A 207,013-nucleotide genomic window follows, 5' to 3' on the forward strand; every position below is an offset into this window, starting at 1 on the left:
AAATGATAACAAAGGACAATTATATAAAGCAGCAGCAGGGTTTGAGAGGATTGACTCCAATTTTGAAAAGAGTTCTATGGGTAAAATGCTGTCAAAACAGCACTGCGTGCTACAGAGACATGTTTGTGAAAGGAAACTTCATTGTCTTATTTTAAGAAACTGCCACAGCCATCCTAACCTTCAGCAACCACCGTCCTGATCAGTCAGCAGCCATCAACACTGAGGCAAGAATCTCCACCAGCAAAAAGATTATGCCTCACTGAAGGCTCAGATGATGGTTAGCATTTTTTAGCAATAACGTATTTTTAAATTAAGGTGGGTACTTTTTTTTTAGACAAAATGCGACTACAGTGTAGTGTAAGCATAACTTTTATATGCAGTGGGAAACCAAAAAATTCACGTGACTTGCTTTATTGCAAGATTCGCTTTACGGTGATAGAACAGAAGCCACAAAATCTCTGAGGTATGCCTGAACTTGAACAATTTCCCATTTATTAGATATCATCCAACCCAAAATTCTTTGGAGTTCTTGATAATTTTTAAGAGTATAAAGGGGTCTTGAGACTAAAACCTTTGAGAACTGCTACCTCAAAATAAAATAAGACAGCATGGTACCTTTACTTTGCTAAGATTGTTTAAGGGTCTGGGTGAGAGGAGAAGACGCTTACATCAAATAGTGACACAGCAGATGTAACAATTAGTGGTTATATTTTTTTCTTCTTACTCTTTCCTCTTTGGCTGAGGTCTGTGACAGCTTGGTATTTTATCTTAGTTGTTTTGTTTTGGCAAGAAGAATTCTGACATTATGGAGGACGCTCATAAGTCACATAACCATGCTGAGCGTGACAATGAAGCATTTCCTTCTCAGTTATCCAGACTGTTTACATTGATCTTATTTATTTCTCAGGCCCAGGATTGGCTAAAGTTGGAAGAGTCCCCTGAAATTATACTTTTCTTCCGCCAGAGCTAAAATTTTAAGAAAATCCTTAGACACCAGGGTCATATCTGTGATCTTGAAATTATTGTTCTCAACCGACAGTGAAGAAATTGTTTATTAGAAACAAGTGCTTTTCAAAGAAAAAATCCAATAAGAGATTGAATATACACTTTAATTTTAGAAGAGTTAAGCTCCTTCCTGATGTAGTCTGCTCTCTCAGACAGCGGCTTTTTCTAAATGCTTCAGCAAATAACGCAAAACAGTACGGTAAATCCCTATCCTTCCTAAGAGCGCTGCTGGAAGAGATTTCTCCCTAACCCTGGCTAAGGCTCTCTTTATTTATTAGGGGGATTAAACCTAATTCCCTTGATTTGTACTTATTCTTCCTAACAATGGTTTATACATAGGAATTCAGAGAGGCTTTTTCAGATTTGAGATGCAAGTTCAATGTCAGCCTTTTTTTTTTTTTTTTCTGGTTTGGCTAAATCACAACAAAGGAATACTTGCCAATAAAGCATGCTATGCAGAATCCAGGACTTATATGGTGACTCAGCATTGTATTTTACTCCCATGATTTTGTTGGAAATTAGATGCAGCTACTGAGAATACCAGAAGCATTGGCTTCGGGTTCAGTAGATGTAAGCTGAGCTTATGAAAAATAGGATCTTACTATGCAGTCTCTTGATTACTGCTGAAAGAACTGTGCAGTCTCCTGATCATTGTTGCAAGAACTTCTTGATTGAATTGACACATCACCTTTGAACAACTTTTTACTATTTAGAAGGCATAAGACATAATGGTTTAGTACATAGGCTCTGGGTTTGAACCCTGGCCATACCACTTACAAGTCATGTGACCTTGATTAAGTCACATCACCGCTCTGTGTCTCAGATCCCGAATCTATAACATAAAAAGTATAATGACCTACCTCATTGGATTATGTGGTTGGTATGAACAATAAATGTCAAGTATTTAGTCTGTTATGAAGTGACCAATAAATGTTATTTATAGGGCTTCCGTGGTGGCGCAGTGGTTGAGAGTCCACCTGCCGATGCAGGGGACACGGGTTCGTGCCCCGGTCCAGGAAGATCCCACATGCCACGGAGCGTCTGGGCCCGTGAGCCATGGCCGCTGAGCCTGCGCGTCTGGAGCCTGTGCTCTGCAACGGGAGAGGCCACAGCAGTGAGAGGCCCGCGTACTGCAAAAAAAAAAAAAAAAAAAAGTTATTTATAATTGGTTTTCTTTTATTTCTTGAACCTCACATATCTCTGTGGTTATTGTGGGGTAGATATCACTATTTCCAAGGGTAAACTGAGGATCAACAGTTAATTGTCAATTGACCCAGAGCCTGCCTGTGGCAGGCCCTCTGATTCCAGTACTCCAGGGCACTTCCCAATGCTCCGTCCTAAATCTTGTAAGTACAGGAATCAGAATCATAAAAGCTTGATCTCTTACATAATCTTAGACCTCATTTAATAAATTCGGAGGATTTATAGAATTCAGATAAGTATATAAACTTGAACTTTGAACATTTGTGAACAAAGCATACGTTAATTATTGGATTTATTTAATTTTCTGTTGACTATATATTGTTTTATTACTTTCACATGAAACTAAGATCTATCTTTCTTCAGTAGATATTTATGGACCCAAACTTTAGGAACATTGGCTCACACTTGACATGGTAGTTTTTCAAAAAGAGCAGGGACCATCTTAACATTGTACAGGGTCCAGCACAGTGTCTTGAACAATTGAACATAGTAGGGGAGGTCAGTTACTTATTCATTCATGATGCAAATGGTTATTGCACCCGCACTGTGTGCAGGGACTGCCCTGGGATATAGCAATGAATAAGCCAGACCAGGTCTTTACTCTTTTTTTTTTTTTTTTTAATCAGGTCTTTATTCTTAAAGAGATCACAGGGCTTCCCTGGTGGTGCAGTGGTTAAGAATCCTCCTGCCAACGCAGGGGACATGGGTTTGATCCCTGTGGGATCTGGGAAGATCCCACATGCCGTGGAGCAGCTAAGCCCGTGTGCCACAACTACTGAGCCTGCTCTCTAGAGCCTGCGAGCCACATCTACTGAGCCCGTGTGCCACAACTACTGAAGCCCACGCGCCTAGAGCCTGAGCTCTGCAACTATAGAAGCCACTGCAATGAGAAGCCCGCGCACCGCAACAGAGTAGCCCCCGCTTGCTGCAACTAGAGAAAGCCCACGCATAGCAACAAAGACCCAGTGCAGCCACAAAAAAAAAAATGTTCATCCCAGGGATATCTTTAAAGAGATCACATAATGGAGGGAGGAGATGAACAATCAACAAATAAATACATCAAAATGGTAATTTCAGATAGCGTACATAGGACTTAAGAAGACAGTAAGACAGGGTAATGGGATGCAGGCTGATGGAGAGAGATGGTGAGGAGGGTGGAGAAGTCTCAGATAAAGTTGTCTGGGAAGACCTATCCGTGGGGGGCAGCAATTTGAGCTTAGACTTTGATCATTAAAGAGAACCAGCTGAGCAAAGAGCCAGGGCTCAGGTGGGGAACAAGCTTGGCCTGTTACAGGGATAGAAAGGACTCATTATGAATAATGAAACTCAAAATCCTTATGAGGTCTCTTTGGTCCATATAAGAAAAATACAGGCTTCAGATCACCAATTGCTTTAGTCACCTTCGTTTACCTTCTAGAAAAAAGAATATAGGAGTGGCTGAGGTACACCTTTCCTTTGAAGTACTTTGAAGGGCAAAATTGGTTTCAACTTGTTGACTCATTACAGTTCTGAAATGTGTATGGTTTTTCTTCAGCAGATATTTGAGAACCAAAACTTATACTTAGGAGCATTGGTTCATCTGTGAGGCGTTAGTTTCTCTTAGTAAACTTCACCAAGAACATGGAATTCTGTATCCCTATTTATAAATCTGATCTTTAAGCACACATGATTATTCACGCTCAAGAAAATATAAAATCTTACTTTGTCTCCACTTTTAATTCTTCCCATTTTTTCCCTCACTCACTGTAAATAGGCAAAGTACTTATTTATAGAAAAACAACAACCAGAAAACAGAAGAAAGGTAGAGAGGATTTGGGCTGTTTGCCTTTCCTAAACTATGTCACGCAGAATGCTGTAGTCATAAAAGATGTTGTGTTTGCTGTGGGGGGGGAAATTACTGTGTTTGTATCTTTCAGTGTCTAGTCAGAATGATAGAAACAACTTGGGTATTTTTCTTTTTAATAAATTTATTTATTTATTTTTGGCTGTGTTGGGTCTTTGTTGCTGCGTGCGGGCTCCCTCTAGTTTCAGTGAGCAGGGGCTACTCATTGTTGCGGTGCTCAGGTTTCTCGCTGCGGTGACTCCTCTTGCTGCGGAGCACCAGCTCCAGGCGCACGGGCTTTAGTAGTTGTGGCACACGGGCTCAGTAGTTGTGGCGCAAGGGCTTAGTTGCTCCATGGCATGTGGGATCTTCCCGGACCAGGGCTCGAACCCATGTCCCCTGCATTGGCAGGCAGATTCTTAACCACTGTGCCACCAGAGAAGTCCCACAATTTGGGCATTTCTAACCTTTAGCCTTTGATATAGAGAATTGTTTGCAAAAGTGTTAGAAGGGCTGAAGGGGCCAAAAGGTGAAAGGATGCTACTCAGATATCAGTAAGTCCAAGAAGCTGCCAAACTCTAAGGCGAGAGGAGAGAAAGGGAAAGGGTGCTGCCCAGGTCCCCCGAGTGCTGTGCTGCTGGGGCTTTGAGAGCACCGCTGCTGCACTGCCACTGTTGGAACCAGAGCAGATGCTGCTTCACAGGAAGCCAGAGGTCCCTGTGATGGTTCAGGATTCTGGAAGCCACAGTCCCGTTTTTGCTGAAAGATGTTGCTGTTGCTGGAGCTGCTAATTGTCTTCTGGCGCTGTTGCTATGACTGTGACACTATTACAGCAATCTGTGTGGCCTGTGATGGCCTGCCACCGCTGCTGCCCCAGCCAGAGCAGAAGAAGGAAAGTAAGGGCTCTTCTGCGCTTCCTGCTTTGTAACCTCTTGCCAGGACCTCCCGTGCCAGAACCTAATCAGATCCAGCAGATGAGAGAGTCTTGGAGATGTAGTTTTCAGGCTTCCGGCCCCTGAGATGCAAAAAAGAGGTGAAGGCCAATATGAAGTTGGAGGCCAATAGTCAGATAACTAGAACAATAGTCTAGTAAGAATGGTCAAAGCTGAGTTAAAATTAAACACATTTCTTTACTTCAAGATTTCCCCAAACCTTTAATATGCTACTGTGCTTTGAAAATTTTCAAAAGGGAGTTAGAGTTTGTAGTGCTTCTCAATGTTATATGGTAAGTTTCCCCCCATAGAACACAGTTTGAACATCTCATAGGACCTCAGACTAGGATAAAAACAGGGACAAACAAAAATGCTATTGCTGTTAGATTATAATGAGGACATAGGATGGTAGATTATATAAAAGATGCTTTCCTCGTATAAATTACAAAAACTGCAGAGGGACAGGTTAGAGTGGTAATGTAAGAATTCAAATATACCAACACCCTGAAAACTAATTATGTTAAAGGAATGACGCTGACAAATCCTTATATTTCTTGGATATTTTTGTAAAGGTCAGTTCTTGTTTTGGTAACCCAGTACATGGACACCTTCTTTGTTTGGGAGAATCACAAGGGGAGAAATAAGAAACAAAGAGCTCTGATTGACAGCATGGAAACTGAAAGGGAATGATAGTCTTTCTGGTTAATTAATAGTTGATTCTGGTAATGTCAGTCCAGTCACTGTATATATAGAGACACCGTTGAGTTCGGAGGCATGAGAGTAAATGTGCAGAGGGAGCAGATGCCAGCAGCACAGCTGTGACTCTCAAGCGGGGCCAGTGCCAGTAGGGCATCCTGCACAGATGGCTCTTTTGGCAGGATCTTGGCTGTGCTTTGTTCACCTATGTTCCTGCCCAAGTCTGTTTATCCAGACTTCTTGCCTATTGTGCAACTTTCAGCCCCTCCAAAAATCATTTTTCTCCTTAACCAAACTAGATTTATTTTCTTTGTTTGCAACCAAGACCTCTAACTGAAACATTCTTAGAAAGTAGAGAAAGTCAAAGGGAAACCCAATATTCTAATTTTTTCCCTACCAATAAGAAAGAAAAGACTGGTTATATGGGAAAAAAATTACTATGAAATAGTTACATCCTAACAGAATGGATAGGTTTAGAAAAGCAGATTTACAAAAATTCAGAGAAATACCATATGTAATAGGAAAAAAGGAGAACATTCTAAAATAGTATCTGACTTGGACTTCCCTGGTGGTCCAGTGGTAAAGAATCTGTCTTACAATGCAGGGGACACAGGTTCGATCCATGGTCGGCGAACCAAGATCCCACATGCCGCAGTGCAACTAAGCTCCTGGACCACAACTACTGAGCTCATGCGCCTCGACGAGAGAGTCTGCGTGCAGCAAACTACAGAGTCCAGGCCCCCTGGAGCCCACACCACAACTAGAGAGAAACCCGAGCAGACGGTGCCCTGTAACGAGAAAGGTCCCGCATGTCTCAACAAAGATCCCCTGTGCCGCAACTAAGACCCGACACAGCCAAAAAAGAAAAAAAAAAGAACAAAAATATCAGACTGCATAAATGTGAAAAATTCCAAAGGACAAAAAATTGGAGAAACATATGAAGACACTAGGATGGTTGCAAAGATTAAAGTCCAAAATAAATGTAAGTTTGTGAATATTCTTAATAAAAATGGAAAGACTTTCAAGGCATGATCTGAACAAGAACAAGAGAAGGGTAAGCCAGCATCCTGGGAAGGATGCTGTAAGGTTAGATGAGGGCAGAACTCATGGACCAGGTGATCTCCATGGTCCCGACCATACATAGAACTTTATGATAATCAGTTTACTCAATTTCTACCTTTGCTTCAGCTTCTCTAGCAAGAAGGATTGCCTTCAATGTCCAAACGTCAGGACAATTAGCCTAAATAAAAACGTTCATCTAATTAAGACAGGTGAGATAATGAGAGAACCCAGTCACATTTTAAAATGAAACCATTAATTTTAAAAAACTTATATATGCTCATTGTAAGAATGTGCGCCAAAACTGCCAGCAGCTATGTCATGTAAAAAATATCCTTCCTGGGCTTCCCTGGTGGCGCAGTGGTTGAGAGTCCGCCTGCCGATGCAGGGGACACGAGTTCGTGTCCCGGTCCGGGAAGATCCCACATGCCGCGGAGCGGCTGGGCCCGTGAGCCATGGCCGCTGGGCCTGCGTGTCCGGAGCCTGTGCTCCTCAAGGGGAGAGGCCACAACAGTGAGAGGCCCGCGTACGGCAAAAAAAAAAAAAAAAAAAATCCTTCCTGAAGTAGGATAGGATGAAGCCAAGAAGCCAAATAAATTGGAGATACGGACAAAGAGAGAGTCCTGGGGACTCAAGTCCATTAGATTACAACTCCATCCCTGCCCTTTTCAATCACATGAACACATAATTCCACTTTTTTTGCTTAACTGAGTTTCAGTTGTTTTTTTTTTCCTTTTTAGTAAAAAGGCCAGAATGATAATAAATTCATAGGTGATGATTCTGATGCTCGATCAGTCAAGTTACAAGCAGTAAGCAAGAGATCCAGGCTTCTGAGATCTCTCTGAGTCACAAACCTATTTCTCTTTCCATTTGCCTCTATTGATCAGTAGTTCTCAATCTATTCTTTACTGAAAGGTACCAGGGTCCTGCAGGAGAATCTCCCATGTAGAGTTTATTACTGCACCTAATTACTTGCTCCTCTCCCTGTAAGAAGGGCCTACACCTTTGTAGTGCTTCCCTGTGGAAGAGTAGACATTTGCCCCTACAATGCCCACCATGCGGTATTCTTAGGTTCAACTCAGCATTCAGACACACAAAACTACCATCGACCACTTTGGCATCGGAGTCACTCAGAAGAACACAGGAGAGGAACCACAGTTTGCCAGCAGGGCGCCATCAGGTGTTCCTCTTCTGTTGGGACATCAAGTCACACAGCTGCCTAGGGACAGCTCAAGTGCAAGAAGATGAGATCTACCTGGGGCAGGTGCAGGAACCACTCCTACCCCACAGGAGCCAATATGTCCTTTAATAGCTTCAGAGCCATAACTTCTAGCATCCCCACAAGGACACGCCCAGTGAAAACAGTCACCACACTCAGGAAAGCTAAAAGCTACACAGCCTCCACCAGGGGCCTATCGTGCATTTATAGTTCCTCCCAGTACAGATGCAACTTCCAATCCGAGATCATTTTTATTATAAGCAAAGCTGTTGAGGAACACTGTTAACATATTACTCTCAACTGGTTCCAGGGGAACAGAGTGAGATTAAAGGTTGAATTCTTACACAGCGGGGAAAAGATTTTGTTCACCCTTTATCCAAACTGCCCCATTGATAATGGGTTTGACCACTTGACTTTGCTTTTAGACACAAGTGGAGGTGATTTATGCCTCCTCCCAGCAGCCACTGTCTGGTTCCACTCTTACCCTCTTTCCTCTGCCAGGAGACAAGGAGAGGGGCATCCCACCTTTGGCCCAGGCCTCCAAATGAAGAAGATATTTGGAGCAGAGCCATGGAACAGAGCTGCAGCAGATCCTCGGCTACCAGGAAACCTCTAAGATAGGTAAATGTTCTAAGTCATTGCTAACTGGAGAGTTGCTTGTTATTGTAGAATAACCTGTTTGTGATTAATACAACCCCTTTGGAAAGATGTAGGTTGGGTTTATCGCTCTCCGACCAGGATTCCTTAAGGAGAGCTTGCCAGCTAAGCCAGCTAGTTTTTTGATTCTAATGTCTGAAGAATACCATGTATGTAGATTGTACCCTTTATTGTTCTACTTCATCTTCCTCTTTGTACCCGTCAGGGTCTAGTCAAGAGACAGAAACTACACAGTTATTTGACAAAGAGAATTTAACATAATGAACTGTCAATTAGGTATACGGCTGTCAACTTGGTAACCATAAAGGTATAAAGAGAAATCGAATGTATTGTCGAGGTAGCAACTACAGGAAACGGTTAATTACCTTCAGGATTGAGGAAACAATGTCAAGAGGTAAGAATTATTATTAAAATGTAGAAACTTAGAGGAGGGGCCCTGTGGAGCTGAAACTCAGACTTCTGAGGAAGAGGGTGCTGCTCAGGGGGCGCTGGTGTCTCTGGGTTTGGAGGAGGTGCCTCACTGAGCTGGGACCCACCTCTGAGGAAGGGTCTGGTGCCAGGTGTCCTTGAGGGGGCACGAGACAACTAGTCCTGCAAGTGCTGGGAGAACTGCACACAGGATTTAACTGCTGCTACGGGGAAGAAGTGTTAATGGAGTACCACTGGCAAGAACACAGCCACCAGGAGGGTCACAGGCAGGAGCAAGTCCCTTGTTCCTCCTCCAGCCCTTCGGGCTCCCTCTAGCGCCCCCTATTGTCAGAGCCTAACAAGGAGCCCACTAGCAAAGCCGAGATGTGTGGTCAGCACACGGGACTCCTGGCCGAGGGGGTGAGTGAGGGCAGAAGTCCAACCCGTGCTGTTCTTGACAAGCGCTTGTGTGAAGCTATGTCAGCCTGGGGAAGAGTAATCTTTTTCTAATTTGCATACAGGTGCCATGTCGACTAGTACACACATTGCTGATTCAAGCAACAGCAGTCAAATCTTCCTTCCATCTTCTAATTGGCTGTGAAAAGCATGTATCTCTTTTGTTTGTTTTGTTTTGTTTTTGCCAAACTAATTTTTAAATTGAAGTATAGTTGATTTACAATGTTGTGTTAATTTCTGCTGTACAGCAAAGTGATTCAGTTATACATATATATACATTCTTTTTTAAAATCTTCTTTTCCACTACGGTTTATCCTAGGATATTGAATATAGTTCCCTGTGCTATACAGTAGCACCTTGTTGTTTATCCATTCTGTATATGAAAGCTTACATCTACTAACCCCAACACCCCACTCCATCCCTCCCCCAATCCCCTTCCTCTTGGCACCAGTCTGTTCTCTATGTGCGTGATTCTGTGTGGTACATACATACAATGGAATACTACTCAGTCACAAAAAAGGACAAAATAATGCCATTTGCAGCAACATGGATGCAACTAGAGATTATCATACTAAGTGAAGTAAGTCAGAAAGAGAAAGACAAATATCATATGATATCACTTATATGTGGAATCTAAAATATGACACAAGTGAATCTATGAAACAGAAACAGAAAAGCATGTATTTTTATTGTAACATTCCAGGCATACTTAAACGGCATCAACATGCAACTTTTTGCAGTCATACAGATATATAGCCCTCCCTGGGATAATATCAAAGATTTGTGCAGATTTGTTTGAATTCAGTTCCCCGTTCTCACATCTTTTTTCACCGTGGGTACTGCTTTTGGTTGACAGTATAAGTTCAGTATAAGTTTTTTTTTTTTTTAACTGCTTTATTGGAGTATAATTGCCTTACAATGTTGTGTTAGTTTCTGCTGTATACCACAGTGAATCAGCTATACATATACATATATCCCCATATCCCCTCCCTCTTGCGCCTCCCTCCCACCCTCCCTATCCCACCCCTCTAGGTGGTCACAAAACACCGAGCTGATCTCCCTGTGCTATGCAGCTGCTTCCCACTAGCTATCTATTTTCCATTTTCCCTTCCCTTCTTTTAAGCTGGAGTTCCAGCTGTGCACCCAGAGCAAGTCATTACTGCATCCATAGGACTCTTTCTTATTTTTCTCTCTTTCTTATTTGTCTTTTCATTGGAGTTGTGTAGTGAGCTACTTTGTTCTTGTCCTTTCTCTTTTAGCCATCCTTACCATATCCTATAAATGGTTTGACATTTTAAATAAATGCTTTAAATGAAGGCTTAGAAGAAATTATTTTCAAATGTGTTGATCACACAAAAGTAGGAGGTTTAGCTAAAATGACAGATTATGAAATTAGGATTCCTAGTGATTTCTGTGGACGGAAATGCTGTGCTGATAGCAAAAAGATAAAATCTATGAGATAAAGGAAAAACCCAGCAGAATTTAAAATAAGGATAAGGGATAATTAGAGTAAGATAACAGAAATGAAGACAAACCTTTACTTAAAAAAAAAAAAAGAAAAGAACAACCAAATGAAAAGTAACCAAATATATTTGGAGTTTTAGGAAAATTTTGATGTAAGAAATATCTTCTTTACAATGATTCAAAATGCATAATAAAGCAATGATTGGAAATAAAAATTATCTAATATACTCCATTCAATGAAACCTAAGTGAGGAGTAATTTGATCTAGAGTCACAGATTTCCAAAGGGGGCAAAAAAGAATACATTTTGAATCTACTAAAGCAATATCTATGGAATAGGTTTGCAAATAAGAACCCATGAAGCATCTTTTTTTAATATACAGAAAATATTTCAAGAGGGTAATTCATTTGACAGAGAAGCAAAATGATGAAAAATTGCTGGAGATTTTTAAAACTCTTTTTTTCTCACTTAGATAATTTATGGGAATAGCCAGAGCGGGGGGCACTGTGTAAAATGTATCGCTTAGATGAGTGATGGTAAATATTTCCTCTCAGATGAGAAGGAATACTTTTGGTGGGGAAAGGGTCAAGATTAAATTTTCTTCTACTTACCTTTAGAATTAATAAATAGGCTGTTTGCTTGGCTTACAGCAATGCCATTATGAAAATAAATTAAATCTTGTGTTGTCAGTCCAGTCAAGTTTGGTCTTGATGTTGTTTTGGTTTGTTTCCTGTGAGAAACCTGGCTGTCCCTCTGGTCTTGGTGAGGTTCCTGCTGTTTGGGTTCTAAGACTGTGTTCTTTATTTTTCAGAAAGTGAACCTTATTTCATAATTATACCTCCATTAGTGTGATTACTTGATTAATATCTGAATGCCCCATTAGATGTTCAGCTCTATAAGAGCAGGGACTCTGTCTATCTGTGCTCACCATGATGTTCCCAGAGCCTAACCCAGGGAATGACACATAGTAAGGGCTCAATTAATACTTGTTGAATAAATACATAAATGGATGAAGGAAAAACATTAAATGTAAGTAATTAGAGTGTATTCCTGGGAGTAGCAGGGAGGAGGTGGCAGTAGAAAATTTTAGAGTTAAGTGTTTAGGCACTGTAAAAGAATATCTTTAAGATACTTCTTGTAGATGTAACAGCAGGAGATGAAAAGCCAATACATTTAAGGGAAACAGCATATCAGAAAAAAATATGAAAAACTCTCAGCTTTCCAGAAAATCTGATAAATTCCTTATATAGATTTTAATACTTTATATATATATAGTATTAAACTATATACATATAGTTTAATACTTTCTGCTCTGAGCTATATTTGAGTGTTGTTCTAAAACAGTGTTCCCTTTTTATATGGCATATAAAGGCTGTTTTCTTGAGTAAAATATTTTCCTAACCTAGTGTCACTGGTTAATAAACTGTCTTTATACTGTAGGATCTGGAATAGAAAGACTCATTCAAACTTTAAGTAAATAGAGAAATTAGACTACAAGAAAAGAGGCTTTCCCTTAATTTTTTTTTTAAACCTCTTTGTAGTTTTCTGGGATTTTCTACTGAATCTTGGTTGGTAGATTTTCTAAGTAAGATTTTTGACACCTTTTATTCAATACTTCTAAATAAGAAAAAAAATACTCCTTTTCCACCATCTTATAGCTCTGGGGAAAAATACTGTAAGATTTCCACTGTGGGTGAAGAAAATTTTTATTCACTCTAAAAAATCAGGGTTATCTTCTTTTCAGAACTTTTTTTTTCCTAAATCTGAGAACACATTCAAGGGAAACAAAGGTGGAAAGTTTTCAACAATCCAGTGGGGAATTCCTCTTAGAGACAAAAGAAGTAAAATAGCTAGAGAGGATGGTTGCATGGAATTAGCAAGATTGAAATAAATATTTCTAGCGGATGAAAGAAGTATGTGAATTAGTGGGTTAACAGTTGATTTAATGAGAGACAAATCGGTTTCTCAGTTTTGTGGGAGAACAAAGATCAACTGACTTCCCTCAAATTTAAATGTATTGATTTATCAGTTCTCCAACATACTGATTCACTGTGGCTTTTAGGTTTATGGTTCTTAGTATGAGAGAGAAAGGTAATTCCCTTTGTAGTTTTTTATTTTTATTTTTTAAAGAAGAAAAAAGCTGTAGTTGGCATTTTTGCAAGGATTTTACTGAAGAATCTGTTGAACACTTTAAAAGTTGATTAAAGGAAGAAATACAAGGGTCACAGATGAGTGGAAAAAAATTACAACTGAGCTTGAGGAGAAACAAAGTCACACTTCAAGAAGGGCAAAATCAGAAGTGTTGCAGTGCAATCTCCCTAATGCTAAGATGGTACATTTACACATTTTAAAAATTGAAGTATAGTTGATTTACAATGTTGTGTTAATTTCTGCTGTACAGCAAAGTGATTCAGTTATACATATATATGTGTACATTCTTTTTTGAATATTCTTTTCCGTATGGTTTATCACAGGATATTGAATATAGATCCCTGTGCTATACAGTAGGACCTTGTTGTTTATCCATTCTATATACAATAGCTTACAGCTGTTAACCTCAACCTCCCACTCCAGCCCTCCCTCCAACCCCCTCCCCCTTGGCAACCAGCAGTCTGTTCTCTATGTCTGTGATTCTTTTTAAAGTTTTTTTTTTTTTTTGCCACGCTGTATGGCATGCAGAACTTTCCAAACCAGGGATCGATCCCGTGCCCCCTGGAGTGGAAGGGTGGAATCTTAACCACTGGACCACCAGAGAGGTCCCTATGTCTGTGATTCTGTTTCTGTTTCTTAGATAGGTTCATTTGTGTCATATTTTAGATTCCACATATAAGTGATATCATATGGTATTTGTCCTTCTCTTTCTGACTTACTTCACTTAGTATGATAGTCTTTAGTTGCATCCATGTTTCTGCAAATGGCATTATTTCATTCTTTTTTATGGCTGAGTAGTATTCCATTGTATATATGTACCACATCCTCTTTATCCATTCATCTGTTGATGGACATATAGGTTGTTTCTATGTCTTGGCTATTGTGAATAGTGCTGCTATGAACATAGGGGTGCATGTATCTTTTTGAATTATAGTTTCATCTGGATATATGCCCGGAAATGGGATTGCTGGATCATATGGTAATTCTATTTTTAGTTTTCTGAGTTACCTCCATATTGCTTTGTATAGTTGCTGCAACAACTTACATTCCTACCAACAGTGTAGGAGGGTTTCCTTTTCTCCACACCCTCTCCAGCATTTGTTATTTGTAGACTTTTTAATGATGGCCATTCTAACCAGTGTGCGGTGTTACCTCATTGTAGTTTTGATTTGCATTTCTCTAATAATTAGCAACGTTTGAGCATCTTTTCATGTGTCTATCAGCCATCTGTATTTCTTCTTTGGAGAAATGTCTATTTAGATCTTCTGCTCATTTTTTGATTGGGTTGTTTGTTTTTTGTTGTTGTTGAGTTGTATGAGCTGTTTGTATATTTTGGGAATTAAGCTCTTATCAGTCTCATCATTTGCAAATATTTTCTCCTGTTCTGTAAGTTGTCTTTTCATTTTGTTTATGGTTTTCTTTGCTGTGCAAAAGCTTGTAAGTTTGATTAGGGCCCAAATGTTTATTTTTGTTTTTATTTCTATTGCCTTGGAATACTGACCTAAGAAAACATTGGTACAATTTATATCACAGAATGTTTTGCCTATGATCTCTTCTAAGAGTTTTATGGTGTCATGTCTTATGTTTAAGTCTTTAAGCCGTTTTTATTTTTGTGTATGGTGTGAGAGTGTGTTCTAACATCATTGATTTACATGTGGCTGTCCAACCTTCCCAGCACCACTTGTTGAAGAGACTGTCTTTTTCCCTTTGTACATTCTTTCCTCCTTTGTCAAAGATTAATTGACTGTGGGTATGTAGGTTTATTTCTGGGCTCCCTATTCTGTTCCATAAGATGGTATATTTAATTTTTCTCTCTGATTCTTGGAAAATGTATCCAGTTAAGTATTCATCTATCTTGACTCATAAGTAATGCTAGAAACTTTTTATTTCTGTTATTTGATAAACTCAGGAAACAACTAAAATTATTGTATTCACAGAATATCTACTTCAGTTCTCAAATTTAGTGTAATAAGTTGTTTTAAATGTTTGCTTACACAAAATAAACCAACATCAAACATTAATTATCCACAACTAAAGTAAGATAAAAGTGAGAACAAATGATTAAAAGATCCACACTAATAAATTCAAGATTGTTTAAAATACCTTTTAGTGTCTTAGCATATCTAAAAACAATGGGATAAAAAAAAAATCTTACTAAATTTGAGGTTTATGGGAATTCCCTGGCCGGCCAGTGGTTAGGACTCAGTGCTTTCACTGCTGGGGCCAGGGTTTGACCCCTGGTCAGGGAACTAAGATCCTGCAAGCCGTGTTGTGCTGCCAAAAAATAAAATAAATAAATAAATAAATAAATAAATGTCCAGTTTATGGAAGCTGTTACTGAATTAAATTAGAGGAATTTAATATATTTCTCCACTTTCCTTAGAGATTCCCATGGAGAGAAAATAAATTTCCACAATCATAAACTATATTTTTATTATTAATTTTTAGTTTCCCTTTATTAATAAGTAATTAAGATTCTTGGAGATAATTTAGATGATCCAGATTTTCAAAAAGAAGAAAATAAAAAAAATCCATCATTTCATCACCAAAAAATAACCATTACAAACATTTTGTTGTCTATCTGTTCAGACTCTTTTTGGCCTTTGTATATGATGCATATTGTTTCAATTAAAAAATGGAATCATAATACATATTATTTTTATGTAACCTACTTTTTTTCACTTAAACATATTGAAAATAGATTATGTCACTTAAATATCTGAAGTTTTAGCAATTTGTATATTGTTGGACATCTAGTTTGTTTATAATCTGTGATAAAGATATTTATTAGATACTTTATTTATATAAAAGGCATTAAAAATTACTAACAATTTCTTCTACTGGATTTATGGGATAGAAATCCTTCTGATTTTGGAGAGAAAAAGTAAAAATCAGGATTAAACTTTATTAGATAAAATTTTATTTAACAACACTCATATAATACCTACTCCTACTATTCTAAGTACTTTAGAAAGATTAAATCACTTAATCCTCCTAATAACTCTATGAGGTACATACTGTTACTATCCCCATTTTACAGATGGGAAAATGAAGCACAGAGAGCTTAGCCAACTTGCCCAATGTTATACAGGTAGTAAGTGGTAGAGCTAGCCTAGCATAAGGGTCCATGCTCTTAGCCATTCCCTTACAAGGCTTCTCTCTGTTGTTGTTTTCCTGGGGTATCTGAGAAATGGGATTTGAGATGTTAATGGGACAGCACGGGAGTATCCGAGAAAGAGAATTTGGTGAGCATGAGAAGGTTCTGGGAATGGAGAGGGTCTTGCGTAATCATTTTGAAATTAAGGGAACCTAGAACTTCTTAGATCAGGAACAGAAGGCCAGGCATCAATTATTTTATTAAGACCAAAAATGGAAAACCTTATCTGAAGAAATCTGTATCACCCTCTCTTCAAATCTTTTGTGATTTTATAACGCGGCTTTCCAAAACATAATTATTATGCAGAACGTAATTATTTCCTCTTCCTTTCTTCATTTTGCTGTGAAGTAAATTGAATTAATATAATTTACTTAATGAGAAAAGATTTTTAAACTGCATTTACAGATATAGGCTCTCTTAAATGCCCCAAAACTCTTATCTTGGCTTTAATATAATTAAATTTGGGAAATCCTGTTCTCATAAAGAAATGACAACATAATACTGCTAGTTTACCATCAAACTTAGTGAATATAAAGATTACTTTAAAAGCAGACTATCCTAAAAGCAACTTCTAAACAGGCAACTAAAACCAGCAAAAGACCTGGCTTACTGTGACAATGAAACATATTAGGAGCAAGTAAGGAAATGCTCCAAGAACAGAACTATTCAGAAGTCTCTGGAATTGCATGGAAGGCAAATTTAGCAAGGGAGATTAGTTGTTCTGAAGATGAACAAAGGCCCGTCGGATCCTCACTGAGGCTGTCCTTCTTTTGGGGAGGTTTGTGCAGCTCCTTTTCACTGTTACAGTTACTGGGCCTGGAGTTCTCATTAATGTTTAAAACTGTTGGTGCAACGTGTAAAATTTAATTCTGACCCAGTTAATAAGCCCTGCCAGTGGTGAGGTAAGAGGAAGAGAGGAATGTAACCAGACAATGGAACAAAAGGGAGGGAGCGCTAACGGAACAGACGACCCACGGGAGTAAGGCTTATCGCATTTCATCATCACATCGTATCATATTTTAGAGCTAGTTCAGACCACTTACGCTAAATCAGAGGTAACTACAGGAAAACTAAATTTGCTGAACTGAAAACATTATTTTGCTGGATTCCAGTGCAAGTTTTATTCCTTTGGAAAGACGTAGTTTCCATAATATCTCACAGCAACCCTTCTTTATCACCCAAGAGGATTGTTCTGGAGCTCACCATGCTGCTAACAGTGCCCCAGGGAGGTCTGATTCTCCACTGCACAGCTGAGAAGGGGAGGAGTCTGTGGTAGAACCAGAGAAAGTTCTACCACAAAAACTTGTCTCCAAAGACAATTTCTCCCTCTTGTAGTAGTCACCCCACCAGCAACATGGTTCAGGAAGCTTAACGTAAGGAACCAGACTCTTTCTACGTAGTCTAAAAGTCTAAAAGTGACAACAAAAATAACTCTAAATAAATCAGACTTAAGTTTGATCAGTGTAGCCTAAAGGGGCCAAAAGACATAGTTTGATCACATGGTAAACATGACAAAGATCCAAGCTTGGAGAAACTGTGGGATTGTTATTGCTTGGTTGCACTATTCGAGGATTCTGTCACTAAATTTAAGACAGTTGAAGCAACCTATTCTGAACATTGACCTAGATTTATTCTATAAGTGGCCTCAAAACTACAGGAAACTCTGGGAACTGGCAAACTGAAATCAAGGTATGGGAAGATACTCAAGAACAGCTCCAGGCAAATATTTTCAAATATGCTGTTACTTTGTTTCAGAAAAAGTAAAATTATCCTTCCATCAATTCATTCATTCAACCAATCATTCAGCAAGTATTTATTAAGTGGTACCAGGAGCATCCAGAGGTGAGTGAGGCAGGTCCCAGCCTTGTGGTCTTTAGAGTCCATTGGGGGAAGCCCAATTCCATCAGAGACATGCCCTTCCTGTGTGACCATTTGTATTATGCAGGGCTTGGGTTCTGACTTCTTTTTTATTTTTGCGGCACGCGGGCCTCTCACTGTTGTGGCCTCTCCCATTGCAGAGCACAGGCTCCGGATGCGCAGGGTCAGTGGCCATGGCTCACAGGCCTAGCCGCTCCGCGGCATGTGGGATCTTCCCGGACCGGGGCACGAACCCGTGTCCCCTGCATCGGCAGGCGGACTGTCAACCACTGCGCCACCAGGGAAGCCCCTGACTTCTATTTTTAACTTAGGCTTTCAATAACTGGACTTGGAGTCAACAGAATACAGTAGCAGCTACCATTTATTACTACTTACTAGGTGCCTTACATATGTGATCTCATTTAAATCCTGACAACAGGCAGGCCTGAAGTAGCCTATAGGGGGCCTTGTGCAAATTAGAAATAGGTACTGCAGCATGGTAGATGCTACCCAGGGATCTGAGCCCAAGTGGGATGTCAGCCCCTTCTTACCTCCTCCACTAGGTACGTTTGTGCAGTTCACAGGCTGCACACCTGTACTTGGCAGGCCTCTCAAGAAGCTAGTTAAAGTATCATCAACCTTGTTTCACAGAGAAGGACACTGAGGTTACGAGAAATTAAATAGCTTTCCCAAAGTCATACACTTAGTAAGTGGCAGAGCCTTGATTCAGAGCCACATTTATCTGGTTCTGAAAGCCTGCTGGCCTTCTGCTACTTCGATTTGCCTTCTTGTTCTTTCCCTAAGGCTTACCAAATCTCCCACTGTGGAGGCAACATAACAAAATTCTCAAGAGCCTATTAACTTCCCATGCATGTTCTCCATATGGTCTTGGAAGTCTTTCCCTTTGATTCTCTCTTACTAACAATGTTAATGGTAATAGCGAAATAATTTTCATTATTGATGGTGTAATTTAAATCCAGGACACTTAAACAAACAATACAAATATTATTTTTAAGCACTATATAAAGCTTGTGGGTAGGGGTAATATACATTTAAAAGTTAACATGTGAATGTATACAAAGACAATTTCATGATTTTTTTTAAGTGGCCTGACCTTTGAGAGGATTTACCTGCACCTCTGTCTTTCAAGGCCACCCCTGAATGGGAATTATCAGTCCGTTATCAACCCGAACTAACTTCACCCAGCTCATCCGTCTGTGAACCAAGCTTGGGTTTTTCTTCCTCTGCTGGCTGGTCGTTGGGAAACCACCATGAGGCCATAGGCGTGAACTGAGGAAGTGATGTCAGTCAGGGCAACGGCAGGGTGATCCCAGGGGTTGGGGTCATTTTCCATGCAGTTTATTTGGGCCTCTGTGCCTATTCAAGCACTGTCTCCAGGGTACCACTTATCTCTTTCAGCAGCACATTGCTGCTGGGTCCACCTAACTTAGAACCTGGGGATCTGAGAGCATCCAGCTCATGAGGACCAATTCTGGACACAGGGTCACATGATGTCCCATGGTGAGGTACTCAGACTATATATCAGGGCCTGGTAGTCTGCCAGGAGCTGCATTTTGAATGAGGCATAGTTCTCTGCAGCAAATGGCATGGCATCATTTGAGAGCCCTAGAGGTCTGTGTTGTGATCCTCCTACTGGGAGTTGCCAAAGAACTCACATGGCATCTTTTCTTCCACTGGTACTCCTGCTACCATGGGATCTGCGGGGTATATGACCCAAGCCGCAAGGTTGCTTTTATTACTGGACCTGCTACAAAGCCTTCTCTTGCTCTGGGCTCCACTTCAAAGCTAGCAACCTTCCTATAAATGGATTGAAAGAGTGTATCTCAGTGTGGAATAGCCTGCAAGCAAATGATAAACAGGCCTGACAAGGGACTTCCCTGGTGGTCCAGTGGGTGAGACTCTGCTTTCCCAATGCAGGGTCCCAGGTTCAATCCCTGGTTGGGGATCTAGATCCCACATGCATGCTGTAACTAAAATATCCCGCGTGCCACAACTAAGACCCGGAGCAGCCAGAATAAAAAAATAAATTAAAAAAAAAAGAAGCCTGACAAGTGGTGTCCTTTTTTATAGATTGGATGTGAAAGATGCAGTAACCTACCTTGTACTTGGGAGGGGATAGCCCTGCATGACCGATGCTAATCTGGCAGGCCTCTGGATCTTTCTAGGGTTGGCTTCTCACCCTCTGGAATTCTGTATGTCTCATCAAGGCATCAGGGGAACATGGCACATTTTGCTCATTAACATGTTTCCTCAAAATGATGGACCAATGTAATTTTTGTGAAATGTCCAAATAGTATGGATCCTTATAAGAGAAAATGGGAGAATTAACATAGTGCCTGGGCAATCCTGTGAATATATACTGTTGTCATTCCATGCCAATGAAAACTGTTTTCAGTCCTTCTTTTTGAATGATATGGAAAATAATATGCTTACCAGATCAAATGAACACTACATACTTGAGGCTCTGTTAGTCTTCTTTAGTAAAGGTCCCACATCCAGCCCAGCATCTGCAATTGGGGCTACTCCTTTGTTACAGTTAAGTAATGCATGATCATCCACCATCTGGTTTTCATAGATGCCAGAATAAGTAAATGGGAGCTACCATCCCTGCATCCTTTAAAGCTTTGAAGATGGCTCTAATCTCTTCCATGCTCCTCTGAGATATGACTTGGTTTTTTTATTTACTATCTTGGCTGGATGGGGAGGTGGGTAGTTTCAGAGGATCCCACTTGACTTTTTCTTCTACAATGAGGCTCTTACTCTAAAAGAAACACAAGATAAGACGTGCGTCTCATCACATTCTAATTAAGAAGAGAGTCATGACTGGAAGAACAAGGCATTTCAATCCCTAAACCTTCACAAAGCTATACATATGGTGTACCTCTCATGCCCTAAGGCTCATTCTCTCGTTTCATCTCGTTTACCTCAGTTACACTCTGGCACCTCACTTTAGCTGCCCTTCATAGCTCTGGCTTTCTGTCCAGAGGTGTCTCTGCTCTGCAGTGGGTCACCTGCAGCAACCTTCTTAGCTTTTCTGTCAAATGTGCCAACCTGGAAACAGGAGGGGCTTAACCCCCTTGACCAGTGGGGAAGGGACCACAGAGAAGTCCTCCTGTCTTATGTCCCTCAGGCAGACAACGGGGAGGTCCATTCCATCTGACTCTTTAGAGAGAGTTCTAGAGAGAACACCTCAGTTGCCCACAGTGGTGATCAGCTTTATACCACATCATACCCTTGATTTCACTTTCCTTCCATCCGGTTTCACTCTGGCACATTCCCACTCCTGCTCCCTATAGGATCGCTGACCAAGACAGCATCACTGTGTGCAAGCTCTTGTTTCAGGATCTACTATGTGAGCTCAGTGTGGCACTATGAAACATAAGATTTATTCATGTTGAGATTGGTTCAAGATGGCGAACTAGAAGGACATGCTCTCACTCCCTCTTGCGAGAGCACCAGAATCACAACTAACTGCTGAACAATCATCAAAAGGAGGAAACTGAAACTCACCAAAAAAGATACCCCACATCCAAAGACAAAGGAGAAGCCACAATGAGATGGTAGGAGGGGTGCAATCACAATAAAATAAAATCCCACAACTGCTGGGTGGGTGACTCACAAACTGGAGAGCACTTATATCACAGAAATCCACCCACTGGAATGAAGGTCCTGAGCCCCATATCAAGCTTCTCAACTTGGGGGTCCAGCAATGGGAGGAGGAATTCCTAGAGAATCCGACTTTGAAGGCTAGCGGGATGTGATTGGAGGACTTCAACAGGACTGGGGGACACAGAGACTCTACCCTTAGAGGGCACACACAAAGCAGTGTGCACATTGGGACCCACGGGAAGGAGCAGTGACCCCATAGGAGACTGGACCAGACCTACCTGCTAGTGTTGGAGGATCTCCTGCAGAGGCGGGGGGTGGCTGTGTCTCACTGTGAGGACAAGGACATTGGCAGCAGAAGTTCTGGGAAGTGCTCCTTGGCGTGAGCCCTCCCGGAGTCCACCATTAGCCACAGCAAAGAACCCGGGTAGGCCCCAGTGTTGGGTTGCCTCAGGCCAAACAACCAACAGGGAAGGAACTCAGCCCAACCCATCAGCAGACAAGCAGATTAAAGTTTCACTGAGATCTACCCACCAGAGAAACAGCCAGCACTACCCACCACAGGTCCCTCCCATCAGGAAACTTGCACAAGCCTCTTAGATAGTCTCATCCACCAGAGGGCAGACCGCAGAAGCAGGAAGAACTACAATCCTGCAGCCTGTGGAACAAAAACCACATTCACAGAAGGATAGACAAGATGTAAAGGCAGAGTGCTATGTACCAGATGAAGGAACAAGATAAAACCTCAGAAAAACAACTAAATGAACTGGAGATAGGCTACCTTCCAGAAAAAGAATTCAGAATAATGACAGTGACGATGATCCAGGACCTCGGAAAAAGAATGGAGGCAAAGATAGAGAAGATGCAACAAATGTTTAACAAAGACCTAGAAGAATTAAAGAGCAAACAAACAGAGATGAACAATAAAATAACTGAAATGAAAACTACACTAGAAGGAATGAATAGCAGAATAACTGAGGCAGAAGAACGGATAAGTGACCTGTAAGACAGAGTGGTGGAATTCACTGCTGCGGGACAGAATAAAGAAAAAAGAATGAAAAGAAATGAAGAGAGCCTAAGAGACCTCTGGGACAACATTAAACACAACAACATTTGCATTATAGCAGTCCCAGAGGAGAAGAGACAGAGAAAGGACCTGAGAAAAGATTTGAAGAGATTATAGTTGAAAACTTCCCTAACATGGAAAAGGAAATAGCCACCCAAGTCCAGGAAGTGCAGAGAGTCCCAGGCAGGATAAACCCAAGGAGAAGCATGCTGAGACACACAGTAATCAAATTGGCAAAAATTAAAGACAAAGAAAAATTATTGAAAGCAGCAAGGGAAAAACAACAAATAACATACAAGGGAACTCCCATAAGGTTAACAGCTGATTTCTCAGCAGAAACTCTACAGGCCAGAAAGGAGTGGCATGACATATTTAAAATGATGAAAGGGAAGAACCTACAACCAAGATTACTCTAGCCGGCAAGGATCTCATTCAGATTCGATGGAGGTATCAAAAGCTTTACAGAGAAGCAAAAGATAAGAGAATTCAGCACCACCAAACCAGCTCTACAACAAACGCTAAAGGAACTTCTCTAAGTGGGAAACACAAGAGAAGAAAAGAACCTACAAAAACAAACCCAAAGCAATAAAGAAAATGGTCATAGGAACATACATATCGATAATTACCTTAAATGTGAATGGATTAAATGCTCCAACCAAAAGACACAGGCTCACAGAATGGATACAAAAACAAGACCTGTATATATGCTGTCTACAAGAGACCTACTTCAGACCTAGGGACACATTCAGACTGAAAGTGAGGGCATGGAAAAAGATATTGCATGCAAATGGAAATCAAAATAAAGTTGGAGTAGCAATTTTCACATCATAAAAAATAGATTTTGAAATAAAGACTATTACAAGAGACAAAGAAGGACACTACATAATGATCAGGGGATCAATCCAAGAAGAAGATATGACAATTATAAATATATATGCACCCAACATAGGAACACCTCAACACATAAGGCAACTGCTAACAGCTATAAAAGAGGAAATCAACAGTAGCACAGTAATAGTGGGGGACTTTAACACCTCACTTACACCAATGGACAGATCATCCAAACAGAAAATTAATACGGAAGCAGAAGCTTTAAATGACACAATAGACCAGATAGATTTAATTGATATTTACAGGACATTCCATCCAAAAACAGCAGATTACACGTTCTTCTCAAGTGCACACGGAACATTCTCCAGGATAGATCACATCTTGGGTCACAAATCAAGCCTCAGTAAATATAAGAAAATTGAAATCATACAAGCATCATTTCTGACCACAATGCTATAAGATTAGAAATCAATTACAGGGAAAAAAACGTAAACAACACAAACACATGGAGGCTAAACAACACGTTACTAAATAACCAAGAGATCACTGAAGAAATCAAAGAGGAAATCAAAAACTACCTAGAGACAAATGACAATCAAAACACGACAATCCAAAACCAATGGGTTGTGGCAAAAGCAGTACTAAGAGGGAAGTTTATAGCAATACAAGCCTACCTCAAGAAAGAAGAAAAATCTCAAATAAACAATCTAACCTTACACCTAAAAGAATTAGAGAAAGAAGAACAAACAAAACCCAAAGTGAGCAGAAGGAAAGAAATCATAAAGATCAGAGCAGAAATAAATGAAATAGAAACAAAGAAAACAAGAGCAAAGATCAATAAAACTAAAACCTGGTTCTTTGAGAAGACAAAACAAATTCATAAACCATTAACCAGAATCGTCAAGAAAAAGAGGGAGAGGACTCAAATCAATAAAATTAGAAATGAAAAAGGAGAGGTTACAACAGACACCAAAGAAATACAAAGCATCCTAAGAGACTACTACAAGCAACTTGATGCCAATAAAATGGACAACCTGGAAGAAATGGACAAATCCTTAGAAAGGTATAACCTTCCAAGACTGAACCAGGAAGAAATAGAAAATATGAAGAGACCAATCACAAGTAATGAAATTACAACTGTCATTAAAAATCTTCCAACAAACAAAAGTCCAGGACCAGATGGCTTCACAGGTGAATTCTATCAAACATTTAGAGAAGAGCTAACACCCATTCTTCTCAAACTCTTCCAAAAAATTGCAGAGGAAGGAACACTCCCAAACTCATTGTATGAGGCCACCATCACCCTGATACCAAAACCAGACAAAGATACTACAACAAAAGAAAATTACAGACCAATATCACTGATGAATATAGATACAAAAATCCTCAACAAAATACTAGCACACAGAATCCAACTACACATTAAAAGGATCATACACCATAATGAAGTGGGATTTATCCCAGAGATGCAAAGATTCTTCAATATATGCAAATCAATCAAGGTGATACACCATTTTAACAAATTGAAGAATAAAAACCATATGATCATCTCAATAGATGCAGAAAAAGCTTTTGACAAAATTCAACACCCATTTATGATAAAAACTCTCCAGAAAGTAGGCATATAGGGAACCTCTCTCAACATAATGAAGGCCAAATATGGCAAACCCACAGGAAACATCATTCTCAATGGTGAAAAACTGAAAGCATTTCCTCTAAGATCAGGAGCAATACAAGGTTGCCCACTCTCACCACTATTATTCAACATAGTTTTGGAAGTGCTAGACATGGCAATCAGAGAAGAAAAAGAAATAAAAGGAATACAAATTGGAAAAGAAGTAGAACTGTCACTGTTTGCAGATGACATGGTACTATACATAGAGAATCCTAAAGATACCACCAAAAACTACTAGAGCTAATTGATGAATTTGGTAAAGTAGCAGGATACAAAATTAATGCACAGAAATCTCTGGCATTCCTATACACAATTAAGGAAACACTCCCAATTACCATTGCAACAAAAAGAATAAAATACCTAGGAATAAACCTACCTAGGGAGACAAAAGACCTGTATACAGAAAACTAAAGGACACTGGTGAAAGAAATTAAAGATGCTACAAACAGATGGAGAGATATACCATGTTCTTGGATTGGAAGAATCAATATTGTGAAAATGACTATACTACCCAAAGTAATTTACAGATTCAATGCAATCCCTATCAAATTACCAATGGCATTTTTTATGGACTAGAACAAAAAATCTTAAAATTTGTATGGAGACACAAAAGACCCCGAATAGCAAAAGCAGTCTTGAGGGAAAAAAACGGAGCTGGAGGAATCAGACTCCCTGACTTCAGACTATACTACAAAGCTACAGTAATCAAGACAATATGGCACTGGCACAAAAATAGAAATATAGATCAATGAAACAAGATAGAAAGCCCAGAGGTGAACCCACATACCTATGGTCAACTAATCTATGACAAAGGAGGCAAGGATATACAATGGAGAAAAGACAGTCTCTTCAACAAGTGGTGTTGGGAAAACTGGACAGCTACATGTAGAAGAATGAAATTAGAGCACTCCCTAACACCATACACAAAAATAAACTCAAAATGGATTAGAGACCTAAATGTAAGACCAGACACTATAAAACTCTTAGAGGAAAACATAGGAAGAACTCTCTTTGACATAAATCACAGCAAGATCTTTTTTGATCCACCTCCTAGAGTAATGGAAATAAAACCAAAAATAAACAAACCGGACCTAATGAAACTTAAGAGCTTTTGCATAGCAAAGGAGGCTACAAACAAGATGAAAAGAAAACCCTCAGAATGGGATAAAATATTTGCAAACGAATCAACAGACAAAGGATCAATCTCCAAAATATATAAACAGCTCATGCAGCTTAATATTAAAAACCAAACAACCCAATCCAAAAATGGGCAGGAGACCTAAATAGACATTTCTCCAAAGAAGACATACAGATGACCAAGAAGCACATGAAAAGCTGCTCAGCATACTAATTATTAGAGGAATGCAAATCAAAACTACAATGAGGTATCACCTCCCACCAGTTAAAATGAGCATCATCAGAAAATCTACAAACAACAAATGCTGGAGAGGGTGTGGAGTAAAGGGAACCCTCTTGCACTGTTGGTGTGAATGTAAATTGATACAGCTACTATGGAGGACAGTATGGGGGTTCCTTAGAAAACTAAAAATAGATTTACCATATGACCCAGCAATCCCACTACTGGGCATATACCCAGAGAAAACCATAATTCAAAAAGACATATGCACCCCAATGTTCATTGCAACACTATTTACAATAGCCATTTCATGGAATCAACCTAAATGCCCATCGACAGACAAATGGATAAAGAAGATGTGGTACATGTATACAATGGAATATTACTCAGCCATAAAAAAACGAAATTGTGTCATTTGTAGAGATGTGGATGAATCTGGAGACTGTCATACAGAGTGAAGTAAGTCAGAAAGGGAAAAACAAATATCATATATTAACTCATATATGTGGAACCTAGAAAAATGGTACAGATTAACCAGTTTCCAGAGCAGAAATTGAGACACAGATGTAGAGAACAGAAGTATGGACACAAAGGCAGGAAAGTGGGGCAGGGTGGTGGTGGTGGGATGAATTTGGAGATTGGTGTTGACATATATACAGTAATATATATAAAATGGATAACTAGTAAGAAACTGCTGTATAAATAAATTAAATTAAATTAAAAAATTAAAAAAACCCGCAGTGTGATACCACATTATACCTGTTAGAATGGCTAAAATTTAAAAGACTGACCATGTTATGTGTTGGGGGAAGTTTTGGAGGAAATGAAACTCATATGGGCTGCTGGGAATGTACAATGATAAAACAACTTTGAAAATAGTTTGGCAGTTTCTCAAAAAGTTGAAGAAACAGCTGCCATATGACCCAGTCATTCCATTCCTAGGTATTTATCCAAAAGAAAAGAAAGCATATGTTCATGGAAAGACTTGTACATGAATGTTAATGGAAGGTTTATTTTGAATAGCCTCAAATTTGAAACAACCTTAATGTCTATCAAAAAATGAATGGTTAAACTGTGATGAATATGTTCATTATCTTGATGATGGTGATGCTTTCCGGTTGTACACATATGCCAAGACTTGTCAAATTGTACATTTTAAATATGTGCAGTTTATTGCATACCAATTGTATATCAGTAAAGTTCTTTAAAAAGAAAATGATTAATTCATGTTATTATAGAAAGTCAAAACATACATGTAGACACTTAGAAGAAAAACTCATGCAAGACCTACTACCCAAGCGTAAGCTTTCTAGATTGTTGTTTATGCATATACTTTTTTGAAAAATGGGACAAGATTTTTTTAACTTATTCTCATTCTATGTATTGCAATCATTTTTTGTGTGCCTGCTCATGCATGGTATTCTATCACACAGTGTGACTGCAACTAATTCAACATTGTCTCACATTTGGACTTCAAATTTGTTTCCCAGCTCTGTGATTCTAAAGCAGTGCTATGATTTACATCCTTGAAGCTATTTAAGAAGCAGCAATAGGTATGGTATCACTTATACGTGGAATCTTAAAAAAACAAAAAGCCAATTTCATAGAAACAGAAAATAGAATGGTGGTTGCCAGGGGTTGAGGGGAGGGGGGAAATGGGGAGATATAGGTCAAAGGGCACAAACTTTCAGTTATAGAAGAACAAGTTCTGAGTATCTAATGTACAGCATGGCAACTACAGCTAATAATAAGGTATTGTATACCTAAAGTTGCTGAGAATAGATCTTAAGCATCATCACCACACACACAGAGTTAACTATGTGAGGTGATGTATGTGTTAATTATCTTGATCTTGGTAATTATTTCATTATATTTATAAAATAAAATATTTATATATATAAAATCATCACGTCATACACTTTAAATATACATGACTATTTTTGTCAATTATTCCTCAGTAAAGTTTGGAAAAGCAAGATCACTAGAAAGAGACCATACCTTTGGAAATTAAGAGGTCTATAGGTCAAAGAAGAAACAGAGAAAAAAAAAGTAGCAGTATATCATAGTGGTTGAAATTTTGTACAAGCTTAGAACTCAAGCTGATTGATTTAAATCCGGGTACTCTATTAGTTATATAATTTTTAAAAAATATGAATAGTAAAATTTATTTTAAAAATTAAAAAGGTGTGATATACACAGAGATATGCATACGGTATATGCATAATGAAAGAGGTACCCAACACATGTTCCCAGGAGTTGGACCTGGGAAGGCTGTTATGTAAAGAGGAACTTTCACTTCTTTAGGTTAGGAGAAACTTTCATTTATTTTCCTAGACATATAGCTTTCTTTAAACTTTTTTTGTGCAAACTACTTGTACTACAAAATAAATCACAGAAACATAATGTACAACACAGGGACTATAGTCAATAATATAATAATTTTGTGTGATGTGTAATCTAGAAAAATATTGAATCATTATGTAATACACCTGAAACTAGTATTACATTGTAAGTCAAATATGCTTCAATTAAAAAAATTAAATTTTTCTTGTAAAACATAACATAGATAAATAAAAATGAACAAACCTTGAAGTAGAGGTGGATTTAATCTCAAACCAACCTTAAGTACCACCACTTAAATCAAGAAATACAAAATTGCTAAACTCTGTAATCTCCCCCTGTTCTCCCTCTTCCTTACTACTCCTCTCTGTTGCAAAGTTAAAAACTATCATGACTTTTATTGTCACTACATTCATGCTTTTCTGTAGAGTTTGCCACCCATGCATGAATTTTCACACGTTGTAGTATTGTCCTGCCTGTTTGTGAACTTCATATAAATAGAATAACCCAATATGAATTCTGTTGTGCTGACTTCTTTTCTTCAATGTAAAATTCATCCATGTTGCAGGATGTGGAAATTTTTTTAAATTTACCTTTTTTTTTTTTTTGGTGAGAACATTTAAGTTCTACTCTCTCAGCAAATCTCAATTATATAGTACAGTGTTATCAACTATAGTCACTGTGTTATACGTTAGATCCTCAGACTGTTACCAAACCAAACTTGGGTCTCCTCATCTGATGAGCAGCAAAGCCAATCTACTGCAACAGATTTTGGTGAGGGAAAGTACAGTGTTTATTGCAGGGCCAAGCAAGGAGAATGGGAAGCTCATGTTCTAAAGGCCCAAACTCCCTGATGGCTTTCAGGGAAGGTTTTTTTTTTTTTTTTTAACATCTTTATTGGAGTATAATAAAGTATAATAACATTGCTTTACAATGTTGTGTTAGTTTCTGCTGTATAAAAAAGTGAATTAGCTATACGTATACATATATCCCCATATCCCTTCCCTCTTGCATCTCCCTCCCACCCTCCCTATCCCACCCCTCTAGGTGGTCACGAAGCCCAGAGATGATCTCCCTGTGCTGTGTGGCTGCTTCCCACTAGCTATCTATTTTACATTTGGTAGTGTATATATGTCAATGCCACTCTCTCACTTCGTCCCATCTTACCCTTCCCCATCCCTGTGTCCTCAAGTCCATTCTCTACGTCTGAGTCTTTATTCCTCTCCTACCCCTAGGTTCTTCAGAACCTTTTTTTTTTGTTTTTAGATTCCATATATATGTGTTAGCATATGGTACTTGTTTTTCTCTTTCTGACTTACTTCACTCTTTATGACAGTCTCTACATCCATCCACGTCTCAACAAATGACCGAATTTCATTTCTTTTTATGGCTGAGTAATATTCCATTGTAAATATGTACCACACCTTCTTTATCCATTTGTCTGTTGATGGGCGTTTAGGTTGCTTCCATGACCTGGCTATTGTAAGTAGTGCTGCAATTAACATTGTGGTACATGTTTCTTTTTGAATTATGGTTTTCTCAGGGTATATGCCCAGTAGTGGGATTGCTGGTCATATGGTAGTTCTATTTTTAGTTTTTTAAGGAACATCCATACTGTTCTCCATAGTGGCTGTATCAATTTACCTTCCCACAAATAGCGCAAAAAGGTTCCCTTTTCTCCACACCCTCTCCAACATTTATTGTTTGTAGATTTTTTGATGATGGCCATTCTGACTGGTGTGAGGAGATACCTCATGGTAGTTTTAATTTGCATTTCTCTAATGATTAGTGATGGTAGGCATCCTTTCATGTGTTTGTTGGGCATCTGTATGTCTTCTTTGGAGAAATGTCTCTTTAGGTCTTCTGCCCAGTTTTGGATTTGGTTGTTCATTTTTTTGGTATTGAGCTGCATGAGCTGCTTGTACATTTTTGAGATTAATCCTTTGTCAGTTGATTCATTTGCAGAAATTTTCTCCCATTCTGAGGGTTGTCTTTTCATCTTCTTTATGGTTTCCTTTGCTGTGCAAAAGCTTGTGGGGTTCATTAGGTCCCATTTGTTTATTTTTGTTTTTATTTCCATTTCTGTAGGAGGTGGGTCTAAAAAGATCTTGCTATGATTTATGTCATAGAGTGTTCTGCCTATGTTTTCCTCTAAGAGTTTTATAGTGTCTGGCCTCACGCTTAGGTCTTTAATCCATTTTGAGTTTATTTCTGTATACAATGTTAGGGAGTGTTCTAATTTCATTTTCTTACGTGTAGCTGTCCAGTTGCCCCAGCACCACTTATTGAAGAGACTGTCTTTTCTCCATTGTATACTCTTGCCTCCTTTATCAAAGGTAAGGTGGGGGCTTCCCTGGTGGAGCAGTGGTTGAGAGTCAGCCTGCCAATGCAGGGGACACAGACTCGTGCCCTGTTCCAGGAAGATCCCACATGCCGCGGAGTGGCTAGGCCCGTGAGCCATGGCCGCTGAGACTGTGCGTCTGGAGCTTGTGCTCTGCAGTGGGAGAGGCCACAACAGTGAGAGGCCTGCGTACTGCAAAAAAAAAAAAATAAGATAAGGTGCATGGGATAAGGGATAAGGATATGTGCATGGGTTTATCCTGTTCCATTGATCTATATTTCTGCTTTTGTGCCAGTACCATACTGTCTTGATTACTATAGCTTTGTATTATAGTCTGAAGTCAGGGAGGCTGATTCCTCCAGCTCTGTTTTTCTTTCTCAAGATTGCTTTGGCTATTCAGGGTATTTTGTGTTTCCATACAAATTCTGAAAATTTTTGTTCTAGTTCTGTGAAAAATGCCATTGGTAGTTTGATAGGGATTGCACTGAATCTGTAGATTGCTTTGGGTAGTAGAGTCATTTTCACAATGTTGATTCTTCCAATCCAAGAACATGGTATATCTCTCCATCTGTTTGTAGCATCTTTAATTTCTTTCATCAGTGTCCTTTAGTTTTCTGCATACAGGTTTTTTGTCTCCTTAAGTAGGTTTATTCCTAGGTATTTTATTCTTTTTGTTGCAATGGTAAACGGGAGTGTTTCCTTAATTTCTCTTCCAGATTTTGCATCGTTAGTGTATAGGAATGCCAGAGATTTCTGTGCATTAATTTTGTATCCTGCTACTTTACCAAATTCATTGATTAGCTCTAGTAGTTTTCTGGTAGCATCTTTAGGACTCTCTACGTATAGTATCATGTCATCTGCAAACAATGACAGTTTTACTTCTTCTTTTCTGATTTGGATTCCTTTTATTTCTTTTTCTTCTCTGATTGATGTCACCAAAATTCTCAAAACTATGTTGAATAATAGTGGCGAGAGCGGGCAACCTTGTCTTGTTCCTGATCTTAGTGGAAATGGTTTCAGTTTTTCACCATTGAGGACGATGTTGGATGTGGGTTTGCCATATTTGGCCTTCATTATGTTGAGAGAGGTTCCCTATATGCCTACTTTCTGGAGAGTTTTTATCATAAATGGGTGTTGAATTTTGTCAAAAGCTTTTTCTGCATCTATTGAGATGATCATATGGTTTTTATTCTTCAATTTGTTAATATGGTGTATCACATTTATTGATTTGCATATATATGGAAGAATCCTTGCATTCCTGGGATAAACCCCACTTGATCATGATGTTTCATCCTTTTAATGTGCTGTTGGATTCTGTTTGCTAGTATTTTGTTGAGGATTTTTAAATCTATGTTCATCAGAGATATTGGCCTGTAATTTTCTTTTTTTGTGATGTCTTTGTCTGGGTTTGGTATCAGGGTGATGGTGGCCTCGTAGAATGAGTTTGGGAGTGTTCTTCCCTCTTCTATATTTTGGAAGAGTTTGAGAAGGATAGGTGTTTTTTCTTCTCTAAATATTGGATAGAATTGATAGAATTCTCCTGTGAAGCCATCTAGTCCTGGCCTTTTGTGTGTTGTAAGATTTTTAATCACAGTTTGAATTTCAGTGCTTGTGATTGATCTGTTCATATTTTCTGTTTCTTCCTGGTTCAGTCTCAAAGGGTTGTGCTTTTCTAAGAATTTGTCCATTTCTTCCAGGTTGTCCATTTTCTTGGCATATAGTTGCTTGTAGTAAACTCTCATGATCCTTTGTATTTCTGCAGTGTCAGTTGTAATCTCTCCTTTTTCATTTCTAATTCTACCAATTTGAGTCTTCTCCCTTTTTTTCATGAGTCTGGCTAATGGTTTATCAATTTTATTTATCTTCTCAAAGAACCAGCTTTTAGTTTTATTGATATTTGCTATTGTTTCCTTAATTTCTTTTTCATTCATTTCTGATCTGATCTTTGTTATTTCTTTCCTTCTGCTAACTTGGGCGGTTTTTTGTTCTTCTTTCTCTAATTGCTTTAGGTGTAAGGTTAGGTTGTTTATTTGAGAGTTTTCTTGTTTCTTGAGGTAGGATTATATTGCTATAAACTTCCGTCTTAGAACTGCTTTTGCTGCATCCCATAGGTTTTGGGTCATCGTGTTTTCATTATCATTTGTTTTTAGGTATTTTTTTTATTTCCTCTTTGGTTTCTTCAGTGATCTCTTGGTTATTTAGTTGCGTATTGTTTAGCCTCCATGTGTTTGTATTTTTTACAGTTTTTTTCCTGTAATTTATATCCAGTCTCATAACATCATGGTTGGAAAAGATATTTGGTATGATTTCAATTTTCTTAAATTTATCAAGGCTTGATTTGTGACCCAAGATATGATCTATCCTGGAGAATATTCCATGAGCACTTGAGAAGAAAGTGTATTCTGTTGTTTTTGGATGGAGCGTCCTATAAATATTAATTAAGTCCATCTTGTTTAATGTGTCATTTAAAGCTTGTGTTTCCTTATTTATTTTCATTTTGGATGATCTGTCCATTGGTGAAAGTGGGGTGTTAAAGTCCCCTACTATGATTGTGTTACTGTCGATTTCCCCTTTTATGGCTGTTAGAACTTGCCTTATGTTTTGAGGTGCTCCTATGTTGGGCGCATAAATATTTGCAGTTGTTATATTTTCTTCTTGGTTTGATCCCTTGATCATTATGTGGTGTCCTTCTTTGTCTCTTGTAATAGTCTTTATTTTAAAGTCTGTTTTGTCTCATATGAGAATTGCTATTCCAGCTTTCTTTTGATTTCCATTTGCATGCAATATCTTTTTCCATCCCCTCACTTTCAGTCTGTATGTGTCCCTAGGTCTGAAGTGGGTCTCTTGTAGACAGCATATATACAGGTCTTGTTTTTGTATCCATTCTGCCAGTGTATGTCTTTTAGTTGCAGCATTTAATCCATTTACACTTAAGGTAATTATCGATATGTATGTTCCTATTCCCATTTTCTTAATTGTTTTGGGTTTGTTATTGGAGGTCTTTTCCTTCTCTTGTGTTTCATGCCTAGAGAAGTTCCTTTAGCAATTGTTGTAAAGCTGGTTTGGTGGTGTTGAATTGTCTTAGCTTTCGCTTGTCTGTGAAAGTTTTAATTTCTCCATCAAATCTGAATGAGATCCTTACTGGGTAGAGTAATCTTGGTTGTAGGTTTTTCTCTTTCATCACTTTAAATATGTCCTGCCACTCCCTTCTGGCTTGCAGAGTTTCTGCTGAAAGATCAGCTGTTAACCTTATGGGGATTCCCTTGTATGTTATTTGTTGTTTTTCCCTTGCTGCTTTTAATGTTTTTTCTTTGTATTTAATTTTTGATAGCTTGATTAATATGTGTCTTGGCATGTTTCTCCTTGGATTTATCCTGTATGGGACTCTCTTTGCTTCCTGGACTTGATTGACTATTTCCTTTCCCATATTAGGGAAGTTTTGAACTGTAATCTCTTCAAATATTTTCTCAGACACTTTCTTTTTCTCTTCTTCTTCTGGGATCCCTATAATTGGAATGTTTGTGCATTTAATGTTGTTCCAGATGTCTCTGAGACTGTCTTCAATTCTTTTCATTCTGTTTCCTTTATTGTGTTCTGCAGCAGTGAACTCCACCATTCTGTCTTCCAGGTCATTTATCCGTTCTTCTGCCTCAGTTATTCTGCTATTGCTTCCTTCTAGAGAATTTTTAATTTCGTCTATTGTGTTGTTCATCCTTGTTTGTTTGCTTTTTAGTTCTTCTAGGTCCTTGCTAAACATTTCTTGTATTTTCTCCATTCTATTTCCAAGATTTTGGATCATCTTTACTATCATTACTCTGAATTCTTTTTCAGGTAGACTGCCTATTTCCTCTTCATTTGTTTGGTCTGGTTGCTGCTTCATCTGCTGCATATTTCTCTGTCTTCTCATTTTGCTTAGCTTACTGTGTTTTGGGTCTCCTTTTTGCTGGCTGCAGGTTCATAGTTCCCATTGTTTTTGGTGTCTGCCCCCAGTGGGTGAGGTTGGTTCAGTGGATTGTGTAGGCTTCCTGGTGGAGGGGACAGGTGCCTGTGTTCTGGTGGATGAGGCTGGATCTTGTCTTTCTGGTGGGCAGGACCACGTCTGGTGGTGTGTTTTTGGGTGTCTGTGAACTTATTGTGATTTTAGGCAGCCTCTCTGCTAGTGGGTGGGTTTGTGTTCCTGTCTTGCTAGTTTTGGGCATGGGGTGTCTATCACTGGAGCTAGCTGGTCGTGAGTGGAGCTGGGTCTTAGTGTTGAGGTGGAGATCTCTGGGAGAGCTCTCGCCAATTGATATTACATGGGGTCCAGTGTCCTGAACTTGGCTCTCCCACCTCAGAGGCTCTGGCCTGACACCTGGCTGGAGCACCAAGACCCTGTCAGCCACACAGCTCAGAAGAAAAGGGAGAAAAAAAAGAAAGAAAAAACAATAAATAAAGTTATTAAAATAAAAAAATAGAAAAATATTATTAAAATAAAAAAATATTTTAAAAAAGAGAGCAACCAAACAAATCCACCAATGATAACAAGCACTAAAAACTATACTACGATAAACATAAAAAGCAGAAACTAGTCTGTCGCATACAGCAAACCCCAAGTATACAGTTGTTTCCAAAGTCTACCACCTTGATTTTGAGATAATTCCTTGTCTATTCAGGTATTCCAGAGATGCAGGGTACATCAAGTTAACTGTGTAGATTTAATCCACTGCTCCTGAGGCTGCTGGGAGAGATTTCCCTTTCTCTTCTTTGTTGGAATAGCTCCTGGGGTTCAGCCTTGGATTTGGCCCCGCCTCTGTCCGTAGGTCGCCTGAGGGCGTCTGTTCCCGCCCAGACAGGACGGGGTTAAAGGAGCAGCTGATTAAGGGGCTCTGGCTCACTCAGGCCGGGGGGACGGAGGGGCACGGAGTGCAGGGCGAGCCTGCGGCGGCAGAGGCCGGCGTGACGTTGCACTAGCCTGAGGTGCGCCGTGCGTTCTCCCGGGGAAGTTGTCCCTGGATCCCGGGACCCTGGCAGTGGCGGCCTGCACAGGCTCCCGGGAGGGGAGGTGTGGAGAGTGGCCTGTGCTCGCACACAGGCTTCTTGGTGGCTGCAGCAGCAGCCTTAGCGTCTCATGCCCGTCTCTGGGGTCCGCGCTGATAGCCGCGGCTCATGCCCATCTCTGGAGCTCGTTTAGGTGGTGCTCTGAATCCCCTGTCCTTGCACACCCCAAAGCAATGGTCTCTTGCCCCTTCGGCAGCTCCAGACTTTTTCCCGGACTCCCTCCCATCTAGCTGTGGCGCACTAGCCCCTTCAGGCTGTGTTCACGCCGCCAACCCCAGTCCTCTCCCTGGGATCCGACCTCCGAAGCCCGAGCCTCAGCTCCCAGCCCCCGCCCGCCCCGGCGGGTGAGCAGACAAGCCTCTCGGGCTGGTGAGTGCCGGTCGGCACTCTGTGCGGGAACCTCTCCGCTTTGCCCTCCGCACCCGTTGCTGCGCTCTCCTCCGTGGCTCCGAAGCTTCCCCCTCCGCCACCCGCAGTCTCCGCCTGTGAAGGGGCTTCTAGTGTGTGGAGACCTTTCCTCCTTCACGTCTCCTTCCCACTGGTGCAGGTCCCGTCCCTATTCTTTTGTCTCTGTTTATTCTTTTTTCTTTTGCCCTACCCAAGTACGTGGGGAGTTTCTTGCCTTTTGGGAGGTCTGAGGTCTTCTGCCAGTGTTCAGTAGGTGTTCTGTAGGAGTTGTTCCACATGTAGATTTTTTGTGTGTGTGTGTGGTCCGCGGGCCTCTCACTGTTGTGGCCTCTCCCGTTGCGGAGCACAGGCTCCGGACGTGCAGGCTCAGCGGCCATGGCTCACGGGCCCAGCTGCTCCGTGGCATGTGGGATCCTCCCGGACCGGGGCACGAACCCGTGTCCCCTGCATCGGCAGGCGGACTCCCAATCACCGCGCCACCAGGGAAGCCCTAAGTATACTTTTCATGTATTTGTGGGGAGGAAGCTGATGTCTACGTCTTACTCCTCCACCATCTTGAAGGTCCTCCATTATATAATTTTTTACAAGTTGCTCAACTTCTCTAAGCCTCAGTCTCCTTGTGTAAAAGTGTAATAATAATAGTAGGTAATAATAATAATGTCATACATAATAGGATTGCTATAAGCATTCTAAATTAATTTGTGCAAAGCACTTAGAAGAGTGCCTGGTGCATAATAATTGTTCAGTAACATTTAGCCATTATTATTGATTATTTCATTAGTATTAATTCCTAGGAGTAGAATTGTTTTTTCAAAAGGTATGCATTTTTGAGGTTTTGTTATAAATTGCCAAATTTAAGCTTAGAATTAATATTCACAAATCAACATTCATACTGTCATTAACATCAATGATATTTTGGGAATTCCCTGGTGGACCAGTGGTTAGGGCTCCACGCTCTCACTGCTGAGGGCCTGGCTTCAATCCCTGTTTGGGGAACTAAGATCCCACGAGCCGCATGGCCCCCCCCCAAAAAAAAAATCAGTGGTATTTCCATGGGTGCAAATATGTGTATTGTTTTTAATACAAGAGGCTAAATTTAAATATTCTTTAAAATATTTTTTATTTGGAAATAATGCCAGGAGTCATCTGGTTCCATTTTTTATCAGCAAGGATAGGGCAGTTTATGTTGTGGTAACAAGCAATCCCATAATCTCAGTAATTTAAAACAACACAGATTATTTCTCACTCATGCTACAAGTCCAACGTTAGTGTAGTGAGGTAGGAGGGAGGGTGTCTAATCCTTGTATGTCATGGACTCTGGCTCACAGGGGTGCCATGATGCTTCCATGATCTATAAGGCGGGAAAAAGAGAAAGTAGCAATACATGCACTGGCTCTTAAAGCTCCTGCCTGATGTGATGCACGTTAGTTCTGCTCATATTTTCTTCTTCAAGTAAGACATGTAGTCACACCTAACTTCAGCAGGCATAGAGAGTTACGGTTCTACTCTGCACGCAGGAGAAGAGTATCAGGCTATTCGTGAGCAACTTAATGACTAGCACAGACTTCCCTGTTTTCAAATTTATTTTCATTTTTTAAATGTAAATGTTATTTATTTTTAGAAATAGGTGATACATTCACAGGGTTCAAAATTCAAAAGCTATAAAATGTTATAGAGTGAAAAAGTCTATATCCTTCGATCTTTCTCGTTCCCTGGGAGCCAACCAGTGTTAACAATTTTCTTGGGTTTCTTCCAGAAATATTCTCTATATATACCTTATTAGCAAATACTTGTGTGTGTGTGTATTCTCTGTTTGCCCTCAGATTCATTATCTACCTTTCATGGATCTGCTCTGTGGTCAGGGAGTTGACCTGTAGGCAAATAGCACCCAGGTTGCCTTATCCTCTGACTTAGAGCTGAGTTTGGTCAATGTGAGGCATCAGTAGATTGAAGGGCAGGAGAGGAAAAAGGTTGGGTTATTCCCCACGACCACCACCACTGACCTTTTCTTCTTCTGAGCTACTGTTGGGGCAGTGGCTGAATCCCTCTACCGTTGCGGCTCTTGCTGGGAGTGCCTCCTCTGGGTCTTTATCTCACACAGGCTCTGATAACACCCTTCCGTCTTCTTGCCCCATGAGACTTAGGGATGATGGTGGCTTCCTGCCACTGATGGTCCCTGGGGGCCTCAGCATCCTTCTCTTTTTTAAAAACAGCTTTGTTGAGGTGTAATTCACATACGATACAATTCACTCACTTAAAGTGTAAAATTCTTATTTTGGATATTCACAGATTCGTCAGCCTCTCTTTGTGTTTCCTTAACCTTGATCACACCCTTCAATAAATTTTCTTCAGATTTTTTTCTCTATTTTTTTTTGCGGGGGTGGCTGTGTCAGGTCGTTGAAGCATGCAGGATCTTTCGTTCCAGTGCTCAAGCTTCTGTGACTTGCACGCTCCAGAGCGCATGGGGTCTGTAGCTTGTGGCACACGGGATGTCTCGTTGAGGCGTGTGAGCTCAATAGTTGTGGTGCGTGGGCTTAGTTGCTCTGCGGCATGTGGGATCTTAGTTCCCCGACCAGGGATCGAACCCGTGTCCCCTGCATTGGAAGACGGATTCTTTACTACTGGACCACCAGGGAAGTCCCAAATTTTCTTCAGATTTTCATCTAAGTGTGTTTTCTGTTTCCCTGTGGAAACTATCTAATTGTATACCTGGTGGTATGCTGGTGCCAGCTCATACCAACTCATCAGAGCCGATTGTTAAATTTTCAGGAGTTTTGTGTGCTGGCTATCAAACACAGCCACTATTTTAAAATAAATAAAAGAAACTTACAATTAAATAAATTATAACAGATAATACATACTAAAATTTCATCACTTCCTAATTATTTTACTACATTTCTCTATTATATGTGTGTTGTGAGATTATTTGCACCTACTGTATCTGAAAGGTGTAAATGCTGTATAATGACGTTCATGCAGGTGCGTGCATCTCTTTGCAACTCTGTATTCAGTGATGTCACATTTGTAGCTTGAAATTGGCCATAGTGGGAGTATTTCCACCACAGAAATCAGAATATGATACAATCAGTACTTAATTTTTTGTTTCAGTGATTGTCTAGACTTAAGAAAATGATGGTAAATATGTTAATAATACAAATTAAACCTAAATGTTTGTCACTGTGAATATAATAAAAAATTAAAGAAATATTCTTCCAATATTTGAAATTATTATCCAGTCCGGCAAAGAAGTCACTCACAGCACTGAGGAACCAGTGAAGCCCCAGAATACACCTTCATTGTTTCCCTTTCACTTTACTTGTCAACCATCATTCATGGAACTACACTTGGGGAGCTGGTAGTTGAACATTTACCAGCACACCATGGTATAAACACACACACACACCCCAACTATCATTCCATATCACTAACAGAGCTTCTTCAGTCTTTTTAGGTTTACATTGTATATACCTTGTTGATGGATAGTTAGGCTGTAGTATTTCACTGTTACAAAACAAAGCTGCAGTGAATCACCTATGAATCATCTGTAAATGCATTTGTAATTTCAATAGTTATTTCAAAATTGCTGTCTATGAAAATCACCATCCATTGCTACGCCTACCAGTAACACACAAGAATGTCTGTTTTCCCACACCCTCAGCAGTACAGTGTGCTGTCAAATGCTTTGTATTTTGCTGTACCATTATTATTATTGCTTATTAATAATCCATCTAAGATTTTTTTAAACGCAGTTTTTAGCTAATACCATGCATCAATTATTGCATTTAATAATAATTGCAATTCTATTTTAAATGATAGCCTTGAAGTGATTTGTTTGAGAACTGGTAACATTTATTCTTAGAGATACAATTCAATATTTTGACTCTTCCACTTCAAAAGGGATATGGGAGTATTTTTCTAGTAGACACAGGAAAAAGTGAAAGAGAAATGTCACTTTACAAAAGAAATGTCCATATAAATGAAGTGATTGCATGGCAGTGCTTGACCATCTTGTACTACAGTCCCCTGGGCTCCAAGCTGCAGAGCTCCCCTGGGGCAGTGGAGGAGAGAGCCAGGCAAAGGTGGAATTGTTTCTGCTAAGGTGAAATCAGACCCACTGTCAAGGTCCTAAGGGATTTTGAGCACAGCCTCCACTTATCCACACACAGTTATAAGCTAGGTTTGAGCAGGAAAATGTGCATTCATATACTTTCACTTCCTCGGCATCTCTCCCTTTCCTATCCCCTTTTCCACTTCAAAAAGAAAGTCTTCTGAACCTGTAACTGATAAAGCCTGGGCTGGAAGAAAGTGCATAAAGTTTGAGACCTGACCGACAATGTTTCCTTGTTCACATGGCTTATGGGTCATCATCCTTCCCTTCATAAACAGGTGCTAGTAACTGACATCAAAAGTCTCTTTCTATCCCCTAAATTTGCTGGAGTCAGGTTCAGTCTTTGACTCCCAGCTGACTGTGCAGTAGCTCTGTAACACTTGGAAGTTACTTGACCTTTTGGCCTTCAGTTTCCTCATCTTTAAAATGGAGATAATAACAGTTCCCCTCATATGGTTACTGTGAGGAAATGAGACAATCCATATAAGATACACAGCCAGGGCTTTACATATACATGCTATTGCTTAATACATGTTATCCGTTATTTTATAGAAACATATACATTGTATGCACCCTTATTAAGCAGTAGAAATTCAGTCATTCACAGATTTTTTCTGTTGCCTTTATGAAATCCTGAGCTAAAGAACTTAACTAGATATTCCTATACAGAGATCATTGTTGAAGTAGATCTTGACTGAATGGAGCAGATGAAAGCAGAAAAACTGTGCTCTTCACAACCATTATCATGAGCTTTATTTCTGTCTGGATTGGCTACATGATACATTTGAGTTGATCCAGTCTTAATCTTAAGCAACCATTTATTTTGCTGAACAAAATTAGAGCTTATGTGCATTTATTATAACATATATCCAGGCCCTATTTAATCTCCTAGGAGAAGAAATTTACCAAATGATACCCTGGTGTTCTAGAAGGGCTTACTCAACTTAATGGAGGATGCCCTTTATTCACACAGAGTAGATTAGACATGTTCGTTCTTTCTGATGATTCTGCATTGGAATTTAGCTGACCTGGGAGTTGGTTGTGCATAAAAAAGCATGGAACACACCTTTCTTTTGGCCACAGTTAAATTATATACAGAGAGTGTGGAAAAGAGTTTTGCCAAGAAAGTCCAATGTGGCCTAACATACATTGAGTGCGTGGCAGAGTTTGTGTCTCTCTCTCTTCTGTTGCAAGTAGCAAAGCAACTGACCTGATTATAAGACTGATTTTTGAAAAATAGATTCAGTTCAAACGGAGAAGTATTTCTTGAGAATGTAATTATCTTCAAGGCACTGTGCTGGGTGGTGTGAATAATAATAAAACAAAGAAGGTAATATCTCTGCTCTCAAGAAATCACCATCTACAGGAACAGACAAATAAGTGTGGAACAGACAGTAACAAAATGTGGTAAGAGCTCCACTAGTAGTATGCAAAAATGTTACATGGTAAGGAAGCCACTAATTCCACTGGGGTGGCAGGGAGGAAGCTGCTAAGGAAGACTTTGTAGAAGTGGCACTTGAATGGGATCTTAGAGGATCTATAAGATTTTTGGAGGCAGCGGGTAGAGAAACAGAGAAGCAACATGACCCGAGGCAGAGAAGCTCCATGGTGGGAGATGAAGGTCAGAAGATTTGCTAATCCAGGTAATAAAGGAGGCAACAGTCTTCCTAGAGTGTGTGGACTCTATCCTGAAAGCAACAGCAAAAATGGAAGGTTCTCAGTTGCGGCAGTGACCTGTCCAGGTTTGGTCTGGAGAAGGTTGTTGCAGAAGCAGTGATTGAGATCAGGGAAGAGGGGAGATGAGTTAGCCAAGGGGGCCTGTGGTCAGAGAGGAGGCTGGAATGATAGCTCTGGAGAACATCTAAGGGTGAGCTGTAGAAGAGAAACAAGTGAAGAAGCCTTGGAAGAAGTGATCTTCAGAATCAAGAGAATCATGAGACATATAAGGAAGCAAAGAAAGGGGCGAGGAAGAAGAGTTGATCCACGTGTCAACCACAGCGCACAGTTCCAGTGGGAAGGAAACTTAAAAGAATCCACTGGATGGGGCAACTAGACTATTTTTAGCAACCCTTCTGAGACCAGTTTCAACAGAATGAGCAGAGTGGAAACCAGATACTGTGCCAGACATGGAAAAAATATTTATATCATACAGGAAATTTAAAGATAGGCAGGAGCTGATGTTGCCTCCCTCAAGGAGGGGTGAGTTTAAGAGCAACCGATGGAAATCATGAGACATAGGAGCCCCAGAAGTCCCAAGCCCAAAACCAGACAGACAAGAAACATTTGCAGAATGAAGTCAGCCTCCCTCCTCGGATGATATCACTTTGTTCCTCAGATGTTTCACCCAGACGGCATGAGTCAACCTCTTTATTTGGGCATAGGAGAGCTACCTTTTGTGCTATGTGCCAATTCAGAAGTGTGTGCTAGTCTGGTTTAACTCTGCCAAATTATTTTCAGCTATGACCTCACCACCAGTCCATGGTAGGTAATCTGTTTAGTATCTCACAGCTTGAATTCCAGGACACTCAATTTTATGTAATGTAATCTTCATTGGGTTTTCCCCCCTTGCATTTGGAAGACACCAGGTTTATTTTTTACAAGTACATTCATAGCCAATGTAAAAAAAGCAAAAGTAGAAATGTCAGAAGCCACCATAAATAGATCCAAGAGATTATGTAGATTACTGGACATGACTAGAATAATAGGAGTAGCTTCCACGAATTCAGTGCCTATTATTTGCCAGACAGTTTTCATAGATTGTTTCTAGTTCTCACTATAGTCCAAAAATATAGCTATGATTTTCAGCTGAAAAAAATTAAGGAACTTGCCTATGTTCACTCAGGCAGCAAATGGAAGAATAGGGACTCAAAACTACACCTGACCCCGAAACCCTGCTCTTCCATCACACTCCAAAATGTCATGGTGTCCATAATTGTAAAAGAAAAGTGAGCCACGTCAGATCAGGTATGTTCACAAGTGATGGCTTAGACATTGATTTCTAGAAGCTCTTATAAGATAGATGTAAACTGCCCATCTAACTTTTATTCAGACAAAAGTATTACAAGTTGCCTGTAGTTGACCAAACTTAATAGTGAGTGACTCTCTATCTTGGATGGGGGATCAGAGGAGAAGGCAAGAAGGGAGAGAAGACAAGAGGATTACATAACAGGAACTATGCCTGGAGGGAAATTCAACATTAAAGAAAAGCTGGAGATGGGTTCTCTTAAGATCTTGAGAAGGTATAACTTTTCTGAAATTCTAAACTACAGTGATTCTTTCTTTGGCTAAATTATAGTGAGATCACTCATCAGAATTTTATTTGTTTTATACTAAACTCATTGCTGTGACCAACAAGCAAACCTGTGATATTTATTTAGGAAGGAAAAGGGAACTAACATTTGGTCAGTGCCTGGTGCAGAGTAGTTGTAAATGTGAATGAATGTCTACTTTGCTTTGGACACTGTGCCATGTGTCTTTGTGCCATGGGGGTTAAATCGAAATGAACGAGAGGGACATTGATTTGGGTTTTTCAGGCTGGAATGCTGAGTGATCAAGTGTTTGGTATTTGATACTATTACAGGGCTATTTCCAAATGAAGCACACAAAAAGGAATTGTTTGGGGAAGGTCATAGGGACATCAATGTCTTATAGATTTGTTGTGTCTAAAGATTCCACGGAACAGTGAAGGAGAAGCTAAAGGAAGGGGAGCAGGGAGGATGCTGCTTCTGGACGCTGGTACCTAGCACAGCGCCTGGCACGTGTGAGGCAATCAACAAACGTTTGTTGTGCTGTACCTCACTTTATAATCAGTGTAAGTCATGCCCTCAATTCAGCTTCCTGGGGTCACATTTTCCTTTGTATCCAAATAACACCATCTTTCAAATTCTCACCCTCCTTGATGACAGTGAATTTCTCAAGAGGAGGGACCAGCTTCCTGTTGCTGAGCATTTTTCCCAACACCAGCAAGGTACTTGGCATATGGCAGGTATTTGAGGAATGTTGTTGGCTGGGTGAATGAAGCCTGCATCATTAAATATTTTGTCAGCAGACATTTCTGAGGACAGCCGGGTAGTCCTGGTTTTCGTTGTCATCTCAGGTCGAGACTGCTGATCAACCCGCTGTGTGGCAGTTGCCTCTCTGGGCTGCTGTGATCTCCTCAACCACTTTGCTTAATCATGGACTCAACTACTCTGAGCCACCTCCTGAAACAACTCCTAAGAGGCTTTGGAGGTTTAACAAATTTAACTCAATTCTTTTTAAACCATTTTACTGAAATATAGTTGACCTATAAATAGCTGTACTTATTTAATGTATACAAGTCAGTGAGTTTGGGGTTAAGTACGCACGCATGAAGTCACCACGATGAAGGCCGTAAACATACACATCACCTCCCAAAGCTGCCTCCTTACTCCTTTAACTTTAGCAGAAAGTCAGCCCTCTGCTTGGAATACAGGGGGTACCCAGGAACAAATTTAGTGTGTTCAGTAAAGATAAAAGGCTGCTCAAGTCGATGGAAACAGCAACTGAAAGGGACAACTCAGGTTGTCACATAGTGATCAGATGCAATGTCTAACAGTTACATGAGTAGAAAAATTCACTTAAGTGCCGTTTGCTAGACCGTCTTTGGGGAGGGGATAAAGCCTTCCATACTGAACAGCCTGTGAGTAAACACTTGATCCATTTTCTTGGAAACTGGCAATACCTTCTACTTCCATTGGCATCAGGGACTCTTTGCCTTGTTTTAGCTAGATCTTTCCCAATTCTGTCTTCAGAAGAGTTAGTTACTAAAAGATCCCTAACCATCACTTTTTTCAGGTGACTGAAGAGAGCGGGAACACTTGTGTTCATAATAACAAAATAGTCGTTGCCCTTCCACGTGTTCATAGGGCGCCCCTTTGCAGAATAGGTCCTCAGCAGTGTGAGAGGGGCTCTTTTCCATCTAGCTTTGGCCAAGACATATGACCTGGGGGGCCACAAAATACTCCACATCTCGACGGGAGTTTTGTAGCAGTTCTTTGGCACAGTTGCCTTCTGCCACATTGTCGGATCTTAAGCACAGACATCCATCCTCCAGGACTGACTGCACGGGCTCCACCCCGTCCGTGTCCACGGCGCAGAGCCTGTAGGCGAACGCGATGGCTTTCTCTGGCCGTGCTGCGGCCTCTCGGCTGCCACAGTCCGCAAGCGCTAGCGGCTCCAGGATCTGGCCCACCTCCCTGGGTGGGGGGGGAGGGCGGGGATAAGGCGGAGGGTGTGGGTCACGTGTGGTGCCCACACCACCTCCCGCCGCCCTTCAGCACCCGCCTAGACGCTCTGGCCTCTACCCGGGGACCCGCCTTGGAGGTGAAGCCCCGGCACCCGCCCACCGAGGCCCGAAGACCCACCCACACCTAACTCAATTCTTGAGGATGACAGAAGGGATTGATGACACTGGAAGCAAAGTTAAAATTATATACTAAATAACATTGTTCCAAGACTCTGCAGACCATGCTTCTCAGGCGGTCCCGGCAGTTTTCCTTCTTCTTTAGTCCCTGGATGACATCAAGTTACTGGGGTACGTTTCCTCCCACTGATAACAGTTCCAGCTGACTCCGCTGTGGGTTGAATATTTTCCCCTCCTCCGCAATTCATGTCTACCCAGAACCTGTGAATATGACATTATTTGGAGTAGGGTTTTGCAGATGTGATCAATTTAAGATGAGGTCCTGGGCTTCCCTGGTGGCGCAGTGGTTGAGAGTCCGCCTGCTGATGCAGGGGCACGGGTTCGTGCCCCGGTCCGGGAAGATCCCACATGCCGCGGAGCGGCTGGGCCCGTGAGCCATGGCCGCTGAGCCTGCGCCTCTGGAGCCTGTGCTCCGCAACGGGAGAGGCCACAACAGTGAGAGGCCAGCGTACTGCAAAAACAAACAAACAAACAAAGACAAACAAAAAAAGATGAGGTCCTATTGGGTTAGGGTAGGGCCTCCTAAATCCAATGACCAGTATCTATAAAAAGAGGGAAATTTTTATTAAAAATATTTATTTTTTAGTAAAAACAGACACAGAGGAGATACAGGGGAGAAGGCTATGTGAAAACTGTGGCAGAGATTAAAGTCATGCTGCCGCAAGCCAAGGGGAACACCAAGGATTGCTGGCAACCACCAAAAGCTATGAAGAAGCAAAGAAGAATCCTTCCCTACAGTCTTTGGAGGGAACATGGCCCTGCTAACAACTTGATTTTGGACTTCTAGCCTTCAGAACTGTGAGAGACTAAATTTCCGTTGTTCCAGCTTGTCGTAATTTATGATGGCAGCCTTAGGAAACAAATACACTGTGTCTGCTTCCTGAAATCCAGGACTCTGACATCTGTCCTGGCTCCAGTCAGAAGTGGGCAGAGAAGAAAAAAACCAGTTCACATCAAAGAATCTCCCTAAGATTACTTCCCATCCCCACTGTCACTGAGAAAGTTTTTAGTGTATTTCATAGGGAAGTTCAGCTAGTTTTTCTCAATCCCTCCTTGTCAGACCAGGCTGGGAGTGAGGGGTGGCTTACCTTTGTAGGCCCCCTGCTCAGAGAGCCTTCCCTTGGCATCAAATCTGAAGTAGCCCCCCCTGCTGCCACACTCTCTAGCACATTACTGGGCTATATATTCTTCATAGCAATACCTGAAATTATCTTATTCACTCAATTTTTTAATTGACTGAAATCATACCCCTCCCCCAGAAATTTAACGTCTATGAGAACAGACCTCGTGTCTTTGTCTCAAGGCCAAATCTGAAGTTCTCAGAACAATGCCTGAAACATAGCAAGTGTTCAAAAAAATTTATTGACTGACTGAATGAATAACATTGCCAAATGCATAATAATGTCAATTCCCAACTTAGAGATCTTCACTCAAGAGAGGAACTCTACATGTCTCCTAGAAGGTGGATAGTAATAAAGGGTGGGGGTCATTTATGTTAATAGGCTATAAAAGGAAGACTAGGAGAGATGGTTTATTACAAACACATGAATAGAGCGGATTCTAAAGAATCTCCTTCCTCCTAAAAGTGAAGAGTGGGCCTACAGACATCCGAATGTATCTTGGCTTTAAGGCAAAAGGATGCTGCGTTCTGTAGCAGGCACGTGAAAGTCGTCAAATGATGTGCTAAATATATGCAAATAATTAAAGTGAATTATTAACATTCAGACCTTACATGATGTTGAATTTACTATTGTCCAGGATTTTTTCTTCTTTTTCTTGCAGGTCAGAATTTTTAAAGCAGTTCTGAAGAGAGGGGAGTTTTTATCCTACTGGAGCCTTACAGCATGGAATATCTTATCAGCTCTTAGAGCTATGTATGCTGGAGTGCTTCAAAGAGACGGAAATAAGATGGCTAGCACTTTTAGTTGACAAGGCTGGATGCATTAGACAGATGACCTTTCATAAGAAGTCCATTCCTTGAGTTAGAAAACACAGCCAATCCCCACCCAACCTGAATAAGATATGTTGGTCAGAGGCACATGAGCACAAGCATGCCTTTATATTTCACTTTAATAAATTCCTGCTTATTGCACCAAAAGGCAACCTGATATGTTTTTGCACAAGTCTTTGAAAAAGTGTATCTTCCTAATGAAAAGTGATTATTGTATCGCTGAAAACTGGGAAACCACATACACCAAATATGTGTATTTTTCCACAGCATTTTATGATGTTGAGAAATCATCCTAACTAATCACCCAGGCATATTATCAAAAATTGAGCAAGGGAAAATCGAAATATGAAGTTAAGCGAAAGAAAGCAATACGATTAACAAAGGAGGAAAAGTCAGTCAAAGACCGATTTCAGTCAATTCACTGGCCGTGTCTGTGGTGGTAGATTTCAATGGATAAGTTGAACAGACAGATTTGTGTGTCTGAGGCTTTAGGGGGGTATCGGTTTGGGAGACTTGGCATTCAGGTATCTGTTACAACTGTAAGAGTGTGTGAGGTCTGCCAGGGAGGACGCGTAGAGCAAAAAGAGAAGAGAGCTAGTGGGAAAATGAGAGAATATCAAGACCTATGGAGTGGGCAGTGGTTAGGAAGGTGGCCAAGAAGAAAGGATTAGAAGGGCTTAAGAAGCCTCAGGAAAATATGGTGTCACCAAAGCCAAGGGTTGAGAATTTTAAGGAAGAAGTAGTCTCCAGCAATACATTCAGCAGAAAGATCCACTAAAATAAGGACAAATGTAATCAATGGATTTCTCAATAGAAAGTCACTGACTGCTCTTGAAAATCATGTTTTAGCGGAATGGTTGGGACAGAGCTATGATGCAACTGTGAACTGAAGGGGAGGCTGAGGAAGTGAAGCCTTCCAGTAAGTGTAGACAACTTTCAAAAGTCTGATGGGTAGAGGAGAAAAGAGATGGCAGAAGAGGTAGGGGCAGGTGGAGGGGTAAAGGAATCTTTGGGGATTTTTAATAGAAAAAGATCATTTTCCCTTCCATTCTGAGCAAAGAAACTCAAGCAACACTATCTAAGGCAGTGCCTCTTTTAACTGTTCCAGTTGCATTGTTTTCTTTCTGTTAAAAATCCTTCTGGTAAACTAAACAAAAAAATAACAAACACACAAAATAGAGTCTTTCTTTCATTGGATCCCATTTGACAGGTAAGGAAAGCAAATATTCTGATTGTGTTCTATTACTGAAAGATGTGTATAAATAGGTGTACTAATTCAGCAAGTCTTCGTACAACTATTGAGTATCCTCAGGTTTTTAACTTAGGATTTGTTTTCCTGATTCTAAAAGCTATAGGCGCTCATTGGAAACACACACACACACACTCACACACACTCACACACACTCACACACACTCACACACACACACACACTCCAGAAAAGAAGTAAGAAGGAAAACACTGCTTTTTAAAAACTGTAAATGTGAAACTCTGCTAGAAATTCCAATTGTCTGTTCAGGCGGAAATTTCAGTTGTCTGTTCAGGAAAGGTAGATGTACTTACGATCTGACATGTGCATGTTTATGACTGTTGGAGTCTTTCTGTTTGTTTTTGAGTCTTAGTTTTTAATGTAAACAAGATAATACTCAGAATGGGTATAAGTTTGGTGGAAATATAAACTGTTATTACCTTTCTGTATCAGGACCTTTAAAAATTACTATCCTTTAACCCAGTAATTCTAAGAATTTAGCTAGTGAAATGATTAGAAGTTGTCATAAATGTTTAAGTACAAGACTCATAATTGAATCTTGGAAAAACAATCTAAAATCCAATAATGTAAAATCATTAATAAGTATGGTAAATCCATGTGATACAACCAGTAAACTCAGATTTTTTTCAAGAATATTTAATGACCTGGGAGAATGTTTGTGGTACAATACAAATTCAGGTTGTAGTTTTTCGGTATGTTCTGAATGTTGTAAAAAGAAAACACACACACATTAGTATATAAATGTTTAAAAATTGTCTTGAAATAAAATATATTAAAAAATTCAGTAAGATGCTAATAGTTCTGTATCCAGGTGGTTCTGTTATGGCTGACTTGTATTTTCCTATTATACACTTTTCTGCAGTCCTAAATTTTCTACAATGACATGCACTGTTTTTAATAATCAGGAAAAAATTAATAATAAAAATGACGTATCTGGGGTTGAATTTGTGAATTCTAATAACTGTGTACCAAAACCCATTAGGTTCAATGTCACTCAAACCAAGTGTACTTGAAGCTTTCTAAAAAACTTGGAGTTCTGAAATGATACAATGTCATTCTGTGAATGATGCTTTCCTTGGGAGCAAATCAGCAATACTCCCAGTGTTTGGCAAGCAGCCTTTATAGGGAACAACTTTAGGAAATTTAGATAGTCCTGCTGAAAATGGTAGTGTAGGGACTTCCCTGGTGGTGCAGCGTTTAAGAATCTGCCTGCCAATGCAGGGTACATGGATTTGATCCCTGGTCTGGGAAGATCCCACATGCCGCGGAGCAACTAAGCCCGTGCGCCACAACTACTGAGTCTGCACCCTAGAGCCCGTGTGCCTAGAGCCCGTGCTCTGCAACAAGGGAGAAGCCCGCACACTGCAACGAAGAGTAGCTCCTGCTCGCCGCAACTAGAGAAAGCCCACACGCAGCAGCGAAGACCCAACGTAGCCAAAAATAATAACTTAATTAATTAATTTAATTTAATTCCAAAAAAGGTAGTGTATTGGTATTTAAATTAGTCACACAATGGTTGATTAAAATGAAATTATTACGGAATATGTTTGCAGTTACCCCAGAGCCAGCGATAAATCAGGCACAGTGGTAACTTGTTCTTGCTAATGCTGACATTTTTTCCTTCTATGGGCAGAATGCTCATGAGTCTGGATATGCATGAAAAACAGCATGAATTTCCTTAGAATCAGAACCACTCCCTATGTGTCATTACTTTCTTTAATCCTTTAAGTTTGGGTAGAAATTTTTTCCCCAGGGCTTTGTTTAGAAATCTAGAAAGAGAATGTATTTGTATGTCTTTGTGTTTCTTGTTTTTGAGCCACACTGTCCAGGAGAAAACAAAGGACAGTTTTACTGGAGCCCCTTTATGTACAAGGCACGGTCCTGGGTGCCAAGCCAAGGTGCCATTCCTCACCCCCAAAGCCTGGGATCCAATCTCACCTGGTGCAGGTGTGTCAGTCCTTAACCTTAAAGAAAGCCTGGGCAGCGCACAACTTGCTTTGATTCAACATACCTTTTCATGGTGGGAAACCAGTTCCTGACATTTCTGGAAGCACCGCCTTCTATGAGCTGGTTAGAAATTACATCCATCCCAAGCTTGAGGCTACTTCTTAGCACTTTCTCACAGACTGTCCTACCCTTGAGGACGTCCAGGGACTTTCACCACCTCACCAATTCTACATCACCCGCGCCAGTAGCTGCCATGCTGCCCTATTCTATCAGTTTCCTATGGCTGCTGTAACAAATTCCAACCAACTTGAGAGCTTAAAAACAGCACAGATTTATTCTCTCATAGTTCTGGAGGCCAGAGGTCCAAAATTGGTTTCAGTGGGCTAAGCCAAGGTGTCAGCAGGGCTGTTCATTTCTGGAGGCTCTTGGGGAGAATCTGTTTCCTTGCCTTTTCCAGCTCCTAGAGCTGTATCCTTTTTTTTTTGGCTGCTTTGGGTCTTTTTTTTTTAATTGATTGTGTTTTTTTAATTTATTTAATTTTTATTTATTTTTATTTTTGGCTCCATTGGGTCTTCATTGCTGCGCGCAGGCTTTCTCTAGTTGCGGCTTCTCATTGTGATGGCTTCTCTTGTTGTGGAGCACAGGTTCTAGGTGTGTGGGCTTCAGTAGTTGCAGCATGTGGGCTCAGTAGTTGTGGCACACGGGCTTAGTTGCTCCATGGCATGTGGGAATCTTCCCGGACCAGGGCTCGAACCCGTGTCCCCTGCATTGGCAGGCAGGTTCTTAACCACTGTGCCACCAGGGAAGCCCCCGCATTGGGTCTTAGTTGCAGCACATGGGATCTTCATTGAGGCATGTGGGATCTTTCCTTGTGGCGTGGTCTCTTCGTTGAGGCAGTTGGGTTTCTCTCTAGTTGTGGTGCACGGGGTTTTCTCTTCCCTAATTGTGGTGCATGGGCTCCAGGGCGCGTGGGCCCTGTAGTTTGCGGCACGCGGGCTCTCTTATTGAAGTGTGCGAGCTCAGTAGTTGTGGCGCGCAGGCTTAGTTGCCCCGCGGCATGTGGGATCTTAGTTCCCCGACCAGGGATCAAACGTGCGTCCCCTGCATTGGAAGGCGGATCCTTTATCACTGGACCATCAGGCAAGTCCCTTCTTGCATTTCTTGGCTCATGGACCTTTCCTTCATCTTCAAAGCCAGCAGCATAGCATCTTTATTTTTTTAAAAAAGATTTTTTTGATGTGGACCATTTTTAAAGTCTTTATTGAATTTATTACAATATTGCTTCTGTTTTCTGTTTTGGTTTTTTGGCCGCAAGGCATGTGGGATCTTAGCTCCCCAAGCAGGGATCGAACATGCACCCACTGCATTGGAAGGCAAAGTCTTAACCACTGGATCGCCAGGGAAGTCCCAGCATAGCATCTTTTTAAAAATTTATTTATTTTTTTTATTTTGCTGTCGCTTTGTACCAGTTTTTTTTTTACATCTTTATTGGAGTATAATTGCTTTACAATGGTGTGTCGGTTTCTGCTTTATGACAAAGTGAATCAGTCATACATATACATATGTTCCCATATCTCTTCCCTCTTGCGTCTGCCTCCCGCCCACCCTCCCCATCCCACCCCTCCAGGCGGTCACAAAGCACCGAGCTGATCTCCCGTTGCCATGCGGCTGCCTCCCACCAGCTATCTACCTTACGTTTGGTAGTGTACATATGTCCATGCCTCTCTCTCGCTTTGTCACAGCTTACCCTTCCCCCTCCCCACATCCTCAAGTCCATTCTCTAGTAGGTCTGTGTCTTTATTCCTGTCTTACCCCTAGGTTCTTCATGACATTTTTTTTCTTAAATTCCATATATATGTGTTAGCATACGGTATTTGTCTCTCTTTCTGACTTACTTCACTCTGTATGACAGACTCTAGGTCTATCCACCTCATTACAAATAGCTCAATTTCATTTCTTTTTATGCTAGCATAGCATCTTTAAATCTCAATCTTCCTCTACTTCCATCTTCACATTGCCTTCAGGCATTGCCTTCACTTGGATAATCCAGGACAATCTCCCCATCTCAAGATCCCCAGTCTCATCACATCTGCAAAATCCCTTTAGCCATATAATGCAGCAGCCATAGGTTCCAGAGATTAGGACATGGACATCCTAATGGTCCTGGGGAGGAGGCAGTGGGGACAGAAGGGCACCGTTCAGCCCCCCACACCATTTGATGCTGGCCAGCTGCTACTACCTTAGGCACCCTGAATTAAACATACCGGTGCTCCTCAGGAGTGCCTTGTCATATGTAACACCTATGTGAGGTGGCATTTTTATCCTATGTTAAGAGGGCATGAGAGCTGAGTGTCAAACTGTTTAGCAGGCTCTAGAGTCAGACTGGATTTCAATCCTGGTCTCTGTCCGTTAACCGCTTACAAGCTATGTGACCCTGGGAGAGTTCCTTGACTTCTTTAAATCTCAGTTTCCTTGTCTGTAAAATGACATCTGTCTTCTGGGTTATTGTGACATTTAAAGGAGACAGTCCTTGTAAAATAATTAGTACAGGGTCCAGCATAGAGAAAAATATTCAATAATTATTCGTTCTTATTAGTATTATTAGTCTATCTTCCTTACTTTACAGATAAAAATAAGAGGCTTAGAAATATTAAGTGATTTTTTTTTTTTTTTTTTGCAGTATGCGGGCCTCTCACTGTTGTGGCCTCTCCCGTTGCGGAGCACAGCCTCCGGACACGCAGGCTCAGCGGCCATGGCTCACGGGCCCAGCAGCTCCGCGGCATGTGGGATCCTCCTGGACTGGGGCACGAACCCATGTCCCCTGCATCGGCAGGGGTACTCCCAACCACTACACCACCAGGGAAGCCCTAAGTGATTTATTTTTGCCTCACAGCCTCAGTCTCAGAATCTATAGACAGGGTGAAAACAAATGTGACACTGGAGTTATTTGTACCCAGTTGAGAAATCCCCTTCCCTTACCTGCCCGAATACTGCCACTGTCACCTGGCTGACGCCGTGCCTGACACCACTGCACGAGGGCTTCTGAACTGCTGGCCACCATTTCACCTTCGGTTCTCCTTGCCTGCGAGGTGGTTCCTATTTTATCCTGCTGCTGTCCCCACACAGGCCCTCGAACCTGTCGTGGAAATACTTGCTGTAGTCACTATTTTTATTAATGTTCCGCTATAAAATCTCATTGCTACTGCCTGCTGAATTTGGATGTCTAATTTGTATTTCAAAATTAACATGTCCAAGACCAAAATTTTTTATTGAAGCATAGTTGATTTACAATATTGTGTTAGTTTCAGGTGTACAGCAAAGTGATTCAGTTATATATATGTTTTTTTCAGATTATTTTCCATTGTAAGATGTTGAATGTAGCTCCCTGTGCTATACAGTAAATCCTTGCTGCTTATCTATTTTATGTATAGTAATTGTATCTGTTAATCCCATACTCCTAATTTATCCCTCCCCCCACCTTTGTTTGTTATCTATGTCTGTGAGTATGTTTCTGTTTTGTATATAGATTCATTTGTATTATTTTTTAGATTCCACATATAAGTGATATCACGTGATATTTGTCTTTCTCTGTCCGACTTACTTCACTTAGTATGACAATCTCTAGGTCCATCCATGTTGTTGCAAATAGCATTATTTCTTTCTTTTTTACGACTGAGTAATATTCCATTACATATATATATATATATATATATATATATATATATATATATCTCACATCTTCTTAACCAGTCAAGACCAAACTTTTCAACACCTCCCCTCCCCCAATGGCTCCTTCCTGAATGACGCTCACCTCAGTGAATGGTGATACCATTCTCCCAAGTTGCTCAGAACAAATACTTCCATGCTTCCTCTTTCTCTCACACCTTGTGACCAACCTGACAACAAGGCTATTATAACGTCTCCCTTCAAATACAGTGTCTTCTTACTACCCAGGCTAAGGCACCATCATCTCATATCTAGATGATTGTCACCCAGCAACTCTCCATGCTCTCATTCTCACCCTCGCAATCCTTCTACACATAAGTCAGATAATGTCACTTCACCGTTCAACTCTCTCCAGTGGCTTATGGCTAATCTTAAACAAAATCCAAAGTCCTCATCACGCCTACCAGACTCTGTATGATCCGGCCCCTGCCTACTTCTCTGATCTCATTTCCTACCCTTTTTCCTTACACCTCTTGAGTCACACTTGCCTTCCTGCTCTCTTGGGAGCTCCCCAAGCATGTGCCTGCCTCAGGACATTTGCATATGCTATTTCCTTTGCCTAGAATACTCTTCTCCCTAGATAGCCACACTATTTGTGTCCTCGCTCCATTCAGATCTTTGTCAAATACCATCTCCTCATAAAGGCCTTTCCTTACTATCCTATGTAAAAAAAGCATCCCATCACTTCATTTTCTTTAGAGTGCTTATTATTACATGCCACTGTATTATATACTGTGTTGCTTATTGGTTTATTACCTGTCACTCCACTAGAATAGAAGCTGCATGTTCACTTGGTTTGTTTGTTTTTTCCCTCCTCCCTCTTAGAATCATGCTTGAAACCCTTTTTTTTTTTTAACTTTCTATGAAAATATGGGTCAAAGAATCACACATTCCAGATATGCTCCTGTTATCTCTTTGCTTCATGGGTCAGTTTATTTTTTTTTCAGACACCGAGTCCTTTTAGAGGTGATGATGTCATCACTCAGTTTTTTCTGCAAACAGTTTATGTTCTTTGCTATTTCTTAGGACTATTTACAATTTCCTGTTGGATAGGATTTTGTCCTGTTGGAATTCTATTTACAATGATTTTCCCGTTAGTTTAAAATCTCACATAGACACACACAGAGTCTTTCTTTCCCACCATTCACCCATTTTTCGGCTATTTATTAGCTTCGGTTTCAGAGGCATTGTAGAGTGTATGACCTTCTAGCTCTGTCTCACTGATTGCGATGCTTATGCTACAAAGAAAAAAAGCCCTAAAAGGTCAAGTAACCACAGGAGAGCAGTACTTCAGTGTATATGGTATGGGAAGTCAGGCGCTCAGAACAAAGGTGGCTGCTGTGCTGGGTTGCGGTGGGCAGGGCTCCCTCTGTCTCTAGGATGGCTCTCCCGAGGTTGCAGTTTGCTGCAGCTGCATTTTGGGAGAGTGGAAGTCAGGAGTAGGCAGGATGGGGGCAGTAACTGGGAGGTGGGCCATCAGCAATCCCTATCCTGTCCTGGTGCAAGTGGTACTAGGGTATCTTAATTTCTTCTTTTTCTTTTCTTCTTCTTTTTTTCTTAAGCCTACAACCTAGATATCTGTTTGTTTTCTTTCTTTTTTTTTTTTTTTTTGCGGTACACGGGCCTCTCACTGTTGTGGCCTCTCCCGTTGCGGAGCACAGGCTCTGGACGCGCAGGCTCAGCGGCCATGGCTCATGGGCCCAGCCGCTCCGCAGCATGTGGGATCTTCCCGGACCGGGGCTCGAACCCATGTCCCCTGCATCAGCAGGCGGACTCTCAACCACTGCGCCACCAGGGAAGCCCATCTGTTTGTTTATTAATTCAACATGTGGCTCTTGAGCAATATCTTTCAGTCAGGCACATCGATGAATGTCTTGTTTCCCAAAACCATATAAGAGTACTCTAGGACCCCATGTATTTAATTACATCTTCCTGCATTCATCCTATAGTTGAAAAAACTTTGTGTACAAGATTGTATTTATTAAGTAACAATGTTTCTGTTTTCCATTGTTACAAATCACTTTCATATAGAATTCTCAAATGATACCTCTAATTGGCATGATATACCCAGAGAGATTAACTTAGTTGATATAATTTAAATCAAACGCTAAGCAAATTGATACTTTCGTCTCAGCAGTCTTTCAGTTGGAGATTTTGTGATTTTATTTGTCTCTTGAAACATGGAAAATAGCTCAGAGATTTCCAATTTGCTTCTCCTTAGCAATTTCTCCCTTTTCTTTCTCTCTTTCCTCTCTCTGCTCCTCGCCTTTCCTCTCCTTGAAACTCATACTGTCTTACTAGCTCTCTTCTGTAAAGTAGAAGAAAATGCTGGCATGAGAATACATTCTTTAAAGAGCAAAGTGTATAACTGCAACAGAAAATCTGGGGCTGCTCAGGAAAAAAGGGGCAGTGTGGCCAGGGTGCCTCATTTGTTTGTTTTGTTTTATTTTATTTTTTTATTGAAGTATAGTTGATTTACAGTGCTGTGCCGGTCTCTACAGTACAGCAAAATGACTCACTTATATTGGTTTGGCCAAAAAGTTCGTTCGGGTTTTTCTGTAACATCTTACATCTTCCGGAAAAACCCGAACGAACTTTTTGGCTAACCCAAAACATAGATATATATATACATTCTGGGCTGCCTCGTTGAGCTTTACTCTGCAAGGCTGGCCATGACTAGTCTCCTTCCTTCTTCTCAATGCCAGTCTGACCATTGCAAGGACATAAGAGGTGGAGGGGGTGAGAAATACTGCCGGGATGTAAGTCTGCCAAGTCTCAGAGTCTGTCTCTGCTTTCCCAAGCCTCTTCTGTAGAGAGGCCCTGGTTCTTTCTTTTACTCATATTCTGTGCCTACTATGTGCCAAGTATTGGTGCTGTGCAAACAGTGATAATAAAAATAAAAACAGGAAGAAACACAAGTCATTGAAGGAATTGCAAGTGTCATGAGCGTTACCCCAAAGCATATTGCGGATACCATGGAAGCACACAGTGAGGGGCTGATCTGCTTCCCTTTACCTGTAGGTTCAGCCCTGCCTACAATATGAGCCCTTGCCCATCAGTTGGTGAACCTTCAGGATTAGAAAATGACCTAGAAAACCAGGCGCCTTGGACATCCATGTGGACCCACCAGATGTCAGCCTTCCCCAGTCATCTGCCAGGTCAGCCCAGTAAGTTTGGGCGGATCTCCATTCCACTGTCCTGCAGTCTAGTACTTTGCTGGTGTTTGGATCCTTTCACCTTCTTAGCTCTTTCCAGATCCCTCTCCTATAAGACTAAATCCTTTCTCTCATATCTTCAGCCACTGACTAGGTTCTGCTAGGACTGGAATGTTCTCCATCCACCTGACTTTGATTCTAGCCTGTCACTGGGACTCACGCTGTCATTCCCTCCCCTCCAGACTGGGCCAACTTGCCCAAACTCAACCCAAGCTGGCCCTGAACCACAGATGGTTTCCAGAGCTGGTTTGGTTGTCCCCTCTGTCCTTATTCTTCTGACTCCTTGTTTCTCTCTCAATCCTGTTTCATTTTGCTGTGACCCAACAGGCTCTGTGGCTAAGTCTGAGCTGGGACATTATTACCCAGAGTGCCCTGGGTTGGTTGATAATTGAACACCTATTGATTTGTCCTTTCTCCCTTGTATGCTGTGTAAGTATTGACCATTCATTCAACAAAAATTTTCTGAGAGTCCACCATCCACCAAGAACTATTCTGAGCACTGAGGAAACGCCAGTGAATTAAACAAGATCCCTGTCCTTCTAACCATGTCCATCCTGTATGTGCTCTCTGCGAACATCGATCTTTAAAATCAAACACACTCTGACATGAGATCAGTGGGTCTTCCACTTAATGACAAGGCACACTGTACTTCCAACCCCCCCCAGTTTTCCCAGATGATGGAGCCAAGTATTGCCTTAATTCCATGCCTCTCCCTTCCTCCGTCGAAAATGAATTCCCGGGACTTCCCTGGTGGTCCAGTGGCTAAGACTTTGCACTTCCACTTCAGGGGGCATGGGTTTGATCCCAGGCTGGGGAGCTAAGATCCTGCATGCCATGCAGCGTGGCCAAAAAAAAAAAGAAAATGAATTCCCATTTGGACCATTTCCAAACCACCCTGCTGTAAGCATGACATCAGCTCACAAATCGCTACACCAAGTTTATAAACTACCACTGATAAACGAGGATAAGACTTGGAAATCAAATAATTGCCCTTTGAGACCTGCAGACTAGACAACACAAATTGCTCATTGCTGACAAAGAGATTGCAAGCTAATACATCTCATTTTGGAGGCTTTAACCATGCTATTTAAGGGAACACAAATTGACTTTTGCTCGGATTAAAATCTATTATAATAACATGGATCATGTTTGATAAATATTCCCTTATTTCTCCTTCTAATAGGAATAGTAATTTGATGATACACACACACACACACACACACACACACACACACACACACGTTCTATATGGGGTGTGTATAGCCGTGAATGTATGTGTAATTGTCTATGCAGTTTCTTTAGCTGTTTTCTTCTATGCTTTTCTCTCTTCCCAGCTTCAGAGTTTTCCTATTGACTATAATAATTACTGAACAAACAAAAATATTACTTATCTATCAAGAGCAATTACTACTAAGAAAAACTTTTAAAATCATGCCCTAGGACTGAACACTTTCCTTGAGCCTTGAGACAAATGTTGCCCCACATGCTGGCCAGGTAGCAAACCAGATGAGGTCAGGATGGTTGTCCTGATTCTTCCAGCAAGCAGAGGATGTGCCAGTGATGTGAGGCAGAGCAGGGCAGGCATCAGATGGGTGGAGTGGGTAAGTGGCCATGTGGTGTGATGTGAGAGATTCCCACAAAAGGTACTGGATTGAGAAAGTCCTTCTCTTCTACAGGCAGAGCTGTGATTATTAGAATTCATGTGGGGTGAGCCTCACCATTCTTACTCTTCTTGTATCTGCCAACATAGTCTTCAAACAGGAGATAAATCCAAGGAGGAGGCCTCTGTCCTCAGGTCCCTGGCCACTGGTTTGGAGCTAAGCATTGTCATAACCTGTTCTGGATCCCAGACAACTGTCCCTGGCCTCCATAGATAGAATCCCTCTTCATTCTTCCATTCTTGCTTTCACAAACATTTAGCATTGCCTTCTAAGAGCAAGGCACCACATGAGACTCTGAAAACACAAAACCAAATAACGTAGATGTCCCTTCGCTCAAGGATCTGATGAGAATTTTTAAAAAAGAAAGAAACATGTAAAAAGAGTTGGAAATAGGGAGCTCTTTGTGGTGATGGAATAGTTCTGTGTCTTGATTGCAGTGGTGGGTCCACAAACACACACAGGTGATAAAATGGTATAGAGCTACACACATTGTTCCCACGTCAATTTCCTGGTTTTAACATTGTACTATAGTTATATAAAATGTAACCATTGGGGGAAGCTGGGCGAAGGGCACAGGGGACATCTCTGTACTGTCTTTGCAACTTTCTGTGAATCCATACTTATTTCAAAAAAATTTTTAAAGGATATAAGAGATAGGTATCTCATTTTCATATTACACTCAAGAACATAGGTTAAGGGGAGTTTAATGAGTTGGCAAAAGTGATAGATTTGAGTGTGTGCATTAAGCAAATGCATATTTAGGTCTGGAGTTCAGCAGAGAAATCTGAGCTGTTTCTGTAGATGTAGAAGTCATCTCCCTTAGCATGGCGATAGAGGTGTGGAAGTGGATGAGAACACTGGTGGAGAGCGTTGAAGAGCTGAGGACAGCGTCATTTAAGAGATGAATAAAGACACTGAAGGGGGACTTCCCTGGTGGCGCAGTAGTTAAGAATCCGCCTGCCAATGCAGGGGACGTGGGTTCAATCCCTGATCTGGGAAGATCCCACATGCCGCGGAGCAACTAAGCCTGTGCGCCACAACTAGTGAGCCCACGCACCTAGAGCCCTACTGAGCCTGCACACCTAGAGCCCGTGCTCCGCAACAAGAGAAGCCCCCGCTCACCACAACTAGAGAAAGCCTGCACACAGCAGTGAAGACCCAACCCAGCCAAAAATAAATAAATTAAATAAATAAATTTAAAAAACCAAAGAATGACACCCTTAAAAAAAAAAAAAAAGACACTGAATGGATATGAACAGAGAGAAAGGAGCAAGACCAAAAGAATTAGATATCTTGGAAGCCCAGGGAGAAACTAATCTGCAGAGTCAAATGCTGCTGAGATGGCAACAGAGATAAGGACTGGCATCCTCTGACTTTTGTCACAAGAAGGCCATTTGTGACCCTGGCGAGAGCAGTTACTATGGAGCAGGAAGAAGTGGAAGGGAGGAGAGAGACTGGAGGTCACATGAATAAGATGCTCTTTCAATAAATCTGGTGTGAAGAGGAGGAAAGAGACAGGACCGTAGATGGAATGGGAGGTGAATTCTAGGGAAGGGTGTTTGCCTTCCCTAGATGGGAGGGAGGAGGCAAGGGAGACAGAGTTTGGAGACTCATGAGAGAGAAAAAGCAATCAATTGAGGAGAGTCACCAAGAAGACGAAGGGAACATTAAGAACAGGCAGAAAAGGAAGCAGCTGCATAGCACAGGGAGATCAGCTCTGTGCTCTGTGACCACCTAGAGGGGTGGGATAGGGAGGGTGGGAGGGAGACGCAAGAGGGAGGGGATATGGGGATGTTTGTATACGTATAGCTGATTCACTTTGTTATACAGCAGAAACTAACACACCATTGTAAAGCAATTATACTCCAATGAAGATGTTAAAAAAAAAAAAAAGAACAGGCAGAGATGTTGGCCTTTGATGGGGGAGAGATGCCTCTTATTAAAGAGGAGAGAAGAGACGTGATGGGTGTAGACGTAGATGGAGTGGTAGAATTGTCAACAGAAATTTGATGAGTTCTTTCTGATAACTTCAATGTTTCTCTGTGAACTAGAAGGCAAGGTCATCTGCTGAGAGCGAAGGGACAACAAACAGCGTCAGAGGTTTGAAGTGACAAGGAATCTTGAAATGGTTGTAGGGAGGGAAGATGAAGGGGAGTAAGGTATCAGGGCAAAGATGCGGGCCACACTGAGGCCGCAGCATATGCGTGGTGACCCACCAACATCCCCTGACACTCACGGTTCTGGTGCACACGTGCTGATAACTTTCTACCACAAACACCTACAACTCTGCCCGAGGGTGTTCTCTGGCTAGGAGCTTGCGTGACCTGTTCATGAGGCCGCCTGGAATGAGAGGGACTTCATGCCCCTGAGAGCAGTCCTCAACCAAAGGCAGAGAGGAAGGAGTGGCTCTACACAGTCTCTTGGAGTTCCCGGTGGAACTGAGCTTCAGTTGCCCATGGTGGTAATCTGCTCATTAACATGCCCTGTGTTGGGCCCTCTCCCCCAGCCCCACTTCTCTCTCTCTCTCTCTCTATTTCTATCCTTCTCTCCCTCTTTCTCTCCTCTTCTTGCTCCCCACTTCATTCCTCTACTTGGGATTATCTCCAAATAAACCATTTGCATCCAAATCTTTGATTCAGGCTCTGCCTTTGTGGGAACTGAACTCATGACAAGGGCCCAGCTGAAATTAGTGAATCAATGAATAGTGATACCTGCCTTCCAGGGTGTGATACTCTGGTGTTACTTGGTAGCCAGGGTATGAAAAAAACAACAAGAACAGATAATCCAAACCACAAAGGGCAGGAGATTTTGCAGCAGGTATGGGGAGAATAATGAGGTAAAGGACTTTAAAATATGGGCAAGAGAATGTTTGAAATGATCAATCATTAAGTCTACAATGACTAGAGGGGTGGCTAGAAGATCTGAAGCAAAAGAAAAACAAATGTATCACGAGAATCGAGCAGGCTAGTTGAGACGAAAAGAGGGTGTGGTCAGAGAGAGGGATGCCTGATTTAGTAATTTTAGAGATGGGGTAATTTGTGCAGACCATGGCCAAGAAAGTAGGTGACGACAGAGTAACATCTACTGTATTGTATTGTAAATGAGGAATTCAAGAATTCCTGAGACTGGAAAGGGTATGGGTTGTCAATACAGATATTTAAGTCACCTTGGATGACAGTCAATTGGAAGACGATGAGCTAAGTGCCGAAGTCTATGATTAATAAGGGGAGATTTATCGGAAACTGCTGATATAGATTTACATCATTCTTTATAGTTTTCATAAATTTATTTATTTATTTTTGGCTGTGTTGGGTCTTCGTTGCTGCGTGTGGGCTTTCTCTAGTTGCGGCGAACGGGGGCTACTCTTCGTTGCTGTGCACGGGCTTCTCATTGTGGCGGCTTCTCTTGTTGCAGAGCACAGGCTCTAGGCGCGTGGGCTTCAGCAGTTGTGGCTCACAGGCTTTAGAGTGAAGGCTCAGTAGCTGTGGCACATGGGCTTAGTTGCTGCACGGCATGTGGGATCTTCCCGGGCCAGGGCTTGAACCAGTGTCCCCTGCATTGGCAGGCAGATTCTTAACCACTGCATCACCAGGGAAGTCCCAGATTTACATCATTCTTTTTAAGAGCTATAGAGTAGTCCAGGGATGCATGTAACCACAACTACTTAAATAGCCCCTACGGAGGAACATTAAAGTTGTTTCTCATTTTTCAAAATGGTAAAGTCTGAATACATCTTTTCAAATGTGTGTAATAATCTCTTTGGATTAAAGTCCCACATGCAGAATTGTTGCATCAAAGAGTATATACATCTTATTCTTTGATACTTCTTGTCAGATTGCCCTCTGGGAAAGTTGTACTATTTTACATGCCCACAAAAAAAAAGCACGAAGTACACGTTTCTTCCAACCTCGTCAATTTGTGAGTTTCAGCAATTAAAAATTTGCCAATCTAACAGTGAAAATTATCTTGTTATTGTTTCAACTTGCCTTTTTTTTTTTTTTTGCGGTACGCGGGCCTCTCACTGTTGTGGCCTCTCCCGTTGCCGAGCACAGGCTCCGGATGCGCAGGCTCAGCGGCCATGGCTCACGGGCCCAGCCGCTCCGTGGCATGTGGGATCTTCCCGGCACGAACCCGTGTCCCCTGCATCGGCAGGCAGACTCTCAACCACTGCGCCACCAGGGAAGCCCTCAACTTGCCTTTTTGAATATTAGTGAAGTTGAACATTTTTTCATATATTTATTGTCCATTTGCATTTTAATTACCTGTTTGTGACTTTTGCCCATTTTTTTCTGTTGAAGTTTTAATTTTTCGTGCTTTGTATGAGCTCTTTTAATATTATGAATAGAAAGCCTTTGCCTCACATTACCCTTATTATTTTCCTGATTGTCACTTATGTTTCAAACTTATATGTGATTTAAAAATTTTTGCCACACAGAAGTTTCCAATTGTTTGTACTCAACATTATTTACTTATTGTTTTTCCTATTTTAAAGTTATTTTTATGTTTAAAATGTTTACATTAAATCTTTGGCCTGTCTGTATTTATTTAGATGCAGTGGAGTAATGAGCTAGTATCTTTACCCCTAATTACAAGTCAATTTACCCAACATTTTAAAACGATCCGTTCTTGGGACTTCCCTGGCAGTCCAGTGGTTAAGACTCCATGCTTCCAATGCAGCGGACGCAGGTTCCATCCCTGGTCAGGGAACTAGGATCCCACATGCCTCGCAGCATGGCCAAAAAATAAAATGATCCATTATTTTCTTCAATGGTTTGAATATCACTTTTTGTCACATACTCACATAACTAGGGCCCAGTTCCTTCCCATCTCCCTGCCCCCTGTGGCTCTGTGCTAGCGTCAGAGTATGAGACCCAGCCCAGCCCCTAATTCATACACAGACTTGGTGACTGGCATCTCAGATGGAGTCCAGGAAGTGGGGGAAGAGGGTGGAATGGAGGCGGCGTTGCAGCAACGCTTGGAGAACAAGACTCTGACTCATGCAGTGACTGGAAAATTGATGGGCGGCTCCTTCGAAAGACAAAAATAAATGGGGCTCTAACAGCACAGTGGCAGACTGCCTGGGCACTTATTCTCTGGACTGCAGTGCTGGGATGATGGCTCCTCTATTCTGGCCGTTGCTTCAGGCACTGGCCCGATGCCCATTTGCAGCAGAACTGCACCGTGATCGCCCAGGTTCATGGTGCTCAGGACCTCCAGGTTGAATGCCGATCTCCAACTGGTATCAGAAGGCACACCCAGATTCTGGTGTCCCCTACACCCAGACCCTGACCTTGATCATTTTCCCTCCCTCTCTTTCTGCTTCAGGGTGCCAGTGGCTGTCTTTTGCACACCCACCTTAAATGGACTGACTGCTCCCTCTTTGGGGACGATGGGGGTGTGACTTCTCTTTGAAGAGGGGCTACCCTACAACTTTGAGTACAACCTTATATTGGGTTGGCCAAAAAGTTCGTTCGAGTTCTTTAAGCTGTTACAGGAAAAGCCGAACGAACTTTTTGGCCAACCCAATTAAAAAACGGCATTCTTAAATCCTCACATTACCTCCTCTAAGTATAGCTTCCTTAAATCCTTACACAAGCACCCCCTTCAAAGGGGAGTTATTCTTCATGTTTCAAAGGTAAAAATAAAGAAGCCAAAAATGCTTTTTAACATTTATTTTATTGAAGTATAGTTGATTTACAATGTTGTGTTCATTTCTGCTGTCCAGCAAAGTGATTCAGTTATTCATGAATAACTTTTTTTTCATATTCTTTTCCATTATGGTTTATCATAGGATTTTTTTTTTTTTTTTTTTTTTTTTTTGCGGTCCATGGGCCTCTCACTGTTGTGGCCTCTTCCGTTGCGGAGCACAGGCTCCGGACGCACAGGCTCAGTGGCCATGGCTCACTGGCCCAGCCGCTCTGCGGCATGTGGGATCTTCCCGGACCGGAGCACGAACCCGTGTCCCCTGCATCGGCAGGCGAACTCTCAACCACTGCGCCACCAGGGAAGCCCTATCATAGGATATTGAATATAGGTCCCTGTTCTGTACAGTAGGACCTTGTTTTCTATCCATTCTCTATATAATAGTTTGCATCTGCTCATCCCACACTCCCAGTCCATCCCTCCCCTCCCCCCTCCCCCTTGGCAACCACAGGTCTGTTCTCTATGTCTGTGAGTCTGTTTTTGTTTTGTAGATAAGCTCATTTGTGTCACATTTTAGCTTCCACATATAAGTGATATCATATGGTATTTGAAGGAGATAAAAAAGTTTCATCTCTGTCAAGGCATTCTGCTGTGTAAATTCTTGATTAATTAATTGATTAATTAATTAATTCTTGATTTTTTTCAAGTATGTTTATTGATAGATACAAGTATCTATCAATGTTTATTGATAGATACAAGTATATAAAATCAGGACATGAACATGACTTGATAAATTAAGTAGGACCAATTCAAATTCTCACCATTTGTTTCACACCCACAAAGACCACTTCAAGGGCATTTACGATCTCTCAAAACTGATCAGTTTTGTACAAGTAAACCATGTTTCTTTTTAAAAGACTTGTGCACTTGCCCAGGCTCAAGGATATTAAAATCTAGCATATAAAGCTCATTACTAGAGGTAGAAATACAGGCAATATACTATTATGGCAACAACCATCAATTACAGTTAAGAATTTTTCTGTAACAACAAAATGGATAATCAAATATTGCAACAACTCAAGTATTACTGAGCAAAGTGCATTTCTACAGTATTCAGTTTTGCTATTCAGTTTTCTAACTTAAAACAGCCTACGATAACTGGCAGCAAAGAAGGTCCTTGCAATAGACTGCCTCTGCTTGAGAACTGATGATGTAATTATTACATGCTGCTAATATGCAATAATTACATCTTTGTAAGTGGGAGAGACAGCATGCACAGACCCTCATCATTGCTGCTCCTTGAATCACTCCAGGAGCCTCAGAAGCTAATGCTGCTTTTGCTGTTGCTCCGCCCATGGAGTTTGCTGCTGGCCTCTCCGCTCCCAGAGATGTCCCTATGGCTCCGGTACCGGAAGTGGGCTGTCCATCCCTAGAGTCCTTTGAATTCAGCCATTGTTGCCATTCCTGCTACTGTCTTCCATCACCAAGCCCAAGCTACCACTGAGCCTTCACTTTTACTGATGCTGGAAGTCTCGCTTTTGGAGAAGGGATAGCCTGCCTACCTCACCTCCTTCTGGGTGGGCCAGGGCTGCCAGAGATGCTCGTGCAGGTGGGACCCTGCCCAACGGTGCCTGGCTGAGGGGTACGTGGAAGCTGAAATTCAACACTCAACACAGGAGTCCTGGCAGGGTGCTAGGGAGGTGGGTGGGCGCTGGGTCTCCCTCGACAAAGGTGTGCCTTTCTGATTTAGACAAAGACACTGCATGGGCTGGCAGCAGTCCTGGTCAGGGATTGGAGAAAGCTTAAGGCAGTCCGTAGTTACAGTCTTTCATATTAGGAAAACAGACCAGACCCCTCCCAGTATGCTCCATTTCAGGTGCTACACATGTTAGGTGCTTCTTGTCAGTTTCTCTCAAAGCCCTTTGATGGGAAGCCTACTGTCACTGACTATAGTTAAACATTTCACCTCTCCCTGCCTTTAGCTGAGGCTACTATGATGAAAGTCTCTTCTCTGAGGTCAAGTATCCAGGGTGAGTCTCTTCACTAGCCCTGTTTTGTCTTTCCAGAATCTTAGGGATTTGTTTGTAAATAGGACAGCGCATGCCCTCAAAAAAAAGCAAAGAACATTGATGGAGTTGTTAACCCAATAACCTTCCAGCCCCCTTCTCCTAGGATCTGTCTCTCCTCCACCCTCTCTTCCTCTTTACCCTCATGGCTAGGTCAAGAGTATCATTTTCTTATATGACACATCTCCTGTTAGGTTTGATCCAATCTGGGCCCAAAGAATTTCCCTGGGGTTTTTCTAACTAAAATTGAGACACTGTCCCTCTTTAGGAATAGAGCTGTAAGATTTGAAAGAGAGGGGAAAAAGGAGATGTGTAAGGTTAGGTTTCCTCCTGGTAGAGTAGATTGATCTACTGAGATTGAGGGTAGCATGTGGAGAGAAGCAGAGATTCCAAATGGAGAAGGAGAGAGTTCTGGTAGCTTTCCAGTCCCTGGTTTCATTGTTTCAGAAGCTCTGCTGCATCCCATTTTCCCCCATCATTTGGTTATTTACCTCCTTGGATTTTGTGAACCAGCAACCCCTGCTGCCCATCCCCTTCTCTTAGGCAAATTCAAGCTGTGTTTCTATCGTCTTGCAACCAATACCTTTATTTGTTAGTTTCTACTGGGTCTGAACTATAAATATTACTTCACACAGATGAAAACCAGAGGCCTATTGGATCACCTGTCACTTGGATTGCTAAATGGGATTCATTATCTGCTGAAGTTTAACAGTAAAGAGTTAAGAAAATAAAGTCCAGAAGGGTGTTCCAGTTCACAATAATGTTAATTTCCTGAGAACATTGCTTGACCCCAGACAAGCCATTTACTTTTTCAAGAGAATTGTTTTGTCTTGTGTTTTTTTTAAACAACAGAGCGCTATTGTATAGTAGGCATTCTTGAGATGACTTCCTTTTTGTACACATATATGAACAAATGAAACAGAGATATAAGCAGAAAAAACAGGATTGAAAACGTGTATGCATGAAGCATAGTATGAAGAATCTCTGCTGAGGGTTTGCCCATGGTTTCATAAGATCAGTGTATTGTAAACCTATTTTTCATGTTTGTCTTAGTGACATTCATTCAATCGCCATTTATCAATACCTGATTTGGGAAAACTCCATGGATGCTGCAGGGTTGGACAAAAGGTTCCTTACCACAGGGTGTTGATAACCCGAGTCTGGAAGTACACTCATGAAAAGAAATTAATGCAAGGGCAATTGAAATAGATGTTGTGACAGAGAGAATGAAGTATTCTGGAGGCTTTGGGGGAGGAGAGACTAACTCCCGCTGGGGTGGACACAAATGGCAGGTTCCTATTATCCAAGTTCAGAGGAAATTATCTACGAATCTAAAATGTCAGGTCATTATCTTTCAGTGATAATTAGACACTTTCTAGACATTTTGGCTGTAGATGAATTTCCTACAGGGCCCTTAGCTGACACCTGACACTTACCGAACTGAGATTCTATTTTATGATGAATATTCCTCTTCACAATTCTAATGCTTGCAGATTTTATAAGGTGAGAGGGAAAACAGTGAGTGGTTTAATGGATTAAGTCCAAAGGGCACATCTCTTTTCTTACTAAAAATGGATAAGGATTAGCAAGACTTTTTAAGTAAAGGGCCAGATAATAAATATTTTCAGCTTTGCAGGCTTTATATTTCTGTCACAACTACCTAACACTGTTGTTTTAGAGTGAAAGCAGCCATAGACAGTACATAAATGACAAACATGACTGTGTCCCAATAAAACTTTATTTACAAAAACAGGTAGAGGGCTGAATTTAGCTCACAGGCTGTCGTTTGCTAACATTTGAACTAAAAGAAAGAGGAAAGGTTATGAGCATTTAATAAAAAGAATCTACTAACACTGTGCTGTGCATTGTGGAGAAATATGAAAATGCAAAATGTACAGTCTCAAGTTCGTACCGTGGAGAGAATCTGTAAGCAGATAAACAGAATACGATGTGAAATGCGGTGTCCTCAGTGAGGACCAAATATTTCTGGCTTAGAAAGGCTGGAAGGTATAGGATCAGCTGATCTGGAAAGAGGGAAAGGGATTGTAGGCAGGAGGAGCCATGTGAGAAAATGAACAGAGACAGGGAGCACAAGGGGGGAAGAGGGGACACCGAGAAGTAAAGTCTGATACGTAGCTGTGGGCCTCACCTCGTTTCCTGTCTTTGCCTTTCTCAGAGCTGCACAGCTGGGTGCCTACTCTAGGATTAGTCTCCCTCAGCACATAGCTTAGCAACTGTAGTCTCACCAAGGTGGCTTGGGATAAAGTCATGCTCCTGGGACCCAGCGTCTGGTGGTATCAGCACTGGTCTCCTGCAGTCGTGCCCTCTGAGATTCCTTCACCACAGCATTTTCCATGCCTTGTGTTTTCTTTTTCTTTCATAGACATTCAGTTTTGTCTAGTTTCTCCTCCTCCCTGACTGGTACCCAAGTGCCTCTTTAGGACTAGGACCTTGGTACACAGACAAGTACCTCCCAGCCTTTCCTTCCAGGAGCTGGATCTCGCTCCCCAAACTCTGCTCAGAGCTGTTAAGTCTGCTGTATCAGGGCAGATATCCAGATAATTGACCAGTGTCCCATCTGACTTCCCAGTTATACTAGCCCAGTCTCTGCTCATGAGGTCATCGTATCCAAGCTGGGTTTGCCCACTGAATATTGAACTTTTCTTTCTTTTTTTTTTTTTTTTGCAGTACGCGGGCATCTCACTGTTGTGGCCTCTCCAGTTGCGGACCACAGACAGGCTCTGGACGCAGAGGCCCAGCGGCCGTGGCTCACGGGCCCAGCTGCTCCACGGCACGTGGGATCCTCCCGGACCGGGGCACGAACCCGTGTCCCCTGCGTTGGCAGGCGGACTCTCAACCACTGCGCCACCAGGGAAACCCTGCTCTTTTCTTTAGCCAAGTCTTTCCCTGGCCTCTCTGTCCAGGCCAAAGAAGCCAGTCTTCATCCGTTCTGGCTTATTGTGTTTTCTTGTGGGCCTTCTGTTGCAGGGACTTCCCTTACCCTGTGCCTGAGCCCACCTGAGCTAGTGCACTGTCACAAGCCTCAGCTTGAAATGGGCCGTGCTGAGACAACGGCAGCTTTCGAGCCATCCTTTGATCCCCTTGTTGCCAGTCCGCAGTCAAGATTCCCATTTGTCCAGTTAAAAAAGATAAAAAGTCTCCATTGATGGGATGCAAGCAGATTTTATCTATAGTTATTGGTAGAGGCCCTCTGGAGCTGTTTTGAGAAGGACTGTGGGGATGCATTTGGCCTTGATGAGAAGAAGTAACATGATTAATTAGCAATAAATCCAGTTTACCTACCTGAGATCCAGTCCCCATCGAAGAACTACCTGGAGAGAAACTATAGGGTTGTCAGCCTCTGCTTTAAGACCTTTGTCACCAGATCTCGTGGAAGGATGGCAACAGGCATGGATACCTGAGAGATGTTCCTAGATGAAGAGGAAAGTGCCCATCTCTGTTCACTTGGATCCTATCCACTGTCATGCTCTTGCCAACTCCAAATACCCACCATCTACCTGCTCTGCTAGATATTTGACAGATGTCGGATATTTGGAGTACTGTGTTCTGGAGCATTTAGAGACCACATTCAGACTTTTCAGAAAAGGCCACCATGATGGATTAGCAATGTCTGCCATGGGCCGGGAGGAAGGATGGGGAGAATAATGGCATGCAGGCCACATATTTCCATCCCTGATCTAGACCAAGAGGGTGGTACCCTGAGTTGCATATGTTGGGAGAGGGGCAGGATGCTGCAGCAGGGCCTCAGGGAGCGCTGGCAGCATCCGCTGTGTGGTCTCAGGACCTCTGTGTGAATCACGAGCACCTCAACCAGACCATAAGAGTATTTACCTCCTGAGAGCCTGCAGAAGGTCCCTGGGATTATCGGTTGAGATCATCTTGAAAAATAGTCTAGGGAGATCAATTCTAATAACAAGATTAATCCTCCTCTCTTAACACTTTTATTCCAGGTGGGCCTAAATGCCTTTTGTAGCCTAGCATAACCAGCCTGAAAAGACTCTGGATTGATATTCTCCCAATGTCACCTACATCTCATAGGTATCCTTGCTTAGGTGACTACCTTGAAATCTCAAAACTGCTAAAGCAAAGGGGTACAATGTGAAAAACCCAGTCATCACTGAGCGAGGCCATAGTCCACAGGATGGTCCAGGGCAGCGGTCCCCAACCTTTTTGGCACCAAGGACTGGTTTCATGGAAGAAAATTTTTCCACTGACCCGGAGTGGGGGTGGGATGAGGGGATGGTTTCAGGATGATTCAAGGGCATTATATTTATTGCGCACTTTATTTCTATTATTATTACATTGTAATATATAATGAAATAATTATACAACTCACCATAATGCAGAATCAGTGGGAGCCCTGAGCTTGTTTTCAGTTGCCACTCACTGATAGGGTTTTTTTTTTTTTTACATTAATATTTGTATTTTTTATTTTGTTCAGAAGTCTATTCAAAATTATTAATTATTTAGAAAATCACATCACCAGTGACAATTGTATGTGGTATCAGTCTGTATTTATAGTTGTCATATTCATGGTGATCCATGTATAGGTCCAAACATTTTGACTGCTTCAAGTAGCCATGCTCCAGTTACATTAACATTTTTATATCCTGTGGAACACTAGGCTTTTTTTTTTTTACATCTTTATTGGAGTATAATTGCTTTACAATGGTGTGTTAGTTTCTGCTGTATAACAAAGTGAATCAGTTATACATATACATATATTCCCATATCTCTTCCCTCCTGCATCTCCCTCCCTCCCACCCTCCCTATCCCACCCCTCTAGGTGGTCACAAAGCACCGAGCTGATCTCCCCGTGCTATACGGCTGCTTCCCACTAGCTATCTATTTTACGTTTGGTAGTGTATATATGTCCATGCCACTCTCTCACTTCCTATCTTTTTAATCAAAATAGCCATGAAGAAAGTAACTCTTTAAGCTTGGTAGTTTATAGTGGAGTAGATGGATTCTGATCCTTGCAGGTGAGACGTTTCTAAAGAATGAAAATGTTAGCTTTCAGGTGGACAGAAAGGAAGGAAGTCTGTAAAAAGAAAAATGTGGCAGTTGGTGGGCAACAAACATAACCTTTGCCTAGTTCATTGATTACTAGGGTCCACTCTGTTGGTCACTGTTGCTGATTAATTGTAACGGCTCTCTTGCTAAGCCATCCTGTTTATTCCAAGAAGATAAAATCCCGTGTGTAATGTGAGCAATCTCCCCTTCACATTTCAATTTTCAGTGAAATAATTCAATCACAGGATTAAAAATAATCAAATAATAATGGTTTATATTGAAAGGCAATAGCTCCCTGCCCCACTCCACCAAAACCCAAGAGGAACCTTTTAAAATAATATATACTTATATTTAACTATTTGTAATTTATCAATGTTAAACATGGTATGTTGACATCCTATTACAATGGATGATGAAACAGCTCACTTCCCCATACCTTCCTCTATTTCCCCTCTGCTTTCCTTTTAATATAATTACATCACCATTTTTGTTCCTATACTTGTTACCTTAAAATTAATTATTAAAACCCAGAGTTAGGTACTATAAAAGCAGTGAGGTAGAAGACATTTTACATAGGGAGGTGGACCCAAAGATTTAGGCTATAAAATTAATGTGACTGGGCTTCCCTGGTGGCGCAGTGGTTGAGAGTCCGCCTGCCGATGCAGGGGACACGGGTTCGTGCCCCGGTCCGGGAGGATCCCACATGCTGCGGAGTGGCTAGGCCCGTGAGCCATGGCCACTGAGCCTGCGCGTCCGGAGCCTGTGCTCCACAATGGGAGAGGCCGCAACAGTGAGAGGCCTGCGTACCGCAAAAAAAAAAAAAAAATTAATGTGACAAATTATATTAGCATTCAATTATCTTTAACATCCAGTTTGAGCTAAATGCCTCTCTTTGTATTCACCTCTCAAGGGAAACTTCAAATACACAATGGAATTTATTGTACTGCTAAAAATAAAATCATTTTAATATTAGAATTGTAGTAGATGAGGAACCCTAGGAAAACTAAAACTGGCTAGTTACTCTAGGGAACAGGGAGAGGAAACATGGGTTAAAAACTGGGGGATTAAGCAACAGAAGAAAACAGAAGGCTCAACATGGCAGCGACTCTGCTCATAGACTGCTCTGCTTCCGATTAGATGCCCGTGTTGTTGGGTATGACAACGTGTCCTGTCAAATAAAAATGTTAAGCTTGCCAGCCTAACAAATTAAAAATTCTCAGTTAATTTTGTATTTCAGATAAACAATGAATAATTTCTCAGTATAAGAATGTCCCATGCAGTACTTTATATGGCAATCCTGAGAAGTATATTTACCAACCTCCCTTGTAGATAGCGGTGGTCAATGAGATGTCAGAAGCCCTTGGGTGAAGCATCTACAGAAGTTCTTAAAAGTGGACTGACTTACCTACAGGCACACACTTCTTTTCTCTCCCTCTTTCTTTCTGCCTGGAATGTTAATTTTTATATTTTTTATTTTTACAGCTACTGTCTAGTAATCAGGAGGAAACCTTGAGTGTGGAATCCACCACTGTGGACAGGATTACAGAATGGGAAAGGAGACTGGTGAACATTGACGAGGTCACAGAACAACTCTACAGCCTGGATTTATTTTACATGGGGAAAAAAATATTTCTTACTTGTGTAAGCTAATTATTTTAGTTTTCTATTTTACATAAATGAACCTAATACTAAGCCAAACATTTTATGGTCATGTTCTATTAGCAAAAGGTCAGAACCATTGTCAAAGCAGCCATCTCTACCCAAGCCATGTAGAAGAAGGGATGAGCAGAGGACAGAGTTGCAGATAATTAACAAAGACCCATATGGATAAGTAACTGGCATCAGAGAGGTCTAGAAACAGGCACGAAAGACCTGGTCAAAAAGGCTGGAATTCAGAGCAAGAAAACTTAACTCTTGTGGAAAATGGGGTGGAAGGCAAAGACTTCCTCCTAGAGGGACGTGATTGTGAAGTCAGATCAATTTTGTTTGTTTGTTTGTTTTTGCAGTACGCGGGCTTCTCACTGTGTGGCCCCTCCCGTTGCGGAGCACAGGCTCCGGATGCGCAGGCTCAGCGGCCATGGCTCACGGGCCCAGCCGCTCCACGGCATGTGGGATCTTCCCGGACCGGGGCACGAACCCGCTTCCCCTGCATCGGCAGGCGGACTCTCAACCACTGCGCCACCAGGGAAGCCTCACATCGATTTTGACTCAAGCCTACCTTGAGTGACATGCTGACTTCTATTGTCCTTACCAGAGACCAGGTCTGGCTTCTGCGGGGAGAAAAACAGGTAAATTGGTCTCAGCTGCACAGGTCAGTGAACAAAGTTGCAGCCAATGTTTCTATTAGCTAATGAGGGCTTATGATATGACAGGCAGTGTTCTAAATGTCTTTTGTGTCTTGGATTACGTAGTTGTCATAACAGTGCTATGAAGAAAGCACTTTAATTGTAAGAGTTCATTTATAACTGAAAGTCCAACAGTGTTCCATCACAGTTCAGAGAACCAAACACTGGATACTTTGCTGCCTTATATCCCCAAATCCCCACCCCCAGTGCTCTTTTTTTTTTCTTCTTTAATCATATATCTGCCCACATTTTTTTTTCTCATTTTTTGACAATCTAAAGCAGTTCTTTTTTTTTTCTCCTTTCCCTTTTTCCTTCTTTCCGCGGTACGCGGGCCTCTCACCGCTGTGGCCCCTCCCGCCGCGGAGCACAGGCTCCGGACGCGCAGGCTCAGCGGCCATGGCTCCCAGTGCTCTTTTTGACTTGCCTTTCTCTGGAAAACTCCATGGTGGTCCTCGATTTCAGTTATTCCACTTTCAACTAACCCACTCTCAGTGTTAGTCAGCCAGCTACCCAGGTAAGAATCTGTAAGTGGAACAAAACATGAACTCCCCCCTACCCCAGCCGGAGATTTGGTGCTGGTAAACCTAGATTTTTACATGCATCTCCCTATATAAGTGGAGAAATTGAAGTTAGTCCAACTCTTTTTTCTTGTTTTTTTTAAAATTTATTTATTTGGCTGAGCTGGGTCTTAGTTGTGGCATGTGGAATCTTCATTGCAGCATGAGGAATCTTTTTAGCTGCGGTATGAGGGATCTTTATTTGCGACGTGTGAACTCTTAGTTGCGGCATGTGGGATCTAGTTCCCTGACCAGGGATTGAACCTGGGTCCCCTGCACTGGGAGCGCAGAGTCTTAGCCACTGGACCACTAGGGAAGCCCCAGTCCAACTCTTATTTTAATGCATAAAATAATCCATTAGTTTGATTTTGAACATGTAAGAGGAAAATTTATTATTAATAATCCTTCACTGACTCCTAATGAAAATGGATCCACATTAACTAGAGGATCAATCTAAGAGCTTTTGACATACTAGGAGGCGGGAGTAGTAGTAACAAATGGTTGTTGTGCAAATTTGGAACAAGAGGCTGGGGCAGAGCTTAAGTGTTTGGTGAAAGAGAGAGTTGGGGGGGGTGGGGGAAGATCCAAGACCCCAGGGATAGCTCCAGTTTAATGCTAGAGGGAGAAAGTGGTTTCAAGCCAAATACAGAGATTTGGAAGAAGAGATATAGCTAGTGGACTCTCTCCCTCCCTCCCTCCCTTTCTTCCTTCTCTCCTTCCTTTTTTTTTTCTTTTTGTGGGAAGCTGTGCACTATTCCGCAGTGGAATTTTCAGAAAAAATTGAGTCACTAACATTATTGTTAAATGGAGTCTTGTTCAGGGGAAACAAAGAAGAGGATGAGTGTGCTGTGTTGGCATAAGGGTTGGAGACATGAAGAAAAAGCAGCTTTGCCGAAAATCAGCTTATCCGTTTAATCACACACACACACAGAAGTTAAGGAAATATTCTTAAGAGATTGGTTTGAAGAGACACCAAATGAGAAGCTTCTCTTGCGCCCACAGAAACCTTAATACAACCCAGGCAGTACTTCTTGTACATTCCTCTGTAACAGTTGCGCACTAAATATGTCTGAGGATTTTATTGGTGGTACTGAGTTTGATGGCATTGTTATTTCTGTTAAACAGTAGTGTGTGTAATTTTTAGGATAGTTTAATGGCATCTTGTCCTTAACATTTGATAAAAGTGAGTAGAAAGCAGAAAAATTAGTGCTGATAACTTGTAAAAAGTATAAAGCCATCAACTGAATACAATTGAGAAATGAGATCTAGGAAATAGAGACCTAACATAAGAAAATAACAAAATAAAGTTCATGGATGTCATCCTGTGCCCAAAAACCAGTCAGAATTGGAGCTGAGATTAGGGGAGGGCTTTAGGGAAAAATGGATTTGATTGAATAAACTGATGTGTCTGGCATTGGGAAAATTATCATTGCCACACGTACAACAAATTGATAGAAAAAATTAAGGATTATAAATATTGGAAATTAAGCATATGAACAAATGAGGCAGTGGTTAACTGTAGGAAAAATAAAAAGATAGAACCCCCCCCAAAAGAACATTGCTTATTTCAATAGTCAACAATTACATAGTTATAATAATACTATCGAGTTATCCTGAAATTGTGACCAAACTCTATAGAGTGAATGAGAGTAGGGAAAGTAGAGTTAAAGTTTTATCCTCCATCAAAAGAAGTTAGTAGATTTCTGAAATTAGTCAAGAAATATAATAATAACATTATAATGTAAGCATATTATTTAGAAACACACCAGAAGAAATAGAGAAAAAGCGAAGAGTGGCCTGTTATGACAGGTACTGGGGATTGGCGAATGGTGGAGCAGGAACTGCTGTTTTCGTTGCAAGCCTTTTGTTCACTATTTGCTTTAAGTGCACCTGTGTTGTTCTGATAAGATTTAATTAATTCATTAAACAGATTTTTTTAGAGGACTGCACATTACTGTTTCTTCTACATCTTTTATTTACGTTTTGAGAAGTTACAACTATCCTATACTGGTTTGCTCCCCTTTGACATGTAAAATACATGATATTGACAGGTACCTTGATTGAGCACCTAAAGATGTTTCAACTGTGGGGAGTCAGATAGTAAATATTTCAAGACCTACCTGTGGAGGGCTCTGCAGTCGAGCAGCCCACCCGTCGCTAGCTAACTTTAATTTCTGCAACTGCCTGAGGATGTGTGCCCTTGTGTTCTGACTCTAGCTGTTCAGTTTGGATACTTCTGTTAGATCCAAAGTCCAGTATTTCTTCAGTTCTGAGTACTTTGCCTTGGTTCTGTGAAAGACTGTATCCTTCTTTGCTCTGTCAAAGCTAAGTTTACCTTCTCATCTTTCTGGAAACCTGTTCTATTCAATTTTTTTTTCAAACTCTGCTTTTCAAAAGACATAATTTATTAATGCGTCCAGGAAGCATTTTTAAAGCCACTACTATAGGTCCAATCTTACGCTGCAACCTGGAGACCTAGAAGAAGGGTATCTGGTTCCATCTAGCAGAAGACATGAAGTTTCTTAGGTTGCAGTTTGGATTCCTTTATTTCTTTTTTTATTGAAATATAGTTGATTTACAATGTTGCATTAGTTTCTGGTATACAGCAAAGTGATTCAGATATATATATGTATATATATATATATTCTTTTGGGTTTGGATTTCTTTTAGGGGATTAGGGTGCCACTAACGCTCTTCTCTTCTAGGAACACAAGTGAAAAGATCACTAGGCAAGAGAAAAGGATAGACCACTCTCTTAATCCAGGCAGCAGCCACACATGCCCCCAGATGCAAGGCTGTGATGAACTGCAGCGTCAGAGACTGAAGTTTGAGTCCGGCTGAAGCTGTACTGAGGTTTCCTCCTTTGCACACTACTAGCAGACTCGCTACCTGAGTGTTCAGGCACGTGGCTGGGAAACACAGGCAGGGCCTTCAGAACAGCCCCTGGGTCACTTACCCAAATGGCAGACAAACAGCAAGGACCACAAGTTCCTTTTTAAGAGGTAGGCTCCAGGCCCTGCCCACGTGTGCTTGCCACTCCGACAGAAAGTCAAGTCAGATCTGGGCTCAGAAGCAAATGAAAGGACAGGGCAGTCATGAGCACTGACCTTTAGCCTTGAAAACAGGTCCCCCACCAGTGAAACTAGCCCAACGAGTGTTCCCAACTCTGACCAATCATCTCAGTCACTCCCATGAGGAGAAACAAAGAAAGGAGTGAAGCGAGAGAGGACAGAAGTGTAGTGAGTTTCCTTCTCCTCTGGGATAAGGCAAACACATGAGGTGAAAGGAGGTCCCTCCCTCTTCAACAGTTTTCCTTACCTGTGTGTCTTCTATTCTTAGAAATAATTAGAAGCACAAAGATCTACAAGTGTCTCAGGGTTCAATTCGATCATAATTAAACACGTTTCCTGAAATGTGAAAATACCAGTGAAGCATGTTTCCTTCATAATAAATACATAAATGTGGCCACCCACAAAATGGGTGAATGGCCCTCAGAGTATTCTGGGTCCCAGTTTTCTGGGTCCCATAGTCACATCACAAAGTACCATTGGGTTGGTACAAGGATTGAATGAGTTAAAATGTATAAAGTTTGTAAACAGTGCCTGACATAACAGACAGCGTTAGTTATTATTATTACTATTAATTTATGTTTTATATCATATTACAGTCATTATCTCATGTGATTTTCACAACACCCTGTGAAAAAGGTTAAGACAAGCCATATTACCACCTTTGCCGATGAAGTTATTCAGTACACGAGGTCTGCAATTCAGATTTTCTGCTACCAAGGCACAGGTGGCTGCCTGGTTTTCCTTATTCAGAAATTCGAAGGTTGCATATCTTGCCTTGTCATTGGGAACTGTCAGATGATGACAAGGTAGAACTTTGGAATTCTCCTACTCCACTAGGAAAAGAGTTGCTTGGCTTAAATTATGTGCAGCATTTCGCTTTGCAGTTTCCTGGGTAAATCAATATGGGTATTACACAATTGATAAACATTTGCTTGCTGTCTTGCACACAAAATATTTCGTATGCTGATTGTTTTTTGTTTTTGTTTTGCAGTACGCGGGCCTCTCACTGTTGTGGCCTCTCCCATTGCGGAGCACAGGCTCTGGACGCACAGGCTCAGCGGCCGTGGCTCACGGGCCCAGCTGCTTCGCGGCACGTGGGATTTTCCCGGACCGGGGCACGAACCCATGTCCCCTGCATCGGCAGGCGGACTCTCAACCACTGCACCACCAGGGAGCCCTACTGATTGTTTTATTCCTCATGACTTAAACTGTTACAGGAGAATGTGAGGGTAAACCTATGTCACTCCCGATCCCCTCACTGAAGGAGGCTGATTTAGCTCATTTGGCTGGATAGGTGGGTATCACCATGCCCCTCCTCTTCTTAAGCACATATTTTAGATTTATATAGATAAAATGTGTGTATAAAAGATATCTGCATGTGTGCATGTTAAAAATGTGTATATAAAGGACATCTGCACATTTGCATGTATGTACACACACACAGCTAATGAGGACCACGCTCCATACATGCTCTGTAACCTACTGGTGTGGCTTAACAACATGGTTAATATCAAGACCATTTCCTATGTCCTATGAATTAGCTAGATTTGCATTCCACTGTAAAGCCTGCATATCAAGTCTTAAACAAGTAAGGGGGTTATTTGTGACACAAAATAAGAAACCCAGAGATACACAGTCCAAGGCTGGTATGATCCCTTCACAACGCCTTCTAGGACCCAGGCTCTTTCCAGCTTTCTACTCTGCCATCCTTAGTATGTGGTTTTAGACCTTGGGCTTGTTACCTCATTGTCACAAGATAGCTGCTCCACCCTTTAAAATGTTTCTGTAACCCAGGCAAAAAGAAGAGAAAAAGCAAAGAGCAAAAGGTGTGTGTCAGTTGAAACTGCTTCTGACGACAGTACTTTTCTAGACTCCCACCTAGCCACTTCCACTTACATCTCACTGGTCAGAACTGTGTCATGTGTCTGCCCAAAGCCACAGAGGAAGCTGGCTGTCACCAGTTATGTTCTTCAGGAAGTATCAATAGATGCTGAGATAGTGAGGAGTGAGAAAGGTTTAATGGGGAGTGACACTGTGAAAGAAGCAGGAAGCCAAACTGGGCAGGGGGAGCCAGCATTCACTGATGCAACCCTGACAGTCTCTGCCAGCCCAGTGAGAGTAAGGGTTGCCCGCTAGGGGAATCCTGTGTTGGGTGGAAATGGCTAGGTCTTTGTATTACCATCTTACTTAGTTATTGGCTGGGGGCTGCCTTGAGGAGAGCAGGATCTCAGCTTGAAAGTTGACAGGAGCTAATAACTGGAGACAGTCAGCTAACCACACTCTTTGACATGGGTAGCAAATCCTTTCCAGAAGCAAGGGGATTTGACTGGTACATCCCCACGTATGCCACTCTGGAAAATGGAGGTTTCCAGCTGGACATGTTGCCCTCCTAAAGAAATTTGGAGTTCTGTTAATAAGAAAGAAGAAAGCACATTGTATAGGCCACTGTTGTATCAGATATACTTTGTTAAGTTTCCTTCTCGAGTGACAAGAACAACTTTACCAGATAAAGCGGACTCTATGTTGAACAAACTTCTACGAGTAAGTGTATCCCACGGTGGAAGGTACCAGGAAACAGAAATGTCATCTTAATAGGGAGCATCCTGTAGGTCATCTTCCAGTGGCATCAAGCTGCCTCTGGTTTGGTAATTCAAAAGGAAATGGGGTTAGCTTCCAGGTGAAATGATGGACTCGGGTAATGGTAGAAATCAGTGAACATGAGTGTTGCTTTTTGTCCTTACTCCTAACTTTGTGCTTTTCTAAAAGTCACTGACATAATTACAATTTTCCCTTTAGGCTTATAAAGATTTGGCTCATTGATATTTCGTTGGTAAACTGGGGAGAGACCAATTATTCGATCCTCTCTCCAGGGGTTGGATAACGTAGAGGCTCTTTGGTTGATGCCAAGTCTCATTCATAAAGGGAATTCTCCAGGAGAAACTGAAACAAATGAGTAAGTGAGCTTCAGGAGCTAAGGTTTGTTCATTTAGGGTGTTTATTGCTCTCTGTTTTACTGAAGTAGTTTCCCCTAATCTGAATATTTCTAATACGATCAAGAAAAAGTCCTGGTCTCTAGCAGTAGGAAATACATTTCACTTTCTTCAGATACATTCAGGAGTAATTGTAAAGTTTAGAAAGGAACCCTGAGTCTCTCTCTGTGTAGATATCTGGGACTGTGCTTTGAGTATGGAGCTGGCTGGTTGATTAATTCTGAAAGACTTAGTGGTGTGCCTGCAAAAAAAGCCTCAAAATATGGAAATGTGACACAATGGAGAATACATTTGGGTCTTAGCTAATCTTAGAAAACTGGTGAATTGACTGTAGAAAATAGAGAGAAAAGTATGGGAATGATTAAAATTACTCCTAATATCACCAACTAGAAGTAATCAATGTCATCTATTCTTTCAATCTTTCAAAACATTTACACAATATGTTTTTTTTTAGATAAAATGTGTACCTGTGTAAAAATGTGTATAAGTTGGGACACTGTGCCCTGTTGTTATGCTTAACAACACACCATGAACACTTTGTCACGTCATTTTCTTCAACAACACACTTTTCAAAGGCTGCATCGTGTTCCTTTGGATACATGTATCATAATTTATTCAACTAATCCCTTATTATTGAATATTTCCATTCTTTCCGGTTTCGCGTTATTATAAATAATTCTGTCGTGAATAACCTTGTAACTCTCTCACACCCCTGATTAATTCCTAAGGGTAAATACATAGAAGAATAAGAACTTTGGGTATAGATGTCCCTTATTTCTGCCTGTGCAGAATTCTTTCCCCTTTTCAGATGACAGAACTGATCTCACACTCTACTTATAAACTGCCTTTCAGGAATTGCTTCTCCCTGACCTGGTGGAACTTTCTGTCACATGGCTGGGATTAATCAGAGTGTCCTGTTTCCGACCACTCCGGACACAGTGACTGGCCCAGGAGTGGTATAAAAGATCTAAGCAGGGTCAATTAGGGGGAATTTTTCCAAGTCTGCTAATGATACTTGGATAAAAACATCTCTTTTCTTCTGAAATTATGGGCACCAAGGACTGTTTAAGATTGAAACTAACAAAAGTCAACTTTGCCACAATGATGCCAGCACAGAAGAAAGCAGAGCTGAGAGGTAGAGAGAGAAGGGAGATTCCTGATGATATCATTTGAGTTCCTCGTTCCAGCCATGCCAGAAGCAAGATGCTGCCCGAGACTTTTCCAATTACTTGACCTAATAACTTCCCCTTTTTTCTTAAAATAGTTTGAGCTTTCTGTCTTTAGGCAACCAAGACTTTTGCCTAATATGGATAGTCTAAGATTTCGGTGCATGTTTCCAAAATACCTCCCAGAACGGTATTGCCGAATATACTTGTGGAATATGTGGAATTTTGAATTGAATTATAGTTGATATTGCTACAGTGGGTCAGGGTAGAATTATAGTATGAAACAGTCTTGTCTCTTCTTTTCATACCCCCACCCCATCCTGACTAAAGGAGAGCATCCCAGTCAAACCATCACACTTGTATGAGTAAAGGTGGGGACTGTAGTGAGTACAGATCAAGCTAGGGTTATATGATGCCCATACATCAGACTGAGTAAAAATTCTTACTGTCAGGTCCATGTACTCCTTAGCCAAGTACATAGTGAGTCTCTAACACTTTTACTTTCTTTCCACCCTCAGAAGTGAAAGTGAAGAGAGGTATTAAAATGTGGCCGTTCCAAGAAAGGAGTTAAATTATTCAGGAGCTCAATTTCAAGTCAGCAAGTCAAGGACGAGTATTTTCGGCTTCCCTGGTGGCGCAGTAGTTGAGAGTCCGCCTGCCGATGCAGGGGACACGGGTTCGTGCCCCGGTCCGGGAGGATCCCACATGCCGCGGAGCAGCTGCGCCCGTGAGCCATGGCCGCTAGTGAGAGGCCCGTGTACCGCAAAAAAAAAAAAAAAAAAAATATTTTAAGGAGCAACTATGTGACTGGACTAGGTCACAGAGTTTCAGAGCCAGATTAAAGAGGCAGGCCAGTGGGCAGCTGTGGAAGGAGGTGGGTGGGGAAGGGTGATTTTAAAAGGATGTTAAAATAACATTGGCAAAAACAAATCAACTCCAACATTTCACTGGAATGAACTGGAAAGCAGTGTCCTTTAATGCTGGCTTATCTATCAACTCCTTATATAGCTAAGAAAATGAAAATTGGTTCCAGTCTCACTGAGGTAGACACTCCCCTCAAAAGGAGACGAAAACAGCACTGTTTATTAGTAGCAGTCCATCTAACTTGGATATTTTTGAGATGCATGTGTGCACTAGTGGTCAGCTGAAATTCCTGAATCAGTTAATGTACGACCTAGGGCTATTTTTTGAGAGTGGGTGGTTTGTTTTACTAACCCTTTCATATGCCTCTCAAAATGTTTTCTGGTTCATAGAATTACAAACAAACAAAACTCAAGAGAGAAGAGAGCTTCAGAAAAATAGGAAGTGACTGTTAAAATTTTTTTTAGAACATTTCCTGTTCTTCAGCTAGTGGAAGTGAATTGGTAGTAAATATGTTTCTAAATACATTTTTTTTTACTGATTAAAAAAAGTTTATCCATATCCTGACCAAATCAATGTTGAACAAACGTTTGTAAATATTTGCTTGTAGGGGCTACTTGACTTGGCCCAGGACTTCCAGGAGGTTGGGAGAGAGGAGTAAGATAAAACAGCAAAGGTATATATATATTTTTTAAGTTCTGAGGTTGCTCCACTAAGGAGCTGTCTCTCTGGAGACTAGCTGGGTAGCCAGGGTTGCAAAAGAGCGAACCTGAGGACCAGACAGTTCCACATTAGAAATTTTGGAAGCATTGTACAAGGTCCTGAGAACAAGATGGTATCTCCAGCCATCCATGGCTGTTTGGGCAAAGAAAGCACTTAGGGGAAACAATAGCCAAAAATCAGACAAAATATCTGAAAAATTGGTGAAGTAAGTATCTTATTCACCCACTATTTCATCCCTTCGCTATCCTTCCAAGTGACTTGACCTAAACACAAGCTTCATCTGAATTGCAGCTCTGCTCAATCCAGTCTGGGGAATCAGGGAAAACTGTGTCTGCCCACAAACCCTTTCCCCCAACTCTGCTGCTCCACTGGAAGTAACTGAAACAAAACACAGGTGTAACAAAACTTAAAAGAGCATAAGTGGTCTATGTAGAAAGTCTGAAAGAATAGAGAAAAAAATCTTCTGGAACTAATAAGCTATTATAGCAAGGTTGTTGGATATAAGGTTAATATACAAAAGTCAGTCAACTTCCTATCCCAGGAATAAGCAAGTAAAAATTGAAATAAAATACACAATACTATTTCCACTAGTACTCCCCAAAAGAAATACTAAAGAAATACTTGGGTATAAATCTAACAACATATATACAATATCTATTTGAGGAAAACTACAAAACTCTGATGAAATAAATCAAAGAAGAAATAAATAAAGGGGGAGGTATTCTATGTTCATGGATAGGAAGACCAAATCTGGTCAAGATGTCAGTTCTTCCCAACTTGATCTGTAGATTCAAGGCAATCTCAAAAATCCCAGCAAGTTACTTTGACAAAGAAGCAAAGGCAATATGATGGAGGAAATATAGCTTTTTCAAGAGACGGTACTGGAACAACTGGACATTCAGATGCAAACAATGAATCTAGACACTGACCTTACACCCTTCACAAAAATTAACTCAAAGTGGTTCACAGATAATTGTAAAATGCAAAACTATAAAACTCCTAGAAGATACCATAGGAGGAGAAATTGAGATGACCTTGGGTGTGGAAATGACTTTTTAAATACAATACCAAAGGCGTTATCCGTGAAAGAAATAATTGATGTTAGACTTCATTAAAATTAAAAACCTCTGCTCTGTGAAAGACACTGTCAAGATAGTGAGAAGACAGGGCTTTCCTGGTGGCACAGTGGTTAAGAATCCACCTGCCAATGCAGGGGACACAGGTTCGAGCCCTGGTCCAGGAAGATCCCACATGCCATGGAGCAACTAAGTCTGTGCGCCACAACTACTGAGCCTGCACTCTAGAGCCCACGAGCCACAACTACTGAGCCTGCACGCCAGAACTACTGAAGCCCACGCACCTAGAGCCTGCGCTCTGCAACAAGAGAAGCCACCGCAATGAGAAGCCCATGCACCGCAATGAAGACCCAACGCAGCCAAAAATAAATAAAATATTTAAAAAAGGAAATGCATGGTGTTAAAAAAATTTTTTTTAAAAGATAATGAGAAGACATAAGATGGGAGAAAATATTTGCAAAAGACATATCTGAGAAAGGACTTGTACAAAATATACAAAGAACTCAACAATAAGAAAAACTCAACAGTAAAAAATAAACAACCTGAATTAAAAAATCAATGAAAGACTTGAACAGACACTTTACCAAAGAAGATATACAGATGGAAAATAAGCATATGAAAGAATGCTCAACATCATATGTCATTAAGAAAGGAAGCAACCAAGATGTTCTTCGGTCAGTGAATGGATAAATAAACTGTGGTACATCCAGACAATGAATGTTATTTGTTGCTAAAAAGAAATGGTCTATTAAGCCAAAAAAGATGTGGAGAAACCTCAAATGCATATGACTAAGAAGCCAATCTGAAAAGACTACAAACTGTATGATTCCTACAATATGACATTCTGGACATATAAAAAGATCAGTGGTTGCCAGGGGTTACAGGGTAGGGATAGATGAATAGGCAGAGCATAGATGAATTTTAGGGCAGTGAAACTATTTTGTATGATACCGTAATGGTGGATTACGTTCATCATTCATTGTTTTAAAACCCAAAGAACATGCAATACCAAGAGCGAACTCTAGTGTAAACTAGAGACCTGGGTAATAATGATGTGTCAATTAAGTTCATCAATTGTAACAAATGTACCACTCTGGTGCTGGATGTTGAAAGTGATGGGGGTTGTGTCTGTGAGGGGAACTCTTTGTACCTCCACTCAGTTTTGCTGTGACCCTAAAACTGCTCTAAAAAATAAAGTTCATTTTTGAAAGACTATAAGTGATGAGTCAGTGAGAGGGATAATAGTGTTGAGTAGCAGAGGCTAGTTTTCTCTGACACTGCTGAGGAAAGTTTGCTTTCTTCCCTGACATCCTGTATTCCCCCACTCCATCCCTACCTTCACCCATTTAAGGATTCAGTCACTTTGTCTTTCCTCCATGTGCCCATTTTATCAGTCTGATCGAATATTAATATTCCTATGTTTCAGGGTGGGTACACTTTACAGCCTAAGCCATAGGTAGACTGTGCTAAGTCTCCGGATGACGGACTCATCTTTAGCTGAGCACAGTCCTATGTGTCGGATTCCTACCTGTTTGTTCCCAAACTTTCCTGTTCCCTCCCATCCTTGCTTCTATCTCTAGCTCCCTGGTGCTCTGGATCCAGAACCCTTGGGCCCACAGTACAGCAGATATGCTGGTCTAGACTGGCCTGGCCTGGCCATTGCCAGCCCCCAGCTTCTGAGTTTCTTTTGCCTTCACAAACACCCAGACATCTAAGCTTGGCCATTTGGGTAGGAGTGGGGCTACAAGGGAGATATCTAATACTTTTTTTTTCCTGCCAACTACTTGCACTTCAGAGGGCTTTACCGACTCCTTAGGTGAGCTGATCTGTAGAGTTTCCCAGTGGACATGCCACAGGTTACAGGTGAGATGTTGATGGTTTTTAATTTTTATAGTCTTTAAAAATTTTAAACCATTTAAGTATTAAAAATTTTACAGCATTTGAAATTATTTTTGCATTTTTGTAGATAATAATGGTATCAGACAAAGAAAATATAGTGTTTTCACCAAGCCTCATAGAGTATATTTCCAGTCCCCTCCAGTTTATGGATGGTGTCTGATGAGTTGAATTCCTAGCCTGGAAGTCAACACACCTGAGTTTAATCTCAGTCACTCAGTTACTTCATACCTTAGCTTCCTCATATATAAAAAGAAAGGAGGGGGACTAGATGATGTCAAGTCTCTTCCAGCTTTAAAATTTTATGATTTCTGTACTTTAAATACAAATAGAGTTGGTGATGGTTTAAGCCAGCACGGTTTTCTCCTGTATCATATTTCTCTCCAAGTGAAACCTAAAAGCCTGAAAAAGTTTCCTGTAAATGGCCACATTTCAGAATTCATCAACTCCCAAAGTAAATTGTCTATGGATCAGAAATTCTCATCTTGAAAAGGGGCAAGTCCTAACTTGTCCACATGTTCTTTCCACTCAAATGCAGACACTGTTTTTGTGGAAATAGTAGGGAAATTTGGCCAGCCAGAGGCCCCAGTCCACGGGGATTGAAAGGTCTCCCGAGGCAACCACTCCCAAAGGCGGGTTGAGTTTCTGGGTACCGTTTCCTGTCTGAACAAACAGCCCCTCCCAAGCCCTTGAGGCTGAGCTGGTTCAGGGACTACCATTTGGGATCAAGTCCACTATAGGGGCCAGTGAGCCTTGGACAAAAATAAGTGTGAAGAAAGTGGTTCCTGGGTTTGACTCCATGGCAGACCCAGGAATAATGTGGTTTTTCAGTCTGTTGATAAATAACCTGTACCTGTGCCAAACCTGGAACTCGTGCCAAACCTGGAACTCATGCGCAGGTCTATCTTGGTTCTAACATGTCAATGTGACACAGCCAGGACTGGCCATGGGGAAACAGGAGCCAGGACTCTGTTGGTTGAAGTCTGGCTCTTGGCCACATGGGGAGGTTGTTTGTCTTGGAGTTCTCCACGTTAGTTGCCTTTTAAACTATCCCTTCACCTCCCTTTCTGAAGCTGTTTACTCTCCTGGCAGGTGGAGCCCTCTGGCCATCACAGCAGCCCACCGTGCTGCCTCTGTGTTCAGACAGCAACCAAGGTTGGAAAGGATTCGATTGATTCAAAAACGTTTGCAGCAAATGAGAATTTAAGATGTCATTCCTCTCAAGAGAAATTTTACTGAACGGGGGACTCTAAAAGATTGTAAAGCCTTGGACAAAATTTCTGATAACGGAATTTCATACCTGTAGGAGGGAGAAATTCGGGTGGAGCAATTTTCTATTGCCCTCTAATCATACTCCGTTTGTAATTTAAGGAAACACTAATTTAATGCCAACTATGTGCAGATACTGTTCTATGTACGTTACAAATGTCAACTCATTTACGCCTTACAGCCATATGAGGTAGGTACTTTTATTATCCCCATTTTCTAGGTAAGGAAACTGAAGAACAGGGGTAATATAATTTTCCAAAGGTCCCACAGTTGATAAATGGCAAAGCTGGGATTCAAATTCAGGCAGTCTCCTTCTAGAAGCCGTGCTTCTAACCACGGTGCTATTCTGCTTCCTCTGTCTCACGCTTCCCCCAAATCCATCCTAAAATCTGAAAGTCAATGACAATTATTTCTATTTTTGTGTTGAGTTAAATATCTTTCAGTGGAAAGGCACATGATGTGCCATGATTACCTTTATTTTCTTCTACCACCTTTTCCCCCTATAGTTTCAAATTACCTTCCATTTTTTTTCTCTCATTCTTTGGCTTGATCCTTAACATTTTCCATTATTTCAATCACACCATCAAGCCCATGAAATCCTCCTTTTCCTATATTCCTCCGTTGTCCTGCTCCGTTCATCCTCTTGCTCTAAACCCTTCAATGACTTATGGGCACAGTGAACAGGGCAGAGAAGGCCCTTGTGATCTAGCCCCTGCTTACCCCTCTCACATCATCTACCACACCTTGTGTCACTCCCACCATTGTGGCTACAGTTACCTTCTTACCACTCTTCAAACACACAAAGCTCATTTCTACCTCTGGGGCCTTGCACTTCCTGTTTCTTCTTCCTGAAGTAATTTTCCCCCAGCTTTTCCTATGACCCAGTTCTTCATTTCTTTCAAGCCTCCCCTTAAGTGCCACCCCTCAGAGGGGCTTTCCTTGTCCACCTTGCCTGAATGAGCAACACCTCTTCTTTCCCTGCTTTCTTTTTCATCATAGCATTGATCACTTCCTAAAATTAGCTTATATACATATTTGTTTACCTCTTTTGTCTCCCGTGTCCGAACGGAAGCATTATGATGACTTTGTTGATCACTGATGAATTCCCAGCACGTAGAAGAGTGCCTAGGAGATAGTAGGTGCATAGTCAGTATTGGCTGGATAAATGAAGGAGTTTCTGTCTTAAACCTGCTAAACAGATGCCATGCTGGTACTTGCCTTCATCACTTTCCTTGATTGGTCCTATGGATCTCTGCTTCCATTTTGCTGGAGACAGTATTCAAATACTTCCTAAGAAAGGATGCATTGGGAGTAAAATTTCCAAACTCTTACATATTTGTAAAGTCTGTATTTGGTCTTCAGCCAAACTGGTAGTTAGGCTGGATATAGAATTCTAGGTGGAAACTCTTTTTCTCTTAGAATTTTGACAGCACTACCTCTGTTGAGAAGTCTGAGGCATGCCTTTCATGACAGGTGTGTGTGTGTGTGTGTGTGTGTGTGTGTGTGTGTGTGAAATTTCTTTCTAGAAGCTTTTAAGATTTTATCTTTATACATTCCCAGTGATGTATCTGGGTTTTTACTTTTTCTTTTTGTTTTTTTCCTACTCATCCTGCTCTGCAATCAATGGGCTTTTGCAATGTGAAGACATTTTGTTTCTCCATTTAGCTTTTCTATTATGTTGTTGTTCTTTCCTTCTGAAACGCTTTGTAGTCAGTTGAGACTTTCTGGAATGATCTCTCATTTCTTGACTTTCTCTCCTATTTTTTACCTTAATGTCTTTTTTATTCTATATTCTAAATGTATTTGCCAAATCTCCTTGTTTTATCTTCCAAGTTTTTAAATGTTTTTGGCAGTTGTATTTTCAAATCCCAAGAGTGAGGTTTGTTCCCTTACTTTTCCTTTTCTATGGCATCTTCTTCATATTTTAGGAATACATCACTTCTGTTTCTCCGAGGATTTTATCTGCATTTTTTCAAAGTTCTATCCTACTCCCTGCATTAGCTGTTTTGTCCAGGGCCACTCTTTCTATTTACTTGTCTTGATCTTTCCCTTTAATGTTGTAAGCTTTCATTAAATGCTTAGTTATCTCTTCAGATGTAAGAATGAGACAACAGAAACTTGAACTGTGCATCTGGGTGGGTTTTGCTGGCGGGCTGATTTCACCTCAGGAGCCAGACTTTACATGGATCCCTCAACTTCCTGAATGCAAAGGGAGACACTGGGGAAGCCTAATGCCCACACTGGCTGCACGTGGTTTTCTTTTAGGCAAGAATCCTCCATATTGCGGCTAATGGTAAGATCGCCAGATTTAACAAAAACAAAAAATAGTTTGACCTGGATGGCTTAGCTGGGTAGTTGCGTGTTTCTCACTTGAATTCTCTTATGCAGTTGCAGTCGGATTGTATCTAGGGCTGCAGCTGGGGCTGGATGTCTGGTGGCTTGATGATTTTCCATGTGTCATCTGATCCCCATGGCCTACTCTCTTTAGCAGGGTATCCTAGACCTCTTACCTGAGGGCTCAGAGCTCCAAGAGGGAGGACGCAGAAGCTGCTGAGCCTTCCTAATGCCTGAGTTCAGAAGCCCCAGAACATCACTTCCTCTGCATTCTATTGATGAAAGCAGTCTAGGCCCAGCCAGATTCAAGGGGAGAGATCAGAAGCTCTACCTCTTGATGGGAGAAGCAGCTTGAGTATATAGGGAATGGTGCAATTGTTTGGAAGCATCTTCAGACCAGCTACCACAGCAACATTCCAAAACCAAATTCATCCCCCTATTCTGTTTGTTTGTTTGGTTTTTTAATATACGTAGCTAAAACTGTCATTCACTAATTCATCCAGGCCCAAGAACATAATTCTTTGCTTCCTTCCCTGACCTTGCCCATAGCTAATCTACTATAAAGATCTTTTCTTCAAAACCTCTCCTGAATATATCTGTTTTATGGTGGGATCACAAACAAATAAAATATCTCTCTTGTCTGTCCTTGCTTTTCTTTTTTCAAGGCCACCCTCATGTTCTTGCCTTTTTGACTTGGACCAGTGCCCTGGCCTTTTAACTAATCTCTGTGTCTTCCCTTCCCTCATTCAACTAATGCATCCATTCTTTGCCACTAGACTAATCTCCCAGAAGAATTTCTTTGATTTCTATCATCTCCCAATTCAAACCTTTACTGCCTTCCTTTTGCCTAGAACACCAAGTTAAAAATCCTTACTCTGATGTTCAAGCCTCTTAAAACTTACTTTTCTAGCTTTATATTCTAAATTCTCCTTCCTGGGACTTCTAGTCCAGTCACTATTCTGTGAACACATTGTTCCTGCTTCCGCACATTTGTCCACATTGTTTTCCCTGTCTCTGAATATCCAATCCTTTACTTTCTCCAAATCCTTTAAGATTCAGCCAGAAGATTTTTTTATTCACTGATGTACTCAGTCAGCCTTTCAAAAACCATTTCTTTTTGGCCTTTTATTTACCAAGCATCATGGCAGCTAGTGGAGATGTGATGGTGAATGAAATAAAGTTTCTACCTTTAAGGACATTGTTGCCTAGTGGCAGAAAAAGAGAAGAAAAGGCAGTTTAAAAGCCTCCATACTATGAGAGTGATACCATAAGAGGAACATATAACCCAATCTTAGGTCATCAGGCCAGGGTTCCTGGAGAAGGTGAATCTAAGCTAAGACCTCACCTACTCTAGTCTAGGTCACAGTGATCTTGCAGTCTCCTCCAAGTTTACTGTCCTTATCATTCATTTGACTTTTACTTATGTGGAGCTTTGTACTATTGTACTGAACACAAGGCCTTTTTAAACTTTTAGTCATAGCTCCCTAAAATAAGGTCAATCTTCTTAATGACAGAAGGCTAATCTTACATTCTTTGTCCTCATACCCTTCCTCCCAATTAAGAACAATGTCTTACCCATTGTCCAGTTAGCACCTGTGTGTTTAGAAGAACAACTTTTCAGCAGACTATTTATTTACCCTTGCCTGAATGCTTTTCTTTCTCCAAGTCTTTTCTTCAAGAAATATTTACTGAACATTCATTATATATCCATAATCAGTGCAGATGCTCGGAATGTTGCAAATGCTGCGGTAAAATGTGAACAGGATACACCGGTGTAAATGAGGGAATGTTTTCTTCTTCGTATGCTTTCTTCTTGTTCCATTTATTTTTCATTTTTAAGGGATAGTTACGTGAATTAATTACAGGTAATTTAATTGCTATACACAGTAGCCATACCCATGGCTATACGCATGGCTGTTTTCTTCATTTTAGTCACCTTTTTAACCTCATCTTTCCTTATATGTAAAATATGAATAAACTGAAAGTCTATACAGTACCAGTTTGTAGTGGGGTGATGTTGACGCTGATGACGGTGATGACGATGCTAGCTAGGGTCAAGACCCAGTGTTACCATAGGAAGCCATCGTTAACATACTTCTTGGTTCTATTTTGCCAAAGTCTGTTATTCCTCACAACCTCTCAGAGTTCTATTGATGCGTTTTTTGATTTTATGTTTTTCCTAGTCAACCTTCCTATTATGAAGCTTCAAGCCCCTTAAAACTTTAATAACTTCTGTTTCTCAGTGCTATGAATTTTAAGATTGGGCTCACAAGAGGCAAGAAGCAATATGAAATTCTGTTTTTTACCACTATTTATATAGTCAGTTCCTCAAAAAAATGTCAACATAAAATATTTGGTGGAGAAGGCAAAAGCCCATGTAAGTTGACCCAGGTCTCACTTCTTTAATAGAACAAAATGAGAGTTTAAATTTATGGGACCACAAGGCCAGTCCATAATTTATTAACTAGCGGGGTCTCTGACTTTTATAGTCAATTTTCATTCATTTACCTTGAAAAAAAGCAAAAGTTTTACTTAGAGTGACCAATGGTTCTGCTTTGCCTAATATCGAGGGAGTTCCTCGGACACAAGATTTTCACTGCTGGAACCAAGAAAGTCCCTGGCAAACTGGGATGAGTTGGTTATCATATTTATATAGATATAAATAAAGGGCATTAGGTCTATGTGATAAACATTGTTTTCCATTAATTTTATATCCCATATAGGCATCTAAATATATATATACATTTATATGTATATGTATGTATATATGCACCCATCTATCTATCGCCTTTTAATTTTTCTTTAGTTGAATCAGCTTTGAAGTGAGGAGAATAATATGCAGTGTGCTCACAGGAGTGTTTGATTGTTTAAGTAATACCTGTAAATTGCTTTGGGATCCTTTGATGAAAGCACTAAGTAACTGTAAAGCTTTGTAACAATATTATTCTTATTTTATTCAGAGGGACTCAGCAGGATTCAAAGCACCTTACTGATTGAGCTTAGAGGGATTCTTTTACCATTATTTACATACTATAATTCCCATGGAGGTTCACTAACAATATTTACATAATATGGAACTAGTTCACAACAAATTGTTCTTTTAAAAACTATCAAAGAAGGAAGGTAAATGATACAGGGCCTTTGGACCTAAGGAACATAGGCAGGAAGGAGGTAGTTGCACCAATCTAAAATAAATAAAGCCACCTGGCTTTTGTAAAAAAAACTATAAGAAAGGGCCCTTTTAGAAAATAGGATCTATTCTTCTTATATGCATTCTAGGTAAATGTATTTGTGTGAGATGTAATTAGTCCTAGTTACTGAAAATGTCATGTTCTCCATTGACAGATACAGTAGTTTTTCCCAGGGCAAAATTGGGACTATTTGAGATAAAAATAAATGGTATTGTTCAAATGGAACATTTTACCATTTTATGCTTAAATATTCCTGTGTGTATTTCTTAGGAGAAAGATATTCTCTTATATAACCACAGAATGATTATCAAAATCAGAAATTTACATTGACTTTATCTAATTTACCGACCTTAATCATATTTTCGTCAGCTGTCCCAATAATGGCCTTTACGGTAAATAATGCAATTCTGGTCAAGGATCTAACTGGGGATTAAATGTTGCATTTAGCCATCTTATTTCTTTAGTTTTTAAAAATCTGGAACAATTTCTCAGTCCGCCTTTTTTTATGACATTTATATTTTGAAGAGCATAGGCCATTTATTTTGTATAATATCTCTGACTTTTTGTTTGTTTGATGTTCTTCATGATTAATTTGAGGGTAAGCAGGGTAAGACAGAAGTGATGTGACCTCAGTAAATCATATCAGAAGGCAAAGTAGAACATTTTTAAAGAGCAGTATTTTACTGGTACATGCAATAAACAGGCCTAGGACCAAGGATCAAGGCCAGGACTCCAGGGGGGCTGGTAGTGGATGCTGTGGGGTACCATCAAACCCACAGCTGCTGGGAGCCCTGGCTTCTGACAGCCCAGAGACATGTCCCTCTTCAGTTATTCCCTCAGCCAAGAGGCTGCCTCTCCCACATTCAACAGCTGGCTGCAGTTGGGGTACAAAGGCCTGGCTACTTGTCTCAACTGGGACAACTCGGAAAAGTCATCACCACTCCAGAGCTCCCTGCAGGTTAGGCTGAGGCCTCCTTTTCACCTGCATCTGAGTTCAACTTCTTCCTCTGCCTCATCCTACTGTCTTCTCTCACTCACCTGAGTTGTTCCAGAGACCACTCCCCAGTAAATCTCTTGCATGTTAATCTGAGAGTTTTAGGGTCTTTTCCCCAGGAAACCTGACCTATGACTGGGCCATTTTACATATGTGAGTGAGTCTTTTCATAATCATTTCAAACATTAAAACAGGCTCATTTTAAACATATTAAAACCATTAAAATAGTCTGCATATTAATCCTCTTAACAAGAATTTTACTCCAGTGATATTCTACCATAGACTGTTGTAGTCAGAGAACATGCGTGCTAAGAAGTCAACGAGAGACTGTCTCTGTTGCTCAGGATAGAGCTTGATCCTTAGCTTTTTATGGCCAGAAATTTAACTTTGTCAGAGGTGATAAAACTCAGAGAAACTAATACGGAGTAATGGTAATCTAACTCAGAAAAGAACATGTAGCAGTTTATAATGAGAAATGTAATTGCCTAGCAAACCAAAAACTTCTATTGGTTAATTGGCACACCCTTAATTTATAAGAAAATCTAAATGAGAAGCCAAGTCAGAAATTTACGTGATGACTAAGATGATTTCTCTGATGTTCATTTATCTGATTTATCATATCTGATCATATTTGCACTCTTCAGCCCTGGTAGGACACACCTACAAGTAGACCAGACATTTATTTCTGCTTACCGTGGCATTCTTGCCCCAAACTGTTTACAATATACAATTTAATATTGATACTTATGAGACCAGTTCTCTATACGAGCATCAGAGTACTTTTCAAATGCCTATTTGACACATCACCCCTCTGCCTAAAACCCTTTAATAGCTTCCAGTTGCTATTAAGTGAAGATAAATCTCCTTAACCTTGTCCACAAGGCCCCGTGTGGCTGAATGAGAAAAAAGATCAATTTTTTGAAAGTCCTATTTGGGTTACTTACTCCGGGAAACCAAGTCAGCATAAAATGCATGAGGCCAACCGTCTGAAAACAACCTGACTCACAGAAGGGTTGGAAAGCATAGCAGAATGAGAGGCAGGTCCAGTAACTTCTCCCCTACAATCCCTGTCTTCAGATTCATAAAATTATCTGGCAAAGAGAAATTATCAACACAGCAACAACCAACACTACCCCAGACCGTACTTGAATCCTCTTTGTTTAAACAAGCCACAGGTTTTGTCACTTACTTCCTTACACTGTCTTGTTCCCAACCTTAGCTCCAGAGCTGAAAGGAAGAAGAGATATTCTGATGGAGTTCCTATGCGGTGGTGGTCAGTTCATGTACCTTATCTAATTTAGTTCTCACAACTCTATTAGATGGAGGGAGGGGGTCCTCCTTATTCATTCTCTGAGTCTCCACTGTTATAAAATTGTTCGAGGGAATCATCAAAACATGAAAATAATTACTAACCAACTGACCAATTACAAAATGAGTCTCCGTACAAATTCCCCTTCTGCTGAACATTAGGGTTTATCTCTAATATCATGCCAAGGTCTTACTCTCTCTCTTTTTTTTTTTAACCATTAAAAAAAATTGAAGTATAGTTAATTTACATGTGTTAGATTCAGGTGTACGGTGAAGTGATTCAGATATATATATATATATATATAATATATTTGTATATATTCATATATATGTATATATTCTTTTTCAGATTATTTTCCATAATAGGTTATTACAAGATATTGAATATAGTTCCCTGTGCTATACAGTAGGTCCTTGTTGGTTATCTATTTTATGTATAGTAGTGTGTATCTGCTAATCCTAAACTCCTAATTTACCTCTCCCCTCCCCCCGCTATCCCCTTTGGTAGCCATAAGTTTATGTTCTATGACTGTAAGTCTCTCTTTCTCTGTTAACATTAAAAGTCTGGACAAAGCCTACTGTGAACAGCATGTGGGGAAATGGGGATTTTCTTGTACTGCTTGCTGGTAACAGCGGAAATTAGTGCAACCTCTGGATGGTAGTTTGGCAATCGGTGTGGGAAAAATAAAATGTGCATTCTCTTTGACCCACTTCTAGGAATTCACCCTAAAGTCGACACTCTCTAGTAGGAAGAGATAACTGAGAAGGAAGTTCAATTGTTTTAACTGTTTTCACAAAGTGGAAACTGTTACAAACAATGGTTTAAAATAGAAAAATGTGAACATCAAAAGATCTCAGAAAACATTTTTTTTAAGAGCAGTCCTCTATATGATTGTGATGTGATTCAGCCTTTGTTCAGTCTAAGTACTGCATGGCTACAACTGCAACCTGAAATTTCTTTCCAATTACTTTTATTTTGGTAAAATACATATAACATAAATCTTCTTCCATAGTTTCTATAAAATACTGGCCCTCGGACTTCCCTGGTGGCACAGTGGTTGGGAATCCGCCTGCCAATGCAGGGGACACCTGTTCGATCCCTGGTCCGGGAAGATCCCACATGCCATGGAGCAACTAAGCCTGTGTGCCACAACTACTGAGCCTGCGCTCTACAGCCCGCCAACCACAACTGCTGAGCCCGCGTGCCTAGAGCCCGTGCTCCACAACAAGACAAGCCACCACAGTGAGAAGCCTGCGCACCGCAACGAAGAGTAGCTCCCCACTCGACGCAACTAGAGAAAGCCTGCGTGCAGCAACGAAGACTCAATGCAACCAAAAAAAAAAAAAAAAAAATACTGGCCCTCCCTCTGATATTTACTTTTTTTTTTTTTTTTCCGGTAGCAATTATCCTCTGATAATGAGAACATCCTACATTTTCCATATTATGGATGAGTAGATTGAGGTTTAGAGAGTTTAAGTGCCCAAGGCCACAACACTAAGGACTCAGCCCTTAGTCCAAATGTGGACCTCAGATGTGGTCCTCCCTCCATTGCACAGTGTGACACATTTGGGACCCTCTGTCCTGCCTGACTGTTTGATTAGTCCTGTCCTCCATCTCTGAGCACAGGCCGTTTACTTCAAACCGTGGAAAAGAGATCTGATTGTTGCCCCTATGTCCGACTGTCCCTCCAGGCTCAGACTATAGAACTATAGAAACATCTACTAGCACTCGGGCAACTACAGGGGTATGAGTTAGAGACATGCTCCATCTGGCCTGTTCCTCCATTCCCAGGAATTTCAACATCTAGAAAATAAAAATAAAAAATAAAGAAAGTAGATTGAAAGTAGAATGTAGTAGTTGAGGAGTAGCAGCTGTACTTAGAGTCACTGAATAACATGGCTGTAAGAAAAGGAAAGAGTCCCCACCCCAGCAGATGGGAGTTGTAAAAAAGAAACCCCCTCTAAACCCTCTTAGTTTATAGATTTTCTGAGACCTGACATCATCTCTAAAGAGTTCATTATAAAAACTTAAATAGATTTTGAAGCAGAGTCATAATCACTTATAAAGAGATCAACTTAAAAAAATATATTCTATATAAATGGGCTAATAAGTTATAGAAGAAGAACCAAATAAAGTATAGGACCTCTGGTGCAGATCCCAAAACCAAATAGGTTATTTATTTATTTATAATAAATAATGATAATTAAAATAAATAATAATAATTAAAATAAATAAATAATATTTAAAATAAATGAATAAAAAACTGGAGAGTAGCTGCATTTTAAAGGTATAATAATTTTAAGTACTAGAATCACAGAATATGAATAGACACTCTACAACAAAGTGACTATAATAACTTCCTAGAATGTATTCAAATTATTTTAGCTTTCTTCAGCTGCCTACATTAAACATGAATGGGTTTTTTAATAAGTTGAATTCTACTATTGTGATGAAAAACAGTCTTTGGGGCGGGGTATTCTTTTTCTTACTTGAGGAAATAAAATTTTTAGGACTCAATCCTAAAATTAGGAATGAGAAAGGCAGTGAGATTTAAAGGAAAAAAACCCCCACCTTTTAGTTTTAAAAAGAAGGTCTTTTAAAAACTTAATATTACGCAATGTTAGTGAATTTCTAATGTCAATGAACGTCACTTTTAGGAGACTAAAAACACCAAGAAGAAATTTACTTTCTTCTGTTTTAATTTGCTATTCTAAAATTTTAAACCATTCAAATATAGCATATATTATCACAAAATATTATATAGTGTCTTGCATTTTTCTTTTGTAAAGAGCTTAACTATCAGTTTTTCTTTAAGAAGTAGAGAAAGGGAATAATGTACCATCTAGCATTCGGACAGTGTTTTTCACATATACAATATGCGGTGGTCATTAGTACTATTGCCAAATATTCCTGGTTTTTGCTCCTTCCTGGAATATTAAAAGATTGTACCTCCTGGCTTTCTTTTATTTGTATGGGGCCATCCAACCACTTCTGGCCAATGAATGGGTTGTGAGCAAAAGTCTCTACTTGAGACTCTCTAGTCTTTTTTTTTTTTTTTTTTTTTTTGCGATACGTGGGCCTCTCACTGATGTGGCCTCTCCCGTTGCGGGGCGCAGGCTCAGCGGCCATGGCTCACGGGTCCAGCCGCCCCGCGGCACGCGGGATCCTCCCAGACCGGGGCACGAACCTGCACCTGCGTCCCCCGCATCGGCAGGCGGACTCCCAACCACTGCGCCACCAGGGAAGCCCGAGACTCTCCAATCTTGTCTTTGCCTTCTGGCATGAAGATCAGCAATGTGCAAGATGATATCTGCTCCATTGGTCTGGAACCCTGAGTGACCCTGATGAGCAAGCACTATTGCTGACCTGCAAAGGACATAAAACACTAGCAATAAATAAGTCCTCAACATTTTAAGCCACTAAAATTCTGTGATTGTTATCACAGCATCACTTATCCTCATCTTACTTATGCACTGTATTTCCTATTTCACAGATAGAAAATCCACTGTATCTCTGTTAGTATCAGGAATCTGTAAAAATTTATAGAGTAGACAAGAATCAAAGCAAGAAAGGTCTGACAGGGACTTTCTCTCTTCATGGATGTAAACAGCACCAAAAATCTTCTGCAGATGCAGAGAATCCATTTAATTTGCAGCTGACAAAAGTAAAAGGGTTTCATTCTGAAACATGCGTTTTTGTTATATCACTAATTATTAGTATTAGTGATGATAATAATAATAATAGCTACCTTGAATTGAGTGTGAATATATTCTGAGTCCTATACTAGGTGTTTATTTATATTATCTCATTTAATTTCATTTAATCCTAAGAGGTAGCTATTTTTCAAACTGAGATCTTTCTATCTTCAGTGTTCTTTCCATTATGGCAGTGATGTTGTATGGTTCACAGAGTCCTTTCATCAAAAAAGATTTCATCTTTGCAGGACCTATCATGTTGATATTCTCCCATCTTACAAATGAGGAAATAAGACTTCACAGAACTTTTTTGATCTGTGCAAGGTCGTACAGTAGTAAAAGAACCAGGTCTTTGGAATACAAATCCCGTGTGGTTCTTTGTTACACTTTGCAGAGCAATAAATATAATGCAAAGAGATAGTTAGACATAATATATTTTCACCTTTCCTTAATGCTTCTCTTCAGGTTTCTGGTTTACAAAGGTGCTTTTAACTTTGGAGGATTTATAGCCTAAACCTGGAATGCTTTACACCCTAGGTGATAAACAGTGTGCACTTTAGTCAAGCCAGTTAAAAATTAAAACATGAATCAATTAGAAGTCATTGTTTCCAGGTTTATAAAGTGTTCTGCAGAAGGCAGTCTGGTGAGAGTTCTGAATGGATTGTCATGTGTTTGATTAAATGGTCCAATGAAAGTCCCCTGAAGCTTGTAGAGAAGAACCTTTATTTTCAAACAAACAAACTCAGTTGCATTTAGCCTGTCTGGGCAAGAGCCCCTTTGAAAGTCTTGGCTATGAGAAAAGGAGCCAGGGGTCAAGCACTCTTCATGTCAAACTGGAAAGGTCCATTCAACTTTCTTTGTATCCCATCAACTTTCTATTTGTCCACAATAAAAAAATTAATGGTTTTCCATCGGACAGTCTTCCAAGAGAACTGAAAAGCACCTATTCTCTCTCTCCTCAAAAATTAATTGGCATAACATTATAGATCATTAACTTTTTTCCATAATCACAACATTGAACGTTTTTATTTTACTGTTTTTCTTTTTAGTCTTTAAATACAGATGTGGAATGTGTATATTATGAATACATAGATATATTATTTTTCAAATAATTTGTATACCAAAGCTATTACACTGTTGGTAACGTGCTTTAGAAGAACTCGCAAACCTAACAGTATATTCTGAACATCTTTCTATGTCATTAACCATTTATCTACATATGATTTTTAACACACATATGCTATTACACTGTATGGATCCACCATAATTTATTACACCAATCCCTATCTTTAGATATTTAGATTAGTTCCAACTTTTTACAGTTATGGATAAATAATGCTGAGATAAACATCTTTGTATGTGACTTTCTGTCCATATCTCTGCATGTTTGCAGTTGTAGTATTCTTAATCCCATTTAAAGGATGGGGATTATCATAATAATAGTACTCGAGGCTAACATTCATCGAGCATATTGTAAACAGGTAAGTACTTCAAACTAGTTTCCCTGTCTCCAAATTCCGTTTTGTACTTTTGCTCAGTAGTACTTCTTTTATCTACTGTTAGGAATCTGGGTTGCCGGCTTTGCCACTTGCTATTGGGTGATCTTAGGTAAGTCACTACAGCTCTTTGAGCCTCAGTTTCATCACCTATAAACTGGTGACAATAATACCTAACTCACTGGCTTATTGTAAAGATTAAATGAGACAGTACAAGCAAAGAGCACAATGCTTGGCACACAGAAAGAACTCAGTAAATATTAGCTACTCTTCTTGGTCTATCCATGGAGCTAATCAGGAATTAGCATTGCTCATACTCACACAGCTTGTCTTGATAGCCTCTCTCTTTTTAATTATAATTTTGTAATGCTTAAAAAAAACTCCATATCTGCAGTTACATCTCTATTAACATTCTTGCTAGTTGTGTCTCCCCCCACCCCCTTCCCCCCGGCCACTGCTCACCTCCAATTAGTCTTGCCAAAGTTTTTTCTATTTCTTTCAGTTTTCAAAGAATCATCTTATTTGTCAATTTCAGACTTGTTTATAACTCCCTGTTACATTAATTTCTGCCTTTATATTTCAGAACTGTATTTGAACTTGTTAATCATAACAGAATTTATGTCCATTTGAAAAATAGAGTTATATATGGGAGTGATTATGTATTTGATCTATAATGCTTGGTACACATAAGGGCCAGGACATCTGGAAGGGATCCTGCTCTAATCTTTATATCCTTCTATTTTCTTTGGATTTATTTTGTTTCCTTTTTCAGGTTTCCTGAATTGAGAGCTTGGTTCATTTGTTTTTACATTTTTGTGTTTTCTGTTAAATGCATTTAAAGCAGTAAGTTGTTCTCTAAAAGCTGCTTTGACCATATCCCACAGTTGCAAAGCTGCATATATACGAAAGCAACTTTTCTATGTTTCTGTGTTTTCTATATGGAAGAGTTTTATTGATAGTTTCCTTCTGTGATCGTTTATTACCATCATTTGGCATTCTTTGGTTATTTACTATGTGGTAGGCCTAGAGGAGTAAAAGTAATACTAAATTGCACACACTGAAAACAAAAATCAGATGAATTCTGGGTGCTGAAGAGATTTTCATCATGATTTTTCTCTCTCTCTGGCCTACAATTTTAGCTTGTCTACCTACACTTAGCATAGATTTGGAGAAGAGGGAACAAGGGAAAGGGGATAAAAATTCATATTCAACTGTAGGTTAATACAGTTTGCAATGGCCATGGTTACCTGGGTTTATTTAATTCCAATTGATAATAAGACAGTTGATAATAAGAGTTTTGGAAAGCCCTAGCAAAAAATCTATTATCTAGACTAAGTGTTCTTAATCTGGGTCTGTAATAATATATATGCATAAATGTATTTTTCACTAAGCCCTACCTAGTTGAAAATTAGCATTTCTTTCATTATGAAGGTAGTCAGCAAACCACAGTAATATTAGCAACCAGTGACTTTGCCCCCGATAGAACTCATACATATTTTCTACCACGTTAAAGTTGGTGCAGATATCTCAAAATATTGTTTATGTGCATCATTACTGCAAAATTACTGTAGGTATTGATCTTGTAATTTAATGCATTAATAAAGAAGCAAGTATATAACTATTAGTTATCTATGGCTGTATAATAAATTAACTGTCACCCCAAATTCGTGGCTTAAAAAATAAATACATATTATTTCACAGTGTCTGGGGGCCAGGAATCTGGCAAGGCTTAGCTGGGTCTGTTGGCTCAGGGTCCTTCACCAGGCTCAGTCAAGGTGTCAGCTGGGGCTGCAGTCATCTCGAGGTTCCACTGGGACGGAGTCTGCTTCCAGGCTCACTCATGTGGTTGTGGGCAGGATTCAGTTCCTCATGAGTTGTTGGACTGGGTGCCTCAATTCCTCAGTGGCGGTTGACTGGAGACCTTGCTCTGTTCTGTACCACGTGGGCCTCTCCATAAGACAGGGCACAGCCTGACAGCAGGCTTTCATCAGAGTGAGTAAGAAGTGGAGCAAGAGAAGATGAACTAGATGGAAGCCAGAGTCTTTTTTTTTTTTTTTTTTTTTTTTTTTTGCGGTACGCGGGCCTCTCACTGTTGTGGCCTCTCCCGTTGTGGAGCACAGGCTCCGGATGCGCAGGCTCAGCGGCCATGGCTCACGGGCCCAGCCGCTCCGCGGCATGTGGGATCTTCCCGGACCGGGGCACGAACCCGTGTCCCCTGCATCGGCAGGCAGACTCTCAACCACTGCGCCACCAGGGAAGCCCCCAGAGTCTTTTGTAACCTAATCATGGAAGTGACACCCCATCACTTTTGCCAGATTCTCTTTTTCAAAACCAAGTCACAGGGACTTCCCTGGTGGTCCAGTGGTGAACACTTCGTCTTCCAATGCAGGGGATGCAGGTTCGATCCCTGGTCGGGCAGCTAAGATCCCACTTGCCTCGCAGCCAAAAAGCCAAAACATAAAACAGAAGCAATATTGTAACAAATTCAATAAAGACAAATGGTCCACGTCAGAAAAACTTAAAAACAAACAAAAAAACCCAAACCAAGTCACTAGGTTCAGCCCACACTCAAGAGGAGGGGATTGCGCAAGACAGAAATACCAGAAGGTGAGGATTATTGGGAATCATCTTAGAAGCTGCCTACTACAGAACTATATCAAAACCTCATTTTTTACTATTTTAATAATTGTGTATTAATATAATCAATTTCCTTTATAGCCCTAGGTAGTTTATTTTATGCCTTTAAAAACACTGTTCTGAAAAAGGGTCCATAGATTTCACCAAACTTCCAAAAGAGCAGTTGGATCTAATTTGATTCAGTTCAGGTACCTTCAACAACCAGGGGGAATTTATTTGGAATGGCCTCAATTAAGAAACTAAAAGTCGAAGCTTTAGCCTGCCTCATGTTATCCTAGTCTGACACCCTAGACAAGTCCCTATTACTCTAGCTCCATGAAAATAGCACGGCGCATTTGAAAACATAAATTTGCTATATAATACTCCATAAACTGTTCTTAATCCTACCCACTTGAAGTAGTATGTGCATGGTGGAGGGAGAGAGGTGTACAGGCCTCTGTCGAGCATGTTTGATCACAATTAAACCTCATGCTCGCATATGGCAATTGTCATTTGAGCCTCAAAATGACCATATGATATAGAATGAACTGATTTCCCCAAGAATACACTAATTACCAGACTACATAGTGCTTTTTCTGCTATCAAGCTATGCATGAAAAAGCACAGAGTGAAAAAAAAAATAGAAGTGATGTTAGGATTCTTCCCTAAGTCTTTCGTACATGTCACCTGCTCTTGGTGAAACTTAAAGATAATGATTGGCATCTCTGAATTATATTTTCTGCAAGCACAGTACTAGCTTTGTATACTGTCTTAACAGACTACAAGTAAATGGTATTTAATAAAATCTCCACTATTCAGATAGAAGATAATTTGTCAACAATAATTGGGAACTATTCTCTTGTTTGGCTTGCCCAATAAAAACTCAAACGCATCATTTTCCCAAAGCCATCCTTTCTGAGTCATGCTACAGGCAGGTGATTTTCCTCTTAGTTCTCTGATCCTAAATAAGCAGCCCAGTATTGTCAGTTATTTTAGATTTTCCAAGATAACCCAAGCAAGTTTTTCATGAATACCGCGGAGTTATTTTGGTAGCTCGTCCAAATGTGAATCCCTCTCTAGTCTCTACAGTTGAGTCATGATGAAAAGGAAAAGGATCAAGGAAGCTGGGTGGCTTCTGGACTCCACAGCTACTACCTAGGCAACTAGGTCAGTCAATCCATTTTTGTTGATCACATTTTCCTACTCTGCTCTACAGTTATGTTCCAAAAAAATAATTGAAATGATCTCTAAACCCCTTTCCTCCTCTAACATTCACATTGCATTGTGAAGCATCAAGAAAAACTCTGGCGACATTTAGGACACGTGACTAATGTGGCAACACACTGGGCCACTCTCAAGAGTGGCCTGAACTAGCTTTGAGCAGAGAAGAGGGAAGTGAGGTGAGGCTGATGAGGGAGGGAAACGGTGACTCTTCAAACAGCCCCTCCAGTGTCAGTCACGAATTCACTAGGTGCAGGTGGGAGGGGCGGTAGGGGTGCTGGCTGCGTTGACGACAGAAGGCTACTGCCGGCTATGGTGCGTATGACGTCAGGACCGAGCCAGACCGGCCCAGCCACCTAGAAGCGGAGCAGGGAGGCCTCGCGAGAGTTCAGGGAGGCCGCTCCGAGATTCCGGCGCGGCGGCGGGTCCCACCTCTCGGGGGCGGGACGAGGGCGGAGCGGGCAGAAGGGAGCGGACTGGCGGCGGGTCGGTTGCGGCCCGTGCGGAGGCTGAGCCGGCCGCTGGAGCGACCGGAGGCAGGTGAGTGCGCGGATGCGGCGCTCCGCGGCGGAGGGGGCTGGGGCGCTCGGCTCGCCGCGCCGGCCCCAACTCTGAGAGCGGGAGCGGTAGACGATCTTAGGTGTCTTTGGCTGTTCAGAGAAAGCCGGGCTAATTTCGGGGCTGGAAATGTCTCCGGTGAAGCTCCGGCGACGGCCTTGGCCCTCTTGTTTCCCGGGGTGGTACTGGCACCGGGTGCCCGGAGAGGTGGCCTCGAGCCCCGGGAGGCATCTTTGTCCTTCCCTGCTCCTTTCGCCTTCCACTCCTCGGCCCCCGAGCACCACGCTCCCGGTCCCTGCCTGGGCTTCATAAACAATAACAAATGTCGCGGATCCTGTCCTGCATCCCCCGCTCTCCCTTCCCTTGCCCTCAGCCGATGCCACCGAGGGGGAGGATTCTGGGCATGGCTCTTAGATTGTGGGGGCTGTTTGTGTACCATTCCTAAAAACTGATGCGTCAGATTGCTAAACATTTCTCAGATAGACACAGTAAAGCTGCCCAGCTCCCAGAAGACACGGAGTGTTCAAAACCGGTCTCAAAATCCGTCCCTACCACTGGAACCCTAGACCCTTCTTTTCAACATCATTTTCTCCCACTCCCTTTTTTCACATTTACTATCGGGGGCAAATGAGTGGTTGTTTGGTATGGGAATAGGGAAGGTTGTGCCCGATTGAGGAGGAGACGTTTCACCTTTAAAAAGTTGTCAGGTTGATAGCAAAAGAACAAACTTTATTTTCAAAACCAGTGGACTCCCGTTTACTGATACTTTTGTTTCGTGGGACCACTTTTCAGACTGTAAATTTGGAGGAAAGACATAAAAAAAAAAAAAAATGGGGAGGGGGGCTGGGAGAGCTGGTGGTGCTGGGAGTAGTGGCTTCTCCAAAAAGTGTGATGCTGTTGTTATTCACTTGATAAAATGCAAAACCAACGCTCCTGTCTATTTCATGCAACTTGTGGTAAGTTTTGATAGAAGCCGATTGCTCGGAGAAGGTGGCCTGAGTATTAGCTTTATTACTACTAAAGTCTGAGGAAACAACTTACAAGTGTTTTAATTATGCCTCCTAGCTGTAAGAAGGGAGTGAGACTTAGTCTTTTGGGGGGTGTGAGTGGGTTGGGGGCTTAAACTTGTCAGGTCTCCCTACTTAAAGGCAGGGTTTATTGTGGTTTAAGCCCAGTTTTGCTTACTGAGGGCAGGTTTTTGAAAGTTCTTTGTCTCAATCATAAATGTATATAAGATACTGGAAACCTCTTTGTGTTTGTGTAGCCTTTCTTTGTATGCCTCAGGATATACAAAACAATTAAGTTTATTATACTCTCTACCCAGTAGCTGAGAGGTATTGTATGTGAATTGGCCATTCTTGTGACTATTTGAGGGGAGAGAAATTAGTCCAAAATAGGATGTTAAATTATGATGACATTTGTTCATTGCACAGGTACGTCAGAGTACCTTTATGTAAAAAAGTCCTAATCTCAAAGGAGGTACAATGGATAAAAATTTTTTTTTTTGGTTTGATCTTTGGTTTGGTTTTAGCTTTGTGGTGTTCTCCTTGTTAAGATGGCTGATAACATTCCCCATTTGGTTGGGTTATGTTTAGAATGAGAAACAAATTGGGTGTAGTTTGTGTAATCCTTTGAAAGGCCGTGCCACTGGGGAATGAAAAAATTAGACTTAGAAAACCCACATTAAATGAGTGCAATTCTTCTTTAGCCTTTTGTTTTTGAGTTTGTTTTAAAATAAATCAAAGAGTAGAGGCCAGGAATATTTGTGCAACTAAGAAGGTGTCCTCAGCGGTTTTTATGCCAGAAAAAAATTAATTTCAATAGGTAAGACGCTATAAAAACAAAGGAAGAATTGTACTTTGTAGAAAGCGGTAACAAAGCAAGAGACTCAATTCAGCCATTTGTTTTCAGAAAAGTTCTGTCCTCTCAAAGTAAGGGCAACATCATTATGTTAGCGAAGTAGGATAACACTTTAGAAAGTGTTTTCCCAGTGATCTGGGATAAGTTGGAAGCTTTTTTGTATGTGTGTGGCACTTTTTTGTGAGAGAAAAGAGGGCACAAATCAAAGCCAGAAAGATCGGCATCTCAAAGTAATGTTAAAATCAGCAGATGGTCAAGTTATGATTAAGTAGACTTGACATATGCAGAAATTATGCTACTGTATTTTTATATTAAAAGCACCATAGACTTTTTGAATGAAAAAATGAGAATAAGCTTTTAAAGCATAAGAAATTTTTAAAAATTAATTTAAGAACATAACCTTGGTCATTAGTTATAAAAATATTAAGTGAATCCTTCTTCCCCCCCACTCCAACCTCTCAAATGTTTGTTTAAGTCTTAAGAGAACATTTAGCAAGGTATGCCCAGTACTTAAGTGTGCTGATTATGTAAAGCTCCTTTCTCCACCTAAAGGTCTGCTAATTGACAGGATATTGTTGTTCAGAACGTTTAGAGAGAGGAAACTGAAGGGCAGCAATGAACAGTATTTGCTGTCCTGTACACTCAGATGAACTGTGGTCTCTGTCTCCAACCTCATGGGAGGGAAATATACCCAATAACTATAGTACACAATGCATTTTGTGGAGAAGCCAAGGAGGGAGGGGTTAAATTCTACTAGACCAATTAAGGAAGGCTTTCAGTAGAGAAAGGCATTTGTGTAGATGATTTGGATGAGCTCGTCATATGATAAGTCATCATAAGCAAACACTTTATATAGTGCTGCTTGCCTCTAAACCCTTACAGTACTAACCTACCTGGGTTTAATCCTTACAGCAACTATATGGAGTAGGTGTTTTTATTCCCATTTTGCAGACAGGGTAACTGAGGTACCTAGAAAATGGTAAAACAAGGATTCCAACCCAGGCATTCTGGCTTATACTTGCATCCCTGTGCTTAACCACTCTACTTATTTTATCTCCCGCTTTTGTTTTTTTTTTGTTTGTTCGTTTTTTTGTTTTTTTTGCGGTACGCGGGCCTCTCACTGTTGTGGCCTCTCCCGTTGTGGAGCACAGGCTCCGGACGCTCAGGCCCAGCGGCCATGGCTCACGGGCCCAGCCGCTCCGCGGCATGTGGGATCTTCCCGGACCGGGGCACGAACCCGTGTCCCCTGCATCGGCAGGCGGACTCTCAACCACTGCGCCACCAGGGAAGCCCCATAGGCTAGTTTTGTCTCCATTGAAAGTCCACTGAGACAGGTAGCCTCCCTGAGACCTTAGCAGGTACAGGTCAGATAGTGAGCCGACCATTCAGGTTGATGTGTAAATTCAGAAAGGCCTCGAACTTTGGCAATTTGTCTGTGGCTTACGATAGTAGTACTTGTACTGTGCTCAACTTTTAAATTCTTAAACAAGCTCCTTGTCTTCCCCTGAAGTAACACCAGACCAGCTGACAACCCAAATTGGTGCTGATTCTCTGGGCACACATATGGAAGGTTTCCTGTCTTCCTTGTCTTTTGCTGATTCTTATTGATTCCACGGGTGTGTAAGTCACTGAGCCCATGTGCAAAAGCAGCATCCATTGCTCTTTCACCTTTTACAGTTATTTGCTGTCTCTACATCAGCCTCAGGAGGGGATTCTATTCCTCTTCTTCCTAATTTTGGGGCACTTTTACTGCTTTTGCAATTACCAAATATGATGGAGTTAATAATGGTTAACACCTCAAAATCAACCGCAGATACAACCACTTCCCCAGAATAAAGAACAAGATGGCAGAAACTTAAATGACTCTGCATGATGCTAATACCATCTATTTTGGGCAAGCAGAGTTGCTGTGTCTTTGCTATGGAGCTTCGCTTTCATTCTGTCTATGAATATTTAGAAAATCGAAAGTTCGGAATCAGAGACGCCTCTGTACACATCAATAAGCACCTTTGATTTTTCTTGGTCTTGTTCTTCTGTACAGTCAACGCTCTTCAGCTTTTATGACTCGGAGATTTTGGCTATGCTTCTCTAGATCCTTCTGCCGTCCTGGAGGCACAGGAAGTAATTTGTGCATTTAATATGAAAAACGCTCTGTGTAATCTGTATTTCTCACACACTGTCTCCTAACAGTGGTATGTAGACTTAGCTCTCTGTATATCATCTTCCCCACTGACATGTTCTTGGCTCCTTTTTCTTTCTGAATGTCACCAGTTAGGGTGCAGGTCTAGTAATAATTTTTTTTTTTTTTCGGTATGCGGGCCTCTCACTGTTGTGGCCTCTCCCGTTGCAGAGCACAGGCTCCGGATGCGCAGGCTCAGCAGCCATGGCTCACGGGCCCAGCTGCTCCTCAGCATGTGGGATCTTCCTGGACCGGGGCACGAACCCGTGTCCCCTGCATTGGCAGGCGGACTCTCAACCACTGCGCCACCAGGGAAGCCCCTAGTAATAATTTTATCAACAACAGTAATCATTTACTTAACACTTACCATGCACCAGATATAGTGCTAAATACTCTATATAAATATTATCCCATTTAATCCCCACAGCAGCTCTCTGAGTTATTATCTCTACTACTTACAAACAAGGAAACTGAAGCCTAGTGGGGTGAAGGGACCAGGGCCTCATGAGTAGATAGTTAAGTGGCAGAGTTAGAAACTGATTCCTAAGAGCCAGGTTTGCTTTCTCTTATATTGCTTTATTTTATTACAAAAACTTCTCCTTTGCTATTTAATTTACCTCCTTCTTCTAGTCCCACCTGAATTTTCTTTCTTCCCTGTCCTCCCTCCTTTTTTAGGAGTTATTTACATTTTTGATGTAGAGCATAAATTCTCTTGCGAAAAGTATACAGAAATATTTCAGCTCTCTTCTGATTTCCTATAGAGGGGGATTTACTCTTGGAGAGAGCTTATTGTAAGAATTATACTAGTAACACCTTACATTCGTATTGTTCTTTAGAGTTTTATAAAGCATTTTTACACATTTTCTCGCTTAATCCTCAAAGCAAACTTAAATTCGGGTCTTTAGATTAAAAGCTGCTACAGGTAGTTTGCTAAGGCTTCTGTAAAGTTAGTTGATGAGACAGTTCTTGCCATAAGCAGTTTTAATGTTGAAATAAATGATATGATCGAATGTTCTGACTTCATTCAAGCCAAATGGGAGCAGATATATATCATTGTAGCCCAGCGTTTTCTTAAAAGGTCTTATAGTTTTGAGCTTTGAACTTCTTTTTTGGTCAAAATTGAGAAGTTGGAGCTTTAGTTCTGCATTTTAAATCATAAAATGTTTTAAATTCTCAATTCTTGTGATTCAGGTGAATGATAGTTAAATTGCTGTCTACCTCATCCTGCACACAACTGTTGGATTTAACTAGAACAATTATGATGAAGGAATGGGGTGGAGGGAGGACAGATATTTTTTCAAAAGTGAAATTAGGACTTCCCTGGTGGCACAGTGGTGGTTAAGAATCCGCCTGCCAATGCAGGGCGCAGGGGTTCGAGCCCTGGTCCAGGAAGATCCCACATGCTGTGGAGCAACTAAGCCCGTGTGCCACAACTACTGAGCCTGCGCTCTAGAGCCCGCAAGCCACAGCTCCTGGAGCCCACAAGCTGCAGCTACTGAGTCCCGTGTGCCTAGAGCCTGTGCTCCGCAACAAGAGAAGCCACTGCAAAGAGAAGCCACCGCAATGAGGCCCGCGCACCGCAACGAAGAGTAGACCCCGCTCACCGCAACTAGAGAAAGCCCACGTGCAGCAACGAAACCCAAGGCAGCCAAAAAATACAATACAATACAATACAGTACAGTACAATACAATACAATAAAATGTTAGCTTAAAAAGAAAAGTGAAATTAAAGAATTGGGGATCCTAACAAGGGCTTGATGGGGTATCTTACAGTAGCACTGTTGTAGGAAATTGGTTATAAATTTTAAAGAATGGATAAGCTGCAAGTATTCACCTCTGGAAGGTTGTGTTATTTGAGAGATCAGAGAGCTTATTTAATGAACCATTTTTGAAATATTATCTTGTGCCAGTATCTTATTTTATTAAATTTAGTTTTTATTCAGTTGTGGACATTTTTACTTAGCTGAGCATTTGTCCATTGACTTGCCCCCATTATGGAAATACCACACCTTCTTAATTTTTCTGTATTTGTCAGCAGGGGCTAATTGTCTGGCTTTGAAGACTAGGGAGTTGCCTTTTGTTGTCTTTTTACAATAGAGATCCATTTCATTTGGACACATCTTTCAAATCTGGTTGAGAATATTCTCCATATGTCCACTATTACCTCGCCAAACAGAATAGACTTTCTATTTTTGTGGCTAGAGTGGAAAAATTTCAGTCTTGAATTGTATGTATTTGACCCACTGATAGTCTTAATACTGGCAAATCCTAAATTAATCACAGACTCAATATTTTAGTGAGGTTAATCATCACACTTCAACATTTATCAACTATTTTCTGGGCACTGTATTAGGTACCATGGCAAAATAGAGACAAGTAAAATGTATTGCCCTTCTATTTAGAAAGTTTCAATCCAGTAAGAGACAAAATGTATGGGTACAAATAACTGTAATTCAAGCAGAAAGTGATAAGCAAGTAACAGGGCCCTGTGGGAGCAGAGGAAGGAGAGATTGTTTCTGGCTGGAGAGATTAGGAAGGCTTCTTATATAAAGTGAAATAGGAATTGACCATTTATGAGTGAAGGACATGCTAGGCAGAGGGATTAGCATGAGTTGGTAACATCCGTACAACACCTGATAAATTATATGTTAATTATTTATTTCTCTGCCCTATTGGACTTGAGCCCATTCAGTTTAGGGAACAGGTGTTTTTTCAGCTTTTCATTCTCTGCATCATCAACTGCTCAACCTGGTATATTTAATTAAAGTATTATCAGTACTTGAGTAATGTTACAGAGGCAAGAGTATACAGAACGGATTCAAGGGAAGAGGGGCCGGAAATGGGAAGACCAATGAAGAGACTAATTTAAATAATCTAGGAGATAGATAATGAAGTTCTAAACCAGGTGGGATTGGAAAGGAGAGACTTGGATGGATGGGTGATGCCCCTTCATGTTGAGACCTAGGGAGTTCTTGGACTCTGTGAATTACCTATGAGGTACGTGTCGAGTACCAGGAAATGCAGTGATGAAAAGACATGGTGCGCACTCAAAGCAGGCAGGCACCTGCAGGGCTGCTTAGAGGTTTAGAAATAATTGCAGTGTCGTGTAGCTGCTGTAATGATGGAGCACTCAGGGGAGCACCTAAGGAAAGGGAGCATCTATCTGGGAGAATCAAAGAAGGTTTCCAGGGAGGTGGTAGTGTTTGAGCTTAGACTTGAAGGGTGAGTAGGAGTTTTTCAGGCCAAAAAGCAGCAGGAAAACATTATAGCATAGAATGTAAGAGGCTGTTGAGGGATTATTTTAGTGTTGGGGCAAGAGGCTGGATAAGATAAACGAACTTGTCCTAATAAAATAACTTTATTTTTGCTGTGTTTTTCTATATTTATTTTATTCAGCTTTAGCACTCTGAGCTTTTGTAAGGAAGTGTTTCTGTTGCCTCTTACAGCCTCGTGGAAGCACCTCTGCTGTGTTTCGCACTCAGCCTGCTGCCAGGGATAAATGTCTCTTGCTTCCATTTTGTGAAATTAAATAGAAAAGGTAATGCCACCATTAGCCAGAGAGATAGAGGAGAAGAAATCCACTAAAACCTTTTTCTCTGATGAGTGCCCGGAGCAAGTAGGGTTGACGTATAAGGAGAATGCGGCATCAGAGCATGGCTTCAGGAGCACGTGACTTGAGGGAGAGGGGATTGTGGTAGGAACATAATTATTTACCTTTCCCATCAAGTTTTATGGCGCCCTAAAAGTTTCCCAGAATTGTAGTATCTAGTGCTAAAGTCCTTTTATTCTGGATATAGCCTTTTTTTTTTTTAATCTTCTCTATGCTAGCGCTTATTATATTGTAATTACTTAGCATGACTCTAAACTTCAAATGGTATCAGCCATTGTCTCTAGTTTGCCCTGCTTCCACCTTTTTTGGTCATTTAGAAACCTGCATCTGCAAGTCATGATTCTGAGTCTCGACGTTAGACTGCCAGAGCTAAAAAGCACTCAAGGTTTCTTTTCACAAAGGTTTACTTTCTGCAGCCATTTGTTTTTTCTGTCCTGTGAGTTGGGCCACTGACACAGAATATAGTCAAATTGTTTTCTAAGGACAACTGAAAAGTTCATTGTAGACGTCAGTTAGGTGTATATCAGTTGCATTTCTGGCGGGGGGGGGGGCGGCGGTGTTGACAGCTGTGTTAGCTTTAGTGCCATTAGTGGTAATAAAATCTATGGCCACTACCAGGAGGAAAGCGAAAGGCAGGACAGGGGAAGAAAACGAAGGCTTGCCAAGGGGCGGGAGAGGCATCTTCGGGGGGCGGGAGAAAAGGGGCATATGGTTGACGGAGGTCAAGCACCTCTAACACCCGTTCCAGGTGCCACTTGGTGGGGCCAGTGCCATATTTTAAGGTTAAGTTGAGCCGCAAGTAGTGTTGTCTAAAAATACCCTTGGTGTATTGTGCCAAAAATGACAGTTTGTTTTCATCAAACATTTCTGGATTTAAGTTTAAAAACTTGTTTATGTACCTGTTTCTCTCTGTTTTTAGAATTGAGCAGAAATGGAAAGAGAAACCAACACACTTTAAATATTAGTGAAAGTTATAGCTACCTGTCTGAAATGTTAAGACTTAAAACCATAGATTATGTATAGTCCCAGTCAGGTACAAGGTGACAGAAAGGGAAAGGAAGAATAAGTAGGCACATGTGTTTGGATAAAACTGCATCCTGATACCAGCCATATAACTGGACGCATAGACCGGAAAGTAGGATAAGAAATTAGCTCTAGAGCCTGTGTTTTCCTTTCTAGGTCAACACAGGTCCTCCTTCCCTTTATGAAAACATTATCAAATAAGAAACTTGTTCTTCAAAATGTTTTTTCATCATTGGACAAACAAAGCCAAAGAATAAAAATAGGTATGATTTTAGTTTTTCTGTTAACAGTGATAAAAAGTTTTCTCAGATTGTAAGAAATACTGGATTGAATTAAAGTCTTTGACTCAGAGTTGAAAGATGCTGTAGAGTTGAAAGATGCTGTAGAGGTCAAATAGTCCAGTTCTCTACTGTGAATTCCCTCTAATCCCTGGTAAGTGGGTGTTTAGTCTTTGCCTAAAGATTTCAGTTCCTCGCCTAAAGATAAGAAACTTAACAGATCACAGCATTGCTGACTTTCATTCTCTTCAGTGGTTGGTGTTCTCCAGCCTTCTGTCTCCAATCCTCTTCTCACTCCACACACTCTGGGGTCTGGATGATCTCATAAGCTCCGATATCTTCTTCATTGACAACCCTGTGATGATGACTTCCAAATCAGACCCTTTTCTGAGCTTGAGACTCCATGGTCCATCTCTTTCCTAGATATCACCACCTGGGTGTTTTCCGCAAGAGTCAATGTTATCTTCTCCTTTCCCAGAGTCTTTCTCATGCTTCTTACCTCCTCCAATGCATGATGTTATTCTCTCTTTGGTTGCCCCAGCCATAAACCTGGAAATCATCCTTGACTCCTCTTCTTGTTTATCCCTCACATCCAGTTATTTATTAAGTCCTCCTTACTACCTCTTGAATTCTGTCCATCTCGGCCCTTTTTCAGTGTCAGTATCTTCACGTGGACTCCAAATTACTAAAATAGCCATCTCTCTGCTACCAGTCTTGCTGTCTTCCGTTTTCTATGTGGCTGCCAAAAGGATTCTCCTAAAATGTAAATCTGATTATGTAACTCCTACAGTTAAAATTTCCAATGATTCCCCATCGCCACCTCCAGATTCCTTAACATGGCATGCGAGCCTGAGTCCCTTTAAGAAGTGGTGCCCTTTTGCTTTTCTAGCCTTATCTTTCATTACTCCCTCTACACACCTCTGCAGCTGTACTGAACCTCTAGCTTTCTCTGACCTTGGGTCTTACATGCTACTTTCTGGAATGCCCTCTCCCATACTCTTCTGGGTAACTCCTGTGCTTTCTTTAGTACTCTGCTTAGGCATCTCCACTTTCAGGGATGCCTGCCTTGACCTCTCACCTCTTGTTCAGGGTTAGGTGCTCCTCCTTTGCTTTCCCACAGCATCTTGTGCATATCTCTCTCATGACACTTTTTATATCTTAAAACCCAATCATAGCTAACATTGTGAACATTTATCGTGTGCCAAAACTTACTGAGCTTTTTCTATGTGCCAGGCATGGAACAGTGTAAATTGCAAAGTTCTTCCTTATGCAGCTTTCAACTGGTTGTCATCACAGAATTAGAGATAATTTTGTATCACTGTAAGAGTGATGTTTGAGGACAGCTGTCTTATGCCTTCTCTGTTTCAGGCTAAGTGTGCTCATTTAATTTGTTCAAATATCATGGATTCCAGACTTCTTACCATCCTGGCCACTCTCCTCCATGTGTGTTACATTTCATTAGTTTTCTCTCTTAAAATGTGTGGTTCAGTTTTAGATAAATTACAGTTGTCATAAAGAGAAGCAGAACTTCACAGGTGTGTAGTATCTGGATATATAGATTGTCATATTTAAGATATAGATCTCACTTTTCCACGTACATAGATGTGAATTTGTGTGTTTGTGTGTGTGTGTGTGTGTCCAGAAATACTCAGGATTCTAGAATTTACTTACATTTAGCAAGTGACCAGGAGACTGACATAGAAACAAAAATGTCAACTAATGAATTTGTTAATATCACCGTGAGTAGAACGGAAGCTTGCATCATTTGGCAGCGCACTGTCACCTCAGTAGAACAATCTACGTAGGAAGTGGTCATTCTAATCAAAATGGGTCATCCTCATGAGGAGTGTCACTAAGCCAGAATAGCTGATGGAGCCTCTCTTTTATAAGGATGCACCTGCCCAGCACTGCTCTGGATATGGTCAGCCATCTCCACCTCAGACAATGTTAGGGGAATGCAGGCAAAACCTTGCTTGTTAAACTCCTGCTTCCCCCCCCCCACTAGATTAATGTAACTCTTAATTAATGTAACTCTTCTATTAACACAGTCTTTCCTTTAGCCAGAAGAAAAGCAATTGACAAGGTTTCAGCTTTCTTAATTCACATTCTAATCCTGCCTCCCAGAAAGTACACCCGGCTCACTTTTGATTGCATTGGGATATTCTCAAATATTTTCAATTACACATTTTCTTGGAATTACTATCTAATTGATTTGTTTCATGCTGTTATTACTCCCAGAGAGGACTTAATTTTCAAATTACGAGAACATTTTACTTTGTCCCTTCATACTGTCTATAGGGCATTGCCGACTATTGAAAACTTCTCCAGGTATGAGCCCAACATTACAGCAAAGAGTATGGTATTCACCTTGCTTCTTCCTAACCTATGTCTATTAACTCAGCCTAAGATTAAGGTCATGTAAGTTTTGGGGGCAGTCATTCCACACTTTTAATTTATGGCAAGCTTTATTCAACAAAAACTTTAGTTGTTCTTTATGTATATAACAGTTTATCACAATTTATACTTAGCCTTTGATTGCTTTTGAATCCAAATATAATTTTTCCCTTCTCTCTATTCAATTTCACTTGTTAAAGTTAACCTTCTGTAAAAATTAGTTTGGATTCTGACTCTGCTGCTCCACTTTTGATTATTCTCTAGGATCTATTCATCCTCATGTTTTGATAAGGATGTCGTCAAAAGCTTTATCTGGTTCATTGGTAATATAACTGTCTAAGCCCAGTGAATCTTGCAGAACTTTCATATGAGCATTCTGGGTTTTGTTGCTTAATCAGTTATCAACACATCTATTACTCAGCCCATTTTTCTTCATCTTTCTCCCTTATCCCCCTAGAAAGAATTGGAGAGTGGAGCTTGTTAAGTACCTTTCAGAGAGTCACATAGATTGTTTGCCTTGTAGATTTGCCAAGAAAAGAAATAAAGTTACTGGGCAAGACTTGTTCCTCCTGAATCCTTGCTGATTTTTAGCGATCACCCACCTTTGTCTGTGCTGTGTGACCACCTAGAGGGGTGGGATAGGGCGAGTGGGAGGGAGGCTCCAGAGGGAGGGGATATATGTATACATATAGCTGATTCACTTTGTTGTACAGCAGAAACTAACACAACATTGTAAAGAAATTATACTCCAATAAAGATGTTTAAAAAAATTAATCAAGGCTAGTTTAACTAGAGTTCTGTTCTTGAGAACTTGCTGAAACATATGACATATCTTACCTTTTATAGTCTCAAGCAGGATTTACTTTTCTCTGAACTTTTTGTAATTTTTGTTCCCTAGTTACGTCCCACATTCCCATCCCCAGCCATTGTAACCAACTTCAGAATTACTCTGAGGTTTCCCAATTAATCGTTGCCATTTAATCGGCTAATTCCTTCCTAGTGGTTGCATTCATATCCAGAATGTTTCTTTCCCTATGTGAGAGATGGAAGGCTAAGCGAGGCATTTATCAGATGCCTTGATTTTTAGCTGTGGGAGAATTCTAGCAGATATCCCAAATGTCGAAGTCCCCATTACAGCTCAGTTTATCTCTATGTCAGCTTCAGTCTCTAACATATTCCAAACCAGCAGTTCTTTTTTTTTTTTTTTTAACATCTTTATTGGAGTATAATTGCTTTACAATGGTGTGTTAGTTTCTGCTTTATAACAAAGTGGATCAGCTATACATATACATATATCCCCATATCTCTTCCTTATTGCATCTCCCTCCCTCCCACCCTCCCTATCCCACCCCTCTAGGTGGTCACAAAGCACTGAGCTGATCTCCCTGTGCGATGCGGCTGCTTCCCACTAGCTATCGACTTTACATTTGGTGGTGTATATATGTCCATGCCACTCTCTCACTTTGTCACAGCTTACCCTTCCCCCTCCCCGTGTCCTCAAGTCTTTTCTCTAGTAGGTCTGCATCTTTATTCCTGTCCTGCCCCTAGGTTCTTCAAAACCATTTTTTTTTAAGATTTCATATATTATGTGTTAGCATATGGTATTTGTTTTTCTCTTTCTGACTTACTTCACTCTGTATGACAGACTCTGGGTCCATCCACCTCACTACAAATAACTCAATTTCGTTTCTTTTTATGGCTGAGTAGTATTCCATTGTATATATGTGCCACATCTTCTTTATCCATTCATCTGTCGATGGACACGTAGGTTGCTTCCATATCCCGGCTATTGTAAATAGAGCTGCAATGAACATTGTGGTACATGACTCTTTTTGAATTATGGTTTTCTCAGGGTATATGCCCAGTAGTGGGATTGCTGGGTCGTATGGTAATTCTATTTTTAGTTTTTTAAGGAACCTCCATACTGTTCTCCATAGTGGCTGTATCAGTTTACATTCCCACCAACAGTGCAAGAGCAAACCAGCAGTTCTTTATGCTTCTCCTTTTCCACCATCGCTCTATTCCAGTTCAGAGTCCCATACCATCAACTCTCAGTGACGCTTAGTGGTATTATATTAACTTGTTTTTAAAATGTCAGTTTTCTTTATTTAATACCATATTCTGGACATGGGTTTGCAGGGACCTAAGACCACATTGTTGCTCACACCCTTCCCATTTCTTTTTCTGCAGTAAATAATTTGTTAGACCCTACGCATTATTGTCATTTTTTCTTTAAGAGCATGACCAGCTTCTTTCGTAGTTACGGTAATATCTGGACTCTTTCTACTGCTGCTTCCATTTTAAGCTTAAAGTCCACTTGATCAGTGAGTCAAAATTACATAGTAACTTCTGGGAATATATTCAAAGGAAACAAAAACACTAACTGGAAAAGATATCTGCACCTCCATGTTCAAGCAGCATTATATACACTAGCCAAGATGTGGATATGACCTAAGTGCCCATCCGTGGATGAAAAGGTGAAGAACTTATACACACACACACACACACACACACACACACACACACACACACACACCACACACTAGACAAGTTCTGAAAAGTGAAATATAAATGAGGTTGGAGAAATCAAGAAAAGCTTTGTAGAAGAGGGAATATTCATTAGGTTCTTTAAATATAAGTAGAGGGGAAAGGAAGGGCCATTTTTATGTTTAGATATATCAGGGCTTGGTGGTAAGATTGATTATGGCATGTCTGTTGGTTGATGAGCGATGAGACCGGAAAATAATGGAAAATAAAGTTAAGTAGTAAGGGTGGAGCCAAATTATGGGGTTTAATAAAAGCCAGGCAAAGAAGTTTAGATTGGAATGGAAAAAAGGGGGTGGCTTTAAAAGTTTTTGAGCCTAGGAATGACATCATCCAAATTCTGTATAAGGTGCTGTGATTTAGCAAAGGGAGAGAATGGCATCAGGAAAACCCACTTGAATACTGGTACAGTCATGTTACTGACTGAGTGCAGTCAGGGCCTGGACTGCATGGTGATGGAAGTAAGAATGACGAGTAAGATGGGATGGGAGAGAGATTTCAACAGGTTTTATTAATGAACCTGAAATGGGAAAGGGAGCGATGAATTAAGGCTGCTTTCTAAGCTATCTGATTGGGAGAAAGGTTAGTGCCATGGCTAGAAATGGGGCTGTTAGAAGATGGGCTGTGGGGGAAGAGTTATGTATTTACTTTCAGACATAATTAAATATGAGTTACCTGTAAGGTGTTTAAGTTGAAATGATAGCAAGAAATATGAGACTGCCAGTAGGATGAAGAGATAAGAGGGTGTGTTACTCAGGTGTATTGCTTATCCTTGTAGAGTATGGCTTAAAGGCATAGGGAAGGGTGACTCCTCTCCCTGAGAGTTCAAAGACAAAGTCAAGGACTGGCATTCATGGATAACTTCTTACAGATAAATCTGAAGAGAGTCTAGTATTTGTATTGATTGAAATTACTTTAAAAGTAATTTTTTTTCCCTTGGTGATGAAAGGCATGTAGTGATATTTCAGGAAATTAGAAAATTTGAAAAGTTATAAAGGAAAAAAATATAATTATTAACAGTACTTTGGTGACTTTCTTTCTGGTCTTTTTCTTATGCATACAAAGAAATAGGAAATATATACATCTATGTATATATGCATGTGATACATATATGTACATATGATCATATACTACATATACTTTCTTTTTTTATTAAAAAATTTTTTTATACATTCTTTTTTTAATATTCTTTACCATTATGGATTATCATAGAATACTGAATATAGTTCCCTGTGCTATACGGTAGGACCTTGTGGTTTATCCATTCTATATACAAAAACTACATCTGCTAACCCCAACCTCCCACTCCATCCCTCCCCTAACACCCTAGGCTCAGGTTTTTGTTTTTTTTTTAATACAGCAGGTTCTTATTAGTCATTAATTTTATACACATCAGTGCATACATGTCAACCCCAATCTCCCAATTTATCACACCATCACCACCCCCGCCCCCCCCACGGCTTTCCCTCCCTGGTGTCCATGCGTTTGTTCTCTACATCCGTGTCTCAATTTCTGCCCTGAAAACTGGTTCATCTGTACCATTTTTCTAGATTCCCCATATATGCGTTAGTATACGTATTTGTTTAACTCTTCCTGACTTACTTCACTCTGAATGACAGTCTGTACATCCATCCACGTCTCAACAAATGACCCAGTTTAGTTCCTTTTTATGGCTGACTAATATTCCATTGTATATATGTACCACATCTTCTTTATCCATTCATCTGTCGATGGGCATTTAGGTTGCTTCCATGTCCTGCCTATTGTAAACAGTGCTGCAATGAATACTGGGGTGCATGTGTCTTTTTGAATTATGGTTTTCTCTGGGTATATGCCCAGTAGTGGGATTGCTGCATCATATGGTGACTCTACTTTTAGTTTTTTAACGAACCTCCATACTGCTCTCCATAGTGGCTGTATCAGTTTACATTCCCACCAACAGCACAAGAGGGTTCCCTTTCCTCCATACCCTCTCCAGCATTTGTTGTTCGTAGATTTTCTGATGAAGCCCATTCTAACTGGTGTGACGTGATACCTCATTGTAGTTTTGATTTGCATTTCTCTAATAATTAGTGATGTTGAGCAGCTTTTCATGTGCTTCTTGGCCATCAGTATGTCTTCTTTGGAGAAATGTCTATTTAGGTCTTCTGCCCATTTTTGGACTGGGTTGTTTGTTTTTTTAATATCGAGCTGTATGAGCTGTTTATATATTTTGGAGATTAATCCTTTGTCCATTGATTCGTTTACAAATATTTTCTCCCATTCTGAGGGTTGTCTTCTCGTCTTGTTTATGGTTTCCTTTGCTGTGCAAAAGCTTTTAAGGTTCATTAGGTCCCATTTGTTTATTTTTGTTTTTATTTCCATTACTCTAGGAGGTGGATCAAAAAAGATCTTGCTGTGATTTATGTCAAAGAGAGTTCTTCCTATGTTTTCCTCTAAGAGTTTTATAGTGTCCAGTCTTACATTTAGGTCTCTAATCCATTTTGAGTTTATTTTTGTGTATGGTGGTACGGAATGTTCTAATTTCATTCTTTTACGTGTAGCTGTCCAGTTTTCCCAGCACCACTTATTGAAGAGACTGTCTTTTCTCCATTGTATATCATTGCCTCCTTTGTCATAGATTAGTTGACCATAGGTGCGTGGGTTTATCTGTGGGCTTTCTACCTTGTTCCATTGATCTGTGTTTCTCTTTTTGTGCCAGTACCATATTGTCTCTACTACTGTAGCTTTGTAGTATAGTGTGAAGTCAGGGAGTCTGATTCCTCCAGCTCCGTTTTTTCCCTCAAGACTGCTTTGGCTATTTGGGGTCTTTTGTGTCTCCATACAAATTTTAAGATTTTTTGTTCTAGTTCCGTAAAAAATGCCATTGGTAATTTGATAGGGATTGCATTGAATCTGTAGATTGCTTTGGGTAGTATAATCATTTTCACAATATTGATTCTTCCAATCCAAGAACATGGTATATCTCTCCATCTGTTGGTATTATCTTTAATTTCTTTCATCAGTGTCTTATGGTTTTCTGCATACAGGTCTTTTGCCTGCCTAGGTAGGTTTATTCCTAGGTATTTTATTCTTCTTGTTGCAGTGGTAAATGGGAGTGTTTCCTTAATTTCTCTTTCAGATATTTCATCATCAGTATATAGGAATGCAAGAGATTTCTGTGCATTAATTTTGTATTCTGCAACTTTATCATATTCGTTGATTAGCTCTAGTAGTTTTCTGGTGGCATCTTTAGGATTCTCTATGTATAGTATCCTGTCATCTGCAAACAGTGACAGTTTTACTTCTTTTCCAATTTGTATTCCTTTTATTTCTTTTTCTTCTTTGATTGCAAAGGCTAGGACTTCCAAAACTATGTTGAATAATAGTGGTGAGAGTGGACATCCTTGTCTTTTTCCTGATCTTACAGGAAATGCTTTCAGTTTTTCACCATTGAGAATGATGTTTGTTGTGGGTTTGTCATATATAGCCTTTATTATGTTGAGGTAGGTTCCCTCTATGCCCACTTTCTGGAGAGTTTTTATCATAAATGGGTGTTGAAGTTTGTCAAAAGCTTTTTCTGCATCTATTGAGATGATCATATGGTTTTTATTCTTCAATTTGTTAATATGGTGTATCACATTGATTGATTTGCATATATTGAAGAATCCTTGCATCCGTGGGATAAATCCCACTTGATCATGGTGTATGATCCTTTTAATGTGTTGTTGGATTCTGCTTGCTAGTATTTTGTTGAGGATTTTTGCATCTATATTCATCAGTGGTATTGGTCTGTAATTTTCTTTTTTTGTAGTATCTTTGTCTGGTTTTGGTATCAGGGTGATGGTGGCCTCATAGAATGAATTTGGGAGTGTTCCTTCATCCGCAATTTTTTGGAAGAGTTTGAGAAGGATGGGTGTTAGCTGTTCTCTAAATGTTTCATAGAATTCACCTATGAAGGCATCTGGTCCTGGACTTATTTTTGTTGGAAGATTTTTAATGACAGTTGTAATTTCATTACTTGTGATTGGTCTCTTCATATTTTCTATTTCTTCCTGGTTCAGTCTTGGAAGGTTATACCTTTCTAAGGATTTGTCCATTTCTTCCAGTTTGTCCATTTTATTGCCATAGAGTTGCTTGTAGTAGTCTCTTAGGATGCTTTGTATTTCTGCGGTGTCTGTTGTAACTTCTCCTTTATCATTTCTAATTTTATTGATTTGAGTCCTCTCCCTCTTTTTCTTGATGAGTCTGGCTAATGTCTATCAATTTTGTTTATCTTCTCAAACAACCAGATTTTAGTTTTATTGTTTTGCTATTGTTTTGTTTGTTTCTATTTCATTTATTTCTGCTCTGATCTTTATGATTTCTTTCCTTCTGATAACTTTGGGTTTTGTTTGCTCTTCTTTCTGTAATTCCTTTAGATGTAAGGTTAGATTATTTATTTTGAGATTTTTCTTGTTTCTTGAGGTAGGGTTGTATAGCTATAAACTTCCCTCTTAGAACTGCTTTTGCTGCATCCCATAGGTTTTGGATTGTCGTGTTTTCATTGTCATTTGTCTCTAGGTATTTTTTGATGTCCTCTTTGATTTCTTTAGTGATCTCTTGATTATTTGGTAACGTAGTGTTTAACCTCCATGTGTTTGTGTTTTTTACATTGTTTCCCCTGTAATTCACTTCTAATCTCATAGCGTTGTGGTCAGAAAAGATGCTTGTATGATTTCAGTTTTCTTAAATTTACTGAACCTTGATTTGTGACCCAAGATGCAATCTGTCCTGGAGAATGTTCCGTGCACACTTGAGAAGAAAGTGTAATGTGCTGTTTTTGGATGGAATGTCCTATAAATATCAATTAAATCTATCTGGTCTGTTGTGTCATTTAAAGCTTCTGTTTCCTTATTTATTTTCATTTTGGGTGATTTGTCCATTGGTGTAAGCAAGGTGTTAAAGTCCCCCACTATTATTGTGTTACTGTCAATTTCCTCTTTTACAAATGTTAGCAGTTGCCTTATGTATTGAGGTTCTCCTATGTTGGGTGCATATATATTTATAATTGTTATATCTTCTTCTTGGATTAATCCCTTGATCATTATGTAGTGTCCTTCCTTGTCTCTTGTAACATTCTTTTTTTTAAAGTCTATTTTATCTGATATGAGTATTGCTAATCCAGCTTTCTTTTGATTTCCATTTGCATGGAATATCTTTTTCCATCCCCTTGCTTTCAGTCTGTATGTGTCCATAGGTCTGAAGTGGGTCTCTTGTAGACAGCATATATATGGGTCTTGTTTTTGTATCCATTCAGCAAGCATGTATCTTTTGGTTGGAGCATTTAATCCATTCACATTTAAGGTAATTAATGATATATATGTTCCTATGAGCATTTTCTTAATTGTTTTGAGTTTGTTTTTGTAGGTTCTTTTCCTCTCTTGTGTTTCCCACTTAGAGAAGTTCCTTTAGCGTTTGTTGTAGTGCTGGTTTGGTGGTGCTGAATTCTCTTAGCTTTTGCTTGTCTGTAAAGCTTTTGATTTCTCCATCGAATCTGAATGAGATCCTTGCCGGCTAGAGTAATCTTGGCTGTAGGTTCTTCCCTTTCATCACTTTAAGTATATCATGCCACTCCCTTCTGCCTTGTAGAATTTCTGCTGAGAAATCAGCTGTTAACCTTATAGGATTTCCCTTGTATGTTATTTGTTGTTTTTCCCTTGCTGCTTTGAATAATTTTTCTTTGTCTTTAATTTTTGCCAGTTTGATTACTATGTGTCTTGGTGTGTTTCTTATCCTGCCTGGGACTCGCTGTGCTTCCTGGACTTGCTTGGCTATTTCCTTTCCCACGTTAGGGAAGTTTTCAACTATAATCTCTTCAGATATTTTCTCAGGTCCTTTTTCTCTCTCTTCTCCTTCTGGGACCCCTATAATGCAAATGTTGTTGCGTTTAATGTTGTACCAGAGGTCTCTTAGGCTGTCTTCATTTCTTTTCATTCTTTTTTCTTTATTCTGTTCCTCAGCAGTGAATTCCACCATTCTGTCTTCCAGGTCACTTATCCGTTCTTCTGCCTCAGTTATTCTGCTGTTGATTCCTTCTAGTGTAGTTTTCATTTCGGTTACTGTATTGTTCATCTCTGTTTCTTTGTTGTTTAATTCTTATACATCTTTATTAAACATTTGTTGCATCTTCTGGATCTTTGCCTCCATTGATTTTCCGAGGTCCTGGATCATCTTCACTATCATTATTCTGAATTCTTTTTCTGGAAGGTTGCCTATCTTCACTTCATTTAGTTGTTTTTCTGGGGTTTTATCTTGTTCCTTCATCTGGTACATAACCCTCTGCCTTTCATCTTGTCTCTCTTTCTGTGAATGTGGTTTTTGTTCCACAGGCTGCAGGATTGTAGTTCTTCTTGCTTCTGCTGTCTGTCCTCTGGTGGATGAGGGTATCTAAGAGGCTTGTGCAGGTTTCCTGTACATATACTTTCATAGCTTGCTTTTTTCATGTTATGTTGCACCATGATCATTTTTCCATGTCATGAATTACTGCTTAAAAGTACTTTTCTTTAAAAACTGCATTTTTTCATCATTTAGATTTATCATTATTTAATTGCAACTTTATTGTTGGACGTTTAGATTGCTTCCATTTTTTTTTGCTCTTATTAATAATATTACAGCAAACGTCAGTGAAATATATACTCTTCAGCTCTTACTTAAATTTGAGCTCTCTGAAAGCAGAGACCTCTGTATCCCTAGGACCTGGAAGAATGCCTGGACATAGAAGTTGCTTAATTAAAAACAGAACAGAACAACCTCAACAATAAAAAACACAACAACAGTTATTGCCAGGGTGACAGAAGACCATTAAATACTCAATTCCTCTTATTTCCGTAATTCTGATTCCATGTGTACTCAGGAACCCTGTTATTGTGATTTGGCTGTCAGTATCAATCTGGCTGTAATGAAATAATTGGCCATGTACAGCCACAAACAGGCATTCTTCCTTCTGTCACAGTCATATTTGTCGTTCTATGTTAATAGGTTTGTATTCTGATTCCTGTTGAAGTTTGATTTATTTTTGTTTGCTCCTAAGAGAAGGAGATACCTGATGCTGGTAAAAACAAATTTCTGAATTTGTGAGGCTGTAGATTGGGCCTGGGTTGCAGTAAATCGTCAAGTAACAATGCCATCTGTCAAGAGCCCTCTGAAGAAGCCCGTCTGCCATCTTTACAGAAACCTGTGGCAGGACCACATTTTCCAGTTTGAATCCCTGTGCTACCCTGGAAAGACAGATGCTTGATTCTCTTCAAATAATATTTTAACACATTTGAGGTACAAAGACATTGTGTCTGACAACTTTTTCCTTAAAAATACAGAAGTTAGTTTCCAAGGGAAATAAGTGTTTGCAAAAGTATATGTTAGTGGTCTAATCATAAAGAAGTTTTAAAAATAAATGTGCAGAGTTTATATTTTCTTTTGAAGAGCATTATCATCTTATTTTCCTATGGTAATAAAAGCACATTAGGAAGAATTGGCAGATCCAGTTCACAGATTCTTTGTACCTAGGGAAAACTTTAGTAGAAAACTAGAGAATTTCTAATTGTATTAGGAGAAGCCTAGTGGAAAAACCTTTCAACTGAGAGATATGATTTGAAACAGATTTTTGTGCTGGAGGCTTCTATTGAACTCTACCTAAGCCACATAAGACCCTCTGTCTGTTAGTCTACCATGACCCTAAAAGCCGTAGTAATGTTTCTTTATATACCACCCAGATCTTTTCTGTTGCACCTTCTGCTTATATCATGTTTTGCCCCCAAGGGAGGCACATAAAGCTGTCTCCATGTTCATGCAACACCTCAAATGACTGTTCCCTTAGTTACTAAAGTATTGTAATTGGTTATGGGTTTTGATCCCAACTGCCAGGGTTTGGCTTGGACTGATCAGCTACTGAAGACTTAGATATCTGAGTACCTTTTATCAGAGTATCTCCTGCTCTCTTTCTAGTATGGCCTCTGTGTCATAAAATGTTCCCCAATTTGTGTTATAGGAAACATGAATCCTAAGAGAATCACTATGTAATTCACCATGTTAAAAGATTCCAGAGTTAAGCAGTTTGGGAAATTCTGTTTCCTCCTTAGGAGATTTACTTGTTTAACCCATTAGTCCTCAAATTTATTTCACTCCTGGTACCCATTTTCCCTCAGACATCTAAGAAAAAAATATCTTGTAGAACATGCTTGGACAAATGATGCTTTGGGTCATTACTGCGTTGTTTTTCTGCTTGTGAATTAGTTTGGTTCAATTTTAAAGTTTTAGGATTTTGTTTCTATTGCAGATTTTAAGGTTTTCTTTATTTTAAAGTAGTTACTTTTCTACTCTGCAGTGTATACATTGTTTCAATGATGGATTCATTATGTAGACTTGCCTACAAAGGAATGAATACATGTTAAATTGTTTTTTAAGATTTTTGAAGTGTGTCACATATTAGCATATAAAATGTATCTGTACAGAGTAAGAAAAAATAATGAAACAGACAACAAAGAATCTTCCAGGGAGCTTAAGAAATAGAACTTTACCAGTATCCCCAAAGCTCCTCATATGCCCTTCCTCCTCCTGGTGGTAACTGCTGTCTTTAATTTTATGGTAAGCACTTCCTTGCTTATACTTATAGTTTCATCACCTAGGAATACATCCCACTGAGTCAATATTATTTTTTAGGTTTGCTTCTTTTTGAACTTTATATAAATGGAAACATACAGTACATATTCTTCTATTACTCACTTCCTTTTTTTTAACTTCATGTGTCTGAGATTTGTCCATGTAGTGGTCCTTTGTTCATTTTAACTGCTGTGTAGTTTTCAGTTAGATGAATATACCAGACTATTTTTTTTTAATTCCACTTCTGTTGATGGTCATTTGTTTCATCCTTTTTTTTGTCCGTGGTAACAATGTCCAGTGAATGTTGTTAGCTACTGCCCATGTGCAGGAGTATCTTTACTGTGTATACCTAGGAATAGGATTGCTTGGTCATTGGCTGTTCGTTTTTACTGAGTAATATCCAACTCTTCTCCACAGCGGTTATACCAATTTAGACCTTTACCAGCAGTGGATAAGAGTTCTCATTGTTCTACTTCCTCAATAGGACTAGATGCTGACAGCCTTTTCAGTGTTTGCAAATCTAGGGTATGAACTGATACCTCATCAGGGCTTTTTCATTTCCCTGATTAGAATTGTAGTTGAGCATCTTTCATTATGTCTATGGGCCATTTGTGTTTTCTCTTCTGTGAAATTCCTATTTGGGATTTTTGCTCATTTAAAAATTTTGTTGTTTGTGTTTTTCTTATTGATTCATAGGAATTCTTCATGTATTTAAGATACGTGTATATTGTTTAGAACAGTACCTGATACATAGTAAGAACTATATAAGAATAGCTATTAATACTGTATTACCATTGTATTTAGTTCTTTGTTTTTATGTGTTGCAAATATCTTATGCTAGTTTATGGCTTATTTTTCATTCTGTGATGCTAATGTGTTTTTTCTACCATAGTATTTTCATATGTATAAATTAAGTTTTATATAAAATCTTGAATTACATATTTATCACCATGGCAAATTCATGGTGCAAATGTTATAGTTCATAACCTATAACTTTTCAATCTGCAGTACCATTTTTTTTTTGCTGCTGCTGTTTTTTCCCTAACCCCAGGAAAATTTAACCTATTTAATTTCCTGTTCAAATTACTGTAGTTTAATTCTCTATATTGTACCCTACTTATAGGTACATCCTTCTCTCCAAATGTACTGTGATTGTTTTGAAGACGAAACATTTTTGGCTTCATGATTTCAAAAGTTGAATACTCATAACTTAGGGCCTTCCTGAAGTCTGTAACAGTTGCCCATAAGAGATTCAAATGAATCCTAAACTAGTATTATAGTTGAGTTGTTGAGTCCTTATGGTGTTAAATCACAGACTTAAGTTCTTTGGAATATGTAACTTGCTGACCAAGCTGTTAATGTATTATTTTCTTTAGCTTAGTGGTAATTCAGAGATCTAGTTATCTCTTGATAGATTCTTCCATATATTGGAAGGATGGTAAAAGGGACAAGTTAACAGATTGTCAAGTTAACAACAGTGATGATAGATAGCAATGATAATGGTAATGATAGTTTCTTCAGACAGACCACTTACCATGTGCTAGGTACTGTCCTAAAGGCATTACATGTAGTAACTGGCAAGAATTTCCTTGATCAGTGAGAAAACCAAGGCTCAGACAGGTGAATTAACTTCTGTAAAATCACAAAGCTAGCAAGAGTGGAATCAGGGATTCAAATCCAGGGAGTCTAGTTGCAGTCTTAGAAGTAGATCCCTAAGATAGTTATCAGCTTGGTATCTGAAGAAGTATTACTTCATTTAGTGTTTTTTTTTTGGCGGTACGCAGGCCTTTCACTGTTGTGGCCTTTCCCGTTGTGCAGCACAGGCTTCGGACGCGCAGGCTCAGCGGCCATGGCTCATGCACCTAGCCGCTCCGTGGCATGTGGGATCTTCCCGGACCAGGGCATGAACCCGTGTCCCCTGCATTGGCAGGTGGACTCTCAACCATTGCGCCACCAGGAAGCCCTTCATTTAGTTTTAAAAGAATTTGCCTAAAACTCTGTATTGTTTTTTTAATGTGATGGTGAAAGAGTGGAAAACACATTTTCAGCGTGGTAGATGGGATCAGGTACTTTTAAGGTAGGAGCAAAGCTTGGAGCTGGAGTTGCCTGATGTGTCAGGCTTCCATTATGAACACTTTGGATCTATGTGAGTGGACGATGGCCTGTGAAAGATGTCAGGAAATCCATAACCTTTAATTCAGTCCCCTGTATGCCATTTTCAACTATATGGAAAGGGAAAAGTGGGAAAATGGCTTTAGAAATACCACAGAGGTCTCCCACTGATTTTAGAGCTTGGTTGGAACCCTCCCAAAAGATTTAGTAGGGGAATCTTATACAACTATTTGGGAGTAAACATATTTGAAAAGGGTCCGCTCATTAACCTTAGGTTAAGAGAATTCCCCCCCTCATAGTCTTTGTTTTGGATTTAAAACATTCTCATTGGTTCATGAGGCAATTTTTTTTTTTTTTTTTTTTTTGCGGTACGCGGGCCTCTCACTGTGGTGGCCTCTCCCGTTGCGGAGCACAGGCTCCGGACGCTCAGGCCCAGCGGCCATGGCTTACGGGCCCAGCCGCTCCGCGGCATGTGGGATCCTCCCAGACCGGGGCATGAACCCGTGTCCCCTGCATCGGCAGGCGGACTCCCAACCACTGCGCCACCAGGGAAGCCCGAGGCAATTTTTTTATGTTGCTATTACTGCTTTGGCTATTGGCTATTTTCAGATATAATTTTCACTGAGTTGTGGTTTCTTTATTCATTTAGCTATAGATTAAGTACTTAAGTGGATTAAGGTCAGTGCATTTACTCTAAAAATTATAGGGTTAAATGACTAAGTGAAAAGAATGAAACAAGTTATAGCTTCTTACCCATTCTGTTTTGAGTCAATTAGCAGAGTTGGAAGACCATGTATAGGAAAGGTAGTTAGTACTGAGGTGAGCCACTGTAGGGTATTATGCTGATGACTCAGCTAGGGTGTGTATCTTAATGGAAAACTTCTAAAACTTGGCTGTGGGATTTAAATATTATGCTTTTTCCTCTATTGCTTCCGCCTCAAGGAAGGACTAGGAAGGTAGCTCTTTTCCCTTCCTTGTATGGTCATAATGAAGGATTGCAAATTAATTAGCTGTGTTCAAAGCATCACACAGATTGAATTCCATATTTGTCTTGGAGGGAAGTCCAGACTTCTGTTTGGGGTGATTGAATCTGTGCTTTGTGAGACTGGGTGCAACTTCCTTGTATTCAAGGGCGGGATCATCTTGTCAACACCCAAATGCCTTATGAGATGTAAGTCACTTAAAAGAAATGAACCCCACCACGTGTGGTTTGTTTTCAGTGTTTCTCTCTGCCCTCTTTCACCCCTCCTGTCCTTCTGCTCCCCCTGCCCCACACCCGCCCAGTGCATTGGAGAAATATTGCACCTGCTTGTTACTTGGCAGTAGGTTCTATGAGCATTAATTGTATACATTGTTTTCTCTGTGGGTTGGGGACATAAAATTGCTCTTTAACCTTTTCCCAAGTCCTTGATAAATACTGAAAACTTTGACAATTGAATGTGGACTGTAAAAGAAACACATAAATAAATATTGGGAAAGCAAAAATAAATGCACAGTTAGAAATCTGAAAAGCATTATTTTCGAAATTAGCTCCTTTTATGATCTGAGTTAAAAAGTGACTTTGATGCATCAAAAAGAAATCTTACTGGCTTTTTTTTTTTTTAAGAACCTCATGACCTTTATGCTATGTTGACAAAGCCATTTGTGTTTGATTTTATTTTTTTGAAACAGGGTGGGGTTTTATACTTTGCTGATTCCTGTGGGGTGGTTATGATTTTGTCATGGAACAGATCCAGTATTAGAGGTAGAGTGGTAGAGGCCCTGAACCAGGAGCCTAATGCTGGCTCTATTTCTAAATGTGTGACCTTCGACAAGTTTTGCCAACTTCCTGAGCCTCAGGTTTTTTATCCTTAAATAGGGGTATTACCTGCCCCCCTACCTGACATGGTTTGGGAGAGACAGTACTGAAGAGTGATGAAGAGTTCTGGGCTACTGAGTCTGACAGGCTTGTTTTGGTTATTTAAAATCAGATATGATACACATCTCCGGGCCCCATTTTTTCCTACTTCAGAATGGCAGTAACTTTATATACTACTTCTTAGGGTTAATGTGAGGATCAAAATCAAATGAGACAGTGTATATAAAGTGTTAAGCTTTATTACCTGGCACATAATTAATATTCAGTTAATTATTATTAATTATATATTGTCATTATTGTCAATAACATGTCAATAACATTTGGGGTGATATTAACATTTTATAAAGTTATGAGTTTGGAATAGAGTGACCAGATTTCTACATTTCATTGTTTGGTACCACAGGCTTACTGCTGAGAAAATCTTAAAGTATAAGAAAGTAGTACTTAACAGATGGGCAGAATTTTCTAATTTCAGACTAATAGCCATTAACAGCAAGACATTGTCTAGATGACCTACCTTCCTGTGCTTTACTTTTTATCTTTATTCAAATAAAGATAACGGCTTTTGAGGGAAAAAGTATTGCTTTTGTTTTATAAAAGTTGAAACAGAAGTCCATGTGGTTTGCAACACCTAGGACTGACTGAGCACTTCTGATTCTTCTCTCAGAGGTGCCCCTTTGGGGGCTCAGGTTAAAGGTACAATGTAATTTATAAGGAAAAAAATATCTTCTGTAATGCTCTACATGTGGGGTGTAGTCTAACTCAAATAACAAGAACTTAGCTGTCCACTCCATTGTGTGAGGATTATTGCTGATATGGTCTAAAAATCTGAAGGGGATGAGGGGTTATGGGAAGGGTTTCAGAGGGGCGTAAAAATCACCTGAAAAAGAATTTTCATCTTTCCTTACTTGTGCTCTTGATCAAATCATTGCTAATATGGCTGGTGAGCAGGGAGTTAACCACCTGTACCACGTGGCACTGTTTCATTAGTTATTAAAACTCATCACGTTCAACACCTAACCCATATTTATTAAGCACCTAATATGTGTGGCACTGTGCTTGAAGCTGGTCCCCCACCGGTGGTTAAGAGATACTGTTGTCTCATGCCATAGTTTCTATGGTATCTTCAAAGACGGGGGTAGAAATAGAGTACCTAAAATGTGCATTTCTAAGATCTTTGTTTACCTTTACTTTGGAGAAGGAACTGATTACCTTTACTGTGCATTAACAACTCCTTATATAATTTAGTATGCTTTCTATTCCCTACTCCAAGCCTCAAGATGCTGCTAGAACAGTATCTCAGTAATCTCCAGTAATACTACCTCAATTCAAGGCCTCATCATATCCTGCTGGACCATTTTAGTTATCTCTTAAATACTAGGTTTAACTTCCTTCCTTTTTACTCTCCTCTGTTCCTCAGACACCACCAGTCACCACCAAATCTATATTCCTGTTCCAGCAATTCATCTAAAATGTAAATTGGACCACATCATTTCTGGCTTAGAAATCTTTAAAATACCTTCTTTATCGCTTTTCAACATACTGTCCAAATTCTTTGGCATAACGTACAGGGCTCTTCTCAGTCTGGTCCCTACTTTCTTGTCCAGTCTCATCTTCTGCCACTTACTTTCTCTTTCCCTCTGCATATAAAATTATTTACAGTTCCTTGCTTTCTCACGCTAGGAAGGCCTTCTACTATTTTCACCTCCATCACCACTCTTATCATATACTTACATCGTATTGTTTATACATCTGTCTTCCACCATTAGGTTGGATCTTGAAGGCAGAGATTCTGCATCATTTAACTTTGTATCCTACCCACATGTGATACTGCCAGGCACATAGTGCACATTCCCTAAATGTTTGTCAAATAAATAAATAAGTGAGGGATTAAAGATGCTCCTATGTGACCATAGTATATTATTAATAACATGTGCAGTTCTCAACTGTATTATGCAGTAACTAAGTCAGTTTTATAAATCCAGTAATCATGTTATAGCTAAAAGGGAACTTAAGACATCATCTCATCCAGCCCTTTTCATTTTTTCAAATGGATCAACTCAAAACCAAAGAGACTGAGTACCTAAGGCCAGAGCACACAGCTGAGGAGTGATAGTGTCAGAATTAACTCTGGTCTGACTGCTGATCTCCTTGTCGTGAATAGGTCTAATAAGTGGGAATGGGGCAAGGCTTTTAATGTGATAATAGTTAAACAGTTTATTTTAGTTTGGGGATACTTTTTGAACACTTTATTGCGGGATAATTTTAATATACACAGAAGTACACAGGAGAGTGTAATATATTCCCATGTACCATCACCAGCTTCCACAGTTACCAAATCATGATAAGTCTTATTTCATCTATACCCACACCCATTCCTTCCATATTATTTTGCAGCAGATTCTTGATGATGTTACATTATTTCATCTGGGAATACTTTAGTATGTATGGGATACGTTTTTAATCTTTTAAATATAGATCTCTCTGGTGTTCTGGGAAGTCTTGATACTTCAGACAAAATAATGCAGCCTCACTGAAGACACGGTTCCAGAAATCTGCGGCCTTTCCCACTGGGCGGTGGTCTTTGTACCTGTGCTCTCCCCTTCCCCTCCCCAGCTGTTCCAGGACTATCACCTCCACTGAGCCCATCTCCCTGAGCTTCCTTTGTTCACATGCCCTAGAGAGAGTTGTGCTTTTTTTACGTAGACTCTGTTAGATGGAGGTGTAAAGAAGAAAAGAAATGGTGACGATATTAATAAGGAAAATAGATAGTTGTTAGTAGGAAACAATCTACTCTATTTATATACAGTATAAGGTTAAATAGCTTTAAAAAGGTTTGTCTGCAAGAAACCTTTTAAAAGTCCTTGGAATGTTTGTCATTTTTATTTTCTCAAGATTACATTAGAAACTTAGAGTTGACTTTTTATTATGAATTTTTATAAAGTTATAGAGAAAAATGTAAGGAACATTCGTGTACCTGCTGCACAAATCTTAACTTTTTGCTCTGTTTGTCTTGGATTTTACTGAAGTAGCAAAACATTACAGATAGAGTTTGAGATGCCTTTGCAGTCCTTCCCTTCCTTCTCTCCCCGAAAATAACGGTTATCCTGGATGTAGAAGTTTTATTGTCTAAACCATGTAGAGTGTTTATTTCACTTCTAAAAACGTACAACCCACCAAATTAACCCAGTTTCACTTAATAAAAGCTACAGGATATGAGGAGATGTTTTATGATTTACAGTGTATCTCATTAGGAATTGAGTTCTGAGGCTTGTGTGTGAAAGCTCTTCACAGCCTGCTAGGTTCTCTGCTTAAAGTACTAATAATTACCTTTAAAAAGTATAAACAGTGTCATGGGATTGGGAAGGAACCGCAGAAGATTAAATAGTCTTAACTTCCTCATTTTAGTGAAACTGTCTTAAAACTAACTCACAGGTAAGTTTTCTACTCATTTTCAAAGCAAATACCCTCCCTAAGTAATGCTTACTGACATGTCAGGTTGGTAAAGAAGTCACTGAGACGTCTTGCTTTGCATTATCTATTAATGTTTTAAAATTAATAACTCTAGAGGTTGCATATGATTTCAGGTTTTGAGAAGTTCCACCCCAATTCCTCCCAACCAGTTTTCCCAGCTATGTTTAGCACTATTTTTTTGCTCCTTGGAAGGAGATACAGTGCTCATCCTGTTTATTCAACTAAAAAAATTCTTTTTTCCTTTTTTTTTTTTTTTTTGAACAAATCTAGTGCTGGTAAAAATTTCTGACTCAGTACTTTTGGAAAGAGCTACCTCTTTCCACGAATAGATGAGCCCACATACTAGGTCTTCTGAGTGAACTAGTGAATTTCCATGATGTCAGGAAACTGGGTGGAGTTTTTGTGGATACAAGTCCTCTGGAAAAGGGACTTTTCAGGTTGAGTATAGGGGAGTAGGGTCAGGTTCTGGTACTGAATAGCCCTCAGGCCACAGAGTATTTGGGGATTTCCCATTGTGTTAATCCGGTTCCGGCCACAGTTTCTGCATGTCGTCTGGAGTAGCTGCTGCAGGAACAGAGAGAGATGCTTGCTTATAGGCTCTCTGCCCTTTTATCAGGCTGCTGGAAGTTTGGCTCAGTCATGATTTATAAACCAAGTTGAGCTCATCACTGTTTTTCTTCACATGGGCTTCTAAATAGCTGTCATTAAATTTTGGTTACCACATTCGGGTAAGCTAGAGTTGAGTGTACCCAATTTATTTGTGTTTATTGGGCACTGCAGCCCACACTGATCTTTCCCTGTTCTGAAGCCCTGCTTATATCAGAAAGGCCCACACAGGCATATTTGTCATATGCATTGATTGTTTTTGTGGGTTAGTCTTGCTTCTTTGAACAGATTATGGGATTTTAAGTGCTCGTGTCATCTCTCTTACTATTTGGGTCTCTTCCTGCTAGCAAAGTGTCTGTTCTATAATGGGTGCTTTTGATGCCAATTATTTGATCAGCTCCTTGCTTCTATTTCTCTATCTTTAGGCATCCTGAAGGCCTGCCTTGCAAACACCACCTGATAGGTTTATTGAATATTTAATTTTTTTCTGTAATCAGTAACAGACACTGTAAATTTGGATGCAGATTTTTAAAAGGGATTTTAAAACCTTAACCTTCAATTTGGATATTTGTCTCCCAGGTGGCAGAAATACCTTGGCAAAGGAACCAAAGTCAAATTGGTAATTTTAATCCTGGGGCTGAAGCTGGATTTGCTTGAACCATGCTTTTTTCCCTCTTTTAAAAAACTGATACCCAATCAATATTTTTAATTGAACTTTACAAGCAGAGTCTAATGTTTAGGTGAAAGAGTGTGTAAAAATCTGGGGGTGGGGGAAAGCAAAGCAAAAAGGGGAGAGGCTTACCCAACCAGATGTCAAAATGTATTTTACAGCTCTGGAAATAGCTTAGTTTAAGTATGAGAATAAATAAATAAGTAGGTGGATGGAACAGAGTAGAATTTCAAAGTGGACTGTTACCAGATGGTTATCTAGTGCAAAAGTTCTATGCTTGCTGAAACTCAGGCTCCTAAATCTTGGCACACGTATTTTTTTTCTTAGTTTTTTAAGATATTTGCTGCCTTCTTAAGTACGACTCTCTTTAGTTTTGTCAAACCTTGGGGTTGTTATATTGCACAAATTTTGTATTGGAAAGAGATGAGGAAAATAAAATTACTTATAAAGAACTTGGTGCTTTTAGGAACAAAATGCTCTATAAACAGAGGCTTTTACCCATTTAAAAATAAAGGTCAGATGAGAGACGATGCAGCCGAATGGGTTATAAGCTTAGCCTCTGGTATGAGGCAGACCCGGTTCCATTTACTAGTTGCATGGCTTTGGGATGGCGACTTAACTAAGCCTCAGTTTCCTTATTTTTAAACGTGGGAAACATCTACTTCATGGAATTATTGTGAAGATGAAAGAACGTCATACATGTTAAACGTTTAGCACTGTACTTGACACAGAAGCCTTTGATAAAAGTTACCTGTGGTTTGATTTTTGTTAGTAAAGACTGTAAAAGCACTGTGAAGGGCTTTTGTTTTTGAAATTCTCAGTTAGGTACTAGTCATGAAGATTTATAAATAAAGTAACTTTATTTTCAAACCAATTTCACAGTTTTCTTGAGAGAGACAAGCAATTCTTCCATTAGCAAAAAGGACTGAAAATTAAGAACTTTTGATTATGCAATGAAGAGAATCAAAGAAAATCAGTGCTGATTCCAGCTACCTTTTTTAAAGATTTGCTGTGAGAATTTGAGCAAGTTAATTGCTGCAGTAAAGTTCTTTCTTTTTATGGAGAATTTGAGAAAAAGAAATAGGTTTGAATTTCAGTGGGAGAGATTTAGGTTAGATGTAAGAACTCGCTGACTGTAAGGCTGCCAAGCAGATAAGAAGGACTCCTTTGTCACCATAGGAGACCTTTCTGTCCCCTGAGGTTATTTCAGGGCTCCTGCAAACCCATCTAGATACAGCTTAAACCTGGACTTCAACCCGAATGATGGTATCTTTGCCAAGATTCTGGCTACCTCTCAATGTTGATTAATCCTCCAGCTCATACAGCAAAGCATTCTGATACTTTTTCCCTATTTAGACAAGTAAATGAGGACGACAAAGATTATAAATCTCTTTTAAACAACTTATAGAGCTGTTTGGGTGAGAAGGCAAGTTGAGTGGGAAGAAGGTTAGCACAGCCTTGTTTCTGGTAGAAGGATGGGCAAGTCCATCCTTTTAAGTTTCTTTAAAACTAGGAATTATACAGCAACTTAAGATTTGTCAAGAATAAGTAAGGTGATCATGTAAGAAAAGACCAGTCATTCTCTGGAGTTGCTTTTTGAAAGTCATAGATTTATTTTTGGCTTTGGCTTCAACTGCTTGAGTCTGGTCATAAAGGGTAGGCACCTCACTGGAACAATAGAACAGGGTCTGGAGTCATACAGGGTTGAAATCCCAGCTCTGCTACTTTCTAGTTAAGAGGCCTCTGGCAAGTGACTTAACCTCTCTGAACTTCAGTTTCGCATTTGGAAAATGCGAAAATAGTACCTCACGTGGCCATTGGGCAGATTAAACGAGATGAGGCACACAGTACTGTCTGGCCCATCACGATGGCTGTGACGATGGCAGTGATGATCATGATAACAGTAAAGACATTGATTAGTTGCTTTCCAGAGATTTGTGGTCTAAGCTGGGAAGTTTTCTGCTAAAGAATAAGTTGGCATTATTAAAAAAATTTATATATGCTAGTCCAAATAAATAGGGTCTAAGCAACAGGGTCTTAATGTCACATCTGTATCACAGAAAATTGTACTTGGTTTGGAAAGTCATATTCTACATATATTATCAACCTTTGCATTTTGTGACAGTAGTTTTGATTTGATCCTATTGATTTACAGGAAAGTACCCTGCTGCTAATGTAATAACTATAGTTCCCGCATGAACTAAAGCATGCTCTGATTTTTCTCTTAAATTGTATAAATTGAAATTATTTAAATATTGGCATTATGGTATGATTTAAGCTGGGCAAAGAACTTAAATCAGGCAGCTTATAAAAGAAGAAATAATTACTTAAAATATATGAAAATATGCTTATCTCATTACAATCAAAGAAATGCATAAACAAAACTAAGATGTCCTGTTTAACCTATTGGGCTGGCAAAGATTAAAACGATGGGCAGTGACCAGTGTTGGCTCTGTCATATAACTATGATGGATCGATTGGTTCTGTATCTCTGGAAAGCAATCTTGCAGTGTGTATCAGAATTTTAAATGTGAATTTTTTTTGACTCAGCAATTGCACATATGGAAGAATATAGTAAGGAAATAGGAGAAAGAATGCACAACCTGTGACCTAATATGTTCACGGCAACATTGCTAAAAATCTCACACACACACCCGCACAATGGAAACCATCCAAACATCTGTTAGGGGACATTAGTTACAAAGTACAGCACTGTAGAAAATGGAGTGTGCACGGTCCCTCAGTTGCAGAGGAACCCAGGTTCACATCTTGGTTCCACCATGTTTAGCTGTATGATCTTGGGCAAATTACTTAATCCAGCTAAGTCTCACCTCCCTCTTCTCTAATAGGAATAATAATGGCACATGCATTTTAGGGGTCTTATGAGGATTAAGTGAGATGATACACAAAGTACAGGGTCTAACACAAAACAATTCATTATACGTTAGAAAATATTCTTACTGTGTGTTGCTTACAAAGGATAAAGTGGATCTGTTGGTATTAACATTGAAGGATGTCTGCAAGATAGTAAGGGAAAAAGCAAGATACAGAACAGTTTATATAAACCCATTTATGTTAAAACTGTATGTGTGTGTGTTTATATGGGCATTAAAGTTTTGGAAGGATATAACAACAGTTAGCACTTAATGAGCCCTCGACTAACTCTCAGGCACTATTCTAAGTGCCTTAACCATTTAGTGGATCAATCAACTACCTTATTAAAATTGGTTAATATGTTTTAAGTGCTTAGAACAATACCTACACTTTGTAAAGTACTTAATCAACGCTAGTTAATAATTCTCACATGCTGTCATTATCTCTGTTTTGTAGATAAGGACACTGACACCCTGAGAGGTCTTACAGTTCATAAGTGGCAGGCCCAGAATTTAATCCAGGCAGTCTAACTCCAGTCTGTCACCCAACAGTTAAAACCGGATATTATGGGTGGTAGGATGGTGAACTCACTTTCACTTGGCAGTTTATATACTTCTGGATATTTTCACATTTTTACATGACAGATATTTTACTTTCATAAATAGAAAAGAAGATATTTCCAGTTTGGAAAAAAAATGTACTTTTATGTTTTAGAAACCTTATTTCATCTGTTATAGAATACCTATGGCAAATTCCAGAGACCTGAATATTTGTACATTTAGGTTTGCCCTCGTGCCCATGTGTCTTAGACAAGGAGTACACAGGACCCTGTTACAGTATGTATGATTTTGAGAACCTCACTTTGGGGCATAATTTTATAAGGAAATAATTATAGATAGAGGTAGAGTCCCAAGCTAAATCTAGATCACTTAATGGTGACTAACTTCTGTAATCGTGGTACTAATAGCCTTTAAGAAGACTTTAGTCACAATACTTTGGCTTCCAGGAAGTTTGGGGTAAAAATGTCATTCTTCGGTCATCTGAAAAGCAGGCAGAAACCAGTTATTTGATCCACACACCCGTAATCCTAAGATAGGAAGCAGTGTCAGTGTCAGACATGGACATCAATGACAGAGCTGGTAGGCACCATTGTGGTCCGGGACTGACCTAGCTGTCAGTGTTCTGAAGGGCAGCGTCTCTGCAGGGGCCACACAGTGTCCTAGAGCTGCCACTGCACTGTGGACTCTCCAGCTGGACTGGGGGCTTCCCCTAAAGGTTGAGTGGCCTGTTCTAGTCCAGGCTTTTGCCCCAGATAGCCAAGTGACTGTGGGCCTCACGTCTGTAAAATGAGGGAGATGGACTAGATAATAGAGTTTCTGTTTTCGAGTTCTGTGATTCTAACAGTCTTGCCTGGTGGCGAGCTAAATTTGTGACCCGAGACCTTTAGTGGAGTCTAGAAAAATGCTGAACAGAATTGAGCTCATAAAGTGATTTATGGAAGGGTTTGCCAGAATGTTTACTTGAATTGCAGGCTATCCCTGATGACAAAAAACTGTATTGGTTACTTTTTATTCCATTTTAGGCATTTTTTCTCCTCTCTTTGTTTTCCAAATAAACCAGAATTGTGTTCAATAAAGTGGTATGGCCCTGTTTGATACTTAGATAATAAGCTGTTCGGGTATTAATTATAAAGGTCACTAGCACTAAAAATATTTTTTTCTGCCTTAAAGTTTTCTGTTCTCTGGTGTCTTACTGAGGTGGATACCTCCTGGATTTTCTCATGATTGCAGAAGTCAAGTATTCTGTGTGTTAAACACAATATCTGAGTCTCATGAGTCATATGGTATGTCTGCTTTTAGCTGGGAGCAGTTTTCGTTGGTCAGTTGTAATGGTCAAAAGTCTATTGGGAGAGTTTAAATCACTCAAAATAACTAAAGGTAACTCATGATATCATGTTTTAATTTTAGTCTAATCCAATCTTTGCCCTCAAAAAGGACTTCTGCTTCTGGCTCTTATGTTGTTAAATTAGTCTGATCTCTTTCAGCGAGTGGTTTTCATTTAAAAAGAAACAACAAACAAAAAGCAACCCAGTAATTTTAAAACTAAGAAATATAAAAGAAATTGATATAATGGAGGAATCTACCTAAGTCTCTCCTGAAGCTATTTAGTGATGTAGAAGCTTTGAATATTTTGAATGAATGGGGAAATTAAAATAGGAGTTCATATATATATATACATATATATATATATATATGTATATATATATATATATTTTTTTTTTGTGGTACGCAGGCCTCTCACTGTTGTGGCCTCTCCCGTTGCGGGGCACAGGCTCCAGACGCGCAGGCCCAGCGGCCATGACTCACGGGCCCAGCCGCTCCGCGGCATGTGGGATCTTCCTGGACCGGGGCACGAACCCGCGTCCCCTGCATCGGCAGGCGGACTCTCAACCACTGCCCCACCAGGGGAGCCCCTGTATTTTTAATTAAAGTCATTTAATGAAATTTATATTTTACAGCCTCAATTAAACTCAGGTCTGTTTTCAAGTTTTATTGTGTGTGTGAAGGTTGGTCTGTTTCTCTCTCTTTCTCTCTCTGTCTCTCCTCTTAGAAGCTTACTTTTAGGAAAGTGAAACGTAATAGTGCAGAGATGACCAGACTTTTTATAACTGGGCTGCTGAGGGATTTGTGTGTTCAGGCTGCTTCCCAAAACTCCTCCCCGTTCCTTTACCAGCAAGTCACACCACCTCTCACAACTCACCATTTTCCTGCCTTGCCCATTCATTGGTTGTTCTATGTTACACCAAACCTTCACCTTTTAGCACAAAATAGGCAATTTTGGTTGTACTGGTGCTTTGAATCATGCATTATTATCTCCTTTAAAACAGGCAAAGAAGGAGTAAAGGGGAGTGGGGATCTTCTTTAAAGCTAGAGCAATCATTTTGTCTCTTATGATTTTGGAGAAGTAGTTCCCTTACCTTAAGTAAGACTTGAAGTTCATTTAGCTGAGATTTGTGCTGCCTTGCTTTTTGATTTCGGTATGGGCCTTTTGAGTCACCAGTAGAAAAGCTATATGAGAAGAGAGTGACAGTTTGAGCCCTTGTAAATATGCACAGGTATAAGCCACTAAAACAATGTTTCCCTAAAAAGAAGTGTATGACTGAAAAACTTTGCAGAATTCCCATTAGTCTTCTGGTTGCCTTTAGTTTTATGCTGGGACCTCAGACTCTTTTTGGTATTCTTCACAATCCTCCACTAAACCAAAACTAAGAATTTGGTTCATAGAGAAAAAATTCAAGTACCGTGGTACCTGGAAAACCACCTCTGTGGGCTGAAAAGTGCAAGTTGATTCCTTTTTACTGTTCCTACCTGCACCCTCACATACTCTTAAATATTTTTTTTCTTATAAAAATGGTTGTTTTCCCATTATGGAAAAATTAAAAAATTCAAAAAATGATAAAGGACAAAATTTAAATCATCCATAATTTCACATCATATTTCACCCTAATTTACCCCCCTTTCCCCCCATATAGTTGAGTTTATATTTTACCTGAAGATAGAACATTGTATCCTGTTTACTTAACATTATTTTTCATGTTGTTAAATTTTGGGGGGAAAATTTTCTTCAGTATTATTTCTATGATATTTCATGCTATCACCATTCCATCAGTCATTTCACTTACTTTTAAACATTTGTTTTTTTTTTGCTGTTTTAAATAATGCTTTGATTTAAAAAAAAAAACAACTTCGAATCGTTGCTGCAATTTTGACTCTTTTCTTAGCATAGATTCCTGAAGGTGAAATTATTTATGTCAAAAGATAAAAAAACAACTTTAAGGTTCTTGATATAAATTGCCACGTTCCCTGTCAGAAATGATTAATCCCGACCAGTTAACATAAGCACAGGGAAAGTTATCATCAAGATGGTGACATAAGTCATTGCCAGCTTCAGTCCCCCTCACAAGAGGACCAATTATTGATTATCTATGGACCAGACACCATTGTAAAAATCCCAGAACCCAGGGGTGAGGTTGACGCACCCCTCGGGACTGCAGAGACTGAGAACGACCACATTAAAAGGGGGAAAGGAGCAGCCACCCTCTGAATGCATTGCTGCTCCCCCGGGCCAGCACAGTGCCACACCAAGAGGGTCCCCCTGAGTCTGTGGTTTTTCTAGTGGGAAAAAGAGCCCAAGTTGGACATCCGGCTCCCCCAGTGATGCGGGACACTTCCTGGGAAGCCCGCTTGGGTTTCACCTCACAGGAATCACTGGGGAAATCTGTAGGACTCAACCACTGGGAGACACTAGAGACAGAGAAGGTAGGTGGGGTTCACAGCAACCAGTGCTCAGATCTTGGTGGACCACATTCCTGCTTACAGTGGTGCCTGAGCAGAGATCCCAGTCAGTGGCTCTGTCCATCTGCAGAGGCAGGCTGGTGGCCCTGTCTGGCCAGGGAGCTCAGTTAGCAACTTGGCCTGATTTAGGTCTCCAGCCAATGAGCAAACTGGGCGTGGAGCCTATTCCACAGGCCTACCCAGGCAGAGAAGCACGTTCACAGTCCTGCCTAACTGCTGAGCATAGCCTGTAGTCCTGTCTGACCAGGAAACCGTGGTGACAGCTGTGGAGCCACCCTACTGCTCTGGTCTGCAGCAGAGCCCAGCCTAGGGCCCTGCCCAACTGTTGAACACAACCTGTGGCCTTGCCTAGGCAGGGAGTCCAGCAACTGACCCTGCCCAACTGCAGAGCATAGCCTGCAGCCCCACCTGTTGAGGGAGCCTGGACAGTGACCCTGGCCATCTGAAAAGCACATCCAACTGCAGGATACAGCCTCTCCCAACCAGTGAACCTGGCCGGTGACCTTGTCCAACAGTAGGGCACAGCCAAATAACCTGCCCAATTGCGAAGCCCAGCCTGGGCCCCCCCCCCCTTAACATGGAGTCCAGCCAGGAGCACCATCTGGTTAGGAGGCACAACCTGAGACCCCACCCAACCAGGAGCAACCGCAGAGGCCAGGCCACAGACCTTCCCATTCATGGAGTCCAACCTGCAGAACCTGTGTTCCCTGCCAGGGAACACAGCCTGCCACCTCACCCCGCCAGAGGTGGTTGCGGAATCCAGCTGACCATGGGTACAGCCAGCAGTCCCACCGTGTGAGGGGGCCTTCCCAGCAGCTCTGCTTGGATGTAGAGTCCAGCCAGCAGTCTCACCCAACCACAGAGCCCAGCCAGCAGCACCGCCACATACCGCAGAATATGGGCAGTAGCCTCAGCTAGCATGTGTAAGCCTGCATACAAGGGAGCTCTCATACGACTGTAAGTCGATTTCTTAATAGAAACTTTGCAGTTCAGGAGAGAGTGGGAGGATGATTTTCAAAATATTGAATGAAAAAAGTTGTCAACCAAGAATACTATACCCAGTAAAGCTGTTTTTCACAAATGAAGGAAAGAAAAAGATTTCCCGAACAAACAAAAGCTGAGGGATTTCATCATCCCTAGACCTAACTTACAAGAAATGCTAAAGGGTGTTTTTCAAGCAGAAATTGAAGGATGCTAATTAACATCATAAAAACATCTGAATGTGTAAAACTTACTGGTAATGGTAAATATATGGTCAAAATCTGGTTCTTTGAAATTGTGACCCTAGTTTAAAAGTTAAAAAACAGGGCTTCCCTGGTGGCGCATTGGTTGAGTCCACCTGCCGATGCAGGGGACATGGGTTCGTGCCCCGGTCTGGGAGGATCCCGCATGCCGCGTAGCGGCTGGGCCTGTGAGCCATGGCCGCTGAGCCTGTGCGTCCGGAGCCTGTGCTCCGCAACGGGAGAGGCCACAACAGTGAGAGGCCCGCGTACCACAAAAAAAAAAAAAAAGAGTTAAAAACCAAACGTATTAAATATAGCCATAACTACAGTAATTTGTTATTGGATACACAATATTGAAAAGATGTAAATTGTAACAGCAATAACCTAAAATGTGAGGGACAGAGGATTAAATGTATAAATTTCCTATATGCTATTGAAGTTAAGTTGTTATCAGCTTAAAATAGGATGTTTTATGTAAGCCTTATGGTAACCATGAAGGAAAAACTTTCTGTGGTAGGTTCACAAAAGACTAGAGTAAAGGAGTCAAAGCACACTGCCACAAAAAGTCATCATTCACAAAATAAGGTAGCAAGAGAGGAAGCAAAGAACAAAGGATCTACAAAGCAGTCAGAAAACAATAAAAAGGCAATAGTAAGTCTTAACCTATCAATAATTACTTTAAGCGTCATTGGATTAAATTCTTAATCAGAAGGCATAGAAAGGCTGAATGGATAAAAAAAGAAGATCCAATAATGTGCTGCCTACAAGACACTCACTTTAAGAAAACACATAGACTGGGAGTGAAGGGATGGAAAAAGTTATTTCAAGCAAATGGTAATGAAAAGAAAGCAGGGGGAGCTATAGTTATATCAGACGAAATAAACTTTAAGCTTAAAATAGTCAAGAGAGACAAGAAGGTCATTATATAATGATAAAGGGGTCAATTCATCAAGAAGATAGAACAATTGTAAATAGTTGTGCATCCAACATCAGAGCACCAAAATATATAAAGCAAATACTAACAGTGAAAAGGGGAAATAAACAGCCATACAATAATAACTGAGGACTTGAATACCCCCCTCACTAATGGATAGATCATTCAGACAGAGAATCAATAAGGAAACAGCAGATTTAAATTAGACCAAATAGATCTAACAGGCAAAATCGGAACATTCCATCCCATTGAGGCAGAATGCGTATATTATTCTTAAGTGAACATGGAACATTTTCTAGGAGAGATCATGTGTTAGGCTACAAGACAAGTCTCAACAAATTCAAGAAGATAAGGATTATATCAAGTATCTTTTCTGACCACAACAGTATGAAACCAGAAATAATAACAGGAGGAAAGCTGGAAAATTTACAAATACATGAAATTAAATAACACAGTCATGAACAACTAATGAATCAAAGAAGAAATCAAAAGAGAAAATTTAAAAATGTGAAACAATTGAATATGAAAACACAGCAAACCAAAACTTGCAGGATGTAGCAAAAGCTTCTAAGAGGGAAGTTTATAGTGATAAATGTAAAGCATACATTAAGAAAAAGGAAAGCTCTCAAATAAGCAACATAACTTTACACCTCAAGGAACTAGAAAAAGAACAAGCTAAGCCCAGAGTTAGTAGAAGGAAGCAAATAATAAAGATCAAAGCAGAAATGAGTGAAATGGAGAATAGAAAACAGTAGAAAAGATGAACAACACTAAGAATTGATTCTTTGAAAAAACAAAATTGAGAAAGCTTTAGCCAAACTAACCAAGAAAAAAAGAGGACCCAAATAAATAAAATTATAAATGAAAGAGGAGATATTACCCTGATACCACAGAAATACAAAGGATCATAAGAGACTACTATGAACAATTACATGCCAACAAATTAGGCAACCTAGAAGAAATCAATTCCTAGAAACATACAACCTACCAAGAATGAATCCTGAAGAAACAGAAAATCTGAACAAACCAGTAATGAGCAAGGAGATTGAATCAGTAATCAAAAATCTCCCCAATTAATATCCAAAATACACAAGGGACTCATACAGCTCAGTAGCAAATTAACAATCCAATAAAAAAATGGGCAAAGGATCTGAAAAAACATTTTTCCAAAGAAGATATTCAGGTGGCCAACAGTTACATGAAAAGGTGCTCAGCATCACAAATCATCAGAGAAATGCAAATCAAAACGAGATATCACTCTATACTGGTTATAAAGGGTATTATCAAAAAGACAAGAGATAAGTGTTATTGAGGATGTGGACAAATGGGAACTCTTGTACACTACTGGTGGGAGTGTAAATTGGTACAGCCACTATGGAAAACAGTATGGAGGTTCCTCAGAAAATTAAAAATACAACTACCATATTGTCTGGCAGTTCTACTTCTGGTATCTATCCAAAGGAAATAAAGTTACTTTCAGAGACACTGCTGCACCCTCATGTTGTAATAGCCAAGACATGGAAACAATCTAACTGCCCATTAATGTATGAATGGATAAAGAAAATGGTACACACACACACACACACACACACACACACACACACACACCTCACTGGAATGTTATTCAACCATGAAAAAGGAAATTTTGCCATTTGTGACAACACTCATGGACCTTGGGGGCATTATGCTAAGTGAAATAAGTCAAACAGAGAAAGACAAATACTGTATGATCTCACTTAGATGTGGAATATAAAAAAACTGAAACTCATGGAAACAGAGCAGCTTGGTGGTTGCAGTGTGCCAGAGGTGAGGATGGAGTGGAGAGGGGGAGTAGGTGAAGGTGGTCAAAGTGTACAAACTTCCAGTTTCGTTTTGTTTTATTTTCATGGAAAGGCATTTTATTTTAATTATAGCAGTGTGTACATGTCAATCCCAAACTCCCAATCTATCCCTCCCCCTCCCCCCTTCCCCCCGGTAACCATAAGTACTTCTCTAAGTCTGTGAGTCTGTTTCTGTTTTGTAAGTTCATTTGTATCATTTTTTTTTAAGATTCCGCATATAAGCGATTTCATATGATATTTGTCTTTCTCTGTCTGACTTCACTTACAAACTTCCAGTTTTAAGATGAATAAGTTCTGGGGATATAATGTACAACGTGGTGGCTATAGTTAACAATTTTATACTGTTACTTGAAAGTTGAAAGTATTTGTAAGTATTGTATGTTTGAAAGTTGCTAGGAGAGTGGATTTTAAAAGTTCTCGCTAGACACAAAAAAATTGTAACTATATGAGGTGATGGATGTGTTAACTAACCTTATTATGATAATTGCTTCTGAATATATACATATATGAAATCATTACATTGTACATCTCAAAGTTACACAACCTTATATATAAATTATATCTCAATAAAGCTAGGAAAACATACACATGAACACAGATGATGTGTAGAAAGATGTCTGATGATAGACTGGACCCCACCAAGAAGGTTTTCCCCAAAACTGTGGCTACTTTCAGGTAGGGAATATATTGATTATTTTAAAGTTTCCATGTCTGTGATTTATTGGTAAAATTGAATATTTTTCATATGTTTGTTAGCTACTTTTACTTATATATATTTGTCAATCAGTATTAGCCACTTACTAGTAAGGTTTTTATTGTCTCTTTACAACTTTAATGTTATAAAAGCTGTTACGAACTTTATATATGTTTTAAGAAATATAGTTTGTTATTTTAACATGGGTATGAGGTATTTTTAACATAAGCGGTTAATATATAATGTTACTTTGCAATTTCGCTTAAAATACTATCCTTTAATCTTGTTTGACATACATATATGTATATTCCAAATTTTTCTGTAATGATTCCTAGCAGTATTTTCATTGTGGTGATTTCCTTTTAAGACAGTCCTTTTCCTTTAAAAGATCAGTTATTCATCTTATTTTCTTGAAGTTTAATTTTTCCTTTTACTTTTATTTGCCGTTCTTTTCCATCCTTTTCTTTCCCTTCCCTTTCTTTTTCCTTCCTTTCTGTTTTTTCCTTTAGTTTTTATGTTCACCCTTTTGAACCACTTGAAATTTATTTTGATCTTTGGAGTGAAATGAACATCTGACTTGCTTTTTTTCCCAAATAGATAACCAGTTGTCTCAGCACATTAATTGAATAATTCTTCCCTTCCTTCCACGATCTATGATGAGATTTCTTCATTAAAAGGCCAACAGTTTTTTTTGTTTGTTTTGTTTTGTTTTGGATCAAGGTTATTCCAGGGATTTTATGAATGTTGTTCTCTGTCTCCTCCTCCTTGCTACTTTTGTGAACAGGATTATTTTTCCATTTCTAAATGTCTATCTTTAAAACTATCCTTTTAAAGCATAAATTTTAACCTTCAAATTGAACACTTTATTTAGAAAATCATTGTCTTACTTTCAGTGACCCATATTCTTTATAACAGAGGCGAAAAACAGAAAACTCATGTGGTTGGGTATTGGAAGTAGATGGGGGTGTGACCATCTGACAAGGCGCAGGGAGGGGTAGTTCTCTTGGCGCCTTCAATGTCTTTGTTCATCTTACTCCTCCACCTCCCAATTCAGAGCCACAGCTTAAGGCTGGGAGCCCAGAAGGCTCCAGATCACTCGTAACCCCTCACTCCCTCTCACGCTCTCTCGCTCTCCAAGAACTTCTCTAGGCTACTAACTTCATGTTTGTAAATTCTATAATTTCTACATATATGAATTCTATATGTAAATAAAATATTAATAAATAAGGATATATTTTTATAATCTATTAATCCTTGTTTTTTTCCCATGTTATTTTTGTTGTTTTGTTTCTGCATAATTCTCCATTACAAATAGCTTTGAAGTCCTCACTCTGGTCCTCCCTTACTCTCCCCCTCCCCCCTTCCCCCCATGCCCCCCACTTCTTGCCTTGCAAATTGTGATTTTTATTTTTCCTCTTTTAGTCTAATAAAGGCAAGTATGTTCCTGTGTGTGTTTATGAGGGTACCAATTAATAGAACTTGATCTAAAATTCTTTTAGGGATGCCTCTACTATCTAAATGTTTGTTTTACCATTCTGGTGCTAAATTATCAGTATCTAAGTTGTTCGGCATTTCAGCTGAAGTAGTTTAGTTTTTATTTATTTATTTTTAAAAGTTTTTAAAATTAAATTTATTTATTTATTTATTTTTGGCTGTGTTGGGTCTTCATTGCTGCGTGTGGGCTTTCTCTAGTTGTGGCGAGCGGGGGCTACTCTTCGTTGCAGTATGAGGGCTTCTCATTGCGGTGGCTTCTCTTGTTGCGGAGCATGGGCTCTAGGCGCGCGGGCTTCAGTAGTTGTGGCTCCTGGGCTCTAGAGCACAGGCTCAGTAGTTGTGGTGCACGGGCTTAGTTGCTCCGCGGCATGTGGATCTTCCTGGACCAGGGCTTGAACCCATGTTCCCTGCATTGGCAGGCGGATTCTCAACCACTGCGCCACCAGGGAAGCCCCAGTTTATTTTTTTAAGTTCACTATGACTTGGTAGATTGAACTGAGCATCTTTTGCAGGCAAGATCTAATGCATTACTAGACAGCTATAACGATAGAAAATTTAATTTTGTAAATACATTTAAGAATAGATGGCTTCTTTCTGAATATTTTTGAGAAAAATGGGGTACTACCTTACCTAAACATTAAGATCTGTAAACAGGCCAGTTTTTAGATAAAATTACTACTACTTTGTTTGGCAAATTTAATTCAGTTTAATTTAGCTTAATTGTTTACATTTACTTCATAAACACTTTCCCTTCTCAAGTTAAAAAAACAATGTGCAGAGGGATTTTTAATAATTATTCGGATCAACATACTTAAATAGTCTGCTATTAACAGTATTACTATAGCTAAATAAGCTTTTGGGAGCTCAACCTTTGAACTATATTTTGGTTCAGCAGGGAAAAATGCCTCTTTGTAAAACAGGTTTGAAAATAAAAATGATAATGTTGATTTCAGCACCACTGTGCCATCACCACCAGGCTTATGACACATAGAAAGCAAGGACAACCGTCTGTATGAATTTGCTCCTCTGGACTAGTGAACAGGACACACACCAAATGGAGAGAGTCACATTAACTAATGAAAAACAAAAGCTCTTGGCACTAAACACAGTAAATAGATTATAAGTAGAGTGGATGTCTGTTGTCTCAGGAGAATTACTCCATCTTGTAAGAGGAGTGATTAGTTTTTCTCTGGAACACCTTCTCCTGTCCTAGTCATAGCCGCAAATCACCACTAACTTCTAGTAAGACTTCTACCGAAAGCTTTTGTTGTTTTTTTTTGTTTTTTTCTACTTCAAGTCTTTCTATTTAGAAAACTGATAAGTACTTTTTGATACATTTCTTTCTCCACTAAAAGCACTCTAAATTTTCAAATCAAGTAGGTTTGAAGACTAGAAGAGATAGAGAATATCCACTAGAGAATAAATTTACAAACTAACTTACTAGGATAGCAGCTCAAGGAAGGAAGAATGAGCAGGAGGATTGGGTAAGGAAGGGAAGAAAATTCATCATTTTTGTGCATTTAATATGAGCCAGATGTGTTTAAAATATTTTCTCATTTACATATTGATTTATCAAACACATGACATTGCTCTGTGCTAGGCACCATTCTAAGTCCTTTATAAATATTTAACTTCCATAATTCTTGTAAGTCTTGCATTAACATAATAAGCATGTACACAAGTTGGCCATCATTATCTTTATTTTATTCAACAGGAAACTGAAGCACAGAAAGTTTAAGTAATTTGCCTAAACTCACACAGCCAGTGAGTGTCTGAGCCAAGATTCAGACCTAGCGTTGGGGCCTTCATCACTGCGCTCTGCCATCATTGGAGCATCACATCCACTCTGTAAGGCTGGCATGGCTTATATCCATTTTAGAGACATGGATCCTGTGTCTGGTGAAATAACTCAGGGTCAGCCTTGAACTTATTTTCTTTCCCCGCCGTTAGCTCTTCTTATACTTCCTGTTCTTACTAATGATATCAACATTTACCCAGTCATCCAAATCTGAAATTGAATTATAGGTTTCAGTGTTTTCAGTTGAGTATCTCAGCCCTTCTTTTAATCTCTTCTGCTACTATGTGAAACTGGGCCCTTATTATTCTGCACTAAACCAGGATTGGAATCTCAAATGCTAACGGAAGCAGGCAGGTAATGCAAGGAGTGAAGGAGGCTGGGCCTGAGGGAAGAAAGTTGGCGGACTCTGGCGGGATGCGGTCTTGCAAGGGGCCTGCTTCTTCTGTCCTTGCTGCCTATTTGCAGGCAGGAATATGGGTTCAAATTTGACAGACTTGATTTTTGGAGAGGAACCAGAAATCTGGATTTTTACGTGAAATCTTCTAATGTCTGGATCATGGTGCAAGTCACACAAAACATGGCTGCAGGCCACCAGTTTGTAACCCCTGAGTGTTTATTACTGAGTCCCCTAACCTGATTTACACTCCTCTAGTCTAGTCTACTCCCAGCCTTCTTGCCATCTTCCCTTTGCTAGCATAATCTATCTGAAGTGCCAATCAGATAGAATTTTAGGGGTGGTTAGGCAGATTAAAAGTATTAAAACATGTAACATTTTTAGAAAAGTTCTTGTACTGGGTTATTCACTCAATTAATGTTCTTTATTGGCTATTAGTTCTTCACTTAATTAAAAGCCTTAAGTGACTCCCATTTATACTCAGGATAATTTTTTAACATGGCATAAAAGGTATTTTATCATGATTCCTAACTGACTTTCCACCTTCATCTTTGGCTGTTTCACCAAATGTATACTCAAGCCCTTCTCTACACTCAAGTGTGTCAGTTGATTTCATGCCCTTTCACCTCTTCCTCTTCTGCCCTGGCCGTCTGACTTGTGAACTCTTATCCTTCCCAACCCACCACCAAGATTCAATTCAGGCATCTCCTCCTCTCTTAAACCCCTGACTACACTTTTCCTTGAGTTTCCCTTGTGTCCGCATAGGATTGTGAACTCCCTAAGGGCAGGGACTGTATTTTATCATTCTTAGTACTTTGTGCAGTGCTGGAAGGTAGTGTATATCTGCAGTAAATGTTGGTTGGAAATAATACATCTAGTAAAAGTTAGTGCTGGGACTTGAACTCTCACCTGACCGTGAATTTCTTGCTCTTCGGATTGTACCTCATAGAGGAAAGAAGCTGTGGCTGCTCTGTTATCATTAGGGACCCAGCGGACACAGTGTCCAACCCGAGGACCTGTTGCAGCCTAGGACACTATGGTGGCAACTAATGATGAATCTAGGAAAATTTTTATACACCAAGGCATTAATGATACTCTGAAATATAATATGAGGAAGCTAAGGTGAAATCATCGATTAAATAGTGTTTCACCAGTCAGGTGAAGCAGCTCTGTTTTCCTATTTTAGAAGTGTGATGGCAAATGCTGGAGGCACTACATGTATTTATAGATGGCCTGAGTGCCAGATTTGTTATCTCCTTTCCCCAGGCTTGATAAACACGAAAGAATGCTGGACTCAACGATTGGTAGAGTCTCCATTAATGAACAGGGGAGTCTGGAGAAAACACATGAACAGGAAATCCAAGGGCACCTAGTGTTGTTTTTATCAGTCCAGGAATTCTAGACTTGCAAATTGTATCCTGTTCTTTTTCTGGCTAAAGAAAGGGCTTTAGTAAAAGACAAAGAACAGTGTGAAATCCATTAGAGGAATAAATCTGCAGTATAATAAGTGCCAGTCATCCAGACCATTCTTTTTAATAACTTGGTCACTTCTGTTCTTAGTTATGTTTAATTTGAATTTTATAAAGCCTACTTGTGTCTGGTTGGAGAGTAATAATTTTTTCTTGTTTTTTTAAGCTAATCTCTAAAAGATGCTATTCAGTCAAGACTAAGGGTGGGATTTTTGGCTTTTACTGTAGTTGTATCTCTCAAGTGGGATTTGTCTCTCTGAAGCTTAACATAACAGTAAGTAATTCTTCAGTTTTTAATCCAAAGGAAATTATTAGATATGGGACATATATAATTTAAAATCCATTAAACTTGAGTTCAGTTACTCACTGTCATTTACAGAATGCCGACTGTGTGCTCAGCACTTTGCCAGGTGCTGTAATACTTTCGTTACAAAGATGAATAGACATAGGTTTTGCTCTGATTTGGTTTTTAAACAGGGCTTGCACTCTTGCATGTATGTATAACTAGAATGGAAAGACCATAGTGATGATGGTTAAATTATACAGCGTTTGGAAGTTGTTTTTCATTACTCGATATCCACTTCTGAATCTTGGAGTTATAAACTCATTACGTCTTTATAATGGAGAAACCTGATCTTCTCTTTACCCCTCTTTTATAAAGGCCTCAGGTTCAAAAATCTTTATCTAAAACAATTTCATATTCATTTCTGTACTGTTAATGCAAACAATTTCTGTAGTTTGGAATTGTTTTCAATTCCCTAACTTCTTTATGTTTCACAAAAATTTCCCCCAAAGTTTTTCTCAGTAATATTTCTGCCCACTGCTAGCCCCCCCAATTTTGCATCATCTGGGAAAGCCCAGTCAGTAGCAGGGCTTAATATTGGCCATCTCCTCTAGCCACTTTGAAGTGGGCAGAGGTGTCCTGGGCAGGATAGCAATCGATCTTTTTTTTTGTTTAAGATTCCACCTTATCCTTATGCCATTAAACAGTTAAATTGCATAACAGTTCTCTGTTTTGATGCCATGCTTACCAAGCAGTCTTCTTCAGTCTGTACATTCAGCTTGTCTACAAGGACGGAGCACATTTGCCCAGAGATACAAGTATCTGTTTCGTGTTCCTCAGTTTCTTATTGTGTGAATCAGCAAATTGCCATTATGTCTTGTGTATCAGTCTCTTGTGAACTTGGCGAGGATAAAGGAGCCTCCAGAATTCCCTTGTCCTGGGACGCTGGCAGCTGAAGGCCAGACCTTGCTTCTTGCCAGACAGAGCAGAGCAGCGTGTCAGCTGCCTTCCAAGGCCACACCCTGAGTTCATCATACATCTTTCTTTCCAACTTCTACAAATATTACTGATGTGTTATTTCTTTGTGCTTTTTTTCAAGGGGCATGGTTTTGTTTGTTAGTCTTTTCATCATTCACTTTTTGAAAGGAAACTATAGATAACTATAGTTGGGTCTTGACCTTTTTTCCTCCTGCAAATTGGCAAACCAATCTGAAAATTCTCTATCAGCTACAGATACTCTGGACAAATCAGAAAGCACTCTAAAATTTCTAGGTATTAATTACTCTTTGTTGGAGTCTCTAAGTCCCCCTCCCCCAGATATTGAAAAAGAGTAGCAGGCACTTTTTTACCAGTGTTTAAAGATAACTATCTATAAATTTTAATTTTATATGCCTAAGAGGCTCCCTAGAATACTACTGCAAATGTTTACCTAACCCTCTTTTGAGGATTCAGGACACATATTAACATATTAATGATGCCAGGAAGTCTTGCAGTAAGAAACTTTGTGTAATCTGGATTTCCTAAATTTACTTGAATTCCTCCACCTCTAGTCCATCCTCCCAGCTGCCCTCTCCTCACCAAATCCCCAAATCCCAATTAGCAAACACGATTTGGGATGTTTGCTATATACAATCCCATTCCCTCTTTTCCTTTCTTTGACTTTTCTGCATGTGATCCTGAAACATAAAACACGAACCCAGGTGAGATTTCCAGAGACGGTATGGCAGCATTGCCTTAGGTAGCATTCCAAGCTTAGTGCTTGAAAATCACTTGGCCAGAATAATTCTTGAGCTTATTTTTATTACCGTTTAAAAAATAATGCTCACTATCATTAAAGCACATTAAAAAATTAAACTAGATGCCTAAAATAATGTCTTACATTTGTATAATTTCTACGTTATATTATCTCAGATGGCCTTAGAGTAGGCCTGTGAACGAGGCAGAGCAAGTACTGTAATTCCTGTCTGGGCCGGAAAGTGACTTGAGTTCAGAGCGTTCTGGTGATTTGAATAAGACCATGTGATCAGTTAGCAGCAGGACCTGGATTAGATCTCTAAATATCTGACTCCAAGGTTCAGTAAGTTTCGTTTTCCACAGTTGCCAACCTTTATAGGCAGTTTTTGCTAATTTTTTCAATGCTCCTCCCACACCGCCCCCTCCCCCCGCCATTTGATAGGTGGACTCCTTCACTCATTAATGCCTACTGTGTGTCCAATACGGTGCTATCAAGGTGAATGCTCAAAAATGATTCAGAAAAAGTTCTTGCCCAGAAGTGTTCCTAGTTTAGGGGGATAGGCAGGTGAAGTGATCAGCACCAGTCCTGGGAGTATTTGTTACAAATGGTAGAGAGCACGCTCGAAAGAATGCCGTTTGGCCCCTTCTGCTCCATCGATGTCTCTTCTGGCAGGGAACCTTAGAGAAGTCACCGCAGTAAGGCTTCAGACAAACTGGGCTGTAAAGGATCAGCAGGATGCCTGCAAATAGAGTGTAGGACGTAACTGGTTCAGGAATAGGTCCTGTGAGGGCTTGGAGGCATGAAAGGGCCAAGTATGTTGGGAGAAGAGTGAGTGGTGAGGAAGGGCAGCAGATAAGGCCAGAAAGGCAAGTTGGAGTTAGCACTTGGGTGGAGTTGGACTCTGCAGCTCACCAGCTGTGTGACTTGTCCAAGCTTCACTTCCTTTCTTTACCAGGCTTCTGTGAGGAAGAAATGCAGTCATGCCTAGGAGTGCCACTGCCTTAAATCCTCAGGCAAGAAAAGGGGAAAATTAATGAATAAACTCTCATCAAGTTTCTTTTAGATACCAGCACTCCGCGTTTGTGGGTTGTCTTTGTTTATCTTGCTAAGCTAATTTGACTTGCTGTACGTGCCATGAACAATTTAAACAAGTAATGTCATCAGCTTCTTGTTATAAAAAGATTTATAGGGGCTTCCCTGGTGGCGCAGTGGTTGGGAGTCCGCCTGCCGATGCAGGGGACGCGGGTTCGTGCCCTGGTCCGGGAAGATCCCACATGCCGCGGAGCGGCTGGGCCCATGAGCCGTGGCCGCTGAGCCTGCGCGTCCGGAGCCTGTGCTCCGCAGCAGGAGAGGCTGCAACAGTGAGAGGCCCGCGTACCGCAAAAAAAAAAAAAAAGATTTATAGTAGTCAGCAGAGGAACAAGTTTATGATGTTAAAATAATCGACATAATGAGGCTGAAGCAGTAAATGGAGGTATAAACCCACTAAGACAACAGTGGAACTGGGAGTTTGCCATAGTTAAACTGTTTACTTTCAACCTGTATTTGACTTGTTTCACATGAAGAACAAGAAAGGTCTTTGGTTCATTCCACTATCCCTGGAGTATAGCCCAGTTGAGGTCGATATCCAGGGCTCTGTGTCTTTATGTAGTTAAGGAGAGGTAGGTGTTGGGAAATAGGTGGCAGATTTGGAAGAATACTTTTCAGCTAAGAATGCAACATTGGATGGTCACCCTGGCAATCTGGATCTCCTCTAGAATAGTCTGTTATGATTCCCGTCCAGATAAGCAAAAACCTCTTTAATGTATGGAACCATTCTAGGTTTTTTGTTTGTTTGTTTTTTGTGGGGGTTTTTTGGGGGTCTAGATGTGGACTATGGTAGGCAAGTCTCTTAGGGTCAGTGCCCACCTATAGCAGCCACCAGAGATCAGTCTTATATTCCTTATCTTGTCTAATTGTCCACATTATCTTTTTTTTTTCTTTTTTTGGCCACACCACGTGGCATGTGGGATCTTAGTTCCCCGACCAGGGATCGAACCCGTGCCCCCTACAGTGGAAGTGCGGACTCTTAACCACTGGACCGCCAGGGAAGTCCCCACATTATCTTCTTTAAACCAGCACTTTGTTTGGCTGGCTCAGTGGTTTTTAAAAGTTGGCTTTAAGTAGACAGACATTGTTCAGGAAAAGCCATAAAACTTCCATGTTGTCACCTGGCTTGAATCACACATTTTTGTTTCCTGCCTGGTTCCTACAGGGATTTGAGTTTCATTTGAATGTCTTAACTGTTAGGGTAAAATGTTGTTGACTAGTAGAAATTAAACCATTTCTAGAGTTTTTAAAAGGGATAGAACGTTTTCTTTCTATTGAGTAATTTGTGTCTCTGTGTTGTTCTAGTTTCTGTTACTATGGCAATGACGGCAGGGACCACAACCACCTTTCCTATGAGCAACCATACCCGGGAAAGAGTGACTGTGGCCAAGCTCACGCTGGAGAATTTTTACAGCAACCTCATTTTACAGCATGAAGAGAGAGAAACCAGGTATAGTAAAGGCTGGTCAGAATTTTCTGTGTAGTTAAGTAAGCTGTTATACTGCAAGTGGGATGTAAGCATGTTGTCCATGAATAATATAAATATTGTGGGTCCCTGTATGCTGACAGTATACCTGGTTCCTTGTTTTATTTTCACAGAATAGTGTCCTGTCCTGGGCACCTATACACTTATATCACATGTCAATTGATGTTTTAAACAAAACGTTTCTAACCATGAAATTATGGTATATCTTTATACTTTCTTTTTTTTTTTATACTTTCTTTTAGAGGGCTACTTAATGACTGCCTTTAATCCAGAAACATTTGGTGTTGTGTGTATATCAGTGGAAATGGGAGAATTATAAAAAGAATGAATGACGTTATTTTGCCTTCAGGAAACATATAGTAAGGGAGATAATGCACATGAATATTACATGAAAGGGTGAAAAGTATGCCCTTTGAGAAGGGCAAAGAAGGGGGAGATTGTTTTTGACTAAGGCCACTGGGAAGGGTTCATAAATGGTGGTGGCATTTAAACAGAGCTCGTAAGGAAGAGTACTATTTATATATACATAAAAGGGAGAAGAAAGAGGTTAAGGAGCAGGAGGAAGGATATCAGAGACAGAAGAAAGCACCTTTACTGCCAGGTCAAGGCACTGTCCAGTTTAACTCAAGCTGGATTTTTACCGTTTCCTGAGAGCCTTGGATGCTTTGTAATGGAGCTATTTTCATGGTAGTAAAGAGCCTTGAAAACTTTTGAACAGAAGATTTAAATGATCACAGGTGTTTCTCTGGAATATTACTTTAGTTGTGATGTACAGAGTGGATTGTGGGAGGAGGGATCAGAAACAGGAAAGGCTAGCGCTGTAGTCCAGGCCAGTGGAAGGGAGGCTTGCTTTAGGATTATGACAACAACAGGGAAGAACTGAGTGAGAAAGACAGAAAAAACATGGCAGCTACCCAAATATGGTATGTGAGAGAAAGTAGTCAACGCTGGCTCTGAAATTTCACACCTGGGCAACCAGAAAGTGGTACAACTTAGTGAAACAGAACTCGAGGGGAAGAATCTGGTTTTGAACATAATTTTGGGCAGGTCCAACTACAGATTAGACGTGGCTGGGGAGAGAATTAAAACTAGAAAATGAAACTTAAGTAACTATTCGGAAGTCAACTTAGAGTAAGGAAATATAAAAGAGAGCTAAGAAACGTGGAGAATAGTGAGGAGAACAAACGTATCTTTGATCAAATTTCCTAAAGGAAGAGAGGAAAGAGAACTAAGAGATTGCCATCAGCAGAAATTCCAAAAGATTCGACTTAGGCAGAAGGAAAGTGATCGCATTCAGAAGATCTAAATGTAAATATGTGGCTAAATCTCAGCCAAAATTGACTGTGTAAGAAAAATCAACAATAATGATAATGTCACATGTATTAAAAAAAAAAGTATTTTCCTGCAGTAGACTGTCAGTCAAGAGGGAAGTAAGTGGAATTAAATTGTTCTTAGAGATCAGTGTGTCTCTAAGGATAGGGATACAACACAGAAAGGGGTAAAGATTGGTTAATTTAGGGCTTTGACAAATTAAGTGTACATGTAATTTCTAGGGTAGCCACTAAAAGAATAAAAATAGAGTTTGTAACTTTCAAACTAATAGAAGGAAAGAAAATGGATGGGGGAAAAATAAGTTCAGAAGAAGCCAAGGGAAAAAGGAAAACTGAAATACCAAAAGGCAGGCACAAGTAGAAACCACACCATAAGTTAGAAATAAATCCAAACATGTAAGAAATTATACTAATTGTAAATGTAATGGAAGTCTCTGGAAGTGAGCAGATCATCAAGGGAGACTGAATAAAGTAAAAGAGAACCAAGGAAGGAAAGACCTGTATTTTTCGACAGTCACTCAGGCTATTCATCAGAATTTTAAAGGTTCATTGTCTTTTATTGCTGAAACCTTAAAATAATTCAGTTTTGCTCTCTGTTCCCAAACAAAGGAAAATAGGAATAAAAGTATCTACTGTTATTAAAAAAAAAAGCATGGTGGTGCCATGGAAGTCAAATTAAATAGTCAGCTATTTTCTAGAAGCTAATACTTTAAGAAACATGTGATGAATTTTTAAGGCTTAATTAACTGGATAAATGCATAAGTCAAATAAAGTACCAATCAGAACAAAGCATAAGGTCATTTTAGAAGGAAAGCTATTTTTTAGAAAGGTACAAGAGAAGTCCTTGGGTCTTCTCATTTAGGTATGGAAATGGATAGAAGTTATTGCATGTCTCCCTAGAAGGAGGGATAATTTACTGAAATATTAGCTTTAGCAAGGATTGAGGAAAGGGGACAGTAGGGATTTGCCAGAAGAATAAAGTTGTTCGTATATTGATAGTCCTCCTGGGTTAATGGTCCTCTTACTCTTTGGATTCTTCCTGCAGAGAAGAAAACTCAAATCATTCAACAAGCAGCTCTGTGGCGCCCGGAGGTGCCTGATGGCAGGCACAGAATCCAGCATTAGGAACTTAGTCCATTGGAAGGGTTGGGCTTGGGTGAATAATGTGTAAAAAAAGATAAAAATCAGTGTGATTAGCATCAGGGTAGGTGCTTATTACTAGAATTGAGAAAGTCAGTGGAGGATATACTTTTAGGTGCTGATTTATGAACAGGCTTTAGGTATTTTTGTTGTGAATTTTCCATAAGAAATAAAAAGGATCTTAACAGTGGTTTAGAAAAGAGCTTATCTTTGGACATATTGTCATAAACAACAAATGCCAAAAGATTTGTATGATGGTTTCAATCCTCAGCCCTTATACCCATTTGGATAAATCCCTGAAAGTTAGTCTTTATCTGAGACGCTCCAAAACTAATTAGGACGAGCTCTCCCAGGTTTATCTTTAGGAAAAAGAGCAATACCATGGAAATAAAATACTAATAGTCACTTGGAAATGAGTTGCAAAATGTGTACCACAGCTATCTCTCTGGTTACTAGTTATTTCATCCATCACCCCCCTCACCCGTAGCTTAAGTAACTTTAAGGGTGCATTTTAAAATATTGAAGAACTGAACTTGGCTATACCTAGAAAAGCAAATGTTCTGGTAGTTAATGGGTTATTTTTTCATGTACGTATATGACTTTCCAATTTTCCAAGAATTAGAATAAAATATACTTAATTGCACTGAACATCTTTCTGTGATTAATTAGGAAAATCAAGTTTAGTGTTTAAGTGAAGCACTTAGACAAGCTCCTTTAGCTAATAAGCGTTAAAACCAAGGTTTGAGCACAGGGATGTCCACCTTAAAAAATTTTACTTTTAGTCACTGTAGTTACCTTTTTATACATCTAGTATAAACTCTGATAAATGTTAATGATTTTGGAGATTTGAACACTAGATAACAGAGTTTTCTGTATCAGAACATGAGTCACCTTTGCTAACGATTCATTTAGGCAGCTTTAGAAGTAAATTATTCATTTGGCTAGTATGAGGCAGCTAATTCTGGACTGTATTTATATTTTGAGAAAGAAATATTTATATGTGCATATATGTTTATAAATATTAGTCACTATTCTTAGTGATTATTTTGATTCAACTTGAAAGATTTTTTTAGCATGGCAAACTGAGTGTAAACTTGAAAAAATAAATGTACATTTCTTAAATGGGAATACTTAGGTACATATTAAAATTTAAATAATTTTTTTTGAAAAGGCAGAAGAAATTAGAAGTGGCTATGGAAGAAGAAGGATTAGCAGATGAAGAGGTATGTAAGCTATAATTACTATGACTCTAGTTAACAGTACTCTCTTATATAATTGAAAGTTGCTAAATCTTAAATGCTCTCACTACAAAAAAAAATAGTTATGTGAGGTAATGGATGTGTTAACTAACTTTATTGTGGTCATCATTTCACAATGTACATTGTGAAATCATCACATTGTAGGGACTTCCCTGGTGGTCCAGTGGTTAGGACACCACACTTCCACTGCAGGGGGTCCGGGTTCGATCCCTGGTCAGGGGAACTAAGATCCCGCAAGCCCAAGCCGAGCGGCATGGCCAAAAAAGAAAAAAACAAAATCATCACATTGTATACCTTAAACTTACACAATGTTACATATCAATTATATCTCAATAAAAGGGGGAAAAACTACTGTATGAAAGCAACCCCAGTGACTTTTTCTTGTAATGGTATCAGATGATTTTATAACTTAGATAATGTGGGTTTCCTATTTGAACGTGGGGTTCTTACTTTGTTGCTGTGATGGAAATCTTTGAAAGGGGGCAGCTTTTTTTTTTAATTCCAAGAACATATATATATTCAGTGAATAGTATCTAGTGCGAGGAGTAAGAAAAGAGGGCTTCAAGAATAATTGATCAGTTGCCAAATTTCCTTACGTTTTTCCTAAATATTTCTTAAAACCACCCAGTTCACTAGTCTGGTGCCATGAACCCAGTGGTTTAAACTACCGTGTATTTCCCCTGAAGAATCACTGCCCCCAACTGGTCTCTCTTCCTCCATTCTCAGCCACATTCCCACTCCCAGTTTTTCTACACACTTCAACTAGGGTTATCTGTCAAAAACCAGATTTGACCATGTCACTCTTTTGCTTAATACCCTTCACTGGCTCCCAAGTACTCTTGGGATAAGGCTAACTCTTTAACATGGGTGTACAAGGCCCTTTATGATTTGGCCTCTGCTTCCCTGTCTCTAGCCTCATCTTTTGTCACCCTACCGCCAGGCTGACCAACAATGTCAAATTACTTTCATTTCCACCCTCTTGCCTGTGGACCTTTTCCCGTGCTTTATTTTGCTGCTTGGAACTCTTCCTTCCTCCTGCCTGAGTCTCATTATTCTTCAAGACTCTTTCCATCTCACTTTAGGCATCATGTCCACTGGGACAGAACTCTGTTCCTGTCCCTGTGGCAGCCTTAAAATACCTTCTTCCCAGAGTAGAAACTCCTTACATCTCCAGGGCTGTCAGAGGGCGAGAATAAATATTTGGTGAATAAATGAACAAATGGACAATGGATCTCTTCCTAAAGAGTTTACAGATTGGAAGGAAAGATTACGTGTGTGTGTGAAAATATATACACATGATAGAATGTGGCAAACTTTGAAAATATGGAGATTTTTTCCCCCTGATTCAGGGGATCAGAAAACGTTTCATGGAAGAAGTAACAATTGATTTGAATCTTAAAGAAATAGGTAGAATTTACATGATCGTTAAGAGGTATGTACAAAATAATGAATATATGAAGACTATTGAACTTTAATAATGAACAACTGTATGAAAGCAGGTGTCCAAGGGCCAAGCAGGTAAACATAAATGAGAAAAGCTGGCCACGCTTGTTTCATAGTGACGTCTTAGGTTATATTCTTTTGATCTAACATACTTTGCATATTCAACTCTTATTTTTTTTTCATTTCCACGAAGAAATAGATTCTTTTTTTGCCTTGTTGTAAAAGATTCCCTCCTCACAGTTTATCTTTTGATAAAGACATACCACTTTTCACTTTACTGAAAGAGAACAAGAGCACCAGCCCGATTATACCTGTCGCCTGGTGACTGGCACCTTGATAGGGACTGACCGGTCCCAGAGCTGCTTGCTGCCCACCCAAGGGGGCTGCACCGTTGGCCCAGTGAGGCCAAGTTCCTATTTTTCAAGAGAAGCTGGAAATCTGGACTTTTGTGAGAACACTCGCTTTTTTAAATATTGGCAAGTCATTAGAGTGATTTAAAGACAACTTGGGGTGGGCTTCCCTGGTGGCGCAGTGGTTGGGAGTCCGCCTGCCGATGTAGGGGACGCGGGTTCGTGCCCCGGGCCGGGAGGATCCCGCATGCCGCGTAGCGGCTGGGCCTGTGAGCCATGGCCGCTGAGCCTGTGCGTCCGGAGCCTGTGCTCCGCAACGGGAGAGGCCACAACAGTGAGAGGCCCGCGTACCACAAAAAACAAACAAACAAACAAAAAACAACTTGGGGGCCCAAATCAAATGCATCTGTGAGTTGAGTACAGCTTGTAGCTTCCGGCTTGTAATCTCTGGTTCACACCAGGAAGTACTAAGTACATCTAGAGCTGTTTTCTTTGTTTCTCCTTAAATAACTTGTAGAAAATGTGAGGTGATTTTACCCCTAAAAATGCTCATTGGCCCATTATAACCATTTATAAAACATCTAAAATTTTTGGTAAAGGTATTTGAATTCCACAAATGCTTCTTGTTAGGCCCCATACTGGGTCCCAGGCTGTCACATTCTGTAAAATAGACATGGTCTCTCAATCTAATGTACAGTATTTTGGAACTATCTTTATGTGGGGTGGGTCTTTTCAAAGTAAAATTGTTTTATAAAAATAAATTCATCCTTAATCCATTCTGTAATAGAAAGTTATTTGTGAAATAATTTGTGAAAACTCAACCATATATAACGTGGCCTTAAAAAGCATTTATACTGAGATGAAGTTCTTAGCTGACCCCTTTCTTATCTTAAAACTTCTGTGTACACTGTCTTCTACAAAAACTGAGCACCCTACAGATTGAGAGTTTGAAGAGCGCCAATTTGAAAAGGAATGGAGAAAAAAAAGAAAATGGCGTACTTCTAGTTTCATCTCACTTAAAATCCCATCGAACATGGAATATTATTTACTCTAATGGAAAACCAAACTGGGCAAGTTTAAGCTGCAAGAGAGCCATGAGATGTTAAGTTTGTCCACAGATTTTTGTTGTTGTCTTTGGAGAGGAAAGAATGTGATTACCTCAAAAATGTTATTTGTTTTTCAAGGTGACTTAATCTACACAGGTTGTGAGCAGATGTATCAGTGATTTTTCATCGATTTTTTTTTTTTTTTTTTGTAGTTTAATGTGAACTTGTTTCAGCTCTCTCTGGACTACAACACTGACTCTAATATCATGGATAGATTTTTTTTTTTAAAGTACTATAACAATGTTGTAGGTGATTTCCCTTTTTTGTAGGATTATATATTCCATACACTGTGATCTCCCTTTTTGCCATTTAATAGCTGTCCCCCAAACTACATAAACATCATTTACTTACTGCACTACACAACCTATCAAATACTAATAAGCATTATTTTCTTCGGCTGTCTCTCTTGTCTGTCAATTTTGAGCATAATTTATGAAACTGTGTGATGAGGTCATCTTTTCCATTCAGATTAGACAAGTTTCTGAACTACATCCAACTGCACACTGTTTTATAATCCATAAAGTCATAAATTCAGAATGCCTTTCAAAATTCTTATATTTGTTCATTTATGTAATTTTAAAAAGGTCTTGCGCTGTTTTGAAAGATGGTGGTATAGTGCCACCATGTGGCCTTTTTTTATTAGCTATATAGTTGAAAAGCTACTTTTGAGCTCTCCTTTTGTTTTAATAATAATTCATTTTTCAACATTATTATTCAAAAGGCATTTTTAAACAAAGGTGGTCTTCACTGTTTTCACCATTGATGTGACTTTATTTAGCTGTTTAGATATTTAGATTGAAGACATATATCCTAATTTTATCCTCTTAGATTAACTTTGTTAGAGGTATCAGAATTCCGTTGCATTAATGATACATACTTGCATATTTCTTTCTTTTTTTAAAAAATAAATTAATTTATTTTTGGCTGCGTTGGGTCTTCGTTGCTGTGCGCGGGCTTTCTCTAGTTGCGGCGAGCGAGAGCTACTCTTTGTTGCGGTGCGCAGGCTTCTCATTGCAGTGGCTTCTCTTATTGCGGAGCATGGGCTCTAGGCGTGCAGGCTTCAGTAGTTGTGGCACGTGGGCTCAGTAGTTGTGCCTCAGCGGGCTCTAGAGCTTAGGCTCAGTAGTTGTGGCGCACGGGCTTAGCTGCTCCGCGGCATGTGGGATCTTCCTGGACCAGGGCTCGAACCCGTGTTCCTGCATTGTAAGGCGGATTCTTAACCACTGCGCCACCAGGGAAGCCCATGCTTGCATATTTCTAATTAATAGTTCACCTTACCCTTTTGGAAACAGATGTACACAGGGGTAGGAAGGGACTACTCAGTGGTTATATCTTGTACTGCATTTAGGAGCAATGTTTCTGAACAGTTTCAGTCATTTTGACTTATTTTCTCCTCAGACCTGAACCACTGAAAGCTTGCTAGGGTTCAGTTGAAGATGAACTGGGGTTTAATTTTTTCCCTGATTTTGTTCGTTACCCATCTATGTGACCTCTACTAGGAGAGGTAGTTTGACATAATTCTATGTTAAAAAAAGAAAATTTTGTTTGGTGAGGGGAAAAATGAGGTTTAGAACAGTTAAATAAATGCCCATTCCAAGTGTAACCTTCAGGTATTTCATAATGTTTCTTATTAATAGTATTTTTTGTAATCTTTGGAGAATGAATTATGAAATTCTTGACTTGGATATTTTAAAGGATACTTTGTGTAACTATTTTTTTGTTGCAATTTCATATTTTCAAGAAGTTGTGTGACAAGTCTCAAGCACTTTATTAAAAAAATCTGCCCAAGAATAAATTCTACCATAAATAAATCTGTATGGAAATACTGCTGTTGTGTTATTTCGGTGTCAGAAGTCTCAGTAGTTGTGACAGAGCAACCTTGGAAATTAGGGAATTGAAGCAAAGTAGATTTCCTGACAGTAAAAAATCAATATCAGAATACTATTAGCATTTCCTAAAGTTTAATTTTTGTTTTTGAATTAATTTAGCATAAAAATGAAAGAATATGTGAACTAGTTAAGATGAAATATTTAATGGAGTCTGCCTCAAGAATAAAGATTTATCAATTGTTAACAATTTTAAAATGTTTTCTTCAGATTATTTTATTTTTTCCACGCTTAATATTCAACTTTGGCAAATAAGTTATAGCACCAGTATATAATATTTAGATACATTACCCTCATTATAATGTATCTCATCTTTTAATACTATAGGCTTCCTTTGAAATAGTCCGATTTTAAAATCATCCTTATTAACTGTCCTTTTTTAATAGAAAAAGTTACGCCGATCACAACATGCTCGCAAGGAAACAGAGTTCTTACGGCTCAAGCGGACCAGACTTGGCTTAGATGACTTTGAGTCTCTGAAAGTTATAGGAAGAGGAGCATTCGGAGAGGTGTGCTTCTTTTTTAAGTCACTGCTGTTGAACATGTGCATCTTAAGATAGTTCAGAATATGTATTAAAATAGCTTAATATGTATTAAAGTAGTATAATATATTAAAATGTGTATTAAAATAGCTTAATTTTAATACAATTTCTAAAATACCAGCAACAGCAAACTACAACACTGCTTTCTTTAAAGGAGCCTACCTTTCACTCCGAAACAAATAGTAGTGATTGTTTGATGCCATTTGTGATATGAATTTTTACATTCTAGGTTCGGCTGGTCCAGAAGAAAGATACAGGCCATATCTATGCAATGAAGATATTGAGAAAAGCTGATATGCTTGAAAAAGAGCAGGTATGAGCTCTTTAACACACGTAGCCAAAGGGGTGTCCACTGACTAGGTGTTAGAGCAAGTGCTAAAACTGGGACTTTTAGAAAGAAACCTACACATCTTACTATATAATCTGTAGACTTTTGGTAGCCTGCTTCGTTGTTTCTCAATTCTTATAGTTCAGATTTCTTCCAAATTCATAATCTGATTTACATGTCTAACAAAATACCACAGACTGGATGGCTTAAACAGCAGAAGTTTCTTTTCTCACAGTTCTGGAGGCTGGAAGTCCAAGAGCAAGCAGGGTTTGGTTGCTGGTAAGAGCACTCTTCCTGGCTTGCAGACGGCCGCCTTCTCACCAGGTCCCTACATAGCCTCTCCTTGGTGTGTGCACAGAGAGGAGAGTGACTCTCTGGGGTCTCTTCATACAAGAACACTAGCCCTGCCCCTTACGACCTCACTAACCTTCAGTACCTTCTTAGAGGCCCGTCTCCAAACCCAGTCACACTGGGAGTTAGCACATCACCGTAGGAATTTTCAGGAGGGACAAAACATTCAGTCTGTAACAGAATACCTTCTTCTCTGAATTCAGTGAAAATAAAGGACAGTTCTCAGCTCTCTCAGTCCCTGTCACCTATCAAATAAGCAAACCAGTTTCTTGAGAATTTGCTGATTTTACATATTTCCAAAATCTGTAACCACTCCAATTTTGTACTCCTGGGCTCTCTCCATGTTTCCTGTGACTTGATGCAGTTTATGGGGTGGCCATAAATCTGAAAACATCAATAGTATTATTTCATGCATTCACCTGTATCTCCAGTCTGGGTAGAACTCTAAGTGAATATATGTGCTAGTGAAGGACTCAACAAGGGTACAGAAAGAGATGGCACCTCTCTGTACCTAATGCTTGATTTCAGTCTTTAGTCCCACCTACAGCTTACTTTGTTATTATAGCAGTATGATGTTGATTTTTATTTAAATATGGCCCACTTTAATTTTCACTGCACTGTTTCACTTTATTTCTGTTCCATTTATTCAAGAATTTATTACGTGCCTATGATGTGTCAAATACTATTCTCCGTTCTGGGAGTACAGTGATTAACAGGAGAGACCTGATTCTTGTTCGCTGACAGCCGTGGGGACAGCTATTGGAAATAGTCATTTCTGATGAGGAAGTAGTATGAAGACGGATTTTACAAAAGGATAAAGTGATGCAGATGACCTGGCTCTAGGAGGAAGAATGAGATGAGGGAAGGTTCTCTGAGAAGGGAATATTGATGAGAGACTGAATAATTAGAAAGTATGAGATCTAAGGATCTGGTAGAACAAAGATCCAGGGTGCAAATGCAGAGGCCTTGTGGCAAGAATAATCTTGGCCTGCAGAGACGGCAAGAAGCCACTGTGGCTGAATTCAGTGAGGGGAAGAGTGGTTGGAGATGAAGGGGAAGAGGGAGGCAGGGACCAGATCACACAGAGCTTTGCAGGCCATGTGGGTCTTACTCCAAATGCAGTGGGAAGACATGTTCTGCTTAAACAGAGAAGCGTCATGTCTGATGGATATTTTACGAAGATGAATCAGTCCCCTTGCTTGCTGGAAGGACAAACAAGAGTTGAAGCAGGGAGAACCCTTGAGAGACTGTGTAGCGATTCCAGCCAGGATGTGACTGTGGCTTATACGACAGCAAAGAGGAAAAAAGTCAAATAGATTAAGTATATGTTTCCATGGAAGAGCCAGCAGGATTTTCTATGACATACTCTATGTTGGGGGGGTGAGAGGAGAAGTAAGGGTAGTGAAAAGGGAGGGAGGAATCAAGGATAATACCTAGAGTTTTACTTGGGAATGGGATGCCTGATGGTGTCAGTTTGTAACGTAGGAAAGACTGAGGAAGGAACAGGTTTGGTGACACTGGGAATCAAGTGTTCTCTTTGTGGCATATTAAGTTTGAGCTCCCTGTTGGATATCCAAGTAGAGATAATTATGTTGACAGTTGGCTAGAATATGGGGAGAAGTTTGACTAGAAATATAATTTAGGGACTTCCCCAGTGGCACAGTGGTTAAGAATCCGCCTGCCAATGCAGGGGACATGGGTTCGAGCCCTGGTCCAGGAAGATGCCACATGCCACGAAGCAACTAAGCCCAAGCGCCACAACTACTGAGCCTGCGCTCTAGAGCCCACGAGCCACAACTACTGAAGCCCGTGAGCCTAGAGTCCGTGCTCCGCAACAAGAGAAGCCGCCTCAGTGAGAAGCCCGCGCACTGCAATGAAGAGTAGCCCCTGCTCACCGCAACTAGAGAAAGCCTGCGCACAGCAACGAAGACCCAACGCAGCCAAAAATAAATAAATAGATGAATAAATTTTTAAAAAAGAAATATAATTTAGAAGTAATCAATAGATTGATAGTATTTAAAGTAATGGGACAGATGACATTGCCTAGGGAACAAATATAGCGAAGACAAGAGGGCCTGGATCCAAGCCCTTAGGGAACACTAGGCAGAGGAGAATCCAGGAAAGGAGACTAAGAGGGGACATCTGCTCAGTTAAGGGAGACCCTAGGAGAACATGGTGTTACGGGAGCCAGCAGAAGAAGGCGTTCAAAGGAGAAGGTGAATGGTCAAATATGTTGAAGGCTGCTAAGAGAGGGGGCAAGAGGAAGACAGGCCACTGGGTGTCACTGTTGGAGATTCTGAATAACTTGGGAAGGACAGCTCCAGTGGATTGGAGTGCCTAAGTGGAATAGTGGGAAAGAAAATGGGAAGCAAGAAGTGGAGAACGCGAGTGTAGATAAGTCTTTCACGTAGAGCAGAACAAAGAACAGTTTGGTAAAGAATGTTGGGGTTTTTTTTGTTGTTGTTAAGGCACTGCTGATTGGAAGAATCCATTAGAGAGGGAAAAATTGAAGATGCAGGAGAGAGAAGGCAGATAATTACGGGAGTACACAGGATGACAGAGAAGTAGATCTTTGATAGGAGCTGGGACATTACGACAGGGAGGAAAAGCAGAGAAAGTAGGAACAAACGCAGGGTGGTTGATCTGGCGTGTAAAGTGCCAGGTTCCTCCTGAGTGCAAATAAGGGAGGTCATCAGCAGGAGGAAAGGAGGGGTAGGTAGCTTGCTGGAGGTGTAAGCGGAGAGAAGTTGTGAAACAGTCACAACTATTGACTTGGAGTGTGGGAAAGCAGACTTGCAGTTGAATGTCCCTTGAGATTTTCAACCATGAACGTAAAGTGAAACTTGGTATCGTTGGGTGATTTTTCTCTGGTAATACTTAGTTGCTCTGGGGCAGGTACAGAATAGGCAAAAATTTGGGCCTAACTAGGGTTGGTATTTTGCCAGGCAAATACAACAGAGGGAGAGGAGGACAAGGGAGTTGAAGCTGTTTGCAAAAGAGTAATGGAATCAAGGCCGGGTAGAGAAAGAAATGAGGTTCTGAGGAGAGTAACAGAGAAAAAGTGGTGTAGGGTCCATGGAATGGAGATTGAAGTACAAGAATAAGACACCTGGGAGGATAAAAGGTGGGGATCAGAAACAGAGTTCCTTAAAGTGGAGATTTTAGAGGGAGGGCAGTTATTGGTTATGAAAAGGACAAGAAGATTACCATGGGTGGCTGAGGCGCAGTGGAGGAAAAGATCACTGGAGGTGAGGGAGAATGCAGGAGCTGTGCAGATGGGGTATTTGGTGGTTTGTCCTTATGGATCTTGAAATTCACCCATGACTAGAAAGCATGGAAAGGAAGCTGGTGAGCCATGAGCTGAAGTCATGAATGACTGAGGGGGTTGACCAGGAGGAAGGAAGACAGCCACGGCGCCTGACAGCATGCCCGCAGAGGAGCTGGGCATGAGGAAAGTGTCACAGTGGTTCAGAAGCAGCTAGGATGAGCAGGAAACCAAGAAACACGAGAGAGAAAGCAGGTCATTCCTGACAACTCACTCTGCAGGAAGACGGGACTCTCCGTGGACAGCCTGATTTCAGTTAGGATGAGAAGGTGACAGGAACAGAGATGAGGTGACGGGTTCTGTTGAACACAGGCTGATTCCAGGGGGAAGCGGTTCGGAAGACAAGGAAGGTCGAGATACTGAGCTGTGTTAGAGAATTGCAGACAATGATGGGAATAAGTGTCTGTGTCAAGATGTTGGTCCTCAGAGATGAGGACATAAACAGGAATCTTCTAACTAAGCCACATGGGATTAGTCCTGGGCCGGGTTTTAGAGGAAGAACAAAAGGCAGCAGTTAGTCCCAGCTGTCTTTAGTTACTGGCCACGCGTGGCTACTGGGCACTTCAGTGTAGCTAGTCTGAATTGAGATGTGCTGTGAATGGAAAATGCTCAGCAAATTTTGAAGATTTGGTGCAAAAAAAAAAAAAGGAGTGTAAAATATCTCAATTTTTATATTGATTATATACTGAAATTACAACATTTTAGATATATGGGTGTTACAGAAACTATATTGTTAAAAATAATTTCACCCATTTCTTTTTGTGTGGCTACTAGAAAACTTAAAATGATGTACGTGGCTTACATTTATTTCTGTTGGACAGCCCTGGTCTAGAATATTTTGCAGGAGAATCTCGCTGGAGTCCAACATCAAGTCTGTTTTGCACTTTGGGGTTGTTTTTTCCCCTATATAAATTAATCTGCTTTTGTCACCATTGAATTTCATTTTAGAAAACCTTTTCCCCACTCAATTCTAATATGTCATTATTTTAAGTTTTTATCACATTTACTTGAATGCTAACCACTCTGCAAAATTAAGTAGCAACTTTTCTCCCCACTATTGTGGTACTGGATTACTATGCATGATACTTCCTATACTTTAGAAACATAGGCTCATTTTTGAAAACATATCCTGTAATCTGGCTTTAAGATACTTAAAAATAATCAAGCCAAGTTTATCCTGACAACCACAGAGGCAACACCAAAAGTTTGTTTTTCCTTTACCATCTTAAAATGCTTTGTAAAGGGCAATAGGTAAGAATTTTGGTATCATTTTTCACTTTATGAAACAGGTCCAGAGAGATTTTAAGGTTTTTGATGCCAGAAAACAAGTTTTTAGATTTTTTTTTTTTTTTTTTTTTGCGTTACGTGGGCCTCTCACTGCTGTGGCCTCTCCCGTTGCGGAGCACTGGCTCCGGATGCGCAGGCTCAGCGGCCATGGCTCACGGGCCCAGCCGCTCCGCGGCATGTGGGATCTTCCCGGACCGGGGCACGAACCCGTGTCCCCTGCATTGGCAGGCGGACTCTCAACCACTGCGCCACCAGGGAAGCCCACGTTTTTAGTTTTTAACGTTTATTCTTGTGCTTTGATTTTGATCTCAGAGCATTTACTGTATCAGATCATAATACAATAATCCCAGATAATTTAAGCAGATCATGTTTTGTTGTCATGAAAAGGTTTACAAAATCTGTGTTCTTGTGTGCTTTAGGTCAGAGTTCATAATGATGCACAATGAAAATAGCAAACGCATAAGATCAAATCCTATCGTTAATTAATCTTTGAAGAAAGAATGTATAACTATATCAGTGGAAAAGCATCTGAAAGTTGATTATACCAACCCCACAAATCACTCAGTTTATAAAATTTTTCAGTCTATTGTTCATATAATAGTAGCTCTAGTAATTATGTGTCTGACAAAAGGAAGTAGCAAAATCCCAAAAAGTTATATAATAATTTGCTGTAGATGTTTATAAATATTATAAAAGTCCATTATAACAAAATGATATAAAATTATTATAAATGTTTCTCCTTCTTAAAAAAACAACCTAATGGTTAAAGACCAAGTCAGTCCCTTTTTTGGACTAGTAAGAGTTAAAAATAGTTTGCTAGGGACCCACACTTTGTCATATCCATCTATAGGGCATTGCTTACTACTTTTAACTTCTAAGTCAGACCCTAAATTTACATGACAAAGCCAAGATCCTTGGCTAGGTGGAGATTCTGGTTAGAAAAATTTTAGACTAATCATTTTTCTACTTCAAAGGCCTCAGCTTCCCCTTGTGATCCCACGTTTTCAGGCCTAAAGATATCAGCTAAAATAAACTATTTCCTGAGCTTCTCCAAATTTACTGAGAATATGATAATTGTTAAGAAGTAAGCTTGGAAAATATGTAATGTGTTACAATTATTTTTTCAAAATACATTCTTCCAGGTGGCCCATATCCGAGCAGAAAGAGATATTTTAGTAGAAGCAGATGGTGCCTGGGTGGTGAAGATGTTTTACAGTTTTCAAGATAAGAGGAACCTTTATCTAATCATGGAATTTCTCCCTGGAGGTAAAAGCAAACAATAGCAATGACAGACTGACACAAGCACATTGTTATATGTAATTACAATTTTTTTATTAGATTTACTTTTTTATCCCTAGCTCTGAGGTTTTACACAGTCAGTCATGATTTTCTAATAGTTCCTCCCACAATAATGCTAATTTGGACCACAAATCAGATTATTTTGAAGAAATGATAAAGTTGGCACATTTTGAATATTATCATTCTGTGTTTACTGTATATAATTATTTAGATCTTTACAAGTCTGGAGTTAAGAACAAGTCACTAAAGAAGAAGACAAACAACCCAGTGGGCAAATGGTAGGCAGTGTACACAAGAAAACTCTGGTTAGTCCACAAATAGATAGGAAAATGTTCAACTTCACCCATATTCAGGGAAATGCAAATTAAAACAAGAATGAGATTCCATTTCACACTCATCTGATTAGTAAAAACACTGAAAGTCTGATGGGGCTGTGGGAAATGGGCCTCTCACCTGTGCGAAGGAATCTCTGACCCTTACAGAGAGCAGTTCAGAGATACCAGTAAAGTTGAAAATGCACGTGCGCAAGAGGCCTGTAAAAGGATGCTCATTGCAGCAGTGTCATAATAGTGAAAAACTAGACACAAGGTTAATGTCCATCAGTAGAAGAATCGATAAATAAAATGTGGCATAATTGTGTGATGAAATGTTTTACAGTAGTGAAAAGTCAGGAGCTCTATTTCAATAGTAGGATCTCAGAAACAAAGTAGAATAATAAGGCAAGCTGTGGAATTATGTACAGTTGATATTACTTATGTAATTTTTAAAAACATACAAAAGACGGTAAATTCATAGATTAATATATATGTATATGAAAACATACTTCAAAAATAAGCTGGAAGAATGCACACCAAACCAAATCCATGATAATGGCTACTCAGCAAAAAGGGAAAGGGGACTAGAATGGGAATGGAGGACAAAGAGCCTGCATGGTATTTTTTTTTTTTAAGACTTGAAGCATCATGAAAAAATATCAACAATTGTCAATTCTGAGTTGTAAATTCACCAGTGTTTATTCTTTGCCCCTTGTAAAAGAGCAAGATTTCTTGAAAACAAAAAAATGTCTAGAAGTGACCCTCTTGGTGGGATGATGACCTATTTTTGTTGGCCCAGAGAGTACTGAGTGTTTTTGAAACCTGAATTTGAAAGAATATATCCCACTTCCAGGTGTGCTTACACTGATTCATTCTCACATTTTGACATATTTTCCTCAGCCACTTATTCTGGATGTTGAGTGGTAGATATTACTTCTTTATCACCTCTGCTCTGATTTGATTTCACATACTTTCTACCTTAAAACCATTAAATGTCATGAAACTTTTCCTTATGCAGTGACACTTTTTTTATTGGGCCCTAGAGATGGTAGGAGGTACACTGGGTAGATCATAAAGTGCAAAAATTAGGCATATGTTGTATATTACAAAGAAATCTTTTATAAGGCATTCCCCTTTTTGAGGCATTTCTAACACATGGTACTTATTCTCATTTAATTAGGTGACATGATGACATTGCTAATGAAGAAAGATACTTTGACGGAAGAGGAAACACAGTTCTACATTTCAGAGACTGTTCTGGCAATAGATGCGATCCACCAGTTGGGTTTCATCCATCGGGACATTAAACCAGACAACCTCTTATTGGATGCCAAGGCATGTGAATAAAGTGAATTATTAGGTTGCTGGTTATTTTATGAAGTAATAGAGGTGATTTTGTGATTGGAAATGGGCAACTGCAATTTATATTATTGCTAACCTACATTATTTCATAGACTGATATGGTAGGAGAGAGCTGTGAAGTGAAATGACATCAAGGGGAAACTGGCTGTCTTTTGATCATCTTCCATTTTCCACTCCTTAAAATAATCATCATCAAATATTGATAATTTTACGTTTCACCTGTATGAATTCTAAGCTAAGAATTTTTATGATTGCATTTAGAAGAGTTTGTGGGGTTTTTTGGGTTTTTTTTTTTTTGCGGTACGCGGGCCTCTCACTGTTGTGGCCTCTCCTGTTGCGGAGCACAGGCTCCGGACGCGCAGGCTCAGCGACCATGGCTCACGGGCCCAGCCCCTCCGTGGCATGTGGGATCTTCCCGGACCGGGGCACGAACCCGTGCCCCCTGCATCGGCAGGTGGACTCTCAACCACTGCGCCACCAGGGAAGCCCATTTAGAAGAGTTTTTAATGAGGCTTTTGTCTCTAAGTTAATAAAACCTATTGATTTTACTAGGTTTTGTCTTTCTTCTTTTTATCCTCAGGGTCACGTAAAATTATCTGATTTTGGTTTGTGCACGGGATTAAAGAAGGCTCATAGGACTGAATTCTACAGAAATCTTACACACAACCCACCAAGTGACTTCTGTAAGTTTGATTTTGGGGGGTTAAAGTAGTACAGCTGGTTTAATGCAGGACTGTTGAGAACTGAAGCTTCTCTCCTTCTCCTCACCCCTTAAACCAACGTATTTTCAATGGATATGTGTGAATTTGTTTTCTGGTAAGAGTTTTTCCCTCGTAATTACAATTCTGTCTTGTTGAAATCAGCATTCCAGAACATGAACTCAAAGAGGAAAGCAGAAACATGGAAGAAGAACAGGAGACAACTGGTGAGTTGAAGGCAGAAGTTTGTGCCCTGGTCCTAAAATCTCACTTGGTATTTGCTTGGTAATTTGGAGCTTCACAATGATTAGTTCTTACTTCATAGCAATGATAGAGCTTGTTCCGGGATCATAGAGTTTTCTTAGTTTCTCTGTAACATTTCCCTGCCTGTAAAGGAAAATGCTGATTTTTACTTTATGATTTCACTTCAGAATATTTTACCAAGCATATCTATAATTAGTTAATCTGTCTGTTTACGAGTACTGGCATTCTCTATAAAACTCACCGAGATGAGTGTAAATTGTAGTAAATGCCGTATGATTTTCATGTTTCCATTTTCCCTACCTGTCCTGATGCAACAGATGTCAATCAGCATAAGTAAGGTTATTGTGTGCTTCTAAGAACTTCATAGAGAAAGTAAACAGAAAGTTTGGCATGTTAACAGTGTTACAATAAAATAGATAAAATAAAATTGGAAAGCAGACTTTACTGCAGATAAACTTAGTGACTGCTTTAATGTGGAACGACACTGTCTATTTTTAACCCCACAGGATTCCTCCTCCATTACTCAGCAAGTATTAGAATCATTTGCCCCTTTTCCTCTTTCCCTTTATCCTCTTAACTAGGTCCATGAACATTGTCAAGGTTAGGAATGTGCCTTTTGACTTTAATTTCCTAACTTCTTGTACAATGGCCTGGTACATATCAACACTCTGTAAATATTTGTTAAATTCAACCAAGTGATGAAGAGAAACTCATTCAGCAGTCCCTCAGGAAGGTAAATAGACTGAAAGGCAAGAGTCTGATACCCTCTCAAAGCAAATAAAATGACCTCACTCTCTCATTAGCCCAAGTAAACTTTTTGTGCTTGTAAAACATTTTGGTGTTTTTATAAGTTTTTAAAAATGTTTTGAGCTATGCATTAATGACAAAATCTTCCTTCTACTTTTAAATGTGTCACTTTTAGATCAGATTTTACAATTGAGAAAAGAATTGTAGTATTTCCTACTTTTAAAGGGAAAAATGAATACTGCCTAAGGCTATGGTGGGAATTCTGTACCCCCTGATTACAGAATATTCACACTGATTACACATGTGTAGGTTTTATTATTCTTGTGACCATCATGACTTACATCAGTGTTTCCCAGTGAAGAAACAGAGGGGACTCTTGGTATTTGGGGCAGAAAATTCTTTTAGAACCTGTATCCCCTGCCCACTCTATGCCAATCATAAACTGCATTGCTTTCTAATGGATAAGCAGTGCCCTGGAAATGAGTTTATAATGAACATACGTGACGTTTTTATAGTAGGCTGTAATTTACAAACACATTCCTTTGCTTGTTTCATCCTCGTATCCACTCTGTTAGGGCAGGTATTATTACTCCAATTTTATGTGAGCAGAAGCTGAGGCTCAGAAAGGTTGAATAACTTGCCTGAGAGCACATTACTAGTGAGTGGGGAAGCCAGGCTTACTGGGCACAAGCTTTTTATTCTTTTTGGAATGGATTTAGGGCTAAATACATAAATAACGTTGTTGAGCTCTTTGGGGGACAGAAATCATGTCTTAAATAACAAATTATCTGACTCAGTGCCTATCACCAAGCCTTATACATGATAAACACGCAAAACAAGTATTAAATGAAAAATTAACTTCTGTATATATTGGTTTTTCCAGTAGTGAGCCATACTTGGATCTTTAAAAAAATATATATTGAGAACACTGATTTGACAAGCTGTTCCTTTGCAGGCATATTCCACAGTGGGGACACCAGATTACATTGCTCCAGAAGTGTTCATGCAGACTGGGTACAACAAATTGTGTGACTGGTGGTCTTTGGGAGTAATTATGTATGAAATGCTAATAGGTATGTTTTATCATTCATTTATGTACATACCATATAAATTTCCTTGAGTGCCACTGATGAACATATTGTAGATATTATGGGCTGAAACATCTGAACTCTTTAAACTGATTTCTGACATCCGCCAATGTTAAATACACACTGATAAATATCAGTGAGCTCTCCAGGGATCTTCTGTCAGGAAGGGGGCATTTAACTGGAACGCCCGTGTATCAAAATTGTGTCTGCATGGCCTTTTAGGTAAAAGAGGGGCAATGCTTTAAATCCTTTATTTTATTGACTTTATTAGCAATTTTATTATAAATGGCTGAATGGTGGTATTTTTTATCGTTAAGCAGAGCACCCAGGGCTATTTTGTTTTCTGTGACACGCATATAATAGGTGTAGCATATTTGATCACAAAAGCTCATGAAACTTGTTTTCTCTGATACGTAGGATATCCACCTTTCTGCTCTGAAACACCTCAAGAAACATATAGGAAAGTGATGAACTGGAAAGAAACTCTGGTATTTCCTCCAGAGGTGCCTATATCTGAAAAAGCCAAGGACTTAATTCTTAGGTTAGTAGTTAAATCCCTAGAAGAGTTTGTGGTATCTTAAAACTTCACAGGGACCTAAAAGACTAAATTGCCTGTTTCAGCTTTGTGGGAGGAAAAAGACTATCACTGATCTATACAGTCAAAGGCATCAGTAAAGAAAAGGTGTTTTTTAAAAATGAAGACTCTTAAAAGGAATTATGCAGGAAAAAAAGTCAGAGTTAAGAAGAGGGAAGAGGCCTTGTATTATTTCAAAGGTCACTCCTGTTAAAATACAATGACCTGGGCTTCCCTGGTGGCGCAGTGGTTGAGAGTCCGCCTGCCGATGCAGGGGACACGGGTTCGTGCCCCGGTGTGGGAAGATCCCACATGCCACGGAGCGGCTGGGCCCGTGAGCCATGGCCGCTGAACCTGAGCGTCCGGAGCCTGTGCTCCGCAACGGGAGAGGCCACAACAGTGAGAGGCCCGCGTACCGCAAAAAAAAAAAAAAAAAAAAAAAAATACAATGACCTTATCCCTATTCCCTAAAGAGAAAGGGAAAATAAATTCTTAGTAGCAGTTTATATCACAAAAGTCTCTATATGAAACCTTTTCTAAGCACAAGATTCCATTCTGTTTCTCAACTAAGATGAAGTGTTTAGGCTCTGTTGTAAATGGCTGGAAGGAATATAAATTGGGCAACCCATGGGAACAGCCAGTTGGCAGCATATTATACAAAATCTTCAACTGTCTATGACCTTTGACCCAGCAATGCTACTTCTAGGAATTTCGCATATGCAGATAATGAGATGTGTGTAAAGATTTAGGTACAGTATGTTATCTTGATATTGTTTTTAGTAATGAAAAATTGAAAACCTTCTAAATGTTCAACAATAGTGAACTGGCTAAATAAATTGTAGTGTTTCCATGTGTAAATTTTAGAAAATGAAGTTATAGAAAAATATTTAATGACTTTGAGAAATGTTCTAAGTGAAAAAAACAGTCCTAAAATGGTAACTACTTATTAACACAATATTTTTTAAATTATATTAAAAGACTAGAGGGAAATAGCTTCAGTGTTTATAGTAGTTATGTCTGAGTAGTGCAATTATAGATGATTTCTATTTTTTTCCCACATCTCCCACAATAGAGTTAACTTCAGTAAACAGAAAAAAAGATGAAATGTTTGAAATCATGCAAATAGACTACTTTAGATGTAATCTGCATAGGATAATTTCTCTGTCTCCGTTTTCCAGGTTTTGTATTGATTCTGAAAATAGAATTGGGAATAGTGGAGTAGAAGAAATAAAAAGTCATCCTTTTTTTGAAGGTGTAGATTGGGGGCACATCAGGTATGTTTATAGGCTTTGAGTGGGAGAGGTCTGAGTAAAAACTTTTCTACTAGATTTGGTGATTAATTTTTCTTTGATTCTGCTAGATTAAATACAAGAAGTAGCACTGTGATAATGTGATAAATCAGTGTTCTCTGGATTATCTAAATGAGTGAGACTATAGTGGCTATAGCTAAATGACTCATTTTATCTAATGTCCACTTTAAGGAAAAAGCACATATTGTGCCCCTGTTTAGATTTTGATATTCAGAGTTGCATGACGGAGACTGTTCGCACAACAAAGATATAATTACATTTGACTCTATAACCCCTCATTTTTGTCCTCTAATTAATATACCATACTGTGTCTCCTTCATTAATTTGTAAGAATATACAGTCCCTCTTTTGAACATTGTGGGGAAAGTTAAATAATGCAAGTAACTTTTAAGAATTTGCTTACGGTTGTTCGTTGTGAGCATTGGCCTTTATTCAGTCTGTGGCCAAACCACCTGCAGTGGCTCTGGTCTATTCCTCAGACAGCAACAGTTTAGAAACAAGTCTGATCGTGCCGTTTTCTTCCTTCTCTTTGCACTTAGAATAAAACTAAGGATCCTTAACTGCTTTTCAGGATCGTAGGATGTGGCTCTTGCTTCATCTGTACAAGCTGCATCTTGTATGGTCTTTCCCACTTCTCCCACCCCCAGGGTTTTGTCATTTGCTCTTCATTCTGACGAAAATGCTCTTCACCTCCCTGCCCCTCCCTGCCCTTGCCCTGCCTAGCCAGCCCCTTTTCACCTTCAAGACAGTCTATGTGTCCCTTCACTGGAGATCGTCACTGGAGCTTCTATGATATGCTAGGCACTCTACCTGATTATAGCCAATTTGGGGGGATCATTTATTGTATGTCCAGCACTGTTCTAAGTGCTTTAGATGCATTTCTCATCTTATCCTCATAATAAACCTGTCACAGAGAAGTAATTTGCCTGCAGTGCCTCAGCTGGTGAATGATCTAGCTAGAACTGCTAACTAGAACTAGACCCAGGCAGTTTGATTCTAGAGTCCTGACTCTTACTTGCTACACTGTATTATACTGTCTATACAACACCTCATTGAGCAGGACTATGATTCCCCCCTGTTACAGTTGGAAGGATGCTTAGAGACTACCAGTCCGGTCTCCTGGTTTTATATTAGGGAACAGTCACGGTACCTAAGGTCATCCTGCTAAGTAATGACAAGAGATTAGATCTCAGGGCACCAGGGTCTATGCTTCTTTACACTAAACTAATGTAAATTTATTAAGTTAGTACATTAAGTATAAATAGGTTAGAATAATTCTGGGGAAAATATATACATGCTCTTACATAATTCTGTAAACTTATCACCTAATAGATCCAATAAGTACTTGTAAAAAAATAGAAGCAATAAAAATTGATAAATTCTTTTAACTATTTTTAGCATGGTAAGAAGGCATTTTCATGACTTAGTATTTTTTTTAACCTAATGTCCCTGATTCCCTTAACATTTATATGACTGAGAAGTGTTTGGATTCAGATTTCATCACAAATGTGTAGTCCCTTCACTCTTTGAGCCCCTTATTTTCCTAAATGACTTGATTTACGGATCCTCTACTAGAAGAATTCTATTCCTGAATTAATTAGGTAGGATCCAGTCCCCACAATATCTAGGGTACTTTATATAATGATAAAGTTCTTTAAATAAAATCTTTTCTGCTTTCCCTTTCATTAACTCTTATTTTTCCTCTTTAAAAAGACAGCATGAGAAAGTCTTGGTACAAAGAAATAAAAATTCCAAGTAAATGATAATATTTTAATAAAAAAATTATACTCATATATGAAATCCACTTAACTACAGATATTTTCAAATCCATAATAAATTTCCTTGGTTCTTCTAATATCTATAGAACAGCATGCAGAATTTGCAGGCAGGATTATGTTTTGGAAAACTGAGTTCAAGAAAACTTACCATGGTTACTCAATACCTTTTTATAGGGAAAGGCCAGCAGCGATCCCTATAGAAATCAAAAGCATTGATGATACATCAAATTTTGATGACTTTCCTGAATCCGATATTTTACAACCAGGTAGGACAATCTACAACACAATTAACACTATTAAAAGTCTCTGAAGATGATGACGTTTTCATTAATGAAATTCCTTTGCTCTTCGTTAACTTTTCTATCTTCCTAGTGCCAAACACCACAGAACCGGACTACAAATCCAAAGACTGGGTTTTTCTCAATTATACCTATAAAAGGTTTGAAGGGTTGACTCAGCGTGGCTCTATCCCCACCTACATGAAAGCTGGGAAATTATGAATGAAGATCACATTCGCTCACAACCCAGAGAACTCAGGTAGCTGCATCACCAGGCTTGCTTGGCGTAGATAACAGTACACTGAAATACTCCCGAAGATGGTGGTGCTTCTGACTACAAGAGGAAATTCTACAGGATTAGGATTTCTAAGACTACTACAGGAATTGGTTGGCAGTGCCAGCTGGCTTTTTTTTTTTTTAATATTTTATTATTTTTGTTAACTTTATTATATGAAGGTACTGGAATAAAAGAAATGTACATCCCTTTCTAACTGCACTGCCTACATGCGTATTAAGGTCCATTCTGCCTGTGTGTGCTGTGGCTTTGTACTGTAACACCTCTAATCAATTCAGGAGCAACATATGTCATTTAAAGCAACATAGGCTCACCTGTAGGTAACACTGCAGTATTGCTGTTTTACTGCAAACCTTATGGGTCTAGATAATCAATAAAAGCCATTAGAACACTTGCCCTATTGGTTTGGACATGTATAGAATATATATGAAGACAAATTCCCTAATGGTTTTAAGACATTTTAAAAAGGAAATACACTGGTTATTTAAAAAATAGAATTTATCATCATGTTATTGCACAAACTCCACAGTAGGGAGTGACAAGTTTATAATAAGGAGGAAGTTTTAACACCTTCACTCAAGCACTCCACTAATATATTTACTTTGCATTCAGAAATACTGATGACCTTTATATATGTAGTCTGTATACTCATAGGGAGATGTACTGTATTATATAAAATGTAAAGTTGCTTTTCTTGTGACAAGAGGACTTCTTTTTTAACAAGAGGACATGGCATTATTTTAATTTGATTATGGTGAGTTGAATTTAAGAAATGACCATGAGGGCTGCTTGTAGAGAACTAGTGTATTTTTATTAAACTATTTTTTTAAACGTCAGACTTCTGATCATGTAAATGGACTTGTAGAGAACAAAGAGCTATTTACTTTGGTTTTCTAGAAAGTTGTTACATATCATGGCTGGTTAACCTTTCTTTCTTTTGATGAAAATTTTTCCTTTGATAGTACTTGTATTATTGTGCCATTATTTTCTTATACTCCAAATGTACCAAAGATCCTGAACAGAGTGGATGTTCACAACTGAGGAGAATTTTACTGTCCTGTGGGAATGCTGTCTTCAGATCTTTGATAGAGGCCAGCTCATTCAAGGGCAATATTGTTCATGTTTAGCTACATCACTGTGGCTAATGTAAATGGAATTAAGGAAGTAAATGAAGGCCGGTGGGTTGTGATTAGAGAATAGGCGTGATGATGTCAGCAGCAAATTCTTTGGGTATTTCCCTAAGAATGGAATAGTCTTTTCTAGCTCAACATTTTAATTTTAAAATGACTCTCTGAGGTTTTGGTTTCATCAGTAGTAGTGGAGAAGTAATACTTTATCAAAGAATGGCCTAATGTTTGTCTTAACTGTTAACTGGTGGAATTTTTTTAGATACAACAGTTATCACTATTACAAATGATCTGTGATCAGAATCTAAAATGATAATTTATTTGTACGGATGTTCTTCTTAGTGGGGAAGAATTGCATAGGATCATTATGCAAATCTACAAAAGACTTTATAAATGTTGCTGCTTGCTGGGGAACTCCACAGTGTTTTAATAAGGTCATTCTAGTTTTTTTTCCTGCCCTGTTCTCCCCTTCCCTTCCTCCCCACTCCTTCCCTTCCCTCCCTTTCCTTCCTTTCCCTTTCCCTCACCCCACTCTTTCCTAGTATTTGTTTGATACTTGTTATGTGTTCATCTAATAGTTCACCTCCATTTTTCTTATTTGGATCATCTCTCATCTAGGAGAGAGAACTATTAAAATCCTGGGGTTATCTCAATTTGACTAACTCTGGTTTTTCTAATTATAACTGCCTCTAATTGTAAAAAATCTTTAACTTATGTTTAGTTTTATGAGATTTTTCTCAAACACCCCCCCCATTTTAAAAAAGGATGTTTTGCTAGTGTGATAGTGAATGGGTAAGATATGGGAAAATTGCAACGTTCTCTGGCTCTAATATGGTAACTCTTGTAGTATAAAAAAATTCAAGTTGGAGAGAGAGATTGATATAGAGGAGCTGAGTTTACCTTTTAATTGAATAAGAATAGAGCGTTTTAGTTTCCGTCTCCTTCATTCTTAATAATAGGAAGAACTTGGGAATAGTTATGGTTTCTTGGCAGTGGAAGGGCAGTTAGGGAAAATTTACTTTGTTTAGAGTCTCATTTTTCCCTGGAGTTAATAGAGTGATTCATAATCTTTGGGGTTTCCTCCTCATCAAAAGCATTTCTTAAGTGCCTATCTAGAAGCAATTGAAGACTGCATCTGCCCTTTGGAAGCTAAGAATTTGACTCATGATGTAAATTAGCTAGACGACTTGCGAAGTACCCTTGAGATTGAATTTTCTCTATTATATACTTCCCATATTTCAGGTGAACCACTTAATTTAAATGACGAAACCCTATCTAATCAACTGAGCATAATGACATTTTCTTTAAATTAGACTCTATTTTGAATTAAAGAGTTTTGTTATACACTGTGTGTTCTTGGTTTTTCTAAGTATATAGAAAGCTTGTATAATTCAGATTTATTGATTTCCTGATTTAATGTAGACTTTGACTTTTTTTATTAAAAAAACCTTTGTATTAAAGCAAGTTATGTTATTTTTCTTTTATGCTTTTCTTATTAACATAGCTTTAAATCTTTAAATTTATTGAAGCGTAGTGCAATCTGAGAATAGGGAATTTCTTATAAGTCAACCTCTTCTGAATGGAATATATATATGATTTAATAAGCTATTAGTTGAATGGAAAATAACAAGTGTGGAATATTCAAAACTTTCTTTGGTTGCTAAGGCTCAAGATAGGATTTCATTTATTTCTATAATAACATACTTTTTCTGTTTTTTTAAACGCCCGTTATCTTTGTGTAAATCTGTAAATCTCAAAACATTTTTAAGTACATTTATTCTTGGTGCTTTATTGTAGAAAACCTTTAGACAATCAACCCATCAGTATCTACTGGTAGGAGAAACAGCTATCCATCTATCAATGATCTACAAATAAACGAATTGAGCTTTTAATCGGTAGAGAGGTCCCTGCCCACCAAACACACTCTCTCTTTGAATTGCTAAGACTGAGAACATTCAAAATAACCGTTTTGGTACAACCATGATTATTTCCTCTTGTCTTTATTTAAATTTTATTTTCTCTATAGAAGTGCACTTATTTCTGGAAACTTTTAATGAAACAAACACTTGGAACAAATATAAGTACAAGACACTTAGGACTACTAGAGATATTTTAGATTTTTATGAAAAAAATGAGGGAGATATTGCTGTTTTAAAAAGGTCTGAAATAATAAAAATAGATCTTAGTTATTTTTTTTAAAGCAATATAAATTATTCAGTTGTCTGGAAAAATAATCACCAGGCTATCGAGTTCTGTCTTCAGTTACTGGGTTTCAAAGAAATGTTTTGGTGGCATGAGGCCTTTTTCCTTGAAGGTAAGAAAAAAATAAAAACTATGTTTATAATATTTCTGCTGGTGAGGTTTTTTGGTTATATTTTCAAGTTTTGAGATAGGTGTTATCCAAAACTCAAGAAAGACTATTTTGTAAATGTATCCAACTTTTATACTTAAAGATTACATCAAGAACAAAATAAATATTTTAAGTTTCAATTGTGTTTAAACAATTAAGATAGTTGTACAGGTTTATATACAGCTACCCCACCCACTAGGCCAAAACCAATTGGCAGGCAGAAGTGAAATCTAAAATGCCTCAAAATTAAATTGAAAATGCCTCAAAATAGTATGGAAACGAGTGATGTAAGTGCCCCAGGTACCCAGGTACCACCACATCTGTCCCATGGGAGACACTGATCATTGATCATGATACTCTTTCTGCTGAGCTCAGAGGGAGCCAATCAGAATCCTGTTCATCCTAGTTGTGCTCCCAACTGTTCCCTGACTGACATTATTTCAGTAATGCTGTTGTTAAGACAAAACGGTGAAAACATTGAGTGTCAAAATTTGGACGCTGGAGCAAACTTGGACTCCTCTCTACATTTACCTTCTTTCAAAAGCATCTTCTGATTAAAAGAACTTACACTGGTGTACAAAATGCTCTCACCTTATTCTATTGATCTGTGAAATAAAGTAATTGCTATCATTTTACAGGTGATGAACATGAAGCTGAGCGTGACTTACCCAAACAGGTAATAAATTGCTCTTGAATCAAGTCCAGTCTGCTCCCAAATCACAGAGCATGCTTCATTGCAAATTACCTCGTATGCTTCTAGACCTCAGAAAAACACATGGGAAGCAAGTGACAGAGTTGTCACTTTGGGTGCTTTTGACTGCAAGTGTCAGAAGATGAAAGTAAAAGTGGTTTCAACAATAAGGAAAATGAGTATCGTGTAAAACTGAGACACAATATAGGGACCTTCCAGAGTAAATTTAGGATCTCAAATATATCATCAAGAATTTAAGTTCTGGGCTTCCCTGGTGGCGCACTGGTTGAGAGTCCGCCTGCCGATGCAGGGGACGCGGGTTCGTGCCCCGGTCTGTGAAGATCCCACATGCCGCGGAGCGGCTGGGCCCGTGAGCCATGGCCGCTGAGCCTGCGCGTCCGGAGCCTGTGCTCCACAACGGGAGAGGCCACAACAGTAAGAGGCCCGCGGACCGCAAAAAAAAAAAAAAAAGAATATAAGTTCTTTGCATTTTTCTACTTTGTCATCCTCATTGTGTTGGATGTCCTTGGTCTTGTTTTCTTAGAGGGGCTAGATGGCCACAGGGAGCCTAAGCATCAAATCCTCACACAACAAGTCTTTAAAAAGAGAAACTACTGCTTGTTCATCCTCTTTTTAAGAGCAAAGAAAATCTTTTCCAGAAGCATTCTAAGCAAAGTACCCCCCCGCCACACACACACACACATTTTGTTGGCCATGATCATGTCATCCATCCCCTCCTACAACAGTACCTGGCCTGGTGACTGATTTAAAACTAATCAGGATTCACATCCCTGGTGCCAGAGTGAGGCTACCCTAAAGCACAGGGCTACGTACGGGATACCAGACCCAAATTGGAGTTAACCTCCAAGATACTCAAAAGGGTGCCACACAGGTTTATAGCAATGGTTCTTACCTGAAGCCACTGCATCTGGATTTTGTTGCTGGTTCTGCCACTGCCTATGTATAAACCGAAGGCTGGTCCATTAACGTCTTTCTTGACCCATCTAAAATGGGAATACTGAATACCACTGTGCTAGACCATGGCTCAGGTACTGGGAGCCCAGGTTTCTTGTCCTTCAGAGAACCAGGAGTACGGGTGGGTCTCTGGACATCATTCAAACAATGGATGTTTGGCCCAGTGATCAGGGCTTGGTCTTTTTGGTGCTATTGCCATCCCTGCCAGCTGCTATTCATCTCATTGGTCCATCTCCCCCAAAGCTGTTGTATCAGTATTAGGGATCCTCACCAACTTACTTCCCTTCAAGATCCAGCCAAGGGTGGGCCTAATCACTGTTGGTTCAACTGCTTTGTCTAACTTGAGAATCTGGGCTTTGATGAATAGAAATCAAGGCATTTCTCAGGGGCTTCCCTGGTGGCGCAGTGGTTGAGAGTCTGCCTGCTGATGCAGGGGACACGGGTTCATGCCCCGGTCCGGGAAGATCCCACGTGCCGTGGAGCGGCTGGGCCCGTGAGCCATGGCCGCTGAGCCTGCGCGTCCGGAGCCTGTGGTCCGCAACGGGAGAGGCCACAACAGTGAGAGGCCCGTGTACCGCAAAAAAAAAAAAGACATTTCTCAGGAGACTGCTAACCATTACAAAGTTATCTCTGAACTTACATTCCTTATCAAACCCTTAAACACAGGCTGACTTTTAAGTCTGTCAAAGGGAGAAATCCATAACAGGAAAGGGAAATTGTCCTTTGCCTTTCCTGTCCTCTTGGGTAAGACAGTCATGAGCAGAACTTGAAGAACCCTCCTGTACAGTTCTGTACAATATGGGGAGGATTGAGGGGGACCTGGGGCACCATACTTACTGTAAGAGTGTCCAAAACCTGCAGAAGTAAAAATTAGTTTAGCTTTTGACACGTACATACACAAATACATAATCTCTAAGGGGGAAATCCATATATAAAGAGATGTACGCACAACTATTCCCTCTTGTCCTAAGTTTTGTTCTCCCTGTATTTTTCTAGAAAGTTTAGTTTATTACTACTTCTGTCCTCTGGCTTTTGTAGAAATACACACACAATTTATCCCTTGCGACAACCTAGCCTTAAGAAAATTCATTTTTGACAAGTTGAAGCAATATTTCCTGAAGTAAAGTGCTCAGAGCAACTATTTCAAAATCAACTAGGGTGCGAATTCGAAATAAGGATTGAGTGTGTCTCACCCCAGACCTATTGAATCTGAGTTTCTGGGGTGGTTTTGAACTTCTGTACTGTCTCAATCCAACTTGGGGAACTACTGAGCTAAAGGAAAAAGGGCACTGGTTGGACTTTTCTAAAATGAAATAATACCTGCCTCATCGATTGTTGTGAGAACATCTATATGAAGTAACGGATGCCCAGTAGGTGACGTTCAGCAGTCAGCCCTTAGATTCATGCCTGGCACGGTGTACGTGCTCTATAAGCATCTGTGGACAAATGAATTAATAAATAACTGCATTTTGTGGGCGGCCCTTCTTTCCCTCTAAGGCCAACCTCAAAATGTTTTCACTTTTAATAAAAACATAAATCAACTCCAAAAGCATTGAAAAGGAATGTATCTCTTGCTAAAGTTGTTATTTTACAGGGAAATAATGTTAAGAAAGTTTGCATTACACAGTGAAGCTCCCTAAATACCCTTTTAAAAAATCTTTCTCAGATTTCCCTCCCTGTGGCAGCTGCCACCACCTCTTTTCCTCTCTCTCATGAGCATACCCTCCTGCAATTACCTTCTCTGCTTCTCCCCTCCACAGGCCAAGCCCAAGCCAATCTTTCCCATTCCAGAAGCCCACTAGAGGCCCATCTATCCCTCTAAGCACATTTGGCACCCCTGTTTCTCCTAACTGCACTCCCTCTCATCAACCTGCTCGGCAAATCCAAGAATCTTCCCCAGTATTCACCCTCCATAAAATGCCAGGGGTGGCAGAGTGATGGGGAAGAAAGGGTAGTTTTAAATATTAATAATTTATTTCCTCAGTCACTTGGGAGCTCATTAATGGGTAGTTCTTTTATGCATCACTGGAGTTGGTGTCTTCAATTTAACTACGCTCTGAAGCAGGTGGATTTGTTGTCTGTCCTGGACCAACAAATATCTAAGTGAACTTAAAGGGTACCCCAAGCTAAGTTACATTGTTACAATCCCAGCAGGAGGCTGACAAGAATAGGAATCTATAGTGTGTGAGACAGTGGTTCCTAATGCCAGTCCTGTTCTTGCCTGAGTACTTGGCAGTGAAGCAAATTACTGAACAAACTTAAGTTCCTCCTAGGATTAGCAATAATTCCTAAAGAGCAAACCTATTCCTGGGCTTTTGTCAAGGAAACCACATTGCCCAGAAGAAACTATACCATGCACTGTACAAGTTATGTTCCAAATCACTTTTCTTACATTTGGCCCGAGGAGAAAATGTAAGAAGACCAATAGTTGGAAATGAAAGATGAATTTCCCATCCATCTGTCAAGATATTGTGTGACTGTCTATTTCTGCCTTATCCTAGGAGGTATGACCACTCTTGAAAAAAAAAAAAAATCATGCCTTAGAATGTAAAGCTCCAGAGCATAAGGAAAAACTAGAAAGTAGAATTTAAACTTCAACAGTTGGGGGAACACACGTTAAACTAAGAATGATTTGCCCCAAGGAATCCGGTGGGTCTGTTCCCCTTGTGTGTTATACTTCCTGCTATCATGTTTAGGTTCTAGATTCTTTTCTCTTGCTCTCAGGCTTTTGGTGGAAGTGAATCAACATTTCTAAGAAATGAGGACTGCAGTGATTCACCGGCAAGCTTATCATGCCACTATGAACTAAGGAGATCTGACTTTTACCACCTGGCTTCTACTATCTACTGAGTGATCCTGGCCAAAATACTCATTTCTGAACCTCTGTTTGCCTACCAAGAAGACAAGAATTATAGGTGTTCAACCACCTCACAAAGGTTGTTGTGAGGCTCACATGAGATGATACAGGGAAAAATGCTTTGTAAGCAAAAGTGTATACACAGCCTGTATTGTACATTGTAACCAGGATCCTAGCAATTCCACTTCACCATTAAGGTGGCACTGAACATGTGTGGGTCTAAGAATGTCCCCTTAGCCTCCCAATCTTGGAAAACCACCTCCGAACAGTGTACACTTGTCTGGAAAGCCAGGGTTTGAACGCGTTCAGGGAAACCTAGGCCAGATTGCAAGAGTATCTGCTAGGCTCTGTGTGGAATTTTTCTTGATGAGCTGACAACATACGTTGGTGTTGGTGCATTTGGGGTAGAGTTCCAAGTCAAGGCTAGGGCTGGGATGTTTCAAGAATGGTTTTGATTAGGGATGTGTCTCGCTGTGTGTTACTGAGAGCAGCTTCTCCTTTCACCCAGCAGGATGAAGTCCCCGTGCCCACCTTAAGCGCAACAGTTTCTCCGGGTCTTGCCTATTTCCGTCGGGAACACGCGTCCAAATGCCCCCGCCAGGTTCGGTCCTAAGTAGCCCTCAGGACACAAAAAGCAGCTAGTTTCTACGCTGTAATGAAGAGTCCTGGTAGGAAGACTAATAAATTTAGCCTGGTTGATGCAAAGCTTTGGTGTTTTCTCGGCCGTTCCTTTTCTCCACTACCTCTACTAGACAAACTGTGACCAAGTAAAACCCGAGGGTCCCGTGCGCGTAGAGCGAACCAGCGTATTCGGCATATGATGAGGGGCTGTCAAGTGATCCGCAAAGGATCTTGCTTCTGGATTCACAACAACTGTTGCAGTATCCCAAAGGGCTTCCTCGGTGACCCCTCTCTGTCATCGTACCCTCGTCTTTGCAGCTAAGCCCTTCCACGGCAGAAAAGAGAAGGGGCCGGAGAAGTCCCCCTTCCAGCTCCCCCCGGAAGCCCCTCCCACGCACCCCTACGCCCCCGGCCCCGTAACCCCCGCCATGCAATGATTTGCATCCATCCTTTACATTTTCCCCCCAAGGGAAACAACTCCAACCTCCGGAATAGGCAGACGACAGACCTGTAAGTGATCGGGGAAACCTGTTTTAAAGAGGCCGGTTTCCAGAAAGCCTCAAGGGGCTTTGTCGCGGGCCTCTACGCACTTTACCTCCTGCCGCAGGGGTCGGCGGGGCGGGGCGGGGCCGCCGTGACTCCGCCCTGCGCGCCATCCCTTTCTCCCGCCCCTGGTCCGGCGGCGCCCAGACCCCCGCGAGCGGGCGAATCCCCGCCGCACGTTCCGCGGACTCCGCTGGCCGCGCGCCCGGGGGCTGCAGTGGCGGCCGCCGCGGCACCGGGCAGAGCCCCGCGTGTGCCCGCGCCCTCACCCCGGGACCGCCGCCTGGGCCGGCGCAGGGCGAGCCCGGGGCTCTCCATGCTGCCGGCCCGGGGGCTGCGGAGTCGGCCGGGTGGCTCCTGCGATGGCGACGGAAGAGGAGGAGGCGGCGAGAGGTGAGGCTGCGGGCGCGTGGCTCCAGCTGCGGGAGCGAGCCCGATGCGCTAGGGGCGCTCGGGCCAGGCTGAGGGGCAAGCGGCCGGCACGGCGACGCCAGGTGGGCGCACTTTGCGCGGGGGCTGTCCTCCGGCCCGGCATCACCTGCTGTGGGCTCTGGGGCCAAGGTCGTTCCTTGCGGTACAGGTGCGGTGCGTCGCCCCGCGCATCCTCCCCGAGAGCGGGAGGCGGGGAGTGACGCCGGCTTTCGGACTGCCAGCAGCCCAGTTTCTTGGCCCCGGGCCGGACGTGTCGACGAAGGTGAGCTGGCAAGGGACCATCCACCCTGTGATGGCGAGCAGCCTGCCCCCGCCCACCACTGGGCGTTCACTTCGCCGTCTGCAGGGACTGCTGTGCGGACTTCTTAGATTTCGTTTTTCCCGTGTATAAACCAGTTGCCAGCAGCCATTAAAGGAGCTCGGGCTCTGCGAGCCCATTCCCTCTGAACTGGAAATACTCACTTTCTGTTCCCTTCTTCAAAAACTGCCCAGCGGCAGACGAGCGCGGGGAGGCAGGGCTCTCCGCACTTCTTACTCTCGAAAACCACAGATTGCACCGCAACAGCTGTCAGCGAGAGGCGGTTCTTGTGCCACTACAGCTTTAGGAAAGCCATCAGTGGAATTGGTTTGTTTCGTTTTATATTTCTTTGGAGTTTTTGTGACTTGAGCTGGAAGCGTTGCTACGTCTTTTTCCTCTCTCTGGTATTCACTGGCGGTCTCTTCCGTATGACTACTCATATAATTATGGGCTGATCATAAAATATTTGTTACTTAAGACGAACAGGAGGCAGGAAAAAAAAAACCCCATAGAAATAGCTAAAGGAAGACTGGCAGAGAGAAGTTCAGGGAAGCAGTTTATTAAATTTCCACTTTCCTTTTGGAATATTGTGATGAGTTTAGATTCTTCTCTGAAATACAGCATCATGAAAAGGGGTGCTTTTGAAAAATCTAATACAGTTGTGGGGATTTGGATCATGCGGAGATTTCTAAAATTCTGTCATGTGAATATTTGAAGTCTTTCTGGACGATATGAAGATGTGAGTAAGCACTGGTTTGAAAAGAGAAGGCAGTATGCATCGTTTTAAGCTCAGACATCCTCTCTGCTCTGGCTGTGACTGAACTCTGCCCTTTACTCTGTCACCTGGGTTAAGTTATTGCTATTTAGCCTTAGTTTCTTCATCTGTAAAATGGGGATAATTATAGTATCTGTCTTATAGGATTGTGACGATTAAATGAGATATGAATATATTTAAATACCTATGAAGTGCTTAGCTCAGTTCTTGGGAAATAGTAAGTATGCCGTAAATATTAGCTTAATATAGTTATTAATTTACAGCTTCAATTTGCTTTGTGAAAGTAATGAATCTCGTTTAGCCTATTAAGAAAGTGTTGTTGCACACAAGCTGAAATTGGCCAAATTGAAAGACTATTTGGGCTTTTCTGAAAAAAGGAGATGTGAAAATATACCTACCAATTCAAAACAGGGCTTTCACCAGGTAAGTCTTATGACAAGTATTTGGACAAAGTTTACTGATATTTAGCTGAATACCAGATGTTAACTTGGGAGTGATCAACACTAATCTTTCTTAGGTAAGAGGAGCAAAGTTTCCATGGGGGCCGGAAGGGCCAGCATTTATTGAGGTCCTATTATGTACCAGGCATTTCATGAGGGAGACCTTCTGTGGCCTCACAGCAGCCCTGTGATGTAGGAGATATTATCTCCCTTTCATAGATGAGGTGAGAACACTGAGGCTGTAGCCAGAAATTGACAAACCTGAAGTTAAAATCTGTGACTACTGCCTGGGCTGCTCTCCTTTCTTTCCTGGCTGGCTGGATGGTTGATGAGCAGTGTGCTCACTTCCAGACACCCTCTTTATCTAAAGAGGGAGAAAAAATATATTGTTACAAGTTCTCCCATTCCTGGAGAAGAAAACTGAAACGGAACAGAATTCTCAATGTCAGAATCCAGGGCCATGGCTTTTTTCCCTGGCACAAAATCCTTGCAGATTCCTTTTTCCTAGGCAATTTGACATTCAGGCCCTCATGGTAAAATAAAAACCTGGGAATTCCCTGGAGGTCTGGTGGTTAGGGCTCTGCCCCTCCCCTGCAGGGGCCACGGGTTCAATCCCTGGTCAGGGAACTAAGATGCTGCATGCTGTGGAGCGGGGCCAAAAAAAAAAAAAAAATCTAAGACTGGTGTATGGAGAAACCTCCCCATGGTTTGGTTCCACTGCTGAAAAAACTGGGCGCCTGGTTTTGAAGATGGCTACCCAAAATCAGCTGGTACATAATTGCCTGCTCACTTGTTTTTGACAGGCTTATGGTAAACACCAAGATTAAGCAAGCTGTCAAGTGCCTGGGCGTCCTCCTGGTAGCTGATTCCAGAATCCTTGGAGTTAGGAAGCAGCCAATCTTGGGGGAGCAGCACATTTCCCACGACTGACTGCCAGACTTGCTCTTCGGTCTAGGCATCGGAGGGGCAGCTTTCTCACCTTCCCTTCCCTCCACCCCTATCTTTTACCGTCCCATGTTCTCACCTGCGATGTTATCAGACCCAACTCTTTTGAGGTGTAGTTACTGTGGCTTAAGTTCATTTTTGTGCACTTCTGCAGTTATAGTGGCTTAAGTTCATTTTTGTCATTCGTGACATCAAAAGTCATGTCTTAATCAACTTTGCATAAACTCTTTTTCCTGGCCTAGATCCTTAGGGAAAGTTTCAGCCTGACGTGCATTACTCAGGATAAACCAGGATGGACTAAAATTACTTTTCACATGTTTTAGGTTAAGGAAAGAGAGAGGAAAAGAGAGAAGGGGGAGGAGGAGTGAGGAGAGGAGGGGTGGAGTAAAGAGAGAGGAGGAGAGAGAGAGGGAAGTAGCTGGGTAGAAAGGGTGTAAAGGGGAGGACAGAGGGGGAGGAGATGAGGGAGAACGAGGCGGAGGAGGGGGTGGGGAAGTAAGAAAAGGAGCACTGGGGGAAAGGGGGGAGGGCTGAGGAGGGATGGAGGTGAGGAGAGATGGGGGAGAGAAGGAAGGGAGGGTAGGGACTGCCACCCATCAGAGTTTGACTCCAGGAAAAATAAAAAGAAATTTAATGTTTAAAATATATGGGAGGGCTTCCCTGGTGGCGCAGTGGTTGAGAGTCCGCCTGCCGATGCAGGGGACGCGGGTTCGTGCCCTGGTCCGGGAAGATCCCACATGCCGCGGAGCGGCTGGGCCCGTGAGCCATGGCCGCTGAGCCTGTGCATCCGGAGCCTGTGCTCCGCAACGGGAGAGGCCACAACAGTGAGAAGCCCGCGTACTGCAGAAAATAAAAAATTAAAATAAAATATATGGGAAAACCAAAATATTCGTAAATACAGTGATTTCAGTGTACTTTTTTCCTTGTGGAAAGACTTCCTGGTTCTAAAAAGCATGATCTTTTTCTGTGCAGTGAACATTGATTAGAGCATCCTTTCGAAACCTCTCCCTTTACATAATGTTCAGGACATCATAAACAAGGTGATAACATTTCATTCTATAGCCCTGATTTCAGTTGCCCCATTGAGCTGAAGACCAGATTTCCACCACGACAGCTGAGTAACGCAGGTGCCTGGGATCTGGGTCAGCATCAGCATCACCAGGGGCTCAGTGAGCCAGGTGCCCCGCAGGAGACAAGTGTACCTGAGCCATCTGCCTTTGCTTTGAGACAGTGATTTCTTGCTCTGGTTTTTGCAAGTCTGCTGTATGGAGTGGCTCCCCCCAAATCTCAGCCCTTCTGTACCCCCTGCTTCACCCAATGCCTCTCTCCTTCCGGGCAGCGGGAGGCTCTGAGAACTTAGAAGAACCTACAATTTAAGCTCTTAGTGGAGCTGCGACCCCAGGTGAAAGATGTTCTCTGCAGTAGTGTGTAGTGTTTCTGGATAGTTACTGCTAACTTATGAAGCACTTGGCTGTACACGCTCCCCGCCCTGTTTTCTTCTCTTACTCGGGTGAAGTCACATTTACTGGTCTCTGACACGTAGTGTTATATCACTTTAGGCTATAATATCTCGTTTACCCAGCCTGCAATTTTTAACCTTAAAATATTTTAAAACTAATTAAAATATTTAAATCAGCCCAGTTATATAATGTTAAAATTCTCATTTGAAAATACTTAAATGTTGGTTGGCATGATAAGAAGTTTGTCATTTATCTAAGTAAATTAGTATTTCGTTTCTCTAGTCTTTAATCTTATGATTTAAATCTCTAGATAGTATCTTTACAGAGAGAGAAAAACAAAGGAGACTGAAGGAAAAGGACATAGAGGCTCATTCTTCCCCTCAGCATGGTTTGCATGATAGGGTGCTTACAATTGAGGATCAAGATGATTGCTATGAAACAGCAATTTCCAATACATTCCAAATGTTTTACTTACAATATTTTATTAATATTTTTACTTAGGTGAGAAGCATGCTTTACTGTATATGCTGAGCCTATTACAGGGAAAGTAGAGAAGCATCCATCAACTTTCTCTTCCGAAACATCTCCACTGTGTCTCCCTTACACGTACTAGACTCAGTTATGTGCCTTTCCCCATACGGTTTAAACGGTCCCACGTCCAGGCCTCTGCTTAGGCTGTCCGCTGCTCCGGGACTGTCCTGCCCTCTCTCCAGATGGGCCTCTAGGAGTCTTGAGGGCCGAGCTCAGGAATCACTGTGTTTCATCTGCCTGTGGAGCAGAAGATCTGGTGTAGGAAAATCAGCACAAGCTTTGGAGCCAGGCCATTGGGAATGTGAGTGCGAGTTTATATACTAGCTATGTGACCTCAGCCAAATTATTTAACTTCTCTGAGCCCCAATTTCCTCATCTATAGAATGGGGGTTAAAATTTTACCTACCTTGGAGAGTTATGGTGAATTAAGTGAGATGATTCCAAACTGTGTAGTGAAATCTGATGTTCAACAAATGATTTTTCTTCTTCTCCTCATGAACCCTCCCCAGAACTTCCCCCATCCCTAGATGGAAATGATTCTCCCCTTCTATTTCCACACTGTAGATTTTGGTGTGCCTATGAGAACATTTGTGCCTGCTTGCCACGGCGTATGTACGCATCTTAGCTCCATCCTTGGGTGGCACATTCCTAGGAGAACAGGGTTGGTTCTTGATCATCTTTACAATCTTCAACTCCTCGTACGTATTAAGTACCTAATCAAGTTTTATCGATTTTAAGTGAATATTGGTTTGAGGTACAGGCAGGGCTGGTTCGTTCATAAAGTATCCATTCAGTACGTACTTACTACTGTTCTAGGCAAACAGAGATAAAGAAATGGATAAAGCAAGCAAAAGGGTTAAAGAGCTTATAAGATGTATTAGGCGAGGTGAAAAGGCTGATGTGTCGTATAAGATAGACCTTAGCAAAATCTATAGTTTAACTGCTAGGAGTGAGCCTCCTCACCCAAAGTTGGGAAAAATTATATCTAGTTTGTGGGGGAGGGACTCAGAGAAGGCTTTTAGAGAAGAGGTCAAGTTTAGTACTGGTGACTAGACAACTCTTGTGGAGGCAGCCCAGAAGAGGGTCCTCCAGGACAGAGACTAGGCATGGATATGGAAAATTGTCAGTGATGTGCTTGGAAAAACTGTTGCTAAGATACTTTGGGTCTGGCCAGGAAAAGTGGAAAAGGAAGAACTGACCTGTCGTTGTCTTGTTAGTGTCATCGAGGGCTTCCACTCCCACGCCTATGATGTGGCAGGACAGTTAACACAGAAAGCCTGAGTTACAGGCTGGTGATTTGCCTTCTCTCCAAAAGGAAAGATCCATGTATCTTCTTTTTGGTCCCTGGCCAGCAAGAGAGCTTTTGTATCACCCTGAAAGGCTACTTGTGGCATATTTCTGATCAGAAAGATGATTAGTTGTATGGTCTTAGCCTTCACTCCAAGTGCACCTGGGACACTACTTTCTCTCATCCTCTTTTCCCTGAAAAAAAGTAGCTGCTTATATCTTTAAATCCATTTCACATTCTTTCTTCTGAAAAGCCTCACTAGTGCTATTTCATTTATTCCCATTGCAGCCAGTTGAGAAGCAGGTTTCTGGACTTGCATCATCTGTTCAATGTAATGACCTGTGTTGTTCCACTGTCCCCGTCACTGATGTGCCCCTCCTATGGACACGTGCTCCTGGCCTGCTCTCAGACCCTTCCCATGCAGCTGCACGGGACAGGGCTGCACCAGGCTCTCAACCTTGACTTCCAAAACAAACAGTGAAGGTTTATAAACCAAAAGGAATCCATTGCCAGGCAAGTCAGAACATGTTCCTAATGTGAAAAGAGCACTCCTGGAAACACCTGTGTGTGGTAACATCAGAAGATGTTCTTATTTTGATTCAGACACCGAGCAGAGGATCTCTGGCTTAGAAGTTACTTGAAAGCAGAAGCTCTTATATATATATCAAAATACCTCTGCGTCTTTTTTTCTTAGGAGAGGAGAATATAAGGAGAAGAGGTTGTTGTTGAGCCTAGACGGTACCAAAACCTTATGTATTTTATAGAAATACAGATTGTAAAAGAGAGATCAGCATACCATGAGCAGAGCTGAAATTGAACACTTTTCACAGCAGAGATCAATGTATGTTTAAAGGCATAGAAGATAGTGAAGATTAGTAATTGTTTTGTCAAAATCTAGAGAATAGTTTTTACTGAAAAAGTTGAACGCAATCTCCGGCTCTACATTGGTCTTTCTTCCCAGCTCCCTGGTTGGAGAATTGGATTTCCTCTCTGAGTTATGTGGTACCCAAAGTGAGGCAGTGCTTACATTACCAGGGAGACAAACCGTATTGCATTGTAGGGAGGCCATCTCTTCTGGAATGAGTCATCCAGGCAACAGCACTGACCTAGAGAAGAGAGACCAGACTCAATTTTCCAGGCATCCTGGGGCTGGTGTTCTTTAGGACAATTCTCTTTTCTTTACTTTTCAACTTGAGTTCACATAGAGCTTTTGGCTTGTCAGTTCCTTTCAGCAGCGGTAACCATTGCCACCTCCGGGACATGTGGTCGCAAACCAAGCAGCCAGATCTTAGAAGGACGTTCGAATTCACACCTCAAATTTTAGAAGACGTCTAGGCCGAATTCTTTATCAAGAGGTTTTAAAATAATTTTTTGTTAGCTATTCGTTTAGGAAGAGCCCGAAGGCAGCTTTAGATTCTGATCATCATTATAACTATGGGATGTTATCCGTAGATAATACTAAAGTCATAAATGTCATGTTGGGTTTTATTACTTTTAAAACTCATACTGTGTTTCAGTTTTAGGACTTCATCGTTTTCCTGTTGCAGTGGCAGTGCTTCCCGCCCCACCCCCTTTTAAAGGGTCTCCTTCTTTCTAGAATAATCACCATTGGGTGAAGAGATACACAAATATTTTTGTGCACACTGACAAATTTTTTTTCCCGAAGTTAACTGAAGGTGTCTTACTTTGTTGACACTTTAGATGTGAGGAACCATGATATCTTTTGTAGGTTCTGTATCGAATTTTGCATATCAAATCATACCTGACTAATATTAATCATGATAATCGCCTACACCATGTTTCCTATGTACTCATAACCTGCAAGCGTCGTGTTTTCCTGTGTCACAATGCTGTGGGGAAGCCCATCAGAATCTAAAGATGTTTCTGTGACTTTAGGAGAAAGCTGCTGATAACTGAAAATGCTGAACCCTGCATTCTTACGCATGAGGATCAATCAGGCCTGGACCAGGTTACGGGAATTTTCTGTCTCAGTGTGGAACACATTCTGAATGAACTGCTTTTTCTTGCTTTTGCCATCCTGGATTAGGTTATAATGCCTCTGAAAGATTGGCCTTTTCTGCAACAGTCATCGTCAGGGAAGCATTCTTAGGTGCTTATATCACTCTGATTATATTCTGCATCATAACTGCGTGGTTTCCCGGGACTCCGATTTCCTTAGAGTCATTCTGGGTGTTTCTCTTCCCCCTTTGCCCCATTTCAAAAGCTTAGCATGGATCATTCTCACTTTTTGGCTCTTCTAAAGAGTGAATAATTCTTAACCTTTATTGAGGATTTACTCTGTGCTAGTTGTCTAAATGCTTGACATGGTATGATTCACGGATCTTCAGCAAATCTGTAAAGTTGGTACTATTATTGTTCCATGTTTCTGAGGAAGAAATTGAGACACAGAGATTTTAAGTACATTGCCCAAGGTAAAGTTTGCATAGTAAGTAGCAGAACCAGGATTTGAACCCAGGCAGACTGGCCTCCAGAGCTTTTATCCTTTTCTTCGAAGCCTGCTAGACCTCTGGATGAGGTGCCATTTCTGTGATGTTCTGATGTCTAAAACTGAACTTCTGTTGGGAGGGGGTGTGGAATACTGGCCTACTTTTGGCTTTGGAAGAATGTGAGCTCTTTCACCTAATAATTGTGTGATCTTTGGCATGTGTACCAGTCAGGGTTCAACCAGAGGAGCTGAACCAGTAGGAGATGTGTATATTAAGAGATTTATTACAAGGAATTGGCTTGTGCAAATGTGGGAGCAAGCCAGACAAGCCTGGAATTCGTAGGCTGGGCCATCAGAAAAGGCAGGCTGGAGCTCTCAGGCACAGACCCGAAGCCGCTGTCCATAGGCAGAGTTTCTTCTTCAGGGAAGCCTCAGCTCTGTTTTTAAGGCCTTTCAACTGATTAAATCAGGCCCACCCATATCATCTAGGATAACCCTAGATAACCCTAGCCCATCTCTAACCCTGACCCTAATCTAGGACAGTCACCCCTATTAATGTCAACTGATTATAGAGTTTAATCACATCTACAAAATACCTTCAACAGCAGCACTTAGATTCGTATCTGACTGAGTGAATTGAGGACTGTAGCCAGCCAAGCTGACACGGCAAAAAGACCGTGGCAGCAGGTTACTTCATTCCTCTGAGGCTGTTTCCTCATACACTAAACCATCGCCATAGGGCTGTTGTGAGGATTGTACGAAGTAGGGTATGTAAAGGTCACGGTGCCTGGCATGTAAAGATTCAGCACAAGATTATTTAATTGGTGGTGGTGGTGGAAGTGGGGATGCTGACAGCAGCAGCAGCTCTGATCTCGCCCAGCATAGTGACTTAATCCCCTTTCCTATCACTCTCCCGACCAGTCTGGTTTACTGCAGGGAGTGCTGCCTAACTGATGTTCCTGCCGAAAATCTCTTCTCATCCGTTTTTTTTCTCAAGACTATATTGGAGAATTAAAGTAGCTCACTACTCTCCATCTTTGAAAAAAATGTCTTACTGCAATCCAGACCCACTGTGTTTATAGCTTTCCTCAGTATGTTACTGCAGTAGTGTAACTCCCTCCCCGGAAAGCGCCACCCACCGCTTGCTTGCTAAAAGCTCGAGGGAGGGAGGACTGCCTTCCCCAGTGGCATTGAGTGCTTTTGTTTTTGTTTTTGAATTTCTGTAGTGATTGAGAGTGGGACATGCATGAGAACTGTTTCTCCAAAGGAGGCTACTGTATTTAAGTTCTGTTTCTTTTATTGAAACTGTAGTGTAACACACGGCTGGGCATCTTGTTTCACACTCTGAGCCTCAGTTTCCTCAACTGTAAGGTGAGTGAATTGGACAGGATAATGTCTTTTGTTCCCTTTCCCTCCTCTTAACCTTTTATTGCAAATTAAGAAAATCAGGTGTATATTTTTAGGGTTTTATATTTTATAGTAATTTTTATCTTTTTGAGCAAAAGTTGTTTGTTTTTTTCCAGATCAAAACAGATACTTAAAAGGCAGTACTTTTGAATATAGGTCAATCAAACAGTAGTTGAATCAAATAGTAAATAAAGAATTAGCCAAGAGAATCTTCCACTTCCCCACTCTATCAGATGAGAAACAACTCGTTAACAAATGAACGAACTTAGGAACTGTTAAAAGTCTATAGGAGTGACATCTTTGGCATTGAATGTCATACAGCAAGCGAGTGGGCTGTGAACCTTAACATTTAAGATCACGTTCCAGATTTTATTCATTGAAATGCGTAAATGATGCCTTTTCCCAATAATTTGTCCTTTTTTTCCATTTCACCGCACCACCAGCAGCACTCGAGCCTTTGGTTAATACCTGGTAGAATCCCAGCTATTACAGGAGGATCGATCCGATTTCCAGTTCCATGAAGGAGCGGTCTCTGGTCACCCTCATATTCTCAGCCCCTACAGCACGGTGTCTGCTTCATAGGAGCTTGATGAGTATGTACCGATGGCACGATATGCAGGATGTCCAAGGGCCACAGCTGACAGGTTCCACTCACCAGGTGGCTAGGCCAATAGGGGACTTGGCTAGCTCTTTTGCTCCCACGTCCTTCTACCTGTTGTGTTGCGCTGCTGTACTGCACGCTGGGGAACGGTCTTTTTAGCTCATTCTAAGGCTTAGAAGCCATAAATTTCCTATCCTCCTGTATCCTACTCCTCCCATTCACACCCGTGCAATTGGTTGTGTTCCACCCTGAGCACTGCGCCCTCATGACCAGATATGGAGGGCCTTAGCATATGCCATGCAGGAGATCCAGGGCACCTGCTTATTTTAAAGCCATTTTTAGTACCTAGTCAGATGGGAACGATGTAAGCAAATCCACATGTTAGCTCACACGTGCTCTGGAATATAAATGCCTTTGCACAGAGCAAGCCTGGGAGATCCCTGGCCCCTCCTTACTAGTAGCAGGGATGTGTCATATAGGAAACCAGATTGCTCTCTGGCCCATTTTAAGCCAGGAGGCCCAACATAGTCCGTTCAGTGAACACCACTTAATCCCTGAGGCTCTCTGACACCCTTGCATTGTTCACTGTCATACTCCCAGGCTGCTTTCCCCACCCCAAAGTGGATCCTTTCTCCTATCTGCTGATTGTCTGAGTCCACTCTGACCATTCATATCTCTTCCCTAGTGTCAACCTTCCGCTTACCTCTGTGACTCTGACTTGAGCTCTCGCTTTGTCTATGCTGTATTTGGTCACAGTGAATAATTCCCTGCTCTTCCCTCTTTGGCTTTTTGTTGTTGCTGTTCAACATGCCAGCCGGACATTTGGTTTGAAAATGTAAATGTCATGCTGGTCACTTTTGCAGATGGCATATTTTAAGGAGGCTTAGTCAATCTGGTAGACAGATTCTGAATCCAAAAAGATGTCGATAGGGTGATACCAAAGAAGATTAAACTTAACAACAAAAAAAAGGGCCAGCACCTCAGTGTAAAACAAAATGCAGACGTATGAAATGGTAAAGATGTGACTTAACAGCAGCCCGTAGAAAAGACAGACTTGGGTTTACTCCAGAAAATCCGTACCTGGGAATCAGGAGACTTACATAGCAGTCCCTCCTCCATCAATGTCTGGCCGTATGATAAAGGGCAAGGAACTTAATCAACTATGGAACTCTGTTTCTTTCTTGGAAGAAGAAGGAGCTACACTAGACCATCTCTAATGTCAGTTACAGTTCTAAAATTACATGAATGAATCAACAGTTTAAATTTTATTTATTTATTTTTGGCTGCGTTGGGTCTTCGTTTCTGTCCGAGGGCTTTCTCTAGTTGTGGCGAGCGGGGGCCACTCTTCATCGCGGTGCGCGGGCCTCTCACTATCGCGGCCTCTCTTGTTGCGGAGCACAGGCTCCAGACGCGCAGGCTCAGTAGTTGCGGCTCACGGGCCCAGTTGCTCTGCGGCACGTGGGGTCCTCCCAGACCAGGGAACCCGTGTCCCCTGCATTGGCAGGCAGACTCTCAACCACTGCGCCACCAGGGAAGCCCGAATCAACAGTTTAAAGTGAAGGCCCAATGTATAAAATAAAAGCTGGTGCAGTATTATACATAATGAAAGTATAATCAGAACATTATCATTCAAAGTTCTACTCTCCTGTCTGTGGAGGTGACAATTCTTGGATGTTGAATTCCGATCACACCACACATCAAAGTATTTTTAGCCAAAGTATGTTCAGAAGAGAGCAACCAGGCTAGTAACAAGGCAACCTCTGGGTAATGTTTGAAAGAATCACATGGTTTGGCTTAGGGGAGAGAAGAATTTGGACAAAAGTGTGGGATATTATGGTTGTCCACCAAAGTTTGAGGGGTTCTATACTATATACAAACTATCTGAGATGCCACCTCCTTCCTGAAACCTTCATGGAGTGCTGTGACCCAGAGTTCTCCAAAGATACCTTCCATTCCACCTTGTAGTTGGGTTATTTCTATACTTATCTGACTGAACTCTTTGAGGGTGAATGCCATGTCATACTTATCCTTGCATCCTCTCTAGCTTCTAATGCAGTGCCTTGCACAATAGTAAGTATGCAAGTACTTGCAACTGAATTGAAACTTATTAGACTTATCAGACATAGGGATGTTGGATAGAAATTACAGAGAGACTTTTTGGCTTTCCAAGAAGTAACCTTTTCAAATAATAAAAACGTCTTAAAATTACATGGATTACTATGTAATCCATCGCACAACCCATTCATTAGAATGGATAAAGTTAAAAGGGCTGACAGTGCCAGTTGTTGGTGAGGATGGAGCAGCTGGAACTCAGATACTGCTAGTGGAAATGTGGAACGGCATAACCGCTTAGGGACACAGTGTGGCAGTTTCCCCAAACTGTAACCATGTACCTACCTTGCAACCCATGTTCTGTGTCTAAGTATTTACCCAAGATAAAGGAAAACATTTGTCTAGGCAGAGACTGGTACATGAATATTTGAAGCAGCCTTATTTACAATAGCCAAAAATTGGAAATAAGCCAAATGGTCATCAACAAATGAATTCCGTTTGAATACACAAATGAATACACAAAATATGATACCCACCCAAGGGGAAACAAGTTGGCAATAAAACCGCACAACAACGTGGATGAATCTCAAAATCATTATGAGGGAAAGAGGCCAGACTCAAAAGGGTATGTCATATGATTCTATTTATATAAAATCTAGAAAATGCAAACAAATGGTTAAAAAACTAAAAGCAAGTAACTGTTTGCCTGGGATTGGGCTGGAGGGAAGGGCTTGGGGAAACCTTTTCCTGGTTTTTTCATGTCTTAATTTTATGGTGGTTTTTGATATGTAGAAATTTTAACTTTTTAATGTAATCATTTCTTTTGCGGTTTTTACCTTTGGCCTCATACTTTGAAAGTCCTCACTTTAAGGTTATGTAAATAGTCACATATTTTTTTCTTTATACTTTTATGATTTTATTTTCCTACATTTAACTCATTCATCCAGCACAAATTTATTTTGGTAAATAGTGGGAAATAGAGATCTAATATTTTCCAAATAGGTAAGGAATTGACCTAATACTAGTTAATTGAATAATTCATCATTTCCTCAATTATTGAGTGTGGGTGGTGTGTCAGGGATTGTTTTAAGGTGGGAATACAAACATGGTCCCTGCCCTCAAGGAGCTGTGTCTGGTGAGAGAGAATGGCTAGTGACAAGATAAGTACAGTGAAGTGGGATCAGCTCAATGATGGTATCAATTACAAGGTGCTACTGGATTACATAGGAGGGGCCCCAGTTAGGGGGCAGGTTTGGGGGGCAGTGGTCAGAGAGGGCTTCTTGTGGAGATAACATGTCTTGACAAGTAAGTTTATGTTAACCTGATTTGGGAACAGGGCATTCCAGGCATAAGCATGCCTAGAGAAGCAGAGCCAGGGGGGAACGTGACATGACTGGGGACTGTCACTTAGTGCTTTGTGCCTGTCGCCTGGGTCACCAGTAAGAGAGCGGCATGCGGTGAGGCTCGTAGGGAGGCTGAAAAACTTTGTATTTCATGTCATCTTAAATTCAGCGGGGGGCTTCCCTGGTGGCGCGGTGGTTGGGAGTCCGCCTGCCGATGCAGGGGATGCGGGTTCGTGCCCTGGTCCGGGAGGATCCCACATGCCGTGGAGCGGCTGGGCCCGTGAGCCATGGCCGCTGGGCCTGCGTGTCCGGAGCCTGTGCTCCGCAACGGGAAGAGGCCACAGCAGTGAGAGGCCCGCGTACCGCAAAAAAAAAAAAAAAACTT

General features: G+C 40.4%; 1 protein-coding gene and 1 pseudogene across 1 annotated transcript; one reads left to right on the forward strand and one right to left on the reverse strand.

The window, feature by feature from the left end:
• Positions 1–45,786: 45,786 nt before the first annotated feature.
• On the reverse strand, positions 45,787–51,740 carry LOC114885484 (annotated as a pseudogene).
• Positions 51,741–106,109: 54,369 nt separating this feature from the next.
• Positions 106,110–186,113, forward strand: STK38L (serine/threonine kinase 38 like). Its single transcript, XM_029205366.1, has 14 exons — positions 106,110–106,180; positions 158,911–159,055; positions 162,734–162,785; positions 167,993–168,115; positions 168,378–168,461; positions 174,582–174,705; positions 176,233–176,387; positions 176,995–177,097; positions 177,278–177,339; positions 179,079–179,196; positions 179,629–179,752; positions 180,964–181,059; positions 183,048–183,139; positions 183,246–186,113. The coding sequence occupies exons 2-14, from the start codon at positions 158,922–158,924 to the stop codon at positions 183,371–183,373; spliced, it is 1,395 nt and encodes a 464-aa protein (XP_029061199.1). The 5' UTR covers positions 106,110–106,180; positions 158,911–158,921; the 3' UTR covers positions 183,374–186,113.
• The last annotated feature ends 20,900 nt before the right edge of the window (positions 186,114–207,013 follow it).

This window comes from Monodon monoceros, unplaced genomic scaffold (genome assembly GCF_005190385.1).
Source record: "Monodon monoceros isolate NGI ecotype Baffin Bay Population unplaced genomic scaffold, NGI_Narwhal_1 Super_Scaffold_6, whole genome shotgun sequence".
NCBI lineage: Eukaryota > Metazoa > Chordata > Mammalia > Artiodactyla > Monodontidae > Monodon > Monodon monoceros.

Excerpts from the sequence above, each read along its gene's own strand:
- STK38L (XM_029205366.1), top strand. The coding sequence starts at position 158,922 with ATGGCAATGACGGCAGGGACCACAACCACCTTTCCTATGAGCAACCAT. Across the intron at positions 168,116-168,377 it reads GAAGAGGAGCATTCGGAGAG|GTTCGGCTGGTCCAGAAGAA; the intron begins GTGTGCTTCTTT and ends TTTACATTCTAG. Across the intron at positions 176,388-176,994 it reads ACCTCTTATTGGATGCCAAG|GGTCACGTAAAATTATCTGA; the intron begins GCATGTGAATAA and ends TTTTATCCTCAG.